Genomic DNA, 223835 nt, shown 5'->3' with positions numbered 1-223835 from the left:
AAGAAAAAATTAGAGTTCGCGATAAAATGTTTACTTAAAAAGCCCCGCAAGATATATTTTTCGCCCAATATCGTTTAGATTCTCGCCTCTGGAGGTTCAGCGCTACAACTCGTACTACGACAAGTACTACCAGAGGCCAGGCCCCGCAAAGCCCCTGTACCCGGTGCACCACGAGAACCAATACGAGAACGCGGTCGCCTACAATCCCCCGGTGGTTTACAACAAGAAAAAAAAACCAAAGCCGTTCAGCGTGATGCTGGACATATACCCGATCACCGAAGGGCTTGATCAGTCGCAAAAAGCTCCGCGATCCAAGCAACAAGTGATGATGGACGAGCCCGACTCGCGTAGACCCTTCGACCCCTACAACATGGCCACGCGACACCCAAAGCTATACGGGCTTCAGGTACCAACGCCCTACGTGGCACATCAGCCGTCCGACGACGACGACAAGCACCAGATGATCCTCCACCTTAACCTCTACCCGAAAAAGAAGAACAAGCAAACTAGGTATACCTACACCTTTTTTTCTTTATCTTTAATAACTGGATGAAGCCATTCAAAACAATCTCGAGTATCGCGCAAAAAATTATACGTGTATAGTTACAACGTGACAAGTAAAAAACGCGCTCCGAAACATTTCAAAAACGAAAAGCCGAGTGTCGAAAGTTGGGGGGGGGGGATAATCACGAGAGTCCATAAAATATCAAAATTGCCAGAGATAATGATAATACAGTTGTTGTTGCCAAAGTCCCACGAAGAATGGCACATTAAACGATCGTTTCGCTCTGTAATCGCTGTATGATGCATCATCGCCACAACGTATAATATAAATACCCCCTCGTAGTGGCTCGATCTATCATCTTTTTCGCGTTCGTCTCGACAATCGCTCAACATCTCTATGCATACTTTCACTGCTGCTGCGATACGAAACCTGTGTGTATAAAAAAAAAAAAAAACAGCACGTGTAACAACGCCAGAATCAAAGGCTAAAAAAAAAACACCCCGTCACTTACCTACGCTCGTTGCGCTTTTACCTACGACTCGAGTTAATATATTGTATATGCATACAAGATGATTACATTTTTATGAAAGAAAAAAACTTGAGTTAACGAGCTGTCTCTCGAATAAAATGGTGATGACTCTGTTTCGTAAGCCAACGGGTGCTTGCAAGATTGACACAATCCATATGAAGGCGTACAAAAATGTAAAAGTCACTCTTGTAATAAGACGCGCCCCTACCTCTTTAAAATCAAACACATCATCCGCAATACACTCATTTTCGCGAAAAAAAAAAAAAACTGACGAGTCCTTCAAAAAGGTTGTGGTACCTGAAACACTCACCTGCGCACTTTTCGAGATAAATCAGCGAGTCCTGAGCAACTGAGTCTATCGTGCAATTAATCCCCTTGGCGGACTTGATAAATACTTCCAATTGAACCGCACCTCGTGCACCGTTTCAGAAACGAAATAATCAACCGATCGCAGAGCGGGCCACCAGAGTCCGAGAACGAGCGTATATTCAACAGAATGATCATCCCCTTGGACGCGATAGCCAAACACTTGGAGGATCAAGCGATGGATTCTCGGGACAGCGAGTCGTCGAGTTTGCGTTACGAGGAAACTCTGTTGGCAAAGGAGGAGGTCGAACTGACCGACGAGTTTCAGGCCGACAAGTTCGTTGCCACGGCGACCAGTGCCGAAGACGCTGCTTCGACCACGAATATACCTGAGAGTGATGGCGGTAAAAACAGCACAATGGCCACTGTCGAGGACCTTACCACCACTACGTCCACGGAAACCATCATCATCGTCGAGGATACCACTCCCAGGAAAAAGGACTCTCCCGATATCGACACCATCGAGGGCTTCCAACAGTTTGCCGACAGCTTAATCGCCACCGACTGACCTTATCCCTTTTTCTTTACCCCTAAAGTTAACCAAAAACTACAACAGTAGCTTTACATTGTTATTATTATTATTATTATTTTTCTAGAAAACACGCGTTCACAAATATCGTTTGTTAATAATAAACCTTTTTATATTTCATAAATAAAAAATATAGTACAATTATTCGTACATTTTTATACACACAATCGATATATCCTTCTTTTCTTGTTCCTCTCTCTCTCTCTCTCTCTCTTAACTATATAAATCAAAGTACTAACCGGTAAATGGTAAAGTTTGCACTAAACGCGCTACGCGTTAAACTATACACTTGGGCGATTCTTTTCCATAGTAACTATATTTCACTAGCACCTGTACACGGACACACTCCATCCATATTTTGATTTCCTCCGAAAACCAATTGGCACATTGAAAAACACGCAAAGACGTCCCAACGCGCAACTTTTAGAGTGTTCGTTTCACTCTTCGTTTTCAATAGAAAAAGTCCAAACGCTAGGGTCTCGAGAGCGTGCTCGGGTGGTACAGCGTGTTTCCCCACTCGTACGGGCCATCGTGGGGACCAACGGAAACAATCGTCCCGGGCCCGAGCGTCGTGTGCGAGCCGGAACTTATCATCCCCGGGGCCGAGGACACGTAGCTCAGGGTGGGTCGCGGTTGATTCTGCAACCGCGCATGCTTGGCCTCCTTTTTGAACCTGAAACACAACAAACAAATTCTCTCGTAGACCTACACTGTGATTTTTTTTCACCTCCTCGTGATGGAACACTAGCTCACCTCGAGTGCATGCAGCAGATCGTGCAACTGGCGACCACGGCGACCACGGCGATCAGCGAGGCGATGACCAGGACCCACATCTGGGTGGCCGACGCGTCGGTTCGCGTGGGCGTGGTCGCGCAGTTCTGGACCTTCTCGACGTGGAACTTTTTGTAAGCCGTCTTGAGCTCCTCGTTCTTGGGATCGTTGAGCAGGGCCTTCATCTCGCCGAGGCTGTAGGACTCCCGGCCGACCATCTGGAAGCACGAGCTCGTCGACGAAAAGTCCAGGGAGTTGTCCTCCTTGGCATAGAACTGGGTGTCGTAGACGTTCACGGATATGGGGAGGAGCAAGGCTTGCTGGACGGCCCTCTCGAATTCGTCGAGCCGCTTGCGTACCTCGACCGGTGGCTTTGAGAAGACAAACTTGAGCATGTCCCGGTCCCTCAGCAGGAATATCCGCAAGGTGACGTTCGTGTCCCGGCTGGGCACGAGGGAGTTGTTGGCCGAGACGGGGACCTCCATGTAGCCATCGGCGTAGGTAGACAGCGAGCCCGTCGTCCTTATTTCCCCGGTCCGGTTGTTCAGGGCCAGCGGCGGTGGTATCGAGCCCCTCGACATCGTCTGCTCGACCAGAGACACAAAGGACACCTCGCCCATGTTGTAGTTGATCGGGAGCGCGTCGGCGTCCACGTCGGTGGCCTCGAGCGTTATCAGGCTCGTGTCGATGGGGACGTTCAGTCTTACTCCGATCGTGAAATTGTGCTTCTTGAACTGGGGCCGGTTGTCGTCGATGTCGACTATCCTCACGAGGACCTGTCTCTCGGTGGGATCTTGCCTGTTGTACGGCTTGGGCACCACGTCGACGTGGCGCGTCGAGTACTTGAAACACTTAACGGTGAGCAGGTACTTTTCGGCCACTTCCCTGTCCAGCCTACCGGTGGACTTGATCACGGCACTGTTGTTGGCGAGACGCTCGACGGCAAAAAGTCCAGCTTCGTTGCCGTATATGATCGCGTAGTCGATCATCCCGTTCTCCCCGACATCCTCGTCCATCGCTTGAACTGTTCCTATTCTCGTGCCTACTGGCACCTCCTCCTTGACGTTGAACTCTAGCGGCGGACTGTAGAAGCTCCGCTTGAAGTGCGGCTTGTGATCATCGATGTCCATGACCTTGACCTGTAAAATACGGGTGGCCTGCTGGGGTGGCTCGCCAAGATCCTGGGCCACGAGGATCAGAGTGTAGCTATCCTTGGTCTCGCGGTCGAGCAGCTTCTTCGTTATTATGAGGCCCGTGTCGCTGTTGAGCTCAAAGGCGCCGGCGTCGCTGCCGGAATTGCCATCTTCCAGAAACTTGAAGGTTATCTTCCCGTTTGGCAAGCTCGGGTCGTCCGGGTCGGAGGCGACCACCTGAAAAACAGGACTGCCGATCGTCGAGTTCTCGGCAATTGTGGCCACTTCGTCCAGAGTCGGCCTGATGAACAGAGGGACACCATCGTTGCTGACCACGTCACCGATGTACAGGGTCAGCTTGACGTCCGAGTGGAGCGGTGGCTCACCAGAGTCCTGGGCTCGTACCCTCATAAAGTACGGCTCCGTGCGGCCTTTGCCGGTCAATTCTCGGCTGGACATTATCTCGCCCGAGGTGTGATTTATTTTGAATAGACCTAAAATAGCACGAGGACGTACAATTGGTTTTCATGTGTGGGAAAACAATCAACAGCCACCGGGATGCATCGGATACACATACCATTGGCTTCGCCTTCGTCGATGATTTCAAAACGCACTACTCCCCCAGCGCCTTCGTCCGGATCGGTCGCGGTGATGTTAACGACGCTAACGCCGGTCGGCGCGTTCTCCGGCACGACCGCGGTGTACGAGTCCTGGGGAAACATCGGAGCATTGTCGTTAACGTCGAGGACGTCGACCGTAACCAGCGCCCTTGCCGTTCTCTGCTCGGCTCCTCCCTCGGGCATGTCGGCTGCAATGGCGTACAAACGAAGCACCGACTGTCTCTCTCTATCCAGGGTCGTGTTGGCTGCGATCTGAAGACAACGTCCATGTACGTGATTGGGCTCTTTTTTGAAAAAAAAAAATAATAAGCGCACAATATATACTCACTCGTATACTACCATTGACGGGGTCTATTTCAAACAGGTTGGCGTTCTCCCCTGTGAGGGAGTACCTGACCACCCCATAGCCGCGTTTGATCTCCGCCTCGGAATTGGCGCTATCCATATCGGTAGCTTTGACCGTAAGCACGACCTTGGGTGGTTTATCGGACTCCAAGACTGCGATCTTGTAGTCCTTCTGGGTGAACTCGGGACTGTTGTCGTTGACGTCCTGGACAGAGACTTGTACGTTCGCCTCCGACATTCTCCTCGTGATCTCGTAGTCTCTGGTCAGAGCTCGCACCTTGAACCTGATGACCTGACGATGGACCACAAACGTCACCACTCGAGACTCGCACAGGTAAATGGCTTGAGAAACGGAGATGACACGTACCTTTTGGTCCAAAGCCTCGTAGTCCAATCGGCTGTTAAGAACAACGTTGCCACTTTGGACCCCGACGTTGACGTAGGCTCCGTCGTTGTCCCCACGCGCGAGCTCGAACCTCTGAATCGCGTAGCCGGTCTGGGGCTCCTTGGCCATCAGCATCAGCAGAGTCGTGCCGAGCGGTTGTTCCTCGGGTACCGTAAGTTTGATGGTCGGGTTGTTGGGTGACCAGCCGGGATTCGTAAAGGTCGGGTTGTCGTCGCTGTAAGCCTGCACGTAGACCGCCACCTCAGCCTTGCTGACCTGTTTCTCCTTGTCAAAGGCGGCATTGACATCCCTTGCCTCGATCGTCAAGATAACGACGGCCACTGTCTGGTAGTCCAGGCCTCGGTTCACGGCTATCGCCCCGCTGCTACTGTTCATCCGGAAGGCCGTCCTGTAGTCGTACACGCTGCTCTTGAGGGCCACGCCGGTCTTGTCCATGGCCCTGATTGGCTCGACTATCGAGTACTCGATCTCTGCGTCCACGTCGGGGTCGACCGCCGTTACTTTCAATACAGTTTCTCCTGGACCAGAAAAAAAAAAAAGATCGGTAACGCATAGATCCGATTTTTTTTGTCCAATTATTAACAGACACCTTACCGATAGCTGCCCTCTCCGAGACGTAAACCAGATAGGTCGAGTTTTCAAAGACGGGCGGTTTGTTGTTGACATCGATGATGGTCACGGTGACGGTAGTAGTGGCGGTCTCGCGTATCGGAGTCCCGGAATCTATGGCGTAGACGATCACCTCGTACCGATCGCCACCCGTTTCGAGGTCCAGCCTCGCGTCGGGTGACACGGTTATCACCCCGGAGCTCGAGTTGATCACAAAGTTGTCCTTCGCTCCTGACCTGATCTGGTACTGGAGCAGACTGTCGCGGCCGTCCGGGTCATTTGCCATGACACGGATGACCTCGGTGCCTGGCGTGGCATTCTCGAGTATCCTCGCGCGATACGCGTTTGGTCCAGGTAGACTGGACTTGAAATTGCCGCGGAATATGGGCTTCTGGTTGCCCGGCACACCGACGCGGATGTAAATTTTCGCCTCGGCGAATTTCGCTGGTGTTCCATAATCCGTCGAACGAACCGTTAGTTCGTAGATGCCGCGCTCGGTGTCGCTCGAGCGAGCTGGGCTAGCGAGGGTCAGTTCTCCGGTATCGGGGTGGATCTGAGGATGTAGACAGTGATTTGTTTTTTATACAGTGTTGCATCAATCCCAGAGTTAATATCATTGTTTTCGTGCAATTTACTGATATTGTGGTGTAAACGAAAATAGAACACCGACAACTACCCCAATTATAACAAAAACCCCAGCATATATCACACCTTCAAAACCCCGTCGTTCATGCTGTTGTGTTGGCTAATGGAATACGTAATCCTGCCATCCCCCTGGCTTGGTCCGTCCACATCGGTGGCCCTGATGAACATCTGAGGATCAAAGCTGGTGGCGCCCTCTCGGACGATCCTCGTGTACTCGGACTGCTCGAAGACGGGCTCGTTGTCGTTGACATCCTCGAGATCAACGAGTACGTTGACCGTCGAGACCTTGCCCCCGCCGTCCCTGGCCTCCATGGTTAGCGAGTACGACTTTTGGACCTCGTAGTCCAGACCCTTGGCCACATACACCCCACCGCTCTGCGCATCCGTGCGGAACCTCTCCGCCCCAAAGCCCCGCAAATTGTACGTGAGCTCGCCGTAGAGGTCGCTGTCGTCGTCCCTGGCTCGCACGTCCCCGAACTTACGGCCGATCTCCGCGTCCTCGGGCACCGTAAGCCGGTACGCGGACTTGGAAAATTCGGGGCTGTGGTCGTTCGCGTCGACCAACTGCAGGTGGACCGTCGACGAGGCCACCTGTGAGAAACGCGTCAATTAAAAAACCAAGTCAACCAACCCGGTAACTTGTATAACACGACACGTGAAATTGTTCCCATAATTCTCTAACGCCGTTGCTTAACTCTCGCGTTAATGACGTTGTGCAAGCCAGATGTGCACACAATGATATACGCGGAATCGCACCTCGGTCGGATTAATTAGCCGAGAAAGTTGCTGAATTTGAATACGCGCGTTATAATTTCATTCGTGCGGAGGAGTGCATTTATGAATGATATGTACATATACATACTTTTCGTTACATAAATCGGCTTTTCTTTCACGCGGAAGCCAACGCGTGCGTTTCACGTTACGTATAAGCTAAGCGAACAATACGGAATAATGTATTCAATGAAACACGTATACTCGAACAACCTTTTGTTTAATTATGAATAGTGTGAATGTATTGAATAATAAAAATATGATGAAATAGTGTACACGTGCCATCCGATTTCCCGAAGCAAAACTGCATAAAGCCATGGCGTATTATCCACTTACGACTCGATTCCCGACCAAAGCGGTGACCTCGAACTCGAGCTCCCTGTTGTCGGGCAAGTCGTAATCCAGGACGCTCGAGTCCCTGGCTCTGATGACAACCGACACGCGGCCCTGTCCCTCCTCCGGACTGATGGCGAAAGCCGCGCTCACCCCCGGGTAATTCGGCGCGTCGGCCAGGGCCAGTTTGTACTTTGCGTTCTCCCCCACGTCGTCGTCGGTCACCAGCATGTTCAGACCTATATACGGGAGCAACGTAATTTTCAGGGAAGATCGAATTAGCAAAGGGGGACAAAACAGTGCGGCTCAACGGACCAGGTAGCGGCGTGTCGGTGCCAATGTCCTCGGAGATCCTGAGGCTGAACAGCTCCTCGCTGAACCTGGGCGCCACGTCGTCGACGTCGGTGACCACGATCGTGACCATGGACATCGAGGAATCGGCCGGGCGTAGTTCACCGCCAACCAGCTCGGTGGCCCGGACCTCGAAGCTGTAGATGCCGCCGTTCTCGAGGATGCTCGGGTCTTCGCGGTCGAGCGAGACGTTGGTCGTCACGAGGCGGCCGAGGGTCACGTCGCCCTGGCGCTCGGTCTCGAGGCGGAAGTAGCCCACGGTCTCGTGCTCGAGGCTCAGCTGCAGGGGCCGGGGCTGGCCCGTGTCGCCGTCCCGAGCGCGGACCGTGAGTACCGTCACCTCGGCCGGACTGTTTTCGGGCAGGGCCGCGCTATACGGCGCGTTCAGGAAAGTCGGCGGCTGGTCCTATATATACGTAACATTTGTGCCCCTTCCATGAGTAAAACGACCAAGACAACGTTTCTCCACCCTCGTTATGTTGACTACGTTTTTTTTTTTTTTTTTTTTTCATAACGAATGTAGTTCTGTATCGATGCATAAAGTACCGTTTGTAAACTTGAAAGCAAACTCGCGATGTTTAAAGGGTATGCATTCAAACTGGGCTCGGCACGCGTGTAGGTATACATTTTCCAAATCGTTTGGGAAAAAAAAAAAAAAATGATTCAACAGAATGGGAATGAAGGAACGTTTTTTTTTAAAACCCAATGTTCAAAGTGCAAGTCATGGGGGTTGGTACCTGAACGTCGAGCACGTCGACGGCGACGGTGGCCTTTGCCTGTAGCCTCTTGAGGGGATCGCTGGCCCCGTCCGTGGCGACCAGGTTGATGAGGTACGAGTTCCTCCGCTCGTAGTCCAGAGGCTCCGTGAGTGTGATCTGCACGTCGTACCTACCCTCTGCCAGCTGCCAGAGTTTTTACAGGAAAAAAAAAAAAAAAAAAAAAAAAAAAAAAAAAAAAAAAATTCACACATCCGTCGACATTGGTGAGGAGAGTTTTTTATTATTGGAAGAAACGGACCTTGGTCGCGGAGACGGCAAACACGCGGCAGGCGTCGTCGTCCCTGGTGGCTGGGACGCAGGTGACGGTGACATCGGCGTTGACACCGCCGTCGCGATCGGTAACCACGATGGTGCGGGCCGCGAGTAACGGACCACCCACTCGGGCGCTCTCCGGGACTCGGGCGGCGTACGGCCGGCCCAGGTAGACCGGTGGGTTGTCGTTCTCGTCGAGGACTGCTATCTCGCGGCGCAGCGACATGGTGTTCGGCTCCGAACCGGCTATGCCCTCGTCTGATATTGAACAAGATATTAAAACGATTCATTTTTTCTCGTGGAGTTATTCATGTGGTTGGATGCGTATGCAAGAAGTTTATCATAACTACTTGTGTGTTTTTTTTCAGCCGATTTTATTCCACGTTAAAATAATTTACACGTTCGAGCTGTACTTAAAGTGGTCAGTGGTGTTAATTATTATTAAATCTGAGATTCACAATTGAGCGAAATTACAACGTTTTTGAATGAAAAAAAGAAAATTGCACTAATCGTACGTTAAATTCAATTATATTGATAGTCGTATGGCCTAAACAGTTTACCGAATAGGTTGATTATTTAGGTTCTGAAAATAATTTTAAAATAATATGCCATGTAGTGTTGGTAAAACAGCAAAAACCGATGATGTTAGAAAGAAGAAAAAAAAAAACCATCATGATAAATCCAACAATCAACAAATCAATTTTCATATTGCGTTTTATTAAACGTGTCCTCTTTTGCGAAACCACAAAAAAAAAAAAAAAAAAAAAAAAAAAAAAAGAGAAAACCCACCAGTGATGCTAATGATGACCTCGATGATGTCTTGCGCCTCTCGATCCAGCGCCCTCCTGAGCACAACGACACCCGTGTCCCTGTCGACGCTAAAGTGCTCCCCGCTGATAGAGTAGCGCAACTTCGACCCCTCCGGATCCTCGGCCTGTAGCGTGTAAACCGGGGCCCCAGGTGGCGTGCCCTCCGACACGGCCAGCCGAGCCATGTCGCCGCCGTGGACAAAGTACGGGGCCCGGTTGACCGCCTGATGACCCCAGCCCGACCAACAACACCAGCCCAGCGTGAGCAGTGCCAGCCGGCCCAGCACCGTCACCGGCTTCGACATCTCTCTGGACCTACGATTTTTTAATTATATCAACTCTTGACGATGATCACTACCGACTACAAACAAATGAGTACCTGTCAATGAATATGATATGATCAACTAATTTTTGCTCGACGATATCTTTAACTTTACATACATGTCAATGTTTGTCTCGTATCACAGTTTCCGACAACTCCGCGGTTATAGATCACTTGGGTGGATTGAATTAAAGTTCATCCATACGAGGGTTACTTTATTGTTACTTTGGTTTAATTGCGCCATACACTATAGACACCGATTTTCCCGTTTACGGAACCATATAGATGCGTTGGCTCGGAAAAAACACGCGTACACGAGCGTGAGAAAATCCAGTGTATCGTAGAGTCGTTGCGTTTCTCTCGCTTACATGATATTATACGAAGTAACAACAAAGCTGTGAAAATTACCATCTTTACACACGTGTGGTATGTGCGAGTAAAAAAACTAGAGGTGTTTCCACCAAGTACAACAAGACACTCCCCCCCCCCTCGGTGGGACACGGAATTATTTGTTTTTTCGTTGCTTCACGAAACTCGATATAAATATAAAAGGCTCGATGGATTCGATTGAATTATAGTATAGCTTGCGTAATAGGTGCGGTGTGGCTATCGAAAAAAAAAAAAAAAACGCGCTCTCGCTCATGAATGTATAAATTCTTTGGAGCCCGGTACGAGTGAGTGGCATCGGTGTTTCTTTAATTAAAAAAAGATGATAGAAAATCCCATGTTCCTTCGATTTCTCGGCAGGTATTGACAAACAGCTCTCTCCGTCTCCTAAAGGCAACTCGAGTGGGATCGCCTATCGATTTTTTCGTTTTACCGCTCGACCAGAGAGAGAGAGAGTCGTTAAGTTAAGAGGCGAGAAAAGGCAAAAACGGCACCTAAGCAGTTAACCAGAGTATACAGCGGGCATGTACATGTACGCATGGTATTCGCCAACAATGGCCCTGAGCTCGTTCGCTCGCTCCCTCCGATAATCCATATTATACTCTCGTACGTATATCGGACGGCATTCGACTTTCACCACTCGCGTGTATATTATACTTACGTAGATGTACTCTCTCTCTCCTCCTTCATATCGCCCAACTCGTATGTTGTATGGTCAAGACAAAAGTATACACGTAAAGTGAGATAAGGAGTATACGTAATTATAATACGTCCCGATCAATTTTTTCATACTTTGCTCTTTTTTTTTCCAATTTTCAAGTTTAGTTGTACCTGAATCTAACTCGTGTGGATATCCATTAAAAAGCAAATTGTGCACATAAATTGTTTCGATTCAATGAAACTTGAGTGATTTTTTGACAAAAAGTAAAAATGGTACACTTAAAGCGCTGTTTTGAGAAAAATCCACTGAAAGGCCCGAGTCTCTTTTACCGCGGATAATAACCATCAGATTTAGGAGAAAAAGTATGTTTTACGAGCCATCCCCCCCTGCACATGATTATACAGATTACAAGGATCATGCACCATAATGCTACAGGTGCCGCGAGACTCTCGTTACTCGTTACGCAACGCGAGTCGAGGTAATTTCCGATACATGTACATATATATATACGTGTAAGTACATATACATTCAGACACGTATCATTAAAGTCAATCGTGTCGATGGGCATATATGCGTGCAAGAATGCCAAAATCGACTGTATACAATGTAGTTATTTGTGCAAATACATGTACAACGAAATAAGTAATGGATGTCGGATCTAAAGTGTGCATAACGAGGTGAATCGATCCGAGGAGTGATTTAACGAGGCAACTGCGCGCACGCCAACCAAGTACATCTTTTCCTGCGGTGACACCCGTATGTTACACCAGTACACCTAGTTGTACGGCGCATTGTGTGCTCTCGCGAGGCGTGTAATTTCGCCGAGATCGGCGGAACGAGAGTAGTACACACATAATGATGAACTTGAGAGTGAATCGCGTGCGTGTGCAAATGGCACGTGATGGTAATTTATACACGTGCCGCGTTGGAAGTTCCGATAAATAATCATGAGTTTCGATATGTCCACGATTGCGAGCCGTTTGAACGAGGAGAAAAAGAGTTTGTCGAACCGATGGTCATAAAAGATAATGCGGGGCAATTGGGTGACATTAGTCTAGGAGGAAATGTGTATTATTACTTCATCCTTGGAGTTTGCGGGGATTTGCGAATATTACAGACTTGGCTTGCACGTGTACCCATACTTGTATCCACGAAACGGAGCTTCGGACTCTCTTCGTTTCCATGTATAAATAAGTGTATTATGGCTATAATACGTATATACAATACCTTCGTTTCGAAAACCAGGAGTTTCTTTTTGTTTTTTTTTCCTCAAGAACTGCACTAGTTGCAGTGCGCGCTGTATCATTTAGGCGCATGGAAAAGCAACAATTGAAACCACAACCGTACATACATACACTGGGCGGGATGGTTATCGAGATTCCATTCGAAACCAGCCGCGCACGTGATTCCTGACTTTCGAAAGCTAGAGATGCGGTAATAGGATTATTAAACAGCCGATCTTTGTTTTTTTTTGCGCGTGACGCAACAACAAAGAGCGAACGAACCGCACGGACGATTTTGATCTATACACACCGTGTGGGCGAATAAGGGTTTATCAGCTTTTGTACGAAAATATAATTGGAAGGTGTATTTTCCGATTTTCTGGACACCCACGACGATCCCACTGTATTCTATTATAATAATGCTTGGTGATCATCGTCATTAACGCACTGTAAATTTAAAGTTCTCGAAACCGTTCATAGGTACACTATTTTGGTGCATCACTCGCAATCCTTATTTTTCTCCCGCAAGTAGAAGGTAATTTCGTTGGAAAATCTTAAGCATTTGTTTTTTTTTTTATTGAAATAGTATAGAAAAGCCTTAAAAGAAAAAAGGATCACGCGAGACATTTACTTAAGATGTCTCCGTGTGCTTATAAATATATGTGTACAAGTGTGCGCCCGAAGAAGGAAGATATTGTATACGCATTGCGCGTAAAACGCGATTCCGAGGTCATTGTTGGCTCGCGGAAACTGGTTGGGCAAAAATAACTCGAGCCGCGAGTAAAGCCGTGCTCCTGCTTATAACATATTTTTCCTCTCACACTCCGACCATCGTTTCTATTTTTGCTTTCTTTCAAAACCCACCCATTAATTTTACCATTTTCACCGTAATGTATGCACATATATGCGGAAGATGTCAGTGTACAACCATTAATATTCATCTATAAACGTATGTAATTATACATGTCATATTCGAAAAAAAAAAAAAAAAAAGAAAAACATTTCGAGCGTTTCGTCGCACCGCGTGTCAAAATTTCAATGTCAATCGCGCGTGCCACAATCAATATACACCGTCAAGTTACAGAGAAAGGGAGCCCTAAGAAACTACTATAGAAAGACAGAAGGAAAAAATCGAGCAAACGCAGCGCGCTCGCGCATATACATTTAGGCGAACGCTTGAAAATGGTCCCGTAAATCGCGGGTATAGATACAACGTTGTACAAAACCGCCCTCGTTCGACAAATAGTAAGCAACCGAACAACCAACTGCACACAACTGCATATAGCTCCATACATACGAAGGGGGGGCAAATAAAGAAAGAGCTCGTGCATGTAAGTGCGTATATATAAAATACACCCATGTATTCATGGGTATAAACGCCCCCGCACGCTCGCTTCCACACGGGCATTGAAGTCTCCAACGCGGGGCGAGTTATTAAAGTATATATGTACATCGTGTATAGAGTATGTATATGGTAGTCGTTTGCGAGGTCAAGTCAGCCGAGTCGGACTGGTCGGCTTTATACGAGTATTCGGGCCGACGAACTGGCGTGGCGTGTATAATATAATCGTACAACAGGTATACCTATATGGCTGAGAGTACCTTTTACACACCTATAATACGTGCGTAAAAGTGTTGGGTATACGTGTATATAATATATATAATGACCATCGCGTCCCTTTATCCCTCAACTGCACCCACGGATCCTCGATGTGGTGGAAAATTTAAAATTTTTTCATCATCGCGACGAAGCGACCCCCTCTGTGGTGGGTGGCGAATCGCGCGCTACGAGAGAGTGATTTCCACTCCTGACCGAGATGTTGGAGAGAGCAATCGAGCGAAGAGAGAAGCATCATCAGGAGGAATCCAGTTTGAAACGATCGGTACCACTGCGGCCCATCTATGCTATATGTGTATCCGGCATCATAACTGTTCCAACGACTAGTCCCGCGCCGTCTCCTTTTGCCGCGGTCTTTTTTTTCCCCTCCTCGTTCTCTCTTCTTTCTGCTCGTCCCGTCTATACATACATATACGTACAACAGAGATGAGTCCAAGGAGGAAAAAACCGTTATACCCAAGTGCTCCGCGCAAAGTCCGCGCTCGGGCTACCGTATATTATGCACGTATACTACGTCGGCCACGCGCTCAGTACGTATTATACCTTATGTTCTCGCTCATCCCCCTATGCGTAAAAAATAACGTCTTCTCTCTCTGTTTTCACGACGCACCCTATAATATATACGTATGTTTTCCAGCGTATTGGTGTTGGTGCGCCTAACACCGATCCTTCAACCGAATGACCTGCGATCCCGGGGCTCGCGTGATCGGTACACCTACGCGCTATTTGAACGTGCCCCAAATGTACCGATACATCCGTTTCGGAGATCTTCGCGTACGATAAACCGGTTTGCGGGCGCTGCTCATCGGGAGACGGAGAACAACCAGCGCCACATGTATACACACACGGGGTATACCCATAACAAAGAAAATCGGCCAAGACACTCACCTGTGGAACCAATAAACAACCCTCCTCCTTCAGAACAGCAAATAGCCTGTCTCGCACTTAGGGGGGGGGTCAGATTCCTCGAGTCCTCGCTCGTCGCATCTTATATTTTACCCTCTCGGCGCACCTTGCACACTGCACTGGATTTTTTGTCAAAAACGAACTTTTAGCCTCGGGGATCGGAAGCACTCGGCACCCTCATCGCGCCCTTCGTTGCAATAACTCCCGTGTAGCCCGTGGAAAAAAAAAAAAACTCGTGTTTTACCGTAGATTCGCGAGTCTAGAACACTATACGTCCGCGGCTTGCACTAGGAGGAGGTGGAGGACTGTAGTACAACAACGAGGAGTATATGGGTACACCTCGCACCGCCCGGCCGCGTCGTGTGCTCGCACAAGGAGGTATGCGGGAGACCCCGTTCTCTCTCTTTCTTTCTCCTGCCGAGACTGGGTAAGAAGGAGAGGGGCCCCTCTGTGTGTGTGTGTGTGTGTATATATATATACCTGCGAGGAAAGGAGAAAGAGAAGAAGAAAAAAAAAAAAATAGGGAGGCGAGCCAGCCGCGAGAGCAGGATGGAGCGGTTTCGTGAGCCGTGGCACCTATACGTGTGTTACCTGCTCTCTCGAGTCCGCGTGGATTTTAAAAAGGAACGTGCACTCACGTACACACCTTCCTCGGGGTACCCCCCCCCACCCTTTTCTTTCTTCGGTGTGCTCTAGGTACGTTACGTGCACATTGTATTATATACTTACCTTACGTTACATGTACGGAGGTTCGGTATGTGCGCATTTTTCTTTTTTTCTCTTTCGTTAGCGCAAGGTATAGACGCATCCATTTCCGGATCGGTATGTACAAGGTTTTCCCTCCACAGAAAAAAAAAAAAAAAAAAAAAAAAAAAGAAAAGAAAAAAGGAAAGCCACGACGATCGTTTTCTTTTTTCTTTTTCCCTCAAAGCTGTTACATTATTAGTTTTTCTTTCACCATCAGAGCTGGAGAGCTAAATCGGTAAGTACACACTCTTTGATGGGGCGCCAGACGTGTAATTCAAACGTAAAAGGCTTACGACTCGATATAGGTGTGTGTGTGTGTGTATAAACGCGCGTCGGTCAATTAACATAATTAAATGGAGTACATAGGGAAGAAGCAAAGACGACTCGTGCAGAGCCCCTATATATGTGAGTACAGAATGGATATATGTCCGGTCGATCATCTTTTAAAAAGTTGGGTCAAACGAGTTCGAGCATTTGGATCGAAACGTGTACGGGAGCGCGAAGATCGAGTGATTTTTACTCGTGAAAAATTACAAAGTTATTGCAAAATTCAAGTGTCACTCCCGTGGCGCACCCGCGCGTGCCAACGTTATTGTACGGACAAAGGATTCCCCTTAAAGATAATATGCACAGTGTAAAAGAAGAGAAAAAAAAAATAGCAAAAAAGATGAATCTTCGGTTATAGGCCGGTACGAGAGAAGGAGAATGTACGAAGGTACACATATATATATAGGATTGGTAGGTATAAGAGTCCGGGCCAAGAGAGAGTATAATACCTATATATATAGAGAGAGGGAGCCGAGTACAGTTAAGGCTATACGTATACAGCCGATTACAGGAGCGCCGAGCTGCTGATGTTGAATGCTCGTGGTATATATATATATATACGCATCTACCGCTCGATCGCGCAAAGTCGGGCGAGACACACTTTTCCGCGATGACGATGCGAAGAACATCTCGCGATGCTCTTCCGCGTCATGTGATCGTATATGCTCGGCTTTTTACCGCTTGGCTTCTCGATCGTAATTTTTTTTTCTTCCAACTGTCTTTCTCAAATCTATACCTGCAGAAACTACATTTTTCCGATTCGTTTCGCGATCGAATTAAACGATTTATACTATAATGGTGCATCATCCGAAAAACTCGAGGTTTATATGATATACGAGCAAGAGAAGCTTAAAACACACGGTGCCGATCTGCACCTAAAATCGGCAATTTTCGTCCCGTCCCTTTCTCTCTCCCTCTCCATATACATATCTTCACTCCTTTCACATCGGGTCGATACCCATGTACCCGTCTCGTCTTAATAAAGTACCAAATACTCACCTGTGCATCGGAAAAAAAAACTACCGTGTATATTACTCCATGACGTCTCAATAGTGGTTACGAAGCCCCTCGGAAGCCCCGAAAAAATTGAGCTGCCCAATCGCACGCGTGTTTTAATGATAATATAATCGGAAAGAAGAGCAACAAAATTAAAACCCTAAGATTATATATGTAGTATATGGGTATGCGTAAATGTATGTACAATAAAATAGTCGGTGCAAAATCGTGCCAAAGAGCGGGATCGAATAGAATGGAAAAAGAGATAGAGGGGAGGTAATGTAATAGATCAAGCGTTGTCGTTTAACAATGAGAGAGGATATACCTATACACAAGTGACACGTAGAACTGCACGCGCGCGAATTCGTGCAAACCATCGTACATACTGTATACAAGTAAATATATATATATTATGATAAAAGGTGCGTGATCGTGATGTACGTACTTGTTCGGTGTACGTATATATATGAGTCTATTTGGATGTGCCGCTGCATGGGAATTAACTCCCCGAGGTATGTACGGAGTGCATTGTTATTTATATACGTATAGCCAAGGCTTTGTTAACCCACTTCTCACCAAAGTCCCGTGTCGGTTGATGCGCTCTTTTATGCAGATCAAACGCCGCTGATGTACATGTGTGCCCACGTACTTTAATATATACCTGTACCAAGTTTACACGAAACAGCTGATGCTCGCCTTTTTCTTCAAACATTTCATTGTAATACTCACTTGGTGTCCTGAATTTTATTTCTGACACATTGGTTTACTCGACTAGTCGATCTGTTGGCTTGTAATAGCTCAACTGGTAAGAGACCCCGAGACCATTCAACCTACAGGTAGTATTTTACAGTGCCTTAGGTTCGATCCTCTCTATCGTATGGTTTGTGGAGCAATGTGCAATTCCTGAATAAGCAATATTGACGGAAAAAAAAAAAGAAAAAGAATCTTTTCCGATTGATGTTCTTGTGCTGAGGTACGTAATTACGCTAGCGTCCTTTTTTTTTTTTTTGTTTTTTTTTTTTGCACGAATTTACCATATATACATAAATATACTGGTGAAACAACAACTCGTTCCAATCAATTCGTTGGATCATCGTGGACAAGGATGTAATTTCGATTTTCAGTCGAGCAAGATAAACCGATACATCGATGAAATATTAGTTTGAGCTGCGCAATCCTGGGTACGGGGCCAATGTAGCATAGAGAAAGAGAGAGGAAGCGAAGAAAAACGTGAAATCGACCCTTTTTTTTCTCCTTTTCTCCTCCGCTCGTACGAAAGCGCGACCCCTTTTTTATCATGATTATTTATTATTTGATGTTCGATTATGCACGCCTCGGGAGCAAATCTTTCGTGTAATTTTCGTGATGATTTTTGGCCCGGGAGCCCCTCCCGGAGAGCCGATCTCGGCTGCGATTTCACGGCCGAGCCATTGTCCGCGGATTAGACACGTGAAATTTCCAAATGTCTCGAAAAGGGTTGCCTTACCGGTACGTGTGTATGTTTTTTTTTTTCTACTCTTGTTTGGTTGCCACGAAGGGGTGACGCACACGCAAGTGCACTGCCTCGATTGGATTTTTTTTTTTTTTTCACGCGATTCAACGAAGGGAGGGGAATAAGTGAAAAATTGCGATACGGTGTCTCGACTCGGTTTTGTGCGTGACCTTTTTTCCGCTTTTCTCGTACAAACGTTATTTATTGGGTGTCTATTTATCATCGCACACGCACGTTTTTCACAAGTTTTTTTTTTATCGAGATGAAAAAAAAAAAAAGAAAAGATGTTTCCACGCAGGTAAGTATAAAAAGCACGCTTCAAGTTGTTCCCTATATATCGACCGCTAAGTGTATTCATAGGATGGGTACTTGAAAAAAAGAAAAATGTATTCCAATGCAAATGAGGTCCCCGTGCATTAAGTCCGCTCGACGAGAGCAAAAGCAACATTTATTTGCACCCCGAGATGATGATAATATATGCGTAATGGTTATCAGCAGTGCCAACAGTGTATATACATGTACGAAAAGGCGGGTCCTTGTCTCGGCGCCAAATCCCGAGGCAATCGATTGATTGGAAATAAAAAAAAGGAGGAGAGAACCGATCGCGCCTATAAATAAAATGCCGCAGAGCAAGCCGAATCGGCCCGATTAGTCACGGAACGCGCTTTGATGGGTGGTATGTACACGTACAATCGAGTGCTTTTGTCACCCTTTCCTCCGCCGTTGTTCTTTGCACGCGTTAACATCCGAACCGATCGATCGGCCAAAGAGGCGCAAATGCCGTTTAATTTTCGTAAGAGCCTTCCAACAAAGTGGATCGGTTGGAAAGCCCTTTCTTTGTTTGTTTTTTCCGGGAAATGTAAAAACTAGCTGAACCCGTACGATGCACCGGAGAGAGACAATCAAAAAACAAGAGCACTCGTTTAATTGTACATGGATTTTGTTTTTTTTTTATTTGATATACATTGTATATACTTACAAAAACGTGGGAATGGGGAATAGAAAATCGTATTCGATATCGTGAGCGCCGCAGTAGAAATTAATCGCGCGATGCACAAATATTTGTACTGATAAGGACGACGCTCGCGTCACAATCTATCGATGCGATTGCGACCCAATTACGTTTATCAAGTTATTGACACGAAATTTAATGAAATGCGTTTTTTTCCGAGGAATACGATGCACCTATTACTTTGGACTGTCGGCGACCCAAACGTTACTGCAGTGAGGCACATCCGATCTCGTTACCGATCGTCTCAACAAAACGCATCACTGACATGCCTACATAACAGCAGAATATTTTCCAGTAACGAAAAGAAATAAAAGCCACTCTACGTGTCGGCTCCGATGAAATCGACGTGGCCGCACTACTTTTATCAGTTTATCCAGCGGACAACAGCTGCGGCATATGGCCGGTATATATACATGCTTCAGGGGGATATCTTATGTGCACCGCACTTGCTTTTAGCGCTATCTGGTGACTTGCACGCGCCTCTATTAGTGACGATACGATCTATTTTGTCCGGATGTAAATTTGAGATCCGATGCCGTCTAATGGCTGAGGAGACTCTGTTGCTATATACACCCGTCAAACGAATCAACAAAAAGTCAATACTTGAAACGATACTTTTTTACAATCCACGGATAGGATGTGCGTGATGGTGGAGGAAAAAAAATCGGCACAAAAGGTCTCTCTCTCTCTCTCTCTCTGTCCGCAAAAAAGGGCAGCATTGACCTGCACCGGACCAAAAGACAACAACAAAAAAAAGTCAGCATAATCGCACGAGGGCACAAGCTCGCGTGTGCCGTGAAAACCGAGCTCACGCAGCGCTATAGGTGCCCTACATGTGCATACACGTATATATGTATATACAATCAATGGGGCACGAAAATTTTAAAAGCTCGGCGGCGGCATCACAATCAGCCTCATCCCGAAACCTCTAATCCCGTAACAAGCCGTGTAACGCGGATGTCCCCGTGTGCGTGCACACACGCACGGAGGTGGTGGCACGCGTCCCTTCTCGCCCTCCCATTCGCTCTTCCTGCAGCAGTATATATACCCATTGAAAAAAGCATCCGGGGGTTAGGTATACCTATTTATATAAATATACGTGCGCGGGCCAAAGAAACGAAAGACAGAGGGAGGGGGTGACGCGCGATACATGCATGCGTGATAGCTGCAGTGGCCAAGGGGTGGGGTCACGGGGTGGGGTAGAAAAAGAGGGCGGGTTTTTTCGAGGCTGATTACGGGGTTGGCGATGGAGGGAGAGGGTCCGGAGTGGGGGTACGGAGGAGGCACGCGAACACACCCCGGCTCCCGGGGGGCTATATATCGGCCGGCGAGGACTCCAAGGGCCCACATGTGCAGTCGAAATTTCGTCGCAAGCGTGGACGGAGACCCGAAGCGCGTTGTGCCCAATAACATACGTATATACGAGTGGTGGTCTTGCAGATACGGGCCTTAGTGGTCCCTCCGAGCTGACGTTGCGACGGTCCACCCGTTGTACAGTTTTGGGAAAATCGGTGCCTTTTCATGCGTATACATATACACTTGTACTTTTGGACCGCGTTGTGCGTACACGGTTTTTCGAGCTTCGCCCGGAGGAATTTGAAAGTGATCGGGAGAGGGTTGTTTTTTTTTTTCTTCAAATTGTGCGAGTGGCAGGGGTTTCCGTTGACAGCGTTGGATACTTGGAGCCAAACTGTAAAAGGTAATGTTGCACCCATGGCCAATCTAATCGCTTAGTCAAGACGGAAATTCGTTTTCTTGTTGAATCATTTGTGCTTTATGACAATTAAAGATGTAGAGAAACGAAAAACAAACTATTTTCTTGTACCGGTGCATTTGAAAAAAAAAACATTTTTTACAATCGATATCTCAAATTTATAACCTATGTTGCCCGAGTGTATATTTTGGGTGAATTTCACTGGAAACAAATATAAGTATTTGTACGTATCAAATGGATAAATTTAAGGGATGATTGTACCAACTATTTATTTGTTTGAAACAAGTGTTTGTTCGTTTCTAGTGTACGCGTGTACCTTTTGGGTAATAATAGAAATAAATAAATGCGCATCGTGAATTGATCTTTGTTGGAAAAAAGAGGCGATAGTTGAGGAAAAAAAAAAACTTGTAAAATTTCAGCAAAGCGGTAAAACCATGCTGCAGAGCATGCCGAGCGTCCACCCTCATCAGCGGCACCACCACCAGCTGAGCAGCATGACCTCGGAGTTTCAGTACTGCAGCGAAGGTGGCTTCGACGAGATGTCGAGTTCCTCGGACTCGGGCTTCGACGTGAGTTTCGTCGAGTCACCGAAACCCGATGGGCCGGAGGCTATGCTCTTCCCCGCGACCAACGCGACTGTCGGCAAAGAGCCGGAGAAGAAGAAGAAGACGCGCACCACGCGCTCGAAAAGTCCCACGCAGGTGAGCCTCTCGTGTCCACGTATATTTTATATATATACATACAAATACAATATACGGCATTGTGGTTGTCTTACGTATGGACACGCGTTCTTTTCATCATCTGCTCTCGTCTCGTGCGTTTTGTGCACTTCCGCTCCCGACGGAAGGAAACGCTCTCTCTTTTTTTCCGAGACCGCAATTATTACTGCTTCCGATGCATCGATTGGGAAATAATAATGTCGTGTCTTTCGTTTTTTTTCTCTCTTTTGCGAAACTTTTACGGGTATACGGCATATATATATATATAATTCCCTTCATCTGAAAATGAAACTCTGAAGTATAGCGAAACATCACTGTTTCACGGTTATAAGTGATAGAGTTAAAACATGATTAAATATTTCACTTTGTACCAAAAAAAGTTTCTTGATTCGCAAATGGTAAGACTTTTTTTTTTAACTCAAATGAGTGCCTAAGTGTATAATACGTACATATGTATATTTCGATCTATCTAATGTCGCTCGAATAATCTTTTAGTATGGTTGAAATATTATTTTCGACACCATTAGTGACTTTTAATTTGGTACCATAAAGTAACACTAAGATAATTAAAGTACGCCAAGTAGCATCACTTCTTGTTGGGTGATTAAATTGTTTGTTTTTTTGCGTAGTGAGATGTTTTCAAAGTTTCATCTGATTCTATGCTTAAATAATAATGATATTTTATCATTTAAAAATTAGAAAAGAAACTGGTTTGCACGGTTTTATTATTATTGTCGTTCGATCGCAAGTCGTTTTTCTCTTTATCCAAAGCGAGTGCCCGTGGAGCTTAGAAGTTGACCCCCCAAAAAATTTGCAGGTAATGCGCATAAAGCGGAACCGGCGTATGAAGGCAAACGACCGCGAGCGCCACCGCATGCACACCCTCAACGGGGCCCTGGAAAAGCTCCGGCTGGCCCTGCCCACCTTCCCCGAGGACACGAAGCTCACCAAGATCGAGACCCTGCGTTTCGCGCACAACTACATCTGGGCCCTCCAGCAGACCCTCAACAACGCGAGCAACCCCGTCAACGGCGAGGTGACCCTCAGCGTGGGCAACGTCACCGTGAGCATCGGCGAGAACGGCAACATGATCACCTCGACCGCGGGCAGTTGCGCCGTCGCCGCCCAGAAGCGTCTCGGGCCCCCCGGACCCCTCGGTGTGCCCACCGTGCCCTACTGCCCCCCCATGGGGCCCCAACAGCAACCCCTGGACTCTTGGATGACGCCCGAGTACGACTGCTACTCGAGCGACCAGAGCACCGTCAGTCCACCCCAGCACGTGCCCGTCCACTACGATCCCACCCCTCCACCGGCACCCCTGCCCCAGCAACAACAGCCGGCCATGCACATGGCCCACATGCACATGGAGATGCACCAGCACCACCACCACCACCACCATCACCAACAACAACAACAACAACAACAACACCACTACCAGTTCCATCAGCAATCGTCCGCGGCGGTGCTGGAACAACACCAGATAGTCCCAACGGCGAACCACGTGCCGTACACGCCGGCCGGCCCGACGACCACGACCATCGTACAGGCCTGCTACGACCAGAGGATCTACCAGTTTGACCGCCAGGACGTCTACCAGTGTCTCTAGTGTTGTTGCTGAGCGTTTTTTTTTCTTTTTTTTTTTTTTTTTACTATACTGGCGTACGTTGCACACGTTGTTCGGAGAGCAACGAGGGGTGGTGCTCTATACATGTGTGCTCCGTTACGTAACTTTGAGGTGCCGTGGAGCTTGAGGGGGGTTATTGTACTTTTATTATTCCTCCTGCATCTTCTTTTGTACAATAATTTCTTACTTTCGCCCAAACGTTCGATCGCCTCTTGTTCGGATGGAAATCTCTTTTATTTTTCCAAGATTATATTTATGCATACCTGCGAGGGGTAATACAATCATGTACATAGATGGTAGCATATGCGGGAGCGTTTGATGATGATGCAGTTGAGAGATTTTGAAAATTTTATTGACAAAAAATAAATTAACAAAAGGACCAAAAAAAAAAGGGGGGGGAGGCTCGAGACAATCAGTCTGATATTAAATTGGGACTAAGTATAGGTACGTGTTGTAGAAGGGAGCGTTTGATCTCTATTGTCTTTCGCGGTTTTATACACGCGCGCGCGTGTGAGCGGGTCGCGGTAACTAACGCCATAATAAACTGTAATCGATATATTTTATGAAACTTTTACGCGAGCGGGTGAAAAAACAAAAAAAAAAAAAAAAAAAAAAAAAAAAGAAATATGTATACAATAGTTTAACTCTTTATTCGATGTAAACGTTAAGGCTGAGCATGGCAATTTTTACGAACCAAAAAAAAAAAAAAGAAAAGAAAAAAAAAAAAAAAAAAAAAAAAGAGAATGATTCTATAAGCAATTTTTTTTCCTCGTAAAATCTTAGGTAAGGCTGATCATTGGAAGCGCATTTGTCCTAAATGTTTTGCGTCTGAGGGTAAACAAAATGCCGCACAACTAACTCGTTAACTACTTTGTAAGGATAAATACTTTATTTTTATTGCGAGGCAAAAGCAAAAATAAACAAAAAGAGGCACAAAGAGCTCCAAAGATCAACGAGGACGTTGGACCAGGTCCTGCGACTCTCTTTCGTTTTCTAGTCAACGACGAGGATGCTACATGAACTCTATGTGTGTGCGTGTGTGTGTGTGTGTGTGTTTGTCACCAGCATCGATCTCTATCTTTTTTTTAGACACTATTTGATCTCAAAACACATATTTTTCCGCCGTGAACTTATTGCTCTTATATCAGCTAAGGTTTAGTTTAAGGCCAGTGGCAATGTCGCCTTGATCCAGTGCTCTTAATATTAAATACTATGTACAAATTTTAAACTTATACAATACTATTACATTGTACAGCGAAATTCGTGAATCAGGGATTAAAAAAAAAAAAAAAAAAAAAAAAAACAAAAGAATAAAAAACTATTACTATTATACATTTGTACATAATTGATATGTATTATCAATAAATCATATTTTACATAAAATATTTCTTGTCATTTATCCCATTGTTCATGTACAATATTTTTATCCAGTTGAAAAATACTTATGGTAAATTAAAGTGTTGACAAAGTATTTTTCGTCAGATGCAACAACAAAAAAGAAGAGACAACTGCGAGCCCTTTAATCGACACAAAATACCCACACCTTTTCGAAACGAGAAGAAAAATCCAAAATTGTGTAAAATTGATCGGATGTCCCTCGTACGGCACGATTTTAAAAACAATAAACGAGAATGCGAGACATAAAGGTATACCCATCAACAAATAATCATACGCATGTGATTTTATCCATAAGACTCGAACCACCTCGAATCTATCCACAATGCAAAGTTCATGTTACTACCGATGTAGCTGTGACAATCGGTAATTTTCAATCGCTCGCCACGAAAACTAATGGTAAATAAACACACTCGCGTCCAAAATTCAATTAAATACCGAGACAGGGATGTATATATATGCATCATCACCGGACGTAAGCCATCGGAGTAAAGTGCCACCTACTTTTTCCGGCGTAGCGATTTTGACTCGAAGGATATATACAAGGGACGCCGAGGAGGGAGAGGACGGGGCAAAAAGTGGCAGGTCAAAACGATGATGATCGAGTTTTTCCCCGCGTACGATCCCGGGGTGTCGAAGCCAACTATAAGTACGTGATCTATCAAAACAGAGGGCTCCGAGGAGAGAGGAGAAAAAGTATGGGGGACCCGCGCGATGAAAAGAAAATATTTTGCCTGCGCTCCTACGCTCGTATTATACACGCGCTACTCGTATATAATAATTTACCCTTGCCTCTTGCATATGTTTACCACTCGCTCTTATGTACAAGCCGAGGTGATCGAGTATTGTTGTAGGTGACGACGAAATTTCGCAACCTGTGTTTGCTCTGAAAATTTCATGGGTTGCGTATATAAATATACATAAGCAGAGAGAGAGAGACAATGGCGGGGTTTTCGGAAGAGAGGAAGGCTTGCACATGTGATTACAGTCGCCGGGACGAGGGTGTGCTTTTTAAAAACGCAGTTGGCTGATGCGAATAATATTATCGTTCATTCGACGGGTGGCTTTACGTAAGGAGAACATTTTTTTTTTTTTTTTTTTTTTTTGTCCAATATTTTTCCGCTGTACGCGTACTCTAACTGGAAAACATTGACTCGATTATCCTCGCGAAATTGAGACGCCGTCGATTTTACCGTCAAAACAACCCACAAAAGCACAACGGAGTCGAATTAAAGCGCGACGCAGTTATAGTCCACTTGCAGTGCAGAGGTCCTTTCGCCCCCTATATATGCCTATTGCTCGCACAACATGACAATACCACTCGCACCCCGAAAAATCCAAAAGAGCCGATCGGTAAATTCGTCACGGCGTTTAGCGGCCACGTAGGTATGTGCAGGCCTATTTGCAAACAAGCCGTATACCTATAAGCCGGCTCGTTTCCCCAAATCTCACCGATATAATGCCAAATACTGCCCCTTCCTTTCTCTCTCCGTGAAGCCCAACGATTTATCAAAATGCAGTAAAGCGCAGAGGTGTTGGTTTTTGTATACGCGGGCATATAGGAGATCGGTAACTTTTTTTTTCCCTTTTTTTCGGAAAATAAGACGCGCAGAGACTATTGGATGCTTTGATTAATGAAAGGACGTTTGCACGATCGAAGGGAGCGAGAGCCCCTATTGGGGAAATATCGATTCTTATAGGTGGAAAAAAGAAAAAAAACAAATTTTGAATAATGGACATCCAGTGTACGGAGGTCCTCGATCGCGATGGACCAACGAGCCTCTATGTTATACAGGAGGGGGGCTCCTCAGATTTTACGTTTGTACACCCTCGAGACGAAAGTCCATAATATAGTTTCAACCCAAAACAACGAAAGTATTATAATTGTATTGCCGTTAACGCAAAAACAATCCCAAATCGGCTCGTTATCTCGCATCGGAAACAAAAAAGCGGGGGGGGGGGCGATTGAAAAATCGACGAGTGAGAGAGAGAGACGCTGCACCCTCGCCCACTCCAGGATCACCCACAAACGGAGCGTACAGCAGCTACGTGGTAAAAGGGTCTCCTCCTACTTTATCTTTTTTTTTTTTTTTTTTTTTTTCATCCCAGTAGCGCGCATCTCCTCCCTGTACACAGAAGCATTTATTTTGATTGTCGACCGGCTCCTGCGCGTATATATATATATATACAGCCTGCACCGTGATTTCTCTTTGATCGAGCTTACTCTCTCTCTCTCTCTGTACTGACGCTGGTGGTGGCGGTTCGTTTCCGTCGAGCGCACATATCGATCGGTTTGCCGGGCCATACATATACATACACATACATGCACAAAAAGTTACAGGAGCCGGAGAAAAAGGACTCGAGCACATTGTGTTAGGGTGCTGGTCTGTACGTATATGTACGCGGCGATGCACAGTGACATGCTGGTGGCTGCAGTGCACCCATCAGCTCCCCCGTAGCGTATATATATATATACACATACACGTATAAGAGTCGGGTTGGAAAAAGGGAGGAAGGTGGGGGGCACCGAGAGAGAGAGAGAGAGAGAGTCGGCGCAATATTCTCTCCTCTCCTTTTTCACCCTCCTCGACGTGTTATATATAATGGTGGAGCTGGTGCGCGGGGCTGCAACCATAACCCGGGATTCTGGAAATTTTCGTGAAATTACTCGGTGACCGATCGTTGAGCGCTTAATCGATGATGAATCGCCTCTCGAGTCGCGCTTTACACTATACGTATGTATATACAATGCACACACACACAGCTCGGCATTGTTGCGCGACTACTCGTCTGTACAGTAAGGGGAGAGGTATATGTATACATATATACACAAACGTACGACGAGCTTATAGCTATTCGCTTTAGCAAATCGTCGATCTTACGCGATATTCCACGGCAGGGGGTGCATATATATATATATGTATATAGGGTTGCCGATTTCTACCGATACGTGCATTGGCCGTGTCGATCCAACAAAGAGATGGCGGACGTTTATAAATTAAACTTGTCGCGGTGATGTTGACCCATCCCCCGCATCGCTATACGAATAATGGCCACACTCGATTATCGTGACAATTAGCACGTGTATATACGTTTGGGTGCTTATACAGGTATGTAGGAGAGAAAACAAAGAGAGTGAGTTTGTTTATTTAATACCCGCACGTGCGAGAGCCTCGGTTTTCCATTTTGGGCTCCTCCGAGCTCCTGACAGACGCGTACATGTAAACGCGTTAGCGCAAGTTTTAAAAAAACACACGGAGCAACGAGAGATGATTGTAGAATAAACGTAGTTCATTATATTATAATATGTACATGTAGAGCGGCGCGAGGCATCGAATTTCCGCATCTGTTTTTCGAATCGGCAAAAGCTTCTCTTTCTCTCCTTTGGTTGCTACGTATACATGTATATATGTACTGCGAAGCAAGAAGAGACGGAGAGCAGTAAACTCCAGCTTTTCACAATCACTGCACGTCTATATACCTATATACCTCTGCATTCGCAGGCTTTTGTGGTAAACCGCGAACAATGGGCCTCGCTTTCGAGGGATACACAACTCGGCTAACCCCGCGCTGCTCCACACTTACTCGCATGCTACGTACATATATATAGATATTGTGTACGAAAATCCTCTCTCTCTCTCTCTCGTGCGTATACTTTTGTTGGCCCTTCCTAGATTCGTCGTATTAATAATATATATTATATTCGATACAGTATACAAAAGCGAACACAACTCTCCTCCGGTATCCTATACGCGCGAAATAGTATCTAGTGGGGCTCTTCCGACAAAACTGTAGGTACCCACTGTTTTTCACCGAGTCATCGTGATCGCGATCGAATTCGTTCTGTACCGTGTACGAAACATGTATGTATAGGTGTATCTGTATATATACCTATATATATATATATTTCTCGACGGTGATTAAGTGTTTTGCAGCGCGTGTATGAAATCGGTATCGAATGACGTTACGGCTATTAATATAGGTGTATTTATTTTCAAATCAGGAGTTACGAGAGCACAGGTAATCGGAGAATTCCAGGGTAATGTACTTTTTCACGTTACGGTCAAAAGTATATTCAACTATTAATTTAAAGAAAATATACGTCTGAATTGTCGTTATGTTGCGCTATGAAAACCCAAAGGACAACAAGGAAAAGAGTGCCTATACACGCATGCACACTGCACAATCGTTAAAGTGACAAAGTAACTGTTTTTCGGTAGCGATTAGCGGTGCCCTCTCGCATGAACGACCCCGAAAGCCCGCCACGCTCACTTGCTCCTCGAGAGGGAGGGAGAACCCGGGGAATATTTTACAAGCATTGCGTCCCGAATCTGCACACATACATGTGATTCTGTCTCTCGCTTAGCGCACTTTTCGTTAAATCGGTCAACTGGGAATTTCTTCCGTACAAGGGTACACATACAGTGGACACGGAAAAAGTCGGATCGGCACGCACGCAGGTGTGTGCATCATCATCCCCGTCAGCGCTACTACGTGCTCTCTCCTTTTTTTTTTCATTTTTCTTTTTTTTTTATATACTGCTCGAAGGAAAAATAAAGAAACAAAGGGTCGCATTGTTCGAGTTTTTGCATCGCTGAAATAAGGGTGTACACGGGGAAGGTGATAATAGGCATAACCCACTCGTTTCCTCCTCGTATAAATATATACATATACAATGAAGAGCGCGAGCAGAGAGAGAGTCCGTATACATCATATATATACACTACACGAGTCAAAGTCGGCGAGCCAAACCAACGACCACACGTCAGCGTGTGCATTGACGCACACTATGCGCGGCGGAAATATACGGAGGTATAAATATAAGGGACAGATGTGGGGTCGGTCGGGGGCAGGTGCGTATATATACATGTACAGAGCCGAGGAGCGCGCGCGTGCCGGCAATACGCGTAGCCTCCCCCATCACTGGGCCCCGGCATTCGAGACTATAATTTACTCGAAGAATACCTCGGCACATATATGTATATGTATCGAGTTTACCCCCCTCCCCCCGGCTTTTACCCTCTTGCACCACCTATACCTTCTATGCGCTACCCCCGGGGGCCGGTGGTGGTGGTTTTATACGCGCAAGGTATATACACGTATAGCTCGAGCGCGCTCGTTAACCGGGTCCCCGGAAATTCGGTGCTATGGTATACGTATGTGTGTCAATTTGACTTCGAGGTCGTTGAGCTTCTCTCGTTTTTCGGAAAAAGCTGCTCCGAGGGGGAATCTCGGCTTCCCTCGGATTAATTGCCGAGGGGGTAATTTATGCACCGTCCCGCTGCTTCCCGATATTAGTTGGTTTTATGATTTTACGAGGGGGGAGCCGTGAAAGTATCGGTATTATTATTAATACCCCGCGCCCGAGGAGGACGTATTTAATCAAGAAACGCATGAGTACACGTATGTGTACAGGAATCAGGAAAAGTTTTAGCAAATCAATTGCTTCCTCGCTGATGCAAATATTCGACCCCCCCCCCTCCCAAAGTCGTGTTTTTTTATAGCATCGCAATGGTTATTCAAGCTCTCCCCGGGGCCATTACGTTTTCCAATCTGGCCATTTAAAAATGACAATCGTCATAAATACCGCTGATCCCTGATCAACGCGCCGAACCAGCCGGGGTCCCCCCCCCACATTACGCATTTTACATCCAGAGCATAATATACAACGCATACAGGAGCAAGGAAGAAAAAAAAAAAAAAAAAAGAGGGAGGAGCGACGAAAAGTAAGCTGCATAGCTTTATATTTGCCATTGTCGCCGCACTACGATTTTTATTATTGTTATTCCAACTCGGTCGGTTCGTCGGGAGCAAAACGAGAGTAGGTACACGTTAAGTAAGCGCGAGGGAGGCTTATAAGCTCGGGATTACACGGGTGATGCCCGCACACCACTGTACATACGAAAAGTTTGCTCTTCTCTCTCTGGATGTCGACTGTGGGCAAAATATATACATGTACCCGAGGCGGTATATACACCGTTATAGTGGCTACTGTAAACTTTGTGCGTGTGTGCAAACGTCACAAAGCAAGCCGGGCTTATTAGGAAACAAAACAAATACACGTGAGCCCCCCTTCCCTTTTTTTTTTTTTTTTCAAACGCAGCCGATCCTGACGGAGTAGGTATATTTCTTCTCTTCCTATAGCTTCTTCCCTCGCTCGAGGGTCCAAAGTTTGCTCAAATTATTAAGTGTATGTATAGCGGGATCCGGGGAGCGTGAGGCTCATAAATTTTTTATTTGAGTGCCTCGGCAAAAGCGATTCTCCCTCTCAAACTCGGATACGGTCACTGCGTTTCGTCGGATGATCTCGTTATATCTTTTTTTTTTTTTTTTTTTTTTTTTTTTTTTATCGACGATGCACGTGACAGAGGAGATGACGAATCAAGTGCCTAAAGTTGTACCGATCCACGAGGAGGGAAAAGGATATACGGAAGTTATACAACCCGATACAGATCGCAGGGTGGAAAAAGAAATCGGTCAGCGGAAGCGCTATGCGTCGACCCATATACGGGTGTATAGGTATCCGTACACGGTTACGTGCGCTGCACCTGTAACGATATACATACCTATATGTACGTAACAAAAAAACAAAAAAGTAACAGCTCGAGTCTATACGTGTAAGCTCATATGCATATACACAACAGCCGGAGCGTGAAGCGCGCGTGCACGCAAATGGACACACGATATAATATCAGCTCTACAAGTGTTATGTAAAAGTGCTGGTATTTTTTTTTTATTTCAATTGGATCAAACTATAAATATATTAAGGTGGTATAGCGTCCAAACGTATCGATATGTATCTGTAAGAAAGTGCCGATTTTCGTGTATAAATCCACGCGAATCTCAATCACGTAACTGACGAATCATCTAAGACTTGAGTAAGCAGCGAACACCTCCACAGCGAGCCGTCACATTTTCTCTCTCTCTCTCTCCCGTGAAGGGACGAGCTTTAGAAAAGAAACAAAAAAGAAAGCAAGGCACACTTGCGTGCCGATCGGTTTTTCGTCATCGCACTTACGCTTAACGATCAGAGCAGTCAAGTGGCGCACATATTATATAAATACACGCGGATGCGTCACTCTGATGCCCAGTGCAGAACGGAGCGCGTCAACGCTCTCGGGTTACCTATACATACACCCGACTACCCTCGTACACCATCCCTACACTGTAATCCAGCAATGGCAGAAAAGCAACGAGCGAGTATACAGTAGCGCGTGGCAGCTCATTAAACACCCGCGGCAGTATAACTGCAGGCCTGCATATATATATATATATATATATATATATATATATATATGTATACATGTGTACTTACAGGGTGCCCTCGAGCTGTCTAGGCTCGGCCATTGTGACTCCCTGCCACCGTCCCTGGAAAGGGAGTTTTGTGGGGCCCCCTCGCCCCCCACACCCGCCATCTGTGCGCTCCGCACTCCTCCACCCCAAAAAAGTTTCTTTTTGCTCTCTTGGTTATAGCCGGAAAAACGAGATTTGCCCTTGCACCGCGTGTACAATCCACACTCGTATATACGGTGGAGACCTCTCGGCTTACCCGCGAGCAATGAAAAGTGGAGCCTCGAGCTTTTGGGCGCGTCGAGCGGTGAGTCGAGAAGACCTGTTGGGGCTCACGATCGAGACGTGAAAATCAGACCGAGACTCGTACTTCCTCGTACAACTGATCGGAAACGCATGTACGATTATTGCCGCGCATCCCCCTATATTTTTTGTTTTCCTATTGGTTATCATGTATACCGATCTTTGCGTACATATAGTGTTGGTGATGGGGTAGGGATAGAAAAAAAAAAAAAAATCCGCACCCCAAAAGAGCAACGCGAACAACGCGTGGGCGCCCCCGATACGGATCGGTATATACACGTCAAAATCAAAAGCCGGCCCGATCGCACCTGTATAATATGTATATACGTTAAGCGTAGCGTGACGGGCGTTAGTCAGCCTCGCGGGCCCTTTAAATAATTAAACGCGCGTGGCCCTTTCGACGAAAATCATATAGGCGCGCACTTGTTTTCTCGCCCCCCCCCTTTCTTCGCGTCCCTCTCCTCCTTCCGCACACCGTTAATAGGCGATACGATCGTCCTGCAGTGAAAAAAATAAAGCATGACGAAAGTTAAACGCGCGCAGGAAAAGCTCAGCGTGCTTCCTTCCGTGGGTATTATATATATATATACAGGTACGTGGCGTGGCACCCTACGTGAGGCACAATGTACGAGTACACAGTACACAGTAGGAATAATCGTACACACACGCTCGAGCGACTCGATAACTGAGCGCCATATACACATTGGGTAATACGTTTTGTGCGTGTATAAGGCACACACATGAATAAAGTCACGCTCGACTGCGCCCGACGATTATTAAATATACGGGAGTGTGTAATATAGCGGCACACACGAGTATAATATATGTAAGTAAGATTCAATGCTCAACGACTAAGTTTCGAATTGAAAAGTCGCCGCGTGGAGTGCGACTCTTGAAAACAACGCATCACATATACTGATTGATGTACGTATACGTGTGTGTTTTATGTGCGAGCGGGTGATTTGTACACCAATACGTAATTTTCATCGGTCCTCTCGACGAGTCAATTCGCCGTGCTTGAGCAATAATAAATACACGTATGCATATATATATATGTACACGAAAAATTTCAATTGTCCGTATAGAGCTGGGCGCGCTTATAATGTATGGGCCCTGCAGTCAAGGATCAGAAGGAGGGAGTAGTAGACAGTATTGTTTTGGAATCGTTTTTCGATCGGCTCTGCTCGTAATTGCACTTTGATTAGTGCTCCACGAGTATACAATATACACGTAATTGTGTATACCTACTTTATGTATGTGAATCGGAACTATAGTTGCACGCAACTCGAGAATTCGAGATTTCATGCTTCTTGCGGGTAAAAAACAAAAAAAACAAAAAAAAAAAAAAAAGATGCGTGTGGGCCCGAAAATCGTACAGCCACCCAACAACAGCTACTACGTACCACATGCGACGTTAGTGGGAAAAATAAAATTTTTTTTTGGAAAATACGGTGTATACCCGCGTATGTAGACACACCCGCGCGAAATGGCGCGCTTGTATTTTGGGAGGAGCCGAGGGTACGCCTATTTTCTCGCCGAAGACGTCGGCGCGCCGTATACAAGTGGGGCGTCGGTTCCTTTGAAACTCAAACCGTGCCGATCTGCGATGAAAAATCGGGAGGGTGGAATCGGTGGATTAATATAGACGGATGGATCGTTGTTGGTTGTTTGTGTACCGCATAAATGTTTTGGGGGAGGATTTTCGCGCTTTTGAACAGGTACGTTTAATTTTGGGAAGAAAAAAGTATATTATAAGGAGGAAGTACAGGGTTATATACTACAAGGGTCCTTCCAAGTATGGAGCATCTGCTTTTCTTTCCTCTTCTTCTTTATGTAATCAGATCTCATGTCTGTTGCTGCTTTACTCGTTGGGCACTCGCTATTGTGTGTCTACTTATATGCTATGGGGGAGGATTTTGGTGATTATCTTGCAAATTATTGTTAATAACTTACATACTTGTTTTCAACACTACGTAACATATATATATAGATTTAACTCTTGAGATTTGGGATCTCGTTGAAACTTCTTGAAGACACTTGGTAGGCGTGGGGCTAACCGTGAGAGTCCTCTTGTATCTCGTGAGGTTTGATGTATGATTAAATCTTTTCGAACACTTTTGGCAAGCGTATGGTTTTTTTCCCGTGTGAGTCCTTTCATGCACTGTAAGTTGAATTTTTGAGCAAAATTTTGCAAACATACTTGGCAGACGAAGGGCCTGTCACCTGAATAGATCCGATTTTTGAGTAAAACTTTTTGGACAAAATTTGCAGTGATTCATCTCATTACGAGTGAGAGTCTTTTTAACCTTTATGAAATTGCTGTCGTTAAATTGCTGGCTATTTTACGAAATTCTGATGAAAAATTGATTTGGTAAGAGATCATCGCATCAATTCGCAATAAAGATAAAAAATTGAATGGCGTACATGTATAGATGTACGATTCGTGTGTATAAACATATCCAGCCTCGATACACTGGTATGAAAGTGTGTTCACAATGTGTGTGGATTATAAGTTTGTGTAAAAAATTATAAGAGTTATTACGTTTGTGACATATTTGAGGGGTAATAATTTATTCACGTTAACGCATGCAATTTTTAACAAGTAATTTTTAAAAGCTTTTGTTTTTGACCCCTATCACCGGCAAACGTTAAAAACAACCGCATTACCTTTCAACCAATGACGGCACTCTTATAGATATAAACCAAAAACCAGTAAAACTCATTATACTTCCCTGTTAATTAGAAATTGACAGAGCTATTAAACGCGTTACGTACCATGTGCGCTCAACCAGATGCCTTCGTAAACTGATTTACTTTACAAAAAAAAAAAAAAAAAAAACTCTCTGTGCGTACCATAATATATACAATGTCGGAAGCAATAGGAAGTAAAGAGATCCCAGCCCACCTCGTAAATCCAACTTTTTAAATATTTTTCCCCTCCCTCTTTCCGACCGATCCCATACCGATACGCGCTCCCTTTGTACAAAAAAGCCCCCGTGTCCGAAAAAAAAACAAACGGAAGGCAAAAAACCATGGACCCGTTGATCCGAAATTTCCCTACGCGCAATGACAAATGAAGCTCGTTTAAATGAGAAAGAAAAAACAACAACATGCGAGCAGATTTAGTGCAGTAGTTTGGGGCTACATTGGGGGGGGGGGTTGTATACTATATAGGGTGTGTATATGGGTAACATCAACCCCGCAGCCCCGGGAGCTCGGGCGAGTGGCGCGTCGAATCGATGATCGCGCCCCGCCTAAGTACACACTCACGGGAGCGCGATTCCGAGGGGGGGACCACCGGTCTCGTAATTTCAAGGTATTTAAGGCGTTTAACGAGATTTCGAGTTTCCCAAAAGAACGCCGCGTCACCCGCCCTTTTTTTTTTTTTTTTTTTTTTCTTCTCCCATACCTATACACTCGAGGTATTTACGGCCCGAAGCGATGGATCGAGCGTGACGAGCTTGCGAAGGAAAACGTCAAGGGCCCGTCACGATGCGAGTTTTGGGACATGTCGTTAACGCCCTTGTTACGCGTGTACTCCTCTCTCGATATGGGTCCAACTGCGTGTGGGTTCCGATGCTTGTGCATGTGCGTGTTTCTCTACGTCCAATTTGTAATGAAGTGCCTACTGTGCTCAGCCATTGGGAAATGATTTTAAAATTATCGTATTTTAACAAAGACGTTGAATTTTTTGGAACTTGACTCCACGACGGTTTTTTTAAAAGTATTCTTTTGTTTTCTCTCTTTCTTTTGTTTAATTATTGACACGAGTCAAAATAATCAACACATACATTTTTTACAAATTAAAAAAAAAACGGATCAAATTGATTCGTAACATATTTACGTGATAATTTTTTTCATTTTTTTTCTCAACTGACTTACGGTAAATTGTTTTTTTTTGTTTTTTTTTTAAATTATTTTATATTGGACGCAAATTGCCATCGTATGAAAAAAAAACCCGTTCTCACGATCGCAGCGCCTATACAAAAGTGCTACTTGCTGCAAGCAAGAAAAGAAAAAAACCAACAAAAGCAAACGACGACGGCTTCCCAAGTGTTATCTTCTCTGTTATGTAAAAAAAAAACCCCTATTCCCACACCACCCAAGACCGGTACGTAATATCTGGTCAATGAGACCCCAAATGAGCCCTTACAAAAATACCCGCAATTTATTCAAACTCCAACGAGGCATAATATTGTTCCACTTGCGCCAAGACCTGACGCAAGAGTACACCCATTTATACGTCGCACAAAAACGCATTAGGGGGGGGGGGGTGGTACTTGTTGCCGCGTCCTCAAACACACCCCCAACTTTGCGCGTATCATTCTTACACCCGTTCGAGCCCGTGTAAAAGCCGAGGTGTTAAAAAGACAGAAACGTACACTTGCGCGGCGATAATATAATAACAGTGGAGGCCGGATCAGCTATTAAGACGCGCGTGTCGAGGTTTGGCGCGCCACGTGGCCCGGCACGTGACGACTCGAGGAGGCGGAGATGCCGCCCATTATACTCTAGGATCCACACTCACGCGTGTCGACGCCTCCGACAATAGAAAATCGGCAAAAGCCCCGAAACGCGACTCGTCTTTCTTTTCATTTTTTTTTTTTTTTTTTTTTTTGGGGGGGGGTATAGGTATATGGTCTATTGTCAAACGACCGCGAGAAATAATGACATTATGTACAGCTGCAACGCGCGATTCTCGATCGAGCGCGTGATGCCTCGAGAGCTTTTTTTTTTTTGTGTCGTATGCCCAATAATACACACGATCGTAGTAATTTCGAAGGGACGGCAGACTCGATTTTTTTCGGTAGTCAATAAAGAAGACGGAGACTCCTTTTTTCTTCCAAGGAGCGTAACGGAACATATGTGCTGGCACGCGCGTGCGGTGACTACGGCATATATCGGCTTGTGTCTCTCTAATGCGTGTTAGCGACACGCGCGCGCGTATATACACGTACAGCGGTGATCGGCTCCTCATTGAAATCGGCCACGAGACATATTGTCCCCGACGGGGCAGTGCTTGCGAGACCGGCTGTTATGCATACACGTCTCTGGTACTGTTATTTTTTTTTTTTTTTTTTTTCTTGTTGTGCAATATAATATACTCACTGAGAAATTTTAGTTTCGGCTACCTACTCACAAGGAACTGCACGAAAAGATGGAGCGAACAACGATAAAAGAAAAAAAAACCAGTGGGGCAGTCGCGGGGAAGCTATGCTTCTTTGACATCATAAAAATATTGAATTAAAGAAATTAAATTAATTAAATAGGAATACGTTGATAACAATCATTTTTGCAGATAACAAATTGTAAATATTATAATGAAAAATTCAGGTATTGAAGAGTCAGGTATTGGAAAATATATGAACAATTAATATCTATTTTTGTTTTTTATTGATTACAACAATGTGATTTGCATAAATTTTAAGTATTTCATATGATTTCTGGTAAAGTTGCGAACAAATATTCCCTCCAAATTTTAGCTTTAATTTATTGTGCAAACTATAAAAATACTGTGTATACACTGTAGAGTATGCTATATTCTTTAAATCAATTTTTTTATCTCGTGCCCCTTGAAAACTTACCTGTATGTCTTTACCTAAGATCTCTAAGTAATCATAAGTTATAGTGATACTCCGAAAATAAAAATGAAATAATAAGTGCTATCAAAGAAAAAATAATGTCGTCAAACTATAAATCATTATTGAATTGGCAGGGATTAAAAATCAATATTTCAAAACAACGAGCATCTCAATATCATTGATTAATCCAAAAAAATTTCTATCTTTACTGAGTAACTTCAAAATGATACTGTAAGTGTGTGCACAATCTGACAAATAAAAAAAATATGTGATAGTGACCTTTCCTGATTTAATCTCATTACAATGGTTTCAAACGGAGGCCGTCGTTCGCTATCGATGTTTCCTCCCAAATATATAAATCCATACGTTGTCATTGCAAAGCGAAGTGTGTAATTTCAATTTACATAAATGTTTACTTTTCTGTAGCGGTTCTTACTCACTTTCATATACGTAATTTTACAGTTTATAAGTCTGTACCTATCATTTACGTACTTAAAAAAAGTATTGATTTAGCACCTTTCCTGTGTATAAATGAGAAATACACACTTACAAAATATAGAGCAAAATTACGCCCATAAAAGTGACTAAAAAGTGTTACACAAAATTTCACCCTTAAGTAAGTTGAAATCATATACTTCGTCTTGCAGTGTTAGTGCATAGAACACGTAGGCAATAACGTATATCTTGTGATAAATATACAGGTCAAGATAACTCACCCCCACAAAATTATCTCGGAAACTACTCCAAAATCATTTGTTTTATCAGGTATCTTTTTTTTTTTTTCAAAAAGATTAAGTATTGCTTGAGCTAGTAGTACAGTGCTATTAATTCGATGACAATCATCGCAACTATGTTTTCAAAAGTATTGATGATTTTTTTAACGTTTGTCAGTCTCGACTACGTCAGTTTGTACACAATAAAATTGAAAGAATCGAAGAATAAGGTAAGATAAACTTACCGCAAGTATGTAATTAGTATATGTTGGACGTTTCTTTTTTTTATTGCATTTTACTTTGTTTTATTTTATTTAATTTTTTTCCATATTTTAAATATTTTATCTTGGGACGTTCATTACACCGTTAGTAGAAATAACAGAGTTCGCATCTGGTGTACATCCAACCAGGTACACAATAGTAATTTTCGTCATACAAGTGCCATCGACACCAGTACCATTTTGCGGCCCGAGGGATAGCCTCGGTTGGATGGCACTTATATGACAAACGCTCTTTTTCCTACCAAGGGTGCAGTAAACGTCCAAATGTCACGAAAAAAGCTCGAAGGTAGGAAAACAGTATTCGGCACACAAGTGTCATGTATTCAGGGCTGCCTTACCATCCCTTGGGTCACAAAATAGCCCTGGAGACGATGGCAGCACAAACTACCATTTTTTCGTGATTTCAAAGTATAATGTGCTACATAACTTTCCAGGTGAAAAAATTACGTTCAATGCTTCTAAAAAAAAATATTTTAGTATTCTCTGCGTGAAAATTGCCTTCCAAACCAAAGGCGACGATGGCCATCACGCAAACAATAGCAAAATGATGTTCTAAAAGCAATACATGGGATTTTTCACCCGGAAGAAAAGTGGCACTTTACTTTCTAAAAGCACTCAAGCTCGAACTTTGCACCTTCATCATGTACCGATTTTTTTGTCATAGGATAAAGAGGATAAAAAGGATAACGAGGATCTGAAACTGTTGATGAACTCAATATTAGACAATGAAGACCGTTTTACATTATACTTCGAAATTACAAGAAATAACTTACATTTAAACCTTGAAAAATTATCCCAACATCAGCATTCACATTCGGAGTATAAGTTTATTCAAGATATGAATGTACAGCTTGAGTCAGTGTTAAAGGCAGAGATGATGATTAATGAAGATTTCCGTAAAATTCATACAATCTACAAAAATTTTAATAATAAAAGCAAAGAAGAGCAAATGAATGCCCAAGAGCAAATTGAAATGTTGAAGGCAACGGTCGAAGCATCCACCATTGGCATTATTCATATGTATCAAGACTTGGATAACAAAGTAAAAGCTGAAATCGTTCAAAAACAAAATAGTTAATTGGTGCCCAAATTATTAGAACCCAAAACATACGTGTCTTTTGTAGCAGTCGAACATAATTTCAAGTTATAAATAAAATTCGTCAAAAACTGATGGTACTTTTAAATATGTAGAGCCTTTGTAATGCACTCGCTTTTTTTGTCGATTACGATGTAAATGATGAAAAAAAAAGAGAAGGTCTGCGTAGACTCACTTTGTTTGGAATAAAATGTGTAATTAAAAGAGCTTGTATTAAATGTAAGTCAAAGTACGTTTATTTCGTCAATAAAACCTGGATTGCCATGAATACGACTATACCCTCACCAATCATAACGAAGTTGAAAAGATCAGGAGGACCACGCCGGAGTAAACAAGTACAGGGGCTTGTTCGTTTGAGCCGCGTCTTTTTTTTTTTTAGATTTTAATGTTAATTTATAAGCGTTGTTGTATTGACAATACTGTTTTTTCAATCTCAATATTTTTGCACAAAAAGCGAACGCGTCAGATCTTACCTTATCATTATTATCGTTTTTGACTAGTTCGAATCACTCACGTTTACTCCTAGTCGAACTAAGTGTTCTCTGTACCGCAAACATTATGTATGCACTTCTTTACCTTCTATTTTTAAATAACGTGTACACTTTGAATTAATTTAACGTATGGTTCTTTTAATCTTATTGCTATGAGCCCAATGAAATTGGAGTGAGGTTGTATCGAATGTAAAAAAAAGTACCCTTGTTCCTTCAATAAAAATTATTCTCAAATACAAAAAAAAAAAATATTCATTATAACGTATACCTAACGTCTCAAAGTGAAAAAGTTCTTCCAATGAGTCACATTTGAGCAAGATGTACCACAAAGTGCAAAAAAATCTTCTTCCTTTGAATGAACGCACAATACGATAAAATACAATTGCGACAAATGATATCTGTTTGAGTGGCTTGGACACACACACAGACACGTATCGAGCTCCATTAGACGGCACCTAAAAAAATATCAATTACTCGAGAGCCGCAAATATAACGTGCCTACGTTGATACAGCCAACTCAAATGAAGATTATACACAAATAGCGGCACGCGCCGCTCTGCCCGTGAAATCAAATAGTATCATGACCGTTGAATCGAGCAATCGTCACACGCATTCCCAGCAGTCATACCGATCAATCTCCTCCGATTACCTAATCGAGCAATGCCGCCAATCGCATCCGGCGCACACGTTCGCACCATATAATTATATACGTGTATCATCCTCAGCTCACGCATCGGGCACGTGCGCTCACACATGTGGGGCATTTTTTCCCAGCCGGCACGTGGCGGGTATGAGTACACATACACATCGCAAGTATAGGTAATTGATATATAATAGCTCCGTGGCCGCAAGAAGTTGCTGGTGGTTGGTAGGTATAGGTGTATATATATATATATATATATATATATATATATACTTGGAGGGGGCACGGCTAATTCCTCGACGACGCCCGACACGTGCAGCCCATCGGCTTGTGGTGCATATGGTTGACAGCACCCGCGGTACACCTATACCCCATGTGCACACGAGGACGGATCATCATCGTCTTTCGCGCGTAAACGTTTAAGGATTTGCTTTGCCGGGCGTCATCGTACACGTTTAAAGTACGTGGTTACTTGGCGATCGGGGTGGTGCTCAATAGTTGATGCTTGGGTTATTAGTTTTATACTTTGCTGGTATACAGAAAACAAGATATCAATTGATGTTAGACTTACATTGTGTGGTGATGGAGCACCGATTATGGTATACTTACCGAACGCCAATTCACATTGGTTCAACGTTGTAGTGTGATGATGGGGGGGAATTAGCGGTGACGCTCCTATTATATAGTGGACGGGGTGATTATGTGAATTCGTCCACACGTGTATATATTTTATTAAGAGTATGGCTGTTGTTGCGTTAAATCTTGTACGTGCACCCTCTGTGAGAAATAACTAGAAAAAAAAATATATATATTCGTCGCCTATCATTATCATCTTTCATGTATATCATATAATATATCTTTGAGCCTTTTCTTTTTTTTTTTTTTTTTTTTAATTCGCTCATCCATTTTTTTATTCTCCTTCGATCGAGTGTTTGCTGCGTTTTGCAGGCAGACATTGTGCATCACTATAGTCCTCTTCTCCTCCGTCCAAAGGAACACTCTAACGAAAACCGTACATTGGCGATACATCTCTATACTATTTCCTCCCAAAAAACGCAGTATTTAATTTACCCCCGAGCACAGGTCCGAATAATAGAATCACGAGAGCGTATGTGAAGTAAATGTATAATGTATGGGAACACCTTGAATATATGTATTACGTATATTTACAGTATTAACTAACAATATAGATACACGTATATAAATATATATACAATATCGCATTGGGGTAAGGGAAGAACCGGCCGGGAGACATGGACGATCCTCAGTACACACAGCTCATCTCGTCAATGTGATATTCGCCTCTGGCGACACTCTCTCTCTCTCTCTCTTTGTACGAATGTACAATTGGATCAGGCGTTCGATGGGTCGATGTGCTCTTATATGCACATCTATTCACCTTTATACACTTCCCCTGATTAATCTCCATTTGTTCGGTATCCGAGCCCACTCGCTCTTTCTCTGTTCGGTTGGCAAAGCACTGCTCGGTTGGTCGCACTAGCAAAGGCAATTATTTAAAATAGACGCATGGAAATGTGCCACGTCTCGCATACACACCTTGTGCACATTGACTCCTTGGACCAACTCTCTCTCTCTCTCTCGATCGGTGGGCTCGTACTTTTTTTTTTTTTTTTTTTTTTTTTTTCTCTTTTCGCATGGAAAATACTTTGATTCGGAATCTCATTTTGATGATCCTGCATTGATTTAAATAAATTCAAAATCAGCCCTTTATCTGTTTCTTTTTTCCTTTCATCTTCTTTACCCACACTTTGTTGCACTCGTCTGTTAAAATCGACCTTATCGAAAATGGCACAAGTGCGCGTACATGGCACACGAGAGCGCTTCGATACGCAGATAAGCCCACAGTCACTTGCTCGGTTGTGTATGCGAGCCCATCTCCCCTTTGCATGCAAGTGTATGCAACAAAGGCCAAGTATATACAGGACAAGAGGAGGAGGCGCGGCTTAGGGGCATTGTAGAAACCCAAGAACGGATGAAAAGATCGCAATTGGAGGCACAGTGGGCAGTCGGGCACCACCACCGCCACAGGATCTTTCCATGCAAATGTATACATATGTACCTCTCCCGGTGCAGCCTTTCAATCAAGCGCTGCTAAGAAAAAGCTGCTCTACTACATCCGCATGGAGGCCTTAACTCGCCGGCCTCGAGACGGTAAGTATACACTCTGGGGCATGTCGAGCTCTCCGTTCGGGCTTGCGTGTCTCTATTTTCGGGTTTTGCCAAGAGATTTTCATTCGTTTCTAAGACTCAAAGTTTTGATTTCGAGAGAAACAATGACGATCTCGTGCTTAGTACTCGCTGACACACATTGAACTCCCACCTATACAATAAATTTATACACTGCAATAAGATACACCTACTACATATAAATATATATATGTACCGCCGTCAAATCCATCAACATCAAAAGGGAAAATGGGTAACACGACGCCAGAAAATAATTACATATCACATACACACAACGTGAAATCATCGTCCAAGTGGGGGCATGGAGGCCACCCCCTCCCTGCATCTGCTCTCGTTGAGATCTACAGATAGCATCGAAAAAGCGAAATAGAAAAAAAAAAAAAAACAAAGTCGGAGAGAGAAATCATGAATTTGTATCAGCAGCCCGTAATTTTTTTCTGGCGCACCAAGTGCCTGTCCGTACGCTTTTGCCCCAGTGCGCGTAAAGTGGGGCTTTTTGCGCAGATAAGAGCACGGGGCCCTTGAATTATTTATTCCGAAACGCTTCGAGAGGCAACGTCCACAGGATTTGTCGCGCACCGGTGCGTCCCTGCACGATTTGGTGAAAAAAAAAAAAAAAAAAAAAAAAAAAAAAAAAAAAAAAAAAACCGAGAAGAAAATCTTCACACCCGCACGAAACAGATGTATTTCCATACCTTATACCGCGTGGCGTAAAATCTTTATGACTTTTTAATGCGCGCTTAGACATTTTGTTCGACGCGCTGTAAACCACAGTAATAAAATGGAAAAATTGCGCCTAGGAAAAAACATAAAAAAAAGACGATGGTATATATAATATCGTGTACCGTGACGTGATTTCGGGGGCGCGATAAGCGTGAAAAGGGTACACGTATAGGTGGGTAGGTATCCGTGGATCGACGTTAAAATCTCGGCGAGCTCTTGATTGCTCGGGGACTCTCTCCATGCGACGCCAGGGTTACACCCCCACCCCCCCTTTTGTATTGTACACGTGAAAAATAAAAGAGTGTCGCTCGCTTGTGCCGGCGATTAGATTAAATGCGTGCGTGTGTACTATATATGTATACCTTCGATGCCGTTCGGAGTCTCGTGGCGGGGGATATGTGGCAGGTGAGGTCAGTAGAGCGCATATAAAGCCCAATACTGACGTTGACGCCGAGAGATAATAACGCGCGTGTGTGTGTGTGTGTGTATATATATGGGGAAAGAAGAGAAAAGAGAGACACGAGGCATCGAAAATTCAGACGCGCGCGCCCTCGACAATGGGCGCAGATCTTAATCTCCCGCACATTAGTTCCTCCTTACCGGACCCATTACCATTATGGGTTGGCGCTATATATATACACACTTTATTTCGTTTTTCCCCCGGTGTGCCTTTCTTTCCATCTCTCTCGCTTTTGCTGCTCTTCTTGGTTGTATATATAGGTACCGTATTGGATATACATATATATATTATATTCTCTCTCGACTTCTCAACTGTCTCGTTTTCGGTCCAGGGCGAGTTTTCCTGTCTCTCTACTGAGTATGCGTTTACAGGACAACTAGTGGTGAATTTTCACGATGATAAATTGGGAGTTGGGAGGAAGTGTTGATCAATAAAAATGGCTATATACACCCCAATGATTTTTTATCCTGGTGATTGTTAAATAAAATCTTTCAATTATTATTTCTACGACGACGGGCAACTTTATGCACGTTGGTGTACCTTTGGTGATACATATTTATAAAAATATACAATTTTTCCGAGATAGTGGTTATACAGTGTAAAATCGCGAAACGGGCAATTTCGCTTTTTCTACTATGGTTAACGTTTCATTTTCTTAAACTAGTTGGTAAACTTATTGTTGATACCACTGGAAATAATGTGTACGAGTTGTACAAATCTCTACTTTTCAGTATTTCGACAGTGAAAATTTTGTTCTTCACTGCAAAATGATGAAATTCATCAAGCGCTACACTCGAGCAAACCAATAGGTGACTCGACTATCGGAGCAACTTTGAATACTGCTAACATATGATGTATAGGTACGTGAGCCTTTTTAAATATACGTGCGACAAAAAGAAAACCAAAGTAGCCCCAAAAGAGAGTCCGTACGTCAACTCTTTGTCCCCAGCAATACAAGTACCTACTATCTTTGCAATGTATTTCAACACAATACAAGGATATAGCCGATGATCGCATACTTGACCGCGTCCCGTGTATACACATATATATATAAAGTACCTATACGCACAACCCATCACTAGCAGCCATAAAGACATCATATCGAGCCCGTGCCTCCAAACGAGTTCAGAAGCGCGTAAACCCCGACAATGGAATATTAAAACGCGCCTCCCCCGCCCCCCCTGATGCCTGTCCGCGTCGTCCAAGGGATAGAGGACCCGACGCTTTGACCGTAATCCAACCTCCCCAGCTGCTTTCTATTACCATACCTATGTATATATATGTGCGTATGTGTATCGATTGGCCATCGCAGCTTTATTCTACTCCCCGAACTTTTTCAATATACATTGCTTCCACGCACCCTCCACCTCCTCTCTTTCTCTCTATGCGAGCTAATTGCCTCGAGTGTGCGCCAATTTCCTTTAATTTTCTCTCAGGTTTTAATAACCCCGAGCTCTAGACGCCCCCTCCCTCCCCAAACTTTGGTGCACTTGTTCTCTTTTTTTTTTTTTTTTTTTTTTTTTTTTTTTTTGTTGCCTGGACCGATGATCCCGCAGCGCGATAGCAGTACGCATGTACCCCGGGACACGCGCTCGGTAATACACATAAGCTCTGCGGGGGATTTGCCGAATAGGTACGTGTGTATACATATATATACAAGTGCGACGGCGCGTTGCAGGGGCAGGGGGCATTAATTTTCATCGTCGAAACCAATTCGCGAGACTCCAACACGTATATATACATCATGCGTGTACTGCACGTATATATACATAGAGCCACCATCGCCGTCACCTCGTTTCTACTCCTCCTATTTTTCGGGGTGGGCTCCCCCACTCCCTTCTTTCCTCGCACACCCCCAAGGGCAGTAGTAGTTATACGTCCCCGGTAAAACTTACCGAGGGGGGAGCTCTCTCTCCGAGAGATCGGGACTTTGTCTTTTGTTGCACTATACTCTCTCTTCGTATCCCGTTTTGCGCTCCGTTTCTATCTCCCATCCTTTTTTCTCTCTCTCTCCCTCCGTCTGACTGTATACGTATGTGTGTGTGTGTGTAGGGGGTTGGGGTCTGTCTCCCGAGGGAATGCGTCCGCGCGCGTATTGGGTTTCAAGTCCTTTTTTTCTTCACGGATCGTCGTCGCCGTCGTGACCCTCTCACTCTCCGCCACTCATTTTCGGGCCGAGCGATGATTATCTCCTTCGAATCCCGTAGAAGGGAAAAGAGCGGCGATCGATAGACGCACGTCGAAGGGGACAAGTATATATATATATATATATGTGTGTGTGTGTGATGGGTCTAGAGCTCGGCGGCGACGATGTGTACGGTGTCACAAAGGAGTGTGAAAAGGTGTCGGAGAAGCCGGGGTCGGATGGGCACCTCTTTCCCTACATAATTCCCTCAAAGGACTCTATTAGCCCTTATCATCCAGTGACGTTACGAATGACCGTTCCTTGGCGCTTGTTTATGTCGATAGACGCCACCTTCCGTGCAAACGTCAACGTATACAGGGAGCCGCTAATTTCGTTTGGTTGTTGATTTTTTTTTTTTTTTTTTTTTTTCAACTGGAAGTCATAACTAAGAGGAACATACGAGCTTCGAGGGATAGAATGTATGGTATATGTAAGTGGGTTACTTCCTGTTTGTATATATATATATATATATATATATATATATATATATATATGGATAAGGGGTTTAAGGGTAACGATTATACTGGCCAAATTTGAAACAGTGGTGATAAGTATATGTACAACTATTTCAAAATAGTGCCTATACTGTACAATCGGGAATATCCATTATTTAAATAGTGAAACAGTGTACAATTCTCTTCATTCGTATCAAGATCGTTAATTAGATTGCTGATCGATATTTGAAATTAATATTTATATCGACTGGGTGAGAATAAATGATTCTAATTTTTCACTACTTTGCCCGTGAAAATCTTGTTCTCTTATGCAAATGGTGAAATTTTCACTATTGCAAAATTTAGAGGGTAAAAACAAACCAACTAGTGTGAAATGACATTTTTCTTAACTATCCCTTTTTCAATACAAATTTGATTTTGAGGAAACAATCATGTACTTTTTTAATAAATATTGTGATTTCCTTTTTTTTCATACACAAAAATTGTCTCTTCTGGAACAAGATTCGTATATAAAAATACCTTAGTTTGTAATTTACTTGTAACTTCGATTTTTGTATCGATTTTTTAGTTCTGAATGATTTTACCCCACATTGATGCGCGTCTGTAAAAGAAAAAGAAAAAAAATTAGTAAACTTTGTCACATCCTGGAAAAAAAAGGAAAAAAAAGAGCTCATCCATCCACGTTGAGCACACGAAGTCCAAACGTTGTTCGAACGAAAAACCAACGATGAAGAGAAAAAAAAAAAAAAAAAAGGAAGAACAGGTACTTACGACGCAACACCCGATGTACTCGTGCCGCGGACAAACGAAAAAATTTTTTTTCCGGTGGTCCTGCGAGAGCGACAAACCGAGGGCCCCTCGACCGATACCTATACACCCTCCCCCGTGTACAAGAGGACCGGCGCGCACCGAAGCTACTTTCAAGAGTCTCCGGCTTTCGAGAGTCCGGGATATTTCCAATCCATACTATAATATACGCACTCGAAAGCCCCGTGGCTGTATAATTATACCCACAAACAAGGGAGGCAAGGGAAGCCCACAGAGCTCACAAAGGTAAAGTACGTATATGCACGCTGCACCTGGTTTACGTACTCGCTGGATGACGGAATAAGTGCGCCTTTGGTATACATACATGCTACTTTACAGCGACGTATACGCGCACGTAAAGAGAGAGAGAGCAGATGCCCCCGCGTTGCAGTGGTGGCTCTCGAAAATTAAGTGGACCGTCGCCGGAATCGATGTGTAGCCTCGTCGCGAGATAACGTAAGCCACCCATTATGGACCGATGGGGTATAGGTAAAACACTTGGCGCAAAAAATCGGCACGCGTCGCTGCTCCTTATTCTGCGCTCTTTGTAACGTGTACACGTATATTCCAAAGGGGACCCACGGGGCCGTGCCTATCTATCGAGGAATAATCACGCGCGCCAAAGCCAAGTGGTCGTTGTTGTGCAAAGCATGGGTGTATAATATATATATATATATATATATATATATATATATATATATATATATATACGTACGCTTTTTGTGCCGGTGAAATAGCCCGTGATCATTTTTGCGATGCATTAGGTACTTGTTTAAAATAACGCACGTTTCGCTACGTTATTAAACGCGTACTTATTATGTACATTTTCTTTTTTCGAGGGTTTTTTTTTTTGTTTTTGTTTTTTTTTTTTCCTCCATTATATTTGTTTGATCGCACGGGGGGTTCCTTACGACTGCGTCCTTTGCTACATAAAATTTTTTACCTTGCATGATATAGTACATAGTCGTACCATCAACGTAGTATACGTCAATATTATTCCTTCTCGAAGGTGCACTCCTGTATCAAAACTCTTGACTCCCTGTGCTGCCGAAATTCCTTTAGAGAAACATACGCGACTTCTTATATATATATACCTGGCCCCGTTACTTCTTATTTTCCTTGGCTCACCACGTTACCGAAGCGCCGCAGCGGCTTCGCCATGTATAGAGGGTAAAATATATATATATATACATTTGTAGTAAATAGTAATGTTGCCACCACCTTTGACTCCCCTTTGTTTCCACGAGCAGCAGCGCATCGGCCAATCATCCGATCTCGCGTATACATAGGACTTGGGATGGGGGGGTGGGGGGTAGAAAAATCGTAAAACGCATTTTCCTCGAGAGTTGCTCCTCCCCCCCGTAGGCGGAGGCAGAGCGGGTGCACACGTGTAGACGAGCGCACGCGCATCATCATCATCATCATCCCGGTCCCCCCTGCAGTTTCGCCCTATAAAAGTCTCCCCCTCGCGCTCTGCCGCCCCGAGAAAGCGCTTTCGAATGACACACACGGCGCGCAACCGGAGCCGTGTCTTTTTTGCCTCTTGCTCTCTTTCGGCTTCACATGTGGGGGGAGGGGGGGGGCAAGGGGCAACAATTGATGAAACGGTGCAACAACAAGGGGGTACCTGTTTTCACGTGCAAAACGCTTTAGTGTGTCTCTCCGACGGCTAGGGGCTGCAGGAGGATCTCTTAGGCACGCGTGAAAGAACGCAACTTTTGCTTCACGGATGAACGCCCCCGGAGAATCTTTGCATGGGTGTGTGTGTGTACATCATCGCGCTTCTCTGAGTCCAAATGCGCGGAAGAGCGTTACCGTTAACTAGACTCTCATTTGCCCTCTTTGACGAAGGACTGGTATTGGGGAGCTTGTTTTTTTTTTTTTTTTTTTTTTTTTTCTTTTTTTACTTAAGCTTACTTTTATGCTTAGGGGGGAAAAGGAAAAAACTCTATGCCTCGATGTTTTTTTTATCGTTACACGGAGAGAGAAAAAAATGTAAGGTAATAATGTATGGCGCCGTTAGATCGTCTATAGAGACATTTTACTATTTAGAACAAAAAATGTTTGTTGCGAGTACAGTGATTTTAACTGTTTTTACGATAGAAATTACTGTCTAGCAATGAAATGGTAAAAATTAGGTTGGCCAAAGTAAAAGAACACTAAATAACCACATATCAAATGAGTAGAAATAAATAAGTATAAGTATTATTGAACAATAATGTTAAAGAAAAGAAGAAAAAGAAGACAACGAAAGAAGTAATTTAAAAAAAGTAAACTGTTAATAAATCCACTCTCGCGGTATAAATTTATTATGTCAGTTTTACGTCAACCAACCTCAAAGCATCACTCTTTTTATTCGTTCTCCATTTTCATTCGCCGAGAGGACTCACTCAACGAAAGTCTCGAACCTTTTTTTTTTCCATGCATAGTACAGTGCGAACAGCAGTATAGACACTCTTACTGACTGAGCTACGTGCTACTACGATACTTATTGAACTATACAGGCACGTTTAACGCACGAGCGGGTCGGTCAGTGCTTCGTATCCGGGCGCAAACCCATACCTCTCCAAAGTATATAAATCAAGCAATTAACAAACAATCCGCTCGCACACGGACGATTACACCTCGCCAATGCAAATGTACGTACACGATTTATTTCCCGGCCATTAATTTTTACAAAAAAAAACACAAGCCACTGCAGCGTCCCAACGCAAAAAGCGACGAGTACCCGGCTAATCGAGTGACTGGAGGGATTAAAAAAAAAAAAAAAAAAAAAAAAAAAAAGTATCCGAGAGTCAAGCTTCGCTTCCGAGTGTTTACCTAACCGATCGATCGTCAAGTGCACACCGCTTCACGTACCCGCGATGAATTCCACCTTTTTCGTTCCCTCCAAAAGACACCCAGCACCCCTCACTCTCTCCATATGTATAAACGTGCAACAACAACAACGGGGCTCGTATCCTATATATATATATATATATATATATATATACATGCGTACATGGTACAATGCACCGCGCGCCGAGGTATCCTCGTGGCTGTCACGGTTTTTAAAGGATTACGCGTCGATTACGCGGCTTAATTTTGTACGGCTCTCGTCCCTCGCCGTCGGCTCGTCGGCTGAGTCGGTACACACACGCAGAGTCCATGGTTTTACAATCAGTCAGCCGTGCTGTGACACACACGCACAACAAAGTGCGCGCACTTTCAAGGGGTTGTTGCCGGTTCGTTTCAAAGCGGATTACACGTCGTCGACGCCGTTTCTCGCACAACTTTTCTTTTTCTTTTTTTTTTCTCTCTCTCTCTCTCTCCTTTCATTTTAAAAGTGCGCCCGTGTGCGTGTACACAGGGGGTGGGTCTCTTTAGCGCGAAGATTGATGGGCCGCTCGCGGCTATACGTGGAGTAGTTGTGTGTAGGTCCTACGCGCCCGGGACGCCTGAAGTGCGAGCGCGGTTTTTCGTCAACTGTCGTGGAAGCTAATTTTTTTTGCTTTTCTTGTAGTCTTGTTCCATACGAATTTTACGTTTTACGTGCCATTCGAGGGGTTTCCCCTGTTTCCGGTTGTGTCTGCTTTTGGCCCTTCGGTGCAACCAAGTTGTATAGGTACAGCTAAAAAAACAGTAAAAATACATTATAATATGATAAATAGAAAGAAAATCCAATTTAAAATTCAATGTTCAACCGTGTAGGTACGTGCACGAGCGGGGTCGAATGAGCTCGTTATTACGCTTCTCTAGCTCCTTCGATGAGGACGACGATGTTCCATTTAAATATACCCAATAGTCGAGACTAACAGAATTACAATGATAATCGAGACAATCAATGTGAATATGCAGATAGTGGGCGTTTCAACTCTTCTCCTGCTACAATGTACACATCTAATTGACATGTGAATTAAGGAAAAAAAATTGCGAGCAAAAATCGACAACGCAATTTACAGTTCAAACGTGCCTATTTGACATTATTACTACATGTAGGTATCCGTTGGTCTAAATAATAGGCGCGTAAAATGTTGAACAACAAGCGTGACCCCAACGGGGGTTTTCCGATTGCGCACCTACACGATTCATCCCAACTCGGGGTGCGTTGTGTCTACAACGGGACTAAAAAAAAAAAAAAAAAAAAAAAAAGAAAAAAAAGGAAAAGAAAAGAAGGAAAAAAAAATGGCCCCAAGTAGGCCCTTGCGCCCAGCCTCTCCAAGCGTCACAATACACGCGATATAAGGTGGTGTGGCACAGCGACCCCCTTCTCTCTCTCTCTCTCGACGCGCGTACGTATACACACGTGAAAGAAAAGTATGAATGATGATGTATGGATGTTGCCTCGAAGGGGGCTCGGTAAAGGGTTTTGTTCAAAGCCCCTTTTTCGCTTTCCTTTTCCATTTTGGTTCGCCGGGGCATCGGGGGGCAAAGAGAGAGGGTGCGCAAGTATACGTGTACCAGGGAGGAAGCTTGATATATTACTCCTGTGCGTACATATATATATGTGTGCGTCTGAGATGTATATAGCGTCGCTGCACTATACGCTGTTAATTTTATGCCCCGACTTTTTTTTTTTTTTTTTTTTTTTTTCAAACCCACACACGCATTTGTACATACGGAAACAGCTCGAGGCCGCCGTAGACGAAAATCGCACCTCAGGCTGCGCTAATCAACCCCCGGAAGATCAAACGTCACCACTGATTCCATGCATCCATCTCCTTTTTTTTTTTCTCCTATGCTCCTCCTTTCGATGCCAGTCCTTTTTTGTCCATCTTATCAGTCCGGTGTGGTTGTACAACTCGTCGATCTTCCTTGGGGGGACAGGTCGATTAAACCTCGAGGAGTGCAAATACGAATGGAGAGAGCGCCGTGGTACGACAGCATTGATATTACACACATAATAATAAATATATTCGGGGGTTGAGCGTGAAATCGGACACCAACGGAACATCGTCTACAATTACGGGGGCTCGCTCGCGACTGAAAGAGAAAAGAAAAAAAAAAAAAAAGTAACCAAACGCTCGGGGATGATATGCAAATACGATCGGACACGGTTTTAGAAATCCCCAAGAGGGTGGGGGGCCAAACAATGGGCAATAATAAACCGTGATAAATAGCCGAGTAAATAGAAAAAAAAAGAAAGAGATAGAGAGCCAAAAGGAAAAATCGGACAGCTTCCAGGTGCAGAGTTTGCGCGTGTAAATACTTGTGCAGGTATAAACAGCGTCGAGAGCAAATATTATATATATATGTACGAACGAGAGACGGGAAAGACTGTGCGCTCTCGTTTTCTATACGACGCGTGTAATCTGCATGTACGTATAGGTGCAGCGTGCCTTTTTAAAACCCTCTGTGTATGGTTACCCCTTCGGTCCTAATGTGTTTTATACGTTCACCACCGGGCGTTGCGTAAGTACACGGTTGATGGGCGTACCATTACAATAAACTTCAGAGTCGCGAGCTCGTGTATTTGCTCGCCTCCTCTCATCAGCGCAACGTCATCATGAATCCATACGCGCCGATTGTGTATATGATACGTGCTCGCTTTTTTTCCTCCGCCTGTCATCTTACATTGATCGCGATGTTAATTAATCATCTTCATTCCGAATGTGAATCGGTGTTTGCTTGCTTTATCTCTGTCTCTCTGGTGCGCGATGGAGAACAATGGAAATTGATCATCAAAATGATAATTACAGCTGGGATGGACTTGAAATGGTGGAAAATATAGAGAAAAAGAGAGTTGTCCGCGATGGTCTGTAGCAGGGCAAATTTTAAAATGAATCGGTGCCTCTTGTACTAGTTGGGAGCGGCTCTTGGGGATTCCGGGGTGACAACCCTATATACATTCGGCCGTTTGGGGTATACTTATTTGTAATCGAGCAAACTGGATTTATACGATGCATCCTTTATTACATATTACGTAGATACGTGAGTTGTTTTTTTACTTATTTTATTTTGATTTTTCAGCAAAAATACGGGGAGAAAAAAAAAACACAATTTTTCTGAATCAAGAAAACTTCACTTTCTATAATTTCACTGAACTACGCACACCTTTTTTTTTAAATCAAAAAAAATGTACATAATCTCAAGTAAATTTTACAAACAGCTCTGTTTGTCGCATCTAATAAAAACTAATATATGTGTATAACCAATTGATCTAGTTTCAAAGAGATGCTCGATTAAAAGTATATCTGTTTCATGACTCTAATCGACGGTGAAAAATAACGTGCTCCAACACGAAAAAACGCGCGTCCAACAAAACAAAGAGCCAATCTATTAACATGGAGGGGTATCTTTTCGATTTGAGGTATCCACGCGTATAGTCGTAAAAATCGACAACTTTGGGGCGAAATTCGTTAGTTTTTTTTCAACATCCCCGTGCAGAATAAATACCGAGGCTCGGAAGCGCGCGGTGATAAATGAATTACCCTCGCCCGGGGCTGGCTGGATGATCCTTCGGGGACGCCCACGTACCGCCGGCCGGTGCAGTGCTTCGGAAATGATTGGGATTAATGTCGTCAGCTCCGACAGAGCCATCCCCGGGGAGGCTTCCGAGAAAAGGGGGGAGGGCTAGATACACGTAGATGTATGTATATATGGGTACAGGAGTGCAGGAGTGGTGATCAACTTTTCGCGTGCGGACGTGAGGATCGTCGGCAATCGGCGTCGGAAATTTAAATCGAGGAGACGCGTCGGCTGCGATGTTTTACCGTGGGTGTATATGGGACGCGTCGGGCAAAATCGATGTGTACATATTTAAGTAAGTGGAGCTCTGGGCTTGTGGATCGGGGTCACTTGCTCCGACTTGACGGTTATGGGGCGTAACAGTTTGATGCGCAAGGCGCTGGCTTTTTTTTTTTTTTTTTTTTTAATTAAAATTACGACGAGAAAGTATATATTTATCTCGGCACGTTGTGTAATTTAATCGTTTTATCATATACTATGGCATGTACATGTGGAATTAATTTTTTAAATATTTTTTACGGTTGCGAGAATTCAAAGGAAATGCGATTGGAGTACAAGTTTTAGAATATAGTTTCAACATTTTGAAACATTGATTTCCCCGAACAACTCAAGATATTTCCAAAATTTTTTGTTCAATTCACGAAAATCGATATGAATATTTTGGAAGCAAAATTACGTTAAAACAACGATTTTCAGGACGTATTTTAAAAACGTCACGATTATACCTCTACACAGGAACTGCAAATTTTTTCAACCGGACAGAGAACTCGATTCGAATAACTCGTAACAAGCTATTATCCATTTCAATTTCGATCGACAAGCTGTAAGTGCATCATGTTAAAATCAACTGTATCCCTATTTGGTGCCTGTGCACACGGAATCAGAGAAAAAACGGGTTTCCCTTCAAATTCCAAGGAAACAGATGGATCAACTTTCTCGGCTGCCGCGCTCACGCACCGACTCTACTTTTGGCGACGCTAATGAAGAGAGAAAAGAGTATAGCAAACATGTCCAGGATCTCGTTTGAGTGAGTTGACTTTTTTCGACGCGAGACAAATTGGTTTCAAAAGTTGACGAGCCAAAAAATACTTGTAATAATAATTTACGCGCGAGCGCGAAATCGCGCGAGCCTTGGGTCAATAATGAGATGCCGGCGGTGGTAACGTTGCTTGGCGACGGCGACGCCTCGTCTCTGCAATCGCCAAGGCAATGGGGTAGGTCCAAATGAGTCGCTTTATTTCCCCGTACCCTCGTGCTCTCGATGTACCACCCGCTCGCTTTCGCGGATTTCATCTCTTGAGACTCCTCTCGACTACCGAAGCCATTGTTTTTTTTTGTTTTTTTTTTTTTCGTGTGGGTTTTAAGGGTGAAAAAAAAAAATAAAAAAATACACTTTAAGCAGCAACGATGGAAGGTGCGTCTGATAAAAGTGAAGTTGTGAAAAGTCGCGCGGGAAGTGGTGGAAAGGGATACAGCGGGGCTAAAAAAATCGGAAAAGGTGCGGCGATCGAGAAAATTCGAGATATGTTCGAGCGCCTGACCGGCTTTGCGTGCGAAGATCTGTGCAGTTTCGAGGGATTTGCGAGGGCGATGTACCGGCCCGTCGACCCAGCCAGTCTCGGGGTCGCTCGAGCACTGTTTGGTGAGTTTTACCACCCTTTTTTTTCACAAAAAATAAAAAATATCATATCGTTAGTCCCGTTGAGATATAAAAAATAAAAGTATCCCGGCTACGCGATCGTCGAATCTGTACAGTGAATCAGGAAGTAAATCTTCAACGAGTTTCGAGTCGCGCGTGTCTTTGTTTAATATATGTAACAGCTGTTGGCAAAATACGTCGTGTCATTGGGTGATGTTTTGCTTTTCGACTGAAATAAATGATAAGCCGCCACTTGCTTGATCGAAAAACAGATGCCCCCACATTCGAGTGAATAGTTAGTTTGAAAAAAAAAATGTAAACAGGTCTCTGTATGGTCGTCGACGTGGTGGAGGAGCGCGGTTTGGCCAACATAGACCTAAAATGGGGAGATCCTCACGTTTGCCACTTCCCGTTGATCCACGGCATGCGCCCACCGTCCCTGCCCTGGATGACCGTCCTATACGCGCTTATGTGGCTCGGGGCGTTCGGCATGACTCTGGGCCTCCACTTCAAAAAATCTTGCGCCCTGTTCGCTCTGCCCTACTGGTACATACACCTGCTCGACAAGAGCCACTGGAACAACCACTCGTACCTCTTCGGGCTCGTCGCTCTCCTGTTCTGGGGCACGAGCGCCAACAGATACCTGTAATCGTTACTCAGATTACGTCGGAAAAAAAATCATAGCATCCATACAGTCAGTGGACAAATGTACACATTTATTTACTCTCTTTTGCGAGTACATTCAATTTGAGATGAAAAAAAAAAAGTTGCTTAGTCTTATTTACTTGTATGCTTCATCTAGTTGTCAGTTTATTAAAAAAAAAAAGAATCCACTTGTAGATGCTACTTTTTTTCCTCTTCGGAGATCGTAATACGTATTCGCGAATTTCAAAGTGTGCCGATGATTGTTGGTACAGTGCACTGGACGCGAGACTGTACGCGAGCGAGGAAGAAAAGAGGAGCGTGCCCTACTGGAACTACTTTATCCTGAAATTTCAATTTTTCGCGCTTTATTTCCTCGCGGGCCTGAAAAAGTCGAGCAGAGAGTGGCTCGAGGGTTACGCCATGGTCGACCTATCGAGACACTGGGTCTTTGAGCCATTCAAGTGAGGAATTCTATTTTGTTTGCTCAAACAAGTTGGTTGTGTGACAAATTTGAATTTTTTTTTTTTTTTTTTTTTTCATCCCCAATCACAGGCTATTACTGTCGACGCGTCAGACGGACTTTTTCATCGTCCACTGGTTTGGATTCGTCTTTGATCTGACGGTCGGCTTTTTCATGCTTTTCGACGAGACGCGCCTACCTGCCATGTTCTTCTGCACCATGTTTCACCTTATGAACTCGCAGCTCTTCTCCATAGGTAAATTGATGATTACGTCCATTCGGATGTTATATGTATAATTTTTTTTTTTTTAATTACTTTTCCATTTTATTCACCGTATCACTGTTGTTACCTGTTATCTTACTGTGAAAAAAAAAAAAAAAAAAAAAAAGAATCCATAATTGATAAAACTGATTTAAAAAATGACGCGAAATTCCCATAAAACAGCAGTGAAGTAATTAGAAAACAATTTTCCACCGATATAATTAAAACGAAGGAAGCCGGATCTTACCCGTTTGCACGAATGTTACCAGGCACCAGCCCTCTACTTTCTACTATCCTCTCTGTCCGCGTTTCACCCCGTATATACATAAATACACCCGAACCACGAATATATATATGTATAATCATGACGAAACTTTGACGAGAGAAAAGACAGTAAAACGCACGCGCACGCAGGTATGTTCCCCTTCGTGTGCCTGGCCACAATGCCGCTCTTTTGCCGTCCGGACTGGCCGAGGAAGTACCTCCGTGGAATCCCGTGGTCGCGTCAAAAGGCAAACCAACACTCGGAGAAATCCATGGTCAAAACGGGGGAAACAACTCGTGCAACCAGTCCTCGTGACTCGCGGATCGAGAAGCCGAGCCGAGTTTCCGGAGGACAGAAGCTCGTCGCTGCGGCGCTTTTGTTTCACATGGGCACCCAGTTTTTCCTGCCCTACTCGCATTTCCTCACAAAGGTCGGTTCCTTGGGTATTATTTTTTTCATGTATACTTAAAGGAGACGTTTTGGTTGCAATGCGATGTGTGTCGATGGGCGAGAAACAGGGCTACAACAATTGGGTGCCGGGCCCGTACGGCTACTCCTGGGACATGATGGTCCACGCCTGGGACACTGTGCTGGTGGTGGTCAGGGTGCGGGACAACCAAAGTGGCAGGGATCACTTTTTGGACGGGGACGCCTGGGTGCTCAACGACAGGTGGGCCAAACACGGGGACATGGTCAGGCAGTACGCACATTGCGTCAAGGTATCCCATACCTAAAATTCCAGATGTCCTTTAGGGTAACGGGGGATGGGGGGTGAAAATGATACCTCGACTTTTTCCAAAATACATGCATTGTTTTGCACGTCACCCATACATAACACCGCGTTTCCACTTTCCTTCCAATATGCTTCAAAGTGGTAGATTGTGATTGTTTTGAACGTTTACCTACCCACTGCTCCCATACTTCGTTCTTGCGTATATTTATGTTTGAACGAATATGAAAACAAACAAAAAAAATCTTACAAATTGCACTTAATGCAGGACAATTTAGAGAATCTGAAGGGATGCTCGAGCAGTGGGGCAGCACCATGGAGGAACGTATCGTCCGACATAAGCATCTACGTGGACGTTTGGTGTTCATTGAACGGCAGATTCCAGCAGAGGCTGTTCGATCCGAACGTGGATTTGCTAAAGGCCGACTGGCATCCCTTGAAACCTGTCTCGTACCTCATGCCCCTCCTCGAACAGTTTAGCCCGTATCGGTGAGTCTTCAAAGATTGTATTCATAACTAATTGTCCTCAAAAGTCAAGTACAGCCCTTTTAACGATCAAGGTATCATCCGGCCCTACGTTAAACTTCTTCCACCCATCCTGAGATTGAGGTTTTGAACGATCTAGGGGCTGCGCGCTCTTTAACTCTCGACAAAAACTTTTGCAAAGACTTTGAATTTTATTTTTTAGTAATGATTTTTTAATGACTTTATAAGCGTGCGCATCGCATTCTTGTCTTCTTAATTTTTATCCAAGTCCGGGCCTCTTCCTACTTTGGATCATGAGATAGCAACCTTGTAAACTATATAATAATCTTCGATGATATCTTTGAGCTTGTATGCGTTATAACCAAGTTGGGGTCACCCTGTATCAAATTTTTCATGGACAAAAGTTCTGGAAACGTATATTTATTTCAGTACCACCGATAGAAAACAACAAATAGTATTTCGTAGCCTGACCAGATTATCCATCAACTAGTGTGTCCAATGGTGCATTTTCTCACGCGTTTTCTGACTGTATATTTAGCAACGTCGACTCCATTGTTCGCGCATGCCATTCACGAAAAGGAAAAAAAAAAAAAAAAAAAAAAACAAGAAGAGCAAAACGAGGTCAACTCTCCAAACAGCAACCCCCCTAGAGCACAGCCCTCGCGACTCTCCCGTAAACAACGCAACCAACGTCCCCCACCCCCTCTCGTTTCCCATTCAGTATCTTCTTTTCTTCTTTTATCTTTTATGTTGTTCAAAGTCCCGAGCTCGAGCGCATCCAGCAGGAAGTGCTGTCCTGGTCGAATCACACGGACGTCCTCTTCGTGGCCGACTACCCGGGCCTGGTTCTCGAGAACTACGTGGGCGCGAACCTCGACAACGTCACGCTGCACGTCCTCGAAGGCGAGGTACTTTACCGCAGCGAGGAGGAGGAGGAGGCGAAAAACCACCACCGGCCGGGGCGGATGAATGGGGAGGAAGGATACGACGCCGGTCGGACAATGGCCAAGGGCGGCTACCTGCGGGTGGAGACCGGAAGATTTCACAGTGTCGAAACCACGAGCGCGCATCCGGCCTGCTACATGTACACGTTCGCCCATCATCAACGGGAACACCTGCCCGCGCGAGGGTAATTTCTTCTTCCTCTTCTCTCGATTGTGTTACGCGCTCTCTTTCATACAATCGCAGCGACAATGGTACAACGTACATACACGCACACGCACTCGTTGATTAACAGGACGAAGGAGGCTGCGGAAGCGCTGCCGATCGTAGGAGAAATCGGGCGCAAAGTGGGGCCGTTCGGTCGAGCTGTTGGACACGTCGCCCATGCCGTTGTCCATCTCGTCCTCGACGTGCCGATGGCGCCTTAACGACTATCCAATGACGATTAAAACGAAAGATCGTTACAATATTGGTGTTTGTCTTTGTGTTGTATTGGTTGTGCAAAAATATATAATACAATATCGGTGTCAAAGAGTAATTTTCTATTTTCCAACCGATATTTCCCTGTACGAGCTTTGCGCATCAGAAGAGCTACAAACGTCCCAAGGCTCAAAAACTACGTGTAATCGAGTTGGTGTGCGCGTACGTGTGTACAAAATTTATCTTATCTCATCGACATCGAAGTTGCGGGCTAGACGCAAGCGTCAGTGATATCGGGAGTTCTTTGGAGGCCAACGCTCGACTGAGCCCCCCGGACCCAACGTTATCGTCCGATACACTCTGCGACATCAAATATAATCAAACACACATTTTTTACAAATTCATGTCCAAGTTGACGTACAAATATATAGCAACTATATACGAACGCAATTGCTTGTTGAGGAAAAAAAAAAAAAAACAACAACAATGACAACAATGATAATTTTGCAGACACGTACAAACAAGCATATACACCTGTCTCTTCGGCTCGAACAGCCTGAAACATTCCGCGTCTGCAGCTCCGCGTGTTATCTCGCATCTCGTGCACATGTATACACATGCACGTATATATATAGCGCAAGAGAAGCGATAAAGCTCCGGGAAAGCACAAAACAATACGTACCTACACGCGAGTTGCTTTAGTTCAACTTTGCGCTCGAAGACACGGGGTATTGGTGCCTATGGATAATTCGCGGCTTACCTAATTCATTCGACACCGGCAAGCGCGCGTACGTGTACGTACACACGAAACATGTGAAATCGAAAGTATAAACCTCGAGAGTTTTTGTATTCAGAGCCGGTGCCCCGAGGAGAAAGTCGCGGTGACATATCTACGCGGAGTGAGAGGTCGCGAGGATGCAGCGTGTGCGTACATCGCTTGTCAAGGGAGACGCGCGCGAGTGTATATAGGTGACTGATTAGTGCTTATCGTGTATATAATACGTATATATATATAGTCCCGATATCCGAGAGAGAAAAGAGATCATCATGTCGGAGGTGGAGGTGAGGGCTACGGACGTGGATCCTCTGACGCGGGTTCTCGACGAGCTCGGCGACGGCTCGAGCCTCGTTTGGATCATATTCCTCTTCACCATGTTCCCGACCATATTCGCCGGCATGCACTCCAACACCTACATTTTCATCGCCGAGGTATACAATATAAATATGGATTAGGTGCGCGCCTTTTTTTTTTTTTTTTTTTTTTTTTTTTTTTTTTTTTTTTTTTTTTTTTTTGCGATCGGGTGTCTTATTTCCCCCTTTTTTTTTTTTTTTTTCATGTCGAAGATATATAAGGCACATCATCATCATCTTTATCTTTATTGCGCCCCGTCAATGTTTATTGACGCTCATTTTCCATTTTTTCTATTTTTGGCGTCATCAGTACGTAATTTCCTTGCGCTTCTTTGTACAAACAAAAGAAAAAGGAAAACAGGAAAAAATCTGATGTATCGATAAGATAAAAAAAAAAACACACTCGTGTGTAGTGTAATTATTGCAATAGTCACCGTACAACTGTCACGTGCGTCTTGACACCGAAAAAGTGTGACAAACAACAACAAAAAAGAGGGACTTTTATTTCTTACTTGAAAAAAAAACAAAAAAAAAAACACGATTTCTCCTGTATCCAACGCTGATCGCAAAACCCATGACAACCAGAACCCAACGCACTGGTGCGCGGTGCCCGAGCTGACCTCGGCAAACTGGACGTCCGAGCAGATCCGCGAAGTATCGTCGGCCGGCGCGTGTGCCAAGTACGACTACAACTACTCGCTGCTGGCCGAAATCGGTTTCGCGGAATCCCGGAGGTACGTCGCCCAACGCATCAAGGACGCGACGACCCTCGACTGCACGGGGCACAATTACGCGGACGACACCGATCGTACCTCCATGGTCCAGGAGGTGAGTATTTTTTTTTTTTTCACCTATTGGCTGCAGTATATGTATACATCAGAAGTGGTGATGGAATAATTGCACCGTGTATACAATGCGGCGTGACGAGCTCCTTTTGGGTGAACGGATCCCTATAATTGCGTGTCTCCCTTTTTTTTCTTCCTCTTTTCGTTCTGCGGTCTCGGGCACCGGCCATTGTGACCACTCGAAATGAAATTTCCAAGTTATACTCATTAAGCGATTCCTCGCCGTCCTCTGGGTGTATACTGTAAAATTGTTGTCCCGTTGCAGTGGGACCTCGTGTGCAAGGACGCGCCGAAGCGGGCAACGACGCACATGGCCCTGTCACTGGGTAAGCTGGTGGGCGCCGGTTTTTTGGGGGTGAGCGCCGACAAGTACGGCAGACGCTCCATCTACGTCCTCGGCATCTTCATGTTCATCGTCGCTGGACCCGCGAGCGCCTACGTGCCCTGGTACTGGGGCTTTGTTTGTCTGCGCCTCCTCACCGGCGTCAGCTTCTCGGCCATTCAATTTTCCTCGCTCACCACCCGTAAGTTGACACCGCGTTTTTATATACTTTTACTTTAAAAATCGGTTATACGCATACATACATTACATTGGATTGTAGCGTGCAGGCTCGTCTATATAATATATATATACTGTTGTGGAAGGTGTGCACCGGGACGAGAGCTTCTGGTTTTTTTAATTATATGTTATCACTGCTGGGTTGTGCCCCGAGAGAGCTGCTTTTCGTGTCCGATAATGAAGCTGGTGGCTCACAAAAGAGTATTATGGACGGAACGAGAGCGTGTTTATTTTTGCACGCCGGGCTATGAAAAAAAAAAAAAAAAAAAAAAAAAAAAAAGAGAGAGAAATAGTGGCCGGCGCCCTTTAGATATACATGAGCAATGGTAGTAATTTTTTTTGTTTCTTTTTCGTATGCCACAGTGACAGAAGTGGCGGGCAACACGCACAGGCAGTGGATGGCCGTGGCCTTCAATTGCGGCTTCGCTAGCGGTCCGATTATCGTGGCCGGGGTAGCCTACCTGTCGTGGACCTGGAGACAGATACAAGTCGCCACCTCGCTGCCGGCCCTCGTGCTCCTTTTGTTCGCGTGGTAGGTGCCAAAGTTGACGAGGAATAGAAAAAATAATTCTCCAGAAGCAAGGAGCCTCCCGAACAATGAGCGAGCGAGACCCTGGGGCGCTTATCTTTTGCCATTGTTATTGCCACGGACCGCCCCCCCCCCTTCCATCAATACCCTGGCGCGCAACGTCACTCGTTAAACAATTTTTACTTTTTTTTTTTTTTTTTTTTTTTTTTTCGCCTCTCCGAAACGCTTTCTGATCTCTCTCTGTCTGTCTGTGAATTACTTTTTTCCTATTTTTCAAAGTTGCCTTCGAGCGATTTTCGGCGCTGACCGTTACTGTCTATATATGCATCTTCTCGTGTGATGCTGTATATATAAGTTGCCCCTTGCTTTTTATCCTTTCCAAAGAACCGTCCGCTAATATAAGTATAAGTGGTAGCTCGCACGTGATTGTCGTCGCGTGAAAATAATAATGGTTCGCACTATTCTGTATACATAGCGATCGGTGTGTCATTATAACATATATGTGCATATTAAATTTTAACGTAAATTTCGTCGCAGTTCCTCCTTTACCAAAATTATCAATGGCAAGTTACATCGTTACGTTCTGCGTTGATTTCTGCTAAATCAATGGTATTGAATCAGCGTTGATTCGAGTCAATAATTTTAGTTCACTTAGAAATAACGTTTTTTTTTTTTTTTCTTCACGTTAACATATTAAATTAGCATTGATTAGATTATCCATTGGCGTGGAATCAACGTATAATCAACGATGTAATTTGCGACTGATTTCAGCGTTGATATTTATTATAGAGTCGATACCTACTTTTTATAGGTACTATATTAAAAGAAAAGAAAATGATAAAAACAAAAAACGTAGTTACTATAATGACAATTGTTCGAACAAACCAAAACAAAACAGGTTGATGCCGGAGTCCCCTCGTTGGTTGATAGCCCAGGGCCGGCGAAAGGAAGCCCGGCGGGTTCTCGAGAGGTTCAACGGCCCGATCAAGGACGACTACGAGCTGCCTAGGACTACTGGGACGGGTGTCACCGGGAAAACGGTCGACGGTGCCGAGGAAAAAAAGGGCCTGAGCCTCTGGTCGGATCAGATGTGCGGCTTGAAGGTTATATTCGGTTGCGCCGAGTTGCGCCTACGCATGTTCATAACCTGTTTCACGTGGCTCACGGCTTCCCTCACGTACTACGCCCTGGGTATAAATTTTTTACTTTATTTTTCCCAAAATAAGTACAATTGATTTCTGCATGAATATTTTTATTTGTAATAAAAGATGTAATTACACATATATTGCCGTAGCTCTGAACGTCGATAACATAGCGGTGGACTATTACCTGTTCGCGGTATTGCAGGGCGTAACCGAGATACCGGCTTATCTGGTGCCGACGCCGATATTGATAGTGATGGGCCGTAGACAGGCAAGCTCGATGCTCTTCGTTCTCTCGGGGGCCCTGCTCATGGCCATACTCAGCATATCGCGATCCAACACCGCGGTCATCGTGGCTGCCACTCTCGTCAGCAGGTTTGCTCTGTCCGCCGCCTACGGGGTCATCATACTCTACACGTCGGAATTTTTTCCAACGGTACGTCCGTTTCCTTCGTACGTGGTCATCATATATGGCACACGAGCAATTAGGTACAATTCGGGCTTATGCGCATACCTATCGGTAAATAATTATATATTGTAGCTGTGCACGTTCTATCTAACGGGGACCGTTTTCTTTGTCCCCTTGCGAGTGAATAATTATGCTCTCTAAACTCGAAATTATTGAAAAACCGCTCAGCGCATGCTAAATGGCCCGAAAAAAAAAAAAAAAAAAAAAAAAAAAACAGCCAGCGCTCCAGATCTGTTTCTTGTGTAAAAATAAACTTCAGACTTGACGTGATAAGAAATACAAACCAAAAAAATCAATAACCCAAATTATATGTGAAAACCTTTCTTGCAGGTGTCAAGAAACTCGGCGTTGGGAGTGAGCTCGGCGATGGCACACGTGGGCAGTATCGTCGCGCCGTACAGCGTCGTTAGTTTGGGTAACGTGGTCTGGTGGGGTCCGAGTACGTTCTGCGGCATACTGGTCCTGGGCGCGGGTGTGGCGTGTCGTGCTCTGCCGGAGACTCGTAATCGGCCCCTCGCCGATACCGTCCAAGAGGAGCTGGCCGAGGGTCGTGGTAGCGTTTCCTTGGGTTGCAAGTGCTCGAGATAGACAATTTTTTTCTTTTTTTTTCTTTTTCTTCTCACTCTGGAGAACAATTATTATTGTCTCTCAAACTTGTTCACATTGTACGACTGTACATGGAAAATCTGTAAGATATTTCTGGTGCACTATAATTTAATTTTCGTTGTAAGCACGTATATAGTGTCTCAAATTCACCTCTAATGAATTTTATGGTATATATTTTGTACACAGACATAAGAAATACGTGCATGTATGTGTGTACCAGTTTGTGTTCTGTAACTATATATTTAACTAACGTGTAAACATACGCAAAAATATAGAGAATTGAACATTATTAATAAGTACTGAATACGTGCCTATCGGTGGTTTTAATTTTTTCCTCCTTTCCTTTAGTGGATAATGAATCTGACGATTTACCCCTGCAGCTTATAAAATTGAAAGTTTTTCATTCAATAGATCTCGAAAGTGAATTTCCAAATTCACGGGAATGTCAAAATTGGCGAATATTTACAATTGTAACTAGTGAAGATGGACTCTGTAGAGGCGGACAAATTAAATTCAGTAGATGGTAAATAAAAGAACACGTTTCACATAAACTTTGGTCCAAATTGTCTAAAATTGCTTGTACATAAATGGCCAACGGATTGACGACCCGCGAATCCCGCGATGTTTGAAATCCTCTGAAAAAAGCAACCAACCAAAATAAGAAATAGAAATTTATATTTCGCGGGCACGGTTGTGTTAGGTCATTGGATGATAAGCCGCTTATAAGTAATAAGCGGAGACTATTTCACAGCAAGCGCCAAAAGCCAGTGTGAAAAGAGTCCACGTGGCAAAAGTTGAAAGCTTCGAGAGAGGATAAACCTTAAGGATAAACTGAAGACAGCCAATCAGAAATTTTTTTGGAAGAAAAGCACATGTTCTTACAAGAGCTGTAGGTTACGTTGCTTCAAGTGCTTTCCTCTCAGCACTGTCATAATTGTGAAATTCGAATAACTTGGTAAATTTTTGTGGTTTATTGTTAACATCCTTTGCTTGATTTTACAGTTTTAATCAAGGTAGTAATGGATTACTTTATTATTTACTTATTTTTATAGTGCATTAGGATACTGCTTCATATATAACAAGAAAAATTTATCAACAGATTTGAATTTGTAAATACATTTATTTTTTGCGTTCATGCAAAAAAATGACACGGTTTGCAAGAGCTGAGGGCTCAAAATCATCAAATAGAAAGATACCTGATGAATCAACCCCTTGGCACGTATTAAAACAACAGCTGGAAGAAGCTCTGACGAAGGAAAAAGTGCAAGGAAGTGAAAAAAAATCAGCCAAACAGTTGCTCAGGGAAGATGATCGCTATTATGCCGAATCTTTGGGAAATATCAACACTGATTGGGCAGAGTTTGATGCACCAAAAAATAAGAGTTCCTTAAAAAATGGTAAGGTTGAAAAAAATCCTACGAATGAAGAAAAAAAGATGAAAAAAGTTGTTAAACAGATGGCTCACGTGGAGGATGCATCAACTTCTAACATTGAAAAAGTAGAAAAAATTGAGAATAAAAAAAATAAAGCACCAAAGTTATCAAATGATGACATACAAGGTGAGTTGAAGCCAAATCCACAGAAAAATATTGAAAAATCCAGTGACAATGACCCAAGCCCATCTAAGCTTAAAAAAAAGAAAAGAAAAAGGGAGCAATCCATTGGAGAATTACCTAAAAATGATCAAAACCTTAGAGTTAACACAGTAAATGAACTTGAAAAAACGAAAGAAGCGTTAAAGGATGGTAGTAAGCTCAGTAAACGTCAAAAACGTAATCAAAAGAAGCAAAATCAAAAAAATGAGGAGACTAAAGAAAATGGCAATGCAAAAACGGGATCTTTTAACGTTGAAGGGAATGATTGGGACAGTTCTGTTAAATTTAATGACAAAGTGAAATCTAAAAAAGGAACAAATAACAAAAGTTCAGTTACAAAAAGGGAATGGAAATCAGATTTTGATTTTAAAAACTGGAGAAGATTTGGTAACAATGTACCTAAAAAATATCAAAAAAAAGAAGCCAAACCGAAAGACAATCGAGAGCATAAGCACAAGAAGGCAGATGAATCTCCAGTGAAAATAACTATCAATGGAATGGATGTAGAAATTGTTAAATATGATGGTTTTCCAGTTAAGAGAGAAGATGCTGAAAGATTGAAGGAGTTGCGGCAACAAATGGTTTTGAAAGGTTAAAACTTCATAAAAATAACTTGAAAATTCCAAAAAAATATAAAATCTGCATAAATATTAACTTATTCAACTTATTTCTAGGTATACCTAAACCTGACATTGATACAGCTATGAAATTGGAAAGGCGGAAATGTGAAAAATCTCTGGCTCGCATCAGAAAGCAAGTCTGCTTCCATTGCAGAAAAGCAGGTCATAACTTATCTGATTGTCCGGAGCTTGGAAAAGAAGAAGAAGCCACTGGAATTTGCTTCAAGTGTGGATCCACGGAACACACTCACTTTGAATGCAAAGTCACCAAGTCTGATGACTACAGGTTTGCCAAATGCTTTATTTGCAGAGAACAGGGCCACATTGCAAAACAGTGTCCTGACAACCCAAAAGGATTGTACCCTGATGGAGGCTGTTGTAACGTATGTGGCGATGTTACACATTTGAAAAAAGATTGTCCAGATTTGAATGAGAAAAAAGAAGATAGTAGTATTAAATTAGATCTTATTAAGGATGACCATTTGGAGTCTCTTGACGTCGACACCGTTATAAGTAAGCCAGAGGTCAAGCCTATGAAAAAGATTGTAAAATTTTAACATGTTTGTAATGTTTGTACAGTAAGCGAATAAACTATCTAATATCAACCGGTTCTTTTTCTTTTAATAAACAACGAGACACTTTTTCAAAAGCACAATATTTATTAAACATATCATACATTTGAAAACTTTATGCTACAATGAATTGAACACAATGAACAGCGAATTAAACAAATTTTTCATTACAAATAAACTAAGTTGCGTGTATCAGATGATTTTTATATCATTCTAAAAATTAAAAATTTCTCTATAGATGTTATGTAAATGAAGTGCTTTTTTTAATTACTTGACGGAGTAACGTTACTCATTTAAACTAACAGCAAGCAGTGCAAGTTTTACCTAAACAAATAGATGATTGTTATTTATATTTATCTTAAACGGTTACAGAACCTAAAAATTGAGGACAAATATGAACTTTATGATACAAAATTTACAGCTCAAAACTAAGCGATTTTTCATTACAATACAATTTAATGTCTACAATTTTTTCTCATTCTAATACATATTTCTACATTGCCAGACTACCTACTTTCTTTGAACCAATCGAATCACTTCATACCTTGTCAATTAAATTTATTCACTTAAACTTACTCAACTGTAGATAAAGTGTATATATCTGTTAAATATTTGTATTTGATACAAATGCAATAATTTTTGAAAACTTTAATTCATAGCTAATTAAATTTTTTTAACATCAGTTTACTTTCAAAAAACTATATTTATTGTACAATTTTTCCGATATAGTTTTTATACTTACACTGAATAACTTAAAATTACACTCTAAAATAGTAACATGTCTTTATACATATTGCATTATACAATATTATACAATTTTGAATCAGACTGCTAATTTTTGTCTGATAAAATAGTATCTTCTGAAGACTATTTTATAATGACTATACAAATAAGTTAATCCATTTCAATGGTCAAAAACGTTATGTGTAAAATACTAAGTGAAAGAATTTTGAAATACTAGGTATTTATTTAAAAGATTTTCAATTTGTACAATTTATTTCCTGAAACCTAAAATCACTTCGAACTATACACCTTAAAATGAATAAATATGATGAAAAATACATCTTATCAACAACAGAGTCAGTAGGGTGACTGTATATCATACAGTACTTTAAAGATCACCAAAAACGTCATTTAAGTGTGTGATTGATCCATATACTGTATAATATTTACTGGATCACATACCTTATCACATTTACTGTATAATATTCAAGTATTTGCATAGAAAATATTTTAAAACATTTGATAAGCTATGGAAAACATTGAAGTGAATTAACATTGTTATATTTCGTAGGATTGTTTTGCTAAGTAGCCTCAGCTTTGTGTGCAGACTCGATGATCTCTTTTAAACATCGTCCAAATTCTTCAATGATCAATTTTTGCGATACTTCGTCATCGCACATATTTCTCTCGGCCTCCTCAGCCTGAGCCATTAGACATTGGCAAGTCATTTCTACTACTTTGTCGGTCAAAAAATTAAATGGTTGTCTAAAATAACAATTGCAAAATTACACTCAACATTTTTAGGCGAGAAGAAATTGAAAATTCGTTTGTATAGACACCTTGCACCAGCATTTGAAGCAGCAGCAGGCCTAAAGGTTGTATCAGGAATTTGCAGTAACTTTGTTTTATTGAAAGAAGTCAATTGTGCAGTCCTGACCTCGGCAGCTTCAGCCAAATCTTTCAAAGATTTTTTGTGAACCGCTGGTTCTTCCACATTTCGACAACCGATACATTTACAATTTTCAGAACACGGGATCTTAGCCTTCAAACAAACGTTCATACAATCTTAGACTCTATTTTTCTTCTCAAAGACAGTCCTACTATTTGCAAAAGTATCAATTTACCTCATAACACTCGCAATAATTCTTCAAACAGCCGCTGCGTTTGCAATTGCAACCTTTGTTGTGTCTTCTGATGTCTTCGCCTGTATCACGGCCTTTTCCGATTTTCGGACGGAATGCGTTGGGATTGCGTTCCAAGCATGACTTGATGGCTCGCTGTCGTTCTTCCTCGTTTCCGAGGTTATTAGAACAGTTGTTGCAATTGCACATGTGACAAAACTCACCATTAGCGAAGCAGTCGCAATATCTGCAGGCATACATTATAAAAAAAGTTTATAACTAACGGACTTGTTGGTATTCAATGAGATTTCTAATAGAACACAACGTTGTAGAATAAACGTTCTGTGATTCTCTGTATGTAATGGAAGATTTTGCGATAGTCATTTTTTTCGCAGTGGAACGATAAAACAAATGAAGATCGAGTACCGACTGAATTCGAATTTTCATTATAAAAAACCCACACTTTTTAACTTATTTTAGTTAAAAAAAAAAAAAAAGGGACTGATTCATTTTTTACTCACAATTTTAAACACTGCGACTTTGTACAATTGCACGGCTTACGCGGTCTGATACCACCATTTGCGTCGGAGTTATTTAACAATTTTGATGGCTTGGAATCGGATAACGAAATCGTTGAAGAATTTGCTAGAATAGAACTTTGTGACCCATGAGATGTATTCAATAACGTTGGAGTATTGGGTTGAGGCTTAGTTTTGACCTCTTCAGTCTATATTTAAATTTAAAAAAAATAGTAATGAGTATTAGGAAATTTTACTACGTTGAAAAAAAAAATTTCTTAGCTTACTTGCTGAAGATACTGAGCTGGCAAAACTACTATATTGCCAACATTGGCATTTGTTGATATTACGGCTTGTCCAGATGCAATTTGACTCAAAGCAGAAGCTGGAAGAGTAAGTGTGGTTTTTGATGATCCAGTTCCTACACTCGTAGTTGCTGGAATTAATATCCTCTGAGTAGTATTTGACACTGACGTTTTTGGTGCTACGGTTCTCAGAGTTGTTTGATTGCTACTAGTATTCAGTGGAACAACCTAGAGTGGATATAATAGTTACACATAATTGAAAGATTAACGTAGACGGTAGACTCAATTTTCCAAGAAGTACATCATATATATGTACAAATAACGAACTTTGACGATTTGTTGAGGTTGCTGACCACTAGCTTTATGCGAAATTGTTGGTACAGCAGCCGTAATTTTTGTTTTGCCGACTGTTACAACGTTACTTGTTCCTGTAGTCGGTGTACTTACTAATCGAACGTATTGCACCTATGAATGATAAAATAAAAGTAGTGAACATTTTTGTTAAAGAAATTTTAGACAAATTATTGAAAAAGTAATGTTTATACCTGTTCACCAGGTACTTGCAACTGATACACCTGATTAGAATTCAATGCTTGATTTGCTGGTATCCTTATGATTGAATTGCTGTTCGGAACTACTCCTTGCTTTAATGAATTCTGAGGAATTGTCAAACGTTTAATTTAATCGTTAAATAGACATTGAAATAAATTTATTCACGTATACCTGTTTGATTATAACTTTTTGCGAATTTTGTTGCAATGTCTTGTTGAAACTTAATTTGGAGTGTCCTGACGTACTTGGAGCTGGTAAAATCTTTGCAGGAGATTTGGTAGTGCTGTTGGAAATTATAAATTTTGCCGGTTGAGCAGTAGTAGATTGGACCAACTTATTAACAAGTATTCCCTAAAAATGAATTTCCATTAAAATTTATGAATTTATGAAAAAAGAAAAATTTCATTGAAAGAAAAATTAACTACAGTTTGTTTTTGCGTGGAAGGCAAAATTTGTTGTACTTTGCCAGCCGGTAAGAGGCCCATTTGTTGGGCTTGCGCTAGAGTAATGGTTTTGGTAGGACTATTTTGCACATTTAGATTTGAATTACTGCTCAGAAATTTAAGAGTTTCTCCTTGTTGACTATCAGTTGGCGAAGAAGCAATTAAAAGTTGCTGTGCATTTTGCGGTTGAGTATTTGTCACATACATTTTGGTTGTATATACCTGTTTTGGGGAAATAATTAAATACAAAGTTTGATTTTATGGTAGCTGATAGTGTAACGACTTACATTTTTGTTTTGTTGAACATTTTGTTGATTCCGCTTTCCTGATTGCACAGTTTTAACGCTCTGAGAGTGTCCTGTTGCAATGTTTCCCGATGTTTTTGCAACGATATTTGTTTTCGTTCCTGGTGGTCTGATTTGTATAATACTTCCATCAGTTGACTTTCCTTGTATTAAGCTCTGAGCTATTGATTGTAACTGAGATGGAGAAGCAGAAGCTGGATGTGATATTTTTAAAATTTGACTCCCACCTCCACCCACGGCTGGAGTAACAATCATTATAGATTGACTTTGTTGATTGGTTTGACCAATATTTGGTTTTATCTATAAAAAAACGGGAATTTTACTAACTCCTGACTATTCAAATGAATTCAGTGAACAGTTTCATCTATAAAATTTTACTAATGTAAAGATACAAAATTTCAATTGATACTCACTGGGATTGTAGTAGTAGTACTAGCAGTACTAACAGGGCTCACTCTCTGAAGAGTTGGTTTTGTTTGTAGAAATAAGCTTGGTGTATTTGGATTAGCTAGACTACTAGCAGTAGTATAGATAATTTGTTTGGTTGGTGGCTCTTTTTCAACCTCAGCCATTTCAATGTCTGGTAAAATACTCTCAACTGAAGGCTCTACAGCCAATTGTTCTTCTGATTCTGTCGTAACAACTTCCTCTGCGTGCATACTTTCCAACTCAGCTTCTATGTTTGCCAGAGTTTCGTAGTCACTCGAGCCATATTGCTCAGCTCCATGCGTTAAAGCCAAAGTGGTGAGGTCTGTGTCTTCAATCTCTTGGGAGGACATCACTTCCTCAACCTGGCTTTCAGTCATAGACATTTTGAATATCTATCTGTAACTGTGACCTAAAAAAAGATGATAACGATTATGTACAGTAATGATAAGAGATTTTGATTTTGTACACATCTATCTATAATTGCTTAAGTGAGTGATATAGATAATCTAGGTGAATCGACAATCCAAGCTCCAAGTCTAAAATAACAACTGTCACACAGCTGAAAATTCGAGCCTTACTGGCGAAATCGCCACGCAGCCGCTCTATCGTGAAAAACGCGAGCAACAATTCAAAAAGTCAGAGACAACCATACTCTGCTGGACGAAAGAAAAGTGCACGAAGCTGTCTCGGATTTAAAAATTCAAAAATTCAAACTCGACTCGGCCCGAGAGCGTTTTCAAGCTGCCCGAGCTGGGCTCCCACAGCAGCGCTCTAGCGAACAACAAACTCGACGAGAATCAGAGTAGCGGGGGAGGCGATTTCGCAAGGAGGTCGCGACAGGAAAGCACGATAAAAATAAAAATCGGGAAAACATATTTGGAAGCGCACCGCAGAAAGAAGATAAGAGCAGGAACATTAGCGCCATTGCTGCTGCTGTCCCGAACGCGCCATTTTCCCTGGACGACGAAAACTTGAAATTGAATTTTCAGATATTTTTCGGCCGCACTTTTCCGTTAAATGCTCGAAACTGCTCAGTTTTGTCAACAGAACGCGACTAACTATTACTGAGGGCGAATATTTAACTGATAAAAGAATAAGGAGTCCCGAGTTGTCGGAGTTAACCTAGAAATTCGAAAGTTACGCGAAAGAGACACGTATAAGAGAAAGCAGGACGAAACTACTGCCACCGGAACGCGAACGAAGTGCGAGAGAGAGAGAGCTCCTATGATTTGGGGCGGGGTGGGGGCGTCGCGCGAGTTCGACTCGAAATGTGTATATGTCAAGTGATCCCTTTCGTCCAAAGTCAAGGCAAAACCTCAACTTACTTGACTCGGAAAACGTCGTTTTGTACACGTAAAACACCTACACCAGAGACGATCAAAGATGTTTCACTTACCCCGGCAGTTGCGACTGTTCGAATGGAATATTTTGTTTAAAATCACGCGCCCACCATTATTTCCCAATGTGATGTCTGCTTTCTCTCTCTCTCTCTCTCTCTTTCTCTCTCTCAAACAAAACTTGTATAATAGGAAATCAGAGCAGACGTCTACAACGGTACGGTCTTTCAAATAGTATAGATATATGACCTTCCGAAACTCTCCGACGAAAATGAAACCAGCTGACCCAGTTAAAGCCTCAAGGACACAGTGGGTTTACGGCACGGTTAACTTTTCCGAACGGTTTTTCGCGCACTTTGCGATTTTCGATTTCGCCATGTTTAACGAGCCGACCGCCATGGCTGCGTCGGCGCTGCTGTCAACTCTTTCTGTCTCTTTTGCTCTTTTCCCGCGGACCACGACACGACACGACCACCACACTACTTTTTTTTTCAATTGGAACTAAGTACAATATTAGGTAAGTAATTGGATTTGTTATGTTAAGTTTTCATGGTACTTAAGTACTTATACATGAAATTATGAATCATGGATCAAGAATCATAATGTACAAACAAAGCTAGGAAATATTTACACTTTACTCAGTACTCACTCGTCCGTCACACGTAAGTATAATGTTCAGAAAGCACGTAGGTTATGCCCTGACTTTACGACTCCAAAAGGCATTTGAAAATTATTTATCTGTCGAGAAAGAGTGTGCCAGAAATTGCGAAATAGATAATAGTTGGTTTGACACGTTTGAGTCAACGGTGCGCAGCTTGCATATGCGCTTTTTGACAGTGGCGCGCGCAATGTTGCCACATTTTTCGCTGCGATGAAAAATCCCCTGAAATAAAAAGTTGATGCTCGAAGGGTCGTTTTTGATATTATACGTAATTCAATGCGTAGATTACGATAAAAACACTTAGAACATTGAAAACTCTCTTGGGAGCCGTAAAAACAGCGTTTAAAACTTATTTTGCTAATATCTCGTAAACGGTAGAAGATCGAACGAAAATAAAAATACCAGCGGGTAGAGCGGAAAATTTCCTACCGACTTGGTATTTTACTTTTGTTCGGTCTCGCTGAAAATTTCGAGGTAAAAATTATTGAAGGTATTTTTTCCTCCATGCTATAGGAGAAAGTGAGACAGGAGATACACTGTATATGTCGAAGCCGATCAGCCGGAGAGTCGTGGAGAAGGGGGAGAGGATAAGAGCTATATAGCTATAGCTATATATGTATGCTTGAGGCGTTTTTAGATCGACTGACGGCCGAAATTTGATTTTTGGCTTTTCAGTCAGAAAATTTTTAAGTCCTACGATTGCATTGATAACGGAAAAAAAATTGTTCCCCCCAAATTTTTTTTTTTTACGTTTTCAACAATTCTGTATCAAAGGAACATAATCAATTTTTTTTTTTTTTTTTAAATTATATTTGCTTATCGCTATGAATTAATTATTTAAAAAATTACCCTGAAATTGTTGCGTGCACGTGTACACTATATTAATTGGACTTTATTTTATTCAAACGTTACCGTCTAACGAGATTAAAAGTATATATAACGACTCCGACTATATTCATCAGCGTATATATCTATATACATGCGAGGAGCAGCCGACGATCGTTGGAGCACACAACTATACACTTATTCCCGCGCTCTCTGTCTCACTTTCTCCTATAGTATTGAGGAAAAAATACACCTTCAATAATTTTTACCTCGAAATTTTCAGCGAGACCGAACAAAAGTAAAATACCAAATCTGTAGGAAATTTTCCGCTCTACACGCTGGTATTTTTATTTTGAGACAGAGAGCGCGGGAATAAGTGTAGTTGTGTGCTCCAACGATCGTCGGCTGCTCCTCGCATGTATATAGATATATACACTGATGAATATAGTCGGAGTCGTTATATACTTTTAATCTCGTTAGACGGTAACGTTTGAATAAAATAAAGTCCAATTAATATAGTGTATTTAAGTTACATACATTTTTGATAGAAATTAATTTGGTAATAAATAAAACAGTTTTACATACTATTTCTTTTATTACAGTTTTGTAAGCTATAGTACACGTGCACGCAACAATTTCAGGGTAATTTTTTAAATAATTAGTTCATAGCGATAAGCAAATATCATTTAAAAAAAAAAAAAAAAAAAAAAAAAAAAAAATTGATTATGTTCCTTTGATACAGAATTATTGTTGAAAACGTAAAAAAAAAAATTTGGGGGGAACAATTTTTTTTCCGTTATCAATGCAATCGTAGGACTTAAAAATTTTCTGACTGAAAAGCCAAAAATCAAATTTCGGCCGTCAGTCGATCTAAAAACGCCTCAAGCATACATATATAGCTATAGCTATATAGCTCTTATCCTCTCCCCCTTCTCCACGACTCTCCGGCTGATCGGCTTCGACATATACAGTGTATCTCCTGTCTCACTTTCTCCTATAGCATGGAGGAAAAAATACCTTCAATAATTTTTACCTCGAAATTTTCAGCGAGACCGAACAAAAGTAAAATACCAAATCGGTAGGAAATTTTCCGCTCTACCCGCTGGTATTTTTATTTTCGTTCGATCTTCTACCGTTTACGAGATATTAGCAAAATAAGTTTTAAACGCTGTTTTTACGGCTCCCAAGAGAGTTTTCAATGTTCTAAGTGTTTTTATCGTAATCTACGCATTGAATTACGTATAATATCAAAAACGACCCTTCGAGCATCAACTTTTTATTTCAGGGGATTTTCTATCGGTCTAAAAATCAAACCTCATTCTCCTACTTACTTACTTTTGTTGTTGTTTAATTGTTAACATGCATAGCATTCGTTTCACCCATGGGATTTGTACTGCAAATCGACAATTTAAATCATTTAATTTTGATTTATTTGTATAAAATATATATAAATTTGTTGCTCGAGTCTCGTCTGGCACTTATACGTGTATGTAAATATCAATTGAAAGATAACAAAAAATTTAATTCTTCACTTAATTATGTATGACGTTAACAAATACCTGTATTTAATTCTCTCTTCTGCATTGGTATATCGTAACTTTTAATTATAATAAATGTTATAAGCGATGCAATAATTATTAAAAACTATCGGTTCCTCTCGAAAATCAAAAAAATTTTTGCTTTACATGCAAGCTCTTCTATACGCAGTGGTATTCATGTGCTTAAAGTAGATTATGAATATTTTATAGAAAATACTTTCTAGCCTTTAAGTAATTGAAAAAAGAAAAAAATTACTTGCAAAATGTAAATATAGTTCTTTCAGTCGCACATTAAAAGCACTTTCCATATGTTATAGAATATCGATTCAGAAAAAGGATATATAGTGGCTCTAGTTAGTGATTCCACAGAATGTAAATAAGAATTTCACGGAATGCAAATAATTTTAAAAAATTTCATTCAGTCCCGAACAGTCCGACGTGTGTTTTTTTGTCACTGATCTAAGTTATGTCTCATCGTAGGAACTAGGAACTGTATATATACACACACACACACACACATATATATATATATGTGTGTGTGTGTGTGTGTGTGTGTGTATATATATTGGTACTGACACTGACACTGTGTGACTGTACAACACTGTACTACTGCATATGCATAATCGTATATCTGTATGTAAGTATGTATTGTATTGCTGTAGATGCATGCGCGTTGGTGTCATTTGTGATTGTGTGATTACAAATGCTTTTGCTTCGTTCTTAACCAAGTAGAAAAGTTAGTTTTAAAGGTTGTATTTTGTGGCTGTTTTTCGATGATAGATTTCGATAAAAAATAAGAGTGAAACAGAAAAACTCCGTGAATGAGAAAAAGTTCTACTCGTTAAGAAAGAAGGAAAAATCCCGGAGTGCACATAGGATCAGGAACGGGAGCATGGCCTCGACGTACAAACAACAACTCGCTAATTTGGCCCACTCGGGCGGCTCCCACAAGGATCAGGCCGAAAAGTTGGTGTTTTGGATCATTTTTTCCCATCGTTTGTTGCACATCAACTTTTACAGATAATCGTTAGTTAAATTATCCCATTTATCGCAGGTACCGAGCGTTGCTGGACTCGATCCTCTCGACGACAGCCGGCGACGAGCTTACTGAGGCTCTTAAAATCTTCATCGAAGCCAGTACGTATAATTATTGTCGTTGTTCTTTGCATTTGGGATGATGAGATGGTTTTCTAACCTTACGATTACCAATTACCTTGCAGTCGTCAACGAGAACGTCAGTTTAGTCATATCCAGGCAAGTGCTGACCGATGTCAGCAATCGACTGCAAAATCTACCTGATGAAATTTCCAAAGCAGTATCCCATTACACATTAGATAAGGTTTGCTTTTGGTTTCTTTTGTTGCTGATACACTAAATACTTGTGTAAGTAGTTCAAGAATTAGGTTGTAATGTTGAACTTATGTATTTCCAGGTTCAACCTAGGGTAATTTCGTTTGAAGAACAAGTTGCCAGTATCAGGCAACACTTGGCAGATATTTATGAGCGTAATATGGAATGGCGAATGGCTGCTGCTGTTCTTGTTGGTATACCCCTGGAAACTGGGCAAAAGTAAGTGGTCTTATTTTATTGAACTGATTTCTTCAAGTCGCACATACATAAACTTTGTATCCATTTTCATAGACAGTACTCGGTGGACTATAAGCTAGACACATATCTCAAAATTGCAAGACTTTACTTGGAAGATGACGACTCTGTTCAGGCAGAGTCATTCATTAACAGAGCTTCTTTATTACAAGTATGTTTTTGACATGCTTTGTTTTTTTAATGGCATATTATTGTGCTGCTATTAAGTGACCAATTTTTTTTTTTCTTTACAGGCAGAATCAAAAAATGAACAGCTACAAATTTATTACAAAGTATGCTACGCAAGAGTACTGGATTACAGAAGAAAGTTTATTGAAGCAGCTCAAAGATACAATGAACTGTCTTACAGAACTATTATCCACGAAGATGAGCGTATGACTGCACTGAGAAATGCTCTGATGTGTACAGTACTAGCATCAGCTGGTCAGCAAAGAAGTCGCATGTTGGCCACGTTATTCAAAGATGAACGGTGTCAGCAGCTGCCGGCTTACTCAATTTTAGAAAAGATGTACCTAGATCGTATTATTCGCCGTACAGAGCTTGAAGAATTTGAGTCTCTTTTACAGCCACATCAGAAAGCCAAAACCCCAGATGGGCTTGGAACTATTCTAGATCGCGCTGTTATTGAGCACAATTTGTTATCAGCCAGCAAGCTGTATAATAATATTACGTTTGAGGAGCTGGGCTCGCTTTTGGAAATCCCTCCTGGCAAAGCTGAAAAAATTGCCAGTCAAATGATAACTGAAGGAAGAATGAATGGATCTATTGATCAGATTGATTCTATTGTTCATTTTGAAAGTGAGTATAAATTGTATAAAGTTTATTCTGTAGTTGTAATGTTTTTTCATAAAAGTAACATGGTTTGTTTTTTTCCCATAGCACGAGAAAGTTTGCCTACGTGGGATAAGCATATTCAGTCGATCTGTTATCAAGTGAACCAAATTATTGAAAAAATTGCTCAAGTGGAACCTGAGTGGATAGATGCACAAGCTATGGATGATCAGATGGTACATTAAGTTCTCTTGAACTAAGTTTTTTTTTTTATTGCTGAGGTGATTGATTGTTCGTTTTCAAGACTTAATGCACGATGCCTCCAAGTGTAGTACATACCACCATGAACAAAAAAAAAAAAGTAAATTTTTAATGTGTATACAATATTTGTACTGTAAAACTAAGGTTAAAACAAGAAAACACTTGGAATAAAAAGACCATTTTGTAAATAAACCACTACTCAAAAGTTTTAATATTTGTGATTTCCTTTATTGACAGAATTTTTGGAAAACTAAATGTATTGTATAGCGTAAAGTGCAATCGATATTTTACAGAAGTAACTATAAAAATTAAAGACCTACATAAGAAACTTACATAAAAAATCAAAAAATGTGTAAATTAAGACGTACTTAAAAATTGAATTTTCCTGTTCAACTTTCTTTTTTGTTCTCTATAGATAGCCCATACCGTTTCTTTACTAGTTCCAACAGTGTTGATACTAAACTTATGTTGAAGGTAGATAAATTTGATGTTTCAAAGTTCAACAATCTTGACATTTTTACAGTCACGCATTACAGACATTTTTTTCTTTAAATCCTAATTCGATATAACTTATTTACCTAACTTTGTTTCAAAGTTATTTTCATACAATCTTATTCCTGCAGACTTTTAAACAAATGACAAAGTTGTCTCACAAACAACAATACGAGTTAATTCTGACAGCCCTATTGAAGGTTCGTCAATCTAAATTACATTACAGGCATTGACCAGTCTGAAGCATGTAACCGTGACATGACCATTATGACGCAAGTGAAATGAAGAAGTTGTTTTCTTTCAAGGGACAGGATTCAGTTTGATCGTAACGTTTAAGCCTCCAAATCCAGAGCAAAACCGACCTTGTGACCACCAGATCCAAAGTTCTTGCCGTCAACATTGGCAGAAAGAGTCAGAGTTACTCCTGAAAAATTTTTAACAAACATTACTAAAAATATTTTTATTTTCACTTAGAATATTTTTTTTTCCAATTAAAAAAATTTCTTGAAAATAGATTTTGTTTTGAAAAATTACAGCAAAAAATTAGTTGATCTGAACAGTGACCGGTTAAAATAATATCTCATAAATATTACGAGGAGAAAGCAGAGAGTGCGATTCTGTCTGCAAGTATTGTAAGTGCTTCTAATCCACCGTAGGTTGAATCTAATAATAGCCCTACACATGACTTACTATAAATAACAAACTATAGACTGTTTGCTTACAACTCTAAAATTCCTTACGTTTTCGGACAAATTACATAACTTTCAGTAAAAATGAAATTTTTGAACATTTAAACAATGAAAAATGGTTTACCAACCTTTGTGCAACTTCTGTTGGTATCCCAAACCAATTTGTAGTTGAGAGTTGATCTTGGCCCTTACGCTAACATCGTTGTCAAGATCGTATTTAGTACCAAGTCCGAATTGCGTGACATTGTTGCTGGAGTTCCAAGCAAGATTGATGGCACCCTCTAGATCTGACTTGATCTTGTGGTGGATTGATCCTCCAAATTCACGACCATTGTCGCTGAATGAAAAATTTTCAATTAAATTAATGCAAATTGCCTTCCAACATTTTTTTCAAGTTTCTTACTTACACAGATGTGTGGAGGTGGAAATCAGAAGCATTGAATCCAAGTGAAAAATTATTCTTTGTAACTTTGCTGGTCTGAGTATCAAAGCCAGCTTGATAACCAGCGAGCCAGCCTAAAAAAAAAAACAATAAAAATGAACAAAATTTACACATCTAATTCATTGAATCGATATTAAATTCTTAAGATTTAGGCTTACCCTGGTATCCAACAACAGCTGTGGCATTGATTAGGGGACCAGCCGAGAGGCTGAGATCAAAATCTGCAGTAGCAGCAATAATATCATGTTTGTATGTAGTTTTGAGTTTTCCAGTTTTGTTTCTGTACACAAAAAAATACATTATTTATCACAACAGTCTTAGAACTGTCATAGTTACATAATCTCGCCAGATACATTGATCAGACAGTGATTACACTTTAACAGTTATCATAACGTAAAAAATATTAAATTATCATTATGATAGTTAAAGTTCACCGAACGACTTGAAAATAGAAAATAATTCTATTTCAAAGATAAAAAATAATATTTACAACTGTATTGATAAGAGTTATCATGTGGCTTAATAATGTTATCATCAACCAATTAACGTAAAAAAATACTAGGCAAGATACCAAAAAAAGTTTGTATTATTTTCTACATTTAAAAAATCACACAATCTTTACTAGACAATAAGAGATATTTGCCACTGTAAGTGAGAACGTAAGAATCGCTCTCTGAGAGTTTTTACCTACCCAGTCTGGGGAGAGAAAGTGGAACTGTAACCAATAGTGAGACCTTGGATGGGCTTATCAGCAAGAGTAATGTCAGCTCCAAGGGTATTGTCTGTATTCCATTTTTCAACAAAAGTAAGGCCATACTCTTTGATTTTGTACTTGCTCTCAAGAGTACCAAAGACCTTGCCCGTATCTTGGTTAGACACACCACCGGATGCAAATTCAACTCCAGAGTCTGTCTTGGTCTTGACGTCGAGTTTCAAGAGACCAAAGTGGTATCCCTTGCTGAAGACATCGCGGGCATTCTTCCCAAGATCACCATACGTAGGAGGAGACATTTTCTAAAAAAAAAAACCAAAAAAAAAACGCAAAATTATGATCTAAAATATTTTCTCTAAGCACCTCTCAAAAAGAAGTGAGGAGAGAGAGAGAGAGAGGAAAGTCTTAAGAGTTCAATCTCCAAACAGGTATTACACAACAAAGTTGACAGAAAAGTGTTATCAATTCGCGCAACTACTGCTCAAATTATTTCAGAGTCACCACAGCACACGGAGCGCGCACCAGCACCGCCGTTAATTAAAAACATTCGCTCAATCTCCTTGTTCATCAAAGTCAATTAAATCAAAAGTACCCCTCGCGCGCGACGTCGAAGACATTAAATCGATAGACACGTGATTTGAAAAAGAAAAAAAATGACCTACTGAACTATACCTATTCGTTAGAAAAAAAGAGCGACAAGGGGGATGAATAAGAAGTCCAGTGCGAGTGCTCCAAAAGAATCGAGACGTAGATGTTTTAATGCTCCAATGGATCACGCTACACACGCGACGAAGGAGAGCCTGACCCGATTGTATATCATAGGGTGTATACAAGTATTATATACGCAGTACACAAAACACAGCGCGGAGTGAGCTTCTCGTTCGAACAAATCGATCGCCCACCCTCTCTTTTTCGTCGCGCACCTCCACCCTCCACCTTGAAGATCTGCTGATGCATATGTACGTATATTCAAGTAAACCGTAGATCGACTAACCTTGAGGCTCGAGGGGTGAGCGCGTATACATATATGTTGTTTTTGGACACCCACCCTCTAGATATTTTTTACCTAATAAGTACTGTTGTCCCGCACCATAACAAGTATATTCATAATGTGTTATTGATGACGCAACGAGAGAAAAAAATGGAAGCAAATGTATACCAGCGACAAACGGAGCAAAACAAGTTTTGGAGTAGGAAAAACAAGGTGATGAAAGGAGGTGAACGAGGCGCGTTATACACGCATTGACCTACCCAAAAGTGTTGTTACATAAGACGTGCACTTATCAATTTCATGGGGGAGCCTAACCTACAAAGCTCCCCTTTTTTTCTCGCTCAACACAGACGATTGACAAAAAGCCCGTTCCATCATTGGAAGGAACAATAAAAATTGGAGCTTACGTATCAATCCATCGAGGGGGTTTATTCATTGCGAGAACGTCGGACGTCGGGGAGGACTGATAAGGCAGACGACATACTTTTGCTACAGTATGTATATAGTAAACGCGTGTGTGCATGCGTGCCGGCAAACGGTTTACACAAAAGTAAACCCCCCTAGCCCCTAGCCGCGTAGGTACACCTGGACTCTTGGTAAGAATCCTCTTGAACGAAAGTGATAAGATTGACGATCATTCGAACAAATCGTGATGATAAGAAGTATGTAGGTACGTGTACTTACGGCAAAGATTTAGGTGGATATTATACTGGCGGAAGAAAGACACAGACAGAGCCTGGCGGGCGCGCTGCAGATGACGATGTCCGGCAGTGATGGCTTTCTCCGTGAAACTGTTTGATACCCTGCGCGCGAGTGTTCAAACGGTGGACGCTACGGCGCATCAGGAGGGCAGGCGAATCGGAGTTACTTTGCTCCGACGCTCCGTTTTCTTTTTTTTTTTTTTTTTTTTTTTTGCTCTACATTCTTCTCTGTACAGTGCGCGCGCATCGAATAATTTTATTTGCGTAGGTGTATAAGGTATTTTCACTTGTGACGTCATTCCAAGATGGCGCGATCACTGGGTTTTTTTTTCAAATTTGCACCAAATGTGCAAAACCAGCTGTGAAATTCACGAGGATGTCCCAACTAATGATAATGCGTTTAAAAACTTCAGGTTTTAATAAGCTATCGAATGAACACTAAACTTTTTACATCTTCACTTGGTAAGCAATACAAAAAAATGAATGAAATTATCGCGGGCATAAAGTTGATTAGAAAAACATTTTATTTTTTGTGCTTACCATGATCCAGTTATAACGAATTTGAAATATAGTCAATAGCGATTCCCGATGCATTAGAGGAAATTTTTCGTTTGTTTGCCAAAAGTGTAGTTTTAATGAAAATCAGTACAGAAAAAAAAGTACTGCAATCAGGCGGATTGTACCCGTCTAGTATACATATATATGGTTGCAAGCCTCCTCGCCTCCGCGATCATAACAAAGTCCCATAACCTCTGACGAGCTGTCAAAATTGAAGCAGTGTGTGGCAAAAACATGAATATAAGTTGTTGTGTAAGTAAGTGGTTGTCACGATAAATCTGCGAAATGTTGTTGTCTTTTCAATTTTGACAGCTCGTCAGAGGTTATGGGACTTTGTTATGATCGCGGAGGCGAGGAGGCTTGCAACCATATATATGTATACTAGACGGGTACAATCCGCCTGATTGCAGTACTTTTTTTTCTGTACTGATTTTCATTAAAACTACACTTTTGGCAAACAAACGAAAAATTTCCTCTAATGCATCGGGAATCGCTATTGACTATATTTCAAATTCGTTATAACTGGATCATGGTAAGCACAAAAAATAAAATGTTTTTCTAATCAACTTTATGCCCGCGATAATTTCATTCATTTTTTTGTATTGCTTACCAAGTGAAGATGTAAAAAGTTTAGTGTTCATTCGATAGCTTATTAAAACCTGAAGTTTTTAAACGCATTATCATTAGTTGGGACATCCTCGTGAATTTCACAGCTGGTTTTGCACATTTGGTGCAAATTTGAAAAAAAAACCCAGTGATCGCGCCATCTTGGAATGACGTCACAAGTGAAAATACCTTAAAAGGGAGATAGGGCTCGGCTGGGTTCGATCGGCGATAGAGAGAATAAACTAAAAATCGTTATATCTGGACGAGTGTGAAAAGAAAAATGGGGAGATAGACGCCTGGCTGAAAATAGACGATTTTATTTTATTGTTTGACATTTCTTTAGTTTGATCACGACAGTAAATTAGTAGCACACCGTAATCTTCGGTTCGCGCATCTTTTTTAAACCAAAAAGTGTATTAGTTGCGAGATGTGGAAAATCGGTAAATGTAGAATCGATCGATTGGTGTATTTGTATAGTCCTGCCTACGATACACGTTTACAATTAATTTTTATGAATGAAGCAATATATACGCGTTGTATCAACGTATACGTTGAAACCTGTAGGTTTAAAAAAACTTGCGAATTGTTTTTATTGGCTCCGAGAGACCTTTTATTCACATTGTGATCACCTGGGTCGGATGTAATTAACAACAAATGTCCAAAGGTGATGAAAACCGTCCGAGGTAGGAGAAATAACGTAGCTAGGCAACTTGTACAAATTTTCTAAATACAAACAATAGTTTACTGGTCTTGATTGATGTATTCAAATTAATTTTCATTTTGGTGAGTAATTTCCGTCTATAAGTACGCAAAAATAGACCCGAATAAAAAATTATGTACCGGTTGGTACATAATAATTGCACAGTTGATTGGTTATTGTATACCATCATATAGAACAGCCCGTCAAAGTTCTACGCTCTTTTAGATCGTCAATACATTCCACATACATAATACCCCTGGATGTAAACTTCTCGCGCTCATGGCCAAAAATATACAATCGGACACCCTACCGATGGACATATTGTGCATATACAACAACATATACTTACATGAGTATATATTTTTTAGCTCAAAACATATACACAGACAGGCACGGAAAGTTACGAGCACAATCTAGATTTTACATAATAATGTACCGTTTGGCAAAGTGCGTGTACTACACGAACGGCCGGTGTACCTATTATAGGTATACACATCGGCTACTTCTATACTTACCGGTCCAAGCGGCCCGTCTATTTTCGTTGGCGATAACGCCGATATAAAAAGGCAACGACGAGCAACGGCCGGACTTAGTGCACGCTAACGAGCGTCAAAGTGCAGATTCGTCGTGCAAATATTATATACATTCGTTGCATTGTTTATCGTATACGCGTGTATACTTACATATACATACATATATACCTTACATTGTAGAATATCGACTTCCAACTGCAGCCGTTATGTCGGAAACGAAGCTGGTAAGTTTGCGGTGTCGCGCCCACGTTTGCGTGTTAAACGTAGCTCGTTAACTCTGCTAATTGCTGATGCGGATCCGTCTCTGACGGTGGTTTTCCCCCGCTGGACGCGCGCTAGGCTGTACTGTGCATCATGTTATACATAGTGCGTGAAAGTTGTCGGTGTGTCGATCATCGTATCGGTTCCACGGTGGAAAGATGAAAAAAAAAAAAAAAAAGTGAAGTGGGCCAAACTTTGTTCTGCTTCCCCACAGGACGACGAGGCGAGCTACAAGATCCAGTGCAACGACCAAGTGGGCCGGTACCTGGTGGCCCGCAGGGACCTCGAGCCGGGCGCGGAAATATTGACCGAGCTGCCCTTCGTCGTAGGACCCAAGGCCTCGACGTACCCGCTCTGTCTGACCTGTTACACCCCGTGGCCGCCTACCGAGGACGATGACAACAAGCCCTTGTGTCCCAGGTGCGGCTGGCCCGTCTGCGGCGACGAGTGCGCCGACCAGCCCCAACACAGGGACTACGAGTGCAAGGTCCTTTTTTTTTTTTTCACTCGCTCAATTTGAAACGGTATAGCGATACATGAGTGGACACAACGATCCAAATACATTGTTTTAACCGTCGGTTTTACAAATTTTATGCTTATAACTTGCTTGAACTAGTGAATTTTCACTGTTTCTATACAAAAAGCTAACAGTTAAATTAGTTGGTTATTGGGTTATTGTTGGTACCACTCGAAATTAATGTTCATGGGTTGTACAATTACCAAGTAGATCGTTCATTTAATTACTGGTTAAAATATTTAGAATAACTAAAAGCTATAACGATCCTAAATCATCACTATATTTCGCCAACGAAAAATTTCGGTCACTTTTATGCAAATTGGGAAATTTTCGCTATTTCAAATTCAGAGATTCACTATACAACATATTATTTGTGTGTTAAAGTTGAGGCGCGTGCTACCATATTTCGTGAATTTGCGTGTGGATGGCTCGATGAACTATATATAAATGAAGTTTGAAAAAAATACAGGTATTCGCCGAGGCGAAGGAAAAGTTCAACGTGGAGTTGGCTCTGTCCGACGAGCAGGCGAACGGCGTGCCGCAACTCGAGTGCGTGACACCGCTGCGTCTGTTGCTCGCCTCGGAGCGGGACGGGGACCGTTGGAACCGGGAGGTCAAGGACATGGCGGCCCACGACAAGCGGAGGAGCCAGACGGCCCAGTGGAACTCGGACCGGGTGAACATTGCCGAGTACCTGAGGACCCGGTGCAAGTTGGACAGGTTCCCCGAGGACAGCGTCCAGACCGCTTGCGGGATTTTGGAGATCAACGCCCACGAGGTACGCACGGCCAGGGGCTTCCTCGCACGCGCCCTCTACCCCAAGGTCTCCATCATGAGCCACTCGTGCGTCTCCAACACCGTTCACAGTATCGTACCCAACGATTTCAGGTACACATTTATATATGTGATCAAATGACATGGTACTACTCTTTTTCCTACGTGAATATTCAGTTGTTTTATATAAAACAACAACAGCTGTTGCAAAGATACATTGTATCTGAAAATTGAGTACAAAAGATTGATTACACGTGTGTGTAACTATATATATTTTGACTTATGAAAGAAAAAAACAACCAAATATATACCTTCAGGGTGTACTTGAGAACGGCGGTAAAAGTACCAGCGGGTGGTGAGCTGTTGGGCAGCTACACGCACGCTCTGCTGCCGACCCTGCTGCGTCGCGAGTACCTCCAAGAGAGCAAGTACTTCACCTGCGCGTGCACCCGGTGCTCGGACCCAACGGAGCTCGGGACCCACATGTCCTCCCTCAAGTGCCAAAAGTGCGACAACGGCGTAGTCGTGGCCCTCGACTCCCTCGGTAAATGTTGCACGCGCACGTAACGATGATGCGGATATAAAACGGTGAAAATATGCTCCTCAGACGCCGAAAGCACGTGGAAGTGTACCCACTGCGAGTTCAGCACGACGGCCCAGGCGGTGCTCAAGATCCTCAAGATCATCCAAGCCGAGATGGACCGGGTGGAGGCGTACACGGCGGCCGACGGTCCAGAGGCCATCCAGACCCGCGAGAACTACATGAAGAAGTACCGCTCGGTCTTCCATCCCCGGCACGCCATGCTCACCATACCGAGGTACACATTTTTCATTTGGTACATGTATTATTTATATGACGACACACACGACTGCAAATATATACCGTTGTATTAATATACGTGTATACAGGTACAGCCTGAGCCAGTTGTACGGCCGGGTGGAGGATTACTTCTTGGACGACATGCCGGACGTGGTGCTGGAGCACAAGGCCGAGATGTGCCGGCTGCTTCTCCAGGTGCTGGACGTCGTCGAGCCGGGCCTGACGCGCTCGCGCGGCATGATCCTGTACGAGCTCCACGCCCCGCTGCTCTTTCTGGCCAAAGGCCAATGGAACGCCGGGGTCATCGACGCGGCCAAACTCAAAAGTAATATTATTCCCACGCGCCAACCATACATATATTACCGGGCAGCTGTACATCGTTACAATAACCATTATACATAAAATCTGTGTATTTGCTTTACAGCGAAAATGACCGAGGCGGCGTCCCTGCTCAAAGAGGCCGCGGATATTTTGGCTCGCGAGCCCCAGGGCACGCCGGAAGCCGACATCGCCGCCGGGGCCAGGCAGGCGCTCGAACAACTCGACAAGAGCATCGGCGAGCTGTAGAGTTTAACCGTTTACCTTTTTCTTTTGTACATATGAAATTATATATATACACACCACGCATCCGAATAAACGTTGAGTATATACGAAACAACGAGTTTTTTTTTTTTATTCGTGTAAAAAGTTACACCCAATAGGCATACTAATTTCCATGTGAACGCAAGCGCGCTCTCGTTAATCATTCGAGGAAAAGAGAAAATCTTCCAAAATAGTTCGCCCCGTATGGTCACTGCACTCTGTACATGGCTGTTTGAACTTTGCGCAGCTGTTGTGGTCGAGGAGCAGCGTGCATGTAATACGCCGATCTAATAATATACACCTACCGTTTACGAGTTGGTCAAAGAGAGAGAGTGGGAAAAAAAACGAAGTGGAAACCGGCACGCGCCTCCTCTCAAATGAGGTGGTCCTTATGTTAGTTTTCCCGCTCGGCTTGTTGCATAAGGGGGGCACAAGCCTCTCGCGGTCCATCGAGCGTTTTCGTCTTGTCGTCGCGTATCACTGTCGAATATCGTCGTCCACGTCATGGATAAAAAATCCGCAATTGCTCCTTGTGCCGTCAAAAAGTACAAAGTCATGAAGTCGGATAAATTGGGCAGGTATGTATTTGTATATAGTTACATACCAATTTGCGGCAATATGAGAGAGTGACATGTAGGTGTACCCCAAAATGTAATCGAAAGTGCTAAAGTTTACGATTAAAAAAAAATTTTAATTTTCTTGTCCAATTTGAATTAACAATAGACACAGTATACCTACGTGCTGTGAGCGATTAATGAGATCAATATTCCAATATGCGTGTGAAAGCAATTTTTTTATTCCTGCAATTAAACGATTCACAAAAATCTCCTTCCAACCGATGCTGATTAATCTTTCTCCCTCAAAAACGTGAAAATCCTATGGCGCGCGTGTCATAGGTACTTGGTGGCCAGCAAAGACCTGGCGGCCGGGGAGTTGATTTTCCGCGAGGAGGCCGTAGCGGTGGGTCCAGGGATCGGCGAGCCGGGCGCGTTCTGCTTCGGCTGTCTGCGCCCACTGACCCAACACCGGCAGGCCCGTAGATACTCGTGCACCAAGTGCACTGTGGCACCACTCTGCAATCGAGCTTGCGAGGTATACATATTATACGTTCCATAAGATTCAACGCGAACGATTTGAAATAATATAATATAACGCGTCCCTTTGCAGAACATGGGTGGGTTCCACTCGGGCGCCGAGTGCGACTTTTTCCGGGATAACAAAGAAGTGTGCTCCGAGCTCGTCGACGAGGTGACCCGAGTTCTGCTCCACCTGCGGCTCTGGCTTTTGAAAAGTAGCGACGAGGAAAGCAGTTCTTGGAAGGAGATAGAGCGCATGGAGGCGCATCTGGAGCAGAGGCGCGGCACTGACGTGTGGCGCGAGCGCGAGGAGCAGGTCGTCGATGTAAGCTGTGTAACTGCATATTATGTGACTGTTAAAAGCTCTACCACACCCTCCACGCCTCGGGTTTACGGTTGTTTTTTCCAGGGATTCGGGCAGCCGCGCTACTTTTTTTTTTTTTTTGTGTTTCCTAACGACACTTCAGCTATTGCATACATATTTTACGACGGTCGCACACGGATAATTTTCCATTTTGGAGTTAAATCGATCGAGTAGTTTTTTTCTTTTTATACAACTACAGGTTTTTTTTTTCCAGACGTTGTAAAGAAATCGGTGATGTGCTTTCTCAACCGATTGTTGACCGATCGCCCAATTCATTAATATACCTCCCATATGTATCGTTAAATTTCTATGTTTCGCATTTACCGCTTACGATTAATTATGATGAAAACGTACCATTAAGTGGGGGAGGGGGTAGAGTTTTTTATGTTTATGTATGGAAATTCTTTTTGGTTAATCAATTAATTTACACTTATTTTCAATTATTTTATCACTTTACACACCCACCAGGTTTTCCACAAACTCGGTCTACATCATCCGAAAACCACCTCCGACGAGGATGACCTTGTGCAGCGTATCTGCGGCATAGTTGACGTAAACACGTTCGAGGTGCGAGTACCGGGTTTGTACTGCAATGGCAGTGGAGGCGCGCCCTTGCGTGGATTATTCGTCGAGGCAGCGTTGATGGCACATGAGTGCAGACCCACCGCCCACGTGTCCGTCGATGAGAGCTTCAACATGAGCGTACACGCGGCCCTGGCCGTACCGGCTGACGGGATCATCTCGTTCAATTACACCTCGTCACTGCTGGTTAGCATATCATATACTCTGTAGGGCACACATACTGCGTATAAATGCAGACTTTCCGGCTTTTTTTTTTTTTTTTTTTTTTTCTCTCCAACGACCAACTTGGTGCTTGATATCACATAATGTGCTTTTGTACTATTTACATACTGGTTTTAACCGGAGAGCTTGACAATTTATCACTGCCATGACGTGCGTATAAGGTGAAGCTTATTACTTGTTGCTCTTGTTACACGTATAAATGCATTTTTACAACAAAAAAAAAAGTGGTGTATCCATACTATCCACATATTATATAACTAAAAAAACAAAAATCCAAAATTCGGACGCAGGGTACCATAGATCGACAGGAGCACCTGCAGATCGGCAAGTACTTCCGTTGCGATTGCGCCGTCTGCACCGATCCCCTGGAGTCGGGCAGTAACCTGAGCTGTTTGCTGTGCCCGCGTTGCAAAGTCGGCCCGGTAGCCCCCCCTCGGATCGGCAAAACGATCTCAAATCCTTACAGCCGGGAGGCCCGGTGGCAGTGCCAGGAGTGCAAGCACCAACTGAGCGGCTGCCTAGTATCCAGTAGCCTCGGCATAGCCAGGGGCCTCGTGGACGAGGTAGACGAGCTCGGTAGCTTCAAGGCCATGGAGAACCTCCTGGCAAAGTTAGTTCTCAGCTTTCACGGGAACCACTACTTGGTGATGGCCCTCAAGAACAAAATGCTCGGTGCCTGCAGACGGGAGATCGGTAGCGTCAATCCACAGAAGAAACTCCTCGGCAGGATGGTACAGCTGGGCAGGGAGGTCCTTGCAGTACTCGAGATCGTCGAGCCCGGCTTGTCGAGGCTCAAGGGTACGTACATACACACCATCATCGGTTTTCCTTCGTACACCTACGGGTAAATGTATGTAAATATATATTATATGTATTTTTGATGTAGGGATAGTGTTGTACGAGCTGCACCTGCCGATGACGATACTGGCCAACCGGGCGTACGCGGCGCGGGAGATAACGGCCCCGGAGCTGGTCTCGCGGCTCGAGGAGGCGAGGGACCTGCTGAGGCGGGCGCTCGGTATGCTGCTTCTGGAGCCGGTCATGACGCCCGAGGGACAGCTGGCGAGGCGGGCTCTCCGGGAGATGAAAGTGCTCGCGCGGAGCGTCGAGGACGCGAGGGCTTTGGCCGACGGGCCGAAAATATCGCTGCGGCGACGCGGGAGTTTCAAGCACTGCGGGCGGTCGTGATGATGCGTGGGGTGGGTTTTAATAGGCTGTACTTGCGGGTTTTTTGTTTTAGGTGTCGATGTACTTATTCATTTGTGTGATTTTTTTTTTTTTTAGTTCATACGAGAGTTGTGCGTGCTTATATAGTAAGGATTGGGTGCATATTATGTTATTACATCCTACGTGTGATATGAAAGTTAGCTGGTCGTGGTGTTGCATGAATTTATTGGAATTAGTTTAGGTTTCGGATTCAAAGATTTGGGCAGCGTATAAACTGTTGGTGTGGAATTTTTTTAAAAATAGCAATAAAAAATTATCACGAATTGCTGTGTGGTATATATTATTATTCTTTACTGGTACTCTGATTGTATATACATATTATATATGCTCTTCCTGTAATTTCTCTTATCCCTAAATCATTTGTAAAATCTTAGCAAACGTTTCACATTGGGAATGAAAAATTTTCGTACGATATAATCACAGGAATGAAAATTGCGTGTAGTAAGCCCCAAAAATATTGTCCATGCTTGCAATTGGAAAAATTTTTTTTACTAGATATTCATCATTTTTATTTTAAGTAAATCTTATTAAATATTATTTATTTCAAACATTCAAACTTTAAACGACGTATTGATCGATTAAAAAATAAATCAGCCATCTAGTTTTCGTTTTTTTTTTTTTTTTTTTTTTTTTTTTTTTTTTTTTTTTTCATACCGTTTAAAAGTTATAACTATTATTAATTGTTGTGGTATCCCGAAAAGAAACAGAATTGCGCGAGGCTGTTAATTACCTTATGCGATTCTTTTTTTCAGTATTAAGGTGCAAGTTAAAATTAGTTGCGCCAATTAATTACACTAATAACACTTCCTTGTTACATTTGGATTTCGACATTTGCAACTTTTTTTGAAAAATTCTATCTGTATTCTCGAGTACAAAAATGTACCAACAACTCAAGCTGATCACTGAAAGAAGTCACTCATATGACATATAACATTGTAATTTAGAAAATAAAACAGTAATAATATATGTTTAATTCAGTTTTAAAATATACCGTAAAAAGTATGTAAAACTTATCAAATTAATCCGTTAATCATCAACAAATGTTTTTTTGTAAAAGTGACTTGTGGAGAAGATTCGTCCAACAGCGTGTCACCTAACAACACTCGAGTCTTTATCACAATGCCACTTTTTGTTGGGCTTGACATTAATTATCTTCCATAATGAACAACAGGTAACCATCATGCATCCTTAACAGCATTTTTCAGCTGATTTAACACAGGATCGATCTTCTTTTCCAAATCAAGAATGTGTCCAGTGTTGCAGTCTTGGCTCGCAATGAAACTTATCACCAGAGGCAGCTTGTTCATCTGTACTACCTGAAAATACATGAAACCACATTTATTTGAATCCACGAGCAACCAAAAAAAATAAATACAGCCTGAAAATATCACCTGATAGTTATTGTACATGACGATAACTGTATTGTTCTTTCCAAGGCCTAGTTTGCTTCCTTGATCAGTGGCCATCCCAAAAGTAGAGAGAAAGTTTGCTCTCATTGCCAATTCCGGAGCTTTGTCGTTGGCAACCAATACTGCCGGAACTCCATCTCTATCCGTTATCAAAATACTGTGAAGACCTTCAACTTTGCCCAACAACCCTTGCAAAAATTTTCTTATGTCCTAAAAACAAATGGCAACAATAAACATTTTAAACATAACGTTTGAAACTCAAATCTCACAACATTAAACAGCTCATTGTTTTGTAAACACACAATATAACCTTTAACCAAGATCTTAACCAAGGCAAGACAGTTTTATTGTTTCATTATTTTTTAAGAAATTATTTTCACTTAGTTCCGTACTTACTGCGGTCATTTTGGGCGGATTCGAAAATAACTATACAATAAGGTTAAAATCGTAGATTTGATATCCTTCAAAGAAAACTGATGTTGACAGTTTCTTGCAGAAAGCAGTGAAAGCACTGCAGTTTGCATTTGCAGTAATTCCATACCATGGACACATATACACATGTAATATACATATATTGCTATAATACATATACGTGCTTGTTACAAATAACAAAAAATAAAGCTCCTGTTTTGAATTACTTTATTAGTTGACAATAAACGATTTATCTTAAACATAAATAATAATAAAACTGTTCAGGCATCTGACGTAAATATAATTGCTATTTCAATCGATACTTGGAGAATAATAAAAGTTTATAAAATGATTTTTTTTTTTTTTTTTATTAAAAAAAGTGACAAGTACGTAAAAACATGAAAACGCAAAAACGTATTAATCCCTACAAATTAAAGAATTGTAATGTTGAAAAACTGGTGTAGGCAAGTTTATTAATCATTTGCCATTTCATTCTTACACTTACATAATACATATATAATAAATATTATTTGATACTGTACAGCGACTAATATTCATCTGTGTATTTAAAAACTGTACATTGCACAACTATACTAAAAAACTGTGTACAATAAATGATTTTTCACAAGTTTTTTGTAGTTAACTGATAATTAAAAATACGAGTTTGTACAAACTTTTGTTTTTTAATGATTTTCAACATTATTAGTAAACTTTTAATGTTTCAATTATCAGTTATCTATGTAATTACAAAAATGACTTAGTTTTTTTATTCAAATAAGTTATCCCTCTTTTGGGGAATCTATTTTTCCCCGAGATGAACCTAAATCTGGAAAATCTGTGCAGCCTCCCAGTGAAAACATTTTTGGTATGTCCTGGCCAAAGTAAATTTTAGCATTTTGGGATAATGACTTGTACTTTTCGAGTTCCAAATATTCCTTTGACAGAAGCAACTTATTTGCCTCAGCTTGTTTTTCCATCTGGTAGTAATCGGCATCAGAACGACTTTTTTCTCTTGCTAGATGCATCTCATCCTCAATTGCCGCCATACGTTGGAGTGATTCTTTTTCCATGATTTTCTGATTATATTGAATTTGAGCTACCTGTGCCTCTTTTTCTGCTTCAATGATTGCTTTTTTCCTGTCAGTCTCGGCATCCTTTTCAACGACTTTTTGGTGCTGAGTAGAAATCAAAAGTTTTGTTTTTTCTGCTTCCCTGAAATTAACCAAGTTTATAAATAAAATAAGTGCCAAGCTTCAGCATAGGTAACGGACTACTTACATAAGTTCATAATTTTTTCGAATAGTTTCAGGAATCTTGGGCTTTGTTACTCTCACAGCTAAAATACTCAAACCAGGAGCAATTTCATTTAAATCCTTTTGCAGTGCAGTTTTGAGATTCTCATCAATTTGGTCAAACAAATCAATGTAAACCTCGTGCAGCGTGTGAACCGAACAGAATTGGTTCAATTCGTGGTGAACTTTGTCAAATATCAAAGCTCTATCGTAATCTGCAGTATAGTTCCTCACCATATTGTACACTAAGAAAAGCCAGAGATTAATTTCAGACCAAATTCAATACAGAATAATATGTAGATAAATGCACATACCACTATTGGCATCTAATATATTTACAACCTCAATTCGATCAAAATAAATCATGACACCACCGCTGGTCCCACAAGGAACATTTTTCACTTCATCCGTCTGTAACGTCACTTGCACAGGCTTAAAACTCGTCAGCATGGGTATCATCATGTGAAAACCTGGAGTGCTGACATGTGGGAGTAGAGCTCCTCCCTGTAAAGCAAATAAAACAAGAAAGTAAAGTAAAAATATTGCTGTTTCAAAGTTTAAGCAAATAACAATGTTGCAACTTACTCTAAAGTAAACTCCCACATGGCCTTCTTCGATTCTGTGCAATGAAAAGTTAAACACTATTGCTAGGCATATCAGAAAGCTCATGCCAATGGCATTTTGATTGATCATTTTTATTGCGGGATGATGAAAAAGTTAACAATTTGGAAAAAAGTACACTTGGTGAGCACTGCCAACAATAGAAATCATGAAAATTTGGTATCACTTGTGCGGTTTTTCATCAGTACAGAGATAATTTTTAATACACCTCTCGATGCTTAGGTGGTTTTTAATTTTTCAAAAAAGTTTCGAAACAACATTGGATATGAGATGTGACAAGAATACGTGTATTTTTTTAGGGAGCCAGAGGGAGGTTAGGTTCGCAACACACATATATATAAGATTTACCGGTACGTTATATAGAATTTACACACCTGGAAATTACTGATTTCTGATTGGCAAAGGGAATTGAGGTGCGCGTGAATGAAACGTGGATGGTCGCCAATGGTTGAAATGGTTCAATGGTCGCAAAAAGACTATTTTACTTATCTAACAATAATAAACTTGAGTAATTATTTGTTTACATCAAAAAATAATATTGAATTGGGTATGAAACGTTAGGTAGACTTATATAGAGTAGGTACAATTTATTATTATAATTCTTATGGTACAATTGCTTTGACAATCCTACATACAGATCATAACAATATACCTACATATAGATCATTGTTCCAACAACGTGAACTTGCGACTTTCCAGTACAATTTTATACATCGCTTGAGATAATGTGACAATGAGCTTGGGAATACTGTTGAAAAAGTACAATATTTTTGTTGACTTTTACAGTTCGAAGCGCATAGGCTTGCCCTCCAGGGCATTGATTATATTTTCAGCTGCTGCGATCGCCATGTCGGTGCGTGTCTCGATCGTCTGACTCCCCATGTGTGGCAGTAACACTGCGTATAAATGACCAAAAAAAGTTGTTTTTTTTTTTTTTATTGACGAAAAAATAAATAATATTAATGACGCATAGAATCATCGAGTCAACTTACCGACATTTTCTAGCTTCAACAGTTCGTGATCTACAGGCAGGGGCTCGGGTTCCGTGACATCGAGACCCGCCGCGTAAATCGTCTTGTTTTTCAAAGCTCGAACCAGAGCATCGGTATCGACGGTCCTGCCTCTGCCAACGTTGACGAATACCGCGGTGCTCTTCATCTTTTTGAAAACCTCGTCGTCGAACATGTTTTCGGTTTCTTCGTTCAGAGGCACGCAATTTATAACGATATCGCTCTCTTGCAAGAGTTTATCTAGCGATACAAAATCGGCGCCGATCTGATCGCCTGATTTGTTTTGGACAAAAAAAAAAGTAACAATGAAATCAATGTCTTTTACAATTAGTTTTTAGTCCGTAAATAACAATGTAGGTAAAACAGTACCAGCTTTCTTTTTTGAATGACCGTTGTACAGGAATTTCTTGACTTCAAAGGGCACCAGTCTCTTGGCGATCGCCTCGCCGATGCTGCCGAATCCCACGATACCCACAGTTTTGTTGCGCAAATCGTGTCCCAACATGAACTGAAATCCTTTCACGACTTCACCTCTGCAATGTGATTTAAAAAATCCATGGCAATAATTTCACTTATTAAAATTATCTGCAGGTAACAACGAGTTTAGTATGCATAAATAAATTTACCGATCAAGGAGGAGGCGGCCCTCGTGAGCTCGTCTCACGGCTCCCAAGAGCAAGAAAATAGCTATTTCTGCGACTGCGGCTGACAAGACTTGGGGAGCGTTGCCAACTTGGATGCCGCGCTTTTTTATTTCAGCCACGTCCATGTGGTCGTACCCGGCAGATGGTGTCGACACTACCCTCAGCCTGTTTCCTGTGGGAACAAAAAAGAGAAAATACAAAATCGTTACTTCAACCGGAAAAAGTCAACCGCTTGTTTTTGTATGATTTTCGTTCGAAAACATTGTGTTACCCGCATTGTCGAGGAATTTCGCATCTATGTGAATTTTGCCCATAACGGCATCGAACTCAGAAACGACTTTCAAAACATCGTCGGCCGATTTTGAATCGATAACCTCGACGTCAAACCTATAAACAACGAACAACTATTATTTTTAGAGGAAAAAAAAAAAAAAAGAAAAAAAATCAACGTACCTTTGCTTGAGTAAATCGATGGCAGGCGTGGGAATGTCGCTATGGGCAACCAAAACTCGCGGAACGACACTCATAATTATTGTTCGTGGGAAGCAGGTAAGTACAATTATCAGCGCTCGTGTGTCTTCCACTTGGCGTTCGCCGATTCAATGAATGAAACTAGCCGGTTCCGCGAGCGCTCTTTTGTGTGACACTTATCGATCCGCTGTGAGCATCAACACCTGCACATATATACCTACCTTTCACTTCGCTGGAGTGCGGAGTGTTTGTAAACACACGAGCCTTACTTTTACACGCACAATACTTACCTCTTTTTTCTACTTTTACTTGTTTGTTTTTTGAGATTTTCTTTTTTTCTTTTCAATTTAAATGCAGGTTTCATTCGGTTGACGGTTGCTACACATTCGGAGAATGACGGCAATTGCGGTCGGTGTTATTTTCAACACAAGTAAGATACCACCGGAACGTTGTACGTCCGCCTCCACGTTTACTGTGCTGTGCGTGAGGTATACACACATTATCTTACATCTTGTTCTCGCGAGATAAGCTTATCTTGTTTACGGACACTTTGATCGTTACTCGCGAAAACGTTACATATGCTTCATATCATTTATTTCGTGTCCGGTATGTAAAAAAAAAAGAAAAAAGAACAGTCCAAGATTCATATTAACACCACAAATCTCGAATTATCGAGTACAATATGTACGCGCGATGGAACACGTTAAATTGCCGTCAATTGCGGTGTACTGGGAAAAAAACATACACCTATACACACAAGCTACGAGAGTCGAGGAAAAGAAAAAAAAAAAAAAGTATACAGCGTGTACGTACGTGTTATCGTTTTTCCCAGAGATAACGGGTGTGGGACGGTGTGAGCGTGTGTCAATTGAGCGACTATAGTTACTTTCTCGGGTTCATGTTTCGTTGATAAACATAAGTACGATTGACAGAACACTTGTGTTTTGACACTTAGGTAATTTTAAATGGACAGATTGTTCCCTTTGTCTTTGTAAGCCCTTAGGGGTAATAGCTATATTGATTTTGTAGTAAATCATAAAAAGCTTTAATAAAAAAAAAAAAAAAAAAAAAAATGTTTTGACACTTGTGTATGCACGCGCAAGCACACGACGCACCGCAGGAATTACAATAATTATTGCATTGTGCGACTTTCTTCCTTTCATGCTACATTGGTTCTTTCAAAATGAAAAAAGACACTCGTTGATGTTAGAAGCAGGTTATAGTTGCATGCCGGCACGTTTTTACATCTTTTTTTTTTCATCTCTACAAGAGTGAAAAAATTAATGTCTCTTCGATTGGTACATTTTCAGCATATTAATTTCCCCCTCCCCCCCTCCCAGTAATGGGAGGCCTCCCATCCCTCTTCCCTTCCTTCTCCAAAGTGCTAAGTGCCCATAGTAGTGCCCTTATTAAAGGGGCCGGACGTAGAGCACTATAATATATAGAAAAAAAAAAAAAAAAAAAATGTTTTGACACTTAGGTAATTTTAAATGGACAGATTGTTCCCTTTGTCTTTGTAATCCCTTAGGGGTAATAGCTATATTGATTTTGTAGTAAATCATAAAAAGCTTTAATGAAAAAAAAAAAAAAAAAAAAAAATGTTTTGACACTTGTGTATGCACGCGCAAGCACTCGACGCACCGCAGGAATTACAATAATTGCATTGTGCGACTTTCTTCCTTTCATGCTACATTGGTTCAAAAAAGACACTCGTTGATGTTAGAAGCAGGTTATAGTTGCATGCCGGCACGTTTTTACATCTTTTTTTTATACAAGAGTGAAAAAATTAATGTCTCTTCGATTGGTACATTTTCAGCATATAATGTGCAAAAACGACCTCTATTAATGTCCCATCAGCAACAATACTGATGATCTGAAAAAAAAAAAAAAAAAACAATTAATCATTGCCTCCGAACAGTTACATTGCTACTTCGACTAATTAATCCGCAAAAAATTTTCAACTCGTAACGCAAAAATAAACACACTTTAAATTATTTCTCGATGTGATTCACGAGACTTCTCGTTAACTCGTTCATCTTCAACATATTTATGTTTACCAAACATAAAATTGTACATAGTATACCACGGGCGTGAAAGCTAAATCTGGGAGTAAAATATTTCCTCTTTTACTTACTGCGACCAGGAGAATATGAGACGCTATTGGTGTGCCTATATGTATGTATTAAGACTTGTCGACGGAGGAAAAAAAAAAAAAAAAAAAAAACAATTAAGTAGCCGTTATCACGAGTGAAACATATACTGCAATAACACACTACACTAGTGCGCGAGAAACGAGAGAAACAACACGTGATACGCATAATAATACAAAATGGTTCAGATACAAGATTACCAAGCGGGGGTTTATCTATATACATGCCTAAAAATTCATCATCCGAGAACGCTAAAAGTAACAGGGGAACATAATTGTACAGGCGTTAAGTTTTTTTTTTTCCTTTTCCTCTAATCGTTCGCGTCGTATGTACCCTGTATAACACGTATATGCAGTTCCGTGGATGGAATGCAAATAAAAAATCATAAAAGTACTCGCACGCATATGTGTATGCATTTGATCGCAGTATCGCACGTATATAATGACTACTACACGTTACAGTGCAACTGTTTCTCGGTAGCACATTATTATTATTATTATATATATGCACTTTGTTTGCAAGAGTATGATTAAATAAATATATGCTTATATATACGTAGCTATATAGAGAAAAAACATATAGTGTCGCAGAATGTATAACAAGAAACTTGAGACTATTATTAGGGAAATATCAGTAGTCGAAGGATAGGAAGTTTTCTCGTATTCCGTAACTGAATTTTTTTATATAGTTTTTGTATATACTTATAGTCTCCTCGCATGAGAGAGACTCTAAAACATATATTTTTTTGTTGGCTCTTTTTTTATTGTTGTCATTGAGAGTATCGAGTAACAGAGTGTGAATTATATACAGTATATACATTAAATTAAATCGTTAGATAACATTATTGCCTTTGTTTATTAAATCTAATTGAAAAAAAAGACTCACCCTACATGACGAATATATTTTGTTGACAAAAAACAACAAATCAAAAACAAAAAAATTTATGCTACAGAAATGAAAATAAAAAAAGAAAAACTACTTTTAACAGATAGATATTTTTTAACCGTGCTTTTAACAGACAAAAAAAAGTTTTTTGTCATTTTTGTTCCTAGAAGCTTTGATATTCTGTATATAACTCATTAATCAACGTATATGTCGAGAAAAGCTCCAAAACAATTTAAACAATAACGTTAATGTTCAATCCGTGAAGTACGATTTTTTTTTTTTTTTTTTTTTTTTTTCAAAGACATGTTTTTGCAAGCTCAGAAACTTTTGACTTGAAAGTATACGTATACAATTATTACACTCGACATACTTTTACTTTATATGTTTACCAGGTGAAATTTATGTTATATATTTCTAACGTATGTGATACTTTTATACTATTAGTATAGAGAGTTGTGTCTCCCTTACTTTGTAATATATAAATATGCATTTAGGTATGCAGATACGCTCAACGAACATATATTTCATGTAATCATTTATTCATATACCTGAAAAGGGTATACATACAAAATAAATGTCTAAAAGCATTTTCCTCGTTTCGGTCCACTATGCATTTTCGTTTGTAGTATTTGTGAGTCATGACTTATACTTAACACAAAATTGTCAATACGTACGTTAAACGTATATTATTTTTAAAGACGACCGAATCTTCCTATAATTGTCCAAATGACTTTCAAAATCGTTAGTTTTTCACACATGCTCCCCAAAAGTTATTATGGTATCTTTGTTCTCTTATAATTTCATGAAATTCCACGTATAGTATGTCAACCCAAAAAGAGATGTAATTTATTTAGACATTTTGACTAAAGTTTTCACTTATGTTTGTTTAAAAAAAACTTTATAAAAAATTCTAAATGGTAGTACTAATTTGATTCACAATATTTAAACCCACCCGTTTTTTTTTTGCTCTTATTTGGATGTGATAACACTGGTACACAACGTGTCTAGCTATTATTAATAATTATTAAATCAAGTGGATGCAGGGCATTAATCAATACATGCAAAATCGATTTAGATTTTAATTTGATTTTATATTGAATCTGCAATGAACGTATATATGTGACGAAATGCGAGACTGATGTCAAAATCCATGTCCAATCAATGAAACATCTGTCAAAAATCAATACGAAAAAATGTAATATTATAATTATATTGATGGTGGGACGCAGCAACAAGATTCAACAACTGCAATTTGTCACGAACCCATACATTGTAATCCACTTTACATATCACAGAAAAAAAGTTAATCTTACTTTATATTTTTGTAAAAGCTCTTCTCCGAAATAATTAAAACCTATCTGTAATTCTGTACTTATTAGATTACACGTGTGACGACATGACCGCAAGACTATGAACTATGTGACGCACATTTAACTGATGCGGCTATGCGGCGTTCACTATGGCAGAAGTGTTTTCGAAGCTCGGGCGTCGGCTGGTATACAACTAAAAGATGAGGTAATCTGTCGAAACGAAACCGCTCTCTCTCTCCGTTGTTGTTATACGATCACAGCCTCCGCTGCATGAGGATTACGCCAAAAGAGCAAGTAAGTACGCCAAACTTGGATAATTGCATAATTGAGTACATGCGCTTTTTTTCCATCCTCCTCAGTTGTGTGTGTTTACACCAAGCACGCATACAAGTGTTTGAGGTTATCGGGTGACTTCAAACGCACACATTATGTCATTGCTATCTTTACCTCTAAAAGTTTCTAACTATATTATGAAACTTAGTTGTACACGGGGCAGTGTGCAGTTAAAGTTGCTTTGCTTCTAAGAAAAATTTTTTTTTAAACGTTACAGCTGCAGCTGAGCCAAAATGCGTCTGTCACCCCAACGTCTTTTCTTCCCTTTGTTGGTGAGCTTCTCGTTGTCAGGAGCCGGGGTTATTTTGATTTACTTACTCAACAAAAAGGTAAGACAATTGCATCCATTTGTTTTTTCAAAGCTCGCTCGGATCTATGACGTGCACGAGGGTTAAATCGTTTTGTTAATTTGTATAGAAAAATGCCGGCAAGAAAGAAGAAAAAAAAGGCCTGAAGGATAAAAAGTTTGAAGCCTACAAGGAAGAAATTACGCTCAGTAATCAAGTGATACCACTCATCATAGGACGTGGTGGCAGAGAGCTTGAGAGAATCGAGCATGCCACCAGTGCAAAACTTATTTTTGGAGAAGAGATAGATGTTATTAGTGGTGATCGCAAATGTTTCTTAGCTGGTCCTACTGTCGAGAGTATCAGGCTGATAAGAGAGGAGATTGGAAAAATTGTGAACAAAGAGGAGGTTATTGAAACATATGAAATTTGGGCTCCGGTAAGAACTATAAATAGACTCGACGAGAATAATGGATACTTGTTGAAAGAATTACAAAATGCTTCATTGGTTAAGATCATTTTTGACAAGTCTACCATTTCAACCACCACTGATTTGGGTATGTACTAATGTTTTTCAACTTTTTGTAACGGTGTTCAGGCGTAACTTGGATGATATTAATTTTTCGTAGATGCACTGAGAAAAGTGACAATAAAAGGTAAATCAGAAAACATAGCTGAAGCTCTACAAGCTATTGAAGCAAAAATTCGTGAAGATAAGAGAGAAACCCAGGAGAATTTACAAAACGCACACACCAGAACACCCAGAATAAAGCCTTCCTATTGCTCATTGTCAGATAATGGTGCTCCTACTGAACTAGAAAACGACTCTCTTGATTTTCATAGCATAGATGATTCGTTGTGTGAGTCAGGTAAAATGAATTGTTTCACATTGTCAGTTTTTAGCACAGGTGAATCGTGAAATCTCACCCAGAAATTTTTTTTCAGCACTTGGAAAGCCATACGAGGTTTTTGTTTGTTCTGTAGAGAACCCTAGTCGATTTTATATTCAAATTATTGGTTCAACTAATAAAAAATTGGATGACTTGATACAAGAAATGACAAATTATTACCAGGATGAAGAAACGAGACTGAATCATGTTTTGGAAGAAGTATGTTACTACCTTACACAAACAAATATCTTGTAATTTCTAGATTTCAAATTTAATTTTTTATTTATTTATTTATTTATTTTTTTTTTTTTTTAGCAGATAAGACTAGATCAAGTGGTGGCTACTCAATTTAGTGATGAAAAGTGGTACCGTGGACAAGTTATTGAAAAGCTTGATGATCACTTTTACAGAGTATTCTTCAGTGATTTTGGTGATAGCGCTGAAATAGCTGCCAAGGATCTCTACGAATTGAGCACAGAGTTCTTGAGTCTAAGATTTCAAGCCCAGGAGACTTCGCTGTATGGAATTAAGCCAAAGTAAGTCTTGTCATAAGCTATCACATTTTTATTTACAAATTAACCTTTCTAATTATTTTATATAAAACATTTTTTGCTATTAACTAAATTGCACAATCTACCTTCATCTACATAAATTAGTGAATCGGCAATTTTTTGTGCTTGCTTCGCAAACTTCATTGAATAAATCTGGCTTTATTTCTTCCATCATTCTCCAAGCACAATTTTTACTGATTCTCATCGAGTTCTCCCAACAATAAGATAGCCCAGCTTTCATGAGTAGGTCACAACCAAATTTGTCTGCTAACAACAATCTGGTAGCTATATTTTCGGGCGTTATTGTGTCAATTAAATTTCGCTCGCAGATTTCCTTCAACCCTAGAACAAAAAAGTACTTTGATGAAAATTTTATCAAATTTATATAATTTAATACGCTTTGGGGTGCAAGGTACAACTGACAAATTTTTAACCAGAGCAAAAAATATAATTTTAAATACCGTGAAACAATTTTTCGAAAAGTTTGAAACAATTGCAGGAAAAAAAAAATTATCGGTCTCAATATAGGAATTTTTGGAATAGGACGCTTGATTACTTATACACATAACGTGAAAATAAATTATTTCAAATGTAAAATTTATATTCCACCCAAAACAGACAAGTTAAATCTTTTTTCTCTGGTAAAAGTATAAGGTAATCGTGCCTCAAAAAAAAAAGTAAGAAATATCTATGATTAATAGTGATGGCGTAAGAGACAAAATCAAACCTTTTAAGTGAAATCTCAACGAAAGTGAAAGCAATTGAGGAGCTAGCTTGTCCAAATTATCGACGTGGTCGGAGTAAATATATCGTAACAACTCTTTCGCAACTTTGGCGGATAGACCAAACACTTCTAGTTTATTTTTCATCTGCTCGTGCAAAAAAAAAAGTTTTTTATTTATTTTTTATTTTTATTTTTTATACACACATGGTATACTTGTTCCTGTATATAATATATACTTTTTTTTATTAGTTCTCAATTACAATTTTGCAATGTATTTTTCAATCGATGAAGTTATATGACGTTAATGCAAACATTAAAACGCAACAGTTACGAACACACTGTATAAATAAACAAGCGCAGTAAGCAGGTCACACGAGCGAGCGATCGAGTTTTCGAAAAAGGAAACAAAGTAGTCCTCAACAATGATCAGTTATGTGTTTGTGTAAACTCATGAAATCACACGCAGCCCCAAGCCAAAAATAAGTGCACTTTTGAAAAAACCCGAATGGATATACAAGCAACAGCAATCATTGAACCCGCTCGGGACGTACGTTCTTTGGACAATCGGTCGTGGACGGCGAGTTTGTCGTCTTTTCTCCCTTGCCTTCCTCCTCCTTATCTTCTTCCTTGGCATCGTCGAGCGGCTCTATCATGTTCGCGAGCACTTGGCTCCGCGCCGCGATGACGCAACTGTGCACCGGGATCTCCAAATTCTGGTCCTCTCCTGACGTGCAAATCAACTTTGTGTCGGCTGCGTGCGGGTGCTTCAACAGCTTCGCTATGTCCTGCAAACAATTTGCTTTTTAGTTGCAACTCGTTTTTTTTTTTTTCCTCCCCGGCAATGAGTCCATTCGATTTCCGAGAGAAATGAAACCGAGCCAATTAAAGTGGATCATCAAGAATTTGTGTATACAAAAGAAACTGATCCACATTATTTTTTTGTTTTCCAAGTAGGTACACTGAGAAAAAAAAATAATGACAGTGCTAGAATAGTAATCTGGTGTCATTCCTTTGCCTTTTTTTACCTTTGCCAATTAAATTATTTTTACCATTCCGGACAGCAATTTGTATCGTACAAACAGTTAAAATCACTGTACTCGCACCAAGAATTTCTGGTTCAAACAGTATACCAGATCACCATTCTAGCACAGTAATTTTTATTATTTTTTTCTCTCGGTGCAAGTACTTGATAAACTTTGACTCGTTGACACGTTGCCCATGAAGAAACGACGTGAACACTATATATGATATGAACGCGGGTTGAAGTTGAAGAAAAAAAAAAAAAAACTCACCACGGTGAGGGCGTGCTTTTCGGTTTCCCGTTGGGCTATCTGCACCTTGACCATGAGCCGTAGCTCGCCGGTTTTCTTCGTCAAATGTCTGTTGTCGACGACCGACAAGTCCTTGTAGCCCAGCGACACGACGTTCGAGCTCGCGTGCAGCTCCAAAAGAGCGTGATTCGGCCCCTGGTACTCCCAATTGTCGGTCTCGACGTTAAGCACCGCGAACTGAAAGCGCACCTTGACCCGCTCGACTTGCTCGATAGCGCAGTTCCGTATATTCAGGCAAAGCACTACCGGGTTTGTTATCCTCTTGCCTGGAATAATAATCAAATGCGGGCACACGCACTTATTGTTTTGCGTCCCTATGTATATTATACATGTAGGTATGTAGGTATGGGCAAACCATCGGGGGTCTTCCAGAATCTAATGGAGAGGTTCCACGAGCTGCGTATTCCGTTGACGTTGAGGTCGAAGCTCGGGCTGTCGAGGCTCTGTTTTTTCGAAATTGCTCGCCTGTACTGCCCTATCGGCCAAGTGTACTTGAATATCGCGTCCGACACCGTTGGCACCAACACCTCCATCCTTCGTGTATTACCTATATGTGCCCTTGTCAGGTGTACAACACGTGCTTTATCTGCATAGAATTGAAAAAAAAAATTTAAAAATACATATATTTATATACAAGTGTATTGTACTTGTTTGAGTCTCGAAACAAGTACGATTTAAAGGTGGCCCTGAAGAATCTTCATTTGGGGTGTACATGAAATGTTTCGAAGGAAAAAGAAAAAACGCTTCGCGATTCTCGAGTATATTTGTCTATAGTGTCATTCTGTGTTTATTTGTTTAATCAATGATGTTGTTGTTTAGATACTTTAGGTCGGAACGTTTTTTTTTTTTTTTTTTTTTTACAACAACTCCATCGAGTAACCCAATGTTTATCGTCCTTTTGACGTGCGAGCAACTCCCGAAATTTACCTGAAAAAACGGATACGCTAAACAAAACAAACTACGTGCATGTACACTCACTGCTTAAAACGTATACGAAGATTATTATATAATTTTCGCCGCACCCCCTATACACAAAGCAACGGGTCGAGTAAAATCAGGTACGCGTGGCTCTCGTGTAGGTATACATATACAACATTTAAAGGCTGCAATTTATACATGGAATTAAACCAGAGAGTTTCATATCGAACAGCCCAGATCTGATTGCCCCTCCCGCGCTTACTTGGATAATACAACGCGAGCGGCGATTCGAACTTTCGTTATAATTGTGTTTTACAACTTCGCGTTGCGTTTAATAACCCAATATTCACCCTCGCCGCTTTGAGCTCTTTTATTCGTATACCTCTCGTTCGCCCCCACTGGCACTTTATTTGCACGATATCCTTAATTTTTTTTTTTTTTTTTTAACGTAAAAAATAATTGCGTGGTGAAATCGCGAAACACCTTTTAATGCGTGCTCATACATGGTTATCCCGATACAGCCCCACTGCTGCATCAAAGTTCAAACGACGGTGATTAAGTAATTTCCTCGGGAGCTCGAGAGAGAGCGTCGAAAAGTCGTGCCTGTATAAACCGCGCGCGTACAAACAAGGGGTTGATGGGCGCGATATTAGATCGTTCGAGCGATGAACGGCCCTTGGAATTTGGCGTGGCATTGCGAGTGTACAATATACGTTGCAACGCGGCTGCGGAATACACGTAATATATATGGGTACATGGTTGTTCGCGCATCGGAGCACATCGCGTGTCCTGGAATGGAAGCTAATTACTATCGCTGCTGTTGCTTACTCCCCACACGTATATACGTGTTTGCTCGTGTGTACACGAATCGCACTACATTTTACAACATCGTTTTGTTCCTTCGCTGCAATAGTATCACCGATGCATGGTATATATGTCATTGTATACAGGACGAGGGTCGTTGCGCGAATAAAATCCCCGGATGTCTTGTCTTTGAGTGTAAACTATCGAATGTATATATGTATTGTCTGTTTGAGTTTGAGTACACATGTATGCGTGCTTGTTTTGTCGTTTGAAATATATAGATACGTTAAAAGCGCGCTTTCAAGCGTACCTCTTTGCGTATCGACGCGATGCCAAAACGTCGGTTAGCTAATGAAAATTTGTACACGCGCAATACCATCGAGCTAATCTCGCACCATCCCCGAAAAAAACGCGTCGCGTCGTTTCATTAGCCAAAGTGTTTCAGATATGTATTTTCTTGACCCGCTGCGTTTCGGGTCATATTTCATCGTACGTATCCGAACTTTCGCGCAAAAAGAGCAAGTGCCATAATAACGGTACGTGTCGGTGTTTTATCATGCGCTGATGTACGAGAACGTTTTGTGGGTCGGCTAAAGTTACACCCAGGGGGTAGTTTCATTTTGTTTTTTGTTTTTTTTAACTTTTCATCCCGGCGCGCTTCAAAAAAAAAGGAAAAAAAAAAAAAACTGTTGTTGTACACAAAATGAAACTAGATGCCTTTTACCTCGTTAATTTTCGGGAAGGCGAAATATTCAGTCACGTGTATAGGTACAGGCTTAGAATTATTATGGTGGGTCGAAGGAACCGGCGAGCAAACAGAATCGTTGGGTTAATCGATGCCTCGGGAAAACTACCTTTCGTTTCCTTCCCAATTGTTTACGTATTTCAGAATTTTACTGTACGAAATCACTTGCGCACGAGAATATAAATATTCAGGTATACGTACCTAACTATCGAGGAGTATACTATTGGTAAATTTTTTTAATTTTCTATAACCGCCTCTTGGATTTTGAAGACTCTTCCTGTAACTTTTAACCCGGAGTTTTTTCTCACGAGCTAGATAACGACGAAAAATGGTAAAAGAATCGTTTGAATGGGTACCCTACTTTTTCATATGATAAATATATTAAATGTATAACTATTAATAAATAATTTTGTTTTTTACTTGACACTTTTATCCAAAGGGTGGATTAAAATGCTACCCAACACGATAGTCGTTTTTTAAATTGTGAAAAAATAGTTTCAACTAAGACATGTAAGTCGACTACTGATTACTTTGCTGTATATTCTGCTATTTTTATCAGGTTAATTTAAAAGAAGCCTTTAATCTCGTTAAAACTGGTCACGTTTATAATTGGAGAATGCATTTATGTGTGATATTATGGTATATCTACGTAAAGTCCAGATACGATATCTAAATAATATTCATTCTTAAAAAAAAAATTACTCTCCTCTTTCCCGAAGTGATAATTATAAAAGAAACCTTGTAAGTTATATTAATATGATTGGGGGTCAATTGGCTTGTAGCAAATGTAGTGTGTTATATATATATATTTTTTTTTCTTAATAATCACGTTGAAAAAGTGTATATGTTGCTTTGTTTAAGCAGAGTAAACTATTGCTTCGGGATCATTTAACAAAACATATTTTAATTATGTTGAGCATTATGAAAGCATTTAAAAAAGATTTGAATGATTTATCATAAATAATAGTAAAAAAAATTTTTACTGAAATCAACATTTGAAATAGACTGCAGTGACTGTTAGTTGGAAAAAACATTTGAGTTTTGAAGATGTTTTTAAAAGTGGTTATTTTACTGCGACTTTTTTTATTGTGTACTAGTTACGTTAGATGCGCTTTTGTAATGACGTTTGTAACAACTTATAAACACTTTTATTTTTTATTACGTATGGGCATCATAACATCACAAGAAAAAATCGTATAATACAAAACTTTTGGCTCGCGTTAATAAAAAAAGTTTTTGTCTGGTTTTTCTTTGTAAAAGGATAAACAAATCAGTTGGTATCACTCTAGATTATTTTCGTATTAAAAACTCGTTTTAGTTCAATTATTTCTACAATTTAATATAATTAATTATTGTAAAAATTCACTGAAATAACAAGTTATACGATGAAAAAAAAAAAGACTTCTGTCACGCGACGATCAATTTTTTACAATAGTTATAGAATAACTTTTAAGTTCTAAATAAGTTTTAAAGAATAGTTGAAAAATAATTTTTTTCAGGTTTTACTTTTTCATAAAGTTCTTTGTCAATATTAGCTTCAAGAGACTCGTTTGAATCGTCTTTTGGAGCATTACCATGAATCACTTTTTTTCACTAGAAAAAATTTTATTACATCTTGAATATCGAATTGGCTCGAAGATGCATAGTCTCAAGAGTCAATTAATTTTCATTCAACACGTTGAGCTGCAGGAAAATAACAAAATCATTGCTGGGCTATCGTTATTACCTTTTCCTCCCACTCTCAACCATATCCCATAGATTTACCACATTTTAATTTCTATTTAAAAACATTAACCGCAACTTGACTCAAGTAAACATATCGAATTCACGAATGGCTGTACTCTGTGTCCCGAACAGTAATTACATATACGGACGCCGAATCCTCGTCAAGTATCCGTCATTTCCGTAGCTGCGAGAGCGTCACGGTCGCCGTTGATTTTGAGCTCAACATCGCATAGTTAAAAAAAAAAAAAAAAAAAAAAAAAAAAAAAAAAACAATAATAATAACAAAGTACTCCCAAGTCGGATCGAGTGAAAGTGCCTCGCGATTAGGGATTGCGGCGATCAGTCCGGCACCTATACAGTACAGTCGACCGCAAGTCTCTATTAGCGCGACCGCGCCCGCCCCGCTGGCTCGTGTACTTGTCATTCTATTTTCACCCGCGACGTTTTGTCTTGCGGTGCGAGTGTATATATACTGTATCGGTATACGTATAGGTGGAAATTATGGCACTCCATATGGAGGTATGATGAGTCGCCAGTAGAGACAATAGGTAATGCTACTTGTGTATTTATAGTTCACAGGCTCCGTCTGCAAATGCACTTTGCGGAAGTTGTTAAAGGACGTGCCGAACGAAGCTATACCGTTTGCTATCGGCTTTTTTTATTTTTCAGTACGCATAACTCGATGCGTGATTTCGTCTTCGCGGATCTTGTGACAATACATCGATTGTTGGTGGCGATATTTTATATATTATATATTATATTTCCAAACCAAACGTTTTTCTGGCTAAAACCTTAAGATTATTTAATGGCTGATGCCAGAGAAAAAAAAAAAAAAAAAAAAAAAAAAAAAACCAAGAAAACTAATCAACCTGTCCGTAGTTTCTCACAGTCTCGGGTGAAAATCAAAACCTCAGTCGACAAGGGTCCGTCTAATTTCCGGAAATCTAAAATTTGTAGATACTATAATCAGTAATTACACATATTTATTTTTCATAATCGAGGGTATATTATATCAAGGTATGATGTATTGTCTATCAATATCAAATTAATGCAGCACGCGACTATCGTGAAATCATGTCCCCCTCCACACCCAAACTTTAACTTGCTCAATATTTGTCAATTTTTGTTTACATGAAAAAAAAAAAGAACAAAATGCCCATTTTTTTTAATGATCCCCCTGCAAAACCTCAATTGTACCACCTGAAATATTGTTCATCGCCTGTCGCGATTGACCTTTAACTTATATGTTTTTTTTTAACCTTAGGTTGTAAGAAGATATTCCATCCCACCTAATTTTCCATGCTATACATCAAAATTAAAAAAAAACAGATTTCAGAAAATTGTCCAATATTACTTACCAGATCAAACGAAGCCCCAAGAAGAAAGTCCGAAGGAATAAGTAACCAAGTGTCCCTGTAAAACGCGCGAGCGTGACACCGGCTGTTCTCCCTTTGACACCGAAATTTCCTGACTCCAAAAGCAAGGAGTTAAAGGCCCAACTTTGACTCTCGGGATCACTCGATGACACGACTCGGTACAACAATAATTAACGTGAACGTCTAGAGCGTGCATCTAAATCGATGTATTACTGATGATGCACACGTCGCTGTTCGACAGCTAATGGCCTCTGTTATACCGTGCTCACGCACACTGTATTTTCCGGCTTCATTACACACACCGGACACCCACCACTGGTGTCTTACAGCGCGATTTTTTCCGTCTCTTTCTCTCTCAGTTGGTCATCGAACTTGAACCAAAGGCATCGAGTGCTCTTTTACTCGCACCGGGTTGTCGTGCACGAGCATATTCTCGTTTCGCGATTTATTGCCAGGTGACACGCCACTACGGGCTTGCCGATCTAGCGAAATGTACCAAAAATGGCCTTTGCCCTGGAATTTCTTCGTTTGCGCATGTTTTGCAAATGGTTTTTTTTCCAATCTATATATACGGGAGGATAACCGATGCAAACACGAAGTATGTTTGTTTGCATACACTACGGATGCTCCTTTTGTTTGAGGGAAAAACGTGAGCCAGTTTTATCTAAGTATTTATCGGACGCTCGTCCAGTTAGAATCGAAATTGACAGGTGATAGCACTAAATGGCGAATATACAATTACCAGTTGATAACGGACAAACAAATTTTTTTTTTTTTTCCAAGATATCCCGGATTTTCTACAACTTGCGATAAAATTAACGTACGCCCTCTTGCGTTGCGGTGTATCCTGTATATATGTTTGTTGAATTGCAGAAAATTTAATTAATTTCGACAATTGCGCAGCAGCGTAAACGTAAAAAGGTGTAGTTGGGAGAAGGAGCGAAGGAGCTTTCATTCAAAGCTCCCTTTGTTCGAGAGTTTGCGCGAAGAATAACAATGCAAGGAGTCGAAAGGGGAAGGAGACGGGCTCAAGGTCGACTCGCTCAATTAAAACTTGGATACGAACCCTCGCTCGTTTAATTAAACTTTATGTTACAATTATTTTTTTTGTTTCTCCATTTGTCGAAATGTAATTCCACACCCAAGTCTCAGCTTTTGCGTACGCGCTAATACCAACATCTCGCAGATCAAACGTTACCTCCCTCCCACTTGGACGTTAGATTTTTCCAAGCAAACACGTCTCGTTATCATCACCCTCGGCCAAGCTTGGAACTCGTTATTGTTATTTTTCTCATTTTAATATTAATTACCGCACACGTGGCTATTTTGACACTGCATTTAGTATTTTGGTAAGTATTTCGCGGGTGAAGCTCCACGTCATTTTTACAAATGAAAATTTTTGTCCCAACCCCGAAAAACGAATAATTTTTTTATCCATTTCAACCACTGTCGTACCCCTTGCAGAGACGGCGAGTGGAGCAAGCAGGCGATCGAGGTGTTTTCGAAGCTGAGCGCCGACGGCCAGTGGGAAGCGCGCACGGCGACCAACCGAGCCTGGAAGGAACGCCTCGAGGGCGACTCGACTCTCACCAGAGCCAGCGGCAAAGAGGCCAACCCCGTTCCCGTGATCGAGCTGTTCGAGAAACGCGACGACCAGGTGAGAGAGAGAGAGAGAGAAAAAAAAACCATTTTCCGATCTATCGTATACTATTTATGTTCCTCGTTCCCTTCCTCAGCTCGTCAGTATCAACAAGGAGTTGGTGAAGCTGGAGCTGGCCGTCGCCGAGGATCATGCGTGGTCCCGGGCTAGCTCAACGTTGTCGCTCTCGCGGCGTAGCACCGACTCGCCGTCCAGGAACTCGGAGCCCTCCGGCAGCGTGAGGGAGACACGAGACGAGAGAAACGGACACGCCGAGAAGGTAATTACTGGTTGAGCCTTTGGACTCTCGCTTGGTCTTCTTTGCGATAATTACGCCGAGAGATTTCTATTGGACGTCAGAGAAACGTCCGAGTCGTGATTCGTTAGCTTTGAGGTGTTTTGACCATTAATAGGTGTACAGAGTGGATTTTCCAAGATGTACCCACCAAAGTTCAGTTCACTAAAGTTGCAAATGCGTGGCTTGATTTTTAATATCCCGATTGTTGTCGGCGTTTCCAGGGCTTTGGAGATGTCGAAGTGGTTACCCCGGCCAGGAGCGCGATGAACGGCTCGCGTAGCTTCCTCGACGGTGAGAGGGTCGTGCCGGCGAATGGCTACCAAAACGGGGTCAAGAGGAGGCCCAACAACCCGTTCAGGCAGAACGAGAGTCGGCCTATCAACGTGCTGCCCGCCGGAGCCGAGTTTGATTCCGACCGAGAGGATTACGACTCCGACGGCTTTGACATGTACTGAGGCACGCGCCCTTTTCGGTTTTGGAGTACTTAAGTCTTCATCTCTCTCTTTTCTTTTCTTTTTTCTTTGCGTCAGGGTTGCCTCGCTTTGATCATTGTGAACTACTAGATGTTTAAGTTTTTAACTGAGAAACCATACGTACAAATCGTGTCGTCTTTCGTTGGATAATATCACCGAGGAGGGATGTTTTTTCTATCATCTTCATTGTCCTCAACTTTGAATATACAATTTACATTTCTCTGAAACTTTTTTTGATTTCTGATTCGTACACGATACTAAAAACTAAAAAAAAAAGAAAAAAAAAAAAAAGAGGTTCGTCCTACATTCCCACTTGATCGGTATAAACTAAGAAATTTCTATCGAGTTCCTATCAGTACATTAACTTTTGACACGTGTGCCTTTGACCTTTCACGAGCGCAAATAACCATAATAAAACACAATACCTGTATGTTTCTAAAACTCCTGCGATGGCGGCTGGATCGCTACACATAGACTGTTAGGCTGTAGAAACGAAGCTGTGAATGAAGAGTAATAATGATAATAATATTTTGATTAACACTGAACTAACAATGGTTAGTCTCCTGGTAAACTGTGCCAACGCCAATGCACAATTCGTAGTATGTATACGTCGGCTCTTAGCTAGGAAAAAAAAACAATCGCTTTATTCTGATTGAACTTTTTTATTTTACTTTCTCGTTCGTTGCCGACAACTATCTTGTTTTTAGCAACGGAAACGAAAATTCGAGGATTATTCATAATTGAGTTTTATTTTTATCATTACGGGCAGAGGCGAAACTAAATAAAATAATGTGCCTTGAGCGTAACACAGTATTAACGGATTGCGCAGTTAAGTGTAAAATATGTCCTATTGTGTTAACTGTGTAACAAACGACGATTCGTTATAAGTACTTGTAGGGAAAAAAAACATGCCTGAAATCTATATTTTTTTAGAAAAAAAAAAAAAAAAAGAAAAACCTGTATTAGCTCGTAGTTGTTGATTAACATTTATCCTTTCGTAAAAATTCACAAAATGTATTAAAAATTGGACATAACTTGTTTTCCCAATATACATATTAATAAAAATCAAACGGTTGTACTGATTGAAATATTAACCACGATCCGAAGAATGATCCTCGCATGCACCCGCACGCGGAAGACAACGAAAATGCCCAACTACCGGTGTTGCTTTTTTATTTTATTTCTCCTTAAACGCCACAAACGAGGAGAAGGAAAAAAAAACCGAGCCACAACAACCAGAAGGAGAAAAACGCCAGATCGTGATCGGAAGTAAAACGACAGCCATGCACCGCAGGGTCGGATAAAAAATTAACGTCCCCAACGACGACCACGACGAAACGGCTCGGATGGAGCAACGTAATTAAGGTACAGGCGAGAGATGGATTTACGGGATTCGATCCGCTGTTGCGAGCCACGAGAAAGCGCTCCGAAGCGAAACCGTATAAAATCACCAGACCCGCGGCTCCGCTCGCTCAGTCGCCGAAACAACCGAGACGTTCACCATCGACTATACATTGTTCCCTCGGATTCTTTTTGCAAAAGTACATACACACACCGTCGACATGGCCAGCGGTGCGTCCACTACACTAGCGTTGATGGTAATTTCACAATATTTTCAAGTATAAACCAGTAGCTCGACACAGACTCATTGTCGTTCCCTCAGCGCTTGATCGGCATAGCCAGCTGCTGCTTCGGCCCAGCCCTGGCGGGCGCGCGCTACATCGCCATCCCGATCGACGGCCTGGACGTGATCGAGCTGAGCCCCATATCCGCCTCGGCGAACCACCAGCTGGTCGCGGGCTCCCCGGCCCCCGCGAACGGCCCCCGCATGGCCCGCCAGACGCCCGAGTCCTCGTACGTGCCCCTGGCCGTCTCGACGCTCCACCACGCCGAGAGCGCCCATAGGCCCGACAGGCCCGCCGCCACCGCCCACGTCTACGACTACGTGGACTTTGGCGCCCACACCGGGCCCAACGGCGCGTTCAGCTGGTACGCCGACTACCCGTCCCAACATTGATTGATGCACGGGCTCGGTTGCCGGGACAGAGTTGGGGAGGTAGGGAGTCTTTGCGAAGCGTCATTCATTGCACCACCGTCTTTTTCCGTATATTGTATTGGATTCGTAGTTTTTTTTTCTACTATTGGACCCATGATTTTTACGTTGTTGGACGAGTGGAATGTATACGGATGTGTGAGGATAAATACTTGATTGTTGCAAAAAAAAAAAAAGAAAAAAAATGTTTATTGTTATTTTACCCATCTCCGATGGATGTCCGATGAGCGCGTCGAGCTGTTGGATTATTGATTGGAAATCGTTGGGGATTAACTTGGCATATATACGAGCAATGAATGTAAGTACAAGATTGTTACGGTAATAATATTTTTTTTTTTATTATTTTGTTTTTCGGTACATTTTTTCTTTTTTTATATATTTATATCTACCATCTCTCTGAGTGGGTGTGTGATACAGTCAATACAGCGACAAAACGACAGTATTTCAACAATCTCTCACCAGTTTACGTCTTTTTTTTTTTTATCGAGATTCTTCATTTATATCTTTGCGCACACCATATGTCTTAAAATATATCCGTCCCAAGTGGCGTGTACATCAAAAATGAAATACATGTCGTAAGCACAACTCTCGCGTGTCGAAAGAAAGGAATAGTAAAATATATCATGTTGTTAAAAAAAAAATTATCAATCTAAAAAAAAAATGACTACATGTTTTTTGCTATTAAATCCTATATACGCTATGTCCTTGTTCTCCCTTTTTTCTGCGGTTCAATCGTAACCTGTGACAAAAATCATGCATCATTCGTTACAAACAGCACTCACGGGGCTTTAAGCGGCACCAATTGAGACATTTCACATATACCCCTTTCTTTACAATACATACACGACTCGCATCACCAAATTGACTACTAATCTAATTTTGCATCGCCATCAATTATTCTTTTTTAATCTTCGCGCAATCAATAAAATATGTATTTCTCCTCTCTCGTTACCGAGCACTTTTTTGTTCAATCATACACTTTCGTCCAATGCGTCGTCCCTTTTTTTCATATAAATATTATTCATATGTATTATAATATATTAGAGTTTCAATCAATAGAAACATCATATAAAGCTCTGCGCATTTTGAATACGAAAAAGGAAAAACAGTTGATATATTCATCGCTTGGAAGCAAACAGTTATTTCAAAATCGAAGGTAACAATAATAATTTGCCATTGTCATTTTTTTATTTCTTTTTTTTTTCTTCTTCTTCTCCCAAACTATTTAAGTCACATTAAAACTCGTCCTTTTTTTTACATATGGAAAACAGATACATTATATTATGATTTTGCACATAATGATTGGCTAATAAACAATTGGCTAGATATTTCAATGGTCGTCACGACAAGCGTGTATTACATTTGCGATTACAGTTTTCACATAAAACACGAATGGGCTTTGATGAATTTTGTATGTCTTCCTTTTGTTTTTTGATTATTTTTTTTTTTCAAGTTAGGATCCTCGAGAGCAACCGTATGTTTTCGATTTTCCCGCCATAGTTGTATTACAGCCATCGAACAATAATTATAATAATAACGTTACGTTGTTACCTTATAGCCTATACAGTTTAATCAAATTATGACCACACGTATGATTATGACAAAGTTACAAAAGTCGTTCAAAAGCTTATTTATATGAGCAACGTATAGATATAGTTAATACAAATCAAATTGAGTATAAAAAAAAGAAAATACCTGTTTCACTAAAATATAAAATATATATGTATATATTTACTTTTTATATCACTTTTTCATTATGCATAATAGAGAGATACTTTGTTTTTCCGCAAAATAATACTTTAAAAATAAAAAAAAAAAATCAAATAAACTAACAAATATCAAAAATTTGTTTTAAAGAGTACATCATTAAAATTCAATACTGTTGGAACACCGGTAAATTGGCAATTAAATACTACTTTGTTAAGTCGTTTGCGTCGTTATGCTACATAATATTATAATTTGAGGAATCGCATATAAACGCTCGCTCAATTTTGTACAATCGGTTTTCTCAAATAATGTATTCAAAGACGATGATAAGCTTTTCATTTCGAACAGTAACGTTCCCGCCTCTTTTTTTTTTCTTTTTTAAATTAAAAATTAAAAATAAATTGTCATATCAATGCAGGTACCTAAAATTCTCATCTTGTACATTCATATATATATATAATCCGTACAGTATTTTTATATAGTTTTTTTATCAATAATATATTTATGTGTATGCGTTTACCGACACGGCGGAAAAATATTACAGCATTGTTATATTTATAATATATACTCTGTATACTTATGTATACCTATAAATGAATATTTATATATACTCCTTTCTTCACAAGAGATCACAAGTACGTTTTTGCATAAACCCTTCGAATTACACATCTATACCTACACACCGTCATGTCTGTGACGATGGCATCTATTGAATCTTTGACGGATCTACGGTCTCAATTTGCAAAAGTAAAGTAAAAAAAAAAAAAAAAAAAAAAAAAAAAAAAAAAAAAAAAAAAAATTCATAAAGTCTGAAAAGCATAAAATTTAAAACAACCTTTTTCTAACACAATATAAATTACTTGGTATTAAAATTAAAACTAAAACAAAGTTTTATCCTTCAGACTTTGAACATACTATGCTTTCCGCCAAATGACTCAAAGAACCATCCGTATACCCTGCAGCAGCCCTCGTATATATGCAGCCATCGGTCCTGCAACTGCGTCACTACAGAAAACGCGAAGCGGCTAACTATACATATAGATATATATATTTTTTTTTTCACCCCACATTTGATTACACACATATTTTGTTATTGTTATTATTTTACAGCCTCTTGGTTTGAAACTCTAACGCGCGTACATGATAATAATAACATATTTTCATATACTCGCATAATTTCATAGAAAACGTCAACGGGGCACTCACTGCATCAAATCTCCCGTCTTGTAATATCTCATATTTATTTATTTATTTTCTTTTTTTTTTTTATCCAAAATAGATGTGGACACGTGTACATAACAATACAACACTACCATTGTAGTATATACATCTTTCCAATATTAGATGTACAGATGTACAAATTAACGTAATATAAATACGCGCAAGCCACACTTTTTGTGTACACGTTTACCCAAAAAATACATTTGAATAGAAGGAGGGTAATTTATAGATCTTACATGCATAATCTATGCATATATGTACACTCATTAAACTTGTGGAGTGTAACATATAGTATACGAGGGGGGAGGGGGGCAGCCATGGAGATACGTATACAACACTCGCAAAGTTCAATCTGCAAGTATTGATCGACACCCCTTCTCGCGTTCTCGCTTTACCTATATATACTTCTCTCTCTTATATACTCACTCCCGTTTCCGCGTACATATATTATAATATATAGCCTCTTTCATTTAACTACGTGTTTCACTCTATTATAGGTGAATACACACACGCACGAATAAACGTACCGTATTTATACTTATACGCGGTCTGTATATATATATATATATATATATATATATATATATATATATGTATATTGCGCTGCTGAGCCTTTTGATTCGGTAGAAATATATACATTTATGTAGGTACGTACGCCAATTGATGCGCTAAATTGCAATTTTTCCGTCCTTATACTTACATCCTCGAACGTGTAAATATAATCGACGCGAAACTTGATTCTCTTTTCATGCGTACGTGTGTACATACTATTATTATTATTATTATATATATACATACATTGTATACATATATAGGTAATCCATATGTCACTTTCGATCTCATTACCGTCGATAGAACTCTGATGGCTGCGCGATTGGTTTTTACTTTCCTCCGAGATATTGCATTATCACGCGAGTACGTGTATTTATGTACGAGAATCATAGAAGGAAAATTGCGTTGTTCCGGTATACAGAAAACAGTTGTAATTGCTATTCTTTTTTTTTTTTTTTTTCTCTCTTTGTTACCAGGTGTTTATACACGATTAGGTATATGGTGACTCGAAGTTGTCAACAATACAATTATTACCTATCCATATAGTTGTTTTTGTATTTTATTCAAAATAGACAATCTTTTTTTTTTTTTTTTTTTTTTAATTCTATATTTCATTTCACAGTGGCTCATTCACACGAGTTGTAAGTATGGACACCAAAATTTATTGGACAAAAATCCACGAAACGCGAGCAAGAAAACAAATTTCCTGCAAAACCAGTGCAAATGAGCAAAAAAAAAAAAAAAAAACGAGCGTCATCGGAAGAGAGGGACGGCGACTCGGATTTGTACCAAGTATAAACACCGACAAACACGTGCGGGCTAATCGACCAGTTACAAAAAAAAATTACATACATATAGAATTGTAAGCACATGTCAGCGAAACCCGCATCCTCGAAAGGGGGGGGGGGACAAAGTCGAGTACGAGTAAAGAGTCTATACGTGTACCTCTTCGCGCCGATGCAGAGACAGAGATTCCGGAGATCCATCGCGTTCACATGGTGTACTGGGACAGCAGTATCCGTGGCGTCGTCGGTCGAGGCGAGGAAGCTTCGGCCGCGTCGGCGGTGCCACTGTTTGCCGAACTGGCCTCGCAACAGCCGGTCCGACGGGCCTCGGGTCAAGTGGTGCACCAGGCGAGCACGACCTTCTTGAACGGCACGAATATCGCTCGCTCCGCCTCGCTGTTTTTATTCAAAACACACGTCACTCTCTCTCTCTCTATATCTATCTACATCTCATGAGACTATTTTATTGAAACAAGAGACATTTTTCATTATCCGCACGAATAAATCATATACATCTATTAAAATGTCATATGGACGCTACATTGCGCGAGAACGAGGAGTAAAGCGAGAAAACATAAACATCAGCTGCGGAGTAAGTATATACGTACATCAAAGCGACAACTGCGGGTTAAGCATCAAGGATTCGCGTTGTGTGGAGGCAAGGACTCGGAAAGCCGGGAAAAAGTACGTGCAAGGTCAAGGGTTGGCTATTTTCGCGTCGAGCCTGCACTGCACTGATATGTGTGCATGTGTGTGGGGGGGGAGGAGGTGGTTTACGTATCATGCATGTGCGAGGGTAGTTTTTCAAGGCCACGGCTATTGTTCCGCGTAGTGTGTTGTTATTGAGTTTATTTGCATGGTCTACGCGACATACGAGGAGGAGAAGGAGGTCTCCGACACACACTTTATTTATTTTTCTATTTGTGGGTACGTAAAGTACTTGCATGTACAGGGGATTGATTGAATTAGCTATATATGATCGCACGGTTTATTTCTGTATATTTATTTTGTACTCGAATGAAACAAAGCCTACTTTCTTTTTTTTTTCAACATCAAATCGGTTGGATTGCTCGGAATTCACTCGGAATCAAGGTCAAGATCATTATGTACAGTTTGTATTTTCCACGAGTTAAAAAAAAAAAAATAAAAGGGGGTATTGAAAAATAAAGAAAGCCTCTCACCAGTCAAAGTGCCGTCTGCCGTTGTAGCTGCCATCGGAGGTGCCGGCGTTGTTTGGCAACTCGACGCCCACGTACGCGTCGTTCCCACCGTTCACGGCCCCGACGTATCGCACACGGCCCTGGAGAATTTTCCCCGACTCCGCGATCACCTTCACCAGATGGTTTATCTTGAGATCTTGTGGTTTCTGCGACGCGCCGGAAACAGAGCCATCGTCAAAGCAAAAATCGGCACACGGTATAGAAAGTATAATCGTTGAAGTCATTCCTCACCTTTGGCAAGTAGGGTCTGGCGTCCTGGGGTGGATTCCATTCGCGAAAGAGATCGGGCTCGGAGTGTCGACGCGCTCGTCTCCGCCGGGTCGAGTGTCGGCCGCCCCCGAGGGCAGCGCAGCGCTCGGCCGCGCTACTCGAGAAGGTCAGCATCGAGTCTATGCTGCGCCTCAGGTAGTCCTCGGCCTCGTCTATCAGCGACTCGGTCGAGTCGCCGCTCGTCTCAGCCAGAGACTCCGAGCGCAAGTTCGGCAAGCTGCCCCGTGTCATCGGACACTCTGCGGACAGGCACACGTTTCGTTGTTTCACCCAATTTACCCGTTGACGCGCGTGCACAAACACACTTGGACTCGATTTACCTTGGAAAGTGACCTTAGACCTGGTCCTGCGAGGCTGGCAGGACCCAACGAGCCTCGCGACGATCGTCCCGGACGGTGGCTTGACGTGGGTGGGCGAGGACGGCATCGACGACCAAGTGGGCCGTGCCAGATGCTGATTGTGGTGGTGGTGGTGGTGGTGGTGATGATGGTGGAGGAGATGGGCGCCCGTCGTGCTTCCCCCGCAGCTGCTCGTCCCACCGGGACTGCAGGCGGCAACAATGGCCGAACTGGTGTGGCTGCCCGGTAGCACCGCGGGTCCCCGCCAACTGTCGAACGAGCCACCCGCGTTGTTGGGCCGCCAGGAGTGCCTGCGCGAGCCACCCAATTCTACGGCGCTCGGGGCCCGCGGGATCGAGCTCAAGCTGCCCCGGTAGCGTCCCGGGTAGAGATCGGCCGACAACCGGCAGTCGCACGACGGACTCGGCAGGCCCATCGCGCCCGAAGCACCGCCCATCCGGGCCCAAGACTCGCGCCTGCTGCTCTCTGGTGTGCGCAGACCCCCGCAGCAGCCCGGACTCGTTCCTCCACCGCTCCGCGACCCGTAGCATACGTGCGCCTGCGGAAACTTCAATTCCAAAGGTAAGCCATTACGAATTCAGTTTTTTTTCTTTTTTTTTTTATGTTTTACTCCAGAATGTCGCATTGAGCAATGGTGATTGGTTCACCGACCTGATTGTGGGGCTCCTGGCACAGGTGGTCGGCGCTCCTCGACAACTCGGGCACCATGCTCGTGAAGCTTATGTCCGAGAGCATGACCCGGCGGGCCTCCCGCGTCTTGTCGGACAGCCTCAGCCGGCCCGGTACACCCGCGGGCAGGGCGAACTTACTCGGCAGAGTGGTGAACGCGTGGGCCACCTTGTGGGCGAGGTAGCTCTCGGAGCGCCACTGCGCCGGCAGGGCCGATATGTCGGTCTGGGCGCCGGACTCCCGACGGGCGTTGCCACTGCCGTTGCTCTCGGCGAGTCCCCCACCGGTGGCTCGGTCCATCATCGGTCTCACCGGACCGAGGCTCTTCCGGCGGCCCGTGGCCAGCGCCTCCCGGTGAATTATCGGCCTGCACCCAAGCAGGGATCGAATTAGTAGCGAGGCTCTCGAGATCAACAGCCAAATCGACCGGTTACGTGGCACACTGCCCATAAATAAAAAGGGTTTTTAGACGTATACCAACCTGTAGGTAGCAGTGGGCGCGGCCAGGGTGTTGCGCCTGGCAGAGTGCCGGGCTTGAACGTCGATCTCCTCGAGGACGCCGCACTTGCTGATGTCCGTCTCGACGAGGACGGAGCACTGCGACCACATCTTGTTTAGCCGGCTGCCCGTGCTCTCGTCGAACCTGTCGACGCTCTCCTCGCGGTCGATGCTACTGCTCTGGGACGAGGCGGCCTCCTCCACCGAGTTGGCCTTGCCGTTGCACACCGAGCCCGGCTCACCCTCCTCCGACTTGGCCCGGCACGCCTGCTTAACCCCCGATTTCTCCTGCTCCCCCTGACGCGCATACAACACCATCATCATCATCATCACAGATCCTCTCCACTGTCCATAGTATACAGCAGTGGAACGAGTCGAGCTCAAGTCAGACATACCGGAGTGGGGGTGGTAAGTTGTTGTTGTTGTTGTTGGAGCTGCCAATTGTCGGGGTGGTCGGTGATGGAGACGAGGTCCTCCTGCAGCCCGACGTCCCTGCACGTCTCCTCGGTCGTGAAGATGAGCTCGATGTCGTCGAGTTCCTCCGACTCGTTCTCCGACTCGTTGGAGGCACCCTGCCCGGACAGCTTGAGCTTCGGCACCACCACCTCCTGCTGCTCCACCTCGTTGGCGACTGCCTCCTCCTCCTCCTCCTCCTCACCCTCCTCGCCCTTTGGCTCCGTCGTTTCGTTGGCGTCGGACTCCATGTTGGCTGCCTCGGGTCTTTCAAGTTGACCATCAAAAGTGGAGGGTGACTTTATAATTATATTGTACCGTGGATGAGCAATTGCTTTTATGTTTGATGAACTTACGGTTGTTGTTTTATCGGTGTCTTTGGGGTATGGTCGGGCGGGTTGGTCGCGGCATCGCTGGTAAACTCGCCGGCCCGGTCGAGCAGCCGTCTCCTGAGCACGTGGTTCTCGAGGGCCAGCCGGCCGATCTCGCCGGCTGGGCTGCTGGTTCTCCTCTTGGCGACCGGCTGCTGCTGGTGGTCCTCCTTGAGTTTGCGCAACTCCTCGCGCGAAGAGTCCAAGGCCGTGCGCAGCGATACCACCGTCTGGGGCCGAAGTAAGTGCGGTCAATGGAAACAGTGTGTGGAAATCGGGTCAGGGAGATCGGGCGACCGGGTCGAGCTGGTTACGATTAGAGGGGGGACTTTTCCAGCTGCGCTGATGTTATCGTTGTTGCTGGCACGGGTGCGCGTCTCGTTTTGAGGCGAGAATAATAAACTGAGCTCAATTGAGTGTTGTTGTTGTATACATCCCCACCCTTATTTATACCAATGATGGCAATGACGAGCCACTATCAACGCTTTTTGCCCACATGTAAACTCTCTTTTTTCGCACAAATTCAAGTACACAGATTGACTGCACACGTATATGGTTTCGAGATGAACACACAGTGTTACTGTACATTCCTATCCTTTTATTTCTCATTCGTTACTCGTGCCGGTAAACGCGCAATTGGCGTTACGTAATACCGATTTATTGTTGATTTTGAGAAGAAAAAAAATAAAGGGATCGTCAAGTTTACTCGTTCGCGCGTATGTAGGTGTAAAGTAGGCAATTACCTCGTCACGTATATATATATGCACGCGTACTCGCGAATGGGCGCAGCAATTAATTAAAATTAAACTACGTCGCCTCTCCTGCGTGACACACGTTTGCGAATATATAAAAGCATATACACTTGAAACTCGAGTGGCAGATCGTTTCTTTTTATTTATTTATTTTTTTTTGCGAATCGGGGGGGAAAAAACCTTCTTTTACGACTGAAAATAACAAACAACGTATTTGAGATAACGAACGGGCGTGGAAGGAAAATCGACTCATTTTTCGCGGCCTCTAAAAATATATCACATATACATATCAATAGACGATTGTAAGAGGGGGAGGGGGCAATGGTCGTGGTGAACTGGAGGGGGAGTGTTGAACTTTGCCGATTGCTCTCCGATTGCCCGGTGAATCATCGAAAAGAGGCACTCGGCTGCACACCGAACGAACGATTTATTGGATTGTCAATTTTCTCCCTCGTTTTTTTTCTTCCCCCCCCTTCCTTCATTCTCCGTTTGAGCGATTGCCTTTTAAATCACAAGTTTTGGCTGATCGAGTGAAATTGTTTTATGGGCGGCGCGTTTAATCTTTCGATAATCCCTTTGTTTTTTCGGTACAATTTGACAAACCCTCTGAAACGGCAATTAACCGCCGCGATTGCGGAGGTATACACTCGTGTTTATTTATAAAACGCGCCAACCATTTTAATTTTTATTTTTCCGCCAAACGAAAAATCGCGCGCGTTATTTAAAATCGAGTTCTCCCACCGAGACTTCTCCAACTCCCTTCGGACAGCCCTCGAGGCTTAATAGCGACAAAGTCACTTATGGCTATCCGAGGTCGCGCGCACGTTTTCCCACGACAGTGTAAGCCGCACGAGCTCGATCTCCATACACGCGCATTATAACCGGCAGAGCAGAAAAATTGCAAATGACACAAGGTGAATTCTGTTGGTGTGTGGACGCAAAGCTGTTCGCTTCGAAACCATCTGACAGATTTTTAGCGCCAATACAGAGGAGTGTGTAAAACGCGGTGGATGAAACCTCTAAAATAAAGCACCCCGCACAGCCTCTTCCCCCCCCCCCGAAAAAAAAGCCAAATCGCGTCAACAACGGACTATTACACCGAGCACCGCTTCCAAGTGCCTCATTAACCCAGTACGTGCCCCTCCCGCTTCTACACAATACGCTTCATATGTATAATACTCGAGAGCTCCGCCTCTAATTGTGTTATTACACACACGGTAGCCGCGCGCGTGATAAAGTTACCTAAGCCAGGGAGTTTATAATCTAGATCCCGAGAGAGAAGAGGACGAGCCAACGCGTACATTAAGTATAGGTGTGGGCCATCTCTCGAATCGTGCATAATCGCTTTTCATCCGATCGGCCTCGTTCAGCCGGCTATATATTCAAGCCCTTGTGTGTATACTTTACCTATATGTACATGCAGTAAGTGTAATATATATCCGATCGGATGAAAAACAAAAAAAAAACTTCCGAGCTTGCGGTGTCTGTTTACATATATCTCCCCAAATTGCGGTGTACTTATGCGAAAAAGAAAAAGTACAAAGGTCAAGTGCGCGTACATATACTATACCCGCAGAACGCATAGTACAATAAAAAAAAAACGGTTTATTTTCTCGGCGAGTAAGTATGTATATATATAGGTAACCTCCTTGTATAAAATAATCGCTGCAAAACGCTCCCGGCCTGTTTTTGCACATATATATGTAGGTGTATCGCGTAAATTTAAAGCGCGAGCGTGCGCGGCATTAAAATTCACGCCGACAGCGGTATAGAATATGTATACATGTATACGCTCTAATGTATGCAACTCACGCCGAGCTGTATATGTGTATGCATTGATGTGGAGATATGTATATAGAGGAGCTCGTTAATTTTTTTTTTTTTTTTATTCCTTCATCCCAGGTAGTGTTTTCACGAGCTGTGCCCGCGGATTGTACCGAAATGGGCCACTTTTCCACGCCGCGATGAGCTTACGTGCGCCGAGGGCGCCCATTCATCGGTAGAACCGAGTAATCAGAGGGGAGGGGTGCTTCAGTTGCCGACCTCTTACGTAAAGGAGACTCGTGTTTTTCTCTCGGGATAATTGGCAACGGAGTTACAACACAAACGATTAGCTCAACAAAAAAAAAGAAAAAAAAAAAAAAAAAGCCAAAGCTACGTATATGCAACACTTGTTTTTCCGTGAAAATCTCGAGACGCGGAGGAGTCACAGTATATACCTACTTATCGATCGGCGAGCGCGATAGCCGCGGCTGGAATATTCCGATCTAAACTTAGCCGGGAGCGCGCGGCCGCAGGGCCATATGTAAATACACGCTTATAATATATATATACCTCCCACGGAGTTTTCTTTTTCGCCTAAAAAAGCGCTCGGACAACCGCGCGTGAATCGGAGCTTTCCACGTTTACACACCTCAAGTGTTATGTGTACCGAAGTGCCTCTTTAAATATTTAAGCGCCGATCGACCCATTTTTTTCACTTCCCTCTGCTTTTTACCGTCTCCCTTTCTCTAATATGCAGCTTGAAAACACACCAACGAGCGTGGAGGGTACGCGGAGCTTTTTCAATTAAAAACCAAAAAAATAAGCCACTCGAGCCAGTTTCCCGAGTAGAGGGCAAAGTATAAAGGGAGTCTCGTGTACGTACACGCCAGTGCTCCGTGTATATATACAATATGTAGGGCACACGGGCGGAAATTGCTTCCTCCCTTCTTGCTATACGTATATATGTGCAAACGAAGGGAACTGTCTCGGAAATATCGTTACTCGACGTATATGGATTTGCTTTTTACTTTTCAACCCCAATTGTCTCTCCCGATGTCGTTATTGATGGCGCCCCACATTGACCAGAAGAAAATAGAGCTATACCTAGTTAACTTTTTTTATGTAAATAATCCATACTTGTATGATTCCGCGTGTGGTAAAACAAAAAAAAAAGCTTATACGTGTATTGTGCGTGTCGGAGGGTCGTTTGGTTTAGCCTCATAATTTTACGCTTTTCTCGCACGTGGTGGGTTTTTTTTTTTCACCTAATATAAGTTTACAAAAGCTGTAAATTATACGCACTTACTTAAAAGGAAAAGAAAAAATAAAAATGGGAAAGAGGCTGTACCAGTGGAGTAGGTACTTTTATGCGGGACACCCACACATTTGCGTATACACTGCATGGAAATGTGTATATGTATAAGAAAGCGAGACGAGGCAGATTAGAGATGAGGTTTGCCATCGTCACATCTCCCTTATCAATACCATTGGTGTACAAGTGATATTACAATATACACCGTGCACACGTATGTAAATATGTATACTTATAGCTCTGCATATAACCGGGAAATTTGCATCGATTTTCTCGCGACACCCATGTGTATACAGGAGTAACTGTAATATGTGGACGCAGGAGCAAACAAAAGCCCGGCCATCGTGGTGCGTCGTCGGGTTATCGATGGCGTACATGAGTGACGCTTGTCCCTCGGCTGGCGTCGATAATTGTCGCTCTTTGACGCAGCTAAATTCACTCGTATCGGAAAAATTTTGTTGGGGTGAAAATGGAGCGCGGAGAATTCCATTAACTATACCGGAAGAGCTTTTTGTATAAAAAAAAATAGAAACCAGATCAAACATAACAACAACAACAACAACAAAAAACGTCCTTGGAAATACAAGAAAAACAAACTCAATCAGTAAATCGACGTAAAAGTAATCCACACAACGTGATGTTGCAAGCTCTGTACCAATTATATAAACAGCTCATTGGACTTTTGTTTTTATTTTATTTTATTTTTTTTTTTTTTTTTTTAATGAAAAATAATTGCAAAAATAGCTACGCGTACACAATAGAACTCGAGAGTGGAGAGTCACGTGAATGAAAATAAGTTGATGGTACATAATAAGTATAATCTTTGTGTGAGGTAAGGTTTTGTACATCGAATCTTAAATCTATACACGCTAGTTCAAGGAATACGAAGCACTGACATCGAGCACTTCTTTTCAAAACAACGACCGTAAAAGAGTTAAAAACGGAACGTAATAAAAAAAAAAAAAAAAAAAAAAAAGGTGACAATCACTCGCCCAACACAGAGAATAGGTATACAATATCTATAAGGCAGCCTGAACAGAGAGATCTGCTCCGAGAGTATATTGGGGAAAGGACTCTCTTATTGCAGTATAATATATACATGTTGTAGTATATACAACTCGATATATATATATCGTCGCGACGATAGTACAACAGATAATGGTATAGAGAGAGAGAGAGCGTAAGAGTATATACACACGCGACAGAGAGAGAGAGAGAGAGAGAGAGAGAGAGAGAGATGGAAACGAGAAAGCGTGGGCGCGGACGTTTTAATTTATGTGTGCGCGTCGCCGTGTGTTTCCCGGGTCGATTCCCCTTTCGCCGTTTCCACGACGCGCCACTCGATTTTGTAATATTCCCCCGCAGATTCATATCGCCACTCTCTCTCTCTCCCTGCGCGCTCCGCGGTGCAGCCATTGTCGACGGTTCGTTATACCTTCGAGTTCCTTGTAGACTGATGCAGAATATACATATACCTATACATGGAACTGTAAATGGTGGTGGTGCAAGATGACGATTTCTCGGTTCGTTTCCTAGAGAGAGAGAGAGGGGCATTTTTTTTTTTAATTTTAATTAGGTATCCGTATGTTTGTGTAGGTGATGATTCATACGATCCCTCGGGGGCATTAAATATTGCTCGGACATCGATTTTGGTTGACATCGCGATGACTGTGTGTACGATCGAAACAAGTACTTATAGTGTACTCGGACTTGTAGCGTGACTTGTTTATTTTTTTTATTACGACTCATGCGGTTACATCGTCTATCATCGTGATCGATTGTGTCGATTTTTGTCGAAAACAAAAACAAAACAAAAAACCAGTGTTATCTGATTTTCTAATAACTTACGCGAAGCGCAAACGAGCCTAATTTGATTTTAAAAAAAACCATGCATTTTTTATCCTCTTAGGAGAACAACTTATTTTTTTTTTTTTTTTGCCTAGAAAAATCGCAAATTCATGAATTACCATCTAACATGACATGCATAAATAAAACATTGAACGGGGATGATCTAATTCTTGGCTCTCCTCAATAAACACACACACATACAACGAAACCAAAGACAAATTTATTTTCACGATCGGAATAATCACATATTCCTGTAATTTTCCACTTCGGGAGGCAATCATCCTTTTCGGAAGTTCCTCTGTGGACAACTTTTTTCCCTGCACTTATCTTCTATACGCGGTTCGCCACATTCTTACCGATCTCGATGAAAAAAAAAGAAAAAAAAAAAAAAAATATCGAGGAGCAATAAAGGATGAATTGTATATAACCTGGTGCAGGGCCCTCACGACGTCGAGGCCGGGAGCACTGCCAGCCGAGGCGAGGAGATCGCGGCTGCCCTGCTGCGGGCCATCGTTATGCGATCGTCGACGATGATGGTGCCGGTACTTCTGGTGAGCGCCAGGCGCGGCCTCGGCGGTTTCCATGCCTCACCGCCGGCCGGTTCAACGCGCGAGGCCTCCCGCACTCCGGGCCTCCTCATGCCGAGGGTATCAGGCGCCTGGCCGATCTTCCTCCTCCCTATATATGCATATATACAAGTGCGCTCTCTCTCTCTCTCTCTCTCTCTCTCTGACCAGCTACATCGATCGGTTGGTTTGTATAACGGGCGTCCGATTTACTCTTGTTTTTTTAGGTGTCTATGTTTCTTGTTTCCGATGTCGATACGGGCCCACGATCCACTGTTTCGATGGGGCACTTACATTTGATGGCCTGAAAAAAACAAAAAATACCAATAAGGGCTATAACTTAACTAAAATAAATGAGGGCATTCATATACGTTTCATCTTCCGGAGACGCGTTTGTAGTGCAAAGCCAAGTCATTATTTGTTGGTTCGCGAGATCGACAATGGATAAATATGAAGGCTTGACATAAATCGTTTGAGCATTTTCGATGCAAATGAACACCTAAGATTTGCATGGAAAAAGCAACTCTTTACCTCTGGTTGTTTTTTTTCCTCCCGAAAGATACTTTTTTTTTTTTTTTTTTTTTTTTGTTACTTAACATGAAAAAAGAATTTTTATCTCTAGCATCGTCGTCCCAGTGGTTTTTACTGATATACACCGAAAAAAATGCTCCGCTCGGAGTATCATTTGAATGGAAGATAAATTTTTTTTTTTCTCCACAGTTTGGTTCGTTCGTTTATCCGATCAAAAAGAGAAAAAGAGCAAGGGGTCACGTTGTTTATTTAATCACGTATAAATACATTGTACCATGTTTTGAGCGCTTTGATCTCCAAACCCATCAGAAATATATATTCTCCCAGGCGTCACAAAAGCTGCTACAGTTATACGTATGAGAAGAAGAAAAAAAAAAGAGCCACTGTAGGACGCAATGAACGTATAGAGAGTCTCTCTGTCACGTGCTAGTACCTATCTATTTATACGTGCACATGTACGAGGTGCGATGGTAAAAAAGTAAAACCGTTTTTCGCGCAATTAAAAAGTAATCTCGTTCGCGTCTCGCTCGCGGCGACAGGGAGGACTTTTCTTTCCCTTCTCTGCAGTATATATACAATATTATGAGGTATGAAGTCGAGTTTTTTTTTTTTTTTTTTTTTTTTTCTTCAAACGCAGTATAACAAGGAGCAGCAGCTTATACGTTGGGTGTGTGTTTTTGCGACGAGTTTGGTCTCTGAATGTATGTACGTGTAAGCGTTCGAATACTCGTTAACGTTTATGAAAAATCACGAGATAGGGGTCAGATGATTTTGCTTATTTTACGAGTATAGATAAAGTAATTTAATAAAATAAAATAAAATAGTCTCGACGAAATGTCGTAGACCACGATTTTTACCGATTTCGACGTATTGTCGAGTCATTTTTCTCCTTACCACTGAATCATGTTTTTATAGATGAAAACCAAAGGTAAAAGCTACGCTGCGCAGGTCAAATTATACTCGCATCGGGACGTTGGCCATTGAGTCTGGAAGATGTGTCGCACCGACAAAAAAAACGATTGTTTCACGGATTTTTCAGAGATTACCACGCATATGAAATACATATGTATTATATATGGTATGTGGGTAAAAAAGGTGAAAAAGCATGATATGCATGTAGGAGAACGAGGGACAGCTATACCGTATACTATATATAGAGGCCAGGCCTGCGGACAATATAGGCGCACGTACCTATAAAAGAGCCAAGCTCAGTGTATATACTTATATATAGGGTACACACAGCACTGAAGGGAGAAAGAAAAGAGAATTACGGTATACCGTTCACTCGACTTTTACACATCTGTACTTGCATATGTGTGTGTGTGTGTGTGTGTCTCGCGCGCGCAAGAGAAAGATATACTTACGGTCACATGTACACGTATTAGGCAGAGGCAACGAGCAACGATAAATTGAATGAACGACGCGTGTATGTGTGTAACAACGTAAAATGCACACACATGGTGTTCCCCCCCCCCCTGAACACGTAATATAACAATTATTACATATAAATACATATAAGTATACTTATGTTACACTATAGTGTAAATATACGTTATGAGGTCACTACACTGTAATATAAGAAAAAAAAAATTAAATATAAGTACTTATAACATATCTATATACCCACGAAAGTACATTTTACGCTTTTGCTTAGTACTTTTTTTTTTTTTTTTTTGTTCTACAGATTCTACACAACCCATAGGTAAAATATATACATTAAAACGCATAAACGCGTGCACCTATAACTAAAAATTAATACTCCTGTATTTACATTATCTCGTACGGTGATTCAATTTTTTTTTTAATTTTTCTGTACTCGTTTCCTCGTTCATTTTCACCACGTTTTATTAAATAAATAAAGCTCCGACCTTCGCACGGACACCTACATGTTGTTCATATGAGGTACATGGAGCGTTTTCGATGATAAGCCACCCGAGAGACAACAATAATGTAAGGTAACCGTCCACCCCCTCTTTAAATGGCCCTTGCATTGCAATTACGCGCGCCTGTACGTGTAAAATAAACGGATAATTATTTTTTATGCGTGTAAAAGCTACCACAAAAATACCACATGGAGCTTGCAGTTAAATATATCCAATATACTTTTAGGTGTATGTATTAACATTATATATATATATATATATGTGAGCGGTATTACCTTTTTTTTACGTGTACAAAATATAATTACGGTATACAATATTTGCTGTGTAGCTGCTCGTCCTTGAGAGAAAAGGCTAATGTAAGGACGCACTTGTACACATTCATACGTTTATGTATACTGTGGTGTGCTACCGTATATAAATAGAGCTCCATTGCAAGGATAAGTTGCAATTTTGGTGTACACACGTATACATGCACGCGCGCGTTGTTACCTTCGGAAAAAAGGGGAGATCCTTTATCATCAGATCGAGATTAAGAGGGAGAGAGATTATATTAACAAAACAGTAAATATACGTATATATAGCCTTTCGCTCGAGACACGCTGCTTGTATGATATCTTTTTCTTTTTCCTCTTCCCCTCACTTCTGTCGAACAAAAATGCACTTTGAGTTTTAGAAATTAAAGCTCGATGACTTTTTTCACGCGCGCTTTGAATCCCACGTACTTATATGTGTACTACTGCATCAGCAGCTGTTGCGTACAACCCCTACGTATACCTTATACGTGTATTGTATGAGCTCTCCCGGTGAGCTGATGTGCTTTCGAGGCAGGAGAGCGAATATATATATATGCGAGGAGGCCGAATGTAAAATCGTGAATAATAGACGCATCGCATACAAGAGAGCGATTCTAAATTTGGTGGCCATTTGGGTTAACGCGTGTACTGCGGGTCACCGGGAGAGAAAAGCCCCATCATTGAAACAAAAAGAATGACGTGTGCTCGGCTGGTATACCTACATATTATCATTATTATATATTCGCAGCAGGGGGGGAGACTATATTTAAATATACACACGCGTAAGGTCCAAGCGGGAGGGATGCTTTTTTTTTTTTACCCGAGTAGGTCTATGTATATGGCGAATAATCGATGCCTATATACGCGAATGTGGTGCGTTTCATGCTGGGTATAGGTCTCGCTAGTGTGTGCATATTATATACATTGGGTAAGTATGTATTTTGTGTTCCTGGTTATTTCGCGCAGCTAAAACATTGCATCCCGCTTGTAGGTATATATTGTATGCGCGTTTAGTTGGACGATGCGGGGTAGCAAATTTTTTTTTTTTTTTTTGTTGGAGCACCAACTCGGCTGTAAACCAAGGGTTTAATTTGATGTACGGACGCGGGAGAGCACTCTTATCTTTTGAACCCAACAAGCAAAGGAGAAGCTTTTTCGTAAATTCATGTTTCATATATACCTCAAACGTGTTGAAATAATGCGTTTTAAGGGTGTTATAATTAATTGTCCATTAAAAACGCGTAAAATTGTGCAGATGAAAAGGCGATAATAGTGTTATAATCCAAATGCATGAAAACTAATGCATTCGAATTTGCATTGATTCGCGTAATCTTTCGTATGGTACTCTCAATATTTTAATCTCGGCGAATAAAAATTTCACTTACGTGCACGTGTGGTGAAAGCAATATTTACCGATACGAGACCGCATAGTGACTCTTTTTACAAGTAGATCGATGTGCAATTATTTGTTAAATAATATTTGCATATTTTTGAATTACTGATTTTTTTTTTTTTTTTTCGTTGATTCAAACCAAGAAAGCACACCTAATTTATACTTTTTTGTACGTGCCTACAAAGGTAAAACTGTTGGTGAAATTGGTAATATAATAGTAATACCCATAAGTACAACATGATGATGGAGGAGAAGAGGAGCGCCAGTGGGCCTATATTGTATTGTAATATACCTACGCGTGACACCCACGCACGCGTCAACGTTACGACCATAATCATCTATACGTTGTATATATACCTATACGCACAAGGAATATTATTGAACACACACACATCGAACATCTTAATGTAATGTAGTACATACTCATCATGATTTGCTTACGGTATACATATATATTCGACTCTATACCTAAAATAGCTACAACGAAATTCGCAATCAACTGAATAATCGTGTGTTGTGCCGTGCACATGCGCGTGTATGATTAATTATACGGTATATTAAGCGAAATATATATATATATATATATATATATCTATGATTCGTAACGCGTGGGATAACTCAGACGGATGCAACGTGTATGTTGGCGCGCAGTAAAAAGGGTAAGCAAAACGTCGCTGCCGTGACTTTCATTCGATTTTTATTTCAAGTGTTCGTGATTGCATGCTTGTTGTTTATGATATTACAGGCACCGTTTTTTTTTGTCCATCTCAAGAATCGAGAGTTTTTCCACTACTTTTCTTGCGCGTGTGAGGTACGGGGTCATCGGCGTCGAAACAAAACCCAATTATTTTATATATTGCATGTATACCATGTATATGTACATATCGGCAAGCTCCGCGTTTATTCCGATTAAAAGAGCAATCGTAAAGTGTTCTCGCGAGGCTCATGAGCCGAGAAACTCATGTACTTATAAATTATTGCACAAAAGAAAAATTACATGGGTATACATATATATATATAATACACCAGGTGCTGTACTACACCGCACTGCGGACAGAGAAACAGAGACGTTCGGCTCTCGCTTTTCGCGCTGTATTATATATAAATATATGCCACGGGCAAAATATACGAAATAATACTACTTACGTGCATAATACTACTTACGTGCGCCTTATATTTTCAGAGGTGAGCGCTTAAGCCGTAAATAATCCAACTCCTGGATATATATTTATATGTATACACAAGAAGGACTTTTAAGGTATGACGTGTGTGAGTGAGCGATGACTTGTGTATAATATGTATATATACGTACCTTACCCGTGTATAATTGTATAACATAAGGAGGTAATAACACATACATAGGTAAGTACGTCTCTCGCAGTTGTGCATTGTACTTGCGCGCACGCTTTGTTAATTTTTTACGTGTATGTATAATTATGGATTTTTTTTTTTTTTGCTGCTCCAAGTACACGCTGGGATACGACTTTAGGTGTAACAAAATATAATGGTGATCATATAGTAATGATAATAATCATCATACGGTAAATAGTTTTCCTCGAATATAGTGGGACTTTTTTTTACTTTTTACTTCTATGTAGCTACCATAAGTATACGTTTTTACCATTACTGCTGCGGCTATTAGCTCCGGAAAGCGCGCTGTAATCTGTAGTACCCACCGCTTTATTTTTCCTTCCCCTCCGCGATACGATCCGCTATTTTTGTTTTTTTTTGTTTTTCTCTCTCCCATTTTCATTTCAAGTAGAAAAATCACGAACAACACACGGTACTTGCTTCCCTTGCTTATTTCGCCGCAAGGAAAAACAATAATGCAGCTGAACTTGTATACAAAAGTAAGTGGGTGAACTGCACGACATGAAGCGCTTGTATACAAGTATAGGTACAATGCAAGGATCCTTTATTCGATTGCAGAGCAGGAAACGAGTTACGCGCGTTACACAACTTTTTTTTGTACCATCTTATAACAGATGTAAGAGAGAGAGATGATATTCAAAACAAGTAATGAAGCATAATAGAGAAATCGGTATGGAAAAAATCCGCTCGCCCAACGAGGTCCTTAATGGGACGGATATATTATATATATTTTTTTTTCATCTCTACGAGGCATCGTTAAGCGCTCGTTATTTTGTACTTTACCCTTTGGTAGGTAAGTACCCACACGCAGAAAGAACAAAATGAATGAACGAACAAAAGGAGCCGGCAACTGCGGAGAGGAGAGTCGAAGCAGAGAAAATCGAAACGAGGGGGGAAAGTACAATAACGTATAGACACTGCAACCAGTGTAGTAAAGCAACAACAAAAAAAGAAGTACCCGTTGGGTGAAAAAAAAAAAAAAAAAAAAAAAAAAAAAGTGGAGATTGACGTAAGTCGGTGCAAGTATAATAAAAGAGTTGACGATTACTCGGAGTGTGTATAGCGTTGTATACTTATAATACTCTCGGCTCAGGTCAGGCAAAAGACAGGAGCAGTGGCGACCGGAGAACACATATACACAAGGGAGAAGAAGAAGCAGCTGAGTCGCGAGATCAATATGGAGCGCATCGCCGACTCCAACACCCCCTCGCCTTCTCGTTTATTATTCTATTATTATTCTCCTTGCAGTGCAATCACAACATGCCAGGCATACCTTTATCGGCCCCCCCTTTTTTTCCTTTACGAGGATTATTTTTTCTCAGTATCTACTTATCAAAGAAACTCTCCCTTCGTCCTTTTCGCAATCCCCATAACGAACGCACGTACACACGTTCCCCGAGACCCTAATGGGCTACCTGGTGTCATGAAGTACATAGTCCTGATACTCGCCTGACATATCAACGCTGCGCTCTACAATGAACTATATTGTAATAATAGACGGTCAATTGTACGTACATGCAGTGTACTTACTTCCTGGTTTACTGGAAAAACACTGTCTATACAGGTACTTATCACTGCGTGTAAAAACAACAACAACAACAACACCCAAAAAAAACACACACGGCACAAGCGCGAGAACAAAGTTTACAAACGCACAATTGGCTCCCGAGGAGGTAGGTGCGTGTATTGTATATGTATGTATGAACCTTCACATCGGGCAGCAGGTAAAAGTCTATTACCTGCGCTCTGTTCTCTCGGTTTTTTTTTTTTTTCTTTCACCGCTCCAGCTCGCGGTATAAACTACAGCTCAACAGCCTGCCCTGCAGCGGTCAGGCTGGTACTGCTGCTCTTGCCTGGGTCGCGGTGCGCGAAGGACTACGCGGTTTGCTATGTGCATGTATTTGTGTGTACAGTGAGCAGAGGCTGAACCAAGAAAGGATATAATATCAGACTGGGCGCAGGAGAGAGAGAGACGTGTGTTTGTGTGCTGCTATTGGGTTTCGGAGTTTCGGAGTCGGAGCTGTCAGTTTTACTTCCATCTCTTTCCCTCCTCGTCCAGTGGAGGCACTGAGGCCGTTTAATTCGTTGAGCGGGAAGTATAAAATTGACCAATGAAAGAGGTTATGTGGTCGAATCAGCCAATGGGAATTAAATGTTTGAATTTCCCGCTCAACTAATTAAATGGCCTCCACTCCGTGCATGCGGGAGAGGGGGACGGGAGAGAGACATAGAAAGATGCAGACGACGCGACGCCAGCGCTGCCGTCGACACGCAATCAATTATGTATATTAGCGCTCTCATGACTTTTACAATAAATATTTATAGTAGTAGGAAAAGCTTGATTTTAGATGTTCGTTACCATGTAGTTGACATCCATAATAAGCAAGGATCTCCAAAGAAAAATCGATTCTGAAGGTTGAGTTTAAATTTTCGCGCTGAGCTTTTAGTAGCTCCCCTCTCGTCATTTGGGAGAGCTTTCAACAACATCGTAAATTAATTTGTCCCTGAAAATCTTGGAATATCCCTACGTTATCTAGTGACACGATCATAACATAACCTGAGATTACTATGCATGCTCAATCGTGTATTGTTTATAATTTCTGTAAATAAAAAAATCTACATAATAATGGCACAGTTGTTCAAAAACGTTAAATTGCACAATGTGCTGTTTATTCCAGTGAGATACAGAAATCCACAACATCACTGGGTGAGGCCTTTTTTTTTTTTTAATTAAAGTGAAATAATAATTTTGTCGATGTTTGCATCATTTTTTTTCACTGTTATTTTGTTTTACAAGGATAGTCTGAGGTCAAAAAAAAGGTGACGTGCACTCAGAGAGCCCTCGATCACTTTGATGATTTTTATGAAAAAGTTTATGGAGAATCTTGGAAACACATCAGATCGGCAATGTTAGCTAAGAACCACAAATATGTCGCTGTTGTTAATAATTTTAGCGATACCGAGAGAATATGCAGTGAATTGGAGGTAAACTTTTTAAATCATCCGAGTAACCATGAAACATTAAATTCATCATTTTAATACTCATCGATTATTGCAGAATTTGGGAGCAATGAGTTTAAAGTCAGTTTATGATTCAGTTAAACGTAGCATTGATTATGAAAAATCACTAGTTCGACCTAAAGGATATCAAGAAACAATTAGACTGATGAATGAAAAGCTGGGAAATATAGTTGAAGAACAAAAGAAAAATGTCACATCTGTTTACACAGATCCCAGTGATGATCATACTCAAAATGTCATAGAGAAGGAAAGTGAATATGACAACAGTTCTTTTCAACCGGTAAAGCTTAAGTCTATAGAGACAGATCTAAAAGTGGTGACAAGTAAAGATCGTATTATCAGTCCTGCATGTGCTGAATCATCTTCCTTCTTGTACGAGTACGTTCCAGCAACAAAATTAAAAGGTTTGTAGAAAAGCATAAATTTTAATTTTTATTATTTCTATTGAAGGCAGTATAGAATGTTATCACAATGATTTTTCAGGAATGGAGGATTTTGTTTTGGAGTCAGAACATTACAATTACTACACACAAGGTGCTGATTTTAGAATCAAAATTGAAAAAGAAAATGATATGAATTTCCCTGATCATCTTTTACTATATACCTTTGAAGAAGGTAACAATACTAAGTTTCCAAAACCCAAAACTGGCTCTACAGATCTCTTAGGTAATGAATCGAGCAGCTACATTTAATTGAAATTTTTTTAGCTCTTGTAACATGTTTATTTTTGCAGATTATTTTGTTCTTGATGGTGCTTCAGTACTGCCCATCTTGTCGCTAGATTTACAGCCTGGAGATAAGTTTTTAGATATGTGTGCTGCACCTGGCGGAAAAACTATGATGGCCCTGCAAACGTTACGGCTCCGCCTTGCAGTTGCCAATGACATTCAAGAATCAAGAATTAATAGAATAAATACTTTTATCCATGAATTTTTATTGGAAAAATATTGTGATAAATCATTTTACATCACTCAATCTGACGCTAGACATATTGAAGACAATGGTGTTTACAACAAGGTATACTTTTGGCGCATAATACTTTCAAAGTTATTTCGAAGTATAATTTATGAGACAATACAATTTATTTATTTTTTTATTTTTATTTTTTCAGATACTCGTCGATGTGCCTTGCACGACAGATAGACATGTTCTTCATGAATTTGACAATAATATATTTAAGGGAAGTAGAATCAAAGAAAGGCTGAGGTTGCCTGAGCTACAATCAGAAATTTTAGTGTAAGTAATTTATACGAAACTGTTTAATTTTTTTTGATATCTAGAAAATACACAATGTTTTTTTGTCATATTTTTAGAAATGCATTGAAGCTTGCAATTCCTGGTGGCACTGTTGTGTATTCAACGTGCACTTTGAGTCCCATTCAAAACGACGGTGTTGTTCAAATGGCTCTTAAAAAGGCTTTTGAAGAACACAATGTAGTGTATAAAGTCATGTGAGCATCGAATTATTTCGTCTATCCAAATTTTGATGAGTATTTTGATTTTAATTTTATTTACAGAGATCAGATGGATGCATTGGTTCCTTTAAAGTATTTATACAATTTCAATGATTCGGCACTTAAATATGGTCACATTGTTGTTCCTTCAAAAAGCAGGAATTGGGGTCCAATGTACTTTTGCAAAATGATCAGAATACAATGAAAAAAGTGAGTTCTAAAATTAGTTTTGTCAACTTTTATTTTTAATTGAATTTTGTATGATGCAATTTTTATCTTTGTGGTCATTACGTTAATTGTAACGTACTGGTTATCTTGAAATTTTAACTGAGTGAAAAAATATTGAAATCATTTAGCTAAATAATATTTTAAATATACTTAATGTACAGCTCTTCTTGTATATCTATATATAAATAATTACAAACCTTAAACTTTTATACGTTTTCCTCATGAAATAACCATCTAATGTAAATGTCCCACATAACTGTATGCTAGCAGAATTACTGTGAATCGTCGATATAAAGTTTGTACTGTCATTTGTGTGACTTAAATTATGAAGCATTGAACAGCAAGGATAAAAATAATAGCACGTTTTTCCTCTAGTCATTTCTCATTTTATAAAATGCTAAACCGTAAAAATGCTATTTTTCGTAATATTAAGTCCATAAAAATTATTTTTTCACATCATTGGGACATTTACAACGTTTCTTCACTCAAAGAGAAAGACATCTGTTGCAACAACACTTGTAGATTTTTTTTTCAAACATATTTTAAACATTAATGTCTCGCTTCTTTCAGAGGTACGGTTTGTTCCGTTCGTTCGGGATCTTTGGACTTGACTTTGTTCCACGGTTGTTCCTCGCCGGTACCAAACATCGTGTAGATCAACATTTCGACAACGTACAGAGTTACCGTCATGAAGAAGATGACTTTCCAAGACTCGATGGAGTGCTGTAAATAGATTTATTTGTAAATATAAAAAAAAATCGACTATCATTAGTTCCTAATTTAAAACAAGTAGCCAGTGACACGTTTTAAATAAATTGCACATATTTTAACACATCACATTTTTTTTATGAATTAAAAGTAAATTGTTCCAAACGTATAAACTCACATCGTCACTAGTCAATTTTCCAACGATGAGAGGAACGAGAATCCCTGGTATTGTAGCGACAGTGTTTGTGATGGCTATCAGCGTACCCGCGAAGTTGGGCGCCTGGAAGTTCAATGTTGTTTTTACGAAGAAAAATAAAGCAAGAACACTCGTACGCGGTAATTAATTCCATCACCCACCAAGTCAATGTGATTGGCCAAAAATCCGCAATACATGCCACCCTTGCACATGATGCCAATCGTCATCAGTACGACGGCCCAATTCTTGTCGCTGGTGTACGTCACGCCGAGCAAACAAAACATAGGAATGGCCGATGCTGCGCCAAGGGAAAAAAGCAAAAGGCATTATTGATCCGAGTTTCTTATCTGTCTGTCCACTTACCGTTGTACGTAGCTCTATATATGTATGATAGTTTTTTTTTTTTTTTTTTTTTTTTTGCTCAACTTACAGAACAACGTTCCGATTTTTCTCGACACCGTTACGGAGATCCAGTTTTTGTCTTGCATGCGGGCAAGAAGTTTGCCGAGAATCATCGTGAATATCCACATCAAGAAGAACGGTAACGCCGACAGCCACGTGTTCTTGGGGACAAAGAAATTTGTTTTTTCATTTCTTTCGCAACATCATTTCACGTATCGTGCGAGCATTGAATTACCGATTCGAGTTTGTAAGCGAGTATCTGCTGCATGAACGTGGGAAGTTCAATGAGGAACATGTACCAGCCGAAATTGCTGCAAAAGTGGGCAAACAGGATGGCCAGAAACGGCGGTGACTTGAATATTTGGAACCACGGCACTGTCGACAATTTCTATCGCACGAGGAAAAACAAAATTTAACATCAACAACTTCAAGTTTTTATTCCAAAAGTATGGAATGTATACCATTTTGTGCGACGTCTTGGTCGTTCCGATCGAAGTCATGATGTACTCCCTCTCCTCGCTCGTGATGAGGAACGTTTGCTGCTCGGGCGTGTCCTTTATCGTAAAGGTCCATACCAAGCACCACAGCATGCAAACCGAGCCCTCGATGTAGAAGACCCACTGCCAGCCGAGATTCTTGGCGATTATACCCGAGCCCAGTAGAAATATGACAGTGCCGATCGCAGTTCCTGAAATCGAAATCGGTATACTCTCTCTTTCCAATCTATTCTTTTCGTGTTTTTTTTTTTTTTTTTTTTTTTTTTTTTTAATAAATAAAGCAACGGCAGTGCTTCAACGAAGGCCAATATCTGTGAGATGCGCGCTATATTTATGTACCAATACCGTGAAATATTAATACAATAATATGGTATCTATCATATCACAAGTGGGTATGTATTTAATAGGACGTACCGGCGTATGCGATGGAGGCGAGAACGCTACGCTCGTTCGGCGGCGCCCACTTGGCCACCATGACGTGAACTGCGGGAAAACTGATACCCTGTAATTTTACACGAAAATATATTAGTATCATTATTTCCTCAATTTTTTTTTCTTCAGCTTTGACATTTTTTAACAAAAAAAAAAAAAAAAGAAAATGAGAAATACATAATACAAACATCGTTTTCAAAGTGGTGCATAAATGGTATTAATTGGGATTCGCGCGAATTGAGGGATATGTGAAATAATATGATAAAAGTAACTCAAGTTCAACGTGTAGTGGAATGTCAAGTTGATAGTTGACAGAAGTATGAAAAAAATTAATGTACAACTATAAAAAAAAAAAAAAAAAGAAAAAATGACTTACCCCACCAATGCCCTGGATGACCCTCATGACGAGGAAAGCGGCGTAATGTATCTCGGCGGCAATGGGCATAAGCAGCGAGGCGACGACGTTGAGGAAAACCGAGACGTTGAGCACCCACTTGGCGGACACGTACTCTGCCATCATCCCTCCGGGCATCAGCGACACGATGTAGCCCCAAAAGTACATGCTGAGTATCAGGCCCACCTCATTATCGTCCCACACGAATGGCCCATCTTCCCGCTGCTGCTGCTGCTGCTGCCTCGGATCCGACAAACTCACGCTCGCCAGACCGCTGCTCGGATTCCGCGTCAGGTTGTGCACCTGTACAGGTATTTTCACTTTCGCACTTTTAATTGCCATTAAACAAGAATTTTTTTAAAGCTCCGCTCTCCAAACGGGTCCGATCGATCGACCATGCACTTACGGTATGGTACCGAGCTCCATTAGGGAGTAATCGCATCAACGGCAGAGTTACACACAAGATGTTACAAAGGGGGGAAGGGGGGAATACATGGGTATATGTTTTTGCGGTACCTTGACGGTGGCGTTGTGCGAGAGGATAGTCTTGTTGAGGTTCATTTCTCTGACGGCAGTGCTGTTGACCATCGCGACTATGGCTATGCTCAGGTTGACTTTGAAGCCGTAAATAATGGCCAATCCGACGGAGCCCATCATCGCCATGTAGTAACGGGCTGACAGTCCTCCTCCTGTAGACAATACACAAAATGTGCTCTGTATACGACCTGTCGATGCTGACTAAGGGGTACGGTGGCTGCTCTCGTTTTGTTCCGGAGGGAGAGTGACACGCGAGAGTCGTTAATCTCGAGCAAAAACAGAAACGCCGTACACCTTCAAAAGAAAGCACCTCCCCCTTAACTGAAACATCATCGTCTCCCGAAAGGTACGAATCGTCGCGTTGTAATTCATCAGCCGCTCAACTCGTTCCTCCGTCGAATCGCAAGATCGGTATCGTTCGTCGAACTTTTGTGGAAAAAAAAAAGAGAGAGGAGAGAAAAATACCTCCCCATTTCTCATCCTCGATTGAAATCTCCCCTCGTGGAGGGCATAAATCTTCCCCAATAAGCCAAAACGTATGTGTACACAACTCGGGCATCCGATGCGCGCGCGAAATAATAAGGCAAATAAGGTACAACAGGTTTTAGACTCGCGGGCAACTTGCCAATCGACGCGCCTCACCACCCCTGCACGGACAATCTTTGCGGAATACATATTACACATCGCGGATGTACACGTGTGAGAAGTACAGTGCCTGCGCTATAGGCGACACCTTTTCAGGTCTTTGACTCGTTTTTTCTTTCCCTGTAAATTATCGTTTTTTCCGATAACGCGTGCCTGCCTGCAAGCGTCGATTTTCAAGTACGCGGTCTACGAAGCGAGCGATCCCAGCGCCGAAAATAAAAAGCTCCTCCTTCCCATTTTCGTTTGATTTGGCGTGCCTCTGATGTGCATTGCTCTGTGTACGGGTCCAACTGTGCACACAAGCCACGTACACGGGCGTGGGTGGAGAGGCAGGGAGTGGTTTTGTTTTTCGTACGGAAGGAATTATTTCGAGAACGGGACCATTGCCACCTATATATGTACAGCTTGGCTGTATCCATTTGTGACGAAACATTTTCTTTCAACGCGCGACTACTGGTTTCCCAATTTTTCTTCTCTTCCTCCATTATTATCTCTTGACCCCGGGTTCTGAGCGCGATTTTTCGACGCCGGGCGAAACAACGGGTCAGGGCAAATTTTCTTAGTTAAATTTTTATCATCTTTTCACGCGATTATCCATAACTATAATGTAACCTGCGCTCAAATTTCTAAACGAAAATAAAAAAACTTCTGTGCATCATTTGTACGACATTCATTGGTGTTATCGCTTAATTTTAATTGATAATTTTTTCCACCGATAAAATTCAATTTCCATATTCTCTGATAGCTACGTTATTTGTCATTCCTTCGTGTTTTGCATTGCTCGCGGTACTGCCCATTTACTTGCGACTAATGGCTCGTAGCTGATTGAGATTAAAGGACTCGGGAAACAACATCGATACACCCTTACCCACCGCGTCGTATACGCGAAAAATATTAGATTAACTGGCTCTACAAGTTATACCCTCGTTTCTCCCTCTTTCCCTGAATTATACCATCAACCCGTGATTATATCTTAATTGTATCCCATTAGCGCTGTCGCTGGCGCTTTTTCAACCCAATTTACCAATCCTACGCAACGGGTCGTACGTTCAAAGTGCTTTGATGTATATATATATAATTGTGATACACAAAACAACGCATAATTGAATTATAGCCGTGGCACACGATTAATATAATATTCAATTTTACGTCTTACGTCAAAAACAATTAAAACCTAGTATTTGCTCGGGTTTATTTTAATTCGAAACGAGTTATCATTATTTTGGTGGCACCGATTTGCGTCAGATTCGATATGATCGCAGCCTCCAGCTCGAAGTGGCGCAAGAACTATAGTTGTACTTTTGTACAGGTTTTTCGTGGACCCATTAAAATAAAAAACAAAAAGGACAGTAACGTCAACTGCATTATTATTATTATTATTACTACTACTAAAAAGCGGACCCACTTGTACAAGTGTGAAAGTTGTAAAAGGAGAGCACGGCTATATGTATAACGTACACGAATGAAGTTTCTTTGCTCCTCTTTGAAAAAGTAGGGAAAACTTTATACTTTCCAACAACAGCCGAACAACAAACTTTCGTAGCTAATAAATATTTTTTCGCTCCAACCTGATTACGATTGCAATGGTGGGGGGTGGTCGCCGTACACACACAATCCATTAGTATGTAGTATATACATATAGAAACAAATTGTGCGGCTCTTCTGTAAAATAATACATGTGATAACATGCACGCGCTGGTGCTCCCTTTCAATTTGTTACCCTTTAAAAGCTTTGTATGTTTACACTGCGGACTTTGTTGGGTAACAATCAGGAAAACAATCCTGGCAGTTGTAACGAGGGCCGATTCATTTGGTCCGGGAAACCGGAGGGGCTCATCAATCTAAACTAAGCAGTTTCTCGTATACGTATATGTACGTACGTCCAACTGAGCCTCCTGTTATATATGTATAAGACACGGCTATACATACATATGTACTCTGAGATTGTCTCGAGGACATTTTCCGAGGCTTCCGAGAGTCAATAATTTGTAAGAAAAATACTATAGTCTCGAGAATATTTCCATAGGGACCTCGAGACGAGACCGAGACGGGAAGTTTCGCTGTACAATCTTGTAGACACACGCAAAGTAAAAGCTAAATCGAAGGTGGCACGTGAGGAAGGGTTGCACGTAGTAACCACGTAGTGGGTAAAAAAAAAAAAATTGCTCGTCGGGTTTATTTTTGTTTACACGAGAGGGCTAGATTTCACTTACGTGTACTTCCACCTTCAACGCGATAAATGAACAGAAAAAAAAAAAAAAAAAAAAAAAAAAGACGCGTGTAAATGGGTGTACAGCCGAGAGTGTATTTATAGTGCGGCGACGGCGGGCCCTGAATTATTCATCGCGATACTTCCGTAACTTTATCGCAATAACATTTTACCGAAAAGAAGAAAGGAAAAAAAAAAAAAAAAAATGAAAGTCGGAGTGTTATACATCGCCCGCTCTCTCCTCGAAACTCTGGAGTTTAATAATCGAGGAGAGCACACGCTAGCCGACCAACCCCCTCATCTTCGTCCCATGTGTGTACACGTACTGACGCGCGCTTGAAATTGCTTGGTTGAAAAAAAAAAAAAAAACTCTCATTATAGGTTGTATGAGGAGACAAATTTTCCCTCTTTGGGTATTTACATGCTATATTGGACCCACGATGGATGTATTTATGTGCAATTAAGCTCGAGTACCTACATTTATGTACACAATCTTCTTGTATCTCTTCCTCTGAAACTTGACTCGTTCCGTCGAATCTGTTTTTCCGATGTTTTTTTTATAGGCTGCTACTCGTATGTCTTTGCTCTTTTAAAGGGAAAGGATTGGGGTGACATCGAATATTGGAATGGGTACAGTTGACACTTTTTTATATACTCTAATCTAGTTCCTCGAGGTGAGAACAGTTTTCGTTTACTTAAATGTTGTCTGTTTGTTTCTGAATCGGTGATGAAATTTTACTTACATTAAAGCTCTTCTATTGACGTTCATTCAAGAAAAGGGAAAATTTCTCAAAATTACTACAACTTAAAACGTCACTGACAAAGAATGGCACAAAGGATCGCTTACCAAAAAAGTTACTAATATAATGATACGATAATGACTGAACTTAATTTTAACTAATATAATCGGTCAATGTTTAGTTGAAGCTTCGAATTTTCGATTATTCATTCACTTATTGCAAGTGGTCCTTTTTACGTATTGTGTACGTATGAACTGTTCGACAGACTGAATGTTGAAGTAGAAAAAAAAAAATCTATAAATATGGGAAAGGAATCTTTTTGATAGAGTCTACTGATTAATAACTTAGCAGCGTATGATGTATACATTGTGATGCATGAGAAACTTTTCCAAAAAAAAATAATCTCTCAATATGATACACATTATACGCGTGTACTGTAAGCGATCCCTGTTTTTTTTTTTTTTTTTTTTTTTTTTTGGAGTGTGCGTGACCGAAGGCCTCGTGTATCGAGCGCCTCCCGTGAATCTTTCATAAATCCCTTACGATTGCGTCAGGCGCAGCGATTTCGAAAATATGGCAACTCTAGATTAATATTATACGTGTATAAGTGTTCGTGCACACGTGCATTATTATTATCATCATTACTATTGTGTACGTGGAAAAATGATCGATTTCATGTATATACACACACGTTTCGTTTGTAATTCAAACTTTCATGTTCTCTAAATTATTTAGAAGTTCAAATTATACATCAGAAATAACCAAATTAACTTATCAACTTGCATAAATTTTGTATCTTTAGATATGTATGAAAAAAAAAAAAAAAAAATCCATAATGTTATTTAAACAAACTTTTACAGAGTTGGTTGAACAGTAATTTATTTATTCTTTACAAAAATGTGAGTTTCCAACATAAATTTTACAGTTTAAAAATATCAATCACATAAAATAATATGTTTCTGTTTAAGGAAATTTAAGCAATTTGCAAAAAATTAGCATCGTCGTATCACAGTATGCAAAAGTATCCCATTAGTTAAATTTTTTTTTTTTTTCAACATTTCAAGGAAAAAAGTGAACTTGTGAAATGTTTCTTAAAGAAACGTGGTTTTTTCACTTGAATCATTAAATTAAATTTAAAAAAAATGTAAGAATCCACAATAATCAAAAAAACTTCTGAAACGAAGCAAAGAAAAATAGATATAAAACAAAGGATTTCCGGATTAAAAAAAAAAACATTCACGCATCCCATTCAGTAAACTGCCGACGGCTCGAGAAAGAAAAAATCAAGAGGTTTGTAAAATTTATCAGGGAAAAAAGTCACCATCTCGGAAAACTCATTTCCGTGTATATAGCTTCGAAATGCCCATACCTAGAATGAAATTATGGACGTTCTGGGTTACTTTTTCACACTCAGAGAAATAAACCTCAAGATAGCGCTTGCTCTCCCCCAGCTACCGCCGAATGATTAAACCCTCACTTACGGGGGGTGGAAAAAATAAAACCTTTTTGCAACCATATAGGTACACCCGTACACATCGATTCGTAAAACTTTTTTTTGCCGTTCGAGTAAAAAAAAAAAAAAAAAAAAAAGCCCCGAAACGTCAAACCCGCACGGCTTCGCTCCCTCTTTCCTGTAACACCCTACTTTTCCACACACAGACACAACCCCCAACTAAACGCAACGACTCGAGCGTATAATATTCCCCCCCAAATAAATACGCCGAGTGCCACTTTCGAGATCGCCATATATATACGTAATGTTCCGCGGTAGCGTGGCTCCCCACATATACAATACTCGTAAGGGGTCGGCATCTCTATCCAGCTCACCCGCTCTCATCCATCGTTTATTTTTTATTTTTTGTTTTTGTTTTTCCCTTTGCCCCGGAAGAGCCAGGCCTGCGAAATAAAACAAAACAGCTTGTTCAAAGAAACACGAAATAGCAAAGAGAAAAAAAAAAAAAAAAGAAAAAATTTTCGCACACATGGACCACCCCTCCTCCTTTTTTCCTCTCGGATCGCGTGTCTCGGCAATACAATAACCAATTTTCGGGTGGGCATCGATTAGGAAGAGCCATCAAGCCACGCACGGAGGCGACAACGGAGAAGCCGGGAGGAGACTCAAAGGTCGTCCGGAGCGCGCTGGCTTCGTCATCTCCCTCTCTCTCTCCCCCCGTCTGGTTCCAAGGTGACCTCTGCTGCTCGGCTCTTCTTCGGGACGAGAGGATAATTAACCCAAACACCCTACGGGGGATGATTTTCTCTTACATATACCCACGGCAAGGTTTCGGGGAGCATCACTTTCGCCACAAACTGCTGGGACCAAGTGGAGCGGAGTTTGGAAAGCTTGGGAACAAAATCTACCCTTGCAATCAGAGTTTATAGGGAATCACCTGTATACGTGATATATACTCTGCCGGGCGGCTGTGACGACGAAATCCCAACAACACGTGTGACCGCGCGGTAAGCAGGTGTATATATATACAATATACTGGTACACGGCGCGCCGAATCCTCCGACTGTTTTAGCGCGCGAGCTTATTTTTTATTTTCCCCCTCCACGCGTCCGTACTCTCGCCCAGCTTTATATTATGTACCCTATAATTGCGCGTATACGTGTGTATATATATATATGTAGGAAGCAAGCGGCGTGTGTTGTAAAGGTACACCCCCTGAGCTGCACGCGAGATGCAATCGCGCTTTTTGCAGCGTTGCGCGTGTTGCACAAACCAAACCCCTGTAGCTTACACTTGTATGTGCAAGATTTTTGCCGTATCGATGCTATTTCTCTCTCTCTCTCTTTTTCTCCGTGAAACCGAATCAGTGAAATTTGAAACAACCGCTCTGATTTTTCCACCGATTCATCCGCACGGTAGGGTCGTGGATGAAACAATTAGAAAAAAAAAAAAAAAAAAAAGAACCCTGTGACAATCAACAAGAGCAATGACGTAAAGCACTCACCTCGGCTCCCTTCCTCGGTGTTATTGACCATGATGAAAGCAAAAGTTCCGCCGACAATTGTCGTTGTTTCAATCACCTCGGAGCTTGTGCATTACCCCCCCCAAAAGCGAGCACCAAAGAAAAAGATCACACTTTCAATGATAGAGCAACACCGGGCTTGTCCCGAACCACCGGGCGTACAAAGACCGACTGGCCGAAAACGCTCGCCGGCGGTGGTATACGCGACGGAGGAAGCAGCGGCGCCGTGACTCATTTACTATACCCTCTCTCTCTCTCTCTCTCTCTCCTCGCGCTTTTCGAGAGGAGATGGATAGACACGCACTCTCACCGCCGCCTCTTCTCGCGCGCGAAGCCCCCCCCCCCAACTTGTCGGAGCGCCCACAACTGTATACGGGACGCACTCTTTTTTTCCGTGATAAACGAACCCAGTGTATGTATAATCGGTATAAAAATTTTTACTGGGTGGGAAACCGGTTGAAAATGGAAAACAACAACAACAACAAAGAAAAATAGTCAAACACGCGCGATACGTGTATTTTATAAATATATGTTTACGGGGGTGGGTTCGGTCGGACCCCCCTTACGTAGGTGATGATGGCTATCCGGCGACTGAGCCGCGGACGAAGCCCGAGTTTTTCTCCCCCCCCCATGCACCCCATGGTATATATATATATATATATATATATATATATATATATATATATATATGATCTTCTTGGCTCCATCCCCTCCACCCCCAGCCCGTCCACGAAGAAAGAGCTTTTCACGTATCGACGTGTGTGTGGGTATAACCTGTTGTGCGTGGCAACGGCGTCGTGTCTCTCTCTCTCTCTCTCCGTATGTACAGCTTGCGCGAGAGCGAACCACGTCATAGCGAGGGGCGGTCGGTTGGGGGTGGCGCGGAATATCGGTATCGATCTACGGAGTAGCACGAGTCCCACCCCACCCCTCTTACTCTTGCGCGTACGTGTATATATATACCTGTCACACTGATGCCATGGTATATACACATGCATGTGCGGGGGGGTTGTATGTGGTTCCTTTTGTGTATATGTATATGTACATCAGCGGGCGAGGGGATGGAAAATGGAAAAGCAGAGCAACAGCATCATCCATCCTCCCTCTTTCTTATGGGTAAGTCTAGCGTGCGGTGCCTCTATACAACGTCGTGTACAACGTACATTCGTACATTGGGTTACATAGCGCGCGTGGGGGTCGCTATACATGTGGCCGGAGTATAGATCGCAAAAGGGGAAAGACACGCGAGAGCGATGTAATATTATCGGTATAAACACTCTGCAGTCACCTTACAATTTTACGCGGGGCTAAAGGGGGTATGTGGATTATACATATAGTTCGAGAAAAGGAAAACCGTGTAGTATACATATATACACACGAGAGTTGGTCAATGGTACATTATTTTACTCTCACCCCCCCCCCCGTAATTTTACTCCTTTTTCTGTAAATACTCTTTGATATAGGGGATACATATGTATTTATATTTATACGCTGGCTTTTCCCGCGTGTATCGATCGGGTAAATAGTAAGTATCCGCTATCACTTCATGTGTATAACACAGCCCTTCTTAATTTCACGTGCATCGCTTCTCTCTTTCAAAAAGTTCTCCCCTTTTGATTATACACATATATATATATGTATGCTGTCCCATGTATACGTACACCCCCATTTACTTACGTATACCTTATATTTATTTGAAAAGCCTCTATTATTTTTAATCATTGGTCCTCCAATTTATACATGCGAGGACGATCGCGTTGTTGCCTCTAAAACGCTCATTATGCGCGTTCGCGCGAGCCCCTAAATCATCATCGGTGCACCAGGGGATGAATCCGATACGTATACATATAGTCCTACATATATATACCATACGAGTATAATACAGAGCACATAACTTACATATTCAGACCCAAGTTATACGAGTTTCGGATATGTCCTGCAAGCGTGTGCATTCACAACCTATATGTATACATATAGCAAAAGTATCGGTGGTTGCACACGTCCGCGGTGACAGTGGCGCTATACAATATTTTTCGCTCTCTCACGCGTGGGTGTCGTCGTTTGGTTTTACGTATACGCGCACTTTAACTTTACTTTACTCTCTCCCCCGTCCTCCTTTTTTTTTTTCATATTCGCGCGTAAAGCTCCTCGAGCGCTACTTTTCAGATGATCGTAGTATATCTCTCCATCATCCCGATATCATCCCGATGATCTCGCTAATGCTTTGTTTTCGGGAAATATATGTATACATTGAAAAAAATTCATATCCGTGTGCATCGTTCAGGGGAGCGATTCGACTTTGCTATCTATAAACACGAGCTTTTTTACAACCACGCGCGCAACGAGTGTGGGCGCGATAAGCTCGTCGCGGGTAAAAATTTTAATAAAAAGCACCAGTGTCGTTATATGTACAGCGCACCCCTCCCGTGGGAGTAATGTATACCTACATTGTACAAGAGGAGATACACAGTTTTTGGGTTTGGGTGTATTTTTTTTTTTCTTTTCACGCAAAGTTTAAAAATAATGGCAGCTCGAGACGGAAATAGAGCTCCATCGGAACCATTTGTGCGCTATGTATAGGCAACAGGGGGGGGGGAGCTCGATGAACTCTTGGGCTCTACTGATGTGCCCCTCCCCCTCCCCCATGTTCTAATCGGCCTTCGTTCGCAGCGAGTACTTGTAGAGCAATTTTGAGCGATGCATGAGCGACCAAAGGAATATAGGTACTCGCGCGAAAAGCTCGTCTCGGACATGATGTATATAAAAAAAAGGCACATCAGCATGGATTTGGGTAGTTTTATCAATGGGAAACTTTAACGAAATAGCTGGTTCTGTGCATATATCATATATGTATATATGGACGCCCCTGGATGATTACTTGTACAAACTATATTTTATGACCATTGTTCCTGCAGTGTATGTGTATATTATTATGTCGTCCGATGGCCGTGTAAACTTGATCGCTTGATCACAATTTGGGGCGCATGTACAAACGTGCCAAACCATAATTATTATTGATGCATGTATTAGGTACTATAATTTATATATATATATATATACGTAACGCGTATAGCGATGGATTTTAATTATCTTTGGTTTACCAAATAATGGCCGCGTGTGTATGCGCTCGGTGGCTTTTTTCTAATATGGTTTGCCGCGAAGGTCAACGCGTTGCTCGATTGGGGCGAAGGATAATAGAGAAAAAAATTTCCGCATAGTTGCCCTTCATCGATGCCGTTTCTTAAATAAAATAACAATCCGTGCTGTGGTGCACGTATATAAGTATATGTGTGTGTGTGTGTATGTGTATACGTGTGCTTCGAGTAACGGCATATCGGTAATCGATAATACGTGTGTGTCGATGCTTTTTACATCGGTGAACTAACAACGGTTGACAACAAAGAAGCTGATGGTGTATATGCATGACCTTCGTTAATTTTTGCGCACTCGTTAAGATCTGCTTGGGCGCCCTGAGTTGGACGGTAGAAGAATCTTTTTTTTTTGTTGTGCTCAAGAGTATTTATATCGATGGCATTTTTGAATAGTAGATAGAAACAAAAAAAAAATGCATGATGAAAACATGCGAAACTTTCGACCTACAAATGCAACATTCCGCAAGGTAGTGCACGATCTTACTGTAAAATGATGCAATGCGCGACGTTTTTACTTGGTACAAGCATGTAGTACGATTTGTTATATATACAGCATCAGGAAGCGAAATTTCGATTGTTTTGCTAACACGTTGCCGACAAATGGATAAATATTCCTCGCGTTTGCCATGTTTTGAAATATAAAAATAGAGCAATAGCGCGTTTCATGCCAAAATTTCGTTTCACGCGAGTACAGAGAACTTGGATGCTGTTGTTCAATATACAACTTTTTTTATGGATTTAGTAGTAAAACAAGCGAGCGACGTTTGTTTTTCCATAAAAACACGCGTGAATTTGTGCAACGATGCTGATTGCGTGTATGTATATATGAAGCTATGACAATATTAACCTTGCCTGGAAAAGTAAAAAAATATTTGAACGCTACTCGAGTGTGATTAAATTGTGTACATGCAATGAGATTCGGTGGTCATTGTTGTAAAGCCATCGATGCGCAATGAATGGCGAGAGCGGTGGAGGTGACGACTGCTTGCGCGAAATTTACATGTGGCTTGACGAGATTCCGCTGTCGAGACCCAAGCGGAACATCGCTCGAGATTTCTCGGATGGAGGTAAATGTTCCGTTCGATGTTTCTCTTGCAAACGGACGTTGATTTTTCACTATTACGAAATTTAGTTTTGATGGCGGAGATACTCAAGAGGTACTATCCAAAGTACGTGGACATTCAGAATTACTTTCCCGGCAACAGCATAGCCAAAAAAGTTGACAATTGGTGCACTTTGAGTCGCAGGGTGTTTCCGAAAATCAATATCAAACTGAAAAAGGATGTCATCGAACAGCTGGCTCAGTCGAAACCTGGGGTGATAGAAAAAGTTTTGTCCAACGTGCGCGCGAAGATCATTAAAGACTGCAATGACGACAGAAACTCTCTGTTCAAGGATTGCGAGGATCCCGACATGGATGGTGAGTTTAATCATACAATTCGGTATGGTTGAGGCCGATCAATCAATGTAGTTTTTTTTTACAGATCCTCTAAAGTTTGTTACGAATCCTGAGGAATGTTTGAATCAAACCGTGCCTAAGAGGGTATTCTTGAAATTAAAGAGAGAATCGGATGAAAAGGATGAAGCTATACGTATACTTTTGAAAAAAGTCGAACACTTGGAGAGCATGCTTAAGTTTAAGGAACAAAGGCTAGAAGACTTGAATACACAGTTATCGTCTGATTGCGACAAAATTTAAGTAAAAGGAAGCAAACGGATTAATTTTACCGTCAACATTAATTAGTATAGATTAAGACTGACACAGAATTTGTGCAATAAAACACAAAATGTAGAAAAGTACTCTTATATTTAATCTTTAGGTCAATCCAACATACTTAATCATCTAAAATAGGTCACCATGTATTACACTTGTGTAAAATTTACGTGATATCGTCGTTCTGGCTTACAAGGAAAGTGTATATGAAATATTACATACACCAAGTTTACATAGCTGCCCTCATACTTGGCGGTGAGACAAGCACCACACCATCACCCCTGACAAACAGCATAGGAATGTTCCTCTTGGTGGTCCTGTAGACCTCCTCGTAAGTTTCCTCATCTATCTCTACTGTCGTCACTGTCTCCTCGACTTCACCAAGAACCATATTCAAGTGCTGATCGTAGGCCTGGAAAAGAGGTACGGTTTTTGTGAACCCCATCTACAACGTAGTCTACGAATGTAATGTTTACGTGTTTGTGAAAAAGTTAAACTCACGTGCAGACGTCCCTTGAGTTCCCTCTCGTTCTTCATTTTAACATAAATGCGCTCGTCCAAGCTAAGCCTGATCAAATCCAGCGGCTCTTTGACATTGATTGCCGGCACCTGCAAAATTGGAGGTTAAAACAAGATTTTCCCACTGTTTACACCAACTGGCCGTAAAATTTGCGGCATTTGAATGTATACCTGGTCCGACTCGGCTTCCATAACTGAATCCTTATCAAATTACGATTCTTACGTGCTATACAAATAAAATCACCAATTTACAGCATTTATGGTCGCGCACTGCACTTCTTCTGCTTACTCCGTTTTTTTAAACAAAATATATGCAAAGTGACTTCCACGCTCGATTTACGGAGTACGTGGCGCCCCGTAGTGGTTGAACTTTGAACCCAATTGAACGTATGTTTTCGTGCGACGATAAGAACGAAAAGCTTTGGCATTTGTGTTGAATGAAAAAAAAAAAATAATAATAAAACCTATGACGAAATAATCAGTTACAATTTCAATTAAACACAACTTATACTATCGGTTGCACTATGCGATAAGGTCGTCGAAAATGGTAAATTACGCAATCGGCTGGACTGATAACAGGATAACAGCAACCCCATCGTACCGACGGCGAGTACAGAAAAAGCCTCGGGCGCTGGTATCGCTTCGCTAAGCATTTTTATTTTTTGCCACAACCGCGACAGTCGCGAGTGCCTCCGGCTCGCGAATTTCGCGATATACCCGCGAGCTACGATTCCGAATGAAGTACTTGTATGTATATATATTCATCTTCCAGTTTCTCTCTCTCCGTGGATAGTGGATGGGTAGCGTGTGAACAACATCACCGAGAGTAGACGAAGAAGAACCGTGCCAAGTATACAGTGTACCTACGTATGTATCGTGTTATAAACAGACCAACCGACACAGCAAGCGGCCCCGAGAGTATAGCAGTAGCTCTTGGTAGCGCGTAGCGAGCGCCCCGGAGGGTAAACGCCATTTTAAGTCTCCGCCACGGTATCCGTCTGTCTGTCTCCGATGTATTATTGTCGTCGCCGCCGTTACGCGAGAACGTAGTGTTGTGCAACGGAGTGAGTACATTACATTGGGAAGGAAGTGAGATATACGACAAGTGACTTGAGAAAGGTGCGTCCAGTTTTTGCACTCCAGAGTGTGGCAGTCGGCCGGAGCAGACACTAACGCAGTGCTCCGGAATCCCCATATGCATCGGACAGATCGAGAGAGACGCTGCTTAATACACATGTACCGCTGATGATGTGCTTTATGTGTGTTGAAGTTTGTGTCTGATGCTGATGTAGGTCGTCGGCTCATAACAAAAATATTTTTTATTATTGTGGTGGTGCGTCAAGGGTGTCCGTGTGTAGTGTTCAAAGTATAGTGCAAAAGCATATTTCTATTGATCCGAAGAAAAAGGGAGTCGCTGTGGAGCAAATAATTGTATCAATCTTCAAGTATAACAATAATATATAATGCTGGGGCCGCAGCTGCTGGCGAGCCCGCCGCCGGCCAAGACGGTGAGTTTTCTGATGGTGTGCTTCCATGTTTCTTTCTCCCCGATGCTCCCACTGCTATACTTACTTACGAGCCCATCTTACACTACTGTATCTGTCTCCTGATGCTGGTGGACAAACTGTATACCTATTATATATATCCTAGGAACCTTCCATATAATATGCATAAGTACGGTATGTACCTCGTGTCGTTACTCCTTTTGTTATCGTGCTCTCGCAAATATATGAGTCATACGAGTGCAGAGAGCACGTACTGGTAAGAGTTATTGGGTTCAAACAAATATACCAATCCCCAGCAGGTTCATTTTCTCGTTTTCACTCGCGTTCCAGGGTGATAAGTATCCTTGATGGGCAGGGCTGGTGCAACAGCAGCCTCGTGCGAGCAGAGCGTTAGCGAGGAGGTGGAGGTGCGCGCACGACGCCGGCTACGCGGGGGGTGTCTTTTTTTTTAAGGACATGTGTTGTGTGCATGCTCATGGGCGTGGGGTTGTTTGGGTAAAACTCCAGGGAGTTGTCTGCGCTTTGGAGCTGAGCGTATATATATAAGAACAGTGCGTGTGTGCATTTTTTTTGCGTGACTAGGATATTTGAAAAGATGTTATCTAATTTTTACTTATTGGTCACTAAATGTATTTTTACTCGTGGGAATCTTGCGATTGAAAGTATTTTATCTCAATGTAAATACAGGTATATTAAGGTATCAGATAAAAACTCGCGCGGAAGACGAAACAGTTGATGGATTACTATCGTAATTTTTTTTTAAACAGCGTCATGAATAGACGGTGACATCGTTTTACGACTTGGTAAATATTTCCCTCATAACGTTCATGCTGGCGTAACTTCTGTAATCATAGGAGATATATTGGATCCCGATATAGGAAGGTCGAAAAGTGAAAATATATTGGGAACGTCAACATTCATAATTGGTACTTACACCTTTTTTTTTGGTACGGCAATTTAGGATTGGGCAAGAAAAAAATATTTCACAATTATAGCACTACTATATAACGGAAACAGTTCTTACTGATAACTGAAAATTTTGATAAAAAAAAAGATGTAGTTTTAAAAACATTGTAATTATATTATTTACCTCAACACGTGTTTCAAATGATCAGGTCACCTACATTTTCACTAATACCAGTATATGTAATGTATGTAGATAAATTTCGTATCAAAATTATCTCAAAAATTATCGTACATCATTACAGTTTAGCGAAAAATCGGGTTCTGTTTAAGTTACGCAGGCGTGTCTCTAATCGTTTTGTGTATAGTTGTGTGGTACACGTGTGCGTCATACGATTATACTCGTGAGAGCCAGTGATTCCTTGGGTTTTCCAGATTAGACGATTCCTTGGCGCTCTAATTTTTCAAATCCCCGAGATTTTCCTCAAGAGATTGGTAATTTATAGCCTTTGCTGTTAGTCATTGTTCCTCCGCTGAAAATAAAGCACACACGATTCCAAGGCAATATCGTCAGACTGTCAACTTAAAAAGAAAAACAAAAAAAAATCAACGAGCCGTGATTTTCAACTTTTGCTCCACAAAATGTTTCAAAACGCACGATTTACCCTCTTCTCTCTCGTAAAGCTGCTCAATTGACGCCAATAACGGCTTCGATAGGTTTTTTTCCCCTTTTTTTCTTCAGTTTCTGTCTGTCGTAGTTTTACAGAGAAGACAACTCTATCGATTCGCCGCGGAACAAAAAGACCATGAACGTTACACCGGCCCACTCTCGTTACACACTCGTGTGCAAAAGCACTTGGGCTGAAACATAAAGACAGTATGGAAGCTTTTCACCCCCTCCCTTCTTTTTCCCGAAAAAAAAAGCTTCCGCATGCACTGGATCTCCTCTCTTTTTCAACCTGCACATTCATGTGGTATACGACTATTCTTCAATCGTTGCATCTTGTCTCTTTTTAAAACTACGCATCTGTACAATCCACTTTGTGGTAGTAGTACCACCTACTACTACGTGTTTTACTCATGTCTGTCCCTCTGATCTTGAAGAAAAAGGAAAAGGGAATCCAGTGATAAAAGCACGTGGTGCTATCGCCACGTTGTACTTGATATGCCCACGAGGTAAGGAAGAAAAAAAAAAAAAAAAAAATAGAGACAATGGGTCGGGTGACGAGAAGCCCAGTTTGAGTCGGTGAGTTAAAGCGTGGGTGCGCTGATACGTGTAAAACGGAACACCATCCGATAAACTGTGCGTAGGGGGGATCGCTTTCATTCAGTGAGGCTATATACGCTGAGGTGTCGCCTCCTCCATGTACTCGTTTCGTGCTCGTGTGGGTGGTAATATTATATACCTGCCTATATATACACACACACCTGGGATGATTCGGTTTCGTTCTTTTGGTCGATTGGGCAACTTGGCTTTGATTGATTTCTGGTGTTGTAACTTGCGACACCACCACGTGCGGTGTTAAATATTGATACACGATTTGTTTCTCTGGAAAACGCGTGGAGGAGGGCAATTGCACATGAAATTTCTAACTGCGAAAGTTGACGACGAAAATCTACTTGAACAACTGCAGTTTGGAATTGAAAAAAGGAACGTAACGTTTCACAAACAGACTCGCCCGGCAGCTTTCACTTTGACAAGAGAAGAAAAAAAAGGAGTAGTCTGTCAGATTCGTGCGCTTTGCGGGAGAGAGGTTTTTTTTTTTTTTTTTTTTTTTTTTTTTTCTCGTCTTTGACAAATTTCACGTCTAAAGAGATTCAGCACGGACTGGGTCAAGATTATGCTTTTACAAGTTTTTCTATTAAAAAATAACGTGGTAAATGTTTCGTGTGACGAAAACTACTCGATTTTATGTGTACTTTGCCGGACTTACCCTCTCTTATTTTCTCTTTCAAATGCATTTTTTTTTTCTTCTGATACGTAAGTAATCTCGGACAGAGAAAAATGTATGTTCAGGACACTTGTATATTTTTAGAAAAAAATCTTGAAAAAAAAAAAAATGTTAACGTTAAGTATTTAAAAAAGGTTACATGTATACATATCAGTAATTCAGTATTTATATTTATCTGGAGGAAGTTAGTGCGCACTCGCACCATTTCCTGTGCGACATACATACATGTACCATCGTAAAGTCGTGTGTCAAGGACAACCATGAATTTTATATATGAATAAATAATTTCATGTACCGTGTAGCTCGCTATGCAGATTATGAAAAAAAAAAAAAAAAAAAAAAAAAAAAACTGGTATTACTTAAATTAAAATACAGGTAAGTTCTGGAGAGTTGGCTTTATAAATAAAATGTTCAGCCCAGTATCAGAGACAATATCAAGTGTGCGTTAGTTAGTTAGTGATAGTAGGGCCCATCGCCGGGAAGTATATCTATACACCTCCTGCCCACTGTATACAACCAACTTGCCCACGCGCGGGGCACGTACGGCCTTTTTTTCCTCCCGTTTTCGCATGTCTCGTTGCCCGTCCTTCTTTTGTGTTTTTTACCCTCCTTGTCGTTCCTTCGGAGTTTGGGCACCTGTACACATATAGGTATACTATACATAACGTACGGTGCCTCCAGCAGCTGTGTGCCAATTTTGCCTCTCGGAAGTAGGGTATAAGGCAACTGCCGCTACGTCTTTATTTTTTCTTTTTCTTTAGACACGTAGACCAAAAGAATGTTAGCTCAAATGGCTCTCGTGTGTACATCATAGCATTACATATACTTATAGTATTGAGGTAATCCAAGACATGTGCGTAAATGATGGTACGTTTACTACGATAACGCACTTAACCCACGTGTGCATAGAGATAGTACGATGTAGGAGGAGGGGGATGAAATTACAAGCCAATGCATTGAGAGAGGACAATTTAATTTAGACGTATTATGGAGGTACTATTGATCGGTTTGCATACATATATACATCGCGTAAATGCGTAAACACACCCGGAGTCGGGAGGCTTATTACGTGTACGTCGAGCAAACATATCGGTGCAATCCAAGCGGTACACATAGTAAAAGGGGTCGATCGGATAGGCTAATGTAATACAGAAACTCGCTCTCTCTCTCTCTTCGCAGAGAGTTCGGTCTGTCAACTCCTCCTGTCGCCGCCCCTCGGCTACGCGAATCAACGCTAATTTTCATCCTCGGCCGAAACGAGTCAATATTATATGATACACGTCTCCATACCTGCCCAATGGTGTATACACTCGAGTTTCGGGACTCGGTTTAGCACATCAGGTGACGAGAGAGAACCTTCAATTTGAAATTGCCGATCTTTGCACAATTTAAGTCCGATTCATCTCCCAAAAAAAAAAACTCGATACTACAATATAGTGGAAGCGCGCTCATTTTCCATCATCATATTATACATGTATATCTCTGCTGCGTCTAGGTCCTCGAAACCCATTTTTTCCTCTTCAGTATCATCATCATCCGTCTGTGTATCCACTACCCCCTTCGTACAAATATGTGCCTCTTCCTCCTATCAAACTCCGCAAATTCTCTTTCTCCCTTGATTCGTACAGTATAGAGGGCACGGGCGGTATATATATATATATACACACACACACACACACATGCATGTTCATTCGCTTCTTTCCGGCCGTCCGTCTGTATACTTACACGCGCAGATTACACGCGCCATCGTCGCATTTCCGCCCGTCAATGCGTCATCATCCGAAGCTACTACACACGCATATACATCACGCAAAGAGGCAATCTCGGCTCTCCTGATGCTCAGGAGGTAAAGAGCCGCGGATTTAATGCGACGCTTTTAATATCATCGCGTATATACAGTGCACGCACAGCGCGACGGCATTGATTTTCGGCGCGCCCCATCGCCTTTCATCGTGTACACTCATTATTCTCCGATGATTTTCTCTCTCTCTCTCTCTCTTCCTTTGCGAGGGTACACGCAGCAATATATATTTATATTCATATATATATATATATATATATATATATATATATATATATATATATATATATATATATATATATACACCAATTGTGCCGGGAATGCGGTACATTCCTCTGTACGTTAAGTACCTATTGCTCCAGCATATAATAATATGTGTGTATGCGGTACAGTGCAGAGTTGGGTTGGGCAGACTACCGTATCCTACTGTAATATATAGGTTCGAGTGGTGCAAACTATACCTATATTAAGTACACCTTCTTCTACGATCGGTTTTTTTATGTAGTTCCTTTTTATTTTTCGGTGTGCAAAAAGCTAGACATTTTAAACACACTACCCACGCATTAAGCGCTACTCGGTTGGAAAATTCCGAACGAAGCTTCTGCCCGTTGCAACTTTACCGTTAGCGCGCGTTATTTTGTTGTTCCTGCCACTCTCGCAGAAATACGTTTATGATCCCCCCCTTTGTTTTAACGGTACGTGTTGCAAAACTCAATTTTTTTTTTTTTTTAACTTACTGGTAAAAATAAAACTACACACGCGAATAAACAATAAACGTCATGTTATTGCATCGCACCGTACATTTCATTGTCGTTTATTTTCGCGTTTCCGCAATTCGAAGACGCAATTAAAAATATCACACTTCACGAGCACGTATAAATAAAGTACATGTGTATCCAATAAATTTTCCACTGTTCCCATATGTATTGTGTATACACATACATATACAGCAAATGCAAGGAGAAGCAATTGGACTGTATACAACATTGTACATAGCAGAAAATAAACGGCGGAGGTAATATATACAGCTCGATATGTATAGCACGTTATATATAGGGGGAAGAAGAAAAAGTCGATATTTCACAGACACACACATACCGAAGCGGTGAGATGGGCGGTGCTCTCGCTCCGGTGAATCGATAGCGCGTCCGGAGAAAATCACTGGACGTGGAGAGGCACAGAGCCACAAATCGAAGATTTCCGCGATTATAAGATCTGATGATGTGTGCGTCGTCTCGGTTATACCTCATTTCTCTGTTTGGGCGTGTTTCTTTGGTTGTACGGAAAAAGTGAGGCACTCTTTGCTGCAGTGAATCGACGGATATCGGAAGGGTTTCAATTTTTTGTTTTTGTTTAGTTTTATATATATATATATATATATATATATATTTGTACTGTTAAATATTAAAAAAAAAGTGTTTTTGCAACTAGATCAAGAAACACAAGGACTTGCTGGTGGGACAAATCATTTGTACCTTTGATATTGGAAAAATTGATGTTTTACATTTTCAATTTACTGCCTATACTGGAAAAATGATGAATTTTCATTACAGTTAATGTACTACAATAAGTTTTTAATTTTTACAACCTTCTTACGAGGTACATACTTTTGTTTTGGTTGAAGTTTTGGTTTTTCGGACATTTAGGCTCGAGCTGAAATCTGTTGGGTTTCTAATTTGCCAATGCTTGCTCGCCTAAGAGCATATACCGTTTACCCCTATGTTGCTAAAATATTATTTCAAAAAAAATAATATTGCGTGTTGAATTCATTGATTTAAAAGACATATAATTCTATGATTAAATAAAGAAGCGAATTACAATAAGACCGACTTTATTAGCTTATTAACACTTCATCACAAAAGATAAATACAGGATAAGATCATCACATACATCTATATGGAAAGAAAGTCTTAACAATTAACACTGTTTTGTTGGTTAATAATGCGTCAAAAATCTCTTTCGCTTAATTTAAAACACGAATCATCACTTATATGTACATGTAATTTAAGCTGATTGGATTTGTCAATCGTTCAAAAATGTGTTTCAGTCTCGCTTCTGTCGGCAAAAATCGATGGACGTGACTCTTATACGACAATAAATTAACTTACGAAACCGTGTGAACTGCAATACACTTCTCACTGACAAATTGATTGTCTCGCTTTTTTTTTTTTTTTTTTTTTCTACGTCAGAATTTATTCTCGGCTCATATCGATCCACGACTATTAATATACATTGTGTGTTCGGATGATAGTGTAGCTTTACAATATACACTATACAAAGCAGCAGGAGGAAGAGAAATGAGAGTCAGCGTCTCCAGCAGTTTGCGCATGTACTTCTTTTTTTTTTTTTTTTTTTTTTTTTTTTTTTTTTTTTTTTTTTTATTGCGTTGTGTAAGATCGCACGTGCGCGAATGTTTGCATCGGCATTCACGACGTCGTGCGAAACGAACCTCCTACTTACTTCTTGTAGTGAAAAAAATAAAAGAAAAAAAAAACAGACTATACGTTATGTACGGATTGGTTATATAGTATGGGAAAAAGTGTAATTCGCGAGAGCAACATGAATATTATTACGAAATAAAAAATTGCCCGCGCAGACGAGACGTGATGCAGCAGAGCTTTTGTTGTTCCTGGAAAGGATAACCCCACTTTGTCCTTTTTGCGAATATCCTTTTTGCTTGTACGCAGCGAATAAAATAAAAATTACACGTGTTACCCGGAACTGCAAATCTATACGTATATTTTTCATTTTGAAGGAAAACCCCCATATGTATGTTATAATTAGCAGTACGCTTGTATTTTTTGTTTTTTGTTTTTTTTTTCACCACTAAAAACTGTTGTAAAAAATGTAGTCCAGCACAACATGTTTCTTATTTGAATTAAAGGCAAGATTGAAAAACTGCAATGCAATCGTCGAATGCATTTTTACGCGTTTCGAAGGAAATGAAAAAAAAACAAAAAAACAAAAAAACTGTACTGTTCACTGCGAATCATCGTTTAATTTCAATGCTGATACTACGGTAACCACGGCCCTACGAGTTAAAGGAAAAGCAAACCCACATGGAGCACACCTAAATAATATATTTTTGCGTATTTTTGCACCCTACGGTCAATAACGAGGCTCCATCGGATGAAAATAATCGATTTTTCCTTTGATCGATCGCTGTACGTACACACATCACCTATACCAGAGAGGAGAGATATTTCTAGCTATGATTATCTGAGATCGCGCGTGCAGTTAGAGAAAAAAGAAGTGATCGAAGCGACATTAATTTCCTGCCGTTCCTCCATCGAGTACCTACTAACTAACAGGTAGTAGTAGTAGTGGGAATCCATTTAAAATGCAAGCACTGCAAGCAGTTGCTCCGCCGCACGTAAATTACATACCCATTCGTATAACTCATACACCTGCTCACACACACAACTTGTCGCTCAATTTGTACTCATATCGTCGCGTTACCTGCAACTACACACTGCTGCTGACTATGTACTAACTGAGTCTCGTTACCGGCAAGTGTGCATACATGCATACACCTGCATTGACGTCAACGTGCATTTTAATGTGTGCGCGCTATTCAAACCTTGAATACATATAAATATACAGAGAACAAGTGCGAGCAAAACATATAAGATCGATGAAATATTTGGCACTAGATTCTCGAATGCATGCAGTATAATATTATATACGCGGACGTCGAAGGCGGTAGTTTCGCTGGAGTCGCTCCAGCTGCGTCTTTTGTGTTATGAAAAAAAAGCTGGTTTTGACTTTGTCACAAAATTCGTGTGTGAATCAAAGGATATGGAATAATATTCTTCTCTCAAAGAGTATGTGTATGTCTGTCTGTCGAGGGGATGAGCAAATCGACGTCAGCGTTCAATGTAAAAGCCTCAGATAATAGAAACACTTTGGCCAAATAAGAGTATATATACAACTGATGTGCATACCAATACCTGACCCCTCGCACGTGCACTTTAAACAAACACCAATTGATTTGAGTATTTTTTCATGTTTAAGTATCTATATGTCAAAGTATTTTGATTATACGAAAGTGAATTATCTTGATCTTATTTTTAATTCGTGTGCACATAATGTACGTATTGGCCCTCTGGCTAAAAGAACGGATGCGCAGCCTCGTGCAAAACATAATATATCGTCTACTTAGAGGAGAAATGTCACAGCTGAGATTAGCACAGTGAAACAGGTGCCAACTTAAATTAGCGCCTTTCTCGGTGCTCATCCGGGTTATGAGTTATACGCTCGTGGCGCCAGAGCAGACCATTCCCAAAGTTATTGTAGTGCTATACTTATACACAATTCGTTTCTTGATATGTACCAGCGGCACATTATATATAGTCTCGTTAGTATTGCTTTGCTTCGAGAAATTAATTGCAACGCCTTCAATTACTCTCTGTGTGTTTAGTGTCGAGACATTTTGACAGCTCGTGTGGAAGTTTGTCGAATTCATAAATAATAGCACATTTTTGTACATATTTTATCTCAATGGTCATATACTTTTCTTACGATATCGCAGTGTAGTTTCCTCCTCCGTAGCTTCATCCGCCAAAAATCTCCTTTCAGCTCAAAAATATAATTCCAATTTCACATTTACACTAAAAATACAAATTTGCCTCTCTTCATTATCTGGCTGAGATCATTAGACATCAAAGTATGTTGTACGGGGTATATAAATAATATAACGTCTCGTTGTCGCAAACAGACGAAGCGATAATCTTCCCAAGCACGAGAGATTATATGTCTCTCAGGAAATAATACACAACATGTACAGCGCATCAAAAGCACATCAGTATGGGTATAGACCAAGCAGGTGTGCAAAATCCTTGGCTGCAACCGGTAAGTAGGTTAATCCCAAAATACACACTCCACTTTTTGTACCTCCGCATTGGATTCTCTCCTCCTCTATTTTCTTCCTTTTTTTCCGTCTCGCGAATCGATAAGATAATACCCCTCCTCGCTCGCGCGCGAAATTGTGTGTTGCGCCTACTCAGCAGTCTAGTACAGCCTACATATACAAAAAGTATGTATTTGTTACTGGTATCATCTGTACTTTGTAAGAACAGTCTCAAGGTTAAACGTAATCTCCAGTAAGACACACGCGTATATACGCGGTCGCTTACATCAGTGCATTACGTGGCAAAAAGGAAGATGCGCGGGAGGTCGGCGATCATCCATCTTAATGTCTCGTACCCCCGTACTGCTTCGCATAGTTGTTTCTAATTTTTTTTGTGCCCAAATTCTCCTCGTTTTTCTCTCTCTCTCCCTCGATGAAACGAGTCGCGCGTTGTCAAGGCTTCGCCAATGATCTCTGGCCAAATGCCAAGCATGCCCCGGTAAGGGCGCCAATGCGCTCGACACTATATAATATATACACACGTATAACGTGCTCCTTCAGCTACTGCTGCCATTTGCGGAATTTTCAACGAGACCCGCGATCTCTTTCTCTCTTCAACTATGTCAAATGCCTGTCACTATGTAGTGCAGTTTGTCCTTTTTTTTTGTCGCGACTTTGGACATTTTTATACTACCAATCGACCGAGGCAACGATGGCTCTCCTTTTCTCTTTTGTTGTTTTTGTTTTTCAAAGCAATCACCCACAGATATCGTTAAACTGCAATAAATCATCACCACAATAAATAACATCCTCTCACACATAATCGTAATAAAAAAAAAAAAACAAAAGAAAATATAAAAACAGTCCCTACATCCTACACAATGTGTATAGTATAGTATATCAAGTCCAAAGCTCGATCTTTCTGGCGCTCTGAGCACGCAAATAATAACACGTGTGTATATAATATGTAGGTGTCGTTTGACGTCGTGTTATCACACCTCGTAAATACACATCGGCGGCCGCGGCTCACGGAGCTTGTATCTCAACCCTCGAATCTCTACATTATTCTTGCATCGACTCCCACCCAAACTCCACCCTCTCACACACACGCGTATGTATATAAACAAAAAAAAGGCAGAACTATGTGGTTCCTTCCGAGGGTTGTGGGCGAAAAAGTCTCAGCGTCGCGCGTACCACACATGATGGTGGGGGCGGTGGCGTTTACTTGTTGCGCCCCTGAGATAAAGAAGAAGCTATCTAGAGTATATATATATACACCTTACCTATATATGTATATACTCCTTTCGAGGTCGACGTCTCCTCACGCAGCATGACGAATGCGCGCTATGAGTATATACATGTATACATATAGTTGTATCGTGTATACATATATATATATATATTGCGCTCAACGTGACATGTAGTACAAAGGCTACACACCGCCGTCGCTGCAGCCAGCAGTTCGCGGATCTCGGTACATAAATAATATATAGTACTATATACTCGCTCCTTTTTTCTTTTCTGCAAGTAGAGCTCTCTGCGCGTTGTGTATACATCGGATGTATTATATAGCACCACTACTGCATGTAGGCATTTATAATTGGACCAACTCGCGATGCACATACGCACGCGCACCCCCTATTGCCACCGTACACATCATAAACTCTCTTTGTGTACCTATATATTATGTATATGTAATGTGTATATATATATAAAACGTCGATAGTGCAGAGCCATACGGCAAAGACCCTTTGTACCTATACTGATGTTTTTGAGGGGGAAAATTACTTGCGGTTGGAAGCGAGGACGGGGGAGAGAGTGAGCGAGTTACGCTTTACACTGCGCATATATGGATTTAATATACGGAGGAGGAGGAGGAGGAGGGTTGTAGGAGGCTCCCGATGTGGTGCTTGGTGATGATGGCGTGCCACCAAGGAAAAAAAAAAAAGGGAAGGTTGCACGCGAATCCGTGACGATTTTTACCTTATTTTTCTCTCCGACCACTCGGTCAATGAGCTGCCTCGTTACGTCTGGTGCAGTATATATACCTATATAGAGCGCGCGGTGGCTCGGTCGGCTAGGTCGTGGATTGGCACGCGGGAGACCGTGGTTCAATTCCCGGCCAGTGCGACTTTTACGGGCAAAGTACCTCTGTGTCTTTCACATGTGCTTTTTCACCACGCAATGCTCCTCGAGGAGGGTTTAGGCGACCTTCTCGCAGCAAATTTGCCTAATTCCCCCTACCCCCCTCCCAGTGATGGGAGGCCTCCCATCCCTTTCCTTGTCCCTTTCCCAAGTGCTAAGTGCCCATAGTAGTGCCCTTATTAAAAAGGAGCCGGACGTAGAGCACTATAATATAAAAAAAAAAAAAAAATATATACCTATATACGACGACACCATCAGGGGTGTGCAAATACATTTACTTGGTGGTGTCGTGCACGCAAAAACGAAATATACCCACTTACTGGGTATGGACATCTCGGGACATCTGACAGAGACGAACCGCAATTGAATTCGTTTGCATGCAAAATATAATTATTATATTATGATGATGTTGTATGTTTTGCGCATCGGTTACCCATACACGACATCTCGAGAGTTGATCAAACGATGGAACGCGCCAATTAAGTATATATTAGCTTTAAAAATTTCCCATTACATAATGTATGGCACTACGCTGTACATCTCGTATACATCTCTAGACTCATATATGGGAATTTTCATCGTCCGTGCACCCTCGTCCATAACAATACGTATACATAGAAAGACTCATATAAAGTCAAGATACACCCGCGCAGTACCCGAAAATACCCTGGCGTCCGCCAATTTCCGTCCTGTATATAGTATGGGGATCCCACAGCAGTAGCCGCAGTACCCGAGCGCTTGCGTGTGCAAAGTATAATTGGTTCTACTCTCCCCCTTGTCCGTGAGAGAGTCAAGAGTGACCGCCGTCCGGAAGCAGTGCGTGGAGGATGTGTATTACCTGTAACGTGTAGCTCAAACCAACCAACATATACATACGACTCTATAGTGATGCTGTATACTGTATACATGCATATATTATATATACAGCAGCCTGGGATCGAGCTTACTGGGCCAACACGAGCGTGACCGAGCTACTCGATGAGCCTCCTCCTCTTTTTCTGCCTTGGGCCAACACATGATCCAGATACGCTTGCTTTTTTGCTGCAGCCTGTTGTTATAATTATTGTATATTTTGTACCTGCAGGTAACAGCTTCGAGAGAGAACGCGTTCGGGATTCGTTGTGTGTGATACTTTTTTGGTGGGGGATGGGGGGGGGGGACTTTCGAAATTTTAGGCTTGTAACGGTGAAGTGGAAATGAGATCGAGCTGAGCTGGAACAGTCACAAGTGTACAAGATATAATATAAGAGAGAGGTGCTGGAGGTGATTGTGTGTTATTGGAAGGTCGGGAGAGAAGGGACATGTATATTATAATATGTACGTTTGTGTGTATGCTAACTTTGGGAAAAATGAGAAGTGACATGTATACATAATGACGATGAATTTAGAGAATGGTTGATTTTTATTAATTTTTATAGTTGGGAAGAATCATTCTTTTATCACATTATTGTCCAATATAATACCTACTCTCTCTTTCTCTCTGTGTACAAATAGACAAAATTGGTGTACGAATATGGTTCACATAGGACCGAGTTACACATGATTTGTGTATTTTTAACGAGAGATATATTTGTGCTAAACGAATTTTTCTGTTAACAACTAAACATACTTCGACAAGGATTTTGAATCATTACTCGTACCAGTGAGACTCTATTGCACCAATTAAATTTTAATAAACTATGTTTTTTTTTTTTATTTTTAATTATTACCATCATTATTGTTCAACTCAAATAAAGTACAACTCAAAGATTTTCCGTGTATCCGTGCAACACGAACAATATACACCTGGTACGCTGTCGCATCACCCGATTTCACCCATATATTATCAGCGTATCACGTGAGCTCGACGCCGCCACCCGCGGGAACAAATCCCAGAGAGTCTATTCACCTCATCTTCGCGCTATACCATCGTGTCATTATCATCACCCCCGGCTGAGCTCTTGGCACCGAAAGCTTGGAGCCATTATTTTTGCACTAAAAAAAAAAAAAAAAAAAAAAAAAACAACAACAACAACTAAATCTCAAGCCTCGCTGCTATTGTTTGTTTGTTGCTCGATGGAGCTATTGTATGGTTAAAAAACATACATAACGCGAACGTACGTAATATAGCTCGCACCCGCGTACACGGAAAAGAAGAAAAAAAGTAGAGACTCGTAGTCATCCTCGAAAGTCGTACTCTTTCTCTCTCTCTCTCCACTATCGCGTGCGATGCACATGTATACCTATATATAGTAGAGAGAGAGAGAGAGAGAGCCCGAACGAGGAGAGAGAGAGAGAGAGAGAGACCTCAGCGTGGCGGCGCGCCCCTCTCGTTCTCGCTCCCTCTCTCTCTCCTCAAGTTTGTATATGGCAGACGCAGGGAGCAGTTGGCAGCCGACCTGATCAATATTGCAAGTTGAAGAGACACACACCCGGCGCGCGCTGTTACGTCCCACACCGGTGCGCTCATAATGATATAATATATTAATTTTTTTTTTTTTTTCCTCTCCATACTCTCTCGGTGATCCTGTCGTGTATACCTTTTATTATATTATTACTGGAATGCCTACCCCTGTGCTGCCGCAACAGCATGTATCTCTTGGCAAGAGATAAACACGTCAGAATCACCTGTCGACAACGAGGAAGATGCGCTGACTTTTTGCTATATAGTTACGTACAAACACCACTCCATATTGTTTTACGTGCAAGTACTTATATATATATATATATATTGTATACCAGACCATACATCACCCTTTCATCGGTGTGCCTGAATGATGCACTTTGTGCTATCGATTCGCGCCCAACCCTTGTAATACCTTTACCATCATCGTCTTCTTCTTTTTCATCTTTTGCGTCAAAGTTTCCTTTGTACAGTTTCATAGAGTACAGGTAATACAGATTCTGCTCTTTCTCGCTCATCGTTTGCTTCGTCATCTCCTTCCAGATGCATATGGTACATACATACGATGCGGTAATCGTTCGTTTTTCGGTATGTACCTTGTCGTTCGCGTCTCGCGCGCGTGCGAATAGCTCGAGATCACGGATTTACGGGCGAGCGTCCCTTGTACCCATACACTATACCTCTATGCTGTTTCGGAAGTACCTCCTTTCATCGGTTCGACGAGACGTGCGGTTTTACCGAAGGTCACTCTTTTTTTTTTTCCTCTCTCGGATGCTTCAATTTCGCCAAGTGCTCCGCCCTTTTACACTCCTTTATGTTACTTTCTGACTCTGTATATAAGGGGAGAGCTTGAGCTTTTTCCAATTACGAAGATGGTGTTGAATAATTGCCCCGGCCATCCCGGCGATGCTTCAACTCTTGGTACACTTATATCATTTTCAGAACTTCCGCTCTCGGAGTCGTCTTTTAATTATATTCACGCGCGTGCAGCAGCAATCAAGGATGACTTTTTTTTTTTTTTTAATATATACGCACCTTTTGAATTTCATACTCTTCCTTTCGTGCGTATAGGTTTCTCGAAAAGCTTACCCCGCATTGTACATTCCCATCATACGTGTAGCACAGTAAGTCCGAGGAAAACAAGAAAGAGAGAGAGAGAGAAAAGAAAAGTGAAGAGCGAGGGAAAAGCCATGAGGTATATAGTACAGACGGAGAGGAAAAAGTCAAGTATCGTAGCAGCAGCTGCCTGGAGGGTGTAAAGTTGAATATTTTTTCCCGATGTTCTCTCGGTCGAGCGATTTTCGTGCGAGTGCAAGGAAAAAAAAAAGAAAAAAAAAATCCAGGGAAAAAAGTGTCGGCAACAGTCTACCATGCACACAGTGACATAAAACGTATAAAGGAGAGGGTGGTAATGGCGTTTTCCCCGTACAAGGGAGAAGAGAGAGTAGAGCGTCAAAAGAACGAGCGCACCTGCGCGCTAGAGAGAAAAGAGAGATGATAAGGAATGACGATCGCATCATCGTCCCTCGCACCAGCAGCCGGCGTGTGCGAGAGCTGAGATTATAACGCGCGACTAGCCTGAACGATCAAAAGGGGAAACACACGCCTTTTTGCCGAGCTGACGCAAAAAAAAAAAAAAAAAAAAAAAAAATTACAGTCTGAGGATTTTTTTCTTTTTAGCTTTGAACCCCTGTATGTTTCGCTACTGATGATTTATATTTTGGTTTATTTGTCGAATCGCCCGGTTAATTTATAACATCACTGGAAATCCAAGTTCATCAGTTCAGCGCAATTCATGTTATATGCACTGAAATGAGTAATAATATTTTTTTAATCTGAAACAACGACCCGACACAAAGTCTCTTTGTGGATGACTTTGGGGGGGTGTACGTCGCGTAAATGCAAAACACGTCGACGACGGGCCATTCATTAACGAAGATGCAAACGCCCCGGTGAGTGGTTGCTCTGCAGCTGCTGTGTGCAGGAACTATATATTATGTTGTTCTCTGCACTTGAGACGTTTTCGTCGTTGGTACTGCGATGGTATAGAGAAGAGGATGTTGTATACGTGAGCAGGTCATCAGAGAGTTCGAATTCTCCAACACATCGGAGCTGAGGGGGCAGCAGGAAGAGGCACTCGCCCGGGATGTCAAGTGCTCCCATTCTCATCGGCCAATGCATACGTGTATATATTATACACTGTGTACATTTATTGCCTATATCGAGCCTGTGATAGTTATTTTTTTCTTGCTTATTTTAGTCGGGTAAATTCTAAAAAATAAACGAGTAGAGAATACCACACCGAAACAGTATGATTTAAAAGGAAAGAGGAGAGGTTGATAATATGTCATGACTTTGGGTCCCTTGTATCCTTATAATGCTTGTGTGTGCGTATTTGTATCTATATGTACATATTGTGCTGATAACGCCAATGTGTTACAGTGCGGTGCTTTTACATTCAGAGCAGAAATAACGAGGTGTAGCGTTTCGTGTTTTTTTATTTTATTTATTTTTTCATGGAACAAGAACTAGAATTTTACACGAGGTAGAGTATTTTTTAAATAATTTTCCGTGTGTGATTGTTACTGCTCTCGCTCGAGCTTTTACAAATCAGAAGCCCTTAAACAAATGAATAATACATGAAAGAAGATAACAAAGGAAAGAGAAAACTCACGAGAAAGTGCGAATCGATTCCCGCTTCTATAAATATGAAGATATGTCTGTCGTTGCCAGAATCACGATATACAGAAGTATTATCGATAGGAGCCCTCCCATGCCCAATAAGTTATAGACACGCGATGATACGCCCAAATCCTATGATATTGTCGCGCTGATGGAAGCAAATCGCTTTGACCTCCACTCAGTCTATAACATACATGGTATAAAACAGCAAATGTTTGCTGTCACATTATACATTTCTCTTTTTTTTCTGTTTATACGTTAGTAATTTTTTTTTTACGGGGTTCCCCGGTTCCGTTATCTCGATCCTAACAATACTACGGTAAATCATATTTTAAGACTTGTTTTCTTGAAGAAGCTGGCACCTCTTTTACATGTTGAGTAGATATGGAAATTTTTAGATCTTACAAAAAGATAAGATAAAATTAGAGCAAAAGTGTTAATGTAAGAAAGCTCATGCTATTTTGAAAAAGCGTATGCTGCTTCACAAGGTCGCTTATACAAAAGACGTTTGTATTAAATTGATCTGTGCTCAAGTTGTGAATATAATTATGTCAAAATTTTTTAAAATTTCCAATTCAGTTTTATCGTTTTTTTAAGTTTTAGAGGTGTAAACGTAGATTTGTGAGAACAAACAGTAAACCACCAAATTGAAAGTATTATAAACATGACGTTTTTGGAATTATTTTTTCCTTTTTTTTAAAATAAATATTTGACAAGTAAATTTCAATGCAAAAACACGTTAGACGCTCAAACTGCCTGGAAGGTATATACGACTCTTCTTAAATTATATCTAATGAGTATTGATGTGAATACGATTGAGTCCCTCTACTGTTCTGATTTTCTTCTTCTTTCGTAGCTTAGAAAAAAAAATCATTACCTTGTTCCCGCTTTGTTTGAGTCATCTGCGTCGAATATATCAATGAGCGTAAAAAATACACACTGACTTAGTCTCGCTTCGTGCTTCATTTTTTTTATCGTAACCACTGAAACAAAAATATTTTCATCGCACTGATGTCAAGTGTATTTTCATACATAGCATTAGATTAGCTGACCTTGCCTCGTTCGTTTTGAAATTCACGACGAGCGTACATTCCTCGTTGCTCGTTCTTTTTTGCGCGTTTACTTATATATACTAAAAGTATTTTTCCTTCACGACGCTCACATGCAGCGCAAACGCGATGGCCTCGCTTTTCAATTTATTCCTCTCTTGGAATTTTCGTTTCAATTTTGACATACGTTATTTTCGAAACAATAATGTTTGGAGCCACTTTAATTTTAATCCTTGGAAATAAAAAAAAATAACTGCAATGAATCTATTTACATTAAAAGCTCTTTCACGGCCAACAATCACACTGTTCACCCTATAGTAAGCAAGACATTCTTGAGATTGATTTTTATACCTTCCATTTTTTCAATAAGCAAAATAAAGAAGAATAAAAAAAATACGCCCCACAGCGACGATACAACAACAGATGAGAGATGATAATAAATATGATTGATGAAACTACAATATTAGGATCTTTATGTTTTTGTTGTAAGCTATCATCATTTAAGCCCCTCGAAATCCATAATCACTCATAAATCTTCCGTATAGACGGATACACACCACTGACCTCATCCATTCGGCTGCATGAAACGAGGTGGTAATCAGTAGCTCAGCAGCCGATAAATTGACCCCAACAGCAAAGGCACACACACTTGATTCCGTGCTGATACAGGATAAGTGCTGATGATTATACGCATGCGAATAATAGAAGCTGAGAAGGCGCGCGCGGAAAACGCTGCCTTGGCTATTGTATTGAGAACTCTGTGTGTGTGCGTGCGTGGGGGAAAAACGTGACACACCTACACGCAACACAAGAATACTGTATTGACAAATTGCGTGCAACGATGAATAATAATAGGCATACAAGTAGCGATTGACAGAATCAAAGCACCTCAACAACTCGTGCACACATGAAATTAATGATATTCAAAAAAAAAATATAATTTTGTTTATCTAACGTGTTTATATAAAATACAAATACATGTATCCATCTACGATAGCAGAACATGTGTAGGAGATACGACTAATTTCATTTCTATTAGTATATAATTCTGTTAGAACAGGGATATTCTGAGAAGTATACCTACAACAGAACGATGGATTTGTCGCTAATTGAATTACATCACGCGATGTTGATCGGGAGGTAAAAAAAAAAATTACACTCAAGTCGAAGGGTCCCCTCCCCCCCCCACCCTTGTATCGCAGATGCTGTTTATTCGCGTCAAGCGAGTTGTGCGAACGAGCGAAGCGTACTTATATGACGATCGCCGGATCGCCCACTTTTAGGTCGACCGGTTCGTCAATTCCATCAATTTGCCAAGAGAAGAGAGAGCCTCATAGACGACATATTATACACATATTATACGTAGTACCATCTCGTTTCTCCGTCCCTTCTTCTCTGAGCCTATGTATAATGTATTGTCATACACGAGAGTAAATGTTTGTTTATGCATATAATATATACAATTATGATGCTCACTCACAAAAGCTCCAGTTCTCCTCTCTCGCTCCAACGATTTGAAATCCTCCCGCGCTGTATGCGAAATTGAGAGCGATTTGTTACGCGTTTATTATAGCTCCCCTGCCTTGATTGTTAGACCACGGTACGGTATATAGCTTTATTTTTCGATTGGTTGGATGTGTTTTTATATATTATTGTTATTTTTGTTATTGTTGTACATTTAAGAAGTTGAACTTTTTTTTTTATCATCATCATCACTTCGTTTTATTGTATAAGTATGTACGTAGTTTGCACCAAACTAAATCCAACCATGTGTGTTGCAAACCCGTACGAGCAACGGATTGTATATAATATGTATACCATGTATACAATATAATATATGCGCATTTAATCCTGACGCTGTTTAACCCTGCACTACCAACTACAAAAATATACAGGAGAGCAGCAACTTGCGCAACACCGTCTTCCTCCTCTGCTTTTTATTTATTGCACGGCATCATCATCATCAGGAGATGTATTTTCTTTGAAAATTATCCGTATCGTTCCACTACTTGTACCTCCTCCTGCTCGTAGATTTCTTACAATGAAACGTGCATGGAGCCAAAAAATTTATGAGGGCGTTTAAGAGGAAGATGAAGCTCCGTGTCTCTCGTCCAATAGTGTCATATTCCAAGACCGTCAATAGTCGCGTACACGCCAATTTTTGCTGATGTCTGCCGTATCTTACGTATATTGTAGAATACTCGTCCGATGGACCAAGCATAAGCCAGCGCGCTTCTCGTGCATATTATACTTATATATATTTTACAAACACATACGTGTACACGCAGCGTCTGAATTGAATGGGCTGAGTGCGAGTGTGAAATAAGCGGTGCTTTCGCGTGGGAGAGAAAGAGCTGTTATAATATATCCATGGGTATATCCTCAGTGTGTGTGTGTGAAAGCGCGATAGAGCAGAGCGGCAAAGCGAAGGGATATAAGCGCGAGTGATGGTTTTTTAGTGTATCATACATATACGTATATATTGGCTGGCTATATTGTTATATGCCTTTTGGTATACATATATCTACGCTCTGTCTCTCTCTCTCTTTTTCCCCTGACCTCGCCCTCGCACTTTTCCTCGGGCTCTGACTCATTGCTTGGCTCTCTCTCTCTACTCTCTCTATACATGAAGAAATCTATTGAAACCCGTATTCGAAATTTTTTTTCTCGTATATTACATGACATTACGAGTAAAGTGAGCCTTATCTCGAAGGTGTGCCTCAAAAAAAAAAAAAATTTTTTTTCTATTAAAATAGGGGACAAAAACGGGACATTTTTTGTGAGTTTCCTCATATACACACATGCATACACATGTGTGTCTATTTACCCTCTTGGTGGTATATATATATAGGAGGTAATGTTTTGCTCGTAACGAGACGAGATTGGCGAGATTAATTCTTATGCAGTGTTCTCTGCTCCACGTATTAAACATTATAGGTTTCGAGCTGGTTGCATGAGGATTTGTGGCCTCGTTTTACCATTATTTGTACATCAAATTGTTAAAATTTGATGAGCCGCATCATTGGAAGCTTGGATGTTGTTAATCATCGAATTTATAAAAGGAAAATTTTTTTTTAATTTTCATTTGATTTTTTAATTTTTTTATTCTTATTATATTTTTTTTTCTTCAAAGATTGAAGATGTATGTTTAAGTAATATATAAGTAAAAAAACATGCTGTGCTGGTATCTCTTAACTCTTTGTATAGATTTAATTTCTCGTCGATTTAAAGTCGTGATTTCGTTTTAAAATTTACGGAGCACTTTTAGTTAGTATAGTTGCCTGCTCCTACAATGTTCTCCAGCTAATTAAATAAAGCTCATACGAACGGGAAGGATTAGTCTTTCACGAGTCTCGGAAGGACACTTTAATTGGGCATTTTTGTACTATGATGAAAAATAAAAAATAAAATAAAAAAAATGTTTGATACATATCCCTCCTCCCTAGGGAAACTGTCGCAAAGCCACATTGTTATACATAAACGTATAGGTAAGCACGATAGCCAGCAACCATATAGATAATAGTTAGCATAGATAGGTATATAGGGAGGGAGTCAGAAAGGCGCACGGAAAACTTTAATTAGCTTATACCTGCTATGTTCCATTTGGGCCTGTAACGATTGTCCTCCGAGCGATACCCCGCACCTATATTATATCCCATGCCCATCGAAACAACAACGGCAGCACACAATGCCACGCACACCGTGCAATTGAGTTTCATTTCTACTACAAAAAAAAAAAAAAAAAAAATAATATGCTATTACTATTTACAATTTCGTTCTCCAGTTATCTAAAACCCTCGCCATTGTTGTCTTACCGCTCATTAAGAAAATAAGAAGAGAAAAAAAAAATAGATGTATCATATTATGTATAATCTCCCTGTGCAGATGTCCAGGGAACAGCAGCTGCATCGGTGAGCCCGTGAACGCCCCGAGAGGTAAAGTGCCCCAGCCTCGGCAGGAGGAGTAGCAGCGACAACGCGCCAAAGGGCCCATTAGGAGCGCCATGCCGCTGCCGAAGCGGGTCGTCGAGCCCGTGCACGTGGCCCGCGGCACCATACCCGAGGACTTTCCTCTACCCTCGGAACTCGAGGCGGTGACCAACGGCACCCTCGCCAACGCCATCAGGCAGTTGTCTAGTCTGTCGAGGCACGCCGAGGATCTGTTTGGCGAATTGGCCAAGGAGGCCAATGGCCTCAGCGAGAGGGCCAACTCGCTGCAGGCCAGGATAGACAGGCTCGCCGTCAAGGTCACGCAGCTCGACAGCAACGTCGAGGAGGGTGAGGATTTTTTTTTTTTTTTTTTTTTTTTCTTCATTCTCCCATTTTACAATCCGTTTACAACACCCAACATCGGCATTTTGCGTGCTCGTTCAGCTCGTCGGTAGTTTTCTTTCTTTTTTTTTCATACTGCAAGCTGATCATTTATACTGCAAGGAGAAAATTATTTAAGCTTTTTTTTCTTTTTTTTTTTTAATTAAAAAACCAAAATAATCTATAAAATGTAACGCTCCATATTATATCGGAAACATGACTGGTGACGAATGGTAAAAGAAGAAAAATCGGTTTGATTCTCTGATTAAACGTCTTGTAGAAAATAAATCTTGCCGGATTTAAGAAAATAAAACTAAGGATACACTGATGGTTCAATCAATCAGTATGAATTTGGTGAAAGTATTAAAAAACAAAAATCTATGCACATGATTTTTTTGGTGTGTATCTACGAGAAACCCCTTACTCTTGATGGCCAATGAAAAACTGTTAATCGAAAAACCGCATGAAATCAGTAAATTTTACACAAAGTATTGAATCAATAAAAAAAAAATTTGACTTGTATATTAAAGTATGTACTTGTTTCATTCATGACATTGTTTTTATCGTAGTCTTGCTGCAAGACATACACATGAGGAAGGCGTTCAAGAGCTCAGTGGTCTTCGACCAGCAGGTCGTCTCCAGGGACACGATGCCAACCGCGATGCTCGAGACTTATCAACAATGCGACACGCCACCTCCCCTCGACAAGCTCAACGTTTACAGGTACTGTGTCGAATCCCCTACGCAGCATGTATATACTTGGTCCTGATGATTAATTGTTTCAACGTACATTTTGTTGCAGAGAGGACGGCAAGGACGGCTTGAAGTTTTACACCGATCCCAATTACTTCTTCGATCTGTGGAGTCAGGAGATGCTCAAGGATACGGAAAAGAAATTGCACGACAGAGGAAAGAAGGTAGCGTCGTCTCTTTGTCGATTATTTTTAACTTTGAATATTTATATTACACTCGACGTGTTCCAAAAATAATAAATATTCTTCCTGTTGGTCTCATCGACCGCATGAAGCTTTAATTTTTGGATCACGTAGTAGTGATGAGACACAAAATAATACCTATGATTGTCAATTAATTTGTTAACAAATGAAACTCTGTCCCCTTGGTTATAGACCGAGTCAGAATATGCCGAACCGTTCAGAGAGGCAAGTCGATGGTTTGGATCTTTGTAGTTTTATCACATCCCCCCCCATCATCTTCTCGAGAACTAAACAAAAAAAAGCCAGAGAAACGTTTTCTTCTTCTTCTTCTACGAGCTGATTAACTATAATAATAACAACCGTCTTTTTTTTCTCACGTCATAATCACTCACATGATTGAGCTCGTTACGCGTGTGCGTTTTTTTTTTTTTTTTTTTTTCCTTCATTTTTCATTAACCGATGTTTTTTTTCTGTACTTTCTTTTTTTCCCTTCATGGCCAATATAGTTGTTGCTGAGTCGCTCTATTAGGCTACGCTCGCTTGTATATAACAGATTACCACTCCTAAGCATTTAGATACATTGCCATCCCATGTATAGAAACTTTCGACAAACCATTTTTTAATCGTTCACAAGAATTTTGATCTCACTCCCTTCTTTGATGTGTTCGAGTATATCACGAATGCTCGTTATGAATCATGCAAAGTGATCATATTCACGTCTCATTTTCATGAGTGCCACATACACGCTAGAACATGAAAAGATTACCATCTTCCTCGATTCTCCCTTGATTTTTGTTTTGCTGCACCAAGGAAATCGAGTTAGTCATATATACATTCATGAATGCATAACGAGACATGCAAGCCTGCCTGACACTGCGACACTTGAAAACCATAGATGATCCTTATTTATTTATGAAATAAATGACTACATTCATTTTCTATTCGAAATAGTTCTTGCTTGCAGTGCCGAATGATGACTGCTTCTTATCGAGTACCGCGGGATCAGTTTATCCCATTGGGAATTCAAATGGTTACTCTCGTTGGTGACAAGTTTTAGAGTGATATTTTTGCTTTTGCAACCAATTGAATTCCAAGGACAAGCTGCAATGCACAACGTTTTGTGAAAAGTTCAATTCTTGCTGGCAGTAGATTAGTTCAAATTGTTTTGAAAAGATAGCGCACTTAGAGCCAACAAATGCGCTTCTAGCCGAGCTTTACTAGATGAAAATCCTAAAAAAAAAAAGAAAAAAAAAAAAAAATATCACGAACTAATCTTGCATAGATTGTAAAAATAGTTTGTTAAAAAATGCAGTCATTTAAAGGCTTGGATTGTACTCCTACAACTTTCCCCAAACTAAGCTTGCACTTTTGAGAGTTACACATATGCGAAATAGTACACTTGGAATGAACGTCCAGTCATAGCCTGTTGAAATATAATTTTAAAATTCCTAAAAAGTATTTGTAAATAACCTCGCAGTAGAAATTTGCTGGTACACACAAGTAAAAAAACAATAAATATGAAAACAGCCAGACTCCAACTTTGTTCCAATTGTATCATGCACCTCGTACTCGCAAAATAAAAGACGTCAATTAATCGGAAAACATTATATTTCACGACACACAGCCGCACAGGCCTCGGAACGCAGAAGGTGGCAGCGGTGGTGGAGGCCGGCGGCAGAAGCGCCCGAGACAGCCACACAACACTCGCGAGCGTCAGCGTCAAATAGCCGTGGGACACGGCGAGTACATAATGCCCGCCCAAGGTGTACAGTACCGGGCGCCCCACAGCATACCCGACGAGGCTCTCCTTGGCATGGTCATGACGGAGCCAAGGCCACCACGGCCCAACAGCATCGAGCTCAGGCGCAGCTATCCGCCCGAGGAACACCAACTGTACAGTCCACCCATGTCCGACCACTACCGCGCAGTCAACTACGCAGCGCAGGTGAGGAAATTCGTTTGCAAGACTGACACTCACGTGTTTGAAAAAAACAAAAACAAAGGGATGATGATGATGATGATGATGCATCACGTTAATTTTTATTCCAACAGGTCGCAGGTTACGAGGACAGTGCGTACGGCTCGCACTACGCGCCTGGACAGGCCCAGTCGGGCAGCGACACGTATCAGAGCCCCGGAGGTCCGGGTACGCCGAGCAGAGGAGGTAGGAATAGGCCCACCCAGCCCCCACCCGCGCCGCCTAGCAACGCGTCCAGCAATTCGACCCCAACGATCGCCTCGGCGAACAACACACCTACGAGGGGCAGGTCGTTGAGCGCCGGCAGGGACGCGTTGCCACCGCCACCTCCACCTCCTGGGGAGGTCATGTCACCACCCTCCATGAACGGTACGCGCGATAACAAAATGTCATTTCACTCGTAAACACATCTACGTCCTTGCAATTGACGATCGTTGTCTTGTTGATTCCCATTGATTTAGGCGTGCTACCTTCGCACATGCTGAACCGAGACAGTCGCTCGAATAGTCCGCTGCCGAATCACCAGTCGTCGCTGACAGCGGTCGTGACGACGACGGGTGTCCACCTGATCAGCCATCAGATGCCCTCGGTGGACGAAACCGAGTCAGCGGGCCAGGATCTGCCACCACCGCCGCCAACCCCGGATCCGACGCCTCCACGGCCTGACTCGCCTCCGTGTAATATACCACCACCTCCGCCTCCACCGCCACCTCCACCGATCACGAACGGCCCGCCCTCGGAAATGATGGCGCCCATGACCAACGGCGACATCGCCAGGATGATCGTTAACGATCCGCCAAAGTTGAAGCCGCTCAAGAGTATCATCGACGGTCAGTTGAGAAAGTCAAATCCTAACGTGCCCGCGCCTGTCGATCCGAGGAACGACCTGCTCAAGGCCATCAGAGACGGTAAGCAGTGTCTTTCTACTATCCTCATTCGTGTCCGTTCTCGTGGTTGTTAGTGATGTGAATAATGTTTTTGCCTTTTTAGGTATAAAGTTGCGGAAAGTCGAAAAGATCGAGCAAAAGGAGGTGGAACGAGTCAACGCGCTGAACGACGTAGCGTCGATTCTCGCGCGGCGAGTGGCCGTAGAGTTCAGTGACAGCGACTCCGCATCGGAGAGTGAATGCGACAGCGAGGGCTGGAACGAGCACGACAGCACGAGCACGACGAACGCCGCGTGACCCGTCTCGTCCTTAAAGTCCACGGCCACAGCCAAGGTCTCCTGAATCACTCGTACGGCCCAAGTTTCTTGGATTTCGGTTCTTGTACATGCATTTTTTTTTCTTCTTTTTCTTCGAGCTTCTTACAGAAGAAGAACAGAGAGCGAGGAAAATAAAAAGGGAGATAGATGGATGGGCTTATTTTGGGCCCACCGACCGCGAATTTCGCAGTTTTCCGTTGTTTCGATGGACGTCTGGATGTAATATTATAGTCTGTGCCAGGATTTTGTTAAATATTTACGTTACTGTGTTTTAATACGACACAGTAATGTGCTTTTTCTGTTAAATGTATAATTTTTTACTTTCGATGGTGAGAAACGGTTTTTTAATGAATGTCAATCCAATAAGATTTTCAATTTTATATTTTTAATATATTTAGATGGTTGAGTTCACTCGTTTTATTTAAATGTCTCGAATTTAAAGAGTTATTTTGCACCAAATACTGATTATAATGTATCTTATCATCATTCATATATGAATACAACAGATTTATTTAAGAAACCAATATTTTAAACAGTTTCATTGTCTTACGAAGTTGTACGCATTTTCAAAAATATATCGACTCAAATTTATTGGGACATGACATTTTTTATCTACAATTGTTTCCTTTCCATTAAATTAAGTACTATAAAGATACATTTAAAACAATTTATACTTTAAAAGGTCAACATTATGTAAGAAAAAAAACTTGAAGTAGCTACATTCTTGAAAAAAGAAAACACGTACCTTTGGTATTGTTTAAAAATAAAGCAGACACGATTTAACAACCAAAGTATCAAGGGTATTTATTCTTTTTTTAAATAATAAGAAAAAATATCTATGGCACGACTCTTTCAGAAAAACGAGTAAAATAATATATCAAGAGAGGATTTGCAAATTTTTTGCATTTTAATGTATTTTTAATACATTTGCTGTGCATTTTAATCTACAGATATATTTATTATTTTCTTTACAATTTTTATATTTATCTAGATTCTGTATCTATAAATAAATTGCATTTTATTCTTTAAATACATGTACATTTTAATTCAACAAAAAACTTTTATCGATTGTGTGCTTTTTAAAGTTTTATTCTTTTGAGTGAGAAAAAAGTAAAAATACGCACAGACAGCGAAATGTCGTCGGAAGATTTAAAATAAATACTTACGGCTTCCATGATTTACGTGTACTCCAAACTCTTGATGAATAACTTGTACTGATTCTCATGTTTATAATGTTGCGGTTGAAAACGTCGAAATAATATTATTCATATACCAAACAATACAAAAAAAAAACAAAATAATTACATACATATATTATGAAATGAGCTTTGAAAATATTTTTTTGCGAATTGCTATATTGAACCATGTACATGGAAAAATTGTAGTAAAGCTGTTAGTACTTTAAAAAAAATATTTTAAGTGTTTTGGTAACACTATTGAATTCGAGAGCACATGGTTGCTATATGAAAAACTCAATGCACCGATTATTGCTAGTAAAAAAACAAAGAAAAAAAACAATACGATTGTGATTTGTTTAGCATCGATGTTGCTGCGATATAAGTTGAAGAATGATTGAATCAAGAAAATAATAAAAGTCTTAAAATAACGCGGTGACGATAGCATAAAGGATTATTTGACGAAGAAAAGTATATTAAAGATTTATATCGATCGTTGAACTGACTCCACAAATATTGCAAACAGGATTGCTAAGTTACGATAACCGAGAAATGAAAAATATTGAACAAAATGAGTGTTGCTCTTTTATGAAGACGTCTACGTTTCGACGTTTACTCTTTTTTTTTTCTCGACTGTAGGGTATATACGATAAAAACAAAAAAAATGGTTTCTATATATTGGCTTGGCCCACCTTTCGTTCTTGGGTCTTAAGGATGTTTTTGTATAAAAGTGTAAATGCGTGAGTGTTTTTTTCTAGTGAATTGCGATGTAACGATAAAGACAAAAATAAGGGGGGAATAAAACTAAAAAAATAATTAATGTAATTCATCGTCAACGACACCTGTACATTTATTTTTTATTTCTATTCTTATCACTACAATAATAATTAAGTAATTCTAAAAGTAAAAGGTCAAAAAAGTGTTGGCGTTTCACCAAATGAAAAAAAGATGACACCGATCATTTGCAAGATATATGTGTACAATATGATATATATATTTATTTGTATATCATGATATAAGAGGGATGATCGATAACTCTTTTCCTGTAACATGTTTTTACATATGAATATAAAAGATTTATAAGCTAAATCTCTATAAATACAAAATATAAATATGTATTGAGAACGGCAAACGAGGACACTGTCTCAACTCTCGATAGTATGGGAAAACTTAGATTTTAAGTATTTTTAGCTAGCTATGTAACTCGCCAATTACACTCTACAGTATTTAATTAACGAGGACAAGAAAATAAATAAATAAAAGTTTAAGCAAAGGTAAAGGAAATTTCGTATCATTCGAAGGAAAAAGCGACATTAATACTGTCGGTATGTGCTAAATAACCCTCAATAACACTCAAAAACAACCATTTAAATGATTAATGTTTATTGCTGTGAATCGTGATCGTGAAAACGTATTAAAAACGACTATGTGTTACCGGAACAAGAGTACGTGAAAAAAAATGATGTTTCGATATGCTGTCTACAATTGCTTTCTCAAAGCGTTGAGAATCGTGCAACTGTCATATATATGCTGTATTTTTCATAATGAAAGGTAAACTTGGCACTCTCAGCTTTTTAATCGTGAATAAACGTAAGTGCTTGATACGTCGAAAAAACAAAAAATTATTTCTTGATAAAACTGTAATCATGCATGTACTCTTTTATGGATATGTAAACATTAATTTAAAAAAAAAAAGAAAAAAAAAAAAACTGTTTCCATGTAAAAATTTGTGAGTTCAAAGTTGAGATTTTCTAACAGTAAACATTAAGAGAAGTGATTTAAAAAAAGACGAGCGGTAAACGAGTGCCAGGTGGCGAAAAACTGCAATAACGAAAATAAATTCTTAAAAAACAAATGATTTCTCCCCTTGCGCAGTGGTTACTACAATAAGTAAGGAAAGGAACAATTAACTGTACTATTACTGTCAACATTAAAAAATTTGTAGTAAAAAAAAAAAAAAAAAAAAAATCATTGTACAGAGATGAATAAATCAAAAAATTTCATAAATTTCAAAATTGCATTTAAAATTCATTTTAAAAAAGCATCTTACTGTACTGAATTTTAATAAAAAAAACGACTGTATATGTGTTGCAATTAATACTGTAAACTTGTTGAATTTTGTCTAATTATGATTCTTTAAAATAAAACTGTTTATATTATTAGTTCAGTTCATCTTGCACACAATAACTGTAAATCAGTGGCAAAATTTACGCAAAATACGATGGTGTTTTATTGAAGACACGAGTACTACATCAGCTACAAATAAAAGCACTATTGCACGTACTTTATAATACTAATAAGTTTATTTTGTTTTCTGTTATTAAATACTACATTTTATAGAATAAAGATTTAATGAAATGACATTCCTGGTCAATATCAGAATCACCCTTAATATAAGTTTCAGTACAGTTAGGTGTATCGTATATTTATCATTTGAAACGAATTTTTTTTTTTTTAAACTTTTAAGTGCTGCAGTAAAAATACTGGAAATTTCTTATGTCCAATGAAATCTGTTTAATGTAAAATTGTTTCGATCATTGTATGGATTTTTTGAATTTGAGTTCAATCGAATGAAAATGTCCATATGGAGACCAGACTCATTTCATAGTGAAAATTATTTTTACGCTTTATGAGGTTCTATTGTCAGCTCCAATAAGAATATAGGCACTCCCTCATGTGGGTTGCACCACATAGGTACTCATGAAAATACCAGTGTGTGAAACACAAAATTTTTCAAAAGTGTATACTCAAGTACATGACAAAGCATTGCAGAACCACAAATTCAATATTAATGCAAATATTTGTTGGATACCATAAATGTGTCACACATACATGTTGATAGAGAGGATTGAGGTTTTTATCAATAAAAACTTGTGATTACTTCAGAGGCAACCATGTGTATAAAAAATAATGTGTAGAATAGATACATTTTGATAACAAAACTTTTGCAATGGATTTTCAAAACGTCACTGTTATTTATCAGAAGTATAATATGACTTTCGAAAGACCAGTACTGAAATTAATTACTTACTTAATGTTGCTGATTTCTAAGTACAAAATTTCATTCAAAATAATTTGTAAAGTATATTGTTCAAACTTGGTAAAAAGAAGTATTTCTAAGTTAAAAAAAAATTTATTTTTATTAATTTTTCATTGTCATCTTGAGATATCGTTTATTATAAAACAAAGGTTGTAAGATTTTTTGGTTCTTCAGATGTTCATTTTTCAGAGCTCATTTAATTTCTTAAAAGTTTTTTTTAATCTTATAGTTAGTAATATCTGTACATTTGTACGCGAATTTGGAAAAGAAAAAAAATGATTTTTAATCGTATCACCTTTTTCGTACGAATCGACTTCTTTGTCATGAGGTCTCGATAACACGATTTATCAATTGTTTCAATACAAGGTCTATTCTTAGAGCTAAAATACCTCAAACGCTGCTTGACTTCACTGGCTCAACATAAACCTATTAAAACATCATTAACAGTATTTCACAAGGTCTTTTCTTAGAGGTAAAATACCTCAAACGCTGCTTGACTTCACTGGCTCAACATAAACCTATTAAAACATCATTAACAGTATTTCACAAGGTCTTTTCTTAGAGCTAAAATACCTCAAACGCTGCTTGACTTCACTGGCTCAACATAAACCTATTAAAACATCATTAACAGTATTTCACAAGGTCTTTTCTTAGAGGTAAAATACCTCAAACGCTGCTTGACTTCACTGGCTCAACATAAACCTATTAAAACATCATTAACAGTATTTCACAAGGTCTTTTCTTAGAGCTAAAATACCTCAAACGCTGCTTGACTTCACTGGCTCAACATAAACCTATTAAAACATCATTAACAGTATTTCACAAGGTCTTTTCTTAGAGGTAAAATACCTCAAACGCTGCTTGACTTCACTGGCTCAACATAAACCTATTAAAACATCATTAACAGTATTTCACAAGGTCTTTTCTTAGAGGTAAAATACCTCAAACGCTGCTTGACTTCACTGGCTCAACATAAACCTATTAAAACATCATTAACAGTATTTCTCACTAAAACTAAAAAGTCGTTATTATCATATGTGTACGCAAAAATCCAGTCCGCGCTCAACGAGGCTCGTGCGCCTTACGACAGACTCGATGCGCAGCCGAATAAATTCCTCAATGTGTTATCGCTAAAATTATTTCCCTCTCTTAATAACGAAAACATCGAATTCCTTCAATTAATTTTGTCGTCACTATTTTTGGGACTTTTGAAAAGATCGCTGTTGCTCAGTAAAATATATAGGTAATAAAAAGAAAAATCTTTCCAAACTGGAACTGCGGAACTGTGCAACTGACAATATAGTATGTTATTAACACGTTGCTTCTACATTTCCATGGAAAAGTAGTCGTACTTGAAAATTATGGAAAAATGTAACTTGGTCGATTTCGAAATAAAATTTTTAAAAAACTCTACGAAACCGCTGCCCCACTCCCGAGACTCACGTTGCGCGTGACACTCTTATTCCATGCCGCTTACAAAATACAAAAACTAATTGCTGAACCTAAAAACGATACTTACTTGTCGCGATGGTGACATTTATAAATGCACCTAACTTATTTAATAATTGTCGCTTAACTAATATCCTGTATCTTAAATGATCCAAAAGAGCTACAGCTTTAAAAAAACACGATGATTCAATTCTTCTTTGTTGGTTTTTTTTTCTCGTTATTTTTGCATTTTATTATTTTTTTAGATGATGGTGATGTCTTGAGACGTTAGTCAAGCGGGATCAACTATTAAAATATGTATAATGTATTTATATAGCTAGTCTCGATGCAGGTTGCCGTAGATTATTATTCATTTGCTTGTTTATTTGACGCGGCAGCCAATCAAATATCTCATGGGACTCGGACAATGTGCGTAGCTGAACTTGTGTAAGTAGTACATGATATGAATGACGTGCATATAGGGTCAGTCAAATTTCCAATTTCATAACGGTTTTGTCGATGACGACAATTTGTTTTATTGCACGATTTTTTTTTTCACGCTATCAAGTCGTTTCTTGGATTGCCCGTCAAGCTATATATATGCTCGTAATGATAAGTGGAAAAATTTAATTGCCTTGCTCGTTAGTTGCTACGTGCACAGTGTATAGCTTATCGGTAGATAAAATAAATTGTTAAGGTTGTACAAGACAAAGGTTTTTTTTTTTTTTTTTTTTTTTTTATCGCATTGACATGGCATAAGTACATTGAAAATTGGAAAGCCGGAATTTCTCGTAACTATGAAAAAATTTCCAGTATGGTTCCATTGTCTCGAAAAATTCCTTTATGTTTTCGGTTTTCTCATCGGTCGAATTTCTCAAACTTCTTCTGCACCTTTTGCCCCAAGATTCCAAGAATCACGGATTTAAATAACTGATACAGTCGCGTCCATTTTCTAAACTATAGTGTATAAAAATGTATAAAGTAAAATATATAAAAAATAAAAAAAAATAAAAAAATAGAAAAAGTAGACAAACAATAGGAAAAAAAGCAGCTTTTAGCTTCGACTTCTTCAGGAGAGGCATGAAAAAGTTTCGAAACACAGCGACGCCATGATAAAGTAACGCGTTCACATTGTTTTTTCGTTATCACACTCCCCCGCTGCAGTGATAATAGGCCGAGGTAGAGTAGGGGGTAGAGAAAAAAGCTTCTTTGAACTCTTAGAGCGGTCCATCATTCGCGAGTGCATACATATACCTACATGCATAATTTAAAGATACTTTTGCTAGGTGCAACTATAGCCATAGTCAGTAAGTCGTCAGGTCTACAGTGCGTTAGATGTTTGTCGTGGTGAGCCGTTATCGTATAGTGCGCCCAACTCAGCGTAGCAGAAGTAGCTATAGTAACAAAAAACCAGTGGAGGGGATGATTGGTATAAGTAACGGCGTCCTCGGCTGCAATATCGCAGTAAAGCCCCCGCACCCATACTTGAAGAAACGGTTCTCACTTCAACTCACGGCTCACGTTAATCGTTGCAGTATGTGTGTCCTACGAAAAAGTGCAAATCAAAGCTACATCAGGAGCTGTAATAGTCAAATTCAAGTAACAGTAATAATTTAATAAATCACCCAACAGCGACACGACGAGCCAACCTTCATTTTACTCGCTTCATCATGCGGAGTGTGCTCTCATGTGTGGGTTCATTTACTTCCGGAGACTGATTTTTCTCTACCATTTCGATGTAACTTTTCTTGGTTAGCGGTTGATACCAGGATGTCGTGTCATTCGTCGCTTTAGTGATTTCAAGTGAGCGGATGGTGAGGAACAAGGCTGCGGTACTGCTAGACCGCAGGAAGACGAGCAGCCTAGGGAGCTGTATGATGGTGTTAATTGGGAAACGATGTTGTGTTTCTTATTGCCCAAGGATGGCCCAGATCGATAAGAGCGACTAACGGTGTCCTTAAATCAACGGCCAATTCGTCGGTCTTCTGGACCCGCGCCCTGCAACTGTTGATGGTAATAATTTTTACCAACTTGCTTAGTTCATCCTCCTGGTCCATATATTGGAATACCTTGCGTCGATTTATACACGGTCTTCTCATTTTTCCTCTATTGTTTTTCGTGAATTTTTCATTGATTTTTGAGACGTCAAGAACTCTTATTTTAAAAATTGAGGCACTGGACCTCCGACTTTCAAGATTGGCATTTGCCCCCTTTTCTTGCTCGCTGTCACTGCGAGCCCGTTTGTAATCGCAGCTGATGGCATTTTCTTCTTTGTCTAAAAAAACGCTCTTTCGTTTTTTTTTTAATGAGGTTGGACGGAAGAACTGCGGTCGGAGCTTCAATAGTTTTTGTGGATCCGCTGCTCAGTGCCAAACTTGTGTCATTCGGCCAAGATTTTCGTATTATACGCCTGTTCACAATCACATTTTTTTTAACGGGAGTAAAGCGGGCGATGTTGCTGCTGTTGCGCTTGCGACACGCCTCGGAGATGAGCCACCTTCACCTCCAGTCACAACGCAATCTCACGTCCAAAGACGCCATCCTGGCCCTGTACCAGTAATAATTTAATAAATCACCCAACAGCGACACGACGAGCCAACCTTCATTTTACTCGCTTCATCATGCGGAGTGTGCTCTCATGTGTGGGTTCATTTACTTCCGGAGACTGATTTTTCTCTACCATTTCGATGTAACTTTTCTTGGTTAGCGGTTGATACCAGGATGTCGTGTCATTCGTCACTTTAGTGATCTCAAGTGAGCGGATGGTGAGGAACAAGGCTGCGGTACTGCTGGACCGCAGGAAGACGAGCAGCCTAGGGAGCTGTATGATGGTGTTAATTGGGAAACGATGTTGTGTTTCTTATTGCCCAAGGATGGCAAAAACTGGCCCAGATCGATAAGAGCGACTAACGGTGTCCTTAAATCAACGGCCAATTCGTCGGTCTCCTGGACCCGCGCCCTGCAACTGTTGATGGTAATAATTTTTACCAACTTGCTTAGTTCATCCTCCTGGTCCATATATTGGAATACCTTGCGGCGATTTATACACGGTCTTCTCATTTTTCCTCTATTGTTTTTCGTGAATTTTTCATTGATTTTTGAGACGTCAAGAACTCTTATTTTGAAAATTGAGGCACTGGACCTCCGACTGTCAAGATCGGCATTTGCACCCTTTTCTTGCTCTACTTGGCTGTCTAGTGAGGCACTGGACTTGTCTGAGCTTAATGGCTGAGAATCCCTTAGCACGAACTCGTTGTCACTGCGAGCCCGCTTGTGATCGCAGCTGATGAAGTGCTTGTTGGCATTTTCCTCCTCATGTGAAAAAAGCGCTTCCGCTGCTTTTAAAAGAAGTCGGACGAAGAAGAATAACGGGAAGAGGATAACGTGGATGAGGAAGGTTCAGATTTTATTTTCAGTCTGGCAAGACTGAGATCTAAAGCCACCGAAGCTGGAGCCTGAAGCGAAGAAGCTAATGGAGTAGTATTTTCGCTGCTCGATGCCAAATTTTTGAATGGGAGTTAAATGGGCGATATTGTTGCTGTTGCGCTTGCGACAGGGCTCGGCAAGGAGCTGCCGCCACCTTTACCTCCAGCGACAGCGCAATCTCACGCCCAACGACGCCATCCTTGCACTGTAACAATAATAATTTAATAAATCACCAAACAGTGATTGACGGCTTTAGTGAAAGGTAGTCGCTCGGGGCCGTATTTCATTTACTCGAATGGACGATGGTGCGAGAAGATCATTTCCACGCGGACCGTTGCTAGATTCACTCGAGCATTATTTTATTTTTTATTTTCCTTTTTTTCTCATTGACAGTTTGTCATTTGTTGTAAGAAAATAAACATCTTTTTTGAAATAAAATGTCATTAAAAGTTAAGAGTTGTTTAATTTTCCTTGGGCGTGGTAGGTGTTTATTCAAATACTGCAGCCATAATTCCTCCAATTATTGGTCCATACGTAACGTAGCTGATTTCCAGAGCGTAAGAGCAATTGGCTTCCAACGGTATTACAAAAGTCGAAAATCATCACAAAATATAATGCGCGAATTGTTTTTCTGCTCAAAGTAAGTAGATATATAACTGGAGATACGGACGCGTTAGTAAACAAATCGGCAAGGCACGATCAAACATCTCAATTTTTGCGAGTTTATCATTTGTATTTGTACTTGAAAAAATACGAGGAAAAAAAAAAAGAAGCTTTTTTTGATCGTTTAATACGCGAAAAATCTGAATTTTTCACAAGTACTGTTCAAACCGTTCATTTACATGCAGCAACACCCTTCCTGTCAATAACAGACCATCCAGCTCTCGCTCTTCCTAAACGTGCAGTACAGCGGTGGTGGCACTATACCCGAAGCTAAGATGCGCAAACTCGGCTGGATGCTGCTGTACCACCGATGCAGCCGCAGCGTTGAAAATATCAGAGCGCGTTCGGCCGCGTAAAGCTACGCACGTCAGCTATCGTTAGCAGCCAGTGCTATCACGCACATCATTGTAATTTTACATTATTTTAGCGGTGGTGGGACCGTTTTTTTTTTTTGTGAGTAAAAATAAATATTAAAAAAAAAAAAAAAAGTAAAGGAAACATCAGAGATTAGTAGCGAGGAGTGGGGGACGTTTCCACCCGGTTAATCGTGTGTGTACATTATACTGGTAAATAAACGTGCCGTGCGAGGAGTGGTAGTTTAGAAGGAGGATAACAACGAGAGTACTTTATACGTGGGGAGGGACATGTCGTCGTTCTTTAGGAGCCTCTGGAGAAGCAACTCCAAGCACAAGAGTAAGTTTTTTTTAGGGGCACTTTATTGTTACGATTATTGCACGTGAGTCTCGCCTGATTTATCGTCTGTTTCCGTACGGCTAAATTGTACGTTTCTGCCAACCCCTTTTGTTATTCGTTTTTACAATACGATCAATCAAAGTTTCACCAATCGATCCTGTAACTGAAAAATTATGGTACGAGATTTTCTCTGCTTTTGATTTAGAGGCTGCGTTATCACGGATATATTTAGATTAACTGTTGACCCGCCTATAAAGAGATCATGTATTATCAAAGCGTGTCGTAACTGTGATCGAGTCGTTGTAATACATTAGTTTCTACGTATGTGCTTATTCAGATCGATACATGCATCGCGTGCCTTTCAAAGTTAATGTGGGAGTAAAGTTCTTGGCCAAATCGCGAAGGCCGATTGATTGAGTTGTCGATCAAATTTTTTTTTTTTTTTTTTTTTTCGATCTTCTTTGAATTTATCATAATACTAGCCAAGGTCGTCTGTGTTCTGCTGTACGAGTGTGATTTCTTATTTATTATGTGTTTATAAGTGATACATAAGTGCTGGCGCGTAATAAATCCACTGCATCGACTAAAAATCGACGATGGCCTAACGTAAACGAAACTAAGCGAGTCAACAGTAAATTTATCCAAAAGTATTAAAAAACATGACCAAACTTTCAACGATAAATCCAGTTCTCCAAAAATAATTTGTAACTAATGATTTTATTTTACATTTCCATTTGAGATCATTAAATTTATGGTTGACAATAAAAAAAAACAAAAATAAAAATTGTATTATATTTAGCTGCTCTACACGCGTATACGTGTACGGACATCATGTAACATTTTTAGCGCCGGAAATTCCTTTTATTGTGAAACTGTACAGGATAACGAGAAAGGAAAATCCTGCTTGTATATGTATACAGGTGTACCTTTCATTTCCTCGACTCACACAAACTCGCAGTAACCGCATGGGAGTAGAGAACAGTATATACCCACGGCGAGTATAAAAGAGCGAACCAACACAAAAAAGGGATCACCGAACCGACAAAAGCGCGGAAAAGAAAAATCTTGCGCGAAAATGGAAATTAGATTGCACACATGTATATATGTGTACACACCTACTTTCACATAGACAAAGTTGCACTACTCGCGCGAATCGAGTACATAAGGGAACAAATTAAATTTAAAAAAAACCAGTTTAACCATTGGCGACTAGAAAAAGGTATTTTGGCCTTTCTGTCAATAATGTATATGTTCTTATGTGACCCGTTAAATTAATGACGTCCAAACACTTCTACACATCTACAATAATGGTATACATAAAACAGATCCGTATTTATTTTCATCGTTTTCGGGGTTCAACAACTTTTAGATTTTCAAAAATTAACTATGTCACTATTAGTTTACTCACATGTCGTGTGCGTATACATAAATTTGAATCATACAATGGGCAACACTCGTACTTAATAGCGTAGAGGCAGTAACGATAACGAGTATTAATGACGCCTCGAACAGTTAAATCAAGATCGTCAGACGTTATATGCAAGAAAGATTTTAAAAAGTACAAGCAATAACGGTTCGCGTGGTAAACTGAATGATGTGTAGGTAAGAGAAAACAGACAGTGAAAATTTTGCACGATGTACGCATGTAACTGCGTACGACGGGCGAGTCCAGAGGTAGCATGATAAAGGAGGAAAAGGAAGAGGTTACTGGGGCTTGTGGAGTTCAAGGTGGACGCAGAATATTCGAGAAGAGATTTTTTTTTTTTTTTTTCATTGTTAATTACAACCTCGCTCAAGTGTGTGAGCATATATATTCATAAGATAGACGCGTAAGTAAAGCCACGGCAAATTATCGCAGTTGCGTAACCGTAAAGAAATACCGCTTTGCTTGTACAAACATATATATTGGACATTCTAACCGACAAGGGTACGTGCACTTCCACGCCTACATGTACATCATATACGGGTAATCAGAGTAATGCCTGATGGAAAAACGATCAGCTCCATGGCGTGACTTGAGCAATCCCACCCCCCGGGTAACGGCTTCTGCGGTCGACATAGATAGTCCTGTGTACACTCTACAGTTGGTCTGTACGGAGATACGAAGGAAGAGAAGGTAAGAAAGGGACGGAGGAAGCGAGGAAATCAAAAGAGGACGTGGCAGTAGATCAAAGACATAATGTGTTAGTGCATTGCGTATATTATAATATATATACATTTGTATCTATATGTACGCATGAGGGTGGGGGTGTCACGGCTCTTTTGTACTCCACAGAGACAAAGGGAAGCTAAAAAGGTAAATTTCGCTACTACTGCTTACTACTACAACCACCACCAAGTTTCAAGCCACTCTAAAGTGCCTCTGTTGCTTTGTCTGCTTCGTTACTGCAAATACGTGCACACGTATACGCCTGATGCACTCGATGCTCTGCGGATCGTGCTAACAGCAGTATCTTGTGTACTCGCAATGTTTTGTGAAAAATAATATCGATGTACATGCACCCCCCTTTTTCTACTCTATGTTATTCAGTGCGCGTAATTGTTCAAATGAGGAGAGAAAAACCATCACGCGTCCACGGGGGCGATGGAGGAAGGCTATGATACATTTTATAGATTAATTGCGCTCCTGCAAATATAGTATGTATATATATACACACGTAGTTGATTATCGGCCGAGTGTGCGCGCACAAAAGGGGGTTGGTACCTAATGAGCTCACTTTATCCGCGTCAGAGCTGCTGTTACAAGCTCTTGGGATTTTATTTTATTTTTTTCCAAGGCGTACTTACAGTAACATAATTAGAGTTATTTATGGACGAAATTGCCTTTTTTAACGTGGCACTTTACAAAAGGATACAAATATTATTCCTGCCGTTGCTGCGAAGTCAAGTAGTCAGACAAAAATATCTTATCATCCACCGAGTCTATGAGCGTCTGACCACATATGGCTTTTTCTACTTCGTTTTCGTGCAGCGTATGCAAGCGGTCCTTGAGTCATTAGTTTTTTGATTTAGCTGCACTAGTATAAGTACATTCAATTGTTCACGAAGCAATTGCCTCATGGATTATGAATTAAAAGATGCGTTGGATTATCACGCATTAAGAGCAAAAGAAGAGATCATGAAACATTGAGATCAGTGCACATTCAATAATCAAAATAGTTTGATTCCAAAATAATTATTTTTCTCAAACGAGTAAACGTTTGTTTTGCGATAAAAGTACAGAGAATATACAACAAAAAAAGGAAAAAAGGCGAAAGTTTTCAACAGCATCGAGTTGGAATTTAAGTAAAAGCTTTTTTTTTTGTGGAGAAGCGAAAGCAACTGGAGATGTTTCGTGCGCACGGAGGTGTAAAGGTATTGGTGTAAACGTAGCGCGTTTCTCGGGGACATTTCGCTGATGGGAGGACATCTTTGGCTTTTGCTGTGGAAGATCCTAATGGCATCGTTTCAGATAAAAGCAGCGACGTTATTAGGGTCTTCACTGTAATGTATTCCGTATTGTAAAGAAAAAAAACATATACTTATTTCCTCGGCACGATTTGGCGTGACAGAATTTGTGAACGTTATGCTGTTACTGTCGCTACTTTGTGCAGAAAAAAAACATTGCCGATCAAAATAATCCATGCTAAAAAAAAAAACATCCCGATCCAATTACTTTTCACGAAACTTCCACTCACACGCGAGCAAAGAATTTTTTTTTTTTTTCTTCCCTTTGCAAAACCCTTCGTATTTCGTCAAGATTATATATATATATAAAAAATAACGTTATTTTATGCGGATTTTTATTCTCACGATGTGCAAGTTCAACGATGTCACTGTAAATAAAACATGAGAGCTAAAGAAAGAAAAAAACGTGACTCTCCCAGATCGTATTTCTTTCTCAAAAAATCTTGCAAATATTTGAATTTCTCGTTCAAATTTCACGTCAATTTTCCCAAGAGCGATAAGGTTACGTAAAATGTGAATGTGTATTTAACTTTCCCGATAGGAGCGACTCGCGTGCATCCGACGCTTGATTTTTCCGAGGCTCCCGCGTTTTATCGACAGAACCGCGTGTGCAAAGCACAATACCGATGCAACGTCTTCGCAGTACATGCTGTTTTCGCGTGTGCTTCTGCACATGAAGTTGTAGTTGTCCATATGGAATGACGAACAATCGCCAACGGAATAATGAGTTGGCTACCGGCTGTATTTTTTATTTTTTGTCGAGTGAAATTCTACACATGCCAACAAACCCATACGAGATTGAGGGAAACTGAAAATCTATTCCCTTCTACCAACTTTGGCTTCAAGTTTTTTAGCTTTTGGGATACTTTTATTACTTTTTCCTTTCTCACGTTCCATTGACGCTTTGCCCTTTGTTTCACTGTATTTTTCTTTTTTGGAGGAACGGCATAAGAGCTACCTTTTGGCCTTTGCCTTGTGTCCATAAAAGAAAACTGAAGGAAGAAGGTGCGGACGAGAAATGAAACTTGGGCTGCTTATTTCTCAAGTTTTATCATAACCATCGGCTGGAATGGGATCGGAGGAGCTGTATAGGTGATGATAAAGAGAACTAATTTATACATGCATATATACGCATGGAAAAATTAAACTGTGTGTAAACTATTTTTTTTTTTTTTTTTTTTTTCCGACTATTTGACTACTACCTAAATGTATTAAAATTGAGTAAATGAAATAAATAAAACAGTAATAATACTTGGAGAGTTAAAAACAGAAAAAAAAAAAAAATTCGATCACGTAAATTCGCGTCACGTAGTCGGTGTATTATATATTATGGACTTTGAGATAGAGAAAGACTCATCTGACGTCTGATGTCGGCTTCTCGCGACACCTGACATCCTTGGCTTCTTTCCAATAAATCAATTGTTTTTTTTTTTTTTTTTTATCATTATTTCCATAAATCGATAGCTACTGTAATTTCTTTCAATCATTATTCCATTTATACCGAATGACGGTTCCCAAACATATCAGCTCGAAATTGAACAAAATACTGTGGATATACCGACAGGTACTTTCTTTGTCCGAATCAATTAATCTACTTCAGGCGACTCGAAGGTTAACCCATTTACGATTAAATATCTGTAGTTACCATGTCGATACTCTCCGGCTAAGTAAATGTTTTAGCTTGAATAATCACACAAATTAAAAGCTGCAGCAGCTTGGAATGAAAATAATACTGAGGCGCATCTCGAATTAACCGATCGCTCACTAAATCTTCTTCTTTCCCTTATTTGGTAATTAAAGTTTTACTCTAAACTTTGGGCAACATCCTCCTTTTCCATCGGAGTCCCTCTCCAGCTTGTGCTCCGACTACAATGGCCAATAATCAGCCGAGATATCATCCGGCACTGCTTTTCCCCTCCTTACTTTCCAGTCGGTCCAAGTTTTCTCCCCGTATTAATTGCGTTTCTACACGTGCATAGACACATTGTGCAGTTGATGATCCAGAATCCCGTTGCCTTTTGGAAATTTTGGGAGTTACTTTTTCTTTGATTTACAATTCATTGGTACGCAATCACGTGACAAATATTTGCAACATCACCAAGCCACAAGCACATATTGGTCGAATGAAATGTATGTTTCACGCACATGAATACAGCTGATAGAGCATGTCATGTGTAGAGCATGAAGGTGAGGAAAAAATGCATATAAAATTATATGAAATATGATAATTTATCGTTATAATGAATTTTAAAAGTCGTTTATATTTATCAGAAGTAGCTTACAACTTTCGTCACTTTCGTTTCGTCAGCGTTGCGATAAGATCTCACTTGACGGTTGTGTATTTCTATCAGTACGACGAATACCTATTAGTACATAACTAACGATAAATTTGTCATGGACAAACATTTTACGACATGTTTGAAAAACGTTAGTCTATGCCAGCATACATTCACTTTTAGTTACTATAATAACTATTCTACTGTATGGATCGCAGTTTTATACGCATCCATAAGCATAAAGTTTCAAGAATACTATGATAAAATATCACGTGTGTTAATGCAACTTGTGCCAGAAGAGCGTTTCAAAGTATATTCCTAAACTTTTTCGGTACACGAAATAATACCAACTTGCATAGACAACGCAACAGTTGTACAATCTCGCAATTAAGTATAATCCAGAAATTACAGGTAATATATTATTTTAATTATAAAAAAAAAATGTTTTGTTTGTACAATGATAAAAGCTCAGGCAGACAAAGAGTTGTATAAACTAATTTTTCCAATAACCTATCAGCTTAGGAGTTAGGAGCCTTGTTTTTTGTAAGACGTACAAGTGTTCTGGTCTTAACCATTAAAAAAGTTATTTGTGAAAATTTATTAGATGTTTTCGACGAATTTTGATTCTAGTTCAACTTCATATTTTGATTAAATTAGCCAAATTTTTTTGTAGTATAGATATCCTTGCTAACTTTAAGCTTAATAAGATCAAATCATTTTGTTATAACTGAAATAGATGCTTATGTACAAAAATAGAGTGTAACGTATATCATAGGGACAAACTACATCATACTCATTTTTTTCCACAATTAGTTTTACACAAAATATGGATACAGCCGATTTATATTTCATACATTGGTTTTATATGTATTGCATAACGTTAACTTCTTCTAAGATATTAATGTTGAAAAGTAAAATTACGTTTGTTATCCAATAAACTGTATCTTTCAGAGAGTTATCAAGATATTTCTCTTTTTTACAGACATTGTTCTTAAAATTATGATACTCTTCTCTTATGACTTCAAGTAATACATCGAAATTTTAGAAAACCCAGCCTTATAGTTTCCAATAAATTAAATCGCAAAGATTTTTGGTGTTACACAGGCTCTTATGGAGCGGTCGTTGCAAACTTGTAGCCGAAGATACATTTTGTTACTACGTAAAAAAAAAATTATAATTAAAACCATCATTTCACATTTAAAAGATCCTAGCCTTATCATTTGTAAGATCATTGACGTATTATGATTTGTATATCTATATTGTGATACAGGTCAAAACCAAAGTTTATGTTCACTTATAATTTTCGCAATTGAAATGATTATTTTTGTTAATCTTTGCGAGTACATTAGGCTTCAATTTTATCCACACCTTTCGTACGAAAATATTAATACTTAAATTCATGTGAGCCAAAATTGCATTTTCAAGGTTTACTGTACCACGATATTCCCCTTAAGATATACAACTTTTACAATCATCATATCTGTTTGCACTAATGAATTGATCAATAAATTATACCTTTTACCTCAAACTTTCTGAAACTTATTAAAGTTAATTGTTAGACTCTATTAATTGTAATACACATACACACACACATATGTATATAGACCTTTAGATTACTCTTGGTAATTATGAGAAATTAAAAATGATATTAACGTATAATCAAACAAAGTTTCAACAAAATGCTAAAAATTTTTTCATATCCATATTTAACAGATAAAATAGTGGTCAAACGAGCAGCCCCGATCATTTAGTCACAGGCAGTGCAAATTCTTGTAGAACATCATTTACGGACATGGCTGAAGACAACAGCTCCAACTTTCACGGTATTTATGGTAATACTTGCAAAACAAACGACGCTCTCAAGGAACATAAACAACTCCACCTCAATAGTAAGTCCTACTGTTGCAGAATATGTGACAAAAGTTTTAACCGCAAGTTCCATCTAACAGAGCACGAGAGGATTCACATGGGGGAGAAGCCCCACGTCTGCCAAGTGTGTTCACAAAGTTTTTCTCAGAAATCCCATCTTATTAGGCACGAGAAGACTCACATTGAGGAGAAGCCCCACACCTGCCAAGAGTGTTTGCAAAGTTTTGCTCAAAAGTCCACTCTTATATCACACGAGAAGACCCGCACGGGAGAGAAGCCCCACGTCTGCCAAGTGTGTTCAAAAAGTTTTACACGAAAATCCCATCTTATTAGGCACGAGAAGACTCACTTTAGGGAGAAGCCCCAAACCTGCCAAGTGGGTTTGCAAAGTTTTGCTCAAAAGTCCACTCTTATATCACATAAGAAGACCCGCACGGGAGAAAAGCCCCAAGACTCCCAAGCGTGCTCGAAAAGATTTTCTAAAAAATCCCATCTTACAACTCCCGAGAAGTCTCACTCGGGGGAGAAGCCCCACACCTGCCAAGTGTGTTCGCAAATTTTTTCTCGGAAATCAAATCTTATACAGCATGAGCGGACTCACACGGGTTATAAACCATACGTCTGCGAAGTATGTTTGCAAAGTTTTTCTCGGAAATCCACTCTCATAACACATGGGAGAATTCATACGGGTGAGAAGTTACACGTTTGCAGAGTGTGTTCAAAAAGTTTTGCTGATAAACGTAATCATACAAGGCACGAGAGGACTCACACAGGCGAAAAGCCGTACAAGTGCAAAGTGTGTTTGCAAAGTTTTACTCGAAAATCCAATCTCATAGTGCACGAGAAGACTCACACGGGTGATAGGCCCTTCAAGTGCCAAGTGTGTTTGCAAAATTTTGCTCACAAATCCACTCTCATAACACACGAGAGGATTCACACGGGGGAAAAGCCCTACAAGTGCCAAGTGTGTTTGAAAAGTTTTGCTGATAAACGTAATCTTACAAGGCACGAGAGGACTCACACGGGTGATAGGCCCTTCAAGTGCCAAGTGTGTTCACAAAGTTTTACTCAAAAATCCACTCTTATAACACACGAGAGGATTCACACGGGTGACAAGCCCTACAAGTGCCAAGTGTGTTTACAAAGTTTTACTCAAAAATCCACTCTTATATCACACGAGAGGATTCACACGGGTGACAAGCCCTACAAGTGCAAAGTGTGTTTGCAAAGTTTTACTCAAAAATCCAAACTCATAGTGCACGAGAAGACTCACACGGGTGACAAGCCCTACAAGTGCAAAGTGTGTTTGCAATGTTTTGCGAAACAATCTACTCTTGTAACACATGAGAGGACTCACATGGGAGAGAAGTCCCACGTCTGCCAAGTGTGTTCGCAAAGGTTTGCTCACAGATCCACTCTTATAAGACACAAGAGGATTCACACGGGTGACAAGCCCTACAAGTGCAAAGTGTGTTTGCAAAATTTTGCTCACAAATCCACTCTTATAACACACGAGAGGATTCACACGGAGGAGAAGCCCTACAAGTGCCAAGTGTGTTTGCAAAGTTTTGCTGATAAACGTAATCTTACGAGGCACGAGAGAACTCACACGGGTGATAGGCCCTACAAGTGCAAAGAGTGTTTGCAAAGTTTTGCTCACAAATCCACTATTATAACACACGAAAGGACTCACGCGGGGGAGAAGCCCTACAAGTGCCAAGTGTGTTTGCAATGTTTTGCGAAACAATCTACTCTTATAACACATGAGCAGATTCTCATGAGAGAAAGCCAAGTGCGTTCAAAAAATTTTTCTCAGAAATCTACTTTTATGACACATAGAAGGACTCACACGCATGTGACACTTAACGCCTGCCAAGCGTGTTCGCAAAGCTTTGCTGGAAAAGATGATTCAACAGTGCATGAGACAATTAGCAAATGTGACAGACCTTGCGTTTGTAAAAAGTTTTCAAAAAACTTCATTCAAAAATCAGATGCTTTGATGCATGAATGGAATCCACCTGGTGATATGCTGGGAGCAACTACAGCACTACCTTCATTTTCCAGCACTTTCCAAAGTGTTGGGCATATGTAGTAAGAGATATGGATAAATTTTAGCCCGATAAGTTCGACTTTTTTGCCTCTTTTAGGTAAGAAATGCACGCAAAGATCCTATTTTCATACATATGAGTTAAAATTTACTCTTTGTAAAATTTTCAAATGAAAGAGCTGATTTTGCTGATTCTTTGTAAGAGTCCATGTATAAGGTACAAAATTTATTTTATTAATTTTTTTGTTTAAAGGATAACAGAGGTATTCAAATAGTACGTAGAATTTTCATTATTTTGTTACTTGTATGTCAAGTTTCAAAAATGTTCATTCCTAAAAGGAGTCAGCCTCCTTACAAGTGGTGAGATGACCATCATTGTCAGGTTTACTGGATACAAGAGTCTTCTTTAAACGTGTATCCACATGTAATGCTGGCATAACTATACTGTGCTAGATAAAATGTCATAAATAAGTCGAATTGTAATATCTTTTCTGAATATTCAAGTATATAACTATGTAACAAGATATTTAAATAAGTATTTTTTAAACTTTGTATTATTTATGAAAAATATTTGTTCAACATGTAATGTAAGTGGTAAAGCATAAAATATTTTAAGTCCAAATTAATAAAATTTTTAGTGCGTAATTAATAAATTGTTTCAGTCGATTGCAAAACATCATCAATACACTTACAGTGAGAATAAAATTCTTTTTCAAGTATCAACCTTATAAAAATGAAGTGGTCGTTTTTGAAAAAATAAAAAAATTTATTTTTGTTCTTCAAAAATCATGCATAAACTCAATTTCATAAAAATTTCATAATTTTGTTCGAACAATGCGCCGTTCTATTTGGAAAGTATAAAATTTGTACTTTTGTATATTATTAAATAGCTTTAAATAACTGATACTGTTGTATTTTAATTTTATGCATTAGCTAATCTTGTTCTTTAACTGTCTGATTACATTGTATTAAAAATTAAAAATAATATATAACAACTTATAATGTGAAAAGATATTCTGCGTGATTTACTTTTATTGAATTCCACATTTTTCATTGCATACTTCGCATTTTTAACCAATCCGGCGTTGGAAGACCGAATTTTTGTCCCACGAAGCGTGACGATAATTTCGTCGTTCGGGACATATGGTGAAAACACCTATTTTAGACATATTGAATTCAGTATACGTGAATATTACATTTTGGTAAAAGGAGGCTTTTTTTATTTAACTGGATCAGAGCTTTTTATTTAAAAATTTAACGACCCAACTTAGATTTCATGAAGAAAAATGGGACTTTTCTCCTTATAGAGTTGCATAATACGAACTTTTCACGAATCAGTGGTAAATTTTTACGAGGCGAAACATTAAGATGGTCCCGTTAATTACAATATTTCTTGATTCCCAAAATTTCCTTAAAATGGCAAATTCCTAATTCCCAAAAATATATACTAGGTACGTCACAACTACCCACTGCTAAATGGTGTTTCCAGTTGGAATGAAACGGAACTAAGAAGTTACGAGACAGATTTTTTGGTCCTTTTTCTTCTTCCCCTTAACCGCAGAGGCCAACGGCAAAAGTAATGGACACTTTAATTGGCGTCGCAGCCGCCACCAGGACTCTAACGCTACATGTATATCGTGGCATCGATTTTTTACACGCTTGTGCACCTTTGAATTCCTTTTCTTCTTTGCTCTTATCCGATTTCTCTATTAATTGCCTGTAATACATCACGAGGGGAATAAAAGGAGGAAAATGATTTTTAAAGAAAACCCAGTCATCAGAGATAAGTAAAAAGGGTGAAATAGGAAGATTAGGTATGCTACCGTACAGGTAAATCCCAAAAAGTTCTTTGATAAAACGGATGTAGTATTGATTAGAGTAAAGATGCACTTACTCGTATGGCTGAGTATATAAGACTTTTTACTCGAAAATCTCCAATCCACACAATAGCCATTAAAACTTCCTTAGCTCTAAAAGCCAATTCAGAACACACACATATATGTAATAATCGTGTCATCATTCGCTGTGCAAATTGCAGCTCCCACACTTGCTCTTGTAGTTTGAACTCCCACGCGCACCTTCATTATCGTCCTTCGCTGCATACCAGACCTATCCTTTACCACGATGAGTTTGACTGGGAAGCATAGATGAGATGAAGTAGGTATATCCAGTGCAGTTTTAGACTTCAACAACAAGAGCATCGGTTGGGGTATGTGCGGATTATCCACCACTGCAAGTTACCAAAGTTATCTCAAGTTAATGTATTTCCAAAGAGAAGTACGGGACGATGCTAGTGATGGGCTGAAATGCACATCATCCGCTGGGGTGTATCTGTATATGGATGTCACACTGATGGAACATTTGACGCAAATCTGTCATAGTAGTAAAGTGACTTGTGATGAGAGAGAAAGAGAGCGACAGAAGGAGATAAAAGTGGTAAGATTCAGATGGAGAAGAGCTAACGAAACGAGATGGTGATTGATTTGTTGATGGTTTTGGGAGTGAGGCGTCAAGTGTTTTACTCATCGATGTATCGAATAATTGATATCACTAAACAAATTTTGATTGAAACTGTCGCAAGATAAATAACCATCGAATTCCCGTTCAGAGTAATTTGGTTTAGTCGCATCATAAAAATAACTTTTAGATTTAACGTAAAAGTAACATTTAGAATTTAAAAAGCCTGACATTCGGCGCAGAGCTTCATTTGTACGTAGTGACTTTTGCAAACAAAACGTAAAACGATGTGCTCTTGCCTCAGCGAATGAATTCAATTAAATTAAATCAACAGAAATGGAGACAGCGAGAATCCGCTTTCGCTAAAGTTTTTGACACTCCACCCCTGCTACATTATGTACTCGTGTTAAAATTCACTTGTGTCACGCTGCCAGACTTTACGTACATGCTCCTGCGCAAATTAAAATTTTCGCTCCAACTGTTATTTGCGATATGATCCATCACAGAAGGTCATTTGTTATGAAATTCTCGAAATTCTCGCTTTGTATTTTTCAAGGGTTATTGGGTTATTGAGTATCAGAGATTGTTCATCATATTTCTACTAACCCCTTCATTGCACCTTGTCAACCTGATTTGTTTTCAATTACGAAGCAGTACGTACTAAAATTTCAACGAAACATAATTAATTAGGGAAAATCAATTATTAACTTTACTCATATCACTCAAATACAAATAAAAATTACATCAAAACAAATGAGCGAGCTCTCCTTGATCTGTACCAAAATGAAAAGGCGTACGAATGCCGGGTAAGTAGATAGGTTGGCCAGAGCATACAGTTTTCATCTACTGGCTATTGAGTCTGATCGCATTCGGCCAACAACTTTAACCGAGCCCGTAAATCCCACAAGTTTAGTGAGGGGATGGAAGAGGCAAATTCACGAAATCCTGTTTATCGTAGTGTCTATACGACGTACTACAAGAGCCACGGAGGAGAAGAAATGAATGCGGGGTGGGGGGGAGTTAAATGTAAAGTTCCTTCGAGGTACAGTTGTTAAGATTTCTCCTCAAAGTTCATTAGGCATGAAAAGGTGCTCGTATTGATGGCTTCCACCGACAAGTTCAACCTTCTCCCCAATATTACATGTACAATACCCACCCCTAAAAGTGTACGTCTCTTAATTGTATCCTGGAATTCCACTGTATAAACTCGAGTGATTCACAGTGCAAAGCTATTGAACAATCGATTAATGGACAAGTGGCTCTTTGTCGATGGTTCGAGCACTTGTCGATTGCTGATTGTTGGGGTGACAGAAAGCAGTACGTATTGTCGTGTGATATCACGTCCATTATCCTGGTACCTCGTGCAAGTGCCAAGAGCTTTGATTCCTGTATTAAAATCTAGGGTGATAAACGAAATAAATAAAGTTATTTTTGTGATGGGTGACATTTTGAGAAACTGCCAAGAACAATAGAAAAAAAAACAAATAAATTCATACTGCATCACTTTTCTTTTATTCCGCGTTGACAGAGTCGGTGAAATAAAAATCTTCAGTTTATTGGCCCTTATCTCATCCCCGCACCCCTTGCTCTTCTTCCGACAGCCATGGCAATTTTTCCCATCGCGGCAGAATGAAAAGGAAAAAAAAAGAAAACAAATAAAAGAGGTACCGCTGAAAACTGTGAAGCAAAGATAAAGGCCGGAAACCTGCTCGTGGGACAAAAGCTCCTTCTATTCATACCTACCATTCTTTTCTCACGTACATTCGCTGTGCTGGTCTTGGCAACGCGTTTTATTTCCTTTTCAGACAATGTCATACGTATACCTTCGTTGTTAGAGATAAGGATGGAAGCTGGGATCTCATTATACAACACTGTTCTCTTGGCTTTTACTTTAACCACATTACAAGTTTTCTGAGTATTTTTTCGTTTCAAAGTACATGATGCAAGAGGAGAGTACAATAATTTTTAGGGATACAAATTTTGCAAACTTTATAGCGCCTACACTGCGATGTTGGGATATTGCCATTTATAATCTGGTGGTTAGTAAGAAACGCGAGAAGTATAATATTAATGTGGAGCACATTTTAAATTTTTAAATTGAAAAAAAAAAGTTAGAGATTTTGGTTGCTTCCTACGTAGAAACGTGTTGAAATTAGTAAAAAAATTTTGTTGACTTGATTTTGTTGATTTAGCATACACCACCGATACTTTGTGAAAAAAAAAAATCACCGAGTTGCTCAGTATTTTTGTGCAAATAAAGTAACATAAAATTGGACAAAACTTTTTCATTTGAGGAAAACTCTCGCTAACTTAACGAAAAAATTAACGCATCGTAAGATGAAAGGTAATAAAAGTGGAGAAATAAACAAACGAGAGGGAAAAAGAACAGGAAAAAAGAGAAGAGAAAATGAGTTACAAAGTCTCTGTTTATGGATACCGCAATGGTAAGAACCCGCTGAGGAAACCGCTCTTTGATTGTTTGTTCGGTCGCTTGTTTACGCTCCATTGAATTTTTCTTTGTTCGCGTTGGTAAAGGCAGAAAGAGTAGAATACATATAAAAAGTATAAGAACTTTCTGCTCTTTGGGATTGTCTCTGGCTGTATTGATACAACAACAGGTTGTGATGAAACTTTCACTTGATCTTGTTTACTGTTTTCCCTCTATAGGGTCTTAAATCTTTTGCTATATCCTCTACGGTCATGCATATGTAAGGGTCACGAAAATTGAGTTGGCAAGAGACAGAGAAGAAGATAACGCTTTCGGGATGGTAATAAGAAGATATTCTATAACCAGGAATTTCGTTAAAAATTAAAAGCATTAGATAATAATAAATTTTCTTGATATAATTAAATATAAACGACAGAGGGTTAAACAAATGAATATGAAAAAGAAAACTGTAGATATGATCACGTATACAATTTATGCCAAGGGTGGATACATTTTTTTAATCAGTCAGTAGTACAAGTCCGATTTGGTCAGGCAACACCATAGAATCGCAGTGGAAATACAAGCAGTGGTATGAGTTTGATATGATCAGGCAGGACAAGCAAGGAATTACAGTATTTTTTTTTTTTTTAATATTATAGTGTCATACATTCGTGTACACAAAAGTATCCCTCGTCATGCAGAGCATTGCGCAGTCAAGAGGAACATGTGGAAATTCACAGAGGCACAACTTGCTCGAAAAAGTCGCTCTTCTGGCCAGGAGTCGGTCAGGAGCAAATCAAAGCTTGTGTAGATGTATTTTCAAGCAGTACCGAAACGAAAATGTCACGCTGCTGCCGGCATGCCGGTTAATAAATAGTTGGATGACCTCGTGGACAAGAGTCAAGTAAAATTCCTTTCGTACACGACTATATATTATATATTCGGGAAGTGCACGCTAGACGACTCGATCCTTTGTAGTGCTGTGAATTCCTCTCTGGACGAGAGACTTGCTCCTATCGGTTTATTGCAGCTACGACACGATAACAGACACTGGTGTCTCTCTTGCTGTGATAGTTCAGTCTGTTGCGGTTCATGCATTGGAGAACGTCTACTTAAAAGTTGTACTAGTGGTAGTTAGTAGAGAATATAGTCGAGATATGGTGTATTTTTTTTCAGTTGGATAGGAAGTGACGATACGATGCTCTCGGAGCAATAAAGTGGTAAAAAAGCGTTGTGTGAATAAATCGTGACAGAGGGAGAACTGGGAGTCATTGCCGCGAGAGGTGTTGAAAAAAATAGTTATTGTGGCCTCAGGGGCATTTCTGGGCGTTTCCCTCACCAGGCTCTTTGTCCACGTTTCAAAAAATCCGGTTCTATGGCGCACTGCGCGTTTCTGCGCTATGTTGTTTGTATCAAAAATAATGGCGATGAAGAAAAAAATATATATAAACACATATTGCAAGAGGATTTTTTGTTTTAAACGGTTAAATAATATTATAACAGTGTATAGCTGGGAAACAAAGAGAGGGAGGTCTGAGCAACAGACAGTTTTGGTTGGAAAGGGGACAGCGAATTTCGGTCGCATAGGCTGCGCGTCTAACGAGCTAATGTCTCTTCCTGAATGGGAGAGGACGACAAAAATGTTGGTTAGACTTCCCTTCTTTTCCTTCCAGCTGTCTCGGCTGCTTTTTTTCATCGCTTTGAGCTCGTTCGCTGTGTCGTATCATTTACGCGCTTCTTCCTGTTGTCTTCTTTGTTTCACCTTTGCTCATTTATTAGCGTCACACTGACGTAGGGGTTTAAAAAATATTTTTTTTTATTCTACTTTTTCCTTTATTGAAAAATACAAGTCTGGGCTGGATTTCACAAAGTAAAACTAGTTTTTGACAAGTTCTAGTTTACAAATTAATTTTTTCTGATAATTTAGCTTGTTTTTACGCTTACCACTCAATGGTCAATAATTTTTTTTCACAGTCCTTTGGAAACGTAAATAAGTCTGAATTAGATTACTGAAAATGTTGTAAATATGACAGAGATTAAACTTTTATCTTATTAAAACTTTTTTTTAATGAATTTTTTGTTTTTTCACATATCTAAAATATGCATTTCTACCGATTTCACGTGTCTGACCGTATCCTGACTATTACTACTGTGGCCGACGAAACCAACTTTTCATGTTTTTTAAGTTAACTCTGTCAAAGTATGAAAAAAAATACCGTCTCTACTTGATAACTAATTTCAAGAAGAAATTAAAGAGCAAACATCATAGTTTTATCTTACAAAAGATATGTAGATGCCGAACTGCTTCGTTTAAAAATATCGCCTAAACACCCATTGTGCAATTCGCATAGGTATAGGAGACTCCGTACTTATACACTCGCTCGCGGAGAAGTTGATTTCCGTTGAGTTGAAATTCCACGCCCCTTTTGGCTTCTTTGAAATTGCGTTCGGGAGGTGGTGCATTGAAATTCTCTCCTCTCCCCCTTTCACCTCCCCTAAACCGAACCCACATGTGCTCACATGTATGATATACATTGACACGGTACAGCTTACAATAAATTCCTCGTTGGGAAACGATTGTTTGTATTTTCCAGAGCTTTGCGAGGAGTGGGCGCTAGCGAGCAGTTGCGAGTCGGTGGGCCCGAGCACGTCGTCGAGCGCCGAAGTGGTGAGCAGCAGTGCACCAACGAGTGCGAGTACTAGCGCGAGTAGCAGCCGCACAGGACCCGATGAGCCCGACCTCCTGCCCGAGACGAGCTTCGAGCTCAAGTACTTTGGCTGCACCCCCGTCGAGTCGCCCTCCAGCGAGAAGGAGACGGCCCACGCCATCAAGACCATCGTGTGCACGGTATGGGCTATTCTTTATTTTTATGAGTAAGCAGAGGTTTGAGCAAAGTAATGTCTTATTTTACATTTTCCAATGCGAGTCGAATATTGTGCATATATGCTCAAAAAAATGAAATAGAGATGCATTTATTACTACATTCACGATGGACATCGATCCCTCTATTCATCAGGCACCCTCGCTTTTTCCCCTCACGGGTACTCATAACAAACGAATTACGAATGCAAAGCGTCTTACGTGGATCCATGAGTAGGTACACACGCAGACCTCGTAGATTCCTCGCGAGTAAATGCGCCGTAACACCTATATAGATATACCATTTTGCCCTGTGCCCGCATACACATATATATGTATATATATAGTTACGAGTGCGGCAAAATTTACATACGCGCAGCTGTGCAATCATTTCTGCGAACGAGCGCGAGTGCGAGCGCGAAAAGCAGATACTTGGCAGGACTCCGAGGCCCAAGCGTTAATTAAATTCACGTTTTCCCTTGTAGCTGCAGTGGTGGGTGGTAATACCCACTGTAGAAGTATCAAAGACTCAAAAGCACTTTTCGTGCAAAGCTGAAATGTTAATCGTAGAATTGTAGGTGCATTTCGAGAAATCAAGGGAATAATGATGTTGTAGTTGTCATTGGAACTATCATAAATCGAGTCGAGGCACTGGAACACCATGCAACAGGGGTACGCTAATTTATACAGGTCCTACTCAGAGCTAATGAGCGAGATTGGAACCGACTGACCTAATCACGAGTCGTTGCATAAATGCATGGATTGGTAGTAAGACTACACCTCCCCAGTCGAATCAAAGGCTTCGTGTGCATACATAATTGCATAAAGGCAGGTGTAGCGTCTTCGCGTGTGTGAGCAGAATATATTTAATTGCAGTACCAAGGCTTCCAGAACTAGTAAGGTAAATGACCCGATAGAGGACCATGTACGGAAACTTAAGTGGGAAAACGATACTTTTTAAACGAAATTGATTAGAAGTGGACCTGTATTAAATAATATTAAATCGTAACCTAGCACTGGGGTCCGATTCTCTAACTGTGTGTTGACTTCTGACTTGTGACACACTCGATACAGTTGATTTTGACTATTAAAATCCACATCCAAAACACTTGTCTCCACGAAACTAGTGCCAATTATGTTTGATTATTATTGTTACAGGGAGTTTAAAATTATTTTCTTTTGAAATAATTCTTAATGCAAAATCATAAGAGATACTATAATACGACAAAGCACACTCTCCATCTCGCAAATACATCCTTTTATTCTCTATGGTATAAAAAAGTCGTGGTAAAAGTAAGGAAAACAAGAATTGGTCAGCGTCGATGTTTTATTCATTGAATCTCGTCCTATGTTCTCTCGCAGCCTCCCCATTTTCGGGTGAAGTATCGAAGACTTGCATCGCGTGAGTCGATATGTGCTGTTACTCTAACGAAGCCAATGCGCTTTTCTAGTCGATCCTATACGAAGTACTTCTTTTCGGTCTAGCGCATCGGAGAAAAGAACAGAAAATGAGATGGAAAAAATCGAGAAAGCACTACTTCTTTGGCAACATATTCTTTTTTTTTCTTCTCTTTTCTGGGTGTGGCGCACATACCTAAAGAAAAGCTTGGGTCTAAATGTCTTCCTTTGTCTGCGGTTTCAGGCAAAGGCAAGTGGAAAAAAGCTCCAGAGAGTCTCGTTGGCCGTGAGTTTGCGAGGCATCCGAATGACGGACCTGACCACCGGAGAGGAGCAGCTCCGCATCTCCATATACAGGTACGCTTCTGCACGACAATCTCAATACTCCCCCCCTTAACTTTTTTTCAAAGTAAAAAAAAAAAAAACGTAATATTTTTAAAAAACGGTGCGCAGCATCTCGTACTGCTCGGCCGACGGGGCCCACGGCAACGTGTTTGGCTTCATAGCGGCGAACCCGGAGGAGATCCTCGAGTGCCACGCCTACCTCTGCCCGAAGCGCAAAGTCGCCCAGACGGTCACTCTGGCCGTGGCCCAGTCGTTCAACGCCGCCTACGAGCTTTGGCAACTGGCGGAGCTGGACACGGGCGCCTGCCAAGGCCCACAATTGTCGAATGGCCTCGCCGATGAGGATGGACATGACGAACAAGATGAGGGTCACAAAAAAGGTACAGGTGCTCGACCAAATTCGATGGAATAGGTAGTACATTTGCAACACGAATGATTTGGAATTAAATTACATCTGTTTTACCTGATTTTGAGATCTCGTAAGAGTAAATGTTTTAAAAACTAGTTTCTTAACATCTATAGCTTTGAATTATTTATCGAGTATTTGACAGTACACAGCTGGCTGTGCATTATAATTTTTAGTACTTTTTGTTTTTTTGCGTATAATTTCTCACAATATAAATTCTTACAATAATTGCGAAAAAAACAAGGATTTTGAAAAAAAAAATCGTAAGAAATTTGTTCGTGTCGTATATGGTGCACACGTTCGTATAAACCCAAGGCACCCAGCCAACGCGCATAAGTGGTATATATCTTGGTGCAACAGCTTTCTATCTGTGGTCATCAGTATAGCCAGCATAGAACTAGAAGTAAGAAGGGCACGATGTACCTGCGAGATGCATTATTCAACGAATAACAGATGGCCATGGGTTGCAGTGAAGCAAACCAAACATATACGTTGAAATTTCTGAAAAGTCACAAGGTATAGGAAAAAAATACTTTTGCAAGGCACGCAACCTGCAGTTTCGAAATTTGATGTCCTTTGAGTAACAATATTTTCTTTTCCTTCCAATATTGCTTTTCTTGATGATTTAATATTCGGAGATTTCGACGTATACACTTGTTTTGTCCTGGAGTTATTTACGCGCACATGTAAGATGTAAATATCTTTATTTTATAGGATCTGTTTTGGACGAGAAAAGCCCGGAAGAGCGACGCAAGTGCAAAGGCAGCCTTCGTGGGAGGAATAAAAGCTCGAGCCACAAGACAAACGACGAGTCCAAAGTTGTCGCCAAAGTCGAGTCTTCTTGGGTGATTATTTATACATCCCTTATGCTAATTCCACTGTTTCGCTACTATATTTTTTCCTCTTGAACTTTATGGTACTTTGTACGAGTGTGAAAAAAATGGTGACGATTTTCATTGATGTAGACACTGTTGGTCTTATACATTGAGGATGGCTTGCCAATTTATTTTTTCCATAAAAATCATTTTGCCTAAACGGATAGCCGAGTACATAAAATTATATTCTCAATTATTTTGGTCATCTCTTAACTTAACGTGCACTAGTCTCTTTTTTTTTTACTTAATCTAATAGATAATCAAACGTATAATACTGGTACTTCAAAGTACAATTTTTCGGTTGCGACAAAGTACTTACTAATTTCTGGAGAAATTGTTAGAAGTGCAAGGCCAGTCCACAAAACAAGAAAATCCACCCTTCGAACTTTGCACTTTTCCTCGGCACGTACGAATAATATATACAGCTGCGAAGACACGAAAGTTTTGCATGAAATTCCCCCTTCGTTCGCCACAAGAATGATGACCTCAGAGAGTGTGAAACTCGATACGCTCGAGAGAAGAAGTTTTTTCAACAAAAAAAGGCCCATAAATTACGGCGAAAGTTAGCAAACCTTGATTCTCGGCTGTGGTTGAAACAATTGTCCAAAATTCGTGGGAAATTGTATTTTCAAAAGAGATAATATTTAATCCACTCGTGTTTTTTAGAAAATTGCTTTGGCCCCTTGGTTTTATCACAATAAATTTTTACGTCCACATACTCCTTTTATTGTTTAATAAAAATGTGTGCAATGCAAAACCCATTTGGAAAAGTTCGAAAATCCATTTATCTTTTCTTTTCCGAATGAAAAAAGCAGTTATCAGTTAGTGCCACGCCTCAATTAACTCTATCGTCCCACAGAAAGGAAAACAAAGAGCTCCGCTGGTGTCTATTGTTTCCTTTACTCGCGAGAGCCTCGAGAGTTATATCCTCCACGTCCAGCTACTGAATAATTCAGCCTCTCCCACTTAGTTCTCCTTTTTCCTTCGCACCAAATTTTATGATTCATCATAAATATTTAATGAAACGCGTATATACGTTTGCATCTCTTTGAGCTTATCTCTGCAGTCCATCAAATGCATCCAACTCTTCCTTACAAGAAAACGCTGTAGTTTTGAAATAAAAAAATGTTGTGCCGTTGATTGCAGGTGTCCTTCGAGGACGAGACGTCCGGGGCGAGAAACGGCATGCCCATGAAGCCCCTAAACAATAAGTCACCGACCCCGAGCCCCTCATTGGCCACCAGCACCACCAGCATCAATGACTCGACATCAACAGCAGCGGAACAGAAGCAACTGATCACGAGCACCTGGACCGAGTCCGAGACGTCCCGGAAACTCGACCTCGTCTGCTCGTCGTAGCGCTTCCGGGACGTGCCGCTCATCACGGGCCTGTGGCAGCAGTTGTCCTCCAACTCGCCCTCCTCTGCTGGCAAGGACCAACACCGACAACTGCCACCTGCGGCAGAGCAGCGGATTTCGTCCGCACCTTGAACCAATGGAAGCAGGTAAAAAAATTCCAGCATATCTTCAGTTCATATTTGTTGTGATTATCCTTTGAGTAAAGTGAAATATGATAGGGAAGGTATAGCGTAATTACTGGTAATTATTGACAAATTGCTTTGAAATTTTTTGAATTCACTTATTAAACTTTTGAAGCTTTGCGTAATTTTGTATCATACAACACATAATGTTTTTTTCTGTCGTGTGAGGATATTATACATTGTATTGCCACACGATATATTATTGTGCTCTCATCATGATTGCACTCGTGCTACTTACGTAAGAGAAGAGCAAAAACTCTTCAAGCCATTGTCACCCTTACAGCCCTGCATTTGTATCACAATACTCAAGAGACAATATCGCGTAAAAATAAAAAAGGAAACGTAACCCACGAGTTTTATTGCACCAGAGAAGGTTGTGAAAAAAAAATCCGGAAATGACTAGAAAAGTTATTTGAAGCAGCTGTTAGATGAGTTTCGTGTGCGATTATCTTGATTAAAATACGTTACAGCACCGAAAAATCAAAGCAATAACTCATGCTGGAGAATCTATTTTTTCATGTGTAAGCTACCGCTCGATGAAAATTTCCATAGGCGTGGTGTAAGACAAATCTCATTTGCACCTTTTTTTTTTGTTGAAACTTTCAGGGAGGATGCGAACTTTTTTCTCTTTCCCTCACTTGTTTCGGTAAGTTAAGCCGTACTTTTTCTTTCTTCCTCTGAACTGGAAAGTTTTTTTTTTTTTTTTTTTCAAAGAAACCGGTAAGTGATTCTTCCTTTCTACGTTTTAAATGTACAAATATATAAAGATGCCTCGAAACACTTTTAAGAGTAGGAAAAAAAGTATTTTCATTTGGGGAAAAGTCGCCATTTAAAATTTTTTGTCCTTAATTTTTTCTAAATATTGTAACAACGTAGCCATCATCTTTTAATGAACAAACTCATTCGTAACGTAGCTTATTTGTAAAGTGCAAGTAAAAAGTAGATCAAAATTAGAGCAAATGCAATTTATAGAAAATGAAAATCATCGCAAGACAGATATCGATAGATCGTCTGCTTTTTGCATCCAATTGTTTTATAGATCATCGTTTCGTTTATGTTTCTAAGCTCTCACAAGCTAAGGCACTTTGTATCAATATCAGTATACATACTTGCCTCGTGTGCAGTGAAGGAGTGTGAGGCGAGGTTCAATATCTAATAATTTAACCAATTGTACAAGAGTCAGTCGTATGAAATTTTATCTCAATCATTGTTATCTCTATTAATGTATGTACAGAAGAGTTGACGTTATGCAAGAAAACCGACGTTTTAGAACCAAAAAGCTAAAAAATTTTTTTACTGAACACCCTTTTTTGTGTAGAAAGACAGATATCGTTAATTTGAATTTTTTTTAATCAAATTAATCAAAAATGACTTGTAGAAATTTATCTTGTTAACTTAAAAATTGTACACGACAAATTCAATTACAGGTGGTTATCATACTTGTTATCGAGACAACACTTGTGGCGTTGATGGACACAATTGATCCATAATCGCTCGTGTCAACGTTTATTAAATGCATTATCGGTGGGCACAGTTTTGAGGTTTACATAATACACTTTGCCCATCGCATGCTCATGAATTTTAAAATATCGAAAACGATGATGCCGCTAAAGTTTGAGGTATTTCAAACTGTAGAATAATAATCATCGAACTTTGTTTTCAACCTCCAAAAGTATATTCATGAGAACCAAGAATGAGATAGTGGATTAAAAAGGAATTGCATTCAACAGGGCGATGCCGAGAGAAATGAATGAAATTGAAAAAATTCAAACGAGTTCGACATTGCTGAGGGAAAGTTTCAACTCATAATTTGATACGCCGAAAATTGTGCCCTTAATAGCGCTTCCAGTAATATCGAGTCAAAAGCGAGGTGCTATTATTAAAAAGAGATTAAGCCGTTCTCTGATGAGTGGATGAATAATATTAAGTAATAAAAGGGTTCTGAAATGAAATAAATACATTTTTAAACATCCGATCTATGTACGAATTGAGACTTGGTCACAATTATTTTATGGTTGTTTTTATAAAACCAATATTGTTTTTCTCGAATAAAGTACATCGTTTGTGCCCGAAAACCTTTTTTTTTTGCATCACTATTAACAATACAATACTGAGAAAAGTTTTTTTTCTCGCAGATAAATGCAATACATTTTATGCACTACAATTCATGGTAGAGTATTAGGTGTTGATGATTAAAAACTTTGTCAAATACTTTGACTTTTTATTTTTATTAAAATCTTCCAAACTCTAATGCGTTGTTTTTTTTACAGAAATAATTGTACGTCCTAAGTAATATTAAAAAAAAAAGACTCGTTTTCAACACATAATTTGGTGGATTGCAATTTTATCGAAAAATTGAAAAATCATCCGTGGCCAAGTCTGACTACGGTATACATACACGCGATATGCGAAAAGTCTCAAACAGACACATGTTGGAAAAAAAAAAAAAAAAATAAGCTGAAAAAACGCAAAACATCGAAAGCTGCGCAACCATCAAACGTCCAACACCTCTCACGGTATCTGGTATCGCACACAACAGGGAGGAATTCATTCGACATTCACCGGGGGCACCTCTCACGTTCCTCTTACCGACAATAAATTGATAGCTTAGGCCCTGGGCATCCCAGAACTACCCACCCGAGTGCACAACATTTCCACCCCGTGGTTGACTGAAGTGTGGCATTCTTGCCAGGGGCGAACGCCCCTGGAATACAACAAAGTGTCGGCTACACCGTACATTATACAAACCAGGAGGAGGAGGTGTGGCTGCGAAATTTACAACCCAACGAAGCGGCCCGGGGAGGAAAAGGAGATCGAATGCTCCCGCGGGTGCGCGAATAAACGACCAGGAAATTTTCCTCTCTCTTTCCTCCCGTGTGTGTGTGTAGCTACTGTGTATACTCGGGACAAATGTATGTGGTGAAAGATCGAGGGACTACCGATGCAAGTGCGTCTCATAATTTTCCGGAAGATTGAAGATCGCGGCTTGCCGAGGGGGAGAAAAAAATATTCGCACCCAGATTGAAGGGGTTATACTTGCTTGCAAAATGTGCTTGAATTTCGTTTCGTTTTTTCTCCATGTTTTTTTTTTTTTTTTTTTTTCGTTTTTTGAACATTAACCACTAATAAAGTTTAGTTGATGCTTCGATTGGTTTGTGAGATCTTTGCTCCTTAAATATGTTTTACATTTGCTTCACATGGCTTCGATTAGCGCGAGTGAGAGCTGTTTAAAAAAAAAAAAAAAAAAAAAAAAAAAAAAAAATGACAGTTTTACGTTCATTACTTATTGAAAAATAAATCGAAATTTTACAGTCAGTACTTATGAGAACGAAAAATTGAGAATAAGATTGATAAAATCAGAAAAGCTCAAAGAAATGATATGCAACGCTAAGAAGCAATTTTAAGTGACATTTTTACAAGGGGTCGAAAGAGCCGCGTGTAGTGAATGTATGAACATGAGATACAGTTGCTCGAAACTCGGTAGCATACGTGTGAAAAGAATTTCACATTATTTTACATTTTTGAATTGCAAACAGATCCTCAGTCCCTCTTTCACCCTGGCTTTACCCTCAAATCGATATTTTTCGCCTTAAAAATAATTCGAAACTTTAAACGCTCGTATCTTCGCAAATAATGGACACTGTTCAAAATCAGAACATGCTACACACTGTTTGTATAAGTTACCTTTGACATTAATGTCTTGTTTAAAATACACAAATTTTAGGTATTTCAGTCCTATGCTAACTATTATCATACACTGATTTTATGTATTCATTAATATCATTTCAAGTAAGAATGTACACACATTAAACGAAATTTTGACATTTAATTTGTATAAGTCAGTAAGTTACACAAAATGTTTAACTGTGTACTTAATCGATAGACGTGTGTGCTTATGTGGAGTGCATTAGTGCACCGATAGAAGCACTTGTACAACATTCGTATCACTACATGTGCTTTTCGGGACCTTATCTGCAGGTACTAATGGCACATTGGACTACTCCGTGCTCAACGGCGTTTGAATATTCATGAGTGAAGTGTACCTATACCTACTCGCATCGGACAGTAATTGCTATTCAGTTATTTATCCATCGTGGGCGATACAATGCTTCACTGGTTCATTTTAAATATTTAATGGTCTAACACTTCAAAGACTCCAACTCTTTTTGTCTCCCACTAAATCAATAGTAACATGTGAAAACTACACATAAAAAATAAATTTGCACTCATCAATCGTTTGAAGTGAATAAATACACAAATCAGAGATTTATCAGAGGTTTGACCAATTACTTCTCTACAAGTATTTTCTAATTGGTATTTATTACTTTTCTTCGTTTCCAAACCGCAAAATTACATAGTTGGATTAGTTTAATGATTAATTAGTTTATTTTACCATTGAATTAAATTATTAAATAAAAAGCTATTTTAATTAGTTATTCAGTTTAATTCTTCATTAATAACATTTTTGATCCAAAATCAAATTTAATGTTAACGGGAGTGAATTAAATATTTTAGAGGATGTAATCATACACGTAAGCTTTTGCAATTTCATAAAAATACAGCCTTGTAATTATTACAACAAAAATAATATCTTGTACTGTTATAGTAAATGTATATAATATGAAAGCAAAACGAAGCCTAAAAAATGATTGGAGACTGGATGAATGAAAATGAAATTTATTTAAAAAATTTTTTTCTTGTTAATTGAGTGATGCAAGGGAGCGCAGCCGCGTCAACGCACAAATGCACCTTTATTTTCTGGTCATTTCACACTCGAGCTAACCCACATAACGTGTACACACGAGGGAGTGGATAATAGTACCCAAAGAGAGTGGAAAGGAACGAGCCAACACAAAAGAGATTCCCTACCGACAAAAGCGCAAAAAAGAAAAACTTGAAAATTTTCTCACTGTGAAAATATGGAAATTAGATTGCAGCTCAAGCACTGCGTGGATATATATGCACGTACCTACTTACGCGGACAAAGGTGGTATTCTCTTTGTACGAGTGAACTGTACATTTAGCAAGAAATACCTAAAGTAATTCAAGAGATTCAGGAAATGAATCACCAGAAAAATAATAAGAAATTCTTCTTAGCAGTCTACGATTTATGTGCCTTTAATAAATTTATTTTTTACATCATGAGCTTGCAAGCACCCTCACACACTCGCGTGATTACGTGTACACTTATTATTAAACTAATATTTCTTGTTAACATTACGGAAAAGGAGAAAAATCTTTGTGCGACTGATATTGTTCCCTCCACCCACACGAAGAAATGGTAACAAAAATAAATAACAACGATATAAAATGTTAACACTACATTCTAACGGAGAAGCGATGAAGGTAAATTATGATACCATACACGATACTCACAGCAGTATCTTATCGTTGTCTTGTAAAAAATTGAAACTATAAAGTTGTTTGGACATAGGTGCACCATTTCTACCCCATTTATCAGTGCACGAAAGTATGAAGTCGGGAGAAAGTACATCCATTCCTATTTGCTGGCCCAAACAAAGCGAGAACTCGTTAATTTGCACGAAGCTGGAAATTCCGCGTAATTGGGCATCGCTATTTTATACGTTCAACTCGTTATTTTACAAAGTTACTTCGTACGTGCATCCATATAGTGCACGGAAGTAAAAAAAAAGACTAGTCTGGTTTTTTCGACCTTTTTTCTTTGCAGTGTTCAGAGCAGAGCACAGTAGACGAAATTAACAACTTTGAAATCAAAAGTAAAAAACCCCCGACAGCTCAATTATTTTGCAATTACGTGTTTCTGGGACGATGGAAGGGAGCGAGTTTTTAGCGATGATACATTTAAAAGATTAATTGCACCCTCCTGTGTATTAGGTATATACATACACGTAGTCGCTTATCGGCCCAAGTGTGCGCGCACAAAAGGGGGTTGTTACCTAATGAGCTCACTTCATCTACGTCAGCGCTGCCGTAACAAGCTCTTGGGGTTGTGTTTTATTTGTTCCTTTTTTTTTTTTTTTTTTTTTTTTTTTTTTCACGCACTAGTACTAGTACAATAATCTCGGATTTGCGTTGAATTACGTATAGTCTAATACCATGGAGCTTTGTTAAAGTTTCAAATAAAAACGATTTCAATAGGATTACAGGATTACAGTTTGATTTTTGAAATAACTCAAAGACTAAATTATTTGTTGAGTAAAGTAATTCATAAAGCAAAAAGCACTTTTTTTTTTACGTTCTTGCACATGCAGGTACAACCAAATCATCGCATTTATTTTTTGTTTGAATTCAGCTGCCGATCCTTGCGTCATCGATGCCAGTGACCAACTTCAGAGAGACAAGCCGTCCACTCCCACTGCCCCTCACACCCCATCAACTACATCAAAATGTTGCCAAAGTGTGTGGTATGTCCTGCTGCTACGCCAAACCCTAGAAGATGAAGAAAACATTGGGAATTTGGGGATCACTGGCGCCAACGAACCACTCAGACTGTCATGATTTTTCCTCTGGGGAGCTTGGAAGAGACTCATATTTGTCTTCCTAGTACCGTTTTGAAAGTACTTCGATTTATTGATTTTTCGGAATATGAAACGCTGATACATGGGTTTTTTTTTACTTCTCATCAGTTTTGAACAATCAGTGATCAGTGGTTTTTGACATAATTGTGATAAATTGTAAAAAGATACTGGTTATTAACTCTTATACTGTAATAAATATTACGATATTAATAAATAACAATTTCATTTATATTCAATTAAATGTATTATTTGAATTTACACTAATATATTAATGTGAAATTCTTTCGATGTAACATGTACCCTTACTTTGATTTATCCATACAGTCTACCTACTCTCAACATCTTATGTGTACATAACTTGTAATTTACAATACAGACACTTTTCATTTACAAATAAATTTTATTATTACTCTAAAATGTAGAAAAGCTTCATTCAATACAATGATGTATTTTATTTAATTAATTAATTATTAAAAGATATATTTACTTGGGGATCAAGGAGATACAAAATTGAAATATCACAAAAATCAAATC

At 40.7% G+C, this 223835-nt stretch overlaps 24 protein-coding genes across 34 annotated transcripts; 14 read left to right on the top strand and 10 right to left on the bottom strand.

Moving 5' to 3' along the window:
* Positions 1–2231: 2231 nt before the first annotated feature.
* On the bottom strand, positions 2232–10058 carry Cad74A (cadherin 74A). The gene is made up of 12 exons (XM_014351431.2): positions 9734–10058; positions 8931–9202; positions 8651–8815; positions 7878–8319; positions 7566–7801; positions 6525–7049; positions 5799–6366; positions 5166–5722; positions 4782–5090; positions 4411–4705; positions 2683–4327; positions 2232–2602 (listed from the first exon to the last, which is right to left on the bottom strand). Exons 1-12 carry the CDS (start codon positions 10056–10058, stop codon positions 2401–2403), a joined length of 5541 nt encoding a protein of 1846 aa, XP_014206917.2. The 3' UTR covers positions 2232–2400.
* An 11591-nt stretch (positions 10059–21649) lies between these two features.
* On the top strand, positions 21650–23483 carry tap (basic helix-loop-helix neural transcription factor TAP). The gene is made up of 3 exons (XM_089592664.1): positions 21650–21859; positions 22695–23156; positions 23247–23483. Exons 1-3 carry the CDS (start codon positions 21653–21655, stop codon positions 23481–23483), a joined length of 906 nt encoding a protein of 301 aa, XP_089448790.1. The 5' UTR covers positions 21650–21652.
* A 32504-nt stretch (positions 23484–55987) lies between these two features.
* Positions 55988–60501, top strand: GC (gamma-glutamyl carboxylase). The gene is made up of 9 exons (XM_014351496.3): positions 55988–56222; positions 56543–56864; positions 57137–57325; positions 57417–57580; positions 58001–58281; positions 58370–58570; positions 58850–59070; positions 59828–60196; positions 60305–60501. Exons 1-9 carry the CDS (start codon positions 55988–55990, stop codon positions 60435–60437), a joined length of 2115 nt encoding a protein of 704 aa, XP_014206982.2. The 3' UTR covers positions 60438–60501.
* Positions 60502–61222: 721 nt separating this feature from the next.
* On the top strand, positions 61223–65832 carry LOC106638388 (organic cation transporter protein). Its single transcript, XM_014351514.2, has 7 exons — positions 61223–61638; positions 62146–62388; positions 62671–62929; positions 63328–63496; positions 64392–64684; positions 64788–65071; positions 65435–65832. The coding sequence occupies exons 1-7, from the start codon at positions 61477–61479 to the stop codon at positions 65690–65692; spliced, it is 1668 nt and encodes a 555-aa protein (XP_014207000.2). The 5' UTR covers positions 61223–61476; the 3' UTR covers positions 65693–65832.
* A 762-nt stretch (positions 65833–66594) lies between these two features.
* LOC106638389 (uncharacterized) lies at positions 66595–68530 on the top strand. Its single transcript, XM_089592934.1, has 3 exons — positions 66595–66723; positions 66810–67896; positions 67980–68530. The coding sequence occupies exons 2-3, from the start codon at positions 66855–66857 to the stop codon at positions 68480–68482; spliced, it is 1545 nt and encodes a 514-aa protein (XP_089449060.1). The 5' UTR covers positions 66595–66723; positions 66810–66854; the 3' UTR covers positions 68483–68530.
* Positions 68531–69444: 914 nt separating this feature from the next.
* On the bottom strand, positions 69445–74939 carry LOC106638387 (protein lin-54 homolog). Of its 7 annotated transcripts, none has more exons than XM_014351513.2 (12): positions 74880–74939; positions 72878–73302; positions 72447–72764; positions 72142–72381; positions 71888–72067; positions 71710–71820; positions 71492–71629; positions 71147–71392; positions 70863–71068; positions 70345–70588; positions 70060–70262; positions 69445–69985 (listed from the first exon to the last, which is right to left on the bottom strand). In XM_014351513.2, exons 2-12 carry the CDS (start codon positions 73274–73276, stop codon positions 69802–69804), a joined length of 2469 nt encoding a protein of 822 aa, XP_014206999.2. In that variant the 5' UTR covers positions 73277–73302; positions 74880–74939; the 3' UTR covers positions 69445–69801. The 7 variants fall into 7 exon arrangements, with proteins under 7 accessions (XP_014206999.2, XP_089449272.1, XP_089449271.1 ...); XM_089593146.1 differs by having other exon boundaries at positions 74862–74881; XM_089593145.1 differs by lacking the exon at positions 74880–74939 and adding an exon at positions 74480–74653.
* Positions 74940–77945: 3006 nt separating this feature from the next.
* Positions 77946–80083, top strand: CSN4 (COP9 signalosome subunit 4). Its single transcript, XM_014351516.2, has 7 exons — positions 77946–78220; positions 78309–78391; positions 78475–78593; positions 78687–78823; positions 78896–79010; positions 79093–79657; positions 79739–80083. Exons 1-7 carry the CDS (start codon positions 78147–78149, stop codon positions 79873–79875), a joined length of 1230 nt encoding a protein of 409 aa, XP_014207002.1. The 5' UTR covers positions 77946–78146; the 3' UTR covers positions 79876–80083.
* Positions 80084–80097: 14 nt separating this feature from the next.
* Positions 80098–84022, bottom strand: LOC106638392 (voltage-dependent anion-selective channel). Its single transcript, XM_014351517.2, has 6 exons — positions 83902–84022; positions 82206–82528; positions 81673–81794; positions 81480–81588; positions 81201–81409; positions 80098–80807 (listed from the first exon to the last, which is right to left on the bottom strand). Exons 2-6 carry the CDS (start codon positions 82523–82525, stop codon positions 80716–80718), a joined length of 852 nt encoding a protein of 283 aa, XP_014207003.1. The 5' UTR covers positions 82526–82528; positions 83902–84022; the 3' UTR covers positions 80098–80715.
* A 2369-nt stretch (positions 84023–86391) lies between these two features.
* Positions 86392–89254, top strand: LOC106638370 (SET and MYND domain containing, arthropod-specific, member 3). The gene is made up of 7 exons (XM_014351491.2): positions 86392–86539; positions 86791–87063; positions 87563–87981; positions 88185–88411; positions 88475–88685; positions 88777–89012; positions 89112–89254. Exons 1-7 carry the CDS (start codon positions 86522–86524, stop codon positions 89252–89254), a joined length of 1527 nt encoding a protein of 508 aa, XP_014206977.2. The 5' UTR covers positions 86392–86521.
* Positions 89255–89773: 519 nt separating this feature from the next.
* Positions 89774–92717, top strand: LOC106638326 (SET domain-containing protein SmydA-8). The gene is made up of 6 exons (XM_089592663.1): positions 89774–89847; positions 90166–90361; positions 90437–90670; positions 91178–91477; positions 91804–92311; positions 92400–92717. Exons 1-6 carry the CDS (start codon positions 89774–89776, stop codon positions 92699–92701), a joined length of 1614 nt encoding a protein of 537 aa, XP_089448789.1. The 3' UTR covers positions 92702–92717.
* A 322-nt stretch (positions 92718–93039) lies between these two features.
* Positions 93040–102001, bottom strand: Lamtor3 (Late endosomal/lysosomal adaptor, MAPK and MTOR activator 3). 2 transcript variants are annotated; one of them, XM_089593114.1, is made up of 3 exons: positions 101993–102001; positions 94132–94359; positions 93040–94056 (listed from the first exon to the last, which is right to left on the bottom strand). In XM_089593114.1, exons 1-3 carry the CDS (start codon positions 101999–102001, stop codon positions 93919–93921), a joined length of 375 nt encoding a protein of 124 aa, XP_089449240.1. In that variant the 3' UTR covers positions 93040–93918. The 2 variants fall into 2 exon arrangements, with proteins under 2 accessions (XP_089449240.1, XP_014206941.1); XM_014351455.2 differs by lacking the exon at positions 101993–102001 and adding an exon at positions 94546–94648.
* LOC106638340 (erlin-2-B) lies at positions 94794–96792 on the bottom strand. The gene is made up of 4 exons (XM_014351453.2): positions 96438–96792; positions 96167–96356; positions 95839–96097; positions 94794–95772 (listed from the first exon to the last, which is right to left on the bottom strand). The coding sequence occupies exons 1-4, from the start codon at positions 96543–96545 to the stop codon at positions 95340–95342; spliced, it is 990 nt and encodes a 329-aa protein (XP_014206939.1). The 5' UTR covers positions 96546–96792; the 3' UTR covers positions 94794–95339.
* On the bottom strand, positions 97084–99223 carry LOC106638341 (glyoxylate reductase/hydroxypyruvate reductase). The gene is made up of 6 exons (XM_089592710.1): positions 98581–99223; positions 98399–98514; positions 98110–98299; positions 97853–98016; positions 97466–97756; positions 97084–97369 (listed from the first exon to the last, which is right to left on the bottom strand). Exons 1-6 carry the CDS (start codon positions 98652–98654, stop codon positions 97254–97256), a joined length of 951 nt encoding a protein of 316 aa, XP_089448836.1. The 5' UTR covers positions 98655–99223; the 3' UTR covers positions 97084–97253.
* A 1080-nt stretch (positions 102002–103081) lies between the features above and the next one.
* Positions 103082–116107, top strand: papi (tudor and KH domain containing protein papi). 2 transcript variants are annotated; one of them, XM_089593510.1, is made up of 9 exons: positions 103082–103237; positions 103494–103605; positions 103694–104120; positions 104193–104432; positions 104509–104672; positions 104772–104989; positions 114092–114284; positions 114364–114546; positions 114786–116107. In XM_089593510.1, exons 2-9 carry the CDS (start codon positions 103510–103512, stop codon positions 115017–115019), a joined length of 1755 nt encoding a protein of 584 aa, XP_089449636.1. In that variant the 5' UTR covers positions 103082–103237; positions 103494–103509; the 3' UTR covers positions 115020–116107. The 2 variants fall into 2 exon arrangements, with proteins under 2 accessions (XP_089449636.1, XP_014206920.2); XM_014351434.2 differs by having other exon boundaries at positions 103083–103237; positions 104769–104989.
* Positions 105093–112634, bottom strand: LOC106638399 (TD and POZ domain-containing protein 2). The gene is made up of 6 exons (XM_089593548.1): positions 112610–112634; positions 107415–107645; positions 107021–107325; positions 106280–106513; positions 105732–105873; positions 105093–105346 (listed from the first exon to the last, which is right to left on the bottom strand). The coding sequence occupies exons 2-6, from the start codon at positions 107590–107592 to the stop codon at positions 105093–105095; spliced, it is 1113 nt and encodes a 370-aa protein (XP_089449674.1). The 5' UTR covers positions 107593–107645; positions 112610–112634.
* Positions 107606–138678, bottom strand: LOC106638398 (uncharacterized). Of its 2 annotated transcripts, XR_001338951.2 has the most exons (11): positions 138439–138678; positions 131300–131741; positions 125181–125425; positions 124767–125091; positions 124355–124668; positions 123856–124240; positions 123166–123751; positions 122807–123084; positions 122537–122721; positions 121516–121751; positions 107606–107645 (listed from the first exon to the last, which is right to left on the bottom strand). XR_001338951.2 is itself a non-coding variant. In XM_014351524.2 (10 exons), exons 2-10 carry the CDS (start codon positions 131453–131455, stop codon positions 121688–121690), a joined length of 2538 nt encoding a protein of 845 aa, XP_014207010.2. In that variant the 5' UTR covers positions 131456–131741; positions 138439–138678; the 3' UTR covers positions 121381–121687. The 2 variants fall into 2 exon arrangements, 1 of the variants encoding a protein (XP_014207010.2); XM_014351524.2 differs by lacking the exon at positions 107606–107645 and having other exon boundaries at positions 121381–121751.
* LOC106638328 (uncharacterized) lies at positions 116600–117693 on the top strand. Its single transcript, XM_014351435.3, has 2 exons — positions 116600–116635; positions 116671–117693. Exons 1-2 carry the CDS (start codon positions 116600–116602, stop codon positions 117052–117054), a joined length of 420 nt encoding a protein of 139 aa, XP_014206921.1. The 3' UTR covers positions 117055–117693.
* Positions 138679–139478: 800 nt separating the features above from the next.
* l(2)10685 (5-methylcytosine rRNA methyltransferase l(2)10685) lies at positions 139479–142426 on the top strand. The gene is made up of 9 exons (XM_014351448.3): positions 139479–139615; positions 139711–139893; positions 139967–140333; positions 140413–140595; positions 140663–140946; positions 141041–141165; positions 141243–141380; positions 141447–141593; positions 142182–142426. The coding sequence occupies exons 1-8, from the start codon at positions 139481–139483 to the stop codon at positions 141586–141588; spliced, it is 1557 nt and encodes a 518-aa protein (XP_014206934.3). The 5' UTR covers positions 139479–139480; the 3' UTR covers positions 141589–141593; positions 142182–142426.
* Positions 141659–151577, bottom strand: MFS3 (major facilitator superfamily transporter 3). Its single transcript, XM_014351447.3, has 10 exons — positions 151329–151577; positions 144757–144929; positions 144223–144543; positions 143829–143916; positions 143379–143605; positions 143153–143305; positions 142946–143078; positions 142677–142813; positions 142498–142599; positions 141659–142334 (listed from the first exon to the last, which is right to left on the bottom strand). The coding sequence occupies exons 1-10, from the start codon at positions 151357–151359 to the stop codon at positions 142161–142163; spliced, it is 1539 nt and encodes a 512-aa protein (XP_014206933.1). The 5' UTR covers positions 151360–151577; the 3' UTR covers positions 141659–142160.
* A 3873-nt stretch (positions 151578–155450) lies between these two features.
* On the top strand, positions 155451–156197 carry LOC106638329 (sperm flagella and cilia-associated protein 1). Its single transcript, XM_014351436.2, has 3 exons — positions 155451–155565; positions 155631–155918; positions 155983–156197. The coding sequence occupies exons 1-3, from the start codon at positions 155451–155453 to the stop codon at positions 156195–156197; spliced, it is 618 nt and encodes a 205-aa protein (XP_014206922.2).
* Positions 156198–156288: 91 nt separating this feature from the next.
* LSm3 (U6 snRNA-associated Sm-like protein LSm3) lies at positions 156289–157049 on the bottom strand. Its single transcript, XM_014351497.2, has 3 exons — positions 156903–157049; positions 156714–156821; positions 156289–156624 (listed from the first exon to the last, which is right to left on the bottom strand). The coding sequence occupies exons 1-3, from the start codon at positions 156921–156923 to the stop codon at positions 156442–156444; spliced, it is 312 nt and encodes a 103-aa protein (XP_014206983.1). The 5' UTR covers positions 156924–157049; the 3' UTR covers positions 156289–156441.
* Positions 157050–157415: 366 nt separating this feature from the next.
* SCAR (wiskott-Aldrich syndrome protein family member 3 SCAR) lies at positions 157416–187522 on the top strand. 2 transcript variants are annotated; one of them, XM_014351557.2, is made up of 9 exons: positions 157416–158239; positions 179886–180277; positions 180880–181033; positions 181113–181227; positions 181438–181470; positions 182870–183190; positions 183298–183592; positions 183685–184131; positions 184214–187522. In XM_014351557.2, the coding sequence occupies exons 2-9, from the start codon at positions 180004–180006 to the stop codon at positions 184405–184407; spliced, it is 1833 nt and encodes a 610-aa protein (XP_014207043.1). In that variant the 5' UTR covers positions 157416–158239; positions 179886–180003; the 3' UTR covers positions 184408–187522. The 2 variants fall into 2 exon arrangements, with proteins under 2 accessions (XP_014207043.1, XP_014207045.1); XM_014351559.2 differs by lacking the exon at positions 181438–181470.
* A 7119-nt stretch (positions 187523–194641) lies between these two features.
* LOC106638349 (uncharacterized) lies at positions 194642–223381 on the top strand. The gene is made up of 7 exons (XM_014351466.3): positions 194642–194852; positions 211971–212224; positions 213879–213991; positions 214088–214359; positions 215100–215230; positions 216407–216765; positions 223076–223381. The coding sequence occupies exons 1-6, from the start codon at positions 194804–194806 to the stop codon at positions 216617–216619; spliced, it is 1032 nt and encodes a 343-aa protein (XP_014206952.2). The 5' UTR covers positions 194642–194803; the 3' UTR covers positions 216620–216765; positions 223076–223381.
* LOC149374569 (uncharacterized) lies at positions 200939–204536 on the top strand. Its single transcript, XM_089593547.1, has 3 exons — positions 200939–200986; positions 202289–202464; positions 202525–204536. Exons 2-3 carry the CDS (start codon positions 202368–202370, stop codon positions 204534–204536), a joined length of 2109 nt encoding a protein of 702 aa, XP_089449673.1. The 5' UTR covers positions 200939–200986; positions 202289–202367.
* Positions 223382–223835: the final 454 nt, after the last annotated feature.

The sequence above is a fragment of the Copidosoma floridanum genome, unplaced genomic scaffold (assembly GCF_036245765.1).
Source record: "Copidosoma floridanum isolate Cflo_tuat_1 unplaced genomic scaffold, Cflo_Japanese_pri ptg000019l, whole genome shotgun sequence".
Lineage (NCBI taxonomy): Eukaryota > Metazoa > Arthropoda > Insecta > Hymenoptera > Encyrtidae > Copidosoma > Copidosoma floridanum.
The sequence above is the reverse complement of the archived record's forward strand: the minus strand, read 5'-3'. Positions and strand labels throughout refer to the sequence as shown.

What these genes read in the sequence shown, in the direction of transcription:
- Cad74A (XM_014351431.2), bottom strand. Translation starts at nt 10,058, where the DNA reads ATGTCGAAGCCGGTGACGGTGCTGGGCCGGCTGGCACTGCTCACGCTG. An exon ending in ACGAGGCTTTGGACCAAAAG is followed by an intron (nt 5,091 to 5,165) that starts GTACGTGTCATC and finishes GTCCATCGTCAG; the next exon opens with GTCATCAGGTTCAAGGTGCG. An exon ending in CGACGAAGGCGAAGCCAATG is followed by an intron (nt 4,328 to 4,410) that starts GTATGTGTATCC and finishes GTGCTATTTTAG; the next exon opens with GTCTATTCAAAATAAATCAC.
- tap (XM_089592664.1), top strand. Translation starts at nt 21,653, where the DNA reads ATGACCTCGGAGTTTCAGTACTGCAGCGAAGGTGGCTTCGACGAGATG. An exon ending in GCTCGAAAAGTCCCACGCAG is followed by an intron (nt 21,860 to 22,694) that starts GTGAGCCTCTCG and finishes AAAAATTTGCAG; the next exon opens with GTAATGCGCATAAAGCGGAA. An exon ending in CCGTCAGTCCACCCCAGCAC is followed by an intron (nt 23,157 to 23,246) that starts GTGCCCGTCCAC and finishes ATGCACATGGAG; the next exon opens with ATGCACCAGCACCACCACCA.
- GC (XM_014351496.3), top strand. Translation starts at nt 55,988, where the DNA reads ATGGAAGGTGCGTCTGATAAAAGTGAAGTTGTGAAAAGTCGCGCGGGA. An exon ending in ACTCGCATTTCCTCACAAAG is followed by an intron (nt 58,282 to 58,369) that starts GTCGGTTCCTTG and finishes GGCGAGAAACAG; the next exon opens with GGCTACAACAATTGGGTGCC. An exon ending in GAACAGTTTAGCCCGTATCG is followed by an intron (nt 59,071 to 59,827) that starts GTGAGTCTTCAA and finishes TGTTGTTCAAAG; the next exon opens with TCCCGAGCTCGAGCGCATCC.
- LOC106638388 (XM_014351514.2), top strand. Translation starts at nt 61,477, where the DNA reads ATGTCGGAGGTGGAGGTGAGGGCTACGGACGTGGATCCTCTGACGCGG. An exon ending in GTACCTCCATGGTCCAGGAG is followed by an intron (nt 62,389 to 62,670) that starts GTGAGTATTTTT and finishes GTCCCGTTGCAG; the next exon opens with TGGGACCTCGTGTGCAAGGA. An exon ending in CGTCGGAATTTTTTCCAACG is followed by an intron (nt 65,072 to 65,434) that starts GTACGTCCGTTT and finishes CCTTTCTTGCAG; the next exon opens with GTGTCAAGAAACTCGGCGTT.
- LOC106638389 (XM_089592934.1), top strand. Translation starts at nt 66,855, where the DNA reads ATGACACGGTTTGCAAGAGCTGAGGGCTCAAAATCATCAAATAGAAAG. An exon ending in GCAACAAATGGTTTTGAAAG is followed by an intron (nt 67,897 to 67,979) that starts GTTAAAACTTCA and finishes ACTTATTTCTAG; the next exon opens with GTATACCTAAACCTGACATT.
- LOC106638387 (XM_089593148.1), bottom strand. Translation starts at nt 73,276, where the DNA reads ATGTCTATGACTGAAAGCCAGGTTGAGGAAGTGATGTCCTCCCAAGAG. An exon ending in GTACTACTACTACAATCCCA is followed by an intron (nt 72,765 to 72,877) that starts GTGAGTATCAAT and finishes GTTTTTTTATAG; the next exon opens with ATAAAACCAAATATTGGTCA. An exon ending in ATGTTCAACAAAACAAAAAT is followed by an intron (nt 72,382 to 72,446) that starts GTAAGTCGTTAC and finishes TCCCCAAAACAG; the next exon opens with GTATATACAACCAAAATGTA.
- CSN4 (XM_014351516.2), top strand. Translation starts at nt 78,147, where the DNA reads ATGGCCTCGACGTACAAACAACAACTCGCTAATTTGGCCCACTCGGGC. An exon ending in CCCCTGGAAACTGGGCAAAA is followed by an intron (nt 78,824 to 78,895) that starts GTAAGTGGTCTT and finishes CCATTTTCATAG; the next exon opens with ACAGTACTCGGTGGACTATA. An exon ending in ACAGAGCTTCTTTATTACAA is followed by an intron (nt 79,011 to 79,092) that starts GTATGTTTTTGA and finishes TTTTCTTTACAG; the next exon opens with GCAGAATCAAAAAATGAACA.
- LOC106638392 (XM_014351517.2), bottom strand. Translation starts at nt 82,525, where the DNA reads ATGTCTCCTCCTACGTATGGTGATCTTGGGAAGAATGCCCGCGATGTC. An exon ending in AGCTGTTGTTGGATACCAGG is followed by an intron (nt 81,589 to 81,672) that starts GTAAGCCTAAAT and finishes TTTTTTTTTTAG; the next exon opens with GCTGGCTCGCTGGTTATCAA. An exon ending in TTCCACCTCCACACATCTGT is followed by an intron (nt 81,410 to 81,479) that starts GTAAGTAAGAAA and finishes TTTTTCATTCAG; the next exon opens with CGACAATGGTCGTGAATTTG.
- LOC106638370 (XM_014351491.2), top strand. An exon ending in ACAGGGACTACGAGTGCAAG is followed by an intron (nt 87,064 to 87,562) that starts GTCCTTTTTTTT and finishes AAAAAAATACAG; the next exon opens with GTATTCGCCGAGGCGAAGGA. An exon ending in GCCATGCTCACCATACCGAG is followed by an intron (nt 88,686 to 88,776) that starts GTACACATTTTT and finishes ACGTGTATACAG; the next exon opens with GTACAGCCTGAGCCAGTTGT.
- LOC106638326 (XM_089592663.1), top strand. Translation starts at nt 89,774, where the DNA reads ATGGATAAAAAATCCGCAATTGCTCCTTGTGCCGTCAAAAAGTACAAA. An exon ending in GCGAGGAGCAGGTCGTCGAT is followed by an intron (nt 90,671 to 91,177) that starts GTAAGCTGTGTA and finishes CACACCCACCAG; the next exon opens with GTTTTCCACAAACTCGGTCT. An exon ending in CGGCTTGTCGAGGCTCAAGG is followed by an intron (nt 92,312 to 92,399) that starts GTACGTACATAC and finishes TTTTTGATGTAG; the next exon opens with GGATAGTGTTGTACGAGCTG.
- LOC106638340 (XM_014351453.2), bottom strand. Translation starts at nt 96,545, where the DNA reads ATGATCAATCAAAATGCCATTGGCATGAGCTTTCTGATATGCCTAGCA. An exon ending in ATGTGGGAGTTTACTTTAGA is followed by an intron (nt 96,357 to 96,437) that starts GTAAGTTGCAAC and finishes TTTGCTTTACAG; the next exon opens with GGAGGAGCTCTACTCCCACA. An exon ending in CGAAAAAATTATGAACTTAT is followed by an intron (nt 95,773 to 95,838) that starts GTAAGTAGTCCG and finishes GGTTAATTTCAG; the next exon opens with GGAAGCAGAAAAAACAAAAC.
- LOC106638341 (XM_089592710.1), bottom strand. Translation starts at nt 98,654, where the DNA reads ATGAGTGTCGTTCCGCGAGTTTTGGTTGCCCATAGCGACATTCCCACG. An exon ending in ATCGATTTACTCAAGCAAAG is followed by an intron (nt 98,515 to 98,580) that starts GTACGTTGATTT and finishes CGTTGTTTATAG; the next exon opens with GTTTGACGTCGAGGTTATCG. An exon ending in GAAATTCCTCGACAATGCGG is followed by an intron (nt 98,300 to 98,398) that starts GTAACACAATGT and finishes TTGTTCCCACAG; the next exon opens with GAAACAGGCTGAGGGTAGTG.
- Lamtor3 (XM_089593114.1), bottom strand. An exon ending in TCATGTACAATAACTATCAG is followed by an intron (nt 94,057 to 94,131) that starts GTGATATTTTCA and finishes ATGTATTTTCAG; the next exon opens with GTAGTACAGATGAACAAGCT.
- papi (XM_014351434.2), top strand. Translation starts at nt 103,510, where the DNA reads ATGCGTCTGTCACCCCAACGTCTTTTCTTCCCTTTGTTGGTGAGCTTC. An exon ending in CTGTATGGAATTAAGCCAAA is followed by an intron (nt 104,990 to 114,091) that starts GTAAGTCTTGTC and finishes TACCCCTTGCAG; the next exon opens with AGACGGCGAGTGGAGCAAGC. An exon ending in TCGAGAAACGCGACGACCAG is followed by an intron (nt 114,285 to 114,363) that starts GTGAGAGAGAGA and finishes TCCCTTCCTCAG; the next exon opens with CTCGTCAGTATCAACAAGGA.
- LOC106638399 (XM_089593548.1), bottom strand. Translation starts at nt 107,592, where the DNA reads ATGGAGGTGTTGGTGCCAACGGTGTCGGACGCGATATTCAAGTACACT. An exon ending in AAAAGCACGCCCTCACCGTG is followed by an intron (nt 106,514 to 107,020) that starts GTGAGTTTTTTT and finishes AATTGTTTGCAG; the next exon opens with GACATAGCGAAGCTGTTGAA. An exon ending in GTTGAGATTTCACTTAAAAG is followed by an intron (nt 105,347 to 105,731) that starts GTTTGATTTTGT and finishes TTTTTGTTCTAG; the next exon opens with GGTTGAAGGAAATCTGCGAG.
- LOC106638328 (XM_014351435.3), top strand. Translation starts at nt 116,600, where the DNA reads ATGGCCAGCGGTGCGTCCACTACACTAGCGTTGATG. An exon ending in CCACTACACTAGCGTTGATG is followed by an intron (nt 116,636 to 116,670) that starts GTAATTTCACAA and finishes ATAAACCAGTAG; the next exon opens with CTCGACACAGACTCATTGTC.
- LOC106638398 (XM_014351524.2), bottom strand. Translation starts at nt 131,455, where the DNA reads ATGGAAACCGCCGAGGCCGCGCCTGGCGCTCACCAGAAGTACCGGCAC. An exon ending in CCAGACCCTACTTGCCAAAG is followed by an intron (nt 122,722 to 122,806) that starts GTGAGGAATGAC and finishes GGCGCGTCGCAG; the next exon opens with AAACCACAAGATCTCAAGAT. An exon ending in GGCAGACGGCACTTTGACTG is followed by an intron (nt 121,752 to 122,536) that starts GTGAGAGGCTTT and finishes GAATAAAAACAG; the next exon opens with CGAGGCGGAGCGAGCGATAT.
- MFS3 (XM_014351447.3), bottom strand. Translation starts at nt 151,359, where the DNA reads ATGGTCAATAACACCGAGGAAGGGAGCCGAG. An exon ending in AAAAATCGGAACGTTGTTCT is followed by an intron (nt 142,814 to 142,945) that starts GTAAGTTGAGCA and finishes CCCTTGGCGCAG; the next exon opens with CATCGGCCATTCCTATGTTT. An exon ending in TGGCCAATCACATTGACTTG is followed by an intron (nt 142,600 to 142,676) that starts GTGGGTGATGGA and finishes TTGAACTTCCAG; the next exon opens with GCGCCCAACTTCGCGGGTAC.
- LOC106638329 (XM_014351436.2), top strand. Translation starts at nt 155,451, where the DNA reads ATGAATGGCGAGAGCGGTGGAGGTGACGACTGCTTGCGCGAAATTTAC. An exon ending in TCGAGATTTCTCGGATGGAG is followed by an intron (nt 155,566 to 155,630) that starts GTAAATGTTCCG and finishes TACGAAATTTAG; the next exon opens with TTTTGATGGCGGAGATACTC. An exon ending in CGAGGATCCCGACATGGATG is followed by an intron (nt 155,919 to 155,982) that starts GTGAGTTTAATC and finishes TTTTTTTTACAG; the next exon opens with ATCCTCTAAAGTTTGTTACG.
- LSm3 (XM_014351497.2), bottom strand. Translation starts at nt 156,923, where the DNA reads ATGGAAGCCGAGTCGGACCAG. An exon ending in TGGAAGCCGAGTCGGACCAG is followed by an intron (nt 156,822 to 156,902) that starts GTATACATTCAA and finishes CCAATTTTGCAG; the next exon opens with GTGCCGGCAATCAATGTCAA. An exon ending in AACTCAAGGGACGTCTGCAC is followed by an intron (nt 156,625 to 156,713) that starts GTGAGTTTAACT and finishes CCTCTTTTCCAG; the next exon opens with GCCTACGATCAGCACTTGAA.
- SCAR (XM_014351557.2), top strand. Translation starts at nt 180,004, where the DNA reads ATGCCGCTGCCGAAGCGGGTCGTCGAGCCCGTGCACGTGGCCCGCGGC. An exon ending in GACAAGCTCAACGTTTACAG is followed by an intron (nt 181,034 to 181,112) that starts GTACTGTGTCGA and finishes ATTTTGTTGCAG; the next exon opens with AGAGGACGGCAAGGACGGCT. An exon ending in GCTCAAGGCCATCAGAGACG is followed by an intron (nt 184,132 to 184,213) that starts GTAAGCAGTGTC and finishes TTGCCTTTTTAG; the next exon opens with GTATAAAGTTGCGGAAAGTC.
- LOC106638349 (XM_014351466.3), top strand. Translation starts at nt 194,804, where the DNA reads ATGTCGTCGTTCTTTAGGAGCCTCTGGAGAAGCAACTCCAAGCACAAG. An exon ending in TCAAGACCATCGTGTGCACG is followed by an intron (nt 212,225 to 213,878) that starts GTATGGGCTATT and finishes CTGCGGTTTCAG; the next exon opens with GCAAAGGCAAGTGGAAAAAA. An exon ending in CCAAAGTCGAGTCTTCTTGG is followed by an intron (nt 215,231 to 216,406) that starts GTGATTATTTAT and finishes CGTTGATTGCAG; the next exon opens with GTGTCCTTCGAGGACGAGAC.
- LOC149374569 (XM_089593547.1), top strand. Translation starts at nt 202,368, where the DNA reads ATGGCTGAAGACAACAGCTCCAACTTTCACGGTATTTATGGTAATACT. An exon ending in TAAACAACTCCACCTCAATA is followed by an intron (nt 202,465 to 202,524) that starts GTAAGTCCTACT and finishes TCCATCTAACAG; the next exon opens with AGCACGAGAGGATTCACATG.